The following is a 288358-nucleotide window of genomic DNA, read 5'->3' on the forward strand; positions in this document are numbered from 1 at the left end:
AAACATACGGTTCGGAACCCTCGTGAAACAGCAATTTACCATTTGGTTTGTGGAGACAAATATCTACTAATCGATAATTTTGTATTTTAATAATCATCCCAACATTCGTAGACATTCGCATATCTAACTATCTGTATAGCCTATGTAAAAATGAAACTCGACAATGTTTGTGACTTAATAACTCTCGAACTACCCGACCGATCACGATCAAATTTTCAACATAGATCAGGTTCGGGTCTGGGATGTTTTTTTTTTTTTTTTTTCATTTCACTTTGAGGCTGCAACTTAGGGGAGGGATAGGAGGAGAGATATATAAAAATGATCGAAAATTACTGATATTGGTGTCGAATCCATAGTTTTCGGGGTCGCTAAGATGAACAGTGACACTTCCGATGTCGTTTAAATCCAAATTCAGCCCACAACAGTACTACTTAGGATTTAATTTTATTTATATAGATTAGTTATTATTTTCAGATTTTTCATTATATTTTCTTCGTTTCTATTGAAAAATCGTTGAGTTTTACGTCCCACGTTTATGCCGGTTAGGCTAAAGGAAGCGGTGATGGTGAGTGAGGAATGAAATGGTGGAATGAAGAAAGTAGAAGGAAATGGGAGAACCTCGAGGAAACCCACGCACACAGTGTTTGTCCACCACAAAATTTACTTGGTGGGGGCTGGGATCGAACCTGGAAATCGTTTCTATCGATTTAAGAGCACTTCAGTAATAGTAAAAAGTGACTGATTAATGGAACATATTACTATTTTTTTTCTTATCTTAACCCAGCGAAGCGAATAATTGACTCTAGTCATTAATGAAATGGATTTGTGGTTTTACATTCCACACACGTCCTACAAGTTGAAGGAAACGTATAACTAACGAAAGTGAATGATTATGTAGAATTATTGGAATAAAAATGTGGAAGGAAATCCTGATAAATATGGGCGCTAATCCTGGAGAGCTGAGGGGTTCGTCCCCTATGAACAGTGGCGTCGGAAGTATTTTCCAGCTGGGGGGGGGGCAAACTGCTGTCTTGAAAATAGATACGGGAATGTAACATAGGTAAGATAATACGAATATATGTTTGTAATGTAAGAATAATTTGATTTGATTGGTTAATAATAATAATAATAATAATAATAATAATAATAATAATAATAATAATAATAATAATAATAATAATAATAATAATAATAATAATAATAATAATATAATGAAGCTGTAAACAGTTTCGTGAGAGTGGAATTTCCATCTATGAGATTCATCTTAGTTTACATCTTTAGATTAATTAATCCCGTGTCAGTTTTGTGCTGGATTTTGGTCTGGTGAAGAAATTTTCAACCACTGAAATCAGAATTAAAATCATATAAAATTGTAAAATTTGTACTGCTCACAATGACTATTTGTAAGTACAATTTTTACCATTTTATATACTGGTACATATTTTTAACTGTATTGGACGTGGTCACACGGACACACTTAAAGAATCTTAAAGCTACTTAAATCACTTGGAAATGAGGAAATTAAAATTATATTTTTAAAAATCCAGCTCTAGTGTTGCAGTACACTGAAATATTAGAAATTGCTATTTAGGACTACAAACTTTGTAGCACTTTGTAGTAGAAAGTAACTTGAACATTATAAAACAGGCTACATAATCAAGTAAAAAATAAGAAAATATATTTTTCTACTTACTTGACTTAGTGCCAGGAATGGAAAAATGGAATTTTCACTAGACTTCATAAAATTTATATAGAAAATTCAATTACACTAATTATCCAAAGTTATTTGTATTTTTACTACACTTACTTCAGTATATCCAGTTTGTTATTATATTCACCTCTCTTCCTAATCTCATTATATTCACTTTACTTCACAGTAATGAAGTAAGACACAATTAATAAGGAATAATTCAATTTTATATTGAATTTTATGTGTTATTTATTTTGTAATTTAAATAATTAGTTATATAAGGCATAACATTTTCACTTACGTAATTCTACATTTATTTCTTTTCAAAATTGACCAAAAGTATCTTTTCTTTCGCTTGCTTTTGATATGAATTTTCTTGCAATGGTGTTTAAATCTAAGTCTGGTCGCTACACACATATGCAACAACAGCAGATGAGCCAATCTTTCCTGCGTCATGGACGTCCTCAAATATGTCTTTAGACGACGCAAATAGCTGAATGATCTTTCGCAAATTCTCAAGAAGCTGGCATAGTGAGAACGAAAGTCCCTAGACGAACAACTTGGTTGAGAAGACTGCGAACAGCTGGGGTTTCAGCACTAATAGTTTTTAATATTCTGGTGGTCGTCAGCGACTCAGTCGTCATCAAAATAGGTGGAAGCAGCCTAAGCTGAGCTCATAATCTATCCAGGTTAAAATCCGACGCGTGAACTTCCAATTTCCTGCTTCAAATAATCTCTGGAGAGAGGCCCACCAGCACATATAGCTCCTTCGCAAAGTATCTTCTAGTGTTTTATGAGTTGTTTGAGGACTGGCTGATTGAAACGACGCTGCACTTCATTCAACAAATAGTCAATGATTTCGAAGTACATTTTTGGAAGATCTGATACAGATCCTAGGGTAGGTGCTATAGAAGGATTATTAGTCTGCTGCAACCTAATTGATGTTCTGTTTGATCTTGATGAAGTGGACAATTTTAAGTGTAGTCTGTCTGCATTTTCTTTTGCTTCATTATAGATGTTTTCAAATAAACTATCCGTTCGTAGGTTTCTCAGAGTATCCTCTAGATAGAATTGCTGCTGCTCTTTTAGCTCCAGAAGCAGAAGCTTCAGAATTTTGAAGCACTTTCGCCAGTTGTCCACAAGGTACAAAAGCACGTATACTGACTATCAGAAAAAATATCATTCCGAATTTGTTCATTCTTTTCAAATACCCTTTTAGAATTGGCTTTTGATCATCATTTGGACCACTTGTATTACTAGTGATTTTTTCAACGTGATTTGAATTCGTTTGTAGTAGATTGAAATCTGATTAGAGATTTTCTCGTCTAGCACAGCAGCGAGTAGGACAAAGAGGCAGCAAATGTTTAGGATTACTTTCGTTGATAGTTTTACAGGGTTCAAAAACAATGTCGGCGTATGTTGTCTATCGTTTTGCAAAATCCAGGTTCTGATTGCTTGACCACTGCGAGCTAAATATCTAAGACTACTAGTTATTATAAGCAGTGACTGTCTTCCTTATTCTTGTTTACGAACTTGGTCTGAAAGGAGAGTTGAAACAGGTGTTCTGTTTCTGCACTCATATCTTAACCCTTTCACTACCACTGGGATATGTGTCCCACGATACATTCTCAGAGGACCCGTGGTAATTTACCGCATGTTATTGCTATGAATCGATGTTCCACTAGTAAAGAGAAGCCTAATAATGGTTCGCAGAATTGTTATGAACATTATCAAATAGACAGTAGTGGAAGTGAACGTGAACAATGAAATTGAAGAACAATGTGCTAGTGATAAAGCAGTGGTTGCGTGTAGATCACTCATGTCACTATCACTGGAACATATAGGTCCCACGTAAAAATATCAGTGGGATACATAATGTCCCACCCTTCCCATATCGAAAAACGAAAACGGCGGATTTTTTTTTTTTTGTATATATATTCATATGTTTGAAAACAACTTAAAGGAGCCATAATAATGTTTCTCACTCCGAAAAAAAAAATGGTAATGAAAGGGTTAACCGAACGGAACGACAATGGAGTCCACATTTTTCATGTGCTCTGAATTATTAATCTACCTTATACATTTTTCCTCCTCACTATAAAACTTACTGCACTCTGCATATTGTTTGTAAGAACATTAATTTAACTTAATGGAAAATGTATTTAGGCCCTCTAAATGTCCTGTTACTCATTTAAACTGCTACATTCTTTAAATTTTAAAATCTCGCTCGACGACTCGTTTCATATTGCAGACTTACGATTACTTAAACAACAATTTTTTTTTAAAAGAATTTACAGTTTTGAGAATGTACACCAATGGAAATAAAGGGAATTTTCAATTCTTTTTCCTAATTCTTTCTGTCTAACATGTGGGTAGAAAAAGCGCCCGGTCCCTTATTTCAAAGAGAAAGATGAATCTGGAATAGAGAATTTTTTTCACATTACCATAAAAAGCAAAATTTAGTTCTTAAAATCAGTGTTGTGCGATGTTTTTAGTCTGAAAGTGAGGGGACAAAACGAGTATCTTGCCCCCTCTGAAAATTTCAGGAGGGGCAACTGCCCCCTTGCCCCCCGGTTCCGGCGCCCCTGTCTATGAAATTTGCTTAAGCCTATGTATTTGTGTTAAAATCCTCATTATATCTGACAAACCTGAATGCCCTCCAAAAATATACAGAAATCGACGCCACTGCCGAAAAAACCTATGGACACGATCCTATCTCCCACAAACTCATATGGCTTGAGATCGAACCAAGTACCCTCACACTAGAAGTGAGCGCTCTATTTATTATTATTATTATTATTATTATTATTATTATTATTATTATTATTATTATTATTATTATTATTATTATTTGCACTTTTCGTGGATCACACTCTACAGGGACACCAACATAGAAACATCAAATACTTTAAAAGTTCCAATGTTCTTCAGAGGAACTTGAACTACCTCGTAGCCTATGGATTCTACCCCATAAATTCTAATCCGCAGTGATTCAATATTTCTCAAAATATGCGACGCGTACCCTATGAAGGCGGGACAGAAATCCAATCGCTGATAAAATTTTAATATTTATGCCTATGCTCAGTCTTTGGGACTCTGTTGAAGATCTCGCACTCACTAAATGCTTCGTGAACTGAAAAAGTTTTAGGAATAACTGCCATACACAAGAACTTGTAGCGATTCCAAGATCTGAGATATATTGGAAAAAACAATAAAATATATAAAATACCTTAATTACTTCAAAGAAAGTTGTTAATAATGAGAATTGGATGAGGTCTTTCCTTGGTTTATTACGAATCTACGTATACCGCACAGAGAATTACGAGAGAGGACAACTGTCTTACAGTACAACAGCTTAAAAAAAAAAAAAAAAAAAAAAAAAAAAAAAAAAAAACTATGTGGAGTCATCGACAAAGGAAAATAGCATCACATAAGTCTACCGTTTGTATATCAAATAAATTGTTTTCCTTTATTGATAACTCTGTAAAAGATTTATATAAGGCCTTTCATATATAGTTCAATTCAAGACATGAAGTTCCCGTTACTTATCTTCCCCTGAAAAAATCTACCCTCTTATTGGAATGGTAATTGAAATATATTAACTAAGGGTCACCCTTCTTTATATTTTATATCCAGAAGTCTGGATACACCCTTCTAAAATGGAAATCACTGCAGGAATCGAAATGGCATTTGTGCTATTGCTATCGAGGATGGAATTCTATTTAAGAGGGTATATGAATACCATGACGGTCATCTTGAAGTTAGTCATGTTGAATTCAATTATATTTTTTTAATGGGAAGAGGAATGTTGTTTGAGGCTAGAAAGTCATCAAAAACACGAATTCGATATCTTTTCTATCCAACGTCATTGCTGTAAGAGTGATTCACATGTTTATGCGTGTGTAACGTCTTCGTCGATTTTTCCTTGCAGGAAAACCAAAGTGGTACTAAACCTTCAGTAACTCCGTTAGTTGGCCAATACAATAGCCTATATTCAGTGAAGTACACTGAATTTCATTAAGGAGGCTTTTCGTATATATATAGTGGTGGATCCAGGATATGATCAAGGGAGGGGCTAAACTATAGTTTTGCCGCTTTATCCAGTGTAAAGCAGGATTGAAGCCCATTTTATCCAGTGTAAACCTTAGCGTCAAGGGGGGCTATAGCCCCCCTTGGATCGGGCCCTGTATATATATATATATATATATATATATATATATATATATATATATATAAAGAGAGAGAGAGAGAGACAGACAGACCCCTATATATTTAGCGGGGGGGCTCTTTTTTGTATACACACTAAATACATTAGTACTGTGAAACAGTTTTGTGAGTTAAAAAAAAATAAGCTGTGCGCACTTACATGGGGCAAATCTTTGCTTAACGGATTTATCTTCAATATTTTAACGTTTATGGGCACCATTCCTTTTCAATGCATCACCAAATGGAATCTTATCATAGCGCTAATTGCGATCATAGCGATAATCTATTACACACACTTTGAGACAATCTAGAAATACAAAATAAATAATATACTATGATGAATTTGCTTATAAATTCATTACCCTCAAAATGAGGATTATATGAATGACAGCCAGATACTCAAATATTGACGTTAGTCTCGGTTGTCTAAAACAAAATTACGAGTTAGTTGCACTGGTGTACATCTAGTGTATAATGATTAGGGAAGTCATTTGTTGACCTTCCACTGTGTGAAGTATGGTGACAGGTGTTTCCTGACTGGGGACTCAATGACTCATGCGAGAAATGAGTTATGAATGAAGCAGGCGGTTGTGGCAAGGTAACTGTATAGTAAGTGTTTTTCGAATAGAAACCCGCAGAGCATGTTTTGTCAAGCAGTGGGAATTGCAAGTCCAATTAAACTGGTTCAGCTAAAAGCCTCATAAATCTCTCGTTGACAACCAGTGCCAGTTATTACGCACAAGCAGCCGTGGGCTTATGTCAACTAATATTAACAGTCGTTATAAAATGCTGAGAATCATGTCTTTACTTACGGCAAACACAAAGGGGCAAAAAAAAAAAAAAAAAAAAAAAAGCTTTCCTAAAACTCTTTCTCTCTCTTTTTTTTTTTTTTTTTTTTTCTAGAAACGAATACAGAAAAGTGTTTACAAAAATAATGTTGATTGGCGAAATTCAAGTTGTTGACAAGAAGACAGAAAATCATTTGCATACTTTCACAATATGTATATATCTGCGCCATAACTCACAGAATTTATAGTTTAAATTCATCTGTCTCTTTCAAACTGATGTACTGTATAGAAAACAGCCTCTTATTTTCCAATACAATGTTCACTGACTATATGAACTCTAATGATCTAACTCTAAAGTTACAAACTTAAGAGTTTCGCATTCAATTGCCTCAAATCAATGTTTTAGCATTAGGTTAGCATGTTCTTTGGAATGATTGTTGGTGAGAATAATTTGTTGAATTATAAAGTTCCTTTTTATCATCCTGGCTATATGAGACATAGACTTACAGTCAGTGGCGTATTTACGATTTTGTTTCGGGGGGCTTTGTTAACTTTTTTGGGGGGGGGCTTTGCCTGGAAATGTGAAAATTCTGCAAGATTTTTCATTTACTTTACTATAATAAGTAAGATATCGGGGGGGGGCTTAAACCCGGAAGCCCCTCGTAAATACGCCACTGCTTACAGTTTAAGTTAGGATACAAACCAACGTAATGTGTTAAAATTTCAATGCTTTCTCACCGGAAATCGAACCCAGGATCACGTGCATGAAAGTCGCGCACCCTAGCCAAATAAACCATTGGAAAGATCCATGTCGAGCATGAGGTCTATTGAAAGGACGGCGCATTAACATACACGAGTTTGAGTAGACGACAGTAGTAATGCCACTTTTTTTTTTTTTTTTTTTTTTTAAATATCGTCTTGACTTGAGGAATTTCACGACTTTCGTGGATACGGTAAAAGTGAATAAGTGTGAAACAGTTGATAGAGTGAGGGAGGAAGTGAGAACCCTACTGACATAGTGTTGTCATCACAAATTCACATGATCTGAGATCGAACCATGAACCTTCGTGCCAGAGATGAGCACTCTACCACTGGACCATCGTGTCACCGTTCTAAGATATAGATGAGATTCTGTATGTAAAATTAAAGGTATTCTATATAATCGCAGAGAAAACATTGTCTAACATGAGTTTTTTTGTTTTGTTTAAGTTTCGTGCTGTTGAGTATGTGTTGTTAATTAAAGCTTTTATTTTTGGATCAAAAGATCCATTATATTTCAATCAAAAATTTTCTTGTACGAATTATATCTGAAGAACCACATAGAGTGTAGCCAGACCCAAAATACCACTTAATTCAATATGATGTGCTTGTTCCGTAGAAAATACGAAAACTTGATTTAGGGGCTGTTCAAAAATTTTGTGGCTCCTGATCGAAGATCCAATATTTTTCATTCAATCATTTTTTGTACACCTTATATCTGGAGCAATACATACAATATAACAAAACCGAAACTATCACTTATCTTAGTACGATGTGCTTATTCCGCAAAAAAAAAAAAAAAAAAAAAAAAAAAAAAAAAAAAAAAAAAAACTAATTTAGAAGACGTTCAAAAATTTTGTGGCCTCTGATCCAAAAATTAATTGTTAGCTAAGATCTCAATCTTTTAATATATCTTTTGAATCATTCCTAAAATTCTTGGCCAAGATTGCAATCTTTTGATCCATTTTTTTAAAAATCATTCCTAAAATTCTTGTTTTACGAACATTATCAATGGAGAACTGATGAAGATGGCGATATAAGAGAAAACAATAAAATATCTACTGGTGATTAAAAAAAAAAAGATTCTCTCTAATGTTTTACTTGCATACAATTCGTGTTCAAAGTATTAGTACAAAGATCTTTCCTACCAGTCTGCATCGTCTTAATTTTGCAACAAGAGTGTTGGCTCGTTTATTATAGTTTGAGACAGGGTGCGAATTACCGGGGGGGATGAGGGGGATTTTCCCCCTCAATCACATTTTGTTCCCCCCCAAAGAAGTCAGCTGAAGTATCCCCACCGGGGATACTCGCTTTCCCCCTCAAACTATGCTTACTATAACTCCAAATTTCACTGATTTTTGTTATTTCTTGTAAATTTAATCTTCTAGCTGTATTTCGAAATGATCGATGTAAACTGTTCAGTTTTGGTCATTTCTACTTACCACCTAATTACCCACTATTTTCAACGTTGTTTAGTAGAACTATATTATTATGACTGCGGGTGTTACTTGCAACTGTACCTTCGTACCCTTCAGTTCGTAATCGTTTGTGAATTTCAATGTACTAATTGCGTATAACAAAGCCACATATAGATTTATAAATGTTCTCAGCGGTTGGCCAAGAAGAAGTAAACAAATAGCTTCTTCTACCATGCTTGGCGAAGTTCGGATATGTCATATTCATCCTCTATATTTGTATCGATTATCATCTTATTTTAATTTTTGTTATAACATGTTATTTCATTTTCCAGTGCACTCTTTGTTAGCACATGGTCTTCATTCCCTAGTAGGTTGTGTGTATGCAACTCAAAAGTTGCACTTAATTTGTGATAATTAGCATAGTAATCACTGCTTTTACAGTTTACGGAAATGAACTTTTGAAACTGTACTCAAAATCTGAGGTATAGGTATTCTTTCGTAAGTATATGTTAACGTACACGCTGGGGGATACGCTCCTAGTGAGCAGACATGTTAATGAAGGTGATTTTTAGGTGAATAAGCGAATAATTCAAGATTTGATTCAGCATTTGTTAATACGACTGGTTCTCCGTGTCTGTATAAGCATTTCAACTGGAGCGGGTTTTTTTAAAGGTAACCCTTCATTTTTCCATCTTTTCGCTGTACAGTTTGCTGTCCACGCAATTAATGTTGTCTGAAAAACTTCAGTGTAATGTTTTACTTTATTTGAATAACGTAGCCCATAGTGAATCAACTCATCTTCAACCTAACAGTAAAGTAATTTTTAAGTGTTGACTTTCCGTGCCCATCACGGAATCGATATTTGGAGAAAAAAAGTCGTGATGAGCACAGCTTTAGCGGGAAGTAGAAGCACAAACTCGAAATTTGAATTGAGAGATTTTAAATATTTGGCCTTCGATTTGACCTTGACGTGAGAAATCGGGACCAGCAACAATCCATTTCTTATTTGATAGGCTAATATCTAGATTTTCTTAAAAAAAATGTCCGGTTTAACTGATAATTTTAGTGGTTTTCACAAGACTGAAGTAGGTTTCTTTTCGTAACCTGTATGTGTTAATGCAAAGTGGAAGCTTTCAATATGCGTGGAAAAATTAACATATGCCTGTGATCATGGCTATCGCTCAAGCCGAATTATTAACTAAATAAACCTTAGAGAGCTACGGGGACAAGACTGAGTACAACATTAAAACACGTTCAGAAAGGTTTAGTGGGGTGTGTGTGTCAGACAATATATATGTGCATAGTTATTGTCCCATTTTGAAATTTGAACCTTCAGACTATGTCCTTTGGCCTAATTTTATCCCCCCCAATATAGATTATCTAATTCCCACACTGGTTTGAGATGTATGCTTGTTCAGAGTATTGGCATCGTTCGTTTCATTAATGAGATAATAGATATCCAAATACATATTAGCAGTCCAGAAAAATATATTGTCGTCTGTTCAAAGCTCTTGTATTGCTACTTTTGATACCAGCAAGAACTTCTATGCAATGAATTACATGTTCTTATGTAGTTTAACCAAAAAAATGGTGTATTAATTCTACCATGTCCCTCTCACAACCAAGACCCAACTCAATTAAAAACCCTTTAAAACACAATTTTAAACAGTTAATGTTAGTGTGTATCAAAAACTATTCCACAGGTGTTAAATGTGAATATATTAATAGACCTATGATTGGACATCGACGGTAAGCAAATGCTACCGGTTGATTGTATTCATGTAGAAGAGAAGGAATCTCTGTTTAAAAGATAGAGGTGTATCAATTCAGAATTAAACAGTTTTGTAATCTGCTAATGCTTTATTCTTATATATATTTTCCATATGATACTTCATTAAACCTTAGAAAATCAAGTGGTCTTAAACTTTTGTTAAGGATTCTAAATCAAAATACAATGGAATAATTAAATAATTTAATACGTATAAAGAAAAAAAAAAGATAACCTTGCTTTCTTGCCTGTAGTTTCAAAAATGTAGATATCATTAAGGGTAGCGAACCAATATTACAACAGTTGGTTTCACATCAGCACCATCCAGAATTTCTCTAAGACATCTATCTATATGTTTTCCAGCAATGAATCAACAAACAGTAAAAAATAATCTTAAGATAGATATATACTGTATTTCTAAATAAGCATTAAACAAACAAAATATTAGACATTCTGTTGGGGAACTAGCTACCTCAAGTATCAGCAGCCAGTATTATGATAAGCAATTACGACAGCTACATGAGGTCAATACGACGAAAACGGAGTAAATGTGATTTGTTCAAAGAATTCTCATTGTGCATAACATTGAAAGATCACATATCCCCACATTGTGGATGCTAAATTGACCACATCGTTATTTCAATTACTGTGATATCCCTCTTATTCATCTGATTTGGCTCCTTCTGATTACTATCTCTCAAATTAAAAAAAAAAAAATGCCTCATGGTACATCATTTGGGAAAATCTAACGTTCAACATGTTATAAGGACCTGGGTAGAAAAATCAAAAAGAATTTTATTTGGAAAAAAGTTAGAAAGTTATAACATTTGTACATCAATTACATCACTCAAAGGTAATATATAATTAACAAACAAACGAACAAAAAAAAAAAAACTTTTCCATATCCCCCCATTCGTACAACGAAAAAAGTCCTGCTTCTACCGATGATCAACTGGCTTTACAACTAAATCCAGATTTAAGCAATCAATAGAATTATAATGTTCCATTTCATTGACTCGATAGCAACAATACGAAGCACGAAGTGACGCGTATATTGTATTACAATCAACTTACTAAGGGTCAAATTGAAGATACCAGAGAATACATTTACCTATGGATATTAGAAAGTAGATTAACAATAATAAGTGCGATCATCACGATGATGATGCTTCATAAAGTGTTACAATATGAAAAGTTAAAGAGAGTTTCGTCATATCTCAAAATATAACCAAACCCCTACAATTGTTATTAAAGATTAATAATAATACAAAAATTGATAACAGTAACACACCCAATAACGAAAACATACGGGAAAGATATATTACAAAATAAGTAGACCATAATGCAGTAGGTATACTAAATGTGTGAGAAACAATAAGGAATAACGGAAACTGACAAATGAATGGGAAGATAAGTTAGAAGATTCAAAATAGGAATACTGTACCTTGGAATGAGCATCTAATGAAAGAAGAAAAAGAACAGACGGTAATACGCTGGGAAGGTGATGGCAATACGAGGGATGTTCGAAAGAAAAGTAGAGCCTATTATGGTTTATGTGTGAGACATAGTTGGAAGTTCATCACACTTGATGATAGAGGGCACTCAACAACAGTCCTCGATGCAATCACAGTTTACATTCAACCGCTAATCACAACGGCAGATAAAGTTTTCTATATCATTTGCATAGAAATCCGCGTCAAGCTCTCGTAGCCACCGTGATGAAGCGGTTTTGACATAATCACACGCCAGATAATAGTAGCCAGCCATATTTGCTTTAGAACAGGGAAAAGGTAAAAGTCACTGGGGCTAGGTCAGGGCTGTAGAAAGGATGCTCTAGTCGTTCCAAGCGTAACGTCAGTGGTAGTGAGTCTACCGCTGTGTCCAAGGTTGTCATTGGTTCGTCTTTTTTTTAAAAAGGCACGACACCACTTTCCTACAATTATTTTGAAAATTAAGCTTCTCCATACATCTCTACAATCTGCCTATGAATGTCAGCAGGTGTAATCATCGCCACTGCCCACGCTGGGGCTTCTATTGACCTTTCCATTTTTCCCTTTATCCAGCAGGAGTTTCTGGCCCACTGGAACGCACCACTGACCTCACTTCTACTCTTGACCAATTTTCCAGACAAGTCACCATTTTTTATGTCCGCTTCTCGGGTATACATGATCAGAATCCTATGTCTTCAAACCTGTATCAAGACAGACATGTTATTAATTTACAAATAAATTTTTGTTAAGTTCCTAATAAGGAGAAATGTAAATAATAAGCAAAAGAGATATTTAGACGAATGACTTCCATGAAAAAGAAAGACTGATGAATTCTCAGTGCTGACTTCATGTAGAATAGTCGTCTACAATACCATCCACAATAAGTACAAAGATGATAATAAAAGCAGATAATAGTGCTAAAATAGGTACTTACGAAAGAAAACAGATGATACATAAGAGACGGTGTTACTCCATTAGTAAAAGGTGTCAAGACTTTACGATGGCCACCACAAACAGTACGTTTACACCTCATATGTTGAAAAGGGATGCTAAACTCGAAATCAAATCAAACATCCTACTACTTAAACTGGGATTTGGAAATAATAGTCAAGGCCAGTTGAGACGAATGCCTCATTGTGCTCGAAAACAGACATGGAAAGCATTGTGTTAGCCAGTTGGTCACGAAAAAACAGTCAAGAGGTTTTATAATGCAGTTCTGCATGTGAGATAGTATGACGGGAAATGGTATTTACTAAGATAATGTTTCATAACGTTTCATGCATCCGTCAACAGTATTAGAATCAGTTCCGATCATTGGTTCGGAACCCAGATTGATGGTAAGATCGTGTTCTTCATAACTTTGCTATTACGTAAGACACAGAATAAAAAAATCAAACAAAAATAGCATTCTATAAACTAATATGAAACAAAATTGCTCGAGACTACTTGAAATTAATTTACTAATGTATTTTGAATCAAAAGATCCATTTAGACTTGAGGCATGTTCTTGATGTGAACGGTCGTGGCAGTGTCGGACTGGCAGGGTGGCGAGGCGAAGATTTCCGCATGCGCCCACCCTTTATGGCGCCCTTTTGTCACAATAAAATAGGCTTAATTGTATTGAACTCAAGAAAATTTTAGTTAATATTTCCGTTATTGTTAATATTGTATTACAGAGTTATTTAGGGGCGGATCCGCGATCGCCCTTCCCCCAGAAGAGGAAACTTTCTTCTTGTTATATATTACTAAAACCCATCCCAGAGTTTGGAGCTCCTAAAAGTATTATAGGGAGCTAACTTGTTTACCAGCGGGGGCTGAGGTAAAGGGGGAAAAATTCCAACAATCTTTCTGCCTGACTCTTGCAATACTCCCTTACCCTCCTTCTATATGTCAGCGTTGCCAGGGTTAAAAATTTGTCACATGAATGTCATTCTGAAGAGTTAGTGTGAGTTGGTTATTTGTTGTGTGTTGTTGTGGTTGAGGTTTTGTTGCTTATTATTCATTTGACAATGGCTTCACAGCGTAAGAGAGGGCAAACTATACACAGCGAAGCTAGAGAAGTAATAAGGAAGGCCATAGTGCAGTGCGACAAAGAAGCGAGGGAGAAAAAACTGAAGCATTTGTTATCACAGCCCAATTTGAGTTTGTCCACGTATACAGAGATCTTCGATATGGATTGCATAATTGCATAAACTCTTTGAATTAAGTGAGTGTTAGCTGAATTTTTTCAAAACGCACTGGCAACTCTGCCCAGGACCGTTTCTTGGCGACGGGGTGGGGAACCTGCCAATCAACTCTGAATTCCTCAGCCTCGCATTAAAGCTAGCTCCCTATAATAGCTCTAAGTAGCAGTATTACGACCCGCCCCCCTAGAAGTCCGTCCTGGCTCCGCCCCTGGAGTTATTGCAGGTTTGCGTACAGTAAGCTGTCAAGTCACCGTACTCTTTCGTTGCGGATGCCAGTATTGCCAGATATCCTAGGTATTATGCTGCAACTCAGTCTGATCTATTTTTATCACAAGTGGCCTTGTGAGTGCCGTATGGCTCATTCTCTCGTTGCATTCTCTAACTGTGATGGTGGCATGGTGTTAGCGTTGAGACTCAACATAGGCAGCACTTGTGTGTTCCGTAAGAACTTGCCGTGTTCTGTAAGAACGAAGATTATGGTTGTGATATCAAGAAGTAAGTTCCATAAATCAGTGTAATACAGGAAATAAGTACATCCAGCGACTGATAGAAATACTAAGGCCACAACGAGAAGTTTTCGAGACAAATGATTAAAATTCGAAACTCTAATGACAGCAGCTTTTTACACAGAGCTATTTGAGCTTACAATACTAATTTCGAATTACTTACAGTTCCCAAACATGAACTACATGGGAAGGGTCCAAACATTAGCAACAAGTTTGAAGTCATTCAGAGAGAAATTTTCTCAGCTGTATGGAAACGTTAAAATGTTTTCGGAAAATTTTAACAGAGAATTCGAAGAAAACGAACTTCATCTGAGAGTAGATGGTGAAGTTGCAACGAAAAGGATTCGGCGTAAAACGTGCCGTTTTGATGAAAACTGCTCTGATAAAGACTCATTTTTACGAGAAGACCATTGGAAGGAGTTCCAAGAGGAAACCTTCTACAGAATAAGTGGCACCGCTTTTACAAGTTTTGAGGATAGGTTTGCTCCAAATAAGCATTTAGTGAAATATTGCGTCTGTTTTGGTCCAAAGAGATTTGAAGAAATAAAGACAAGTGGATCACCAGATGGACAGTGGTATATATGGAAGGTAAAATCAAAGGAAGGGGGGGGGGGTGCAGCCAGAACCCAGACTATAATAGGCATATCATGAGTTTACAATGTTTCATGGGTCCTGCAGAAGTTTCCATCTTAACTCTCTCCCAATGAATAGGTATATTATGGGTAGGTTGGACGTTGACATTATGGACCTCAAGTATTGTTTTATACATTGCATAACAGAAAAACTGCAACTAAAATTATATCTAATGTTTCAAAAAAAAAAATCAAAAAAGAATAAAAGGCAGCGCTTCCTATAAATTTTCAAAAATATAAAAGTAATAGTTTCAATTATTTTTCTTACTCAAAAAATTGGAGGCCTAGACCCTCCGGCCCTGGGCTAGATTCTTCACTGCAGATGAAACCCTGAAAACATTAGCAGTAAATATAGACGTGTAAAGAAACCCTGTCACGCGAACTCAAACAATTTGTCTCTTATTACAAAGATTACTTTAAGAATCTGAAGGATGCTTCCACTAGTAACTTCGATATGATTCAATGACAACCTGATTCTGGAAATGAAGACGAGAGGAAAACAAACCAGAAGATTTGGATCAGCTGAATCATCGCCGTGTAAACAAGATTGCGTACATTGTGTGTTTACATTCTTGTATGAACTGACTTTAAATCTGCATTTATAGCGATTTATATTGTGTGTACAAATATGTTATGACTCTTCTAACTACCCAAGTAAAGTGTGAACGCTTATTTTCTAAGTTGAAGATCATTAAATCAAAACTGAACTGAGGTCAATGTGGGGCAAAGCCTACTGGAAAACTTAATAATGAATATGTCCAGAATTCTCCTTTAGATTACGATGTTACTGGAAGCGAAATGACAAAAGCTCAAGAGATCTTAAACGATTACTCATGCTGTGAAATAATATAGTCAAAATTGTACTTAATGGTACTTTTTCCTTCTGTTTGTGCTGTAATACATGTCTACTGCTAATTTATCTATCCTACATTCACATTTTTTGTTGGCTGTAATTATAATATTGTTCTGTGCTATGCAACAGTTATGGTATTCCATCCTAGCCGTTTTGTGTGTAATTGTGTATGCTTAATGCTGTGAATAAATTAGAAAGACATTCTTTTTTTAATGTTTACATTAATTTGTCCATGAGGTGCTACTCTAAGTTTCCATCTCCGCCTAGTTCTGACAACTCCAGTCCGACACTGGATCGTGGGTTCAATTCCTGGTGGAGGCATTCGGTCTGAAAGGTGCAAAAGCTTTTTCAGACCAAGTATCCTCAGTGAGCAAATGGTACCTAACATAGTGGTTTCAGGAGCTTCTTCTTTCCTTTCCTTTCCTTTCCTTTCCTTTCCTTTCCTTTCCTTTCCTTTCCTTTCCTTTCCTTTCCTTTCCTTTCCTTTCCTTTCCTTTCCTTTCCTTTCCTTTCCTTTCCTTTCCTTTTCTTTCCTTTCCTTTCTTTTCTTTTCTTTTCCTTTCCTTTCCTTTCCTTTCCTTTCCTTTCCTTTCCTTTCTTTTCTTTTCCTTTCCTTTCCTTTCTTTTCTTTTTCTTTTTCTTTTCTTTTCTTTTCTTTTCTTTTCTTTCCTTTCCTATTTCCTAGTATGATCGCCAAGGTGTGTCATGTCTCATATGTGATGAGATGAGAGTTTTACTTACTCTAAAATATGTTTTCTAGTAATATCACGTTAATAGCAAATATGCTTACTTTTTTATAGTTTTTTAAAACCCTTGATTTTCATATTTTCCAGACAAGTAACATCGTTTCTTCTGTTTCATTATTACTTTCATAGCATCTTTATATACGTAATATTTGTTTCAATAGTTTAATGTGTGTCTAAGTGAATAGTGCACAATTTCATTCTCTAAATGTTAAAATTAGTTTATTGGCCATGATTTTTTACTCTCTAGGAATATTATTCTCAGAACAGTTGCTATAGATTACTCCTTCAAGAAACATTTCTAGTTTCTTAAATAACATAATTCACAATATTACATATTAATTATTTTTAAATAATGTTCTAGTATTTTGTATTCAAAAATTACGAAACCATGATCAACCATAGAACAAACAATCAAATAATTTTTCATGTAAATTTGGAATGATGGAGTTCCCAAATGCATGAAAAGTATGTCTTCTCCTTTCATGTTATGCAACCATTAATGCTTTTCTTACATGTTCAGGATGCATATCCCTGCAGGATACGAATGAGGACTTTTTCACATTCCAAATAAGAATTCATACAGGATACGTTCATAATCTAACTAATAACATGTAAGACATCATTGTTGTAATCAAAATAAAGAAAATGCCACTACTATTAAAAGGTACTAACAAACAACATCGTGAAAAAACTATATGTTTTCTTTTTTCTTCAACATGCGATCTTTCATATATATGTATGCTTCAGCACGTCAAACTTTTAGTTCACTTCCGTGATTCAGACCAACAACAGTTCTTAAAAGACCCTTCAGGTTCTTTCGGGGTTCTCCCGTTTCCTTCACAATCTCATTCCCCCAAATATTACATCATTATTCACTTGCCTTAATCATGCATCTCGCTTAGCCTAAAGCAAGGGTTCTCAACCTTTTCCACAGACGTACCACCAAAGCATATTAATTACTTATACCACCATAAGCTGTATGTACTACCAAAAACAGCTCATCACCACCATAGTACGCGTACCTCAGGTTGAGAAATCCTGCCTGAAAGGTATAATCGCGGGGCATTAAACTGAAAGATTTCATTTCATTTAATTTCAGGTGTAATAATTCGTTAGTCGTTACTTTTGTTCACAAGGTTGATAGGGATAAAAAGTTTTATATGAATCATCCTATATTTTATGATGTACTGAAATCATATCTTAATCTTGGTTAAGAAGAGAAAAGGGAGGGACGTTATTCAGATCCAAGCTTATAAATCGTCATACAATAATATGCATTTCTTCTACTATATTATCTGCATTGAGTGTCACAATAACTCCTATCAGTGTATTATGCAACCTGGTGGGACTTGTCCATATACTGTAACTAACTAGGCAACATGTCATTTAGAATAACCACGCAAATAGGGTTTACTTGACTAGGAGGTAACCATTATCATGAGTGTCAACATACAATGTAATTTCAGAACATTATGAATTCCGTAATGATAAGTAGTAGTAAATTAGAAGGAAATTTAAGTTGCAGGGCGTGAGTTTTATTCCTTCCTTCAAACATGAATATATCAGGTCAACGTTAGGATTACGTTATAATATATGTAGGTAGATAATATTCTGTAAATCCTTTGTTGCTTTGAAAAACAACACCCTCTGCGACGGACGGGTGTCAAAGAATGACACACGCTTTCACAAATCTATGGGACTGCAATATGTTTTCTATTGTAATCGTCTGGCGAGAAAATTGAACCACTCCCGCTCATTTTTAATGCATGTAGAATCAATGTTGTTTACCTCTTTTCCGACGTTAGAGGATAATCGTCTAGCACGAAAACATGTCAGAGAATTCTTGATTGGTATGGCAGGGGAGAAACAGGAAGGGAAAGGGACAGATGACATTTCGAATTCCGTTCGACGATTATCATACACCACGTTCTGATGTGACACTAGCGAGTGAGAATGTAGTAGTAGTAGTATTCAAATGTAGAGGGAGACCTATCTGTCTGTTATATGTATGTGTGTGTATGTGTATGGATGTTTATGCGTGTGTACATATACAACATATACGTGTCTGTGTGTGTATGAAAGAGAAAGAGAGAGAGAGGGTACCTGTGATGGACTGTTCAGAATTAAGTTGGATGTCAGTTCAGGTGACAGCATTCATTCATCACCTGTCTCATCCATGTACATATCAGTTGGCTGGCTTCGGAATGGAATCATGCATAAGAACATAAACTACCAGAGATTAAGACTATTGTTATCTTTAGGCTCGACGAGCTTCGCTTTGAAATACTGCTACATACTATGAGACCTTTTTATTTATTTATTTATTTCTCGAAGTTAAACTTTCTTTCTTTCGATGAATGAACAACCTGTGGTAAAGACAGTTTAAAAGGATAAGGAAAATTTACATTTATGAATGAGTCTGCGATAAAAAAGTTGTTGCCAAACAATGTTCTAGGCTTTTATACTCTTCCATACTCCAAGTATTTGGGGGCATCAGAGTCTAGTGGTTAGAGTTTTGGACTCACGTCTGCGTGGTCCCGGGTTCGATTCTCGGCCAGTGCTTCCCAATTTCGGCGTCCATCCAGCGGTGTGAGGCATGTGAATAAAAGATGTGACGATCACAGGTCTAGAAAGCTCCTGACACGCCTGTTAGAGACAAGGCGACATAGTGCGCTTACCACATGTTAGTCACTAGGGTGGTCGCTAGCACGGCTCAGGCCCACAAAGGACTGTTGCGCCATGTGATTTGGTTTCACACTTCAAGTATGTGACAGATGTATACTGTTTCATATCCCAAGCATGTGAGGCGTTTATTCTCTCTTACCCTCAAATATGTGAGGTTTTATTCTCGTCAACATTTTTTGAGGTGTAATAGAATCTGTAATCCCTAGTAAGCACATCTATTTAGCAGAAGTTTAAATAACAACAATACTCATTGCTTTATATACCGATACCCTCTCATAGCCCAAGTATGTGAGCTTTAATTTCATCAATATTTTTTAGATTTAACCAAAAAATCCGTTAATCTTAAAAAATATTTTACCTTTAACCTAAAAGAAATATCGTCAGCAGATATTTCCATCTATAGAATATGGGATATGGCTATCCTCCATTAAAATCACTGTTATCTACGAAGATGTTAAGGGAATGCAGATATCATCTCTCTAAGCTGTCGTTATTGCAAAAAAGAGGAAAAAGAAAAAGAAAGAAATGAAAGAAAAAAAGAGAAAAGGAAAAAGCAGAATTAAGATATTCACTTTTGTTTAAGAGTTGTGGTGTAAAGTAATGGGCATACTAATATTACAGTCTTATGAGGTCCAGTTGCATAATAGTAATAAAACTGTTGTTGGTATTTTTACTGTTTTATTTAGTCACTCAAGTCTATTTCAAACCAGAGATTCAATTGAGGGAGTGCCTGGGACGGCTGAGAGCTGCACCAATTTAGTAAAAGCCACGGCACCACAGAAGATCGCTCAGTTAAAACTGGACGCATCGGTCTCAGCATAAAAAATACGCATATGAGCTCATTCCATACGTAGTGTCATTTTTCGATTACCGCTGTAATGACATCATATGATTAGCGAATAGTGAAGTAGACGGTATGCGCATAGTTGTGTCATATAGGGCATTTCATAGTGCAGCACAGTGTAGGAGTATGGTTTACTTCATGTTTCGGAATTGTGGCTTAAATTTAATCATGGCAGTGTCAAAGGACCACAAACAGCATGTCATGCTGTATGAATTTCACCAGGGACATTCAGCCAGCGCAGCGGCACGAAACGTCTATGGTCACGCACCGTATATGGTCAGGGTGCTGTGAATGTACGGAAGTGCCAGAGGTGATTCCAGATGTTCCTATCTGGGGACACCAGCCTCACCGATAGACCATGAGAAGAGAGAGACCTGTGCAGTTGGTCAATGGTGTCCTGTGAGCAGCATGGAGACACCTTCAATGCAAACTGTGGAAGAACTGACCAGCAAATTGTATGTTATCCATTCGATCATTCATCGTCATCTGCAGGAATTTGCGTACGTGGAGAAACGCTATAAATAGGTATCCGATTTGTTAATGTCTCAATAGAAGCAGCAGTGAGTGGACATCTTCAGTTCCCTGCTCACCTCTCTCACCATAATAACATAGTATACATTAGGCATTTCTGGACCTTAAATTTGACGCAAATATCAGTGGGTGCCTAAAGGAGGGGGAGCTGGAACTGTGCCAAAACAGGATTTCCACTGCTACAAAGTGCTGTTGAGTATTTGGTGGGGTATCGGTAAGATAATCAATTTTGAGCTCTTCCCACGTAGCCAGACAATCAATGTAGATGTCTACTGGCAGTAGCTTAAACGCCTAAGGACTGCATTGTTGGAGAAACTTTTTGTTCTGGTCTATTGTAAGGGTTTGCTCATCAACATTGATAACGTGGGTCTACGTATTGCAAAAATAACTGTGCTAAGATCGAGGAATATAACTGGAAGAAAACCCCTATTCGGCGTTTTCGCCAGATCTTGCACCAACAGACACTGTCTTTTTCGCGCAGTTTGCAAAACCATCTTTTCGAGAAACACTGCAAGATGACAATCCCATGTAACAAATAATGTCCCAGTTCTTTGCACCAAAACCGGTTGCTTCATTCTGCTGGGGGTTCAGCAACTGGTTGGATAGGTGACAGAGTCTGATGGAGACTGTTGCTCTGACTAACGGTAGTGTTCCAGGGTATTACTTTTTTCCTTACGATGCAAAAATGCATTACCTATGGGATGACAAAGTATTGTCTAGTGATATTTTAACAGCAGCGTACAGTTAGAAAATATGAGATATGAACCATCTTGTTAGCAATGGTTGATTATTCTCTTTGTCTTCTTGCGTTTGTTCTATACAGTGTGTTTATTGACTATATCGACAAACTTGACATTTTAGGAGGTGATTTCTCAAATAAAAATTAAAAAATAAAAACTCATATGGATATGTGAGGAAATGTATATAGATTCAGAGCTAGAGCCCTAGCTCCGGTCCTTTGCACTTTTCTCCAAATGGATACATGAACTTAAAAAAAAAAAAATGATTTGAGGAATCACCTCTGAAAGTTTGTCCGTATAGTTCATTAACACCCTGTATATACAGTATTCATTAAACATTAAGATCCTTTACTGGCTACATGATATAAGCTAACCTCTCTCAATGAGAGACTCTCATCATAACAACATTTGGTCGAGCCTTCTCTTCCCCCTCTCTCAAGTTTAAGAAGTGTGAAAAGTTTCTCTTTTAGCGAAGTTCCGGATAAGCCGAAATGAGTCGATTTCACATCGAAGAAACAATAATGATAAGGAAGAATTTTAGGAAAAAGTACCGTCAGAATCTAACCTGTTTAAAGTATATTCCAGTATTCTTTAGGTAAAACACAACTTATTCACATCTTTCAAGCACTGACAATGTGGTTAGGTAACCAAAATGACACCTGTGCTAGGGTTGGTTACAAAAATAATCTTTCAAGGAAACAATATAAATTTGAAAACTAATAACCAGCCCCGAACTGAATATTAAATTCACAACTACTTTATGTTATGAAAATAACTTTCTTATTTGTAGAATCCACTACTAGAAGACAAATGTAGGAGTTTAGGTTGCATGACAGAGCGCTCACCTCTGATATAAGGAGTCCTTGGTTCGATTTCACGCAATGCGTGTTTGTGGTGAATATTATCGTGTCCGTGGGTTTTCTTAGGTTCTCCCGTTTTCTTCCACATTCTCATTTTATCAATTCTCTCATAATCATTCGTTTTAATTAATTATATTTCTCTATAGCCTAAAGAGAGTCGTTAAAGTTCATGGCGTCGTTAAAGTTCAATATTTCATTTCAATATTTAACCGGCAGAAGTGTAATGAATGTGTTCAGTATGGATATTTTCACCAGTACTTCTACCGTAATTAGTTTCCAGTAGTTTTTTTTTTTTTAAATTGAAATATATTTAACTTACAATGTTTTCGGGTTCGATTCCCGGTGGGGACACTCGGTTGAAAGAGTTTAAAAAGTTTTTTTTTTAATCCAACCATCTTGAATGAGATTTTCCTGGGTTTTCTTCATTCACACCAGGCAAATACCGGGGTGGTACCTAACTTATAGGTCCCAGGCTGCTTCCTTCCTTCTCAAGTTCTTTCTTCCTTCCGTTTCCTCGGATAGTGTGCTCGCCGTGACGGGCTAAATGGCCTTAGATGCCTAAAGCCCACAAATCTAAATCCTAAATCCTTAACTTGCAATGATCGTGTTTTGCTTTGCTCTTCAAACATTATAGTGGTTAGAGAAAGATCTTGTCTACATTCCCGAAACAAGAACAATGGAAGCCCTCTTCGGTGGTTCAGTGGCTACTGCGTGTGCTGTTGGTGCGCATAGTCTCAGGTTCGATTCCCCTTGGGAAATAAGAAAAAAATAATTTTATATTCATTCACTTTTGTTAATCCTCCGTCTCTTTTAACTTAAAGGTCATAATCGCAGGACGTTAAACTAAAAAGATGGCTTTTTCAAGATCATCTAAATAATAAATGTAAGAAAGGTAACGAAATACATTGCAGTTAAAGAAATGTAATAGTGATTCATACCTAAGCAAATAATTACTCTGTTTACTTAGAACTGATACTATTTAGAAAATGATAGTTTTGAGCCTTGCTCTTTCGTTATCACTGAAAGTGACAAATAGGCCTATATTTGACTTACGCTATAACTATTGTGACAGCGGAAACAGAAGGTGGGATAGATAGATAAAGAAAAACATATGGACATGCATGCTTTGAGAGAAGATAGAGGAGTGTCACCTTTTGTTTCAGTGTGAGTAGTGTATGAGTCACGAAAAATAAAATAAAATAAAATAAAATAAAATAAAAAGCTGTAACAATACAAAAGCGGAACAAATCGTATTACCATCAAAAGAAGCTAGCAAAACAAATATAAATTATTCTGAAGAAGAAAAGAAGGGCGTAAGAGAAAATTATAGTTATTAGTTGCCATTTCCTCGCCACAAACTACAATAATTATATGAATCAGCTTAAAGACACAGTGCAAATATTTTCCACAATAGACGCCACTACTGATTAAGCGAAAGCTGTTACGTATAAATGTTAGATAAAAATACATTACATAAGATGTCGATAATACTGTATTAACACTGTTTTCATTTTAGTTGTTTCTCTTCTAGTAGAAAACTTTTATCATAAGTTTGTTTCTACGAATAGTCAATAAAACTAAAATTGAAACTAAGGTGTACAGTATGTACAGTCTTGGTAAAGAAAATGGTCACCTATTTCTATTTGAAAAGTCCCGATACTCTTACCTGCAGTCGGAATAACAAGTATAGACTTTCTTTAGCCGATTGAGAGCTTTATTTATTGAATTTCCTTCTTAGGGGTTGCCAGAATATGGACCTCTAAAGCAGTTTGGGTGGCCAATATATATATATTTTTTTAACAAGCCAAGACTGAATGTACAATGAAGTTAATAATAATAGACTAATAGTGTCGAACGAAACTTCGAACTTCCTTCATGATTGATTGTGTACAATGATTACTAAGTTCTGCAGTACAATTTTAAAACACCTCAGAATTACACTATCCGTGCTCTTTGAGCGATACTTCAATATTTTGTATGCAGTTCTTTTTTTGTAATTATTATCCACCTTTCAAAGCTTAAAAGATGTATGTTGATATATTGTAAATAGCTCTTATAATGTAACAAATAATGAAGCTCTTTATGTACTTAAATATACCGTACAAACTTTATATCGCTTTTTCCCACAACTTTGGTAATATGATTTGAACCTCTTACGCTCTGAACGCCCCATGTCATCCTACAAACTTACCGTTAATTAATTTTTCTCTTTTTAAAAAATAAGAAATAACTGGAATCAATTTGGACCAAAATGAACGGAAAAGTAGTTGATGGTTTACTTACAACCTGTCAAATTTGGTTGCAATCAAAAGCTTAAGCCACATCCCAAGTAACATTTTCGTTGTCAAACTGTGTGCCAACCGTTGTCTATTTGTATGCATCGTTGGCAAAGCCACTATCAAAATGCCAACGGCAAATTCTACAATCCATCAACCATCGATGCCAACAAGCGAAAACAAAACAGTGGTTCAATGTAGTGCATCGTTGTTTCGGCAACGCATCAAAAGACGATGTTCTATTTTGTTGTAACGATGTTGGCGTTTCGTAGGATAACGATCGTTGACCAACTGTTTTTTTCACGTTGATGTTTTGTTGGCATTGCATTGGCCCAACCACACCATAATTGGTAGATTGTAGGATAACGATCGTTGGCCAACTGTGATTTTCTCGTTGGCATTTTGTTGGAAGTTCGTTCGCCCAACTCCTCCATGGTTGGCACGCTGTCATCCATTGGTTGGTTGGCCTCAGATACAAATCTCAGTAATCGTTCAAATCCCACTTTAAACTACAGTTATAACGAAAGAAGAGTTTGAGATTGCCTCGTCTCAAACAAGTGTCGTGAAAATTATGCCTTGTCTCGGAAAGTGTTTTTGTGAAACAGAAATCTTATTCACATTAAAACCAACACGATTTACTTTAAGCTTATGTGTCGGTGCAAAAGGGCACACGAGACAAACAGGTTCTCCAATATGGTTTCTTACGTATAACATGGGGTTGAAAGTTTGACCGCACAGAGTTAGCTGAAAAGTATACGTGGCATTTTTTTTATTATTATTATTAAAACTAGTTTAAGGAAATATTAGGTGAAAAGAAAGCAATATTTTCCATAACAAGTTACAAATAAATTTATTCTTAAAGCGTAAAATCTGAAGAGGGAATCAATAAGACATTAGGAAACTAATGATTGAACCTAACCTAACCTAACCTAGGAAGGGCTGTGAAGAATATGGGATGAAAATAAGTGTTAGAAAGGCCAAAGCCATGGTGATTGGAATGAAGCGGTCGGTATCAACTATAGAAGTACGAGGGGAGAAAATAGAACAGGTGATTAGTTTTCGAAACCTGGATAGTATAATTAGCTATAATATGAAGCGTGAACGTGTAATGAAATCAAGGATAGGAATGGCGAAAGAATCCTTTACGATGAAGAAAATACTATTTTGTGGGACCTTGAATGAAGAGTCGAGAAAAAAAATCATGAAATGCTTCAAGCAGAGTATTGTACTGGATGGGGCAGAAACATAGACATTACGCAAAAGTTATGAAAAACGACTGGAAACTTTGGAAATGTGGATGTGGAGAAGAATTGAGTGCACTAGCTAAGTTGAGTGGAAAACGAATGAGAGGGCGTTAGAAATGGTGGGGAGAAAAGAAACAATTTTAGATATCATTAAGAAGAGATAGATAAACTGATTGGGACATTGGGTAAAGAAGGAACTGTATCATAATGGACCGTGCTAGAGGGTATGGGGAGAGGAAAGAGAGAGAGGAGCGAAGGAGACTACATTTAATGGACGACATCAAAATAGACATATCGTACATCGGAAAACCGTGGAGCATGGCAGCTTCTCAGTTACGGCAAGTGACTTGCCAATAATAACAAAATACTTATGATGATGATAATTAAAGCGTAAAGATTGTACAATATTATTAGCGTCTAACGAAACAAAAATATCCAATATACCAGTTATACTCTAATTCATCTGAACAAAATTATATTATATGGCAACTAGAATGAAACAGATCAGTATGAACAAAATAAAATACTTGGGGATTAATTCACTTATGTACTTTTCGCAAAAATGGAGAAACTCATTTTCATGGTGCCCAAAAGATATGTCATTCGTTCCTAATAATTAAAATCGGATGTTTAGGCATTAGAAACCTGGAAAAGAGGCAGACAAATAGACATTTAAAATTTAAAAAATAGGCACTAAAATGTAGCTAAAAGTAATGAAGATAAATACTCAATACAATTAAAAAATAAATTCAAATCATAAATAATGTTCAAAAAATATAGAAACGTATCTGTTTGTTAATATCTTATTTTACTGTATATATAAAAACGAAGCTTGACATGTATTCCATGTATATTTGGTAAATATATTCTATACAGCACTTTATACATAACAGTTCAAATTTTATATACTTTATCAGTACAAACAACAGTCCAAAGTTTTACAGCACTTCAACGTGTATAGCAGTCCAAGGTTTTACGCCATCTTATCACAACAAACAGCACTTATGTTTCTCGGAAGACGCAGAATTCTTTCTTGAAATACTAAATTATATATTTTTCCAACAAAATCTTATTTTGAAGAACATGCATAGAATAGGCAACATTAGGCACTAAAGCGATTATTTAGGCAGGAAAGGGTGAAATAGGCAAAATAAATTGGCTAAAATTGAAACTATAACGTCCCATATAAACTTTAAAACTTTTTAATAATATCTTTAATATTAAAGAATAGGCATTTGCCTCACATTCGGTACTAATAATAAGTGATAGTTTCTATTCTGCTGGAACATTGTTTATTTACTTAAGTACTATAACATGTAAAGAAATACACTGTTAACTAACAGATTGTAAGATATCCAGTATTGGTTGACTTCTACTAACGGAAATACAAATACTCCTAAGACGCATAATCTTTCTAACAATGACGCGACACATAATACTACTTAGAAAAAGCAGGAATGAATATCCAATGGTCGCAATCTGTCATTAAAACTTCACAATATTCCTTCACATAAAGTAAAATAATGACTCTATGCGAACAGAAAGAAAATAAATGAAAGATATATTTATTCTAGATACGCGTAATCACATTTGAAATATAAGATTGGGACTCACTGGGAGAATGAGTAATGGTTGAATATATTTAACTTATTTAGAGCTCGGTGAAAAATTATATGATAAGTGTTCTTACTGAAATATGTAGCTTTTCCATTCCCTTCAAGACACATGACTATCATTCATTTTGCGTGTTAATACGTGAGGTCTGTTTCATTTTCGGCCGTGAAATACTTTTTGTTTTCGCTTAAGATTAAAAAAGAAATACGATAAATTTTCAAGCATCTTCATCATACATGTCATGCTAGCACCTGTGAGCAATATTTACAAGTCTTGGATGATATACATTCCTCGGACAGAATGAATTGTATATGAAGATCAGAGGCCGTCAGTAAACTTGTTAAGTGGCAAGATAGGTACCTCTAATCACTTATACATGTCCGGTTCACTTCTCTTGGACAGAGCAAAACCGTTTCCTGTTACAAGCAGTCTATAACACTCGGCTAAACGATACTGTGTTCTCGGTCCAATCTCGCTGACTAAAGCAAATGGCGTAACAGCGTTGGAGGCCTCAGGAACCATATATTCCCGTTGATTCACAGTCCTTTGCGGCAATGGGCTAGTATATAGATTTATCTAGTAACAGGTGCTGTAGAGAGAGAAGACGCCTCTGAAGAAGAATATATATCAGGCAACGAGCGACCCACTCTGGTGTTGACATATAGAATTGCGTGAACGGCCCCGGAGTCGCATTATATCAAAGTCGGATTTAAATTCCTGCTTGGAAGTCGCGGTTAGCATCTATCCTCGGAACCTTTTTGCATCGCCTGAGTGGTATGTGGTTTAGGAGCTATTTTCTCAACTCACACTCTTTTCTGCCCCTGCAGTAGTTTTACATGTCTGGTAAATGGGCTTGCAACCATCTTTCATATGTCAGAGCTAATGGGTATTTTCTACAAGCGCCGAGAGATGTGGAAAGTGTTGTCTCCGTGTGTTTGGTACAGAAAAAAAATATTTTCTTGACTGACAAAAGGCTAACAATTGTAGCTAAGTTGATGTGAAATAAATTTGATGTTACCGACATTACTGGATCTGTTAATTAGGTAATAAAGAGACTGGTGTTTCGAATAGCTGTGGCACTATCATATAATTTAACGAGAATTGATTGGAACAATCTAATGATACAATTAGATTTTTTTTTCCCTCTTTAAATATATAAAGAGAGAAGAATGTTGATGTACGACTTGTATTTTAGCCAGCAGTTTCGTACATTGAAGAACTATAAAATTGAAACACCGATTACTGAAGTAAGAATAATTTATGTAACTAAAGCTTAGGCTTCAATAATAATTGTAATAAGCCTAATAGTAAATGTTATTAGATAGACCTTATTAAAAAAAAAAAAGAAAAGAAAAAAAAAACTATACTTATCCCACAAAAGTGCATGAAGCGATTCTTTTATGGATTTTAATGCAAAACTCTGTTAGCTTAAAAAGATAAATTTGACAAAAACAAACATCTATATTGTTACTCTGTGTTACAGTTACGGATACTCTTAATCTGTGTTTGATACATCATCGCTTTAATCAAATATTATATCCATGTCTCATGAAGTTGTTGAAATGTAACCTAGATTAATATAATAAAAGACAAATTCTGAGCATATTAACTAATAAATAGAAGCGATACAGTTTCAGCAAATTATCTTTGCCTTCATCAGACACATAATTTGCCGAAACTGCAACGCTATTATTTGTTAGTTAATATATACTTTGGTCAGAATTTGTCTTTTATTGTATACAAGAAGTTCCAAAGCTAAAATGAGTGGTATATAGATTCATAAAGTAGGAAATGTTTGTTTTGTTTAAATTTTATTTATTTATTTATTTTTTTAAGTTGAACGAACTTCCAAAACTAGAAGAGCGATATTCGGAACATGTTTTGAAAACATTATGCCTGAACATTTATTTGTTTATTTTATATTTATGATTATATAAATAAGTTTTAGGTACGTACTCCATAGAATTAAATGCGCTATGCATTTCATGAATATCAACTAATGTGACAATACCGTAAAATAACTTGTAGAAGATTAAAACACTATTTAAAGCATGGAAACAAAATGTGGTACGTTTGAGATCTAAATAGCTATTTTAAAATTGTAGCCTATATTCAAGTGGAGAGTAGGAGAGGAAGAAACCTCAATTTATTGTATTCTATGGATGAAGTGGTGTGCAAATTTCCTTATTTTACATGTGAATGGTAATTAACATGTAGTACCTTGAGATGCTGTGGATAATTGTTTTTAAATGCGAAGGACGTACATTTTGCTAACCTTTTATTAACATTTTGCAGAAGCTACAAACCATACTTTACTCTCTATTTCAACTACATGAAATAATAATAATAATAATAATAATAATAATAATAATAATAATAATAATAATAATAATAATAATAATAATAATAATAATAATAGTGACCTCAGTGGCTCAGTGGTAGAGCGCTCACCTCTGGTATGTGGGGTTTCTGGTTCGGTCCCAGCTCGTGCAAAATGGTCTCTATCATGCACAAACACTGTGCTCGGGATTTCTCGGGGTTCTCCTGATTCCTCCCACTTTTCACTCCACCATTCCGTTCATTATCATCATGATCACATCATTTTTAGACTATAGAGCATAATCGTGGATCAAAAAACTACAAATTTCATTTCATTTTTATAATAGACCTAATAATAATAATAATAATAATAATAATAATAATAATAATAATAATAATAATAATAATAATAATAATAATAATAATAGTGACCTCAGTGGCTCAGTGGTAGAGCGCTCACCTCTGGTATGTGGGGTTCCTGGTTCGGTCCCAGCTCGTGCGAAATGGACTCTATCATGCACAAACAGTGTGCTCGGGTTTTCTCGGGGTTCTCCTGATTCCTTCCACTTTTCACTCCACCATTTCGTTCATTATCATCATGATCACATCATTTTTAGACTATAGAGCATAATCGTGGGTCAAAAACTACAAATTTCATTTCATTTTGATAATAGGCCTAAAATAATAATAATAATAATAATAATAATAATAATAATAATAATAATAATAATAATAATAATAATAATAATAATAATAATAATAATAAATACAGTCATAATACTACGAGGGCTATCCAGAAAGTAGATTACGTTTTCGTCTGTGTCTAGGGGCGGGGCTAGCGCGGCCATCTTGGGGTCAGAGCGTTGCGCAGCTCAGTCGGCATCTAGCCGTGCTAGTGAGAGGTTCGTGCTGTGCTCCGTTAAGATACTGTGACGGTTTGAAATGTCTGCGTTAATTGAAAATCCCGCGAGCTGCGAGGTGCGTGCAGTAATAAGGTTTCTGACAGCAAAAAACTGTAAACCGATAGAAATCTATCGGCAGCTGTGTGAAGTGTATGGGGACAACATTATCACTGAAGGTGGAGTGCGACAGTGGGTCATAAGATTTAAAAATGGCCGAACCAATGTTCACGACGAAGATCGAAGTATGAGACCCAGCAAAGTGACTGCCGAACTTGTCGAAAAAGTCGATGTTAAAGTCCGTGAAAATCGAAAGTTCACAATAACGGAACTTTCCTTGAGTTTTCCACAAATTTCGCGAAGTTTGTTGCACAAAATCATCAGCGAAAAGCTTGGTTACCACAAGTTTTGTGCAAGATGGATTCCAAAAATCTTGACAGAGGACCACAAAAATCAGCGAATGGCTGCAGCATTGCACTTTTTGGACGCCTACAATAAGGATGGTGACTCTTTACTCGATCGCATCGTTACTGGTGACGAAACATGGGTGAAACACGTGAACTGTGAAACGAAATTGCAATCAATGCAGTGGGGGCACACAGGTTCTCCCCAAAAACCCAAGAAATGCATGCAAACAATGTCGGCAAGGAAGATGATGGCGACTGTTTTTTGGGACAGAAAAGGTGTGATTTTGGTGGACTTCCTGGAAAGAGGCACTACAAACGCTCAAAGGTATTGCCAAACTCTGCAAAACCTCAGAAGAGCAATTCAAAACAAGCGCAGAGGAATGTTGAGCTCTAAGATCTTGTTGATTCACGACAACGCCCGGCCCCACACGGCAAATGTCACGCGTGAAGTTCTTGAATCTTTTCAGTGGGAGTTGTTTCCTCATCCGCCGTACAGTCCCGACCTGGCACCGAGCGACTTCCACCTATTCCCAGCAATGAAGAAGTGGCTGGCTATGCAGCGTTTTGATGACGACGAACAGCTGCAAGAAGAGGTAACGAAGTGGTTGAAGTCGCAGGCGGCCGAATTTTTCGACGAAGGAATTTCCAAGCTCGTACATCGCTACGATAAATGCCTTAATTTGAATGGTGACTATGTCGAAAAGTAGTATTTGTGTGTGGCTTTCATCTGTATATAATAAAATTTGTTTCCTATACTTTGTTGATTTTTTATTCCAAAACGTAATCTACTTTCTGGATAGCCCTCGTATGATAATAGTGAACTCAAATTTACTGAAAATATGACAAATAGTTAGTTTCTTTTTGTGGATTTCTCAAAGATACTAAAGATTATCAATCTCCATATTTAAATCCTGAGAATGTGTGTGTGCACGATGTGGTCTGATCAGTTTAGAGGTATTTGAATATGATGTCTTGATGTCCCGAGAATTATATATTAGTGGCTGACATTGGGAATCATTTCTGTACTGATATTGTTAAAGTACTTGTATGGTTGCATTTTAGGTCGTTACGTTGCTAGCTTCAAAATACAACTTATCTTGAGAATATGTCTGAAAGATGAATTATTATATTTTTACCAGATTCCGGTCTACAATTGAAGTAGATTAGGTGCCAACTAAACTCTATTTTTCTATTTCAAAATGTGAGTTGGTTTGATCCCCAAATCTTCGAATCTTGCCCGAAGAAGAAGCTTTTGCCTAGGGTGTTCTATGAGACAAGAGTAGAGGTCATCTCGTCTCGAATAAGGTTTCTAGAAAGTGATGTCTCGTCTCTGAAAGTGTATCTGTTTCTATTGAAAAAGCTCTGTCTCCACTCATGTGTACTAAGGGCTGATTACGAGACAAGAGTTGAGACTGTCTCGTCCCGAAAAAGGTTTCGAGAAAATTATGTCTCGTCTTGCAAAGTATATCTGTTTCTATTGGATCTCGGAAAAGGTTTCGAGAAAGTGATATCTCGTCTCGGAATGTATATCTGTTTATATTGGAAAAGCTGTGACTCTGTATTAGTATTGCCTACAAGACAAGAGTTGAGGCCGTCCGGTCTCTAGAAGGTTTCGTGAAAGTGATGTCTTGTCTCGGCAGGTGTATCTATTTCTTATTTTGGAAGAGTCCTGTCTCACCTTATATCGCGTTACCAGAATTCTGTCTCGTCTCGTGGACACGACTGATATTGGCCTTACTTGACTACACAGCAGTTCTTTAGTTCTATGAGACTTTGAGACAAAAATTGTACTGCGCCTAGTGTTTTGTGTGAAATCAATACTTAAGTTTCAAGTTTGACTGAAACAATTTTTATTACTAAATTGGGCTCAATAGGATATCTACAGGATAAATTATGTATCTACGTTAGGATTTATTTATAGTTATTGGTATCGGCTAAATCGTCTCCTCAATAATCCGATTTGAAATGTGTTTTTGGGGAGAAATTTGATGATTTTTGTCCGATTCCACAAAGGAACGTGAGATGAAATTGATGTCTTCTAGAATAAGCCTCAAATCAGCCCGCTTCCCAACGTTGAAGATAACTGATCCTCCACAACATTGTTTTTCAACTTCATAAATATTTTGGACATCGCAGAAAAAGAAAAAAGATTATGGGAACGGTCTTAACCCTCTTCCCAATGTTGATGACAGATTTGCACCACTGTTCGTTGGCAAGAAACAGCATTACATCCACAAGTGGGCCAAGCGGAAAGAAAACGTATGTATTTACCAACATAAGGCGCATGTAAATAGCATATAAACATAACTATACAATAGGCTTACAACTGATCATACAAATTATTGGTGAAACAGATTGCTATAAATAAATAAGTAAATAATAGATTATAAAGAACAAACATACAGTATCTGTTACAAACTTAAATAACAATAATAATAAAAAGCATAATGCAGATACATGTAGCAAATGAAATGAAATTTTTCAGTTTTACGTCCCACGTTTATGTTGGTGAGGCTAAAGGAGACGGTGATGATGAGAAATGAAGAAAGTAGGAGGAAACAGGAGAACCCCGGGAAAACCCACAAGCACGGTGTTTTCCCACCACAAAGTCCACACGGCGCGAGCTGGGATCGAACCAGGGACCGCAAGCACCGGAGATGAACAATCTACCACTTTTTTTTTAAATATTATTTATTGAGCACTTACATAATAGTTACAGTAATAACAATTAGAAAAATGCAACTAATAACAAGAAATACAAAAAATAAACATACCAGTAGTTAAAGCAAAAAAAAAAAAAACTAATAATAGATCGCCTGATAATACTGAGCAAACTAGCGATGACGTTGGGGAACAGGTATACGCAAAAGAGAATAAGATAACAAAGAAATGTATAAATCCGGGGAGAAATCCGTAGAAAGGTGAAGAAAGAGATCAGCCGTTGTAATTGTCAACCACACAACAAAATTATGTTTAACTGGAGGGAAGAAAACAAAATCGGGGCGCAAAATCATATTGTCACAAGTTATATAGTCGGTACTAGTGCGAAGGATTCTGGCAAGAATCTGAGTATATTTTTGCCAAAGAGGGTATATCCTAGTACAGGTATGAAGACGATGTGAGAGGGTATCAGTTTGTCCACATATATGACAGAGGGAAGCAGGGGAGATGCCCAGGGTATAAGCTCGTGCATTTGTTAAAAATAAGTTATGCACCAATAAATACCAAAGCGAACGTAAGGGGGAAGATAAAACTGGGGAACCAATGTTACGCCAAATTTGAGGCCAGTTATTATTAGGAAATTTACGTACTATAAGCGGAACGCAAGAGGGAGAAGCATAATATTGATATAATTGTGAAACGGTCATATCTTCAAGCCGAGCCCGTGCGATAAGGCCATATGCAATATCGAGAACTACCGTTTTTAAATAAGGATAGGTCGGTGACCATCCATGAACGGAGACAGGAGCAGTAAGCGTCACGTGACTCAGGCAGCGCATGATGTATTGTGACGAAAAGGAATTGCTAAAAACACAAAGCAGTTTACAGGTTCTATGAAGAAAAAGACATCTGGCCTGTAAAGCAATGTCCTTGATACCAAGGCCTCCAACAGAAGGTCGATTGCAAACTACCTGGCGATTTACCCGAAGAGTATGTTGATACCAAAGAAAATATAACATATGTTTGTTTACTTTGTTAAGAATAGCAACCGAGGGCGGGAAAAGTTGCATAATAAAATATAAAAGACTAAGAGCATAAACCTGAATAAAAGTGGCACGTTCAAAAAGGGTAAGATTTCTTGTTTTATGTTGATAGAATAAAGTAACCAACTTAGAAACAACAAGATTATAATTTACCGAGATGGTATTTTTAACGGATGGATACTAGGTAATACCAAGAATTTTATGACAAGAAACAGATGTGAAGGGGGAAACAAAAGACGTATGTGCTTGGTCGGAAAGGCATAACAATTTGGTTTTCTCAACATTGAGGGTCGCACCTGAGGCTTGACTAAATAAGCGCAAATTATATTGAATCGTATCAAGGTCACTTTGAGAATGAAAAAAGAAGCTAAAATCATCAACGTACGTTTGTAGTTTGAGAACCGCCTTATTAAGACAAATGCCATCAATTTCACGATAAATTTTACTAATAAAAGGCATAACTGCAATGCTATACAAAAGGATGGATAAAGGACACCCTTGGATTAGACCACGTTCAAGCCGAAATGAAGAAGTAAGCGCTCCATTAAGTTTCAATTGTGCCGTACGATCTCGATAAAGAGCACGGAGCATATTAAAATAACTGGTGCCTAAATGTAATGCTTCCAAAACACGAAAAAGATAGTCATGATCAATTTTATCAAAGGCCTGGGAAAAGTCAGTACTTAATATTGCTGTGGCGCGAGTGGGATAACGGTCAAAAAAAGCGATGGTGTCACGAATATTTGCTAGTGCCAAATATAGGGGGTGTTGGACATCGTGACCAAATTGGGCAAAATGTAAAATATTTGGGAGGAAATTACGTAAACGAAAGGCAAGAACCTTGGTTAAAAGTTTATAATCACAGCAAGTAAGACTTATAGGCCGGTACTGAGTGACACAAGGGGACTGAGACTGCTTCGGAAGTAAAACGATAATACTATGCGTAAGAGAGGTCCCTAAACGTAAGTTGACACGAAAATCATTAAAAAGTTCGGTAAAAAAAGGAATAAAAATATCAGCAAAAGTTTGATAAAATTCATAAGGAAATCCATCCACACCACTTGATTTATGTTTTGGCGTGGTCATTATAACATGCTTGATTTCATTTTCAGTAAAAGGGGCATTCAAAACATCTTGAGCTGCAGGTTCTAAGGGAGTCAACTCAGAAAACAAATCATCAGGGCACGGAGAAGAAGGATGTCGGCTATAAAGATGGGTATAATAACGGGTAAAACAAGGAGCAACATTGGTTCCCAACCATAAACGACCCTCCTCATCTTGAATCTTACCGATTAGCCGTTGTTTGCCCCGACGTCTTTCAGCAGTTACTTGAACCAGACCGGGAGATTCAGTGGGCTGACTCGAAATAAGTTTACTCCTCACGCTAATACCGGATAACTTGGTGCGATGTAATGATAACAGAAAAGCTTTCACCTGTTTAATTTGTGATAAAACAGGAGCCCCTTGTTGATAAGCAAGATGGTACTCATGCAAAAGTCGGTAATAATAATTATACTGCTCATGAAAGTTTTTACTTCGCTCACGACAATAGTCTCGACAGAGACGTCTAAGGGTAGGTTTACCCCGAGAGTCCCACCACTGCATAATGTTACGCTTACGTAAAGATTGCTTACTTATTTCATTCCATTTTTGTCGAAGAAGTGCTTGAAAGGATGGATCAGACAAAATACTAGTATTAAGATGCCAAAAAAAAAGATTTTCGTAGATATTGTGTTACAGGTAAATTAACAGTTAAAATAACAGAATGATGATCAGAAAAACAGACTGGGACCAGTTCTATGCTTTGAACATGAGGAAGCAAGGATGCAGAGATGAAAAAAGCATCGATGCGAGATGCTCCTTGAGAATGAACATACGTATAACCCGGGTCGTGAGGGTGAAAATGACGCCAAACATCCACGAGACCAAATTGAGTAAGAACATGAAGCAAATTAGTGGAAGGGGTACGGTTCTGTAAGGAATCTTGAGAACCGGGAACTTCATTGTGATCACCTCCCCAAATAATAGATCGAGTACCAGCATGCAATGCAGTAGCAACGTCATCGCTGAAAAAATTATTACGTTGAATACGGTTTTGCGAGCCAGATGGACTATAGGAATTACAAAGGTGTATAGTTTCCAAATTGCCAGTAATAATGCGACCATCAGGATAATTATAAACCTGATCGAGGTGTAAATCACTGCGATAAATAAGTGCAGTACCTGTGCCTGCTACAGTTTCATTACTAATAAAAGTATAATTATATAAACCGTGTAAATCAGTAATTTTAACCTCCTGGGCAAACAAAATATCAATCATTCTAGTATTAATAAAGGCAGCAACTGCATCCTGTTTCGTAGCGGAAGAAAGTCCGTTAAAGTTTATAGTACCAATCCTAACACCATACATAATATGGAAAATAGAAAAGTAAAAATGTAAAACATACGGGAGTAATATACAAAATGCAAAGCCTATGCACGAAGCAGATAAATTACCACACCGCAAAAATTTAAACTCCAAAAAAATTAACCAAAAATTAAGACGGCGTTTCAGCATTTTGGTTGGACGAAAAGGAATGTTCATTAGATGCAGGGATCACCTGTGGTTGCGAAAGTTGTTTAGATCGCGTGCGGAGAGCAATACTAGGTTCATCAGACAGAGATGAGTCAAGAACTTTCTGAACTTTAGGAGCTTTACTGTCAAGGAGAGGGCGTTTCTTTTTCTTCGACGTATCCAAAGGTACCATCTCAACATTCATCACACTAGGCAAATTTGTGGTGGGAATAACAGAAACACTAGGCGAGGTAACAAGTTCCGGACTAGATACTGCAGCGTGTTGTTCATGTACTGAGTGGTCACTTGAAACGTTCACTGAGGGCGTTGAAAGAGACGAGTCCACTACTAACGACATCGCAGCAACAGCCTCTAAAGTATTATCCGAACTTACCTGATTCAATCCAGAAGTAATAGAAGGTAGTATCACACCTTTGCTGGAAACATCAGCAGGCGAAATAGTTACAGAAGATTTCGCTAAAGAAGGAGCTCCAGGGGTACTAAGTGAGGGAGGGGTATTTTCCACATCACCATCAGCACTAATAGTCTTGACTAGGGAAGAAGTAGAAAGTACAGGAAAAACACTGAAGTTAGTAACATCTGGAACAGCTTTAAGTTGCACTGGAGGCGGAGCCAAGCGTGAATTTGACTCGGAAGGTAGTCGAGAACCTCCAGAAACCGGAACAGTCACAGGAGCACGTTTAGGCAGTCGTTTATCACATTGCGAAATCAAATGCTGATCACTATCACATCGCGCACAAGTTTTAATTTGTCCAGGATATGTCACCCATAAACGAAGACCATGGACTGTGACATATGACGGAATGTTCTTTATGAGGACGATCTTAAGTAATTTCCGCCCGGTACGCACCGGGTAAAAATGTCCAGTAGAGTAGAGTTCATCGGTAAGACTTAGAATTTCCCCATAGGAGAAAAAAACTTGTTTAAGGTGTAAATCGGAAAGTTCCATTGGAACCGCATGAATGCGGACCAATTTAATCAAATATGAAGCCGAATCAATAGGTAGGTTATACGAACCTACCTCATCAGAATACTTAACAGTATCTGTAAATTCATTTAAAATGCGTTCACAATCTTCCTGAGTTTTTAATTTAATATATAATAGCTTACGTGGAAAATCCATTTCTATGCTGAGCACAGTTTCCAACGGTAACCCAAAGGTATCCCTAATCCACTCATGTAAAATAATAGAAGTCGGCACATTTACCACACTTTGAAAACTGATACGAAGAGTATTGAGGCGAATCGTGTTCATATCGAACTTGTCAGAAAACTGGATTCCAAAAGAACAAAAAAAAAAAAAAAAATGCTATGTGATAATAATAAGAACAGGTGAAAAGTACAATTAAATTCAGTCAGATAACACACACACAAGAAAGAGGAATCGACACACTACACTAGCAGTAGTAGCTGCTCGAAAGAAACACCAGTGACCTCGAGCGAACCACGCCGAGAACCAGCTCACTCGGCTACCAGCCACGAACTTTACCACTGAGCCACCGCGCCCTCTAGAAACATGTAGAGTAATCATACGAAGTACATAAAGATCTCATCATTCAAAATATTGTTGCAGCAGTTCAGAAAGTATTAAAAAGAAAAAAAAAAAACAGTTTTACAAAAGATAAATATAGGGTCTAAATCGTTTCTATTACAAATTGAAAATAAATATTTAAAACTTAAAAACATCAAATAAAATTATTATTATTATTATTATTATTATTATTATTATTAATAATAATAATAATAATAATAATAATAATAATAATAATAATAATAATAATAATAATAATAATAATAATAATAAATGTTCAAGAATGCCTATTTCAATTCATAGGTCACATGAAGCTGAACAAACCCACATAGTTGGGAGTAAATACTCACTCGTAGCTTTTGAGAAAATTGAGAAAAGTGAATTCTTTTTTTAAACATTAAAATTGATGCTATACGAGAACTACGGCATCCATTGAAGTGAAATAGTTACTAAAATATACACTCCATCAACCCTGTCATTATGACATTAGCGAGACGATAGTATAATGAGATTATATATATATATATATATATATATATATATATATATATATATATATATATATATATATATATATATATATATAACGTTAATGAGATGTAACCTTGAATTATCATTAATTTTTTAAACTGACATCAATTGGCATATAGACGAAAGCAACATAATAATGAACACAGAAATTATAGTCATGTTTTCCTTCTTCCGGTTCATGTACTTTCATGAAGCATTTTTCGCTTATGGCAAATTAGGCTTAATTATTGACATTATGCCACTCAGAAAGCGTTTGAATTATTATTTACTTTATTTTTCTACACTCCACCGCTCCCTCTCACCACTTTTATACTGGTCAGTTAAGCTCAACTTCTGGAGTATATCTGTCCATTCTGTTTGAATTTCATGTAACCTTACGCTCACAAAATTCACCGACCTCATGGAAACTCACACTAAACTAACTCAATGGATCTTTCTTAATTTCGCCTTGTATCTTTAGTGGACTTTCCATTCTCACTCAAAACATCTTGCACTCAAAGAAAGAAAATAAATTCAACTGAACACGAGCTCCGAACTGATGAGTTTAGACAGTTTTCTTCGCATTCCAAATACCTCAGCTATGATACTTGGTAAATTAGACTTTATCTAGAGAACAAAAACATAAGAAAATTATTACAGGTATTTTTCTAAATAAGTTAATAAGTTCGTCAGTAGTACCAGCGGTCGCCAATCGCTACTACGATATTTGATTGTATATTTATTATATTTGCTTCACGAAGACGTTTGTGACAATCTAAATTACTGGGAGAAAACTTGGGAGATTGAGAATTGGCATGAAGAAGAAAAGAAGTAAAACTTTTAAAGTAATTCAGAAGTACGCGGAAGAAACAAGAGAGCTAGCTGCTTTTGTTTTTCGCAATCCATTCAGTTTATGCATCGCCAACCTTCGGAACCGGATCCTGCCCGATACGAAATGACAGAGCAACGAAAACCAATTTTTCAAAGAGGAAGAAATAATTCTGATGGCAGGAGAGATAAGCTGTCAAGTTTGTCACACGCCATCAAAGGAGTTAATCTAAATCGCATTACCTCTTGACGATGACTTTTCCTTTGAGGCAGGGTAGCCAACGCACTGGAATTTTAATGGCATTTTTGTCCCTTCCTCGAAAGAAAGAATTACGAGGATAGACAAAGACGTGAACTTTTGATTTTTCCATTGAAAAGGAAAAGTGTGTGCGTGCGAGCTCTCAAAAGTAAAAAATATATACTATTATGGTTAAAATTATGAAAAATGTATAATTTAATTACATCCAACAAAGTATAAAATAAACTTTAATTGCAGGAGGACTTATACAGAACCAATACAGGGAGAACGAATGAATCGTTTGAAATAAATTTCCGAACATAGGGCCTAGTTACTCGTAGGGCTAGCACTAAACTCAAACCGAGTTTTTGTCCTATCATTTTGATTAAAATGGTTATGTTAAGCAGAAGTTGAGTGGGACACAAAATGATCCATTATTATTATTATTATTATTATTATTATTATTATTATTATTATTATTATTATTATTATTATTATTATTAAGTATTCTGCCTGTTGGCAGGTCCTGGGACTAATAGGATATTCCCTCTCCCCTCCACCTTAGGGTTTGGAAATGTATCTTCCACGTTTCTCTATCTTTAGCTTTCTCCTTTAACTTACAATATTTTCTTCTGTTTTTCAAATCATCCGTAAGTTGTGTTCTTCTTCCTACTCCTCACTTTCCTTTCATCTATCCCCTATGGTGGCATGAAGAAAGCACTTTCTTCGCAAGATATGTCCAATCCGTCGTCCTACCATTTCTTCTGCTGTTTCTGTTATTATTTCTTGGATTTTATTCCATTGTTCTTGCAATGTTGGTATTCTTTCTCCTCTTAATTTATGTGCCAATTTTATCCTTATCCTGCGTTTATATTCCTCTTCCTTTCCTTGTTTCTTTAGTTGGTCTATGTCCCATTTTGTTTTCGTATTTTCCCCATATACCAATTTCCTACTGATCTTCTCTCAAGTTTAGCTTTGACCAGATAATGATCTGTGTCGCAGTTGTATCCTCTGTAGCTACTTGTGTCCATTAACTGAAGGAGTAGGTTGCCATTGTCGTTACTTTCTTCGTACTGTGAATGTTTTCCTGTAACTTTGATTCGTGCATCATTTCTTCCCACTTTTGCATTGAAGTCTCTGATTACTATTACTATGTCGTATCTGAGAATCCTGTTACACGTCTCTTCTAGTTTCTCGCAGAAGTCTTCCTTTACTGCCATGTCTTTGTCTTCTGATGGGGCATGTGCTGTTACGATGATGATGTTTCTGAATCTTCCTTTCATCCTTAGTTTACTTATTCTTACGTGTAAATTGCAGTACGTTATTTCTGACATGCTTAGCTATCATAAAGCCAGTACCAAACTGACCTGTTTTTCCTTGTGTTCCGCTGTAGTAGATAGTGTAATTTTCGTTATTAATTTTTCCCGTGTCTGCCCATCTTATCTCTTGAAGTGCAATAACATCTATGTCCTTCATGACTGTTTCTCGTGCCATTTCTTTTGCTTTACCTGGTATTAACATTAAGTTAATTGGACGTTCCACGTCGCTATACTCAGATCCTTCTGCCGTTTCCTATTCCTATCCATCGAATCCTTCCCATTTTTCCGAGGCTCTGGTTACTGTTTCCGAACGAATTATATTTTTCTGTGATTGGGTCGTTAGCCCTATGCACAACCCCCAACCTGGAGGACCAGGAGTTTTCTGTTTGGATTCTCTCTCCCTAGCCTTTGTAGATCTCTCCACTAACTGCAAGGCAGCAGTGCTGGTTTTGGTCCACCCCGGAAATTTTTGGCACCCACCCCCTATCCGCCACCTGGGGAGGTGCCTGGTGGAAGTCCAGCAACTCCCACAGGGGTACAGTAAGCGTGTTTCGTCTAAATACTTCGCAGATATTTGAAATAATCGACTCCTTAAGCCCTCTTTGTTCTACTCTGGTCCTTAAGGGCGTGCTTCCAGGGTTCATAACCTTCGATTTTTCGAAAATTTCTCTAGCTAATCCCAATTTCTTTAAATAGACTATTTCCAGAATTTTGATTCAATCGACCCGTCCAAAGCTTTTTGTCAGTGTATGAAACACAAACATAATTCTTGCTATACGTCGAGAAGTCGTTCTAATATAATTCTCATCAACCCCATAGCATTTCTGGTGCCTCTGCATTTCCGGAATTCAATTTGATCTTCCTCCAATATCTCTTCTATCTTACTTTCCAACCGCTTCTTCAATATGGGCGCAATAATTTTTCCAGTGTGGAAAACAAGGCTAATGGTTCTGTGATAGCTGCAATTGTTTGCATGCTTTTTCTTGGGTAATGCAATCATCGTAACGCCAAGAAAATCCTTTGACCATCCTATACTCAGGTAGGTCTTGATAATAAGTGAAGTTAGTACTTTCATTGCATTGTCTCCTAATCCCTTGACAACAGAAGTGAGTTGGTATTCCATTGTCTAAAGTTTCCTTCCTCCTGATGTTTTGTATGGCTTGTGCTACTGCACTTTTCAGTATACTGCGTAATTTATCTTCTTCATCCACTTTTCCTTCTGCTTCAATTATGGTATCTCTTGGACTTTTCTTCTTCATATAGATCATTTATCTAGGATGTGTCTCAGATTCTAAGGTTTCTTTTATGGTGAGTGACTACGTGGCTTAGTTGAGCTCCGATTCCAAAAGCACATATACTTGTTAGTCCACCCAATTCCTCATCATATTTGCCATGATATTGAAGTCAGATTATTTCTTCACATATTACTTTCATTAATTATCTTTGGCTCTGTTAGTTTATCTTCTCAATTCATTATCAACCTTTGTACTCTTTCATTCTGTGATAGGGATGCGCACGAGACAAGATTTGAGGCTGTCTCGTCTCGAAACTCTGCTGTAAAAGTAATGTCTCGACTCGAAAAACGTATATTTTTGTATTGGAAAAGCTGTGTCTCGACTCGAATTTTCTCAGGAAAATTCTGTCTCGACTCGACTCGTGCGCATCCCTATTCTGTGATTTTCACTCTTCTGCGTTCCTCCATCTTCTTAAGCATCTCTTCAGTTATCCATAGTTTTCTTGGTGCTCTTTCCATATTGCCAATGTCGTTATTGAATGTAGCAGAATCTCCTAACGTTCTTCCAGTGTTTTTCCACGCTGCATACCCTATTGTCTATTGCACAGAATTTTTCTTCTATCTCTTCTTTCACATTATTATCCACACTCCACCATTTCATTCATTTCTCATCATCATCGTCTCCTTTAGCCTATCCGGCATAACCGTGTGACGTAAAAACTCAAAGATTTCATTTCATTTCATAGTCATTCTAAATTCCAATTTCGATTTCTCATTCCATTTTTCCTTGGTTGACTTTAATCAGGTTTGGACTTCCGTCACTAGGAGATTGTAGTCCGAATCAATGCCCGCTCCTGGTAGTGTCTTAACGTCCTGCACGTTATTCCTGAAACGTTGCTTGACGAGAACATAATCGACTTGGTAGTGTTTTTTATCTCCTGGACTTTTCCACGTTTACAATTTTGCTTTTCTCTTTTTAAATCATGTATTTATCACCACCAAATCATGTTGCCTATAGAAGTCTTTCAGCGTCTGGCCACATGTGCTTTTTCTGCTTAGTCCAAATGATCCCACTATCTTATTCTCAGATAGCTCTTTCATCAAGCTGTTGAAGTCTCCCATTACTATGGTGTTAGCATACACACTCTTTCCTCCTGATCCAGTATTTGCCATATGTTACTTCTACTTCATTCTCATCATGGTCAGTGTTAGCATACACACTTGTATTGCAACAATATCCACTAGTTTCGCGTTTAATTTTGCAAACATTCCTCAAGATGTCACTACATCATTCTACTTTGGTTACACTTTTCGCTATTTCATTTCTCATTGCTATCGCGACATCATTCTTGGCCTTAACACCATCCGAGTAGAATATTATGTAGTTTCTTCGACTTTATTTCACCTTAATCTGACCATCGCACTCCACTCAAGCTCACAATGCTGTTTACGTTTATCCATTTCCACTTTTGAATTTTCAAGATTACCCGCACACCGTAAAGTTCTTACGTTCCAAGTTCCTATGTTGAAATGTGTATTATTATTTGCTTCTCCCTAGAATAATCCCCAATTGGATATCTGAACGGGGAACTATTTTATCTCCGGAATAATTTACCTCAGGAATTTATTATTGAATTTAGTCTCCTTCTCCGTCCCTCCTGAAAAAAAAAATGTGATAGCATTCTAATTTCCTTTCCCATCTCCACGCCGTTGCCATCTTGTGGTTCATCAACCTTTTAGAACAGTTCTCTTCCTAAGCATAATAATAAGATGTTCTGACCTCTACTTGCTCATCTCCCCTCCGAGTACGCCATTGGCACATTGTAGAGATTAGCTCTTTATCCCAAGAGTTAATCGGTGCTCAGGTACGTTGGCTGCCTAAGTCGTTGCCCGCTTTCTTCAATGAAGAGATGTAAGTTGGGATTTTCCCTTCAATCACAATAAAACCCGAAGTATTACTGAAATTTATCTAATAGTTTCCTAAAGCGATTCAAAATTAAGAGCATCCCAGCTCCTGCCTAGTGAACTTTGTGGTGGACAAACACCGTGTGCGTGGGTGTCCACGGGGGTCTCCCGTTTCGTCCCACCGGCATAATCGTGGGACGTAAAACTCAAAGATTTCATTTTCATTTAAAAATTAAGTGCAGTTAATATAGTAACTCAATAGTTACTCAAGTTAGGAAGATGAAACAGTATCTGAACTACTCATTAAAAATTAGCGATCACGTTTTCCAGCGTTTACAAACCTCCTGTAAATGGGTAAGGAATGTAACTTCCATTTTATATATACGAGGTCTATTTTTAAAGTAAGGCTCGATTGTCAATAGAAAGAAAATTAGTAAAGATAATGCATTATCTTTTCGGTGATTTCCTCTGTACACGTTAAACTATTTTTCTACATAGTTCTCATGCTTGTTTAAACATTCATCATAACGTTCGATAAGATTTTGTATGCCTGCGTCGTAGAAATCTCCGCCTGTGACCGAAGCCAATCTTCAATCTTTTATTTTCACTTCTTCGTCGGTATCAAACCACTGATCGGCGAGAAACTGCTTTAGGTAGGGGAATAGATTATAATCTCTCAGCACAAGGTCCATGTTGTGCAGTGAGTGGTCTATTATCATCCGTCCAAAAAATCTGATTAACTCTTGAATTTGAGCAGTAGAATGAGGACGTACATTGCCATACAGCAACACAACACTAGATGACAGTAGGCCACGATGCTTTATTCTGTATAGCACGTGGAGCTTTTTTTTTAGGTCACGCAGTACCCAGCTGAGTTAATGGTTGCTCCTCATGGCGAAACCTCGACTAACAGGACACTATGGCGATCTCAGAATACGGTAGCTATAATCTTGCGTGTAGACTGTCTATTTGACTTTCACTTTGACTGAGGAGGTCGTGTGTCGCCATTCCATAGACTGCCGTTTCGTTAGTCATGTGGGAAACCCATATTTCGTTCTCTGTGACAATGTGTTCAACAGTTGAGCTTCTCCCTCGTTGTATCGGACCAAAAAAAGTCAAACATAAACCAGTTTCGTCTTATTGTGTTCCTCAATAGGCAGTCTGGGAATCCATCGTGCGCACAGTTATCGGAACTTCAATATTTCAGAAACGACAGTACCGACCGTGAAACGTGTGGAAATTTCAGTGACAACGTGGAAATCGTAAAAAAAAAAAAAAAAAAAACAGGTTTAAATTGATTTTTTACGTTAACTGCACGCACCAACTCGGCTATGATTACAAAAGATCATTACGCACCTTGCTGGTACTCATTGCATTCGGGCCGTACAGCTGACATATGTGGCGTACACCACACATATGTTTCTTGCTGTCAAAAATCGAATAACACTTAGTGAGACTATTTCACACTTGGCGGAAAGCTCAATTTGACGAAACATTTTAACTACCCACACTGAATCATACACACTTATAAGACTGCAGCTGGTGTTTCTTCATGATCAAGGCATGCTGGGAGACAGCGCATGTGCTCATTTTGACAGAAACAACAAACATAGCCAATAGCCGCAGTGAAAACGAGTGAAGATTGGCTTCGGTTACAGGCGGGTGATTTATACGACGTGAGCATACAAAAATTTGTCGAATGCTATGATAAATGTTTAAAGAAATTGTAATCGCCCGGGTGTCGAGTCGCTGTTCGGGCTTCCATTTATTTGTAACCAATTCAATTCGAGGTCTCTATTTGGGTGAACATTTATTTGTAACCACTCCGTGTAATCTGGTCGCTGTTCGTGGCTCGTGGTCCTACCAATAAGTATCTTCCTGATACTTGAACTTACCTGGACAGGACGATGAAGGACCTCTCCAAGAAGAGATTACAAACTGTTTCCAAATCACTCGTTGGTCTCAATAATGAGATGAGCATTAGGCGCCGAGAGGTTCGGGTATCTCGTCTCGAAAACCTCACGGACGATCAGATGGTCATCCAGACCATAACGCACACAAATATCACTCATACAAACAACGAAAACACACTGGATTAAATGACACTATACTTATTTATTAGAACACTATTATATATAAAAAAGTAGCGAAGAGGAATGAACACAACACTGGACACTGAATATGTATAATAATTTTCGTCACTGAAATCACACTTTGCCCTTTTAAGGCAATATAGCCCTTTATATATACATATATACATATATATATATATATATATATATATATATATATATATATATATATATATATATATATATATATGAGATTATAATTCAGATTTCACGACAAATGCTTCTCTCACACCATTGACGCACTTGGGGGATTAGCACTGGGGAAAAGTTGTCTGGATCGTCCCGCGCCGAACAATCCTGAAGCGTAAAGGTGATTCTTCAGCAAAATAGAAAAAAGAAGTAGAATGCTAATGTTGGAGGGCGCGTGTATAACTTTTAAACGCATAAGGTCTACGGACCTGGGACTTCACTAGTTGGGGGCTAGCCGTAAGAAATCGTCGTTCACCGGCTAGTAGCTTGTGCCCCTAACACAACTTAATACTTGATTCCCAACGCAACGTGCGTGGTGGCTGCATACAGTCCCGGAGTCAAACTCTCTGAGCACCCAAGCTGAAGGAACGGGCTGCAATAGTCGATTAAAGAGGGTTTGCAGTTCATTTAAAAAATCACTCAGTTAAAGCACCTATATGCACATGCAAGCAGAATACGGAAAATAATTTGTGTTAATTTTAGTCAACTGCCTATAATGCACTAGACACAGCGATAACTCTGGCGTGAGAAAGTACAGATAACGAGCTACGAAACAACGCAGTTGGTGCCACTTTGGTCACTGGAACATCTGGTCAGCCCGTATTTCTAAATCTATTGCAATGTTTCATAAGCGATTAAAGAAAACACTTAATTCAGTTCCCAATAACTATAGAATATATACTGTGCATATAATAAGTCAGGGAGAAACACTGAGATGGTTCGTCACTAACTGAAATGTTCTGACCAAAAGCAATGTTTTAAATATGAAAATCGATGAAAGACTTCTTTGTCCAATTGTGTGGGAAAGAAGCAATTCCCACCGAAGAAAGAACTTATATGCGTTGCAGAATAAAGTATAAATCGAAAATAATAGTCACTGTCTTTACGAAATATACAGAGTGTCCACAAAAAATCCTTCTATAACCTGGTGGCGGTTATAAAATATAGTAACTATATAGAAAAATTGCTTAGTCTGTATAGATAAAATAACCAGAAAGGTATGGCACTACCTTTACTAATTTTGTTTCTATTGATTATTGGACCTTACTTAAAAAATAGCCCTCGTATAACAACTAGCATGTGAAGAATACATTCGTATCGCGCGATATTTTCTCAGTTAATATTGAAACTGTAAGGTGTACTGGATTTCTACGATTTAAACTATTCAACACTATTAACCCTTAAGTACTCGCGCGGGATGTTCACAGACCCCAAACAGGTAACTTTTGTGTTATTAGCCTGAAATACTGATGAAAAAATATTTTAAAAACATCTCAAAAGAGTACAAAAAATCTAATTGCAGCAAATATTTTTAAAAACATGTCTAGAGTTATGCTACATTGTCTTAATTATTACAAAAAAAATATTTTTATTGTAAACAAGTATTATCAATTTGGGGGTCTACTGGGCCCCGCGTGAGTACTGGTGTCAAATAAAGGGCGCGAATACTTACGGGTTAATTTGATAGTCCATAATTTGAGTTATTTTTACCAGTTGAGATTAGTCTTGGGGCCATACATAGAACCTGTTGGAAAAGTTGCGTATACGGCATTTTTCTTTTGGAATAGTTTGTATGGTAGTAGTGGACTATTTATGGGTTGGTCACGTGATCGGGATAGTGCGCAATTGCTCCCAATATGGCCGACCAGCCAAAGTGCAACGTTTGTGAAAAAAGCACATATCTCCTAAACTAATAGTTCAATCTTCATTATTTAAAAACCAAATGACGTAGAAGGTAACAGACTATAATAAATTATCTAAAGTGTTTGACTAATCATTGAAATAACACCTATAAAAATGATTGTATATTAAAATTTGCATTTTTTATGATGGGTATAACTCATATTTTTAAACATGACAAGTAAATAACCGGAATGATCGAATAACACATTTTTTAACTTAACAGAGTATTAAAATATCTTTCATTTGACACATAAATCATTAAGATCGGTTAAGAAACAAAGAAGATACAACGAATTACTTAGGAGCATACCTGGGATCTGTTGGAGAAAGTTGCGTATACGGCATTTCTCTTTTCGGATAATTTATGTGGTGTTGATGGACTAATTATTGGTTGGTCACGTGATCGAGATAACGAACGCGTTCCTATTAGTTTTGGTTCAAATTTTAACCTTTAGCGGACAGTAGTATATATAGATTTTATTTAGAGTTACGTCACTTGCTTGCATATGTATTATTGAATTACAGTGAATTGGTTGTTTATAATACCTTCTTCTGTTTTGTATCATTTCAGATATTTTTTTCTACATCATTTGAAATGGAGGGAACAATTTTAATGCGATCTCCGATCAAAAAGAAATCGAAAACAGAAAACAATGCGAATCCAGTATGTATTTTGTGCAAGATCCAGACTCGAGGGAAAAGAGTTTATGGGACCGACAGTGGTAGAGAAAACATTTCATATTCTTCGCAGAAGCTCCAGGATGGTCTGTTAGATAAAGTGGAGCTCAGTGAAATTTACTATCGCACTGAGTGTTATAGACCCTACGTGTTAAAAGCGAACCGGATAGAAGAACGAATAGGATCTGTGGAAAATGTTTGTGTTAATGGTGACAGTGGTAACTACGATAAAGATCGAGTTTTGCGCAATCGGAAGAATACTTCCATAAGGGAACGGTGTGTTGTGTGTGATCAGATATCAAGCAAAACTGACAAAAATTTGTACAGGATTTGTGAAAGAAGACAGAGCTGCTCAATTTCTCTCAGCATCTCAATACTTTCAAGATGATGTGTTCTCAAGGACAAGCACTTTAACAGAGGAAGATAGCGTCTTTGCCAGTGATATCATGTACCATCGCCAATGCTTGAGCACGTATTTGTTAAAATACACAAGGGCTACCAACAACCAGGAAAAAGAAGTGAGTCCTGTTGTTTCAGAAGCATTTAAGAAACTTCTTGAGACGATTTCAGAACATCATTACAGGTCGTCGTTTCACTGAAGAAGAAAAGAAATTTAAACTAGAATGTGCTGATATAGGAGAGAAGCAATACCAGGAATTTAGGAAAGATGTTTTCGTTGAGAAAACAAAGAAACTGCTTTCACCCTTACACTGGATGAAGAACAATGAGTTTCATTCAGATCCAAAGAAGTCAGTTGATGTTCAGACGGAAACCATTGACGCCTTGCGGCTTGTAGATATAGCACGTGAAAGAGGCTATTCAGTCAATCGTCTGCTATGTTGGGAACTCACATCAAGTTCTTTTTACTTGATGAGAGATGGATTCCTCCGTAAATCTTAAAAGTCAGAAATGGTTTGTGAGCTTGAGAAAGATTTACCTGATGGAATGGTACTGAAGCAACTTCCTGGGTAGACTCTTCCAACCACCACCATGATTGACTTCATGCTTCATGCTAGGACGGTAGCAGCAGCCGGTGGAAAGTCATTGCAAACCTTTGGAGATCTAGCAAAGAGCGTGTTTCAAAGAATACTTCAATTATCAAAAGGATCTGTGAGGGTAGATATTGTTATGGATGTTTACTTGGAAGGAAATGTAAAGTCGTCAGAGAGAAGAAGAAGAATGGCTTGTGATCCTATTGAAATTACTATATCTAACATGGAAACACCTCTACCAAAAGACATGAATTCGTTTTGGGCGTCTACACACAACAAGTACAATTTTCAACAGTTCTTTGCTCAATACATTATGGAACATGGTTCCCAGCACAATATTTCCATCTACATAGGCGGTCTTGGAATCAACGGGGAAAAGAGTGTACGCATTTCGAATGGCGAGTCTACTGAAATAGAGGATTTAACATCACCTCTTGAAGAAGCAGATGAAAGACTTGTTTTAAATGTGAATCACGCCATCAGGACATCAGAAATGATACGCGTTGTACTTGCTTCATCCGATGCTGATTCATTTGTATGTGCAACACACTTTTATGCTTTGGAATTTAAGAAGAGAGGACTTCTTGAAGTGTGGGTTCTGTGTGGCATAGGGTCAACAACCAGATATTTACCAGTTCGCACACTTATTGACTACATTCCAAAACCTTTTATCAACGTTTTGCCAGCTGTCCATGCGCTGTCTGGATGCGATACCACAAGCAAATTTTCGACAAAACACGTTGCTGTTAAACGCGCGAAGGAGTCACCCCAACTTTTGGAACATTTTGGGAAGAATGAGTTAAACAATGTAATGGTTCAACAAGCTGTCATACCTTGCAAGCACCATAAAAGCAAACTATACCACACGGGATGAACTCAGAGTTACGGAATATCCCAGAATGAAACGTATTGATTTTACAAAGCTCCCACCAACATCATCATCAACACACTTACACATAAAAAGAGCGTATCTTCAAAGTCATCGTTGGTACAATATACTTCAGAATTACACACCACTTAATCCAGCGGACTATGGTTTCGTAGAAGAAGACAGTGATTGGTTACCATCTGTAGTAGAAGAACGATTTCCGCCGGATTTGCCTGTACCGTGCACATGCAAGAAATGTGCCAAAAGCAGTGTCTGCAAGTGTCGTTTAGCAGTGATTTCGTGCTCGAAATTCTGTGAATGCGGTCTGAATGGTTGTAATAATCCACATAACTAACATGCAAGCTGTAGTACCAAATAACGAAGTTCATATAATAACACTGTATTGTGTCATTCTTTTGTAACATCGAAAATAATGTTTATTTTTTTGTTGTTTTTGTTGACTATGTTACTATATCATTATTTGTACTATGTACACTACGTATTATTTCTGAAACTATAACAATTGTTACTACTTACTTAATTAAAAATTATAAGTATTCAGAGAAAAGATTGTCATTAAAAGCTTGAACTTATCAAATTCTTCTAACTTCTAAGATTGCAACTTTTAGTTTTAAATATTTTCCAACATCTTGGAAAAATCTGTTCATATCAAATCTTTTGATCAAACTGGAAATAATTCCATGCAGCAGTAACGACAATGGTGCTCTATAAGTGTGTATTCCAATATACATAATGACGTCATCAACCCCTCCTCTGTGGGCGCAAAAACCTACGGAGTCTATTTATTCTTTAATACAAAACGTGCACTATCCCGACCATGTGGACAATCCATAATTAGTACATCAATACCAAATAAATTTTCCGAAAAAAGAAATGCCGTATACGCAACTTTCTAAAACAGATCCCAGGTATGCTCCTAAGTAATTCGTTGTATCTTCTTTGTTTCTTAACCGATCTTAATGATTTATGTGTCAAATGAAAGATATTTTAATACCCTTTTAAGTTAAAAAATGTGTTTCTCGATCATTCCAGTTATTTACTTGTCATGTTTAAAAATATGAGTTATGGCTATCATAAAAATGCAAATTTTAATATACAATTATTTTTATAGGTGTTTATTTCAATGATTAGTCAAACACTTTAGATAATTTATTATAGTCTGTTACCTTCTACGTTATTTGGTTTTTAAATCATGAAGATTGGACTATTAGTTTAGGAGATATGTGCTTTTTTCACAAACGTTGCACTTTGGCTGGTCGGCCATATTGGTGGCCATATTGGGAGCAATTGCACACTATCCCGATCACGTGACCAACCCATAAATAGTCCACTACTACAATACAAACTATTCCAAAAGAGAAATGCCGTATACGCAACTTTTCCAACAGACATGGTCTGGCCCCAAGACTAGATAATCTTACGGGAAACCTAGAAGGCAAGAGGTTAAAACAATATAAAGCTGGATCTTTGCTAGATGGAATATTAGAAACAATACTGCCTAGATTGGATTGACACCGACTGAAATCCAATATCAATGTGTTGTTTGATGCAAAGTATTTTTTTAAAGCCATACAGCTATTAAGTTATAACTGAATCGTTAATCGAACAAGGTATTACGCATAACTAAAGCTAAAGATGAATGAATGAAATTTTTGCAAACCATGAAATATTATACTGATTACTCTTACTCAATGTTTGTTGTTATCAAAGAACTTTCTTTCGAGATCCAATTACACTGGTCAACATGAAAAGAATTTCCTTGCCTGAAACTAGGTATTCCCGATAGTTTTCAAGCTCCTAAAAACGAATCTGAACTTAGTTTTGGTCCTGCACTCTTGAATTTAAAATAATGCCAGTAATAGTATCAACTTTTTGGAAGTAACATTAAAAATAAATCAGACTTTCACTTAAATTACGAAGCTTCTGCGTCTACCCTCATTTCCTTAGATTCATGGTAAGTGCATCATTATCTTTTTACTGATTAGTGCTTTCGAATGGTATCTCACGATCCATAATTTTGGGAAACCTCGGGAAAATTTGAGAAATTTACCAGAAAAATATTCTTTAGCAATCTGGACGCGGGATCCCAGTACCCAAACATTACATCAAATGTACTCAAACATTATTACATTTTCCGGGTTATATTTCTGCCAAGTTTCATTAAATACAATTTGTGTGTGTCATTAAAGATAGGAAAGTTCTCGAACTATATTGGATATTTTGAAATGCCCATAAGAAATGTACTTAATAAGTTTATGGTTGTACCTTAGTTACCGAATATTCATTATTTGTGCATTATTGTGTTTAGAATAATGTAGCCTTTCGAATGATACCCCACGCATGTATAACGACTCACAAATTCGTAAAAATTCTAGAAATCCTCCAAAAATCAGATAAATATTAAGGTAGGCATCCCTATCAAGAGCTCAGTACCTGCAGGAGGTGTATTCCGGAACATCTTACATGTCCTAGGTTATGTATTTGTTAACTTGCGTTGGAAAATGATTACTAAACATTTAGATCTAATTAAGAAGACATAATTAGTTTTCCAACCAAGGACAAAATTTTTCTAACAATGACAATATGACTTTTGGGAGAGAAAAGACCAAAGGGGAATTATAGAAATTGAGGGAGGATACTGTTTTTTTTTTATTGAACATACCAAGACAAGGAACCAGACATAAAACAATGAAGTAGGTATTCTTTTACATGTTCCTGGTTATATATTGCAATATATAATTTTTTACATATGTTTGTATCAAGTCATTGTAGACACATCACTAAATACTGACGTGCCAAGCTCTCCTAGTGATTGAAGGACAATTCGCAATAAGCTATATTGTAATAATGGTTTTCAAATAGACATCATGCATGAAATATGTTTTATTGAATACAGTTTACGAATACGGAAATTTATCCCTTTTAAATGGAATTAAAATGAAATATTCCAGTTTAACGTTCCACGATGACACCATTCAGGCTGAGAGAGACGAATAATTTAGACAAGTGAATGATGATGGAAGAATTGGTGAAATGAGGATATGGGGGAGAAAACGGGAGTGCCCCGAGAAAATCCACGGACACGATGTTGTCCGTCACAAACTTGCTTGGCCATGGATCGAACCAAGGCTTCCTTGCGCCAAAGGTAAGCACTCTACCACTGAGCCACTGTGTCTCCTTATCCTTTTAAAGATCAGCTGCCCAACATGTGATCGGAAAAAGGTGCTTTCATTTTACATGGGTCTTTACATTGTAAGTGCATGTTATGCAACCCATCTTACACATAAGGCTATCAATTTTAAATGAAAACATACTGTCCCCCACTCTCTTTCTTCTCTCTCTCTTTCTGGAAAATTATATTTGCTATAAAGAACATTGTCCTTGGTTCGAAAACTTATTATATTTTTATGGGAACTATTCGTCCTTCAATACAAGTTGGCAAATATATAACCTAAAACGGGGGGAAAACTGTAACATTAAGGCCATAAGTGGCCTTCAGAGTCAATGTACGGCCTTCCTGGCCCGTTGTGAAAAATGCAAAATTATGTAAGAAATATGAAATACACGACAATCCAAAAGTACTTTGAGAACTCAGATCACAGATCTGCTCCTCCTAAATCAATTGAATCTGAAAACATCCATGCTAGTACTTGATATCACGATACTGTCTCTACAAAATCAATCTAAGAGAAGTCATTAGGTGAATAAAAAGTAAATAAATGATAAACTTTCTTACTTTATCTTCTTAATATGATATAATATTAATTTAACTAACAACTGTAAAATAACTACAAATGGTAGGTCCATTCAAGAGTATCATATACGGCCTTCTTGGAAAATGGACATTGTCAACGTGACTTTTAAAACAGAAAAGTATTCTCTATCCCTGACTTAGAATATATAGGTTTTATTGGAGTACCCATCGTGCAGATATCTGACACTGGTGCCATGATAGGAGTGAATAAATTAAATACTTTTCTGAAGAAAAATTTCAGAAATCTCCCCGAATTTATGGATGGGATATCATCCAAACACCTGTATTATTTTAAAGACAATGACGTACCAATCACCAACCTATGTTAATTAGTGTACGATCAGGAGCTTATTAATTATCTTTCTTATATTTCAAAATGTCGCAATACATGTATTTCCAAAAAGGAAATCATATTTTCGCAATTATCAATTGTACTTTAATGAAATGAGGTAGGTGACCCCGCGTAGCGAAGTCGCTAACGCTCTCGCCTTCGATTCCCGGTGGGGTCACTCGGTCGAAAAAGTGAAACACGCTTTTTCAGGCCAGCCGCCTTGAATGAGGTTTTCCTCATTCACACCAGGCAAATGCCGGGGTGGTACCTAACTTATAGGTCCCAGGCCGCTTCCTTCCTTCCCTTTCCCCTTATTGTGTGCTCGTCGAGGGACGTCATCCCTTAAATCGTGACGGACTAAATGGCATTAGATGCTGAAAGCCCAGAAATCTAAATCCTAAAATCTCTAAAATGAGGTAGAACTATATTCCAAAATGTGAAATAGTTTGGGTATACTTGGTGTGGGTATCTCACTCTGAAACAGATGTTGATTGCTAAAGAATACATTTTTGTGGAAAATTTCTCGATTTTTCCCTGAATTCCTCAAAATTATGGATCGTGAGATATCATTGTATAGTATCATTCGAAAGTACGAATCATTACAAAGACAATGATGTACTAAAGAACAATCTAAGGTAATTCAGGTAGAAGCAGAATCTTCCTAAATGAAAGTCTAATATTTCCTTGTAACAAAAACGTTACTTTCAAATGGTTAATACTACTATTGGTATTATTTCTAAATTTCTAGGGTACAGGACAAAAACTAAATTCAGATTTCTTTGCACGGGCTCAAAAACTATAAGAAACAAGTATTTCATGGAAAGAAAAGAAAATCAAAATTAAATTCTGTTAACCAGTGATAGTAATACTTGTTTAATGAAGTATCATCAGCATCAGCTTAACACATAGCCGTAATATACAATATATTAATGAAAAGCGTAAAACACAACTTATAGTCTACTCGTGGAAAATTTTGCTCTCCCCCCCGCCCCCAGAAGCAAAATCTTAAACGACGCTTATATTAACCAACATTCTCTGTAGGCCTATCGAAAAGAGAAAATTGTTCCATATAGTCCAGTTGATCACTTTTTCAGTACTTTGCATAAAACTGTATACAAACTGCTTATTATATCATTCAATCTAATGTTATTAGGAAAGAAAATCTATTCGAAGAAATCTAGTTTTGATCTTCATGCATTACGAGATCCTCTGTAACTTGTAAATTAGGACGTGCGGAAGGGAGGACGTATACCTAATAATGAACTATTTATGAAAGTTTCCAACCGTAAGTTATCTCATGAGGATATTTCCTATAGCTCCTCTTTATCCTATTACTTCTACTGCAGGAGGAATTGTTCCCTTGTGCCAAGTATCCTTTACCTGTACTTTCTGTATGCATAGTTATAGTTCCTAGTACGATTCATAATAAAATAACGGTAACCAAGGAAGCTCTGACGGTTTTTGTGGAGGTTTGTGTTCAATTGGCCCTCACACCATGAGTTGAATGCGAACTGAGACAAGGCGAAGGACAGTTGTTGGTGTGAGTATATCCAACATACTACCTGGTTGTGGAAGTTCAGTTACACCATGAACTTGCGTAGGACAGAGTGAACATGGGACCTCCACACAGCATCATAAGGGCGTGTATGCTATATGAGTTCAAACTGGGGTCAAACGGCACAGCAGCGAGGGGAAGATGTGGCAGGTTTTTGGCGAGGGTGTCGTGACTAAGTGGACAGTGCAGCTGTGGTTTAACAAGTTTAAGGACGGTAACGAAACACTCGAAAACACACCACGTGCCGGAAGACCAACACATGTACAAAATGAAGATCTTTAGACAGCATTTGAGGCAAACAGTGGCCAGACATGTGAAAAAGTGGGACTGCAATTCAATGTGAGTAGAGAACCATTCGACAACAACTCCATCAACCTGGGAAGCACTACAAGTTGGGTCGATGGGTCTCACATGATTTGACTCCGGGCCAGAAGACAACGCGAGCAGACACATGTGATTGTTTGCTGTCTCGTCAGAGAAAGGAGTCATTTCTGGACAGGATGTTGACAGTGATGAGAAGTGGTCCTGTACGAAGCTCCACGGTGCCATCATCATTAGTTAGCACCCCATGAATCGGTTCCAAAGCAGTCGAAACCAGCACTCCATCAGAAGAAAATTTTCCTGTGTGTTTGGTGGACTGCTTGCGGAATCATGCATTGGGAACTCCTACCAGCTGGTCAGAGCATCAATGTAACTGTTTACTGTCAGCACTTGAGCCGTGTTCAAGAAAAACTCAAAACTCTGGAGTCAGCACTGTTGAATCACAAAGGGGTCTTCCTGCTACAGGACAACGCTAAGCCCCACGTGGCTAGGAATACCCGGGACATCATTTTACGCATTGGATGGGAAACACTATTGCATCCGCCATACTCCCCGTATTCCGATTATCACCTGTTCCATTTCTTGGACAATTACCTTAGAGGACGCCAGTTCAAATCCCTAGTAGAGGTGCGAAATGCACTTGATACCTTCTTCGCTTCACGGCTCACCAAGTTATATCGCGATTGAATCCATGGCCTTCCAGAACGTTAGCAGAAGGTCGTCGATGCTAATGGGGACTACTTTTGATCTTCCAGGTACGTCTTAGGTGGCATATCGATTTTCGAAGGTGGTGCGTGAAAAAGTGACACAACTTTTTATCTTTATAATTGTCTAGAATATAAGCCGAGCAATCGTTGTCGTCCCACTTTAATCAAATAGATCTCATCTCATAAAGGAACATTCTAATCAATCGATCGAATTATTTTGATATTGCTGATTGCCTATCATGTGCTGATGCGTTAGTTATAAAAATTCTGCTGTGTCCATGTGACAAGATTTTGATTTTTACGGCATCTTTATTCACCTTTCGCAAGTCTAAGGACTTTCAAATGGCTGACACATTTCCTTAGCACATTCAATAAAGCTTGATAGTAACAGTAAAGGTTGCACACAAGAGTAACACACAGGTTGCACACAAGATAAGAGCTAGGACTGTCTTGACTCGGGAGGCACGATGAGGGTCCCTGGTTTGATCCCCCGACCAAATAAATTTGTGATGGACAACATTGTGTCCGTGAATTTTCTCAGAGTACTTCCGTTTCCTCCCACTTTCTTATTCGATCAATTCTTTTATCATCAATGTCTTCCTTAGCCTAAAGAGGAGGGATGTTAAGTAGTCATGGAGCTATTTCTCGTAGACAATAGATTTTATTGCCCCCTTAATTGCTTTATTACCTAACGACTTTCGATGTCAATATGGCCGTGTCGGCCTTGGGGAGACCAGCCCCGGGCTTGGGGGAAGTTTCTGGGGGAAGTGGTTTTATTAGTTGTGCAATAGAGGTTGTTTGGAAAAGTGGAATGACCTCCTTTCTTGTTGAAACACGCTCCTATACGATTCTTGAATCGAAATTTTAATCAAATTAGAATTAAAACCATGATTTAGATAATTAGAGCATTGGTATACGTCATTGAACGCAATCTCTAGCTTTAAACATGAAACAACACGATTTTTGATTGAGGATACGGCTTTGGACGCTGTTCCTAGCTTCAAACATGATTTAATACGTTTATTGAATCGAAATTATAATCAAATTAGAATTAAAACTACGATTTAGATAATTAGAGCAATGGTATACGTCATTGAACGCAATCCCTAGCTTCAAACATGAAACAACACGATATTTGATTGAGGATACGGCTTTGAACGCTGTTCCTAGCTTCAAACATGATTTAATACGTTTATTGAATCGAAATTATAATCCAATTAGAATTAAAACTATGATTTAGATAATTAGAACTTCAGTATATAGCTTAAAACGCGGTCCCTAGCTCCCACAAGATTTTCCCATTAATTTAATTATGATCTGACTTGTAAAGCTCGTAACTAATTGAACACTCTTATTTGAACTAGAAAATAATGAATATGATTACACCCTTTAAGCTCCAATGTTTAGCAATGATTTTTAATGGTGCTTTGTTTTACGGAGTAAAGTATTAAGATGGGAGGGAAAAAGGAAGGATAGGAAGAAATATTTATTTATTTTCATTTATTTTTCTTGTTGCGAACTGCACTTCTTTCGTTTAGCTTGCGTGGTTCTTAAATGACAGACTTAACTTTGCTATTTTTCAGCGTTGTTCAGTACGAAATTCGCAGACTGATGTGTTCTTTCTTCAACTGCCATTGCAATACTGAATGGTGAAAGAATGAAGTTCAGTTTCTCACACCCTATGCAAACAACCTTGCGATATGATTGGCCAAGAAAAACCAGTTTGCTCCGCCTGCAATGTTTAACCATGGGGGCCAATCACTCCCTCTAGTTTGAGTGAACGGGAGAACCAACCCGTACCCCATTTCTCTTTCCATCATCAATGTCTTGTGTGAACAAGTTTTTACCCTCTCTCCCCACCCTTCACTGCCTCTCTTTGGCCGCATCTTGTGTGAACATGCTTATACCCTCTCTCCCCCCAACGGCGACAACTGACACATTTTTCCTCACAAAGGATGTTTTTCAAACCACTTGCGATCAACAACCTTTTCCCCCCGCCCACTACCCTGTTCGGACAAACAAACAAGGTGTTGGCATGGTGTCCTTGTACTCAATGCTAATAACCTGATGAATAAATGGTTGTCCTTCATTTTGAGTTTGCAAAACAACACACACACACACACACAAAAAGAACCTGTAGAATGGTTTCTGTGTATTCCCACATACAATAATTATGATGTTCTTTTCGGCAAGATACAAGTTATTGAAACAGATGTTGAAATGATAGCTATATAGTTTACTGAATAAAGCCGGAATTTTAAAATCTAGGAACCCAGCTAACGAATTTTATTGCTTGGTAAACAACTATTACCCTGAAAAATACGACAATTTGGCGTCTTTGAGGTATGAATTCAGACATGCTGGCGATGTTTTTCAAACTTTAGGCATTGTGTGAAAATTCCATGGTATTACCTCTATAGAAAAGAAATATTTGCTTCGATTTGGCAAGAGACCGACAAAGGAATTCTTTTCTGCTTCTTTGCAGAGTGAGGTAATTCTGTATTACAAGGCAAATTCATTTACTTTATTTTTTTTTCTTCCCCTATTCCATTCCCCTTATGTTAATGAATAAATAAAAATATATTATATAAATGGAGTACACATTTCCTGTATTAACAATTTTGCTCGTGAAGTCTTTTGCCTTTGCTTCTTTAAAGTGTTTTCTGGATTTTTTCTGTGTTTGTTCAAAGAAGATATTATATTCAAGTAAGTTTTATATCATTATAATTGATTAGATATATTTGCATAAGTATCGAATGGTGGGACTCCTCCTAGAAAATTAACACATATTGTTTTTTCTTATGAAAATAATTAACACAGTGTAGAAACGAACTAAGAGTTTGCCAATATGTTTTAACTTGTGGGGAGCATATCGAGCCAAAACCGGGGGAACCATACATGGGAGCATAGCACCCCAAACAGGGGAATCGCGGCTGACTTATATTGTCGTACGTGTTTACCGAAAATCGGGGGATCCATACATGCTGCATAACGCCCCGAACCTGAGGGAATCGCGGCTGACTTATAACGACTTTCGTGTTTACCGAAAATCGGTGGAGCTGTGCATGAGGGATAGTCCCCCAAACAGGGGAACCTCCCATGACTTATATTGCTTTCCGTGTTTGCCAAACAGTGGGGATCCATACATGGGGGCATAATGCCCAACACCGGAAAAGCTAGCTTCCTGAACGCCCACCACGAAGGAACGAAATATTTGTTTTTTTTTTAAATTGTTTGAATACTATGTTTGAGTTTTGATTCCGTTTCGGTTGCGTTTTTTGGACAAGTTAACCACAGGAAAGAGTGAAGAATGGAACTAGCATTATTATTATAGTTAAGAATATGTGGGGACACGAGAAATATTTTGGCAGTGTTAATCTTTTTAGAGAAAAATGCGTGGTGACATCCCTTAAGAATTGCCAATGACATACTTTATAGTTTTAGAAATGTGTGGTGACATCCCTTAAGAGCCGTCAATGAGATACTTTATAGTTTTAGAAATGCGTGGTGACGTCCCTTAAGAGCCGTCAATGAGATACTTTACATAATAGTTGGTATTTTAGAAATGTATGGTGACATCCCTTAAGAGCCGTCAATGAGATACTTTATAGTTTTAGAAATGCGTGGTGACGTCCCTTAAGAGCCGTCAATGAGATACTTTATAGTTTTAGAAACGTTTGGCAATGTGCCTTAAGACACGCCACTGACGGACTTTACGGCAAAAATCAAGTGTGCAATTTCTTTGAATCTTTATAACTGAAATTGTGATTAAACAGAATTGCGTACTGTCCAATATTTTTGATGGTAGATTTTATATAAATACATTGTGTCTGAATGATTTGTTATGAATCTGTATTCATATTGGGAAGTCTTTTCGGAAAATAAGCAATTTACACATAAAGAACACTTTTAGAACACATACATATTCAATATTTACTACAGATAATGTTCAAAATATATTGTTTAGTGTAAAATAATTAAGTTTAACAGAAAAGATAGACATTTGTTTGCTTGTATCCCTAATATTTTAGAAAATCAGTCAGTATTAAGTGTACAGATGTATTCACAAAGTGTTCAGAAGTGAACAAAAAGTGTTTAGATCCGCGAAAAAGTGTTTTAATGTGTTTTCACACTGAAAAATGTACTTATATAAAGAGTTCTTAGTTGTAGTGGATGCAATTTCCAAGATACATGTGAATATTGCAATTTTTACGTAAATGTGTAGACTTTTCTTTCCCACAGTTAGACTCGAAAGAAAAGAACTACGTTCATTGATTCATTTTGGATCATAGCAGTGGACTTCTCCCTTTGAATTCGTGTTAGAATAGCTTGTTTATCACGAAACGTAGTGAATACTCAAATGGATCTTTTTCCAAGACATGACAAATGAAAGAATGTAATTAAGTGAGAGAAATTTAAGCTAGATGTTCTTTTATTTCTGAATAAGTCTTGGGAATATATTTGAAAAATATATAAAATATGAACTTGCGTATTTTTAACATGTGTTGCAGTATTCAGAATCTTAATCATATGGTAGTCGCATGCTTTTTGTACATACTAACTCTATATTAAGCAAGGTAATGAGTGAGAAAAAATAAATATTGGCTTTGTAAAAATGAAATGAAATACGAAATATTTTGTTAGGGATGCAGAAAGAGAATCCAATGCAGTGTGAACGCGATCTTTTGCGTGGAGGAAGAGGGCGACTATACCCGGACTGAATTCCCCCTCATAACTTTTCCAAATAGTGAATGCACTCTTTTGCGTTGGGGAATAGGGGGCACTATACCCGGAGTGAATTTCCCCTCACAACTTTTCAATTACTGAATGCACTCTTTTGCGTTGGGGAATAGGGGGCACTATGCCCGTACTGAATTCCCCATTACAACTTTTAATTACTGAATGCACTCTTTTTGCGTAGAGAAAAGGGGCTATACCCGTCTTTAAGAGTAATGCCTTCCATTACTGAACGTTACTTGTTTTATATATGGATTTGGAGTGAGAGATTTTGGTTTTACTTCGTCTTTTTTTGGCACTAGGATTTTAATGTAAATGTATGCAGCAGTACTAGTAGAGGGGTCCCTCACTGAAAGACTGGGCTTCATATCCCAGAAATGATGTGGTACCGCACCACTTAAGTAAATATTTGCTCTGTCACTGAAAGACATGGGTTTATATTCCTTATTTAACCCAATAGTTTTACTTATACGCGTTTGATCTTCAATACTTTGATAGAATATTAAGACCAACAGAATATACAAGCATGTGCTATGGTTTATTACACAATGAAAACATATATACTATACTCACCTAAGAAATATACGGAACTTTGTCGCACACGCGTCAGCACTGCGGGACTTTCAACGCACAACTAATCTTTAATTATGACTTTTGCCGCTAGATGTCACTAGTAGTAGTAGTGATTGTGCAATACATGATAGGACATGATATAACTTGAATTTGGCGTGTGGGGGTATCATTTCCTTTCACGGCAGCGTACGTGTAAGATCAAGGACAAGCTTTAGCGCATCTTAATTAATTAACTATATAGTTTTAATACTATTAAATAAAGTATAAAGAAATTGATTCAAGCCTATTGTATTCCAGACATTGAAGCTTTGCCGAACCTTGAGTGGTGGTAGCAGCACAAATAGAACACCCAGACATTATTGTTGTTTAGACTTACAGCGACACAGTGTCGACATTTTTCTTCTTTTTCTGGTGTTGTGAACGAACAACTGAGGCTTGAAAGGTGTGTATTTCCTCACTTATTGTGATTTTTTTTAAAAAGAAAGAAATTATACATATTTGAGCTGTATTTAACCAATATTAATGAACAGAGAGAGACTTATTGTGTCTGGATATTTTAAAAGAATAGATTACATCTGAATATAAATGAATATATTTTATTGATTTTTCATAAATTAAACAAATTGCTTTCTATTTACATATCATTATTTGACTATAGATTGAAAATAAGTGTTTGCTTTTTATTTACATATTATTAAAATATAACTATAGGTTGAAAGTAATTGAATGTGCTCTCTCTCTTTTATATTCAAGTGATATATTAACGTCAACTTGATAACTCAAAATAGTTTTTTCTTTGTTTTATTTCTTTTAGATGGATTTCTTCTGCCCATCCGAAGAATTGAATATGATTGATGAAATTTATCTCCAGGAATTGGTGCGCGGTTTCAACGAGTACCCGAGGGTCTTCAGTACCTGGAAAGCCATCATGGAATTGAACAGGCTGGGATATCGGGGCTCGGGGAGATGCGATGCACTCCTACGCGCCCTTCGTGCCTTCGAAGGTAATGATACATTACTTCTCCAGCACTGTGTAAGCAGTGCTGATATAATAGATTTATTTTTGTATGGATTTTTCCGTACATGTCATACTTACGAATCGGCGCAGTCAAAACTCTTTTATTTATTATCATGTGGGGAAGGTCAGGTGGATAGGATAAAAGATACAGAGTTATCTGACTTTTTTGATTTTGGCACGCGCTTTGTTTCGGAACCGTGCTTAATCCCACCCGCAAATAATGCCATAGTCATGCCCCCTCAAGAAAATCATAACTTGAGTCCTAATAATTTATATCAATTAACAAATGAAGATTTAGCTTTCTTGGATGAAGTAAATGGGATTGGCACTCAAAATTCCGTTGAAATACCAGCTGAAGAAATGAGGAGTTTGGTTCAAAACGAGGACAATGCTGTGGTTATACCCACGCAACAAGTCCAGGGAGAAAATCCTGTGTACAATCCACCTGAATACTGTGTACAGGATAATCATGACTATGGGGACCAAATGATTTTTACTCCTCAGCCTGACCCGTCATATGCTAATGTTCCAGCAATGGTTGGACATGGCAACATAAACAACAACAATAGTACAACTGATACTACTAGTAGTCCTAATAGTGGTAGTACAGGTGGTAGTGGTAGTGATAATAATAATGGCGGGGATAATCAAAGAAATAGTAATTTCGAAGTTGTAAGAGAAAGCAGACAAAGGTTTCGTAAGTTCCATCTTACGGGACATGAAATTGCCGTCAGACCTGTGGGTGATGAAAGGAACATTAATAACCCAGAGGCTTATATCGAAAGTTTAATTAATTTTGCGTTGGAACATGTGATCTCCAATGCACGCCCCTCGGACTACATTGGCTTATACATAGAGAGTAGTAATAGTACCAGCAACAAACCAGTGTACGTTCCGTTTAGAAGAAAGGGCAATTTCTCTGCTAGGACAGTCCTCACTTCAATCGAACGTGTATTAAATTCGAATGAAGTGTTCCTTTTGGGGCAAGAACTATTGTTTCGATTCCATATCGCTGAGAGTATGCACGGCCAGGGAAGAAATAATACAACGAGTGCCGTTGACAAATATGCAAAATATCAAGATTACTTAGAAAAACGATTAATTCGTATTGAAAATAGAAATATTTACTGTCTCCCTATGGCCATAGTATGGGGCCAAGTAAAGCTCCACGGTACAAAAGATGATTTGTATAATTTAAAAAGAGAAAACTCCGATACATGGCTTCTTAAAGCAGAAGTTCTCTGCGAGATGGCAGGGGTTAACGTTGAAAGTAAGCAAGGTTGTGACTTTTACGATCTGGAGCTCTTTCAAGCATATTTGAAAGGGGAATATCAAATCGTAGTTTATGAGGAGCATGAAAAGAATAACCGGGAATATATAGTACGTTACCCGGGAGAACCGGCAGAAAATAAGATTTTTATCCTTTATCGAAGAGGTAACACTATTGGTCATTTCGAACCTATTCGTAACATTAGAACTTTCCTCAAGGCACGAAAGTATTGTTATTATTGTTTGGAAGCTTATGATGAAAGGTCACATGCACACAAGTGTAAAACTCGTTGTACTTTTTGCGAACATACTCACGAACGGGACTATACTGCAAACAAAATTAAATGCAATGCATGCAATAGAGAGTTTGCTGGAGGTGAATGCTTTAATAATCATCTGACATGTAATAAATCGGCTAGATCTGTATGTGATAATGTAAAGCTCTGCATCAATTGCGGCGTCATCTTTGATAAGAGAGGGCGAAAATCTGATCACATGTGTGGTTTGTTCAACGTGCCGAGCCTATGTTGATACAAACCATACATGTTTTGTTCAGAGACAGCGACCTCTTCATACGAAAAGGTTTATGTACATCACCTATGATGTAGAGACGATGTTGAAGGCACCGAATGCGCGCGGTGAAAGGGAACACGAAGTTGTACTGGTGTGCTGTCGTCATGTTTGTCACGCCTGTATAAGAAAAGGTATCGATGAGCCCTGTAAAACGTGCGGTGACAATGTTGGAAATCGTTCGTTTTCTTTTAAGACAATGACGGCTTTTATTAACCATGTGTTAGTGGAGCGTCCTGTCTTTCAGAAGATCGTGGCAATTGCCCATAATGGTAGTCGCTACGATGGCCTCTTCTGTCTTAGAACTCTAATAGAAGACCAGCATATTGTACCTAGTGTCCTTATTCAGGGTCAAAAGATTTTTAATATCAGCATAGGTAATCGTATCTTTTTCCGCGACTCTTTCCTTTTTATTGGCGCAAAATTATCCAAATTACCAAAAACGTTAGGCCTTAGTCAAAATTTAAAGAAGGGAGATTTCCCATATTTATTCAATACTGAAGAAAATCAAAATTATGTTGGTCCCTACCCTCCGATTGAGTACTATGACCCTGAAGGGCGAAGCACAGAAGAAAGAAAACAACTGGAAGCCTGGCACCAAGAACGTGCGGAAAGTGGCGAGGAGTTTAACCTGCAGAGGGATATGTTGGCTTATTGTGAGAATGATGTTAGAATTCTAACAGAAGCGGTCATTAAGTTTAGCGCTATCATCGAAGAGAAAACGGAGGGTTTGCAATGTTTCATAACATCATCTACCATTGCAAGTCTTGCGATGCGGACATATCGTACCTTGCACTTACCGGAGAATACTATTCCTATCATTCCCGCGTTGGGATTTCATCATAAGACCAAGTATAGTACAAAAGCTATGCAATGGCTTATGTATATGGAAGACCAATTAGGGATAGAAATCCAGCATGCTAGGAGAGGTGGGGAAAAGTATATTGGTAGGTACAAGGTCGATGGATGGCACGAAGGACTCAACGCTGCCTTCGACTTTTACGGATGTTATTTCCATGCCTGCCGCCTTTGCTTCCCCTTTAACCGTGACGCGGTTTTGCACGATGCCCAGGACTCGTACAATACGATGGAGAAACGATATGAGCAAACCATGCGCCGCCGTAGGTACCTGAAAAGTATAGGTGTAAACCTATACGAAATATGGGAATGTTCTTGGGACAATAAGGTAAAGACGGATAAGGAAGTGCAAAAGTTTGTTCAAGAACGTTGTACTAATCTACCTGATTTTCTTATTCCTAAGAACTGTTACAACGGTGGTCGCACGGAGGTCTTTCGTTCCTACGTCAATTGTGCGAGTGATGAGCGAATTTCCTACGCCGATGTAACATCGTTATACCCCTGGGTGATGGCACGTAAACCTATGCCGGTTAAATCACCTAAGATTCACACGGGACCGGACTTTCCAGATGTGGAAAGTATTCACGGTGTAGTCAAATGCACAATCGTCCCTGCAAAGGACCTCTACTTTCCGATCTTACCATACGTTGCGGGAGGTCGATTACTTTTCGGCCTTTGCCGCACATGCATGGAAGAAGAAAACACTAACGAATGTACCCATAGCGATGCTGAGTGTGCTCTCACAGGAACATTTTGTACACCAGAGTTACACCTTGCTCTTAAAAAAGGTTACAAAATAATCGATATACATGAGATATGGGAATTTGAACTTTTAGATCCTGAAGAGGGGAATTCAGGAGGGCTGTTCGGGACCTACGTGAATTCCTTCCTTCAGATGAAGCAGGAAGCCTCTGGTTTTCCTGCTTACTGTACCACTGAAGAAGACAAACAAAAATATATCGATGAATATTATGCCCATGAAGGCATACGATTAAATTATGACAATATTAGGATGAACCCGGGATTGAGGCAATGTGCGAAGCTATACCTCAATTCATTGTATGGAAAGTGGGGGCAACGCACAGACATGTCGCAGAGTATAATCGTTAGTGATGAGGTTACCTTTCTTAGGTATTTAACTACGGCAAGGTATGAAATTCAAAGTGTGGTACCAATTGATGGTGACCATCTCATTCTCACGTACAGAGACATTGAAAATGAAAACGTTCCGTTGGAGTTTTCCAATGTGATACTAGCCGCATTTATTACTTCGTGGGCTAGACTTAGACTTTACGAACTACTGACGACTGTAGGACCTGACAGAGTAATTTACTGTGACACTGACAGTATCATGTACTTACAGAAAAAAGATGAGGAACCCTTGTTACCGCTCGGAAACTATTTGGGTGATCTGACGAATGAAATTCCTGAAGGTTGGGAGTTTACAACCTTTATTGGTCTTGGCTGTAAAAATTATGCAATGCGGCTAACAAACGCCCAAGGGGATGTTCGGCATATATACAAAATTAGGGGGATAACACTAAATGATAGGACCTCTCAGAAAATTAACTTTGAGAGTTTCTATAAATTAGTGTCTGGACAATTAGAGTCCACAGTAATAGAAAACCCAAATAGCATCGTTCGTAGACCGGGGTTCCGTATCTTTAGCTGTAGAGAGACAAAGACACACCGTGAGGTAAACAAAAAACGAAAACGGATTGACGAACCTGACATAACCGACGATGAACCAATACGAAAACGTGCAAGTGTACCTTACGGTTATAGGCCCACGAATGAGTGAATGTGACTTTTATGAGTGTCTCTTTCGTGTAATGAAACCCCGAACCATCATCGATTGTAAAAATATTTATTTTTTAATTTATTCCTAATTTATTTAATTTATTCCTAATTTATTTAATTTATTCTTAATTTATTTTATTCTTTTTATATTTTCGTTTGCTGTGCAAACAATGTATAAACTAGTCACTTCAGCTTTAATCTTATATCCCAGTGATTTTTTTATCCATTTCATTACTATGTATACTTCGAACAATCAACGATTGTGAAAATATTAAAATTCAATGTATGAGTGTGAGTGTGTATATAAAGCAGAGTCTCTATTGTATGCATTCATTTGATTACAAGATGTTAAAGTTTCAACATCCCTCTACTATTTTAATCGCTGGTCCTTCAAGGGCTGGTAAAACTTGTTTTGTAAATCGTTTACTTAATGAACATGATCAAATGTTTAGTATAAAGTTTAATGATATTGTTTGGTGTTATGGTGCAGTAATACCAAAATTAGATGCAAATGCAAAAATACGTTTTGTAGAGGGAATACCTGACATGAATAATTTTGAAATCAAAGAAAATTCATTATTAATACTTGATGATTTAATGTCAGAAACTAATGGTGATGTTGCTAATTTATTTACAAAGTATGCACATCAGAAAAAGTTAACTGTAATATTTATTATTCAAAATTTATTTCCAAAAGGAAAACATGCACGTGATATTAGTTTAAATGCACATTATATTATAGTATTTAAAAATCCACGTGATAAATTACAAATACAATATTTAGCAAGGCAAATTATGCCTCGGTATAGTAAAGAAGTCGTGAGTGTGTTCGAAGAAGTAACACGAGAGCCTCACACTTATTTATTATTTGACTTGACACAAAAAACAAACGATGCATTGCGAATACGTACAAATATTTTTCCAAATGAAATCATGTATGTGTACGCTAACGTAAAAGACATGCATACAGAAATTTTTGTTTAGTCTGCATCAAGATGTTGAAGGTGAAACAACACTACAGCACGCTCCGTGCACTGTGCAAATGCAAGAATACCAAACGAAAACAAATTTTACAAAATGCTTCAGGGGATTTAATAAGAACAATATCTCAAGTAGCTAAGAACACAATAAAAGGAAACATCCCTTTAACTTCTCGTCAGAAGCAACGTTTACGTAGACATAAAAAGATCTTACGTGCTCTATCTCAGCAACGTACTGCATTGAATAAAAAGAAAAAGTTGTTACTACAGAAAGGTGGTGCTCTTTTACCGTTAATCTTGGGACCACTTCTTGCAGCAGTGGGAAGCAGTATTTTTAGTCGTTAAATATGTCAGAATTACGTAAAATGATTTTAGTTCCTGAAAATGCTCTACATGAAATTCAATCGAATCTTAAATCCATAGATTCACATCAGTCACGTTTAGATGAAGAAATGAATAACATCTTAAAACGTCGTGATCTTAGTGTACAACAAAAGTGGAAATTATATCAACAAGCTTTGCATCGTTATTTACAGTATACATCTTCTTCACATAAACCTATTACTTTACCTATCATTCAAGAAGAAGAAGAAAAATCATCAACTTCCAAACAAGATAGCAATACTTCTATTTTACCATTTGTATCAGACATTTTACAATCAGTACCGAAAACACTTCGTAGGAAAACAGATCTATTATTAAAACAGTTGACAAGTTGTAATAAAATTCAGTGGGATAAGTCTGGTACAGTACGTATTCATGAAAAAACAATACCAGGTTCAAATATTATAGATTTAGTAAATGATGTTGTTCGTACAAGAAAATATTCAAGAAATCCTATAGGTATTCATGAATTTAAAAATTTATTAGAAGATCTTAATGTTCCTAAAGAATTTATTGGTACACCTATTAGCACGCCAGCATCAAAAGTGAAAAGTAGTAGTAGTAGTAGTAGTAGTAGTAGACAACGTATTCGTAAAGTAAGAAAATCTCCTAGTCCTGCAGTAGTAGCTAATTTATTTAAACATTGGAAAGAATATAGTATGTAAAATGACAAAATTATCAAAAATATATTATGATTATTCAAATCCTGATTCTTTATCAAGTATACAAACATTACAACGCAAAACAAAGTTATCTAAAAAGAAAATTAAAAAATGGTTAGCTTCTCAAGATGCTTATACATTACATGCACCAGCTCGTAAAGTTTTTGAACGTAAAAAGTATTATGTTAGTGCACCAAATGAAACATTACAAATGGATTTAGCAGATATGCAAAATATTGCAAAGTATAATAATAATTATAAATATATATTATGTTGTATTGACATTTTTTCACGTTATGCATATTGTGTTCCGTTAAAAACAAAGAAAGGTCGTGAAATGGTAAAAGCAATAACAAAAATTTTTAAAAATTTCAAGTTACCTGTGTTTAACGTACAAACAGATTTAGGTGGTGAATTTTATAATCGACATGTAAAACAATTGTTTAAAGAATATGAAATTAATCATTATAGTGTTCATTCCGAAATTAAGTGCGCGTTAGCAGAACGCTTTATACGTACATTAAAAGAAAGATTGTATCGTTATTTTACTGCAAAGAATACTTATCGTTATATTAATATATTAGATCAAATTGTAAAAAATTATAATCATTCATACCATTCAAGTATTAAAATGGCACCTGCACAAGTAAATGATTCCAATGTGAATCAAGTGTGGGAAACATTATACGGAAATAAAAAGAATAAGAAAAATATAACTTGTAAATTTAGTTCGGGTGATTATGTTCGTGTTAGTAAGTATAAACATAAATTAGAAAAAGGATATTTACCTAAATGGTCACAAGAAATATTTATTGTTGACAAATGTATAAAGTCAGATCCTGTCACTTACAAATTAAAAGATTGGAACGGTGAAGAAATTAAAGGAATATTTTATGCAGAAGAATTACAAAAAGTAATTATAAATTCAAAGAAAACATATCTTATTGAAAAAGTATTGAAACGTAAAAATGGGTGGATGTATGTAAAATGGTTAGGATATCCATCAAGTATGAATTCGTGGATTAGATCAGATTCTATTCAGTCTGCAAAATGAATTCGAACTTTACACACGACTTTTACGTTACTCTTCCTTCAAATGCAAGTAGCAATCTTTTTGATAATAATACAACATCATCATTTCGAGTTAAATTGGCACAACCTATTGATTTACGTGATGGGGAATGGGGTGTTGCATTAACACAAATTAATATTCCGTGGAGTTTTTACAATGTTGGTGAAAATGAAGAAATTATAATTACTAGTGTTATCGATGGTAAAGTTGAACGCCACCATGTTCCAATTACACCTGGATATTATTCATCAATTGAATCTATTCTACAATTAATTCCTGAAAATGCTCGTATGTTACACTATTTAAAAATAAAAATCAAATTGTTATTAAACATTCTTTGAAATTAGAAGATCAATGTATGATTGGTGTTACACCAGGATTACAACACATTTTCGGATTTATTAATGAAAATACGTATGATGTTAAAAAAGTTATATACACAAAAGTTAGAAATGTTGATTTAATATTAGCACGTGGAAAATTTCCATGTGATTTAGATTATAATATTCCCAATACAATTAATGTTTGCATTGATATTGTAAAACAACAACAAAATATAGGACCATTAGTTCGAAAACTTAGTGTATATAATGTACAACACGGTCATGTAAAATCTTTTGTGTTTCACTCACCACATTATGTTAAAGTTGAAAAGAAATATTTTGATACGATAGAAGTAAACTTAAAAGATGAACACGGGTTAAAATTACCATTTCGTTTTGGAACTTCAAACCTAACACTTCACTTTAAACGAAAATGATTTCTGAAAGTATTGATGATAGTTTTTACATTACACTAGTTTCAAATGCTAGTGCAGATGTATATCCTACAAATAGTCCAACACATTTTATTAATCAATTAAAAAATAATATTCGTTTATCAGAATCCGATTGGTATGTAGGATTAAGTGAAGTACATATTCCATTAACATGTTATAATGTTACTGAAGGTGAAAATGTTATATGGTACAAATTTAAAAATGCAGAACCTATGAAAAGTAAAATTCTTGTTGGATATTATCCATCCATTCATCATTTACTAGAGGAATTAAACGCAATATCAAGTTTTATAAAATTTAGTTTTTCAAATGTGCATGTTGAATGTGATGAACGTGTAGAATCAGTTACATTGTCGCCTACATTAGCTTTACAATTAGGTTTTTCTGAAAAATCAGATCTTGTTAAAGAATCTCATGGATTCAAACAACCATATGTAGATATCGGATATCCACATCAAATTTTTATTTATACAGATATTATACAATATCAATTTTTAGGTGATACAAAAGCACCATTATTACGTATAGCAACAATCTCTGATATTAAATACGGAAAAGTTCAAACAATTACCTTTGAAGATATTCATTATATGCCACTTGCAAAATTTTGTTTTAACACAATTGAAATACTATTAAAAGATCATGCAGGGCGAAATTTGCCATTTCGTTCTGGGACACTGACCGCAACACTACATTTTAAACGCTCTCCCGCATCTGCTAAATAATAATTATAGAAAAAAGATGAGAGCAAGACGTGTTACTTATCACCGTGGACGCGGAATACCATATTTTTCAGGACCTGTATATCAAAGGGGACATGGTATAGGTAGTTTCTTTAAAGGATTATTTCGTTTTGCTTTACCATTTCTTAAACAAGGTGCAAAAACTGTAGGACGTCAAGCATTACAAACCGGTATGCAAGTTGCGGGTGATGTATTAGAAAATCGACCATTTAAAGAATCTGTTCGTGCACGTGTAAAAGAAGCTGGTAATAGTTAAAAGACAAAAGCAATTAATAAAGTTGGACAGTTGCTAACTGGTAACGGGAAGAGACGGTCACGCAAGAGGAAAGCTCCTGCAATTGTAAAGTTTGGACCACCAACAAAACGTAAACATATACACGACATCTTTTCATAATGGCACTCCTAAATTCAAGTAGTTTTGAATGTTGTACCAATGAATTTGATTTCTTTTCTATACCAATGACACAAACAGCTATTGAAGCAACTACAAATGCTGAATATCGTCCTATTTCCACATTAACCTCAGAAGGACCTATTGAATTTGTTATTCCAGGAGAAACAGGGGAATTTATTCATCCTGCATATCTATATCTTTATGTGCGTTGTAAAATTACTAAAGCTGATGGTACAACTTTAGCTAATGATGATACTGTTGCACCAGTAAATAATTTCTTACATTCTTTATTTAGTCAAATTGATATTTCGTTAAATGATAAATTAATTAGTTCCTCATCAGGATCTTATCCTTATCGTGCATACATTGAAACATTATTAAATTATTCTTATGATGCTTCTCAAACACATTTAGCATGTGGGTTGTGGCATAAAGATACTGCAAAAAATTTTAATAAATTAGATAATACAAATGCTGGTTTTCAAAAACGTTATAATAAGGTGAAAAATAGTAAATCTTTTGAAATGTATGGACGTCTTCATACTGATATTGTAAGTTTAGATCGTATGCTTCCTAACAAAGTAAGTTTACGTGTAAAACTACATCGTAGTAAAGATAATTTTTGCTTAATGTCTCCTGAAAATACAAGTTATAAAGTTGCACTTAAGGAAGTTATTCTCCATGTACGACGTATTGATGTAGCTGCAGATTTAGCTATGCAATTAAATACACGAATGGGTTCGGAAACAGCCAAGTTACCTCTGACGAGAGTAGAGACAAGATCTTATACTATACCTGCACAAGTAAACTCTTACAACATTGATAATCTTTTCCTGGGTAATGTTCCTAAAGGCCTGGTTATTGGTTTCATCTCCAACACAGCCTTCAATGGGAAATCACATCTTAATCCCTTTGAATTTCAAAACTTTAACGTTAACAAGCTGCAATTACAAGTCGGCTCAAAATCATTTCCTCCCAACCCCCTCACTCCTGATTTTAATAACAATTTATATCTTCTAAGTTACTATACTTTGATTTCAGGTACTGGTATATATTATCAAAATTATTCACATACTGTTACTCTTGATGAGTATCCAAACGGATATGCTCTGTATGCTTTTATTCTATCTCCAACAGGAACTTTAGACGACAACACGTGGGATGTGGTACGCGATTCCCCTGTAAATTTAAAAGTATCATTTTCAGAAACTTTAACTGAACCTGTTACATGCATTGTGTACGCACAATTCGATTCTTTAGCACAAGTAGACAAAGATAGAAATATTTATACTGATAACACCTTCTAATTTATTCAGTTGAGTAGGATGAGGGTTGTTGTACACTTCTCGGCGTATCATGATAACGAAGATGACTTTATTGTAAAAGAATTAGCCATTGTAAATCCTGACGTTCCCTTTTTCCAAAATTGGATTTTTAAACCACCATTTCCTTTAAATAAGTTAGCTGAGCCGATCGTAAGTACAAACAAATATCTAGGTGAGAATGTGTATGGCATTACCTGGCACGAAGGCGATGTAGAATATTCCCATCTTAAAGAAATACTTCAATCATATTGTTCAAATACTACAACAATATACACCTACGGAATAAATAGAAAGTGTTTTCTTCAAGAAATTCTTCAAAGAGAAGTTACAAATTTAGAAGAAATAAACTGTCCAAAGTATACTGCATTAAGTTTTCACGTTCATCGGTGTGCACATAATAAGCATCGTTTCGGACAATATAGGTGCAGTGTTCATGAAGCATTACTGTATAGTGAATATGTAAAAGTGTATGACTATGTCTTACATGTGAATAACAGTGATAGTTACATACCTACTACAATTAAAAATAATAATCTTCATCATGTATAGTGACGAATTGTTAAAAGTGTTACTAAGTGATAAAGTGACTGGTGCAAGTGTTACTGGAATTTACCCTATTGACAGACTTCCTGTAACGGTAGAACCTCCTGCTGCACTTGTGATTAATCTTGATACATCTGATTCTGCTGGTTCACACTGGGTCGCAGTGTACATCAATAAGAAAAAACATGGGTACTACTTTGACAGTCTTGCTATGGACATTCCCAAAGAAATAAAAAACTTTTTGTCGAAAAATACTAAAATGTACTTTACGAATAATCATCAATATCAACATGATAATTCTGTGTTGTGCGGGTATTTTGTGTTGTTCTTTTTGCATCATATTATCCGCACTCAATCATTTCAAAAGTGTTTAAAAATGTTTAACAAGAAAAATTTGAAAAAGAATGATGATATCGTTTATAAACATGTGAACAAATTTTTTAAAAAAAGAAAACAGAAATAATTTTTTTTATTTTTTTATTTTTTTCTTATTATATGTTTACATTTTTTTAATTTTTTATCATATATACAATTTTTTTTCTTAAATTTTCAATAAATTTTTTTTAAACTTACATCCCTGCATTTTATTTACAATTCCTAAGAAAAACATTACAATCTTGATAATGCATTAGTTAATGCTGTTGATCTTTCATATTTCCACCAATAATTCAACTGATGTGCATTACGATATGCACATCCTGATTTTTTTACAATATTTGTATGAAAATTACAATAATCATTAAATGTGTTTCCACATAATTCACTTAATGGTGGACAATGTTTTGTTTCTAAATCAATGACATTATCTAATGCAAATATTCTTTTAATCCAAAGAGATTTCTCTAAACCTTTACAATAAAAGGATGAATTCTTTGAACATAATTGATATACAAGGTTTCGTATGCATGATACAGTATATCCAGTTTTGCTATTCCATTTCAAACCATGTAAATTTAAAGTTAACCAATCAATTTGTTTTTGACATCCTAATGATAATAAATTATAATCTATTGGTGATTTTACCAAGCAATGGAAATTTACTGTATCATCGCATGCAGTTAAACAAAACTCACGAATGATAAATTCATTATCAGACATTTTAAAACCTTGAATATCGATAATATATTGATTTACACATGGTGAAATTTCATTTGTGTGATAAATGAAAAACGGAATAATCTGTCCAACAAATTCTGTATTTTTTAAAAGATCACAAATTTTACGCATAAACCATATAAATGAGATTTCACTATGTTCTTGTTCAAAAACTTCAAAAAGTTCACTAAGAGTTTTATCAAGAGATAAGTACTTCGTTGCAAATGTTCCAGTATTATGAAGATGAGTACAATCATGAGGAAGATTTAACTTGCATTCCATGCATTCAATTGGATTGGTGTTACGTAAGTATACTTTTATAGTTTTTAATACACAGTTCACATTAATGTTTTCATCACTGCATAACACACATGAAACACTAACTCTATTCGAATACATTTTCTCAATCTGAAATATTCGCTTTCCGCTTGTCTTTTCTTATAAAAATGTCCAGTAATTCCGGAAGATAGTCTGTATCACTTAATAATTCCACATACGTTTCATAGAATTTTTCTCTTGTTAATATTCCAATAATATGGGTGTTTGCATACAAGTAAAACACATCTTCTTCAACACTAGGACTTGCAATAATACTCCATGCACGGGTTTCCAATGACTCTGGGTGTACATTCATACAATCATGCGCAAAATCATGAGGGGATCCTTCTCTACAGCCATCGCAAATTAATGTATCGTTGAAATCCCATTTTTCAATAGCCTTCTTTATACATTCACGGTCCACCTTTTGACTATTACAACAACAATCTAAACCCCAAAATCGTGATGTTCTTGATAATACTGCTGGTGATGACGGTGGTGTTGGTGAAACTGTTGTTAGCACTGGTGATTCTATTGCATCAAAATCATATTCTTCATCTGACGATGATTCGTATATTTCTGTTTCAGCATCGGATATTGCTTCAGTGTTAACCTCGTAGCGTTCTTCTTTCTCAAAGAGATGCATGGTGTCTCTATATATATTTTCCGCTATGCCCCGTATTTAAAGTATTTTCATAGCCACAAGGTAATCACGTGTTCATCATTCGCCGCGCAAAACTTCTTTTTATTACCAATTAGCATAGGGGCATGATTCAACATGTTTACCTGCCACAACCTCAATCTTCTTTGTATTCTTCGCCGCCAATATCTTGTGTTCACCTACCATGGCGCCAAACTTGTTTTTATTACTCTGTCGGCACTCTGTGATGTGTACTAAACGTGTCGTCGGTTTTCCTTTGTATTTGTCTTCATGTTTTAACACGCACCTGTTACCCAACAACGCCATCTTTCCCTCTTGCCCAACCAGTTTCCAAAAAGCGCGCGAAAAGTTCAGTTCATGTCTTAAGTTCACCAGCGAAAGACGTACAAGCACCACGCTCTGTATATGTATCAGCAATGCCTATCGTACCGAAGTATACATACATATTCTATACACGAGCTTTTACCACGCTCACCGAGTATGCTATGCATACGATCCGTCAAATTAAGAAGTCCCGCATGAATAAAGTTTATTTCCTCCAATTTATTAGGAAAATACAAATAAGAAAGAGCTTCTAATGAAGCGAAAGAATAAAAAAAATACAAGTTGGTATGCAAATGGTCAAATTAATTAATATATAATCACAATCAAATTTAACAACAAGCGTTTCTAGTATGCTCACATATTGTTCGAACATAATATTTTTATAATAAGCTTTCTAATGAAGCGATCCAATAAATAAGGAGCTTGCTTAGCAAGCAATCCAATACAAATTGTTCCGATTAATTTATTAAGAGAATTAATTAATATAATCACAATCAGAGATTGTTCTATGGAGTATGCTTTAGCATACGATTTGGGAAAAACATAATATTTTTATAATGAGCTTCTAATGAAGCGATCCAATAAATAAGCAGAGTATGCTTTAGCATACGTTCCAATAAATAAGGAGCTTGCTCAGCAAGCGAACCAATACAATTGTTCCAATTAATTTATTAAGAAAATACAAATAAAAGAATAATTAATTTGATCATAGCATAGCTGTTAGAAACAACCCTATCAAAATCATGTCCTTCATCCTCTTTTCTAGAAACTACTCCATCCCTCCTAACACTCAACCTTTTCCAGGAACCCGTCTAACCACCTAACAAACAGGGTAATAAAACCACCTCCCCCTAAAACCTCCCAAGGCCGACACGGCCATATTGACATCAAATCTACACAGTCATAAAAGCAATAAAAGCAATTAAGAGGGCAATAAAAGCTATTCAAGTGTAGAATCCTAGACATACCTACTATGTTAAACTGAAATATTTCATTTCACTTTATTTTCGAAGAAATTTATCTTCCTTTGAGAATATCAGATTTCTTGTTTGGAATATGATCACGAAACTTCAGTCTCGTTTAGAAATGTAAAGTCTCGAAAAGAAAACTTAATTAAAAGAAAAGTTCCCTTTAAATTTTTCAGTTTTAATGAAGAAATAAGAGTAAATTCCACCTATCTTTTCCTATTATATCACAATATAAACATTTAAATTTTGTATTCTGGATCAAAATCATGAAAACAAATTCAAGAGTCAAAGAAAGTAGTTCATTCGATGGGCAAGACGGTGGACGTAGAGTTGGTTTTCTAGTTCCAATTGTTTCTACCTTGTAGATCTATTAGAGTAATATTCAACGACAAAACGTGTTCTAGTAGAAATTTTAATAGTGTTAGCAAAAACTGTTCTGAAAATGTGCTGGAACAAAATTATCATTGAAAATTTATGCATAAAATATAACTTCATTATAACTATGTATAACGTTTATTGAGTACGTTACCCAAAATAGCCATTTATGACTTTAATTTTGTAAACTGTACTTGTATTAGGTTGTAACAGATGTCTGAAATTCAGAATGAAGTGTTTACTGAACAGAGAATGAGATGTAAGCGACATTTTATATCCGAAACAAAAACGATTTTGTATCTTTTTCTTGGTTTATAGTACTTTTCTTCTTCCCTGCCAGTTTGAATTTAGAAAACTTGTAAACCTATAATAAAATGTAAAACTTCCAGGAACTTCATAAAATGGTTGGGCAATAAACATAACAACTGTGCTATGGTGGGTTGCATAAATTACACTTGCTTTCAAAACCAATCAAGGTTTTAAAACCGAAGGAAGTAAAAGTGATATTTGAAAAAAAAATCAGAAGAAAGCGAGAAAGCGAAAATTTTCTTTGTTGTTTCCAAAGAAGCAGTTTATATATGTATCGCGCCTGCATCCATATATATATATATATATATCTTAAATAGATGGAAAGATTTCTTTGACGATTTGCTTAACACGCAACCAAAAACTAGTGTGCATGGAGAAAAAGAGATACACACCGCGGAACCGTATATTCCAGAACCCAACCGAATAGAAGTAGAAACCGCTATAAAGAAATTAAAGAAACACAAATCTCCGGGCGTAGATGAAATTCCGGCCGAGTTAATTTTAGCTGGAGGCAAAAAATTGTGGAACAAGATATACAAACTCATCCTCCTTATCTGGAACAAGGAAGAATTGCCACAAGAGTGGAAAGAATCAATCATTGTTCCAATTCACAAGAAAGGTGACAAAACTGACTGTAATAATTATCGAGGCATTTCTCTTCTGTCAACATCCTATAAAATCCTTTCAAATATTCTATTAGCAAGACTGACCCCATACGCAAATGAAATTATTGGAGATTATCAGTGCAAATTTAGACGAAATCGATCAACTATCGACCAAATATTTACCATTCGTCAAATACTGGGAAAAAAGTGGGAATACAATACCCCGGTGCATCAACTATTTATTGATTTTAGAAAGGCGTACGACTCGGTTAGGAGAGAAACATTATACAACATTCTTACAGAACTTGGAATACCGAGAAAGCTAATTAGATTAATTAAGATATGTTTAAATGAATCCCAAAGTAAAGTCCGGGTAGGAAAATTTTTGTCCACGAGCTTTCACGTCGAAAATGGCCTGAAACAAGGAGATGCGTTATCGCCATTATCGCCTTTGCTCTGGAATACGCTATAAGAAAAATCAAAGATAGCAACCAGGGCCTAGAGTTGAACGGTATTCACCAGGTTATGGCATATGCTGATGATGTAAATTTAATAGGGGATGATAGGAGAACAATAGAAAGAGATGCAGAGATCTTATTAAACGCTTGCAGGGACATGGGTTTAGAAGTAAATGCAGAGAAAACTAAATACATGGAAGTGCGTCGGGACCGTAATACAGCAAATTATAGATGCGTTAAAATATTAAATAATAGTTTTGATAAAGTGGATAGTTTCAAATATCTAGGATCAATATTAACAGATGAAAATCATATCCACGAAGAAATTAAATGTCGACTAAAAGCAGGGAATTCGTGTTACTATTCGGTTCAAAATCTCTTGTCGTCGCAATTCTGTCGAGGAATTTGAAGCTTAAAATATACAAAACGATAATCATGCCTGTTGTTTTGTATGGCTGCGAAACATGGTCACTTACTCTGAGGGAAGAACATAGACTGAAAGTATTTGAGAACAAGATCCTGAGACGAATATTCGGATCCAAGAAGAATGGGAATGGGGAATGGCGGAAACTTCATAACGAGGAACTACATAATTTATACGGTTTACCCAACATTATTAGGGTCGTCAAGTCTAGGAGGCTTAGGTGGGCGGGTCATGTAGCTAGAATGGAAGAAAGTAGAAACGCTTTCAAAGTCTTGACTGGAAGACCAATCGGAAAACGACCATTAGGAAGACCTAGGCGCAGATGGGAGGACAATATTAAGATGGATCTCGCAGAGATTGGAATACAAAGTAGAAACTGGATGCAGTTAGCTAAGGATAGAAGTCAGTGGAGAGGTTTTGTGAACGCGGCATTGAACCTCCGGGTTCCATAGGCCATAGAGTTATATATATATATATATATATATATATATATATATATATATATATATATATATATATATATATATATATATATATATATATATATATATATATATATATATATATATATATATATATGAACGCATAATCTCATAATAACTCATGATTTTATCAAAAACAAAGAATATACAAGTGTGCATTTTAGGGACAACCTTCTGACATTTTGTGATACTTCGATTTGGCATTTCAACATGTTGTTAGTTGACGTATAGGCGTCACGTGTCTTCAACGTAATTCACTTTACAAGTCATTCGAGAAAAATTATTGATTCGAACAATGCTTCATCATTACAGTTCTATTGTTGTGTCAGAGAAACAAAGAAAGAACCATATGAAAGAATTATCTACAGGACGTGATATGATTAGGTCTACGTAAGAATGTATAACCAACAGTGTATTGGAAGCATGAAATTGAATCCATAAACTCTGCCATCTTGAATCGTTCATTAACCCGGTGAGGTGTGATGAAGGCCCACGGCTTCTAACAAATGATGAGCAATCGTGATGTGAATCCGCCACTTGTGACAGGCAAGAGCTCGAGGCTGCAGAAAAGCGAACGTTCTCAATGTACTATATAACGTGTCTGTATACACAATACATATGCAGCAATAACGGGAAATGTTTATAACTTGTTTACGCGCTTACCTATCGCTGAAACAGTGGTGAAAACGTACGGTGTATATTTTGACGTTTAAAAAGGTAATAATTTATCAGTAAAGTCTCTGTTTGCTTTTGTGTCATCCAAATCAATATACTTGGTGTGATATGCGCCATATGTAACATGTCCCATTCAATGTGCAGCAAAGAATGTGAGTTCAATGTCACATACAGTGCACAACACATCATCGGATTTTGTTTTCATGTTTGTTGTTTGTGTGATCTCACGATAGAAAGGAGTTATTACTTCTATTTCTTGCGGAACTGAGAGTTTTGTAACATGAAAATTTTCATGGAATAAAAGTTCTAAATATTTTTTAAAGGGAAGACTTCCACTTTGTTCCATCAAATCGTTAGGTTATCGTTCTTGATACAGTAGTACATCACTTCAAAGATACTTGGTTTATTGACTATTTAGATATGGTTTTACAGGGAACATACTTGCAAGCTTTTCGATGTTTAATATTAATTATTATCACCACTGCATTATATATATATATATATATATATATATATATATATATATATATATATATATATATATATATATATATATATATATAGCGAAACGCAACAGTATGCAGTACAGGCATCCTTTTCTCATGTTTAAAATATTACTACTTCCCTACCCGTTTTTATACTTGTGAAATTATTTTTTAAATTTAAATCGATCTCAAGACTGGAACAACAGTATATTACATACATTTTAAAAAGCGATAAGATCAATAGTGTACAATCCACTAATTTCTTTCGCTTGTTTAGATTTTGACGATTACTTTCGCAACAGCTAAAATTCAGCTCAAGTAAAAAGACAAGCAAGCAATTAATATTTTTCGAAAGTCAGGGACATACTATTTCCTTTGAATACACTTTGGGTATAAATGCAGAATCACCCAGCAAATATGATTTTTTTTTTTTTTTTTTTAAGATATGAATCTTCATCTAAGTCATCACTCCTTATACAGTCAAATTTTGCACTATTGTTCACCAAGATGGAGATGGATGGATATGAATAACAATGACTTCAGGAAGAAAAGTCTAACAGGGAAAGATTCCCGGGACAGAACTTCGTGGAGAAGAGTAATCTGTAACGTCGACCCTACATAACTGGGAAAAGATCTTAAACCATTATTGCAGAATGTTAATAGTAATGCGTTAAATATTCAGAATGATGCATTGAAAATAACTACTTACCTTAAGTACAAAACCATGCTATGCCATTGATGAAAAGCTAGCAAGGTAGGCCTCAGGTAGTGTCACCCACGAGATAAGAAATTTACCGTTTCATCTCGATTCTGTTCCCGAAAACGAGACTAAAAATGCATTTTCCGATTCTAGACAGACGAAAAACATGACAATTGTCGTCTCTCCAGAGCAGTGGTTCTCAACCTATTTCCTATTACGATCCCCATTTCATCACATCCTGTTGCCAGCGACCCCCTATAATTTCTAGTTTGTGTAGGATTTTTAATATACCTCTTGCGGAGATCTCATGATATCCATCTATTTCTATAATACTGTAGTAGAATCCATTTGGATATAGTGGATACAGTAACTTCCCTAAAAGCGAATGGATTAAAACCTTTGGTTAGTTCATTCATATTACAAATACCGAATCCGATCCGCCATACTCTTTCAAAATGGAGGTTGTTTGAAAATTTTAAAACTCCATAACTTCTTTAATCTTGGGTCTTATGATGAAAAATAAAGCAATTTCTAATTTTCGTTAAAAAACTTGGAGAGTTGTTAAAAAAGTTATTAAGTATTTTAATTTTCGAGAGACCATCACTTTGTATTACCTCATATTGTTGTGAATTTGGTACATTGTTGTGTGTGTGTGTGTTCAGTATCACCAAAAACTGGTAAAAGCAACTTGTTTAAATTTAAAAATTAGGAAAAAAAAAAAACCACACCAAAAATCTACCTTCGTTGTGGCCATCTTGCTAGAAAAGCAGCAAGTAGGTATGTATTCTTAACAGTATGTATAAAAATAAGATTATGCCTATCAGAACAAAATTCAAAATAATATTTAAAAATATTTTCCGGTATTAGATTTTAATTATATTTACCTCTTCCGCTTATATTCGCGACCCCCATGAAACTCTCAGGCGACCCTCAGGTTCAGAAAGCCTGCTCTAGAGAAAAGAATCGAGACGGAACGATAAATTTCTTGAGTCTCATGGGCAACACTAGTTTACCCAAGTCTTAGGTATCAAACGCTCTTTTAGTGTTACTGATTTATAGTAAGTATAAAAAATGTAAATTAATAATTTTTAAATTTAGTACATCACACTCTTTGTGGACCTCTCGTAAAGGACTAAAAGTAAAGTAACATGTACTTGAATAAAGAAAATAAATACTTAAATCAAAATCATTACGAACGATCTGAATCATAATAAAATTACAGTATATGTGATCCTTCAATATTAGGCTTTCTTTGTAATTCAGGAGCAACTCGCAAAATACAAAACAGTTTAAAGAAAGGAATTTGCAATAAAACTGATTAAGGAAGACTTACAGCAAGCACAAGAGAGGGTGGGTGATCTACTTAAAACTAAGTTCAACCGAACTACCGAACAAGCTTCCGGTGTTCCTTTCTTGTGTTTTGTACACAAGAATGAAAGAAACATACTTACATAGGCCTAGTTATATTCGATATTGGAAATGGTTTACGCCAACACCTATGAGAAGTTGAGTCACGTAGAATCATGATTTCGAAGTCTGTGCTACCTTGTAGTTGATACTTCGGATAAAAAATTTGGTTTGGTTTTAGAGTTCGGTCAGCGCCTTAGGTAACCCCACAGGTAGAATTCCAGAAGACTCAAACGTTAGGTAACTAAGTTATTCTGGAAATAACTCATAAGTGTCGCATAGGTACCACTATGATGTATCTTTGTTGCCTCGTCATGCTGTAAAAAACAATATTTGCAGTCGTAGCGAATAAACTGGTGAGAAAATTGCTCAAGATATTCATATGCATAGTGATACTCAAAATAACTTTAAAGAATATTGTTGCATCTGAAATCTGCATACTCGTAAGTACTTTGAACATGGATCTGAGAACGTGAATAGATTTTGCTGATGTAGAAATCTGTAAATGTGAATTTTCTGTGTGTTCGGATCATTAAGAGAGCACAATATTTCATCTATAAATACTGTATACTGTAGGGGTCCATATATCCTTCTATGATTGTATTCAGTATGCAATTGCATAGGCTTTTCCTTATCGCCTCTCTTTAAGTTTAGCATACTGTTAAATAGGCTTCAGGGAAACAGGTCGCTAGAGAAAGCTGCTACATGTCTAAATCCTGTCTCAAGAGATACGAATATTTGACTCATGTAACAACTATTGTAAAATATAAATTTGTTTAGTTCAGCTGAGTATGTGTTTCTTCTTAAGTCAACCTGAATAGATAATGTGCAAGCATACCTATCGGTAGCATACCTATATTTGTATTTGTAAGAGACTGCAAAGATTTTTTTTCTCTTGAGATGAATTCATGAAGTATTGTTCTCCCTATATTTTTTCAGACCTTGGATAACTCTCTGTACTCTTTTTGATCACCCCATTGACATGAATCACAGAAAAACTTCCTACTATTAATTTTATATGATACTTACTTATGTTTCATCAGTCAAAACAATATACGTAGTTTGTGTTTAGTTTCGTACGTTATATATCTAAACATTAAATCGTCAAATTTACTTTACTTGTTGTTAACATGTTCAATTCCGTAACTATCAACTCAGTCAATTTCACACTTCACACACTTCTCACACTCAATATCCTTATGTTTATTGCCTCAAGGTTGAGTTGTTGATATAATGCAGTGAATGTTGCAAAGAAAGTGTGAATATATAGTTTATCATTATATACAATTATATCATTCTCTAAAGAAAAATATATCAACTGTTAAATTTCAACATATTTGGAAAGTATGATTAATATGTTATACTAGATGGAGAAATAGAGTAATTAACAAGTCTTTATCACAAGATTTACCCATAATTTACAACAAAATTTGATTGAGTACTTTTTTTCATACAAGTATAACTAAAGCGTTACATTAATTACATCTCTCATTAAGAGAGATTCGTACTTCATGTCAATTACATCTGTTCTTTATAGCTTCTAATAATAAGTTTAACATTTTTAACATTAACAATTTAGTATAACGCATCACTCTAGTATTTGCGTTATTAATAATAGTACTTCATAACTAAAATTATTTAAGCAAGGTAGTATAAATATTTTTCTTTGGAAATTGTATTCCAATGAATTTAGTACTTAATAAAAATAAAACGAAATCTTTAGTTTAACGTTTCACACGGAAAAATTTTTTCCTTGATTTCTTTTAGCACTTTTTTTTTTTAATTGGGAATCTTGGCTGTGAACGGATTAAATAATATTACTAGATGAACATGACGTCAGAGAATTTGATTTATTATAGGCCTAAGAAGCTTCTGTAGTTTGATAAAGTATACCCAAAATGAGTTGTAGATAACAGCAGAAAGTAGAGATTCCTGTATAGGAAAGATATTTGTCAGGATTTCTTTCAGTGTCTAAATAAAACGTTCTATCATCTCTACTACCGAATTCCTCGTTACTTTCACAGTTGATCTCACAGATCCTTAAAAAATCTTTCGTATTTTGTTTTATCATATTTTTTGACATTTATTAATCTCTCTCCCTATAACATGTAGAGTACGTTTTGTATTCCTATTCTAATATTTTTCCTATTGATTTTCACTCCTTCCATTATCTTCCCTTTATTATGATTCGCTCAATAAATAATCTGCTTCACATCTCCTTCAAGCGGACATTCGAATGGGAGGTATATTTTACCTTACCTCTGGAATAATTTACTTTCTGAGTACCATTGCATGAGGGCTATCCAGAAAGGAAAGGTACATTTTGGTGTGAAACAAAAATGAACAGAGATACGTGGAAAGAGTAGTGTATACAAGGGGAGTTTTGGAGTTATGGCTTCTCTGTCGCAAAAGATTTCTGTTAGAGAAACTAAATATGTATCTTACTCTACTATTCAACTACTCTATTATGCTTGTCATACACATTCAAGCTGTTGCAGTGGCGTGATACCAATTTTCCTGTACATCAACCACATAGTGAGAATAGCGTAGCCAGGATGTGTGTTTGGGGGGGGGGCAAGTGCTGCTATAGGTACATATAGAAAAATTACAAACAAAAAATATATAAACATAAAAATATATAAAAAATTACAAACATCAAAGTACCAAAGTACATTGTCGGACCTCTTTGGGGGGGGCGGCCCCTCTGTTCCCCCCTTCCCTACGCCACTGAAGCTTTTCAACAGCTGAAAAGTGCTGTTCGGACAGTCTTTCAACTTCCGGAAAAAGTGAAAATCAAAACACCGATCACGCTATGCTTCTCACAGTTGGAAGGATTCTCAATTTGTCGTATATTTGTTCTGAGCTCATTAACTCAATAAAGTCATGTTCATGTTCACGTTCATGTCTATGCCCACAATCTCACTGCATGGTTCAAACTGAGGAATTGTAGTTGGAATATGTTGCATGCTATATAATTATAAGTGTTCTTTCTTGCCAAGAAGCACTTTTCCACTGCTGATGAGCTCGAAGATGCTACATGATTGGATACATTGATAGCAACAAAGTATTATTATACTTGTAGTATAGAACAAATAGTAGTGCCACAGCATGCGCTGCGTAAGGTTTGCTTTAATTTTTGGTAAACCAAACTCCTTAACAAGCTAAATTTGACCAAGTCTCGGATCAAATATGGCATTTTACCTCGAATTAAATCAAGTACATTTTAAAATGAATAATATTTGAAAATTGAAAATATTTTTGTCTTCAGATTTGTCGAAATAAAAAATCATTTACTTTCAATTTATCGTAATTTCCATTAATTCCGTGGACATATTATTATTTAATCTCCTGAGTGTTATATTTACCTGTTAATCTCGACAACACTGTTCGTAATCTATCAGGCAAGGATGATATCCGTAATTGCTTCCATAGGAATACAGAGGGAACTGATTTTTGATTGTCCATATTTTTATATCTTGACATCAACTGGACATATAACATTCATCAACGAATTGGATTCCTAATTTTAAACCTTCTACATCGTGGGCAAAAGTAGTGGTGAACCACCAAAGTACTTCTTGAGATTTCGTGCAGCTATTCTTTACGAACAAAGTAAACATATAAAACAGTTTTGGGATAAACCAAACACCTTAAAACTTGGTATCACGCTATTATAAGTGTTTGACTATATTAAAAAGGGAATATCCTACGTACTCAAAATTCCTGAACCATAAATGTTTTTAACACATCATTTGTCTTTTCTGTTTCCACCGAAGAGTTTTCTTTTCTCTCACACACACACTTATATATTACATATATAATCTTTTCTTTTCACGGCAAATTACATATGAAGAAAACAATGTTTCCTGTTGATTTTCATATCGCAGTGCTACCTCAATCATTAAAATCTCTCTGCTTACGTCTTAAACCAATTTAAATCACTGATTGACATTATCATTCGTCCGGCTACTCTTCTTAGAGAAATTGGCATGATTCTGGTAACAGTTATTCGCACTTTAATACAATAGAAATGCATATGCAAAGATATAAGTATCGGGAATGTTACAGAAGTAAATACGTTTTGTTTACTTTCTATTGATATGTAAATATAATGTCATTGAGTTGTAATACGAGACTAAATTCTGGAAGTTTCCGAGACGGCTGACCCCTCGCGTCCCACTACCCTACCAATAAATCCTTCGATTAAAACTATTCGTCGTAGGTTTCAACTATTTATAGCTGAAAATACGTATTTTGCAGTAATATTCTTAACAATGTCATGACCTTGTGGGTAGAGATATGTTTGCCTTGTTCTGCATTTCAATGATCAATTTTTCTGCTGAATGTACCTAAGACTCCTAGAGAATACTTCCAGTGACAATATTCATTTAATATTTAATGCATTGAGGTTCATATCCTCCACCTTGATCAAGTGGCTACTGCATGCGCGTTTGGTACATGTGGTCCCGAGTTCTATCAACAGTGGAAAAACACTGAAACCTTTGAACTCAGCACAAAGGTTCGGATTGCACCTAAACTGTAGGTCCACGTCTCATATAGCTGCTCTAAAGATTTGGTCACTCTCCCTCCCCCTTTTACACACGCTCTGATCACATTATAATTTAATCCTTAAAGTTAATATTCATAGTGCACATGCAAAAATTTCCTTGATATGCACGCAATCCTGAGGGGCACGGTGGTTCAATAATAGAGCGCTTACCTCTAGTGCTTCTGGTCTGTGGTTCGATCCCTGGTCAAGTAAGTTTATGGTAGACAACATCGTGTCCGTGAGCTTTCTCAGGGTACTACCGTTCCTTACCACTTTCTCATTCCACCAATTATTCTATCAGCATTCACTTCCCTTAATTATGGTCTCCCTTAACCTAATGGGCATAAACGTGTGACGTTAAACTGAAATACGTCATTTCATTCCATTTTTGCGTGCAATCCTTTGGAATCCAAATAGTGGACATATCTGATGTTCATTTCATGACGCAAAAATCGTTTTAATAGACGTGAATTGCGAGTGGCACGCTCAGGACACTTTTTTTTCTTTTTAAACTTTTGATCTTTAAGATTTCTATCTGAAGCCTCATGAAAAGATTCATGTCCAGATATTGTAAGTAACTCTCATATTGTAAAGAAACAATGTTAGCACTTCCATTTACTTATACATACAGTGCAAACTTAAAAAGTATCTTTTTCTCACGAAGTTGGCAATTGAACTTGTTTCCCTTGTGCTCTGAACGCCTCAAACGAAATTTTTAAAATCCACGTCCTTGTTGTATTCATATACATACGGTAATGTTATTTGTGTCGGCTTGCAACTCTGATTTCCCCTTTTTTAGAGTTAAAAGAAGCATGTTTCTTTATTCTGCTTCCTCCTGTACCCCCCTACACTCCCGTTCGCCTTTCTATTACTTCTTCAAAGCCATCAGAACGAATGACAGGAAAATGCTCAGACAGACGCGAGCCCCAAATTGAGACAATCATCTTGTCTTGGTTTGAAAATTTGATTGCTTTCAACTTTCTCGGCTCAAACACAATTTACAAAAACACGTTGTACAAGACTTTGCCGATCTTGTCACAGGTGCGGTTAAATTATGAAGAAGGGGTTGAGAGGGGAGGGCATATTCTGAATTCTCTTTCTCTCTAATAATACGATACTTCCTGTCAACTTTATTATCTATCTTTTCTTCTTTTCTTTCCTTTTCTCTATGTAACCATACATAATTCATGTCCAACAAGAATTTGTTAAAATGGTGTAGAAACTTTAATACTAACAAAAATAGTACTAGTAAATAATATTAAGAAACTTTTTTAAATACCAACGTAGTAACATATTAATGAACACTAAAATCTTTTAAGAGCTTGATGACTCAAGGGTGAAGCGCTAATTTCTGGTGCCAACTCTGCCGTGTCGTGACAAAACGCTGTAACTTTGGCGGAGAAGTTTTGCGAAAATGAGCCGTAAAGTTCATTCGAAAATGTGATCTGTATCGTGTAGAACCAGTGTAACTAGGCAATAATGGTCAACCAATCAATTTTCACCAAATTTAATCACACAACATGCATTTACGTAACATTACATGTAACCACGTGTTTCCAAAGTCAAGATACACTGGTTCTACACGATACAGATCACATTTTCGAATGAAAACTTTACGGCTCATTTTCGCAAAACTTCTCCGCCAAAGTTACAGCGTTTTGTCATGACACGGCAGAACTATCCCTGATTTAGTGTTGCGTGTTGACTACAGGACTACATCTGGAGCTGTTTTGTGTCCGAAAGGTGTAGTCAATGTGTCTCGGAGAGTCTTATATTTGTTTCCATTTGGAAGAGCTTTATTTCGTCACGAAAATCTTGCCTCGTCTCGTCTCGTCTCGCGGAGGACATTACTCTGATTCACAATATTTTGTTATGGTCTTCTCAAAATTCTAGTTCTTCTAATTTCTCATTCCACAACTAAGTCAGTCGTCGGTCGGTCATTTGCATAGTAGATTAATTGACTGATTGAGTGAGATTGATTGATTGAGTGTATAACCGCCACCAGGTTATAGAAGTATTTTTTGTGGACGCCCTGTATATTTCGTGAAGACAGTGATTATTATTTTCGATTTGTGCTTTATTCTGCAACGCATATAAGTTCTTTCTTTGGTGGGAATTGCTTCTTTCCCACACAATTGGACAAAGAAGTCTTTCATCGTTTTTTCATATATATATTTAAAACATTGATTTTGCTGAGAACATTTCAGTTAGTGACTAACCATTTCAGTGTTTCTCCCTGACTCATTATATGCATAGTATATATTCTATAGTTAATGGGAACTGAATTAAGTGTTTTCTTTAATCGCTTATGGAAACATTATAATAGATTGGAGAAATACGGACTGACCAGATGTTTCAGTAACCAAAGTGGCACCAACTGTGTTGTTTCGTAGCCCGTTATCTGTACTTTCTCACGCCAGTGTTATCGCCGTGTCTAGTGCATTATGGGCAGTTGACTAAAATTAACAGAAATTGTTTTCCGTATTCTGTTTGTATGTGCATACAGGTGAGTAACTGAGTAATTTTTGAAATGTACTGCCAACACTTTTCTGTTGACCATTGCAATCCGTAGCTTGAGCTTGGACGCTCAGGGAGTTTGACTCCAGGTCTGGAAGATGCAACCACGCATCTCGCGTTGAACTTCAAACATAAGTTGTGTTAAGGGGCACAAGCTATTTAGCCGGTGAAGGACGATTACTTACGGCTAGCCCCAATCAGTGAAATCCCAGGTCCTCAGACCTTGTGCGTTTAAAAAGTTATATACGCGCCCACCAATATCAGTATCCCACTGGGCAGATCTTTTTTTCGAAGATTCACCTTTACGCTGCAGGACTGTTCAGCGTAACAATTGGGTTCATCGTGGGACGATCCAGACAACTTTTCCCCAGTGCGAATCCCCCAAGTGTGTTCATGGTGTGAGCAAAGTATTTATAGTGATACCTAAATTATAATCATATCTACATAGAAAGGGCTATATTTCCCGAATAGGGCAAAACGTAATTTCCGCGGCAAAATTTATTAGTGTCCAGTGTTGTGTTCATTTCTCTTCGTTATTTTTTTTCAAAATAGTATTCTAATAAATAAGTATAGTGTCAATTAAGCCAGTGTGTTTTCGTTGTTTGTATGAGTGATGTTTGTGTGCGTTATGGTCTGGATGACCGTCTGATCGTCCGTGAGGTTTTCGAGACGAGACACCCGAACCTCTCGGCGCCTAACGCTCATCTCATTATTGAGACCGACGAGCTTTTTGGGAAACAGTTTGTAATCTTCTTCGGAGAGGTCTTTGTCGTCCTGTCCAGGTAAGTTAAAGTATCAGGAGTATACTTATTGGTAATACCACGAGCCAAGGACAGCGAACAGAACCACGCCGGTTACAAATAAATGGACCACGAACTGAGGACGGTTACAAATAAATGGACGCCCGAACAGCGACTCGTACTCCAAATCGGTTACAAATAAATGGCACCCGAACTATCGACCCGAATCGAGACCGTTGGTGCTCGAATATAATTAGAAGATCAATATTTTAATATACCATTTCTCTTTCAGCTTAGTACCAGGAACTTAAAAAAAAAAATCTTTTTCAGGTGATTTTAATCATATATTTTTGTGATAATAGATTTTATTCTAATCATACTTTTTAAGTTTTATTTTGTTCAGGATGACACACCAGGGACTTAATCCGATGGTTAGGGCGATTTCACTTCTCGAAGAATTATTAAGGCAAAGTAAAGAGAATCACGCTAAAGATGAAGAGAACTTTGCTCATCTTACAGAGAGCTTTGCTAGATTAGAAAAAGAGCTAAAGTGCGGATTAGGTCAAAAGATAGACGGTTTACGGGACGTGTTTCGTGAAAATGGTCAGCAAATGGAAACTGCTGAAAACAAAATACCGGAATGTGAACCCCAAGTACAGTCAGATGTTCCTACTGAATACGAAACACCGGAAATTGAACCTCAGTTAGTGACTGATATTCCTAGCGTAAACAAAACATTGGAATTGAAACCTGAGCTAGAGACTAACACTCCTAATGAAAAGGAAACGCAGGAATCTGAACCCCAACCAGAGACAGGTAGCCTAAACCAACCTCGTAACCAATCTGATAATGATTTTATCTATTCAGAATCTAATAACATCCCTAATAGTAGTACTAGTGACGCCGCTTGTAGTAGAAGTAGTAAAATCTACGAACATATGATTGTAGACGACAGAGGTCGTAAGCGCACAAGAATAACTACCACAAACCATAAAGAGAAAAGGCGTAAACGAGATTACAGTTATAGCAATAAGCTAAGATACCAAGTTCAGATCGTAAACAATACAAAATTTAAAGGGAATCAGAACCAAAACCGCACTCGAAAAGGCAGTAACAGAAACAGAAGGAGTCGTAAATCACGGCCACGTAATCTGAGTTATCACAAACGAGATAGGAAACGCAACTTGAGTGAGAACATTAAGAGTATTTTTGTACGTAGTAGTAATCATTGTAGAAATAAACGAACAGACTGCAGTTACCAAAGCAGAAACAGTAATCATAAAAAAAAAAAAAAAAGTAACCAAGAATTTGTGTGTTGATACAAAATTTTCTCCTCGGCGAGCGACGCATTTCTAAGTGATGAACATGTATTCATTTTCTTCCTTTTTGCTTTTAGTTTTTGATAGAACACCTGGACACGAAAAGAAGAGCTACGCATTTCTTTTAAAACTCCTTTTTGCTTCCAGCTTTTAACTGTTCGGCAAAGAGTAGATAACATGTTTTTCTTTCTTTTTCTTGTTTCGATAAGGCAGTCGCCAGACTGTAGAACCACTTGTGTTTATGGTTACGAATAACGGGTGATATACAGCTGATTAATTCTTTTCTTTTTTCTGTCTTTGCTCCGTGTAGCACTTCACACCTCAGTCAGCTGTGTATGAGTGTTGCAAACCTTACTAATGACTTACTATTAGTTTAATGTCATTAATTTTTTCTTGTTTTCATTTCAGATGTTTGAATTTAGATCTTTTAGTAAATAATTAACGTATCACATACGTAGGGAGATTGCATTTATCCAAAAGCAATTTGAACTAGTGGCGCAGTTCCGTATTCCTAGCTAGTGGGAAGATATTTTAGCGTTATAATATATTTCTATTGTGTTTTATTTAAAAAAAAAATCTTTTTAGGATCCTTTCCCACTTTCGAAATTCTTAAATATGTTATTACATGTTATTTAGAATTAATATTTGATTTTCTTTTAGAAAAAAAAAATGTATCGAGATGCCCAGGATAAGAAAATTTTTAGTTGTTAGTTACGTATATATTTCTGTATTTGTAAATGAAACTTAGTATGTAATCTCATGCGTAGAATATGAAACTTTACATTTATAATCAATGTTAGATTTCTTTTTAGTGTTAATCTTAGATTTTCTACTTTCAGTAATCCATAATTATGTGTATTCTTAGGTTAAATATTTTTTCAGCATATGTTATTGTCTAGTAATATCCCAGTGAATATCTTAGTGTTTATGAATCGTAACTATATTGTGTATTTGTATGCTAATGAGTTGTAATGTTTATTTTTCATGTTAATTTTGAGAAAATTATATTTTAGCCACAGTATGTCCCAAAACTATTTGGAATTGATTAGTAAGATTGTTTTTGTTATGGAGGATTTTTTAAATCAACATGGCCAAAGGTTTTGGAATATAAACCTTTAGGTTTCAGCCATAACAAACAGTATGGAGGATTTTAGAAATCAACATGGCCAAAGGTTTTGGAATACAAATCTTTAGGTTTCAGCCATACTGCCAATGACGGATGATTTTCTTCAAAAATCGACATGGCCCATTATTTATGAGGTTTCAGCCGTCTCAGAAATATTGTTATAGATCCCGAAAAATAAACTTATTTTCTTTCTTTCCAACAGCGTGAAGCCATAACGATTTTTGAAAATTATTTTGTTAATTCTTTCGTATGCTCGATGACTGAATTTTAATATGTTAATAAGACCATTTTGAATATTTGTAGCGAAGATGCCTAAGGAAGCTTGTTACAGCTGTTTTGTAGGGAATTTAATTTGGATGTTTTCAGACCAACCAGAAAGTTGTAATGTCGTTGACTATACTCTTGTTTGTATCCCATGTTTTTCTCTTCACCGGTCTCATGTATTTTGTCTTGTAGAGACGTATCTTTACGATGCTAGGAGAGCATTTGTATTTCGTGTGTTTACACATCTTTTTCCAGGTGGATGATGTACGTTATGTTCCAGGGAACATACGTGTATTTTACTGAATATTAGTGTTGATATTTCAGTTATGTATAGAAACATTTTGTAAATGCCTATGGTTGCAGGCCTTCCTCGTTTCTAGTCTTGCCTCGCAGGTGTCGATGGCATATTGTGTGTGTAAGTACGTGTAGTATTACACATTTTTCCCACCTATGGTTTTGGTCAATTCATGGTGTAATGACCATTTATTTTCAGGAATGTTTGGACTAGCGAGTCAACTTCCTTGATTCAGACCTTTGAAAAACTTGGATCAATATTGAATAGTTTTCAACATTTTAATTAATAAATTTTTTGCAGATAATACCCATCTATTTTGGTAACCCTACAATGTTTACGTTTATGGAAGTGAACAACAACCATTATTTTAGGCTTAAGCTAATAATAACTTTGTTTCAGAATAAAATCATTTGTTGTATTGAGCATTATCGAACTAAAGTCTCGACGAGCAGATGGCATTTGATCTTATGGCGTGCCGAATTTTCTTCATACATGTCAACGAAATCACGATCTTTTCTTTGATATGCAGAATCATGCTTATTTCTTGGAATTACTATGAACGTCAATTTTGACACTTAAGTTTATTTTTTTTTATTTTGAAAAACGATTTTTCGTTCTTTTCTGCCAAACAACACGAGGCACAGTTAAAAAAAAAAAAAAAAAAAAAAGGGACATACAGGTGAAAATCTTATTTTTGTTTATATATTGTCATTTTATCATGTGTTTACATTTCCATTCATTTTATTTTTTCAATGATTTTCATATTTTTCAAATATATTAGAATGATATCGAAACTTTAACAATAATTTTAATATTTTAGTACCTTTAACATGTTTTGCTATTTGCTTATTCATTCATATTATTATATTTTAAATACAAATATCAGTATATTTAAAAAAGAAGACATTTAAAAAGTTTTTATTGAGATATTTGATAATTCTTTAAGTCGATGTTTTCATGAATAGTTATTGAGTGTGTATATTTATTTCATATTACACAAAATAAAGTGATCGAAACGGAACACTTAAACATTTTACGAAAAGAATTCATTAGTGTTTAAAAAAAAAAAAAAAAAAACATTTAAATAGCCCTATAACGTATTTACTTCGTATTATATCAAATAAAGTGATCGAAACGGAACACTTAACATTTTACGAAAAGTATTTGTAAAAAAAAAAAAAAAAAAAAAAAAAAAAAAAAAAAAAAAAAAAAAAGTAAGAATTAAATAACCCTATAAACGCTTTCTGCGAACTTTAAAAAAAAAAAAAAAGAGTTATCATACAGGTGTTGTAACCGTACTTCGTTTCTCACACCAGTGTTAAAAAAAAAAAATCTCCCCTTCTCCCCTCATCAACTCATCGTTGGAGAATCACGGAGGATACTCAACACAGGAAGACAACATGGTTTCAACATGGAAGAAACGGAAGATAAGGAAACCCAACTGCACCAATTGTTCAAGAGGATCTTATTACTTTATGGAACATTTGGATTGGACATTGCTCATGCAGGAACCTCATCATGTTGTAGTGAGTGAACAAGTTCTTTAACTATTTTAAATAGCCCTTTTTCAGGTGAAAAACCATTCATCGTCTATGCACGTAAGTCTCACACCATATGGCAGTGTTGCCAACTAACTCATTTTAAATTTTCAGGTGAAAAACCTAATTTTATTCATACTTCGTCAGACGGCCAAGGGTTCTCAACCTGTCTACGTGTGCACTTAACAGGTCGTTCCCTTCCGGACCCCAAATCTATAACCGCCACCAGGTTATAGAAGTATTTTTTGTGGACGCCCTGTATATTTCGTGAAGACAGTGATTATTATTTTCGATTTGTGCTTTATTCTGCAACGCATATAAGTTCTTTCTTTGGTGGGAATTGCTTCTTTCCCACACAATTGGACAAAGAAGTCTTTCATCGTTTTTTCATATATATATTTAAAACATTGATTTTGCTGAGAACATTTCAGTTAGTGACTAACCATTTCAGTGTTTCTCCCTGACTCATTATATGCATAGTATATATTCTATAGTTAATGGGAACTGAATTAAGTGTTTTCTTTAATCGCTTATGGAAACATTATAATAGATTGGAGAAATACGGACTGACCAGATGTTTCAGTAACCAAAGTGGCACCAACTGTGTTGTTTCGTAGCCCGTTATCTGTACTTTCTCACGCCAGTGTTATCGCCGTGTCTAGTGCATTATGGGCAGTTGACTAAAATTAACAGAAATTGTTTTCCGTATTCTGTTTGTATGTGCATACAGGTGAGTAACTGAGTAATTTTTGAAATGTACTGCCAACACTTTTCTGTTGACCATTGCAATCCGTAGCTTGAGCTTGGACGCTCAGGGAGTTTGACTCCAGGTCTGGAAGATGCAACCACGCATCTCGCGTTGAACTTCAAACATAAGTTGTGTTAAGGGGCACAAGCTATTTAGCCGGTGAAGGACGATTACTTACGGCTAGCCCCAATCAGTGAAATCCCAGGTCCTCAGACCTTGTGCGTTTAAAAAGTTATATACGCGCCCACCAATATCAGTATCCCACTGGGCAGATCTTTTTTTCGAAGATTCACCTTTACGCTGCAGGACTGTTCAGCGTAACAATTGGGTTCATCGTGGGACGATCCAGACAACTTTTCCCCAGTGCGAATCCCCCAAGTGTGTTCATGGTGTGAGCAAAGTATTTATAGTGATACCTAAATTATAATCATATCTACATAGAAAGGGCTATATTTCCCGAATAGGGCAAAACGTAATTTCCGCGGCAAAATTTATTAGTGTCCAGTGTTGTGTTCATTTCTCTTCGTTATTTTTTTTCAAAATAGTATTCTAATAAATAAGTATAGTGTCAATTAAGCCAGTGTGTTTTCGTTGTTTGTATGAGTGATGTTTGTGTGCGTTATGGTCTGGATGACCGTCTGATCGTCCGTGAGGTTTTCGAGACGAGACACCCGAACCTCTCGGCGCCTAACGCTCATCTCATTATTGAGACCGACGAGCTTTTTGGGAAACAGTTTGTAATCTTCTTCGGAGAGGTCTTTGTCGTCCTGTCCAGGTAAGTTAAAGTATCAGGAGTATACTTATTGGTAATACCACGAGCCAAGGACAGCGAACAGAACCACGCCGGTTACAAATAAATGGACCACGAACTGAGGACGGTTACAAATAAATAGCTGCCCGAACATGGACCACGAACTTGAGATTGGTTACAAATAAATGTCCGCCCGAACAGCGACTTGACCTCTAGTTGGTTATACATAAATGGACGCCCGAACAGTGACATGAACACTCAATCGATTACAAATAAATGGACGCCCGAACAGCGACTTGAACTCCAGCCGGTTACAAGTGAGTGAGATTGATTGACTAACTGACAGTGAGATTGATAGAGTGAGTGACTGGTTGAAGGTTCTAATCCTTTTTCACTTCCAAAACTATAACTATTTCATCAAAAATCAATTTCCTTGAAAGTAGGGTAATGTGGTGAGGTGCACGAGCCAACTGTACCAAATTCAAGTTCCGGCCGTGATTCGTAACCCGTGTTAATAGTAGGTTCCGTCCTTCATAACCTCGGTGGTTTCATAAGAATGCAACCTCTACTGCGTGGGGCTCCTGATTCGATCCCCGGCCAAGTAAGTTTGTGGTGGACAACATCATGTTTGTGGGTTTTTTCGGTATACTACCGTTTCGTACCACATTCTCATTCCACCAATTCTTCCATTATCATTCACTTGCCTTACTCATCCGTCACTCTTAGCGTAAAGGGTATAAATTGTGAGATGTTAAACTGGAAGATTTCATTTCATTTCATTTTTCATAAGAATGCAAAACGCAGAAGCTCAAACTCATGAAACGGAATTTACTTCTTAAGAGTCTTCATCCCGGCGAAATTAAAATACCGCTAATTTTACATTAATTATGTGATATCTTCAAATAGATAAAAGAAAATCGAAATGTGGAACAAGAGCGCCCTAGACAATATCATTTTACATGAGAAACCGTTATCACGACTCACTTATCTGCTTTCGATTTCGAGCCATTTTGAAAATCGGCATTTATTTTCGCGTTTCTAAACAGCTGAAAACATAAAGCCACTAGGTGACTTGTGATAACGATACCTCATGCAAAATAATATTGTCAAGGGCGCTCTTGTTCCATATTTCAATTATCTTTTATCTATTTGAAGATATCACATAATTACTATAAAATTAGCGGTATTTTAATTTCGCCGGGATGAAGACTCTTAAAGAGGGATTTGAACTACGACGCGGGATTCACGGCAGAAGCCTCCACCGAGAATCGAATCTGACGCTACGCTCACTCACTTGCGTTTATTAACTGTTTTCTTTAATTTAAGGGGGATAACTACAAGCAGGGAGTTGAAAAAAGGTCGTTAGCAGTTATTAGTAAGGTCAATTTATTTTTAACATATCAGCACATATTACAGAATAACAGACCACCAAATGTTGCATCTCTAGCTACTAAATTTCTGTTGAATTCGGGCGGGAAAGAATCAACAGTATCCAGTAGATAGAAAGTCATTTAAGGTATAGAAAAGTAGCTATTCCAGTTTTCGTTTCTATGGAAATAATATTCCGAAGAGATGACATATATATATCAAGTTTTCGTCACAGTACTTCATCCAAACGTAGGTACTATGTTACGATGTACTGTATTACCAAGATATTTAAAGTATTACATCACTATTAAATTCTTTTATGTACTTTCAATACAAGATATTCGGATATTATTAATAATTAATATTCTTTACCATTTTTGGAGTTCCACTGTCCATGAACATTATTATCCAATCGTGATTAGATGCTTTAACTATTGGTCTTCCTTTACTCCACGTAATGCCGGCCAATTCTTTATGTAGGCCTATTAATGTAGTCAACACTAAATTTCACATCATTTACTACTTAAAATTTTATTAGCTCTGTTAATATCAAGTCATACATTGGAGTAATCAAGGTACAAGGCTCATTTTGGTTTTAAATGGAAATGAACGCGATTTTTATGACAAGTCACATTAGCATCATAAGCAGATTTTAATATGCCAATCAGATGGTGAATTAATTAATCTATTGATGTACTTTATATATATATATATATATATATATATATATATATATATATATATATATATATATATATATATATATATATATATATATAGTGGCGGATCCAGGATATGATCAAGGGAGGGGCTAAACCATAGTTTGCCACTTTATCTAGTGCAAAGCAGGATTGAAGCCCATTTTATCCAGTGTATACCTGAGCGTCAAGAAGGGAGCTATAGCCCCTATAACTCCCCTTGGCTCCTCCCCTATATATATATATATATAGGCTTTGAAGCTGCACTTATGTCAGCATTTTAAAAAATGTTTAACATGGTTGTATTCTTACTACTTAATGTCTGCTGCTCCCTGCTAGAAAACACTGTTTGAAAATTTCAATGGGCTGCCATGCAGCAGAGAAAAGTTAATAATCCAGAATTCCATATATAGTTTTTAAAGAATCAGCTTGTGTGGTAGCATCACCATGAGAAATGAAATGCTTTAGAAACAAAGTTGTAAATGAACCTTATATTAAGCTTTTTTTTTTTTTTTAAGTCTATGCTATCAACATAAATAACTATTTGATTAAATATATAGCTGCTGTATTACGCCTTAAAAAAAAAAAAGAACATCTATCGTTGGCAACATTGCTTAGAGTTATAGTCCACTACTTCAACTACCTACCTCTGAGCACGGACATTACATCGGAGAGGAAGAATGGAGTTCGTTTCGTAGAAACCTGTTGTCGGAACTTGAAATGGTGCTGGTAAAAAGAACTGGGAGGCATAAATTACCTGAAAACTCGCTCCCCTTCTCTCTTTCAACTCGCATGCCTTTGATTTATACTCTTGTTTTGCCACACACTGAGGCGGACAAGGCTCACCGGACAGCCTTTATGTTGTTCTGTAACTGTGTGTGAATAGGGAGTAGCAGCACATGAAGCTAGTCAGATTCTTGTTTCATCCCGAAGCGCTCAATCTAATATGTTTAGTTTCTGTCTATCGCACACATAGACATGTCATCTTCTTAATAAGACTTATGCAAGTCATTTATATTTTGTCTTATTGAGAACTTGACAAACTTCTAAGATACCTACTAACATATTCATGCAGAGAGGATGACGGAATAGAAATGCATAAGCGTTGAGGATGACATATATTATGCTATGAATGAAGCTCAGAAGAAATGGCTTATTTTGAGTAGTAAGACCGTAGGTTGAAGATAAATAATAATAATAATAATAATAATAATAATAATAATAATAATAATAATAATAATAATAATAATAATAATAATAATAAATCAGATCTTTTAAATGTCTATCCTCTCAATTATAACTTAAAGTTATTGTTACCATCTTTGAAAGATCAGGAGCTCCTTCGTGGCTAAGTGGTTACCGTACGCGCCTTTGGCGTGGGAAAACCCGGGTTCGATTCCCGGTGGGAGCTCATGTGGTTCGGATTCCACGTTAATTAGTAGGTCCCGTCTTGTATAGCCTCGCTGCTGAAAGGGACATTAAGCTCAAAATCAACTCAACTCTTTGCAAGAACTTTGTCTTTAAAGCTTATTCTCCAATTATTCCCTCTTCCCAAAAATAAAAGAAATATTCTTCGCTAAAGTGGAAAAAAGCATCTTTCTTTCTTTGTAAAGGATTGAATGTCTACTTTGTCAGTACAATTATGATTTATTTTGAATGTAATGAAAGTAAGAGCTCTGTTTCAGAGCGCATAGGGCCTATTTATTTGTATGTATTGATGAGTAACGAAGGTTTATGTTACTTCTGTATTCTTTTGTCTTTAGAGCTCTTCAGTACTGGTATATTCTTTGTCGATTATTGTACTTCGTGTTTTATTCAGTGCCAGGATTAGGCCTCTGTCCTTCAAATGTAGACCAATATTCTTCATCGTTTGAAAAAGAAGAAGAAGAAGAAGCTTGTAATTTACCTCTATCCTAATATGCTTTTTCGTTGCTTGGTTGATTTATTGGAGTTTAGTGTCCCTTTCAAGCGTGGAGGTTATACGAGACATGCCATCTATAGTTTAAGGTGAAATTGTAACTAGGGTAATGCGTTCAAACTTTTAAGCTGTCCCATTGGTAGTCGAACTCGGGACCGTTGCATTAACGGCGTGAGCGCTAGCCACAAGTCCAGCGGGAAGGGCTAATATGCCTTTTATCTTTCCATCAAAAGTAAGAAAGGAAACTGCTTTGAATAAAAGAAATGATAAGTTTCTCAAGTAACATTTGGATTATTTGGGTATTAAGGAGTCTAAGATGCATAAAATGGAGAAGTTGGTAACACTAATGCCATAATTCACTTCTATATATGGGTACATTTTTAAAAAACAGATTTTTCTAAACAGTTAGCTATTAGATCATAAACTGCGTAATTATGATTTTCAGTACCAACATAACAGAAATATATAATTTTTCATTAGGTACTGAACTTCACGTTTCTCCCCTGAAAATTTTCAATTTTGAACTTAGGTCACACGACATACAAGTTGCCCATTTTAATAAAGGTTTTCGCATTTATACTAATACTGTACTGTATTCATGTAAGAAAATAATAATACAATATAATAGTAGCAATAGTAATCACCACGTTTCCTATTTTGCTATTTCATTTTTTAAAAAATATGTACGGAAACTGTTTATTTTAGTAATGTACACAAGGTTACGCATATTTCTCCGAAAGCTGTCTATGTTACCTATACTACGCATTTTTCTAGTACCCACTTTTTCTTTGGCTTTTCCAGATATGTAAAAGTAAATGATTGGAGTTTAGGATTCTTTTTCAACACCGAGGTTGTGTGAGACATGGATCTACAGCTTACGGTGGAATTCGAAGTGCCATAGTGTGTTCAAATTTCCTAAGCTCTCCCATATCCGGAACCTCATGAAACAAGGACATTCAAGCTAGCAACTAGACCAGCAGAGAAGATATATATAAAATGTAAAGATATGAATATTTTTTAATCAGGATATGTTTATTAGTAGAATGATTACTTTATCCATGAACAGATTACAAAATTAGTTATGGTAATTTCCCCTCTTAATATGCCAAACTTATCCCGATTTACTTCATCTATAGGCTGTCAGTATTTGTTGTCACATTACTCTAGCTTTATGTGTACTATAAAGCAACTTTACTTCTTAATTTCTAGGTTTAACCATATTCTTAGATGTTACTGGAGCCAAGCACTCCTTGCTAAGCTCACCAATCAATAAACTAAAGACAATGAAGAAAATCAAAAACTTAATGTTACTTCATTGACAGAAGTGAGTCAAATAGTACCTGCAAAATGAAATTACACGAACTAATAATAGTTTTCAAGATTTTTTAAGTGTATCAATTTGGGTTCCCATAACTATAACTATGCGAATCACAATTTCTTGTCTGCAGGGAAAGGTTTGGCAACACTTATTAATTTATTTAATAGTATCTTGTAGATACTACCTGGCTCACTTTTTACGTTTTTGATATTTTCCATTGTCTTTAATACTCACTAAAACTTACAAAAAAAAAAAAAAAAGGAGTTGGACTTGGCGAACTATGCAGTAACCAACAGTAACATACCAGTATTCCATCAAAGGGAACAGAAGTTTAACCTCCCAAGTTCCACGTCTTTTATCCACGTGACTTCCCAGTTTGCCTCATGACGCTGGGTGCATGCCGTAAATTCGGAAGCACCGGCTGGAAATTGAACCCGGGACCACGTGGACGTGAGACCAACGCCCTAACCCCATCATATCCCAATATGGCAAATGTTTATTTTTGCATAATATCTTGCTCAAAGGGTGTCCTCCCATCTCGCCTAATGATTTATCAGCTACTGATGTCTCCAAGATAAGAACGTCAGCCATTTTAGGCAAGATGGGAATTCCCATCTTGCCTAATCCCATCTCGCCTAAAGTATCGGTAAGTTGCAAAGAGGGAATTTCTGCACTAGTATTTTAACCACCAACACTAAGAAATTGTGAAATCATACGCTCATTTCAGAAAAGGGATACTGTCAGTATTAATCTTTCGCACATAAGAAAATCAATAACCTAGTTTTTTGTAACCAATCCATTAATTTAATCTCTCTCCTATCTTTCTTTCTTTGTTCTTTTTCTTTATCTGTTTTTAAATTTTAGAATATACCCTTAATGTGTTTACATTCCTGAACTAATTCACTATTGAACTTACTATTATACGAACTTCTAACTTTATTATATAGGCCTATGTTACCTAACTGTCTTTACCGTCTTACTCTTATAAGTTCTCCTAATACAAGTTTCATACACACGTTTCGTTCGCGGTGCCCTTCCACTTTTCATGTCCTAATACGTTTGTGATACTCCGAATTATGTAAAAGTTAAGAATCAGTGACAACATCAGAGGGGAATAGGAGGACGAGCGTCTATCCTCAGTGATAACGCCTGTCCCCAGCAGACAAATTGTATATGATATAAGTGAAATAATATGAAATTATCCTTTTCGTACACAAAACTTTGCTGTCTCCCGATTTTTTCTGTCCTTCTGCTTACTCCCACCTAATTAATTAAAACTGGCATCGTCACTGTTAAGAATACTTCAGTTAGTTCCTGTATCAATTTCATCCGAATTTTTTCACTGATTATTTTATAGGTTAAGAAATAGTTACTGACTCAATGAAGCAATTGATGCAATTTAGTTAATTATTGTTGACTACGTAGGTCTTGTAGAAATGACCTTGAAACGCATATTTAATCGTAATGTGAAAATCCTAATGTGAAGGGTGTACAATACATATCCTCTCATATTAATGTCTAGACCTTATCAAATATGAATTGAAGTAGCTTGTTCTATTTTTCGACGCACTATCCTGAAAATGCGTTTTTCTCACCTAGGTATGAGCCTCTTGACTTAGTCACTGTAGGATTATTTTCCCCGTTCCTCTATCAATAGAAAATTGTCCGAACTATTTCTTGTCCATAATACGATTAATAATGCTAGAAGACTCACAAATCGAATTTAGTTCGTACTTTTAGCATTTCACAATCAACCTGCAACTGTAGTCCTTAGCCTTTCGAAAATTATCAGTCCCATAGATTCCGTCTTTCTTACAAATAATAGCAACAATAATACAACAATACATTTTAACGGTGACCCATCGACAAACTGTAAGCAACTCCTGAAAAATGAAATGAAATATTTCGGTTTAATGATTCACTATTATGCTCTTTAGACTGAGAGGGAAATTGATTAAGGCAAGTGAATGATGATGGAAGATATGGTGGAATGAGAATGCGGAAGGAAATTGGAGTATTCAGAGAAAACCCACAGACGATATGGTGATGTCCACCACAAGGTTACTTGGCTGGGGATCGAGCCAGAGACTCCCGTACAGAAGAAAGCTGTTTACCACTGAGTTACAATGCTCCTGCCATAATCCCTGTGAGACAAGCAACCAATCAAGAATAACTGACTTAGAAACACGTACTTACCGTTTCCGAACGAAGGAAACTACACAATTCCACATTCTGGCCGTTCGTACTTCTTGTATATTGGTTTATCACACATAATATTTACTAGACTGATACATCTGTCAGAATCATAACGCTTCCTCTAAAGTAGGGGCACGGTGGCTTAGTGATAGAGCGCTTACTTCTGTCGCGGGATGGACCTCGCTCGATCCCAGACTATAAAAAGTTTGTGGCGGATACCATCGTACCCGTGAGTTTTCTCGGGATTATCCTGCTTGATCCTACATTCTCATTTCACGATTTATTTCGCAATAATTAGCTTCCATCTATTATCTGTCTCTATTATTGGATGGGATTTGAGTATAGTATCCCTTCGGTAGCAAAGTTATATGAGACATGGAGCTACGAATTAAAGTGAGATCCGAACCGCTTGCGCTCCCGCCCGGAATCGGAGCCGGGTCTCCTATGCCAAAGACGCGTACGCTACCCATATAGCCATGACTGATCTCTCTGTCTTCATTAGCCTAGAAGGCATAACATTTAAACGTTATGGACTTCATATAATTTCAGTTCTTCCTCGATAGCCGATTCTGTACTGAAACAAAGTTGATCAATCAAATATGTGTATCTTTCCTTTTTCGAATTCTAACGATGTTCTTGTAACTTGGACCATGTTCTAAGACTTATGTTAGTTAAAATACCGTATTTAATTGTAGTTAACTTCTCTCAGTCAACGTTTGATAAAATATTCCAGGAATTTTTCAAATTTCTTTGGGGTGACCCGTGCGCCACCCCTGTACCACATCGAGTTGTGCATTAATGGAAGCTACGACTTCAAAAAATAGGCATTCCCTTTTTCCCGACTTCGATCCGACATTTTGTTCTCGAGTTGCGGCTGTTCTTTCATTTTCCTGACAGATTTTCGGCTGGTCATATCGCCGAAAGGAAGCATTTATTCACCTAGGTTGATCTATACATTTTGTCTTTATTTTGGTGTCAGGAATCAGCTCCCAAACATTGTTGTGTTGTTTTGAAACACCCTGCATATTTCTATCCTGTTTCTGATTAGGTCCAGTCTGGCAATCACCTTCCAGTATTCCCAAAACAAACCAAAGTGAACTAAATTCACTAAATCGCCGTTCCTCCTACGTTTCTTGTTGTATAGTACTTATTATATATTTATATTGTAGTCGACAGAGATTGCCGATATTGATTGAAATATGTGATTAAAATGCTAGTACAGGGATTCCCTCTTTAGTGCAGAAATTCCCTCCTTGCATCTTACCGCCATATAGGCGTAGGCCCTATATATATAGGCGTGCATATAGGCGAGGTGGAATTAGGCAAGTTGGGAATTCCCATCCTGCCTAAAATGGCTGACATTCTTATCTTAGAGACATCAGTGGCTGATAAATCCTTAGGCGAGGTGGCATTAGGCGAGATGGGATGGAATCGCTCAAAGGGAGTTTAAATGAACTCATTATTTCAAATGAACCCATGTGATTCGTCTTATATTTTGTGCACATTCTAAGCATGCAGTCAGAAACACTCTACAAGAATAGACCTATCTAAACACCGAAATCCCTAGTGTTGCAATTAACAATACTGGATGCTAAGTCAGTATATTGGCTCGTAACATCTCGTAGCTGAGAGGGACGTTAAACTAAAACTCAACTCAACTAACTCAACTCAATCAACTAGGCGTAAATGAGTCTCCAAGAGGTTGTAGTGACTGCACATGATTCGAAGTCGACGACTTTCAACTAATTAGAAATTATTACTCGTTAGCTATCGAAACACATAAAGCTTATGCTTTTCCCCAGTTGTCGGTTGTCAGCCCGGGACCCAAAGTGTTCTCCAATCAGAAACTGTGCATATTCCTGCATTGGGACGCGTCATATTTCCAGAGCACTGTTAATGTCAAAAATGGGCTTGCTCACCTCATCGATGCGATAATTGTATTTTTTTTTTCTCCTCGTAAAGAAAAGTATACTGAACTTGATTAATGCATATAACAACTGAAAACGATGTAGGTTAAATTTGCTACGAGTTCACACAAGGCAAGTTGCTTTCGTCGCATATAACGAGAAACAAATAATGTAAAAGTAGTATAGCTCTGTAGTGTTTCTTATCACTCTTCCTTTGCTACGTTAAAGAAGAAAAAGAAGAGAGTGCAAAATATATTGTGTTCAAAGGAGGCTGCTTCCCTGGAGACTACTGGAAGGCTCAAGCTGTCACATAGAAAAGCGTTCATACTGTTCAGAAGAATACTCTTGTGACAACGTGCTGATTCTCTTTTCTTTTCAAGTAGATGTAGAAAAAAGAGATGCTGGCAGTTTATTTTCCTGAATTTGTATGTGTGTATGTGTGCACCCCGTGCATGATGGTTTGGAACGACAGGGCCTGGCATCACTGAAATAAGCGAACCTGCTTGACCCGGGGCGATTCCCAGTCAAGTGGTCAAGACATCGGACGTGAAGCGAGGAGAAGAAGCTCATAAAGAAAAGAATGGGAAAAAGAAATAAAAAGAGGAAGAGAAAAAACACAAGCAGTTCTTAGCTGTCGTGGTTTCCCCTTTCGGCCATCCATTATTCGTGGTGAAAAGAAAATCTAATCTCAGAGTGACAGCCGGGACCGGCCCCCTTTTGAAAGCGGCTGACAGCCTGTGATTATGGATTTACAAAGGGGCTGCCATTGCGAGTGCTTTTGGAGAGCGACCCGCGGGCCTAGTCGACAACAGAGGCTCGCTCCCTCGAGGAGGTAGGTGACTGTGAAGTAAGTAGATGGGGGAGGGGAACCGGTGGGGCCAGTCCACCCCTTCCTCCAGGTAAGGTGAGAAGAGGTTGGTCTACATCAATGGATGTTTCAACAGAATTCATCCAAGCGCTGCTCACGACAGCTTCGGCCATGGTGGTTGCCCGGCTGCTTTTACTACATGAATAAAAAACTTTCACAGCATTTTGAATATTCTATGCGCATAGAAAGATGTAAACGGAACTGAAAAATGAATTATATTTTTTCAGAGAATTTCAACACCTGGAAGAAAATAAACATAGTTGTTTCACAGTAATTGCTTGAAAGTCTTATCTAGAATTCTTCCCGAGGTGTTGCAATATTATGCACGAAATTAAGAACCAAATAGCTATCGTACAAAAGATTAAATCAAAATTTGATATTTGCTGAATTTTGATCTACAAACGTCACACTTCCCTGTCCCTATTTCTTTCGACAAATGAAAGTAGCTACTTTCTTTGCTGAGTTGCGGTTCGGAACCCAATAAACTGCAGATATGATTTGGATTAAATAGCCTTAGTTCAGAAAAGTGAAGTTAACGTCAATAAATATATTGATTAAAATTCCTGTTCTGTCCTCTGCGTCATCAATATCGAATTCACACAACTGAGTGACTGAGTATCGAATAGCTTCCACGTATCAGATTTCATGCTTTTGTATCAAGCATTTCTTTTGTCATAACAACAAAATTATACCCTTCCTACTTTAGGCTAGAATTTTACTAAAAATTTGAGATGATTAAAATAAAAATCAGTGGAATCCCAAATAAGCTAAATCGGAGAAATTTTTGAAAAATGTGAATTTTGCTTCAATTTCACTTTTTGGCACTCAGTATCACGGAACTAAATTACCACAACTTTCTTATTTTGGAAGTAATTTTTGCTCTTTTTTGCTCTTTGCTCTTTCAGTACACCTTAAGTAACGTTGCAAAAGGTTACACTGTCAAACATTAATGGCCCTACAAAGCAAATTTTAGGGTTTTTACAAATTGTGCCGTTGCTCAAAATTTACAACTATGAAACTTTTGAAATTTTTTTTGTACATTCACCTTCACACGTACATGGTATGGTTAAAAAATAAAGAGCGTGTTTTTGGTATTTTTGTAATTATTATTTTTTATGTACGGAAATATACAGTTTTAAGTTTTGTCACAAATTGTGTCATTGCTCGTAAGTTACAGCTATGAAACTTTTGAAACTTTTAAAATAGAATTATCTTAGCACATACATGATATGGTTAAAAAATAAAAAGTATGCTTTTGGTATTTTGTAATTAGATCTATTATTATTGTATGTCAGAGTGCAATTCATGAATCGCTCTGGGCCTTCTATATTCTACTGGCCAGAAAATAAAGACTTTTGTTGGATACCTTTTGAAAATATCATCTGGGGAGTTCCTGTTCCATCTCTTACAAGCCAATCAGCCCGGACTTATGCAACTGAAAACAAAATTAAAAGAAGACATCATATCATCAATGAAAAGAATGAGCTGTGAAATATGGGACACAACATTTTGTATGTAAATCTATGTAATTCTAAGAAGTATTACTGGTATGTATGTTTATTGTTTTCATTTATGTGCATTAGTCTATTATTTCTTATTACTGTTGATAGGGTTTATAATAATCACTCAACCCCTTACATTGCTTGGCCTATATTTTCCATTCACAAAACCGCAAGATTATTACAAAAAAAAAAAAAAAAAAAAAAGGTATCCGTTTTTGTTATTTAATCATACCGAGTAAATGCAAACTAATCCTATAAAAAGTTAAAAAAGGTTGATAGTTGTAGGCGATGGTACAATTGGGAAAAAAGTTGAAAGTCATAGTTAAAGTACAAAAATATAATATTATGGTAATACCAAAACTACACATTACACCAGTTCTACTTTAAGGATACCTACTATTTACTAAGATGATTATTTGAAGACGTGACAGTTGTCACTTCAGTGGGACAGTGTGACAGTTGTCACTTCAGAGTAGGAATGGCCAAAATTTTCCGAAATCGGAAATTTCACTTTCCGGAATTTTTCCAAATTCCAGATATTTCCGAAATCGGAATTTTTCCGAATTCCGAAATTTTTCCGATTTTACTTTCCGAAATCTGGAAAGTAAAAATTCCGCAATTGGCAATCACTACTTTAGAGGAAAGGCATAATCTGTTAGCAAAAATAAATCTGTATATTTCTGTACATTTAAAACACAAATAATAATAATAATAATAATAATAATAATAATTCCAAACATACCAAAAACACTTTTTTATTTTTTTTTTAACCATATCATTTATGTGATAAAATGATTCTATAAAAAGAAGCTTCAAGAGTGTCATAGTTGTAACTTATGAGCAATGACACAATTTGTAACAAGACTTAAAACTGTATATTTACGTACATGTAAAATAAAAAAAATACAAAAAATACCAAAAGCACCCTTTTTATATTTTAACCATATTATTTATGTGCTAAGATAATTCTGTTAAAAAAGTTTCAAAAGTTTTATATTTGTAACTTACGAGCAATGACACAATATGTAACAAAACTTAAAACTGTATATTTCCATACATGTAAAATACCAATAATAATAATAATAATAATAATAATAATAATAATAATAATAATAATAATAATAATAATAATAATAATAAAAATACAAAATACCAAAAGTACAATTTTTATTTTTAACCATATCATGTATGTGCTAAGATGATACTATTTAAAAAGTTTCAAAAGTTTCATGGCTGAAACTTACGAGCAATGACATAATTTGTAACAAAACTTAAAACTATATATTTCCGTACATAAAAAAATAATATTTACAAAAACACAAATACACCCTCTTTATTTTTTTAACCATACCATGTAAGTGTAAAAATGACTGTACAAAAAAGTTTCAAAAGTTTCATAGTTGTAACTTTTGAGCAACGGCACAATTTTAAAAACCCTAAAATTTGATTTGTGTGCCCATTAATGTTTGACAGTGTAACGTTTTGCACTTGGATGAGCAAAATAACTTCAAAAATAAGAAAGTTATGGTAATTTTAGTTCCATGATGATGAGTGCCAAAAACTGAAATTGAAGCAAAATTCACATTTTTTAAAAAAAAAATCTCCCCGGCCCATTTCTCATCCAAAAAATCGGGAAAAAATAATTTAGCATAATTTCGTTGGTATTAATGTATGAAATAATTTTGAAGAGAATCTGAGACATTGAAGCACGGTCATGTTTTAAAATTTGGTGATTTGACATGGAATGACCCAGCAGTGGTGTTAGCTCCATACATTGCACAAATTATTTTCTTCGTAGTTACTGCTTCTGATCCTCGTTGAAATTCGAATAGCAGAATGTGGAGGACATATTGAACTTTGTCTATTTGAAACTCCATCGTATTTCGACTGCAAAATATACAAAATATGTGCAAAATTAAAATACACTGTGTTTTCGCCAACATAAAACAAACCAAGAACCAGCAATGGAATAATAGACCAAGAATGGAAATAAAACTTTACGAACTGACGCACTAATCTAATATTATCGGTAATTTCAGGGTGAAACAGTTTCAAATAAATACTGTAGCCAGGATTGTATTTACATATGGGCCAACATGGCCAATGACCCGAGGTGGTATATTTTGGGGAGCGGTAAATATTCTATGACCAGTTTTTTTCTTTAAATCAGATCAAATAAACAATAACTGAAACTTATGTATTTATTATTTTATTTTTCTGCTGCCAATTAAATATTGATTTATTCGCTTTACTGTCTCAAATTTTCTACACAAGTGTATTTGATTGCATTTGAATTTAACGTCCCTTTCAGCAGCCAGGCTACATGAGATGTGAACCTACAACATAACGTGAGATCCGATCCACAAGAGCTCCCAGCGGGAATTAAATGCAGGTCTTCCACGTCCTAGACGAATACGGTAAGCATAGAACCATGAGGAAGCTCTCTACAATAGTGTAATTTGATATTGATGAGGTGACATTTCTTTAGTAGCCCGGGGAGGCAAAAATGTTAAATATGGCTAATTGTTTTGTTTGACATATTTCATTAAATAGACAAATCACAATTGTAACTACTCCTATTAAATTTAACGCCAGTTGCTGTTAACCTAACGACAACGATGACAAATATTTCAAGTACACATTGAAGACGAAATAAGTGTTTTTGTGTCGCTAGGTGTGAGTACTTCTAATCATTTTCCGTACTTTTTCGATGAGGGTTTTGGGAAAGGGTGCTTTGAAGACAAAACAATACGACACACATTGTAGTTGAAAGTTCACGGCAATCGTAACATTTCCCGCTAAAGGCAAGTTCCGTTACTTACAAGTTCTACTGTATTTTGAATGAATAGCAAAGATAAGTGAACAAAAAAAAAAAAAAAAAAAAAACGTACCGATAAGTATTTTGTATAGAGATACGGAAAAATATTATCGCTTATAAATATAGTATGCATAAATTGTACGTTTATGTTTGAGTGAAAAAAAAGTTAATTCAAAGAAAAATTTGTTAATGTATATAAAAACGAATATATAAATTATACTACATATACCTCCGAAAAATTATTCTTCATGAAAAGAATAACAATAATGCCACTAGTAAAAAGTGCCTACGCTTGGATAAATTTCTAATTTAGCTTTTTACACTAATTTGAGGATACACTTATGGCAATAGTAAAAGTACTCACGCTTCAATACATTTCTAATTGCATCATTTATACTAATTTTAAGATGCTGAATATAATGGAACTATTTCCAAACATATCTATTCATGGAGTCACGAGAAAAAAATACTCAAAGTTGGGATCAGTGGCGGCTGTGTAATGTAGTCACAAAGTCACGTGCCTTCCCAATCAATACAAAAAAATAATAATTAATAGCATTTTTATGTTCATGAGAGATTTGACAACATAACGTAAGTCATCATCCTTAATGTTAGGCTTTCTCTTCATTCATGCATTCTGGCTTAGCTCTTTTTCAAGTTAGCCTGTCTCAGAGAAATCTTTTAAAGGGCTACGTACAAGATAATGACACATTTAAAATGACGAAAAGAAAGTTCTTACTACCTATCTTCTTGCGGCCAGAGAGCGACGAGAGGAGGTGGATGGGAGAGTGAAGTCCTTCAGCTTTGTGCTGATTTTGCGCACAGTGCGCTCAATACGATGAAGGTGAATGTAGGAACAAAAACCTCCTAGTTGCGACAGAAAGAGTGATCATTTTAAGTGCGACATAGCTTCGCAGTAACTTCTCGACGAAGGATTATGTTTCTTTTACGATGTTTATATATATATTATGAAGAACAAATACAGTACTCTTTTAACACACTTTAGGATTCTGGAATTTAACAATACTTGATGTACGTTTTTTTTCCTTTTTTTTTTCGACCATTCAGAGAACGATCGAATTACATTTTAAATTGATTTTAAACTGTTATTGTGAAAGCAAATATGCGAAACCACAGACAAATCTGTAAATTAAATGTTAGACTTGTAATCCAAATACATACTGTAATTATAAAATACCAATAAAAGTAGAGATTAGTCAATATTGTCAAATCATGTAGGGTAAGTTTAAGGCAGAGTACACTCACGATGGGTTGAGTAAATTCGATCCCCACTAGCTTTGAGGAATTTAACACTTATTTTGGAGCTTTCTCGTATAGACTATATATAATTAACAAACGCATCTTCCGCATGGGATATCAGGGTTCAATTCCCAGTAGAAGCACATATGATTCAGATTCAACGTTAAAGAGTAGATCTACGTCTTCTTAGTGCTGAAAATGAATGGTCAAATGAATTCTCATTTGCTTTACAAACGACCGAAGTCGAATAAATACTAGAATTTCAGTCCATCATAAAAATATTGTCGTGTCCCTATTTTACAAGTTATATACATTAGAAATATACGAGAAGTGAAGCTAGTTAACTTTTCATCATTACTTAGTTTTTGTATCAGTTTCAAATTGCACTGTTAGTAATTATGTGTCAATGAGTGCGTAACCAAATTATTTTCACAAAGTCAATTGAGAAATTTGTTTTAAAGAAATAGTTTGAGCAGTCTTGGCATTATAAATTATCTTCCACTTCTTAAATAGCTTGAATTTTTTGTGCTGATTAAGTTATTTAAAATTACGTTAAATGATTCTGTGGGACACATGTCATATTCATATTGATTATGCAATATCAAATTAGTTGTTAGTTTTTCTTTAATATTTGTATCTTTCATCAGAATTTGTAGACTCCCTCCAAAGTGAAAAGTCCTAGAGGCCCCGAAGATGGGAATTGATTTTACAGGGAAGGGATGACTTACTTCTTCTTATACTCTAAAGCAATCACTGAAAATGAAATATTTCAGTTTAACGTTCCATGATTATGCCCTTTAGGTTAATAGAGACGATGATTAAGGTACGTGAATAATGATGGAAGAATTTATGAAATGAGAAAGTGGGAGGAAACGGAAGTGTCCCTAGAGAACCCACGGATACGATGTTGTCATTACAAACTTACTTGATCGGGGATCAAACTAAGGACCCCGCGCACCAAAAGTAAGCTCTCTACCATTGGGCCACAGTGCCTTCTCCACTGATTGGGATATTTATATGAGATCACTTTTCTAGGAACTGCATGGATGCATATGTTTAAAAATAATTCCACTGTATTTAGCGTCCTCAAATTAGTATAAAAAGAGCAAATAGAAATTTGTGCACGCATGGCCACTTTATACTAGTGGCATGATCGTAGGTTTTTTGTACTGTATGTGGAAATAAATAATTAAAAGTACAGCTCAGCTGTGAGAAGAAAGAAAACAAGTATTTTTTTTAAAGAAACAAGTACGAGATACAATCATTTTCTTCATAAAGACAGAAATTAAGTGATTTAAATACTTGTTTTGTAATATTTTCAACAGATCACTACTACTACTACTACTAATAATAATAATAATGGTAAGTAAGATAAGTGAGTATAAAAACGTAACTCTTTTATAATAAAATGTCCTCTTTGGTTGAGTCATTTGTTCCAGTACAAGCTAAAATTATGAATATGATAGTGTGTTTGTGTGCTTGTAAGTGTGTATGGTAGGAGAGGAACAAGATATACGGTAGGCCGGGGTCAACAGCAGGAAGGGGTGGGGCGAACAGTAAATATGAATGAATACCCTTTACTTTCCGAAGCTGTCACAAGATGTCAGCGCATTTAGAGTAAGGCGGATATGAGGTGCTCTCGCACGTAATGAACTGACGTCATAAGTTATCAAACGAGGATATGTGAGAGAGTTTTTGGCCGCTGTCACGGTAATGTCTGTCAGAGCGTGACAGATGTTCACGAGAGACGGGAGAGCGAACATTAATATCCATTTACAACCAGACTCTTGCTGCCTTGCTCCCACACTCGCAGTTTCCGGCAAAAACCCGCTCGCTTATCCCGACTACCCACCAAGCTATCTGCTTACTATGTATTCACAACACACATTCAGTATAACAAGTGTAACGTTACAGTAATAAGTTTGGTAAAGAACGGTGAGATAAAACACTTACGAGACGAAAAGTAAGAAGACTGGATAGGGAGTCAATCGTTCTGTCGTCCGATCTTTTTTTTTTTTATTATTATTATTTCATTTTGTATGAAATATTTGAGAGTCGCGGTTGCGTACCTGATAAAACGTCTATCTCCTAACTGAGTGGCCCATGTTCAATCCTCGATGGAAGCGAGAAACTTTTCTTTTTCTACTCTCGTTCCAATGTGGTTCTGAGATTCACTCAGTCTCTTTAAAATGGGTGAATCGGGCAACATGGTTAAGTTAATGTGTGGGTAACCGAAGTAAAGAAAATATGAAGCTTTTACCTCCACGCACAGCCTTTGGACTTTCATGGCCTACTCCGAAAGAGAGTTGACTTTTACTTTTAAGAAACAAACAAAACAGAGAGAAAAGCTGTTAGTAATTTTCGATTAAATTTAGTTCATATTGACACTAATATCGCACACACTGAAGGGGGTGTTGAGGATTTCGAGCCTCCAAACAAAATCAAAGAAGGAAACAACATTTAAATATCTTTACTAAGATATAAAGAACACGTGTGTGTGTGTGATCAGATTTTTAACATAGAACGGTGTCATGAATAGCCACAATACTTTTTGCAAAATAAGATTTTCACCAGATCCAAGCGCGCACGAAGCCGTTTCCTCGGTTTTCAGTTCAAGGGGAGACTAACACGCGATGTACTTGAACCTGAACCTACAAAGTGGGGGTGATGTATACATTTCCTGAAAGCTTGGGTCAAGGTAAGATCAAAACCGGTTACCAAAATTTGGGAGGTCTCAAGCATTTCGCTTGAGGGCAGCACGTTACTCATTTTTATTGCCACCTTTAAGCGTGTCTGAAAGTCCGTTGGAACCCCGAAAAATCTGAAACGGTGAGACAGATATGGAAACAGAAAAACATGTATTTCATCATTTCAAAAGTATAACGTATCAAGGTAAAATAAATTGTCCCAGGGTCCCCCACAGGGTCCCAGACGGGGTCCAACTCAAAATTTTTAAATGGAAAGGGGGATCAACTAGCACATCGTATGAAATTTTGTGTTAAATAAAAGAAGATAAATCAAGTCGCGACTCTACGATAAGCCTGTGCAAAATAGCGGTGGGTCAAAATATCAACACCCGGCACCCTATAACTCGCACTTTTGAGCACAGGTCCATATGAACTTTTTTTTTCTTATTTTGATATGAGAAATCTGCTCGCAAATTATTGTGACACATTTATGCAATACTCCCGTTTATTTCACTGCATTGAACAAGCAAAATAAACTGACTGAAAAAAACACAGAAAGAAAGAGAAATAAAATTCTGAGATATTTTTTTGATTTATTTAATTCTGTTTCCGATGAAGTTAACATGTTCTGTAACTGGCTACTTAATTCATTGCTAGGTTTCTATCGTAGAAAAGAGAGAGAGAGAGAGAGCATTCGTCATATTGATTAGAGATTTTCTTCACATCTGGTTCAAGTTTTGAAATCCTCATTAGACTTCGCAGTCTATATAATTATTTAGTGCGCCTGCTAAAACACTCTTTGACAAAGAAAAATGTTAACTAATATTAAATGTACAATTAAATAAATAAGCGAAGCAAAGAACTAATTTGTTTTTGCGTTGTTCTTTAAATGCATTTAATTAATTAATTATAGAATAAACAAACAAGTATGGTCTGTTAGGTAGGTGAGTGAACTTTCGTTTTTAGTGCATTGATTTATATTGTAAAGTGTTTCTCTTTTCTATTTGAAATGAATAGGGATTGCAATATTTAAATTTTACTGATTTCTTCTTTAAATCTTTCTAAATGTTCCTGCTTTTGTAAAGACGAATTTTCGTTATACTATTTAATAGTATTACAACTAAATTTGATTATTATATATAGTAGGGGTCTATATTAAACTTATACGTTGGATAATTTAATTTTCTCGAAGTAAGAGACAATTAAATACATGTGAAGGAGATATCAGTAAGATCAAACTAGTAAAATCCTCGTTCACTTCTTAGAGCTTAAAAGAAGAATACTTCCCGATACAGAAATCAATGAGCTGAAATAGCAAGTTGGGCAGATATTCAATAAACCTAAGCATCGTGTACTAGAATTTGTAAAATCGAAATGCAATTAAGTAAAATCGCGATTAGTCAGTGGTAGAGCGCTCACCTCTGGTTAATGGGGTCCTTGATTCGATCCCATCTCCCATCAAGTAAGCTTTGTGGTGGATTAACACTGTGTGTGGGTTTGTTTGAGGTTCTCCTGTTTCCTCCGACTTTCATCATTGTGTCAGTTAATTCATTATCATCAGTACTGCTTGTCTTTATCCTTCGTGCATAATCACAAGATGATAATGTATATAATGGGTTGTATTGTCTCAGTTCAGACATGTACTATTTATTAGAGACTGGTATTATTTACCTTCAAAATATGAGGATAGAGAAGAATGGACAAAACATCCTTGTCGAAAGAAAACACAATATGAAAGGTCTAGGAGAAAATAACAATATTGAAAGTAATTAAAAAGAGACGGTAGATTTGGATATGGCTTAAAAATAAATTGTACTCTTGCCGATATATAATGGGAAATTTGGCGTAAGGAAAGAAAGGTATCACAAGGAAAACAGTACAATTAACAAACAACTTGTAAAACGAACACCTCCTATGTAAAGGCGAAAATATTTGGTGAGAACTGTGGCGCATGCAAGCTTCTCAATTTGCGGCAAGTGAACTTAAAAAAAAAAAATCATTATACTTAAAAATAATACAATGGAGTTCTAAGGGTACGGTTACAGCGGAATTGTCCTATCTCATCCTTCAATTTTCAATTGTCCTATCTCGCATCATCCATCATTGTTCATAGAACAGCATGTTTTATGTGGAGTTTAGTTATCAATTGTAATCACTGCGAAGCAAATCAGGATTGATTTGATTTGATTTGATTTATTGGGATTTAATGGGGACGTCAGCAATAAGGCTTGCCTCCGTCACGATATAAACACACACGCTGATCGCTTAAGTAATGAGATACATACTGCTTCCAAAATTAAATCCTCAGAGCCTAGCACACACTCCAGAAAAAACCTTAAGTACGCTACTACTCTACATATTGAGAGTTCGAATCCCCTTTGTGCACACTCTTCTGTAGTATCTGTGCGTGCAAATTGAGAATTGGTCGTCAAATAAAAAAAATCACTTTAATGGTTTTAATTTAGGTTAAGTTAGATTAGTAGAGTATGGTGTTAAGTTAATAAGTTATATAAAGTTAGGTTAGTAGGGTAGGTTAGGTTATATTAGTAGGATAGGTTACGTTAGTAAGGTAGATATGTTTAGGTTAGGTTAATGTAGGGTAGTTAACTTAGTAGAGTAGGTTAGATTGTATTACTAGGGTAGATTAAGTTAGTAGGATAGGGTAATAGAGTAGGTTAGGGTAAGTTAGGTTAGATAATTGTGAATGGAAATTTCATAACGAGAAGTTACAAAATTTATACCACTTACCTAACATTGTCAGGGTCATTAAATTTAGAAGACTAAGGTGGTAAGTGATGTGACCAGAATGGAAGAAATTAGGAACGCTTTCAAAATAATTATTGGAAACTCAATCGGAAAAAGACTGTTAGAAAGACCTAGGCGTGGGTGGGAGGACAACATTAATGCGTGGCAGAAATAGGAATAGAAAGTACAAATTGGATCTAGTTGGCTAAGAACAGAAGTCAATGGAGAGTTTTTGTAAATGCGGCATTGCACTTCTGGATTCCATAGACCAAAGAGTTAGTTAGTTTTAAGTTTATAACACATCTTATGAAACATTTTCAATACCTATGCGCTTGAAACATCGCAGGTAAAAAAAATACAATCTTGGAGGTTTCAAGCATTAACAGTATAATATAATATCGAAATCTTGAACATTATCAGTATTAATTAAAAATAATTCGTGGAAATTTATCGTCTTATGGCCTAGTGTAAATCTATTATGATACTTGCAGGCTAGATCTAATGTTTGTTTTAAGTTAAAATATTTTATTTTTATTTGTTCATTTTTGAAAAAAAAAATGTAAATCCAATTGTCGAGTAAAATCATTGGTTGAACTCCCAGAAGACACATAGTTGGTAAGAGAGCGAGAATGATATGAAAATGTCGATTCGTAAAATGTTTAGTAGTAATTTGCATGAATAGTCATTTTGGTGGCGTGATTAAAACGTCAGTGCAGTGGCAGTCGTCGTACAAACGAGCGCCGTTCCTCTCGACTGCAACCACCGAGTGACGCTTTCATTTATTCAGTTGTTCCCGTGTGAGTCGAATCTGGTGAATGACGTGTTAATCAGTGGCTCTTGGCACAGTTGGGGGGGTTTCGATACGTTTATCCCTCTCCTCCTTTAACCATCGGCTCTCCGAAACATGGTTTGATTTGCGGAATGCGTATATGAGAGCGTTTGTACGTGTGTGTGTGCATGTGTGTAATACAGAAAAAAGAGCATATGGGAATCGTTTAGAAAACATCCAATGTAATGTACGTTGTTATTTTTTTAAGAGTAGTATATGTGTAAACCAAAAAGTTTATTTAAAGTCCTCGTAGTTACAATATAATAGCCGATACAAAGTGTTAAAAAAAATCAAATGTACTGTTATGTACCACTCTCATTTACAATAACTTCATGTTTTCGCATAATTGGCATTTACTCATGAATATTTATTATGGTCGCTGCAGATTTTTATTTTTACATGCCCTACCCAACTCAATTGATTCCCATTTAAAGATTTTAAAGTTGCAAACCTTCAATTACATTCTACAAAAGTCCGAAACATGAGTTCGAATTTGTGTTTTTGATCAATTCGATGTAGTGAAATGTACCAATCAATGATATTATTGTATTAAGAGTTATACAATAGGCTTGTATTAAGAGTTATATCTTATTTGGTTTTAATACAGAATTTTAAAGTTATACGTAAAGTTATTATTATTATAATTAATGTTATTTGTTTACCTCATATTCGTAACACTAAATATCAAAGTTACTCACTAATTCTTACTAAGTCTTCACGAAAAGTCAGTTGTTTCTAAATTGTTTCTTTTTATCGAGCTTTGAGTGGCATTCTTAGTCGGTAATCTTGAAAATTATGAGTAGCAACTCATCTGAAACTTGGATGAAAATAATTTTCAAACATGGCTTAATTCCCTGTCTATAAAGACTCCTATTACTTCGTCTGAAAATACGAATTTCTTCATTATAACAAGCGTTCCTTCCATTGCTCATAAAACTGAATCTCAAAGATGATTTAGCAGTTTTTTCCCGTTTTACGTACACTATAAAATTTAAATTTCAAAATTATATTACCAATTTATCGAGGAACCCTTTGCAGGAATTTTCAAGGTGAAGAATTTATCGATTTGATAGTTTAGAGTTTTCAAACATGATTAAACTTCCGTGAAAATTTGTTTAATTTCATTCTCCGTACAAACTCTCTGGCTTTATTAATAAACTAAATTTCAATTATAACTTATTAATAAGATGTTTCTTATTTTCGTCACACACTTAAGTTCAGAGTCACAAATTTCTATAATCAGTTTCCTATTTTCCTCACAAAAATGGAATTCTCCATTACAGACCCCTATTAACAGTTGTATCTTATTTTCCCCATAAAATTGGAATTTGAAGTTACAGACCCATATTAACAGTTGTTTCTTATTTTTCTCATACACCTGAAATTCAAAGTTGCACACTCCTATTAATAGTTTCTGATTTTCCTCATAAAAGTGCAATTCAGAGTAATACACTCTTGTTAATAGTTATTTTTTATTCTCCTCATAAAGTGGAATTCAAAGTTACAGGCCCCCACGAACAGTTGTTTCTTAATTCCCGCTAAAAACCGAAATTTTAAGTTATAGGCCTAATTAAGAGCTGTTTGTTTTTTCCGTGTACAGCTGGAATTCAAAGTCATAGACTCCTATTAACAGTTATTTGTTACTTTCTTCATAAAACTGGAATTCAAAATTACAGATCTCTATAGTAACAATATGTTTCTTACAACTGGTGGAATTAATCAGTTTTCTTTACTCGAAAACTAAACTGAATGTTGAAGGTGATTTAGCAGTTCTTTCCTATTTTACGTATAAAACTTAAATTTCAAAGCCAGGGTGCGAATTACCGGGGGGGATGAGAGGGATTTTCCCCCTCAATCACATTTTGATCCCCCCCAAAGAAGTCAGCTGAAGTATCCCCACCGGGGATGCTCGTTTTACCCCCCAAACTATGCTCAGTATAACTCCAAATTTCACTGATTTTTGTCATTTCTTGTAAGTTTAATCTTCTAGCTGTATTTCGAAATGATCAGTGAAGACTATTCAGTTTTGGTCATTTCTACTTACTACCTAATAACCCACTATTTTCACCATTGTTTAGTTGAACTATATTACATGACTACGGTTGTTACTTGCAATTGTACCTTCGTGCCCTTCAGTTCGTCATCGTTCGTGAATTTGAATGTACTAATTGCGTACAACAAAGCCACATATGGTTTTATAAATGTTCTTAGCGGTTGGCCAAGAAGTAAACAAATAGCTTCTTCCACCATACTTAGAGAAGATCGGAGATGTCATATTCATCCTCTACATTTGTATCGATTATTATCTTATTTTAATTTTTGTTATAACATGTTATTTCATTTTCCAGTGTATTGTTTGTTAGCACATGGTCTTCATTCCCTAGTAGTTTGTGTGTATGCAACTCAAAAGTTGCATTTGATTTGTGATAATTAGCATAGTAATCACTGCCTTTTATAGTTTACGGAAATGAACTTTGAAACTGTACTCAAAATCTGAGATATATGTATTCTCTCGTAAGTACATATTAACGTACACGCCGGGGATACGCTCCTAGTGAGCAGACATGTTAGTGAAGGTGATTTTTGGGTGAATAAGCGCATAATTGAAGATTTGTTTCAGCATTTGTTAATACGACTGCTTCTCCGTGTCATTGTCCGTGTCTGTATAAGCATTTCAACTGGAGCGAGTTTTTTTAAAAGTTAACCCTTCATTTTTCCATCTTTCTTTTCACTGCACATTTTGCTGTCCACGCTAATAATGGTGTCTGTAAAACTTCAATGTAATGTTTTACTTTATTTAAATAAACAGCCCATGGTTAGCCCATAGTGAATAAACTCATCTGCAACGTAAGTGTTGACTTCCTGAGCCCTGTCACGGAATCGATATTTGGAGAAAAAAGTCGTGAAGAGCGCATCTTTAGCGGGGAGTAGAAGCACAAGCTCGAAATTTGATTTGAAAGATTTTAAATGTTTGGCCTTCGATTTGACCTTGATGTCACAAATCGGGACCAGTAACAATCCATTTCTTGTTTGATAGGCTAATATCTAGATTTTCTTTAAAAAAGTATGTCAGGGTTTAGTGGTTTTCATAAGACTGAAGTATTTTTTTTTCAACCTGTATGTAATAACGCAAAGTGGAAGATTTCAATATGAGTGGAAAAATTAACAAATTCTTGTGATCATGGCTATCGCTTGGGCCGAATTAGCAACTAAATAAACCTTAGAGAGCTACGGGGACAAGAGTGAGTACAACATTTAAACACGTTCAGAAAGGTTTGGTGGGGTGTGTGTATGTCAGACAATATATAAGTACATAGTTATTGTCCGTAGATTTAATGAATTAATAAATCTCCTATTTATTACAGATGTCATATATATATATATATATATATATATATATATATATATATATATATATATATATATATATATATATATATATATATATATATATATGGGGGGGGCAAGGCATTATTGTCTCATTTTCATTTTGAAATTTGCACCTTGAGACTTTATGTCCTGCTGGCCTAATTTTATCCCCCCCAATACAGATTATCTAATTCGCACACTGTTCAAAGCTATATTATAAGTTTATTGGAGAAGTCCTTGCAAAAATTCTAAAAATTGGTGAGTGAGGAATTGATCGACTTGATAGCAAAAATTTTCAAACTAACTAAATTTCTGCCAAGATGTTTTATTTTATTCTCTGTGCTGACACACTGACTTTACTAATAAACTAAGTTATATTAATAATTGTTTCTGATTTTCCTCATAAAACTGGCATTCAGAGTTGTGCGTGGCTCCCCGGTTCTATCCCAGCTTTCACCAAGTGGACTTTACTTTGTACAAAATTGTTTGTGTGGGTGTTTTTTTTTTTGGGGGGGGTATCTCCAATTTCCTTCCACTGTCTCCACCCCATTATTTTCATTTATTACCACTATCACCGTCTCCTTTAGCGTCAGAGCGTTATTGTAGAACGTTAAACAAAAAATAATCTGAGTTTGAAACTCCTACTAAGAGCTGTTTCTTATTCTCCTCGTAAACATGGAATTCAAAGTTATGGGGTCCTATTAACAATAATTTCTTACCATTGACAGAGCTCCTCCGTATTCTTTACTCAAAAACTTACGTTTTAAAATTAGAGTAGCATCCATGTTTTAGAGTAAAAGTAGGACATCAATGATAATATTTCCTACCACTTTCTTTAGGTGGAGAACAAAAGAAGGCAGTGTGGCTATCAGGCGGCCACCCGGAATTATTTCTTTGTGGGAGAGGATGCTATGATCTGGGGGTTCAATACCACAAGACACTATGTCTATGTAATATCAAACTGTTATTATCAAGGGTGGATCCAAGGGGGGGGCTAAGGGGCTATAGCCCCCTCTTGACGCTCAGGTTTACACTGGATAAAATGGGCTTCAATTCTGCTTTACACTGAATAAAACAGCAAATTATGGTTTAGCCCTACCTTGATCATATCCTGGATCCGCCACTGGTTATTATCATACACCCAAAAATCAGATTAATAATTTTTAACTAGTGTTTTCTATATTCCCAGGGGAAAAAAATGCTAAAACGAAATTATTTTTATAGGAAAAGAAAGTACAAATGAAGAGCAAGATCCAATCTTTAGTCTACATCAATCATTTCTTTACTAAAACAAATACAGTAACTCTTTAATCCGGCACATCCGTGATCATGGTCGTGCCAGATTAGAGATCTTGCCTGATTATCGAACGTCAAAATAATATTAACGGGAAAATCAATGATAAATTACTCTACCCAAAACTGCAAAGGACTAAAACCTGTATTTTATGGGTTTACGCATATTTTGAATCTGTGAAGACTATAGTACAAAATTCGATTCCATTAAATATTTATTGAATTGAAATTCTTGCGGTTCGACCGGTGCTGGATAATAGAATGTACCAGATCACAATACATAGAATGCCGGATTAAAGAGCACTTTGGATATTTTATTAAATTAAAAAAAAGGAAAAAAGTAAAGGAGTATCTATCGAATTACGAAGTTTTGGATGGTCCGGACCGAGTGGAACATCAACCTTTCGTAGGTGTGCTCTGGTGGCTATAAATAATATCAGTGGCTATAGGGCTCAGCCCCCCCGAAATAAATTTGTTATATGCACAACTTCATTAAAATTTGTCGGTACCCAAAAGGAAAAATATGTGTTTATTCACATGTTGTACCTTAACTCTTCCCTAAACAAGATTCTAAATACGCCACTGAATAATATAAATATATCAGTATAGTTTTGTTTTTATGATTGGTGCGAGCGATCCCGGGTTCGATTCTCGGAGGGGACACTCAGTCGAAAAGGTGTAAGTTTTTTGAGGCCAGCGCCAGCCATCTTGAGTGAGATTTTTCCTGGGTTTAAGACGACAACGGTTTAACTCATTCACACCAGGCAAATGTCGGAATGATACCTAACATAATGGTTTCAGGCTGCTTCCTTTCTTCCAATTCCTAGGGCGGTGATCGCCTAGGGACATCGTCTCTCGGGCTAACATGCCCATAGATGCCACAAGCCCAGAAATCTAATCCCTAATCCTAGTTTTTATGATTGATAGATAACTGGAATTCTGTTAAACGGGAAAAAACATTTTGATATAATTTATTTCTTACTACTAGCAGCCAAAAAGAACAGTCAGGACAGTTGATGCTAATGGTTTTTGAACGTTTCGTTTGATGTTTCACTTAAGACACTCCTGATAAGAATAAATAGGGCTGCTATTACTTTTTTTTTTTTTTTTTTTTTTTAATGGCTGGTTGCTTTCTTTGAGTTGATGGATATGTGCGATACAAGTATAAAGGTTTTTAAACTGTAATCAAACACGCTATACTTTTGAAAACGAGTTTTACAAACTTGCCAAGAGTGCCTCCCTGAAACATTATAACAGTTCGACTTTCTTATTCTCTTTTACTGCTTTCTTATCTTTTGTTTTCTTTGTAGGTTTGTATTTCGTTTTTAGTTATCATGTTAATTTCTTTTTCGTTTTCTCAGAATACACCTGGCACTGGCACAAAAAAAAAAAAAAAGTATTTCAAGAATTACCTCTGCCTGTGCTTTAAAAAAAAAAAAAAAAAAGAAAGAAGAAAGCAAAGTACGTTTATTCAAAATACATGTCTATGCAAATGCGAAGACCCACTACAAAGCATTGTTCCTAACGTAATTCAATTGTTCTGAATTCCTGACTCTTCATTTCTATAGAAGGAAACAAATCTTCATACTTTCATAATTTACTGTAACATAATTTAAGATGTGCATAAATCAAAATCGATTTTACAACCAAACACACTTTTAGAAAATTTCTACCATGGCTCCATGTCTATAAATCACAGTATGAAAGTTATAACTCAAAATCCGACACGAAATAAACTGTTTATTTCACAGTGGCGTAAATCTATTACGAAGATTTCCATTTAATCTCGTAAATAAAATAAATAAATAAATAAATAAATAAATAAAAATAAAAATAAAATAAAACATAAGCTTGAAATCTGCTTCCAAACGAAAACAATCAAAATAACAAAAGACATATTATTAAGATAACTTAAAAAGTTGTGCGTTGGTATGAATTCCGACTATATTTGCTCAAGCATACATACCATATACGTAACAGGTTCATCCTTTTGGTATCATGAAAACTAAACGTTCCGAAATACATAAGGTGTATGCTTCTTTCTTTTCTTTTCCCAGATGGGGGCAAAGTGGCTGTAGAGCGCTTACCTCTGGTGCATGGGGTCCCTGGTTCTATACCCGGGCAAGTACGTTTGTAGTGGACAACACCGTGTCCGGGGTTTTCTAGTGGTACTCCCATTTTCTCACACTTTCTTATTCCACCAATTCTTCCATCATCATCCACTTGCTTCAATCATTGTCTTCCTTAGTATAACAGACATAATCGTGGGACGTTAAACTCAAATATTTCATTTAATTTCTTTTCTCAGATAAATCAACATGATTGGGCAGCTTGTGACAGGAAATTAAGTTGCTGAGGCTTTTTACCATTTCCGTGTGAAGATGCATGTTGAGTAGTTTGTGTTCCTAATTACTTGTTCAGTCTTGTTCAAAAAATCTGGCCATCCACCTCAATCTAAACTTTTTACCTACATTTGAAATTAAATCAAGTAAATGTCAGTTTTTTTTTTGGGGGGGGGGGTCAATTCTGTTCTTTATTTGGAGCCAAAGTATTTAGAGCCATAGACTTCTATCTATGAACTGGGAGGCCGGGTTTGATTCCTGGCAGGAATGAAAAAGTTTTTCGTTCTAGACTCGGTCCAGTATGACTTAGAGATTCGCCCTGCCTCTATAAAATGGATTCCTGGGAAACCTGTCAAATTGAAGAATACAGACAAAAGTTATCTACACCTGATCCTTTTCATAGTGAATCCCGATTTATTAGTGAAGAAGTGTTGAAAGAACGGCTGGAAAATAGGGAGAAAACGGGGAAAATAGGAGAGAAAGAATGATAGAGTGTGTTAACATATATTAAGTACCTAAGTACCGAAACATATTACACGAAGTTTTCCTTCAGTCTATGAATGGCACCTATCAAGTAAAAATCGGTACTGAAATAGGATGACAATAAAGTTTTTTTTTTTTTTTTTTTTTTTTTAACCATGACTGGTTAAATCTGTATTGCCTAGGTTTAGCACTTGGAGGAATGTTTTTTTATTATTATTATTAATTCGGAAAATTTAAAACTTTATCTATGATCGTAATTAATAAATATGAGTACCTATCCAGGCCAGCGAACCATTCTCCTATGTTGCTTTTAAGGAAGGGAAGTGGGACATGCAAACCATAGAATTTAAAAAGTACAGGAGGAACGGTTTCCACTTCGTCCTGTTTCAACCCCTTCTTCCACCGTCTATCCATCGATTTCCAAAATCGTAAGCTTCTTATCTTGTGTGAAGTTGAACCCGTGTGTTTGTATGATGTTTTTTTCATTCGCTTTTATTTTGAAGATCTGAAGCATATAGCCACAAAAGCAACAAAGCTAGCCTCTTTACCTGCTGTTCGCTGAATACACTCTGTTTTTCATTTATGGCCGTTCTGGTGCAAGCGAGCAATTGTGTCGCATAGATTGGAATTGCTTATGCGCGATCACATCCTTATTTCCCTGGCACAATAGGGAATGGCTTATCTCCTTCCTACCTCTCTGGATACAGTGCTGGGCGGCGAAGCTCAAATCTCAAGGCGGAGTTGTCATAAACTTCTTTCGATCCGAGTGGCAGTAAAATTAAAAGCACAGTCACATAGCCTTGTTGGCGCCGCGGCCTGTCACCTTTTGCGAGGCATCCATCTATAGCGTTTCCTTTCCTTCCAATATTCGATGACGACCGGTTTCTTTGAGAAAGGCCGCGCAGGGGCTGTAAAGATTTTGTTCCAGTGATAGCCCAGCAATCTTCCCTGTCGGTTTCTTTCGCTGGAAATAGCACACCAATAAAATGTGATGGCTATTGTTTGTGTCCTCAACAAAACTTCTCGACTGAAAAGAAACTCTCTATATTGCTTTAACACAAAATTATACACTATTCTACAAAGGGCCATAAATAAAACATTTAGCCCAAACTACAACATGGGTTTTTAGTATAATTGTAAACAGACAAATTCCCATCGTATATTTCCTGGATGTTAGTTTTGTTCAATAGCTGAAAACAGACAGTACAGCAGTTTTGTACAAGTGGCGGCAAGGTCCAATTTGGCGGAAACTAAAAGACTAGGGAATTTGAAGGACTACGCGTAGACAGTTTAGATTTACGGCTGTAGTATTTCCTTTTTGTTGCTGAGAAATCAGGGGATGAAAGTCTGCTGACATCTTCAACCGCGGTCAAGTTTTATTATGTTTGCCTATAGGTACTAAAATTGACGTATGGAAGTTCAGTGATACATATGCGGTAAAATTTCGAAGTTAGCTTTGATTGTGCCTTGGTTGATCGCTTACTGCTTTAATTTAGCAACAACGTACACGCAAAATATGTACTTATCCATCTGAAGGTTAACGGACTTCGTACTCATCTAAACTAGCATATTAGTAAGATAATTCAGTGGAGGAAAGAGGAAAAACGAATCAAAATTGGAAAAGACTAGTCATCTAGTGCAGTGGTTCTCAAACTTTCCGATAACCCGGACCCCCTGTTCATTCGGGAAGTGATCTGCGGACCCCCTTGCAATGCTATCTGAAATTTCACTTACTAATTAGAATTACCACTGACAAGAAAAGATTAAGGAAAATAATGCAATAAGTAATTTATTCTAGAGATACATAATTGTTTCCTAGTGAATTAAATTTCAATTGAAAATACAGTAACTTTCAAGACTGAAAATCAATGTTTTTCTATTTTTTTAAAAAAGGAAATTTACTTGATAAACAATGTTTTCAAATACGGGGTCACTAATGTCGAGCGGAAAACGAATGAGAGAGTGTTAGAAATGGTGGGTGAGAAAAGAACACTTTTAGATATTATTAGGAAGAGGAAGAGAAACTGGTTGGGACATTGCCTAAGAAGAGATTGTATCATGAGGGACGTCCTAGAGGGCATGGTGGCGGGAAAGAGAGGGAGGGGGCGAAGGAGAGTACAATTAATAGATGATATTAAAACAGAAAGATCATACTCGAAGACGAAAAGGTTAGCGGAGGACCGTGGAGCATGGAAGCTTCTCAGCTGCGGCAAGTGACCTGCCAATAAAGGCAGAATACCTATAATGATGAATGTGAGGAATGAATTTTTTTTTGTGTGTGTTTTTCCATAATTGCATTGAATCTGGAACAATTTTTGTCACCATCAATCTTAGGCCCGATTCCACATTAAGATGATTTCGCTTTAAAGTTGTAATAGAAAAATACTACAAGTTTGTTTTTCATTGTTTTCAGGAATTGCATAATGTAGACAGATCCTTAACACAGCTTTTGATGCACTGAAACATCAGCAAAGTTGCCAATTCAGAGTGTTAATTTATGAAAGCTACGATTTTCCTAGTTCCCCCTTACAGAGGCCTCATCCGATTAGTTATCGATGGAAATGAAAAATTCTTTTTTCAACTCCGTAGTTTCCAAGCTACTCCAACTAAACAAACTGAATATTAACAACAGAACATCCATACGTATGAGTAATAAGTCAATTTACATGTTTTGCAAAAAAAAAAAAAAAAAAAAAAATCTGGCAACACTATGTGGTTCCTAGTGTACTTCAATCGTTGCTTTCTAGTTTAAAATATATGCATGAATAAGGCCTCATTTTGGTATAGCCATTATTTGTGTATCACTTCAGGTTCAAAAGTTCTACTATCCCAAACTCCGGGTTGCATTTTATGTTAGACACCCTGTATTTACTCACCTTCTAAGAATAATAACATTTTATTTATAGTATATGTGGAATTAAAAATATAAATTGTTCACTAATCTCCAGTTTCAATATAACATTTGCGAAACAAGCCTCATTATTCATTACTATGATTAATATCATCCTTTTTATTTATTTGTTTTGCAAATTTATTAATTACCAAATAATCTGCTTACACAATTTTCCAGACAAACGTTTAAGATATTCATGAGCAAGGAATCAAATCTCTTCTTACACTTTCGTTGTTTAAGAGTACAAACGGCTTTTTTATACTATTTGCGTTGCTCTTGTCAATTTACTTAATAAATATGAAATACGATGTAACTAAAAGAGATAGCATCCTTTTAGTTATACAACCTTTCGTCAAATTAAGTGTTAGAAACAATCAGGAAAGCTAACATTAATATACAAATATTCAGATGATGTCTTTCCCCCCCCCCCCACACACACACTTTTAACGTCTAATCGCCGCCACTGTACTTGATAAATAATATAACCCTGTAGTTCATTTGCTGTAGTTAATAAGGATATGTTTGCAAATAATTGTTGCTTCATATGATGTACGCATCAAAATGTATGTATGTGTAGGTCTTTTACTCCACTTAGACTTGGCCTTCTGCCTCCCTGCTTGAATGGTAGTTGCTTGGTAACACAGGGAGGCAGAAGGCCAATTCCAATTGGGGGCAAAACAGAGGGGCGAAGTTCTCAAGTTTACGCTGGAACAAAATTACATTCTTGGTCGTTTAATAAGTTGGACTTTGTGACAAAGAAAGCTTCATAAAGAAAGAGAAAAAAAATTCCTGGTAATTATTTTCATCATAGCCGTGGTATAACCTGCAATGCTTCATGTAAATGACCGACAGCACGTACGAAGTTCATATTTCTAGTTCATGTCTAGTTTTCACTTTCTAAAATATTCCTAAACGTTTCAGTAGTATATACAACATTATTCGTTAACTGAAGATGAAAAGATTATGGTATGTATTTTGTAAAATACTCTTTAAGTCTCCGTGTTTCCTGAAGACATTCATTCATCAGTATTTTAGTGTGGGCAAAGCTGGAAGAGGTAAGCGTGTTCATACTGTTAAACATTATATTTATTATATACTACGGAACTGGTTTCAAAACCAGTCACTAGTACTGGTGGTAATACATGTAGGCCTATAGCTACCTAACTATTGAAATTCTGAGTGCACCACGAGGAAATACACGGATAATATGGAATAAGTGAATGGTAGTTTATATCAAGTGATTATTATTATTATTATTATTATTATTATTATTATTATTATTATTATTATTATTATTATTAAAAATATAAATTGTTTACTAATCTCCAGTTTCAATATAACATTTGCGAAACAAGCCTCATTATTCATTACTATGATTAATATCATCCTTTTTATTATTATTATTAATAATAATAATACAGTTGTAGTTTGTGAGTTTGATCATAATAGATACAAATTGTCCGAAATATTTCGAATGTGAAGTTGGCTCCCCAAGTTTCTGGGTCAGTCTACATAATGGGGATGCTAGGTGGTATAGCCCAGTATATCCCAGAAGAATATTATCAACAAGGCTGGATTAACCCATCAATAAGCCCGGGGCTAGAAAATATATGTGCCCCTGCTGACTTCACTTAATACACTTAGAAAAAAAATAGTAGAAAAGTTAAGGGAATATGTTTGATATTTTGGTCATATTTTATGGCCTGGAAAACGACCAATATTAGAGTTGAATTCGTAGTTTTTGGGGTCACTGAGATGCATAGCGACAATTTTAATGCATTTCACCTTCAAGGTCATATTCCACTCCTCAGGGAGGGGACGAGATTTTAAAAGTATTCGAAAATGACAGATATTAGTGTTGAATTCATAGCTTTCGAGGTCGCTGAGTTTAACGGTGTCAGTTTTCATGATGTTCAAGTTCATTCTCACTCCTGAGAGGGGTGGAATGAGAGAGAATGATTTTCTCGCGCTTGCGCGAGACCCTGGGTGTTGCTAGTTTTAAATATTACTTTATTGTGAATCTTAGAAAAATTCCAAAATTTTGCCAACCCCAAATTCTGCTGCCCTGTGTTCGAGCACAGAATAGTATTTACCTAAATACGGGCGTGATTATAAATAATAATAATAATAATAATAATAATAATAATAATAATAATAATAATAATAATAATAATAATAATAATAATAATGATGGCTATTATAATAGTGAAATCTATTAGATTTTATAATGAATGACTATATAGCACTGAGCATTATTACTGAAGCTGGAGGTGTTGAGTGGTACAGTCTGTCCGGATTTTAAATAATTATTTTAAAATTTTTCATGAGTTTTAAATTCTAAACTTTCGCGACACGCCTTAGGGAACTGCGTGACACACCAGTGTTTCGCGACATATAGGTTGAAAACCCCATTCAATGGGCTGGGTGGGCCAGCAAATCTCAACTTTTGGGCCAACGTGGAAATACTTAGGTATAGTCTACAGAGTCTTCGAAAGAATCGTTATAGTGAGATCTGATAGATATCGTGTAAAATTCAAATTAAGCTATACTACACACATACAAGTACTTGCAAAGCGTCTTCTGGTCATCTACACAAAAATGTAGAAATCTCAGGAGTGTTTTTGCCTTATATATTTATGTTGTGTGAAGAAGATTCGACCTTAGGTAGGCCCAGATATTAAAACTATCGCGGTAAGTTTCTAAAGATACCTATACACAGTATAGATTTATTGTCGTTATTTCGGTGGAAACACGTATCATTTAATTAAGCTATCGGGAAACTGAAAATGATATTTAATTAGTGGTTTAGGCCTATACACCGTAGCTTGCATAGAATTTCAGTGAAGTATTCTTGTCCGAATAATGTTTATTTAGTAGTTACCAATAACTCATTGTAGTAGTATTGGAAATAGTTGTTGGAAAGGCGTATAAAGTATTGATATTTAATAGCATTAAATCATAGACGAAAATTAAGCTGCAATTGATATACTATCTCATTCTTGTAAAAAAAAAAAAAAAAAAAAAAAAAAACTATTAATTACTAACGTTTCATTTGCAATGATGGTAATAATTTCGCTCTTCTTCTATTTATTATTTTTACGAGCGTGTAACTGACAGCGAGTGATAGTAGGAAAGTAAATAATGAAATGGGAAAGTTAACTTGATCTGTCAGAGTATTTGTTGAAGATTCCTATCCTACCATCAGCAGATATTCTCGTAACGCATAGGGACAAAATAACCAACGTTGGCAAATCTCCCCTTTCTCATATCTTTTCCAAAAGAATGTTGTTTTTAAAAAAGAGAGAGAAACAGATGTTGTACATTTGTCATGTTGGCACTTCATCCATTCCTCTGCTCCTCTCTCTCTCTTTCTCTGTATCTAGTTTTATGTTGAAGTGATTTTTCCTTTATTACAAGAGACTGTTTCACATTTTATGTACACGGAATTAACTTATGTTACTCTGTGTGTGTGTTTTTTTAATTAATAAAACACATATGTTGAAAAGTAATATGCATACAGTAAAACATGTAAAATTCGTCATGGTTCCAAAAGTGATGCCAACTGGCAGTTTTAACGATGGAGTATCTTGAGTTGTTCTACAGAACTCTGAATTCTAGCATACCCTTTGAACTTATACTAGAGAATGCGTGTGCACCTATATATACACAGTCTGGTTCAAAAATCTCGGTCATCTACCGTACTTTAGAAGGTCATATGCTGGCAACCGTAGTTAGGAAAGTTTAATACTTCAGCTGGGTTCAATCGAGTTAAATAAAGATCTCGATTCGCGAAGGAAAATCTACATTTGTTAGATTTAATTAGAATCGTAGTCAAGACTGAAGGAATTTTCAAAAAGAAATGGGTGCGGGTGGTTAGTGTTTCTTAAACAAGACCGCCCATACACTCAGTTCATAACCTATATAACATATCAGGACCTTGGAAGAGAAAGTGCGAATCCCAAAAATCGATTTTTTGTTTTTTTTTCCTTGCATCAGACATGTCTGGACAAATTCCCAGCGGAAGCTCATGTGGTTCGGATTCCACGTTAATCAGTACGTCCAAGTCTCATATAGCCTCGCTGCTGAACGGGACGTAAAACTCAAAATCAACTCAACTCAACTCAACGCATAGACACCGCGTTTTGCCCTGCTTCGCCCTTAGTTTTCTCACAGTTTCAAGAGAAACGAAGATTCGCCCATGCTAACTTAATGTACTTACAAAACTGTCAGCATGATTTCCCAACAACTCAATTTCAGGATTCTCCCTTTCTTTTCCAGAATCCTGTTATGAAACAATATTTGTTCAGTGGTGATAATTAAATATGCCTTGCAAAATATACCTTTTTACAAGAAAACCTATTTATTTGATTTTTATTTATTTCTATAATACACACATAGGGGGCGGGGGGGAGAAAAATTGAAAATAAGAGTAAGCTAAAATTTTTCTGTTATTTTATGAAACTTCTGACTTCCTTCCAGTGTAATTGTTCCTTGTTTTGCAAGAACTTCGACTTTCATCAAAACTCAGTTTACACAGGAACTACTAATATATTTGCACGAGAGTGAGGTGACAGTTACCGAGACTTAAGATAAGCTACACTTTTTTGACAACGACAATTTTTAGTGACGTTTATATACAGGACGAAAATGAGTTCTAAAGTAAATCTCTCTATATAAAGAAGAAATGTATATGTATTGTGTCAGTAGTTTTTCCCGGGGTACTCCTATTTCCTCCCACATTCTCATTTTATCGTTATTAACTTGCCTTAATCATCCGTCTCCCTTAGCCTTAAAGGCATAATCGTGGGACGTTAAACTGGAAGATTTTATTTCATTTACTGTATATATAGTTCCGTATTCATTGAGTATTGTACTTTGGTTTATTTGTTTATTGTTTCCTCTAAAGCAGCCTTTCCGAAACCTTTTCCACAATGAGCCCCCCTTTAGAGTCTACAATACATGTGAAGGATCCCTTGCAATATATACGGTTAATATTTATATTTCTTTTCCATGTTAGTGTATATATATATATATATAGGTATGGGTGTGAGTATTTTTGTTTTTATTTGCAATTGTATAATGATGTTAGAGGGTATGATGCCTACTCCATAATCTGGTGATCCTAGGTTTCAAACCTGGGGTCGGACACTTTGACTAAGATGTCGCAAATATATATAAATAAATCCAATACGTAAACAAAACCGAATCACAATAGCCAGTGGCGTAGGGAAGGGGGGCCCGGAGGGGCCGCCCCCCCCAAAGAGGTCCGACAATGTACTTTGGTACTTTGATGTTTGTAATTTTTTTTATATATTTTTATGTTTATATATTTTTTGGTTTGTAATTTTTCTATATGTACCTATAACAGCACTTCCCCCCCCCAAACACACATCCTGGCTACGCTACTGACAATAGCCTACCCATCAGGTATAGAAAAAAGTATTTTTCTATAAAAAAATGTATTAACTTCAACAAGTTAAAATGATAATAAGTGTATGATTCACCGAGGTACACAACTTCAGTCAATGCGATAGTTGGTGTTGGCCTTCAGTCACTAACTTCGAAATGTCACGATCAAACGCTTTTTGGATGTGTCAGAAAAAAAAAAGCCATTGGAGTATAGGTAACTACTTGTAGGTCGAATATCATTTCTCATGCAAATTAACTTGTCAGTATTAATGTGATCATTTAACTTAAAATGGTGTATGAGACCCGGGTTCGATTCCCGATGGGAGCTCATGTGATTCGGATTCCGCGTTAATCAGTTAGTCCACGTCTCATATAGCCTCATTACTGAACGGGACGTTAAACTCAAAATCAACTCAGCTCATTAAAATGGTGTGTTTCTTACCACTGTATGTGCCTTTCTCAGATTGGATATTAGACATTTGCAGATGGTATATTACACATTTGCTAGCTTGGATAGTTTGATTTCATATTTACTAAAAATCAGTGGCGTATTTAGGGAGGGGGCTTCCGGGCTTAAGCCCCCCCCCCGAAATCTTACTTACTATAGTAAAGTATATGAAATGTCTTGCAGAATTTTCACATTTTCAGGCAAAGCCTCCTCGAAAGTTAGCAAAGCCCTCCCCCCCCCAAAAAAAATTGTAAATACGCCACTGCTAGAAATGTAGGTTTAAAGGCAATAAATAAATGTAAGATTTTTAAAGGAAAAGTTGGTAGCTCACAGCTCACAGTAGGATTTAAAAACGGTTCTTAAGCTTGGTGATACTGATCTAAAGAAAACCGAGCAAACAGAAGTGAACTACGATGTCATGATTGCTTTATCAACTGCCAAGGTAGAATTGACCTAAAGTGAACTGGGTTTCTTTTTTTAACATAGTTTTTGGTTACTGTATTTATTAGTGTATTTTCTCTGTAGTTTTATAATGACATTAATATTTGTATGATTTGGAAGTTTTTTCTTCTCTCTTTCTTCATTTTCATGTGTTCACGTTATTGCTACTTTCAAAGTCATACTTAAGTCTATTTTTAATTCATTAGAGCTGTTTACAATACTAATGTATATTAACACATTTAATATAAACTTTTGGTGAATTAACGACATGAAAATACATTGAATATAAATACAATGGCATACAAATACAATGAATTCATTTTAGTACCATAAACTGCCATTTTAAAAATTTATTTTGCCATTTGCGGAGTGAACAAATATTGTCAGTGTTCGCGTTGTCGTGAGTCTACGAATAGTATCCCTGCATAACCATTGACTACGCTATCGCTCTTCTTATTTGCCTGTCATCGCTACGACCAGCCTGTACCCAAAATTGGCGTTGGTGTAAGATATTAATGCAATCCTTTAAAATTTTAAGATGAGTATGTCCCTATGGGAGTTTTAGTACTCTATATACCCTCCTTCTTATACTACCTACAACATTATTTTAAGATATCAATGTAAAATAAACATTTTCGTGTAGACCATTCTAAAATTCTGCCTTATCTTCTGGACCTCAGAGAGGACCCTTTGTTGGAGGCATCTGGATCTCCCATTCAGAAAGCAATCTATTTATTCCATATATTGTATATACTACCATCATGTCTTAAAGAATCCCAGAAGACTCGAGTCTCCAGGATTCAACAGTATTTTCTTGCCGCTTCTGTTGGGCTTGCTTATCTTTTCAAATTGTACTTTAAGAATAATCATTTATCGTCAAGGAAAACCTTTTGTATCCGTTCATATCAACTTCCAGAGATATCTTTTATTTTGTCATTGTGTTAGTGACATAAACATAACATTTCAAATAATGAGTACGAAGTGTCTCAATCACTTTGACAAAATGGGAACAGTGTATCGAATAAAAATTAGAAAGACCGTAGCTCCTAAGTGACTTTTTTCATTTTTATTTTTCCTGTCACAGAAAAGAAACAAGTCTTTATACCAATCATTTGACAGTACATTCATGTCATGTTCCGTAAAAGAATAATTTTGTTTTCTGGGAAAAGAACTGTTTGCATTGGAGATGAGATTGACGCCGCCATCAATTCAGTGGTACTAATGACATTCCGTCGACCGCGCAACTGACATGGAACAACCTGTCACCACAGTTGACATCCTATTTGAAAGTCTCTGATAGGAGACGTCTTTCTGCTTCACATCATGCCACATTTTATATATATTTATATACGTATATAGACCTGCTGTATACATTTAGCAAGTACAATACAAATAAATAAAAAAAAGGAATTGAAGTCATTGTTAGTCTGTTTTTCCTCTGGATTCGATTTATTTACGATCTAAATTGATTGGTTTGACATGAATAAAAATAAGCACGAAATTGTAACGAAGCAGGGAGAAAAAGAAGTAGAAACATGTTTGAAAATAATGAAATTATTGAATAAATGTCGTAGAATCCTTATATTAGGACTGCCATTTGATAGTAACATAAATAATTTAAAACCTTTCAGTATTTTATCACTTCATAAAAACCTAGATGAATTTCTTAGGCCATGAGTACATGCAGGAGACTAAGACAAGACAACGCTATATAAGAACACAGAGAAAGAGAGTACACAGAAACCAACACAGTAAAACCTGTCGATTGCTAAATTTATCTGCATGCCAATAGGCCACGGAGATTTGAAATACACTGTGGGCTAATATTATTACTCTATAGGTATGCCATTTGTTAGTAATTTCTGTGGATTCACGAATGCCAATATAGAGAGATTTCACTGTATGGAGAATTTTCTTAAATTGATCGCCTACTAAAATTTCATCCTGTATCTGGTTAGACACCAACAATTCTCTATGTAGATTTGTAGGGGACCAGCACTAACGGGGTTTTATTGTAGTTTCCTTCAGTATGTTGTTAAATTTAGAATCAAACGAAACAAACATTTTCCTTGCTCCCTGACTCTTGTTGAGCCTATAATGGAGATCTATAATTCAAGTAGGCGGGAGGGGGCGAACTCTTTATTCTAGATTTTATTCGAAGATTAATATTTTGAATACTCGAAAAGAAGTTGGAATCAAAGACTATCCAACATACCAAGTGATCAAGTTTAGGCCTATATCAAGTGATAACTCTCCAATCTTTTGACTTTCCTTCCTGCTCTCATATTTAAACTTCGAACAACGGTGACTGCTGACTGTCAATAAGTGAACATCAATGAATTAAAAATATATAATAATCACAAAGTTATATTCATGTAATTTTGAAGCTAATCTTAGGCGCTACATAAAACAAATATAAATATCAAACATAACATGGTAGCGCCTTTTTATTTCAAGTGTGTCATCGGAAAATATGTGAAACATACTTATGGCCCCACCTCCGCCATTCTCCTACGGAGGAAACCTCCCCTTTGCTTTGGTGAAAGAAGTGAATGACCTCGTCTGTGTTGCCAATTAGTCATTCAGTCGTTTGCTCTTGGTTGGTGAAGATCGTAGGCTACTTAAAATGGCTAAAACGACAGTGTACAGGGAAGCTCGGGAAATAATTCGGAATATTTCAGTGGGGCAACCCTGACCGAATTCTATTCTATTGAAGGATCTCGGTCACGGCAACTTGTCCCTCCTCTTTCGAGAGAGGTACGGTAAAACATACCGGTACATCGACAGCAGCGCCAGGAGGGGCACACTTGAAACAGAAAGGTTTTACCTACCTATACTTCACTAACAGATATCAAAGTAATATATAAAACTTTCTTGTAATAACAGTTGTTTTTGAACAAAACACCTTATTGAGCTGAATTTTTCTATTTTCCGTCTTATGCAGTGGGAAAGACGTAGTCTCTTGTTAAGGTGGACTCCGAAGCACGACCACGGCTTGAATCCCGAGCAATTGATTAGTTGATTTAAAAGTTTAATTCCATTGCCGGGCCGGCACGAGGTTCCATGAGATGAAACCTTTGATTAAAGTGAGATGATAATCACTACTCGGGTTTGTATTTAAATTTTAAATTATCGAAGGTCGAACTCGGAAAAACGAGTGAAGAAACGCGCATAAGCCCTTAAGCCACGAGCCCTCACCGGGCATTGTGAGGTACATTTGCACTAGTTCTATTGGAATTCGAACAAAATAGTTATCCGAATAGTTATCCAAATAATTATTTGGAATAAAAGTATTGCTCGAATAAAGAATAATCACTCGAACAACCGTTCGAATAATTATCCGAATATCTAATTATTAAATAAGATAGAAGTTATTGAAATTACTTCATTATTCAAATAAAACGATTCGATTATAATTATTCGAATAATTAAATTGGAGCATCAGTGATTATTGCCAGAAGTGCTACTTGTGTTAGTTTATAACATAGTAGTATTCAGTAATTAACTTCCACTATAAGATGTCCTATGTTCGTTCATGGGATTTACGATTAACAGTTTACAACAAGAATAAATATGTCTGCAGATAAAACTTAATTCCATTTCCTCCTTTTCTTCCTTCTTATCGTGTAACTTTTCCTACTTAATAAACGTTTTACTTGTATAGATGGGAGGACAATATTAAGATGGATCTCGCAGAGATAGGAATACAGTGTAGAAACTGGATCCAGTTGGCTAACGAAAGAAGTCAATAGAGAGCTTTTGTGAAAGCGGCATTGAACCTCCGGGTTCCATAAGCCATAGAGTTAGTTAGTTAATTAGTTTTACTTGTATAATTAATTTACAGACAATTCCTAGCTTTATGGAAAGCGTTATGACCGTATCTAACCTTAGCAGACACCACTGATAGAGCAGCCAGTGTTCGTAGTTTTTTTCTTAAGAAAATTTCCCTCTACCAACTCAAAATTTTCCCTTTTCTTATGAAATTTTTTTCCTTAGTTTGTTGAGTGTCAAGTTCCTATGAGAGAAGTCATAAAACTAATTTGGCTATATTAAAGCAATCACATTTGTTTTATTCATTTCCTTTTTGCTTCTTTTGTTTTTAATTTTTCCCTAACTTTATCTAAAAAAAGAAAAATACACACAAATACACACAGCCAACAATGAGTGAAAATTATGCTACTTTGAACATATACACACATATATAAGCTATTGTTATTGTATTGACTTATTTCTGAACAACAAAGGGAAGATTTAAGCATCTATATTGGTTAATCAGTCAGAACGAGAATTTCCCTGGTTTTTCACGCTTTATCGAAAAATTCTCTTTTCCCTTTTTCCTAAATTTTCCTTCAAAATTTTCCTAGATTAGGGAAATTTCGCTCAAACTACGAACACTGAGACTGAGTTGACGTAACAGTGTGAAACGGTAGGGTATCAACTGCCAACGTTGACCTTACGGTGTAATTGGCCACTTTACCGAGCATTTGTATCCTAACTCAATTGTCATTGTAGCTTTTTTGAAAAGAAAGAAAAAAAAGTGGTTGGTAGTGTGAGGTAGAAATTGTTGGATAAATGATGGTAAATTGTTGGTTGGCCGACTTAAAATTTATATTACCTCGGTGCAACGTATTTTTGATTTTGTTTCTGCAATTATCGAATTCCCAACCATACCTACCACCATTAGCCTACTTAGGGCTATTAGTAGTGTAATGGTGCTAGTGTAGCGTATTACATCATGTTGAAAAAAATGAAATGAAATCTTTTAGTTTTACGTCCCACGGTTATGCCGGTTAGGCTAAAGGAGACGGTGATTATGAGAAATGAATGAAACGGTGGAATGAAGAAAGTTGGAGGAAACGGGAGAACCCCGATAAAACCCACGAGCACGATGTTTGTCCACCACAAAGTCCACACGGCGCGAGCTGGGATCGAACCAGGGACCCCAAGCACCGGAGGTGAACGCTCTACCACTGAGCCACCGCGCCCCCCTACATCATGTTGAGTAGTGCCATACGTAACGAAAGGTTCGGAGTTTTACCTCTCCCTCCCTAAGCAAGATATTATAGAATATTTATTATATCTGTATTAAGACATACATATAAAAATCACATTTGTTGTACAGCGGGGGACACTTCTAAATGGTACACCTTAGCCATAAATCTCCATATGGCTGTACAATTTAGAAGTGTCCCCCGCTGTACAAGGAAATGAAATTGAATGTTTGAACCCTCCTTAACAAAATTCTGCGTCCGCCACTGACGTATAATATATCAAGTAACAATCTGAATGTTTATAATTACAATTAAAAGCACTATGGTGAGTAACTGCTATAAAACGGCCAATTAAATTGTAATTCTGCTTAAAGACAAGACAACAGAACAGCTTCTTCAGCCCGCCTGTTGCAACATTCCGGCGCCAACCAGCTGTCATTTTTTCTACTTACTTAGAGTGAAAGTATCTGCACTTGTGTTACTCTCTTGGTTTGATCAAATAACAGGACTGTTGTACTTCAAGACTTCTTGGCAGCTGTTTTAAATACTTCCAAGTATGTGTCTTTTACTCAGTTTTTGATATACAAAAATATGTTTTGAAGATTTATGTTCCACTTTTGTGAGTTTGACATGAGTTACTGCATGAAATAGCAATTACTGCAGGTAACATCAAGTTGAGTAAAGAAACTAATAGATGGTAACCCCCTATTTTTCCAATGCATTATTTGTAATCGTCAATATGCACAGCAAGTGAATTTCGTTTCACAGTGTGAAACTACTTTAGACTTTGAAACTATGGGAATTCAGTACTCAATCTTGAAGTAGTACATCTATAACTATTGGTTGCAACATATTTATAAGATAAAAGAACATGTTCCTCGGACGTTGAATCAATAACAAAAAGCAATTACTCGCTATGCCTTATTGCTTTTGTTATATAACGATAAAGGTTCAAACCAGAAATCCTTAATTTAAACCGCTTTCGGATTAAATAGATGGCTATGGGAGGAGGTAGTTCATATTCTCGGGAAGCTGAATAGATAGCAGAAAACTGCATCTCTATATCCCTGATCGTTTTTGCTCAACGGAAATCAGTATTGAAACCGGAAGATAATAAATTCAACCACTTCCAGTTTTGGTAGAATATTGCGGGTTGTGATGGCATGTACTCTTCAGACTCTAAATCGATTGCAGAAAACAGCTTATCGCTGTGTATTACCATTTTCGTTCTATGGCGTTAAATGTCGAAACCGGAAATGGTTAATTTTAACCACTTCCAATTTTCGTAAAGTGTTGCGAGTTGTGATGGTATATTCTCCTGACACCCTGAATCGATTGCAGAAAGCGGCCTGTCGCTACGTAATACCATTTTTGTTTATGGCGGTAAAAGTTGAAACCGGAAATAGTTAATTTAAACTACTTCCCGGTGAATACAGGTAAACGGAGGAGACAGAACCTATTCTTGAGATGCAGAATCAATTTGATAAAACTCCATCTTTGGGGCAGCTGTGAATCAGTGGTAGAGCTTCCCTAACAGCACCATTACGTAGCACGCATATGCCTATCATGTTCCCTCAGGTACATAGGAATGTGTCCAGTATGTGCCTTCCCCCTCTACTTCTGAGACAGAAATCACATGGATGGAAAGTGATAGTCACAGTCTATGTCCGCACCTAGGCACATGCCTGACATGTACCTGAGGAACGTGCCTAGTATGTTCTAGGTATGTTCCCCATGCCAAAAGTGTCATTGAACCACAAAATTACTCCCCCCAAATATGTTAAATCGCCTATATGCATAATGTGTTTACATTTACACATTACCCCAAATTTTCATATTTCCTCAAACTTTACCATTCTGCCTCCAAATTTAGAATCCCTTATCCCAAATTTATCATTCTTACCAAAATTTACGATTGTCCCCTACAAGTTTACCATTCATTGCCCCGAATTATCATATTTCCTCAAAATTAATCACTCTTTACCTCAAATTTAGAATTCATCATCCCAAATTTATCATTCTTATCAAAATTTACCATTGTCTCCTACAAATTAACCATTCATTACTCAAAATTAACATATTCCCTCAAAATTGACTATTCTGCCCCCGAAATCTACTTTGCTGCCCCAATTTTAACATTCTCCAGTTTAATTGTACAATTTTTAATTAAAGATTATGCTTCATTAAACAATCTTATGAATGCAATCTGTAGCCTAAAACCCATCTGTAGGCACCTATATGTTACGCCACTGGTGATAACTAGCTATATATTCAGGTATCGAACATTGAAACATTAGCTATTATAAATAATTGGGAGCAGCATTTAGGAAATTGTATAGCAAATCGTAATAAGTATCTGTATTTGTATAATTTCATTAGAGAAATTTTCTCGTATTTCCTCGTATTATGTAAACACAGTACTGTATTAAGGGAATTATAACTTTCCTCGTGAAAAAAGTAAGGAAAAGTGAACTAATGGAAGTGATAAATATGTGAAACAGTTTTTATTTTAATTGGACAGTGTATTATATAACGACAACTGGACTCCACTTATGATAAGTATACCTTTTATTTTCTAAAGAACCTGTTTTTAATAACATCTTACTCACCACACTATATTTTTCCTTTCAATTCTGTGACAGTTGGAAGTACTGCGGAGGGGGAAGGAGGGAAGTCCACTTCTGTGCTTCAATGATAAAAGCCTACAGATATTGACAGGTGTAAACAAGTTCGGAGCCCATTACCTCAAGACTGTTGATATAGTCACCTGCCAATCACTTCCACTTGCTATCGGGGCTGCCTCTGTTCAATCTCGGCAGGACGCATTTGTTACGACTCGACGCGAGAAATACAGGTTATAGAAAGAGTGTCACACACGAAGCGTATTCATGACAGCAGCATTTTTTCTTTCCATCGCCCGTTCAGCTGTTATGAAAAATGAATATTCAAAAGAGGTATCTGTAACCCGCATAGCCACAGAGAGCTTTGATGAGAGACCCCCCCCCCCCTCCGTAAGTTGAAACAACCAGGAAAGAATGACCAATTTAAATATGCATGATCTTATTAGCATAAAAATACAATATAATTAGTTATTATTAGTAGGCATTTGTGAACTGTCTTCACGGAAAAATAATGTTATTTTTGCTATAGGAAATGCCTGATTACTAGACACATTGCACTTCGAAATCCATCGAAGTTGGTCACCTTCAATAACAAAAAAGGTGATCAATTATTTCCAGTCTAATACTGACCCATAGACCAACTTCGATGGGTTTAGTCGTAGGCCATTTTTGATCTTGGGGACGAGTCAGAAGTTCGCTGGTACTAAATCCGGTGAGTAGGGAGGCTGGTACAACAGGGGAATGATCGTTTCAGCAAGTCGTTTAGCCACCGTAGAAGACATCCAAACAAACGCGACGGATGAACTTTGGAACATACAAAAACAGTATTCTCAGGGTTGTTTCCAGCAACGGCAGGAGCGATGGAACAATTGTGTGTTCTTTGAAGGCGATTAAGTGGATATATACCTATGTTGTGGTAATGAATAGTTAAAACGAAATTCCGGGAGTTTTTTAATTGTTTCTCTTGTATGTGTGCTATTTGGGTGAAACAGAGCGTTAAACTCCAATCAATCAAAATTAAACATTGTTTGACTTTTCTAAACTTCTTTGGCGGAACCCCACATAAACATCAAAACAAGTAGAAACGAGTGGAGAGCTTTCAGAAACAAACAAGATGAGTGAACATGATTGCATATGAAATATGCTTAAATCTCGTATTCTTCATTGATGATTCAGATGATAATTCATAGATTTCCTCAAAATTTTCGGTAATATTTCATGAAAATTTGGAAGTTCTATGTAGATAGATACATTATATATTGCTTCTAGATTTAGTAACAATTATTTTATTGTATTACTTGAGTGTAATTTGCTTCTAGCAGTTTTATACATGGTACAGCACTAAATTATCTTCAGAATTTGTAGAGATAAGAGTTTTAATACATGTATTCAGGTCCGAAAGCAGAGAGCTGCTGACTCAACAGTTTTCCTGTTCTCGTGAATTATATCAAAATAATCATCCAAAACACATTTCTTTATATTCTTCTCTCTCCTATCATTTGCTGCTTGTTATGAGTTGCTACGACCTAGGATATTTCTAGAATTGATCTTTTTTTTTTTTTAAATCGAAGTAATTATGATTGACCAGCAATTAAAAGAAAACTCTGAAACATAGAAGACATAAATTCATAGAACAGGACAATCAGCTAGTTGTTTTCCTTTAATTTCTTCTTAGCAAATTAAATCTTTGGCACAAGAGCCAATGAAAAATAATTGTACGACTGTTGCAATTACTATTATTTATGTAATTTCAAAATGTAGTCTCTGTTTTCAAGAAAATAATTCTTAGAATACAAGCAGGAGAACTACAATTATACTGTGCCTGGCGCCAGACCATGGTCAGCTTTTTCAACTGGTGAAAAGCAACGAAAAAAATTCTGTATGCTTGCGGTTTTTCTTCCTATATTTCCAAGACAATAACCTATAGTTCAGTGGCGGCTCTTGAGAGGAGTCATATTGGTAAAAATGAACATTTTAGCGTTACAACTTAAGGAAAATAGTACACGTTTCATTGCTAGAAATTCTATACAAGAAGTAGTACATAATTTAACTTCTCAGCCTGTAGCGAACATCATTCATATATAACAATAAAAAAAAATTAGGTCATCAATTTAATTGTCATGTTTGCGAAACGTTTATTCAGGGAAATAATTTTATTCCCAGCTCAAATGGAACCCGGCCAATTAGTTTTCAGCAGTCACTGCATCGGCTTCAGAAAAATAGTCCTTTGCCGCAATCAGAAAGATGGTCGATTGTCTTTTAAAGTTTTACTAATAAAATGAAACGGGATAAGAAACAGAGTCCCAAAAATGAGTAGTAACCGGTAAAAACAAATATCCTGGTAATCCTAAGTAAAGAGTAAATGTTTTTGTACTCCTTTAAAAGTCAAATTCTAAGGGTATGCATTCTAACCATATGATTGTGAATTTAAAAATATAATGACTAAGCATCTTAAAATTACCACTATGCATATTGGACCAATTACAGAGAATTTGCGTTGATTCATAAGTCATGACAACTATCTTTTCTCTCGTAAAGTGGGTAATATATTTGAATGTTGCACCAGATAGAGTATAGATACAGGATGCCCTTGTATGAGAGATACAAAACACAGGACACTGGACAAGAATGTTTCGTGATGGGCTGGGTGGTAGAGCGCTCCGGTCTGGTGCATGCAAACTCTGGTTCGATTCCAGTTTGGCACCAAGTTGGCGTTCTGGTGGATAAGGTTTTCTCTGGGTTATCCTGTTTCCTCCCACTTTTTTCATTGCATCACTTTGCTCATTATCAACATCACCGTTTCCCTCAGTCTCAGGACATAATCGTAGGACGTTAACCCTAGAACGCAACTGCTTCATGAATAACACGACAAAGAGCATGAATAACACGACAAAGCACAAAGACATGAGAGACATGTAATGTCACTGCACTAGTGTAGCAAGAACACAAAATATAAACACACACTTTCTTACAGCCTCCAAACTAGTTACGCAGGTTACACACGATCCGTTGGTATCGATGGCAAAAGCGCGCTGAGTACCAGTCGCTACATGCGACTTTGCAGGTGAAGAATTTTGTTGGATCTTGAGCTACAATGTTGATCCAGGATGACGCAAATGTTATTTACCTTACCTTGAGCTCTGGTTCATACGTACGTGCCCATGTTTCGTCGATGGCAATGATGTGATTTTACGTGGCGATAAGAAGTGTGTAATAAAGCACATTGGGTTAATGGTGTATTTCTGCTATGGAATTGTTGCTCATACCAGAAAACATCACCACATTTTTTTAAAGAGTCGTCTAGCCCTAAAAACAAGCTGAAAATATTGAAACCGGAAGCGGTAGGTCTATCACTCCAGTTGCAATGGAGGTATTAGATCTGGATGAAACCTGTTAAAAGAACCGTTTCTCGCTATTTATTCCAGTTCTTGTTCTATGATAAATCAATGTTGAAACCGGAAATGCTAAAGCACTTTCAGTTAAAATAGAGGTTAAGAAATGAGATGGAACCTATTCTTGCAACACTGAATTCACATAGAGAAATTACTTCTCTCTACCCCTTACTGTTTTGGCTCTGATATTTGTAATTTTATGTATAGCATAGTTTGAAAGTCTAATAACATTCTCACGGTACTTCAAGTTCCTTCAGACTACAGAATATCTTCGCAAAACTCTGACATTATTGATCTATACCAGTAGTTCCCAACCTAAAAGCGCTTCCCAAAGAGGATGGGGGCATAAAGACTAAGCAAAGGGAGTGACAGAGTCAACCCTCCACTCTGGTCTGGTGGCTAGCGCGTGTATCTTTGATGTACGTGGTCCTGGGTTGGATTTCCAATGAGATAGCATACAAATTTGATTTCACGCTCGTTCACTTTCATTAATCATCCATTCTCTATAGCCTAAAGGGCATAACCGTAGATGCATGATGTTCTCGTGTGGAGTATATCTATCTATCTATCTATCTATCTATCTATCTAGTGACTTCGTATCTCTTGAACCACCCGACCGATCTTAATCAAATTTTCAATAGATTAGGTTCGGGCATTTCAAATACCGCCCTTTTGAAAGCCAAAACACGTCCACAGAACCTTTCCAGCAAATGAGATAATATATCACAGCATTGATAAGTGTGAATCAAGTACAAGATAACATTAACGCAGCATCTTATCCAAGAGAAGATACCACTTGTTTTCCTGTTCATACACAAGCAGTCGAAAGACGTGAAAAATGTGACGGAGGCAGCAGCGTCAGCGTGTGGCAAAGAAGAGCGCCATAGATTTGTTTTGGCAACACTTACCGTATATCTTGTCACCACATTTCCGATTTTCCACTCAAGCAGAGTACAAAACTACTACATAAAAACATAGCAATTGGTTGAACATTGTATAGTAAAACAATATATATACAATTATGTAAGGGTGGGTGGGATTGCGGATTCTGTAGCCACCTCCTCGTGGTGAGTTCTGGGCTATTCTCAAAAGAAGAAAAAAAGTGTTTCTTTCTTTTTGAAAACAAGTGGAGAGCTGCAGACGAAGTATTATAAACTGTACGAGTTGTCAAAATGAATGCGCTTTATTTTCATCGCAACAAGAAACGTAATGAAGAAATATATATACATATTTTGTTAATGTTAACCAAATTTCGGCAAACACTTCGAGCTCAGGTATTCATATAGAGATCACACAATGGTCATTAATATTATTTGTAGCATTGTTTATATCATTTAGATATGACCTACATGCAAAATGCCATCACCAGAGGAAAAAAAAAATCTATTTTTGAAATTTTTCACCAAAAGTACTATTTTTAAAATTTTTCTCAAAATTTTAGGACCGATGCGGCACCTCAAGACTTCCACCGATGGAGTTCAAATTTTGAACACTTCTTATTAAGCCAATTTCGCCAAAAATTAGCACTAGCCGTAAGCTAATTTCGAAAAAAGTACTTTTTGGACCCACCCTAATGAACAGTGACACTTCCGATGCCGTTTAAATCTAAATTTAGCCCCACAACTTGAGGAAGGGTGAGGAGGAGATACATAAAAATGATCGACAATGAACGATATTATTGTTGAAAACGTATTATTCCCGTCCGAGGATCGGGTATTCTGCTAGTATTAAACTTAAAAAAAAAATGACTTTTGGAAAATATTGTGAAATTATGAATAAAGCACAATTTTTAATAACCATTCACCTTAGCTTTAGTAAAGTTGAGTTGAGTTGATTTTGAGTTTAACGTCCCGTTCAGCAACGAGGCTATATGAGACGTGGACCTACTGATTAACGTGGAATCCGAACCACATGAGCTCCCGCCGGGAATCGAACTAGCTTTAGTAAAGTTTACAGACGCTACATGTTTGACATTTCGCCTTTTCTTGTCGTATTGAAGACTTCTGCGGTATTAAAAAAAGTAGATTATTATGTAAATTAATGTTCTCCACAAAATTACCGAAAATTTTTGAATACAAAATGCTATTCCAGTGTGCAAAATGGACTTCCAACAGTTGTCTTATCAAATAAGAGCAAATTATTATCGTTATTATTATTGAAGATTGTAGAATGCAATATTGCATTTAAAATTGCAGAAAAATGCCAGACAAAAAAGACGAATGGCTCATGAGCGGAAGCAGGGGGGGGGGTGAAGTATGGAGTGTTTACAAAGGGGGCACCAGGTAAAGAAGGTTGGTAACCAGAGATCTATACAAAACATGAGATTACATCCAGTATAGACAAAACAGTGTTATTTCTTAGGTTCAGAATGTTCCTCTATACCTTTTGTCAAATAATAGTGAACAATATAATGAACAAGAATAACGAGATTCATGACAGTTACATGGGTACTATTTACCTCGACAATAATTTCTTGACGACTGAATACAGATAGATAAATAATTACAAGCACACAATAGATTTTTCACACACCAAAGCAGTAATACTGGTAATGCAAACCAAGAAGGTCTCCCTAGTATGACGTCATAAGTTCAATGTCCCCTCATTGGCGTTATACGTGCTGCAATGTCGACTGTTGATGTTTGCTTTACAAATGAGGACGCATTTTCCTTTGAGACAACAAATTCTCCCTGTTGTATGACTCGAAGGCGACGGACCAGGAGATAAATTAAGACTTCATGTTCTGTAGGAGTCAATGACAAGCCAAGTTGCATCCTCCCTTCGTCGCCCATAATTTACAATGATTTAACCACGCAAAGATTTAATAAGTTCTCGGTTTGTTTTTGATAGTGTTTTGTGCAATGTTTCCATAGTTCTTCTATGCCACAAGAAACTTTCTGTTTTTTAATAGTTTAAATAATAGTTTTATATTATTATTTCGAATTAATTATCTTTCATTCAGCAACAAATCACTTGCCGCACTCACGTACCGTGGTACCGATGCGTTGATACTGATGTTGCTACTCAGATTTTCACACTATTTACTGCAATGGTCGGGATATCTTTCAGTATCTATTAATACTATTAAAATTGTTCAAATAACATTCACTAGGAATTTGTTCAAGTGATTCTTTCGTTTTTCAAATACAGTGAAACCTCTCAGTAATGGACACCGATGGGACACGATTATTTGTCAGTAAATGAGAGGTGTCTGTTACAGACAGGTTAAATAAATTTAGAACTCAGTTCATGTGTTGTGTAATGTTACCGGGAAAATTAGTGGAAAATTCTCTCTCTGTAAAGAAACAAAAGTATCACTAGGGTATGCGTTTATGCGGGAGTGTACTGCAAAATGTATTGTTTATGTAATAATTTTCTTCTCAAGTGCCAGAATGATTTCATAAAAGTCCCGTAATTTGGATACTGACTATTAGAACTAAAATAATTCCATAAAAGCCTGCAATGTTATTACTGAATACTGATAATGTAGACAGAACTAATCAATTATTACTGTTTACGAATTTCTTGGGGAAACGTTTGCAATAGCTGTCTGCCGTGTTATTCTGCGGACACTAGTTTCCGATCGAGGTTTATTTGTAATTGCAGCTTCAGTTGAAGGGATAAATTGAATATTTATTTTCAAAATACAGTTTTTTTCTTTTTTCTTTTTTTTTTTTTTTTTCATAGACGGAGGAGCTGAAAATAACTCCTGTCCGTTATGAAGTGGTTGATAAAGCGTTATGGGGTAAAAGACCGTCCATGTACGTATCTGAGAGAGTCCATAAAACGTAGTGTTGTTTCTCATAATCATACATGCACTTCTGCTCACAATAAGAGTTTGTCTGTGTTATAAACATATCCACTTTTAAGAGACGTTTGTTAGACCACGTTTTCATTTTACATGAATCTTGTAGCTGTCATAAAAAAAAAAAAAAAGAAGACACAACCCGATCTTTCTATTTACTGTTTACATGTTACAACTTCCTGAAAGCAAGAAAGGTATCTCCACTCATGCAGCACTGCACTCTAGTGGACAAATAGTGAACCTCCTCATTAAAAACGTGTTTTTTGGCGCATGTCCCTGTCCAAAAGAATCCATTGTTTCGGAAGCGGCGAAACTGGTTCTTCCTTTATGTCAGCAGGAGTGCGATAGCAGGTAGCAAGCAAGACTACTCAGAAAGTTGCACATCGTTTAACTCCTTGCAAGATAAAAAAAAAAAAAAATGTATGTTCCATTCAAGATTGTTTTCATGGAAAAATATAGTAGGGTTGCGTTTTCTTTTTTCTTTTTCTTTCTTTCTTTTCTTTTCTTTTCTTTTTTTTTTTTTTAATGACAGCTACAAGATTCATGTAAAGTGACAACCACGAATTAAGAAAGATTTCACTGTGTTCATGGTTTGAAAGGTTGTTATTTGTATGCTTCTTCGAAATGAAGTACTCGCGATTTCTGTGTTTGCCGTCCCATGTTCGATTTTCGGGCTTTTTTTATTTTATTTTATTTAATTATTATTATTATTATTTTTTTTAGTTTTTATGCACAATGCTCTCATACCACATCCCTCTCTGCTGGTTTCGTGGCTAGCTTGCACGATTTTGGTATAATATTCCAGGTTTGATTCTCGGGGAGAGCCTTGAAATTTGAACGCATTACGGAGGTTAGAATTTCCCCTTAAACTTTAGATCCACATCTCATATAGCCTCGGTCCTGGAAAGGGATGCTAAACTCCTATTATGCATTCAACGAACATGCAGAGTATAATAATCTTTTGAACTTTCAATTAAAAAGTTATAATGTTAGATGTCTCTCTTTTTCACGTTAACAATATAGTTATTATTTTAAATAAGACATACAATGCTAATTCTGAAAGTAATATCAAGGCCTAAGAGTAAAAAGATGTTTCAAAATGTTAATCCAGAAATAGCCTTTTCTAATAGAAATTAAAGCTACATCTTTTTCATTTAACAATTGTAGACATTAATATTCGTGAACGCGGAAGGATTCTGAAAATTTTTAGTTGTAGTTAAGAAAAAAAATCAAGGAATAAGTTGTGTATATAAATCTACAAAACAAAACGAGAAAAACTCCAGGGGGAGATACGGAAAGTGTTTTCGAGAATCGAGAGAAAACGAGAAACAATTCTTTCAGAATCGAGACGTGGTGAGCTTTCTATAAAATTTACGAATCAGATTATAAATTATTTCTCGTCTTGTCTCGTCTCGAGAGAACAACATTAGCAGTCAGTTTATTGAGAGTTGAGATGATAACCTTTACCAAAAAAAATCTTGAAGGTTTACGTCCCACGATTATGCGGGCTAAGCTAAAGGAGACGGTTATGATGAGAAATGAACGAAATAGTAGAATGAAGAAAGTGGGAGAGCCGCGAGGAAACCAACGCGCACGGTGTTTGTCTACCACAAAGTTCACTTGGCGCGAGTTGGTATCGAACCAGGAACCCCAACCCCACCAGAGATGAATGATCTACCACTGAACCACCGCAACCCCGCGGCAACCTCTACGAGTCAGAAGCATTGGCGCAACAGGAATAAATTTCGTAGCGAGGGGATAGGGCTCTTTTTTTCTGAGAATTGAAGAAACCTTTCAATGACCACAGTTTCAGCCAGCAATCTAATGGTATTCTAGGGAGAAGGGACAATAGTGTTCTAGGGGGTACATGCTCCTGTGGCTCCTTTAGTTACAACAAATATGAGAAGTGTGTGGATGATTGTGTGCTTATCCAGTACTTTATTCTGAATCCATATCAATGTGCAAGTCCTATCGAGGAACTACTTAGTGTTGTATGCGACTGTCAAGAGGAGGATTGCTGAGTTGAAATGGAAAAGAACATCTACTCTTTAAAAACAACATTCTATCTGCCTGAAAGATGGTGACACCAAGTACAATATACCTTGGTAATCTTGAGGTACCACTATATGACAGTCAAAACTTATCTATCACATCATCTGCGCTGATAATTTTCTCATGTGAAAGGTTTTTCGCGCTGGGTACACGTCAAACTCTGACAGTGAAACAATTATGCACATTTGCAACACTTTTGTGACAACCTCCACAATTTCTTGGATCGTCTGATCAACCAGAACAAAACCATATGTTCACCATTTCGATCGGAAAATTAAGTCCTGATCCAAACAACCTAAACCGAAAGAAATCCTTATGCAGACCTCAGCAGGAAAAAAAATAATGGCCTCCAACTTTCCCGAACCAGAGAAGAACCTGTTATTTGATAGCCCGAAGAAAATGCAAATATTAAATTCTGAGTATTATTACATACATTTGCGAACATCGCAGGCCGAGAAATGTTCTGGGAAACTGGAACGTGGGAGACTTTTCACCAGAACAAGTGCCCTGACATCTTGCAAGCTCTTTGCTTTAGACAATACATAAATGTAACTTTAAACTGTTCCTCACCTATCGTACTCGCTACATTTGGCACCAACACAACTTAGTCTGTTCTTGCGCAACATCTAAAAACACAATATTTCAACAATGATGCTCCATGAGCGGTGTGATGAGACGCCCAAGACAATATTTTCTTTTTCAAGAATTGAAAATGCTGAGGTACCATTGAGAGAATGCAACTTATATTATGCTCTATTATCTTTATTTTCTTATTATTTTAATAATTATAATATCAGTCTTCAGGCAACTCCATTTAATAGATAAATTTTAATATGTATTATTAAAGAAAGACAATTAGACTAATCGAAAATTCAAACTTTGATCTTTTGGAAATCTGAAAAATCAGTATTCTCTCTGTGATGCTTACAGTCCACACAATCATCTTCGCCTTTCTCAGTGCTTTATGACCCACTGGAAACAACATGATGATAATCATGCCAACTAGTGTTGCCCACGAGATCAATCGTGTCATCTTGCAAATTTAGAGAACTCTCGTCTCGTCTCTCAAAGAATTCTTTATCGTTTTATCTCGAACATTTCTCTTCTAGTTTTGTAAATTTATGTACAGAATTTATGCTCTGATCACGTGATCAGAGCGGATCTAGAAGGTGAAAACTGAGGGGAACAGCCAGAATCCAGACTATAGTTGGCCATAGTAGCATAGTAGTAGCATAGTAGCAGTAACTTCAATCTTACTTCTATGGGCGTTACAACTAGGGCCCCTTCTCTATACTTTGCGGGGGGCCCGCAAACGTGTGCTACGCCACTGCAAGAAAGCTTTCGGTCAGTTGGTGCTGGCTTGGCTTTTGGTTTTCTACGCTTGCACTTGAAACGCATCATTTCCTACAATCTGTCTCTTGCTTGAGACCAGTAGTTCTCAAAGTGGGGTCCGCGACGCCTAAAAGTTGAAATAATCACATCTGTTATGCAAGAAGTATTTTTTTTTCAATTACTAAAAAGGAAGCAATTAGAAATTATACCTACGTTTGTAAATTTAAATGTTTTCCTACTTTACTAAATTTCTACCCTGTGAGTATGGGGAGTTATCTAAAAAGGCATTGCAACATTTGATGCCTTTACCTACCACTTACTTATGTGAGCAGAACTTTTCTACTGTTTCCAGTATTAAAGCCTTAAAGCGAAACCGTGTTAATGTGGAATTGGACCTAAGATTGATGGAGACAAAACCTATTCCGGATTCCAGTGCAATTATGGAAAAACAGATAGAATTTCATTTCTCACATTAGTGACCTCACATTTGAGAACATTGTTTATCAAGTGAATTTCCTTTTTTAAAAAATTGATTTTCATTCTTGAAAGTTACTGTATTTTCAATTGAAATTTCGTTCACTAGGAAACAATCATGTATCTTTAGAATAAATTACTTATTCCATTAGTTTTGTTGATTTTATTCTTGTCAGTGGTAATTCTAATCGATATATTTTTTAATGCCATGTAAAATTTCAAATGACATTGCAAGGGGGCACCGTGGATCACTTTCCGAATGAACAGGGTGTCCGCGTTATCGGAAAGTTTGAAAACCACTGCCTTAGACCTTTCGCAGAGCATCATAGCATCACTGGCCTTCATTGAATATTGATTTAACTTGACTTGTAAAACGCTTGCGTCAAGCGTGAATGGAATACTGAATGCAAGGTTTCCTCATGTAACTTCGTTACTGGAATCCAGCTTGCGGCATGCTTGCACGTTTTCCAATCAAGCCAGAAGCAAGCTTACAGCAAGCGGAAGCGATTTGCAAGTTGTCTCTGCTACTAGAGGATATATCATGAGATTACTATACACTTCCAAAATATATATATAAATATAAATAAAAGCTTAGCTTCAATTATATTTATCAATAAAAAACTGGGGGGGGAGGTTAGACCACCCTTCCCGGGCTGGATCCGCCACTGGCTCTGACTTTTTTCTTAATTTCATTTAGAAGTTACCAGAATTCTTCCTTGTCATGAGAGATCCATGAATGGTATGATATAACAAAAATTTCAACTCTATTTACCATTGTACTACATCGTGTGCGTCAATAAATGTTCTTCACCCTTTTCATAAATCACTTTCTCAATGTATAGTTCTTATACTATGAATCATGTAACAATAGGAAGTTTGAGATTTAAGACTTGGGTGGACTAGCGTTGCCCACGAAATTCGTGATATTTCTCGTCTAGAAATTGAGACGAGAATTATTGTTTCTCGTCTCGTCTCGAATTTAGAAAGATACTTCTCGTCTAGAGTCTCGTACCGATAGATAGTACAATTATTGATGAGCAAATGCCTCGAGGTCTTGGGCTTGTACATCCAGTCTTCGTCTTGGTCTTGGTCTTGCTTTGCAAGAGTTTTGCTTTTAAGAAATCTCATGCTTTTCATATAACTTTATAAAATAAATCACAACGTTTCGTAGGTATATATATTTATTCACAAATCCAATACTCCACTGGTTCCCAAACTGGAGAGGCTACCCCTGAGACGCATGAAAGAAAATCAAGATAGCACAGATTACTGAAATACTATGAATTGCAAAACTTATTTTTACACTCTAAACTTCACAGATTTTTTTCAACAACGATTAGCTAATCTTTGTATTGAACAAACTTCCAATTAAATATTAAGATTTAGTTTTATTGATTCTGATATGTACTCTATGGGGTAAAAACATGCACATTACGCAAAAGCGATGAAAAAATGGCAGGTTTTCGAAAGGTGGACATGAAAAACAAAAGAGAAGAGAATTAGCTGGGTTGAACGGAAAATGAATTAGAAGGTGTTAGAAATAGTAGGAGTAGGAGAGAAAAGAAGAATTTTAGATGTAATTAAGAGGATGAAGAGGAACTGGTTGGGACATTGGCTAAGAATTAACTGTACTATGAGGGAAGTGCTAGGGGGTATGGTGGAAGGAAACAAAGGAATGGGAGGAAGGAGACTATGGTTAAAGGAAGATTGGTGCGTCAAGACTAAGAGACTAGCTGAGGACCACTGTACATCAAAGCTTCTTAGTTTAGAAAGTGATTGGCCAATAATAGCTGTGATGGTGATGATATGTTTAGCAATATTAGCCAAAAAAGAGAGAGAAAATTAAAATAATAATGATTATTATCAAACCTCTTAATACTTTATAATAATTTGAGTGAAAATTGAAAACGACTCAACTGTCTATGTCTTTTGGGTAAACTCAATTTATATAAATACTTTTGACCTATATTAGAAATACAAAATAATAGCATCAAGCTCGAAGTTTTTTGAAATAACTGTACAAAATCACTCTCATTTGTGAATATGGATTATTTATTTTTGTATAATGTTATATCGCTCAATACTCGATATGCCATATACCTAAAGAGGCTAAACGTTATATTGATAAACAATTATTCGACATATAATCATCCGGTCATGAAATCAAACTTGCGGTCACATGCACTAAGTTTTTATCGTTCTCATGAAAATGTTATTTCGATATTAATTTTATAGACACACCTTAAAAATTTCCAACGAATGCTTGAACCTTGGAGCCAAGGTCATACCCATGTAGTTGGCCCTATGGTGTACGGAATTACTGATGTTAAATACTACATTTATCTTTAGTTTGGGAAGAGAACCACTAATATGTTTTGAAATGAAGTGAAATATCTGGTTTAACATCTCACATTTATGCACCGAGGCTAAGGGAGACAGTGATAATGAGAAATGAATGAAAAGGTTGAATGAAGGAAGTAGGAGGAAACAGGAAAACCCCTAGAAAACCCACGCAAACGGTGTTTGTCCACCAAAAAAGTTCACATGGCGCAAGCTGGGATTGAACCATTGATCCCATGAACGCTCTACCACTTTTTTTTAACTTCCTGACTATTTTTTCCTATTTTAACCACTTCTCAGGACTACTAGACACGACAGTGACACGAACACAGAAACATCGAGGACAGTTAAAATTCCATCCTTGCTCTTCAGACGGACTCGACCCCCAATGAGCTTCACCTCACGATCATCAGCCTAACGCTTCAGACCGCTCTGCTAGACCCACCGGCCACCACTGAGCCGGTACTTGTGCAAGATTCTTGTGCAAGAGTCTTGGTCTTGGTCGTGCACACCTTAGTCTTGGTCTTGCAACGAGATTCCTGGTCCTGGTCTTGGTCTTGGTCTTGCATGCGAGAGTCTTGCACAAACTGCAAGACCAAGACTCTTGCGCTCGTACAATGCACATAATCGATTTTGCTTTTCTTAGAGCGTTATAGTGAGGAAGCAGACATGACGATTAGATCGTCAGCGAGCAGGAAGTGATGTCACACAATACGTATTTAGTCTGTCGAATGTGCATAGATAACTGTCTGTCTGTTATCAGCTTTTCGCATAGAAAGGAACGAGCTAGAGTCACCAATTTTGGTACATAGATAGATGTTTATCAGATATAATCCAATAAGAAGCCATTTTATTTTATTTTATTTTATTGAATTCTCGGCTCGCGGGGTCTGATTTAGGAGATTGAAAATATGCGAAAACGTACGCACGTTTTTAGCAGTTCCTGATAACGCCGTATGTGTATGCAACCCCGTTATGTAATGGTTGTGCTGGCTTATATAACAGCAAAGGATAAATATAGAGTAGGGATATTTTTCCTTTCTTTGCATCGATATTCTGTATTAAGAATCGGCGTCATCGACGGATCCTTGCTCTTTTTATAAAGGTTCTGAATTAAGACCCGACAACGACGTACGCTTAAAGTTAGTTTTGATAAAATAATTTACAATTCTGCATAGAATTCCTTTAGTAAAACTTCAGACGCATTACTAAAGCAAAGCCTAATTTGACTTCGTAGGATCTTCAGACTTTAGTATGTTGTTTAAAAATAGTCTGATGAAACCTGAACTGTAGTTTTCTCGTTAAGTTAGACTGCTATGCTTATTTGACTGCATCATCATGGCGTGTATGTCCTTGAAGCTCGACATTTTACATTACAGTTTCCAGGGCATGTCTAGAAAATGCTATATAAATGTCGGTAATAACGCTCATTAAAACATGCAATTTTATAGCCGGCAATTTGGCTCTCTTGAAGAGTACATTGTTAGTGTATCTTTTTTATTACATCGAACAAACACGCCATCTCTCTGACATAAAAATTGCACTTTTTTTTTTTTTTTTGCTCTATCTTTCTTTTAGTTTTAAACCCCCGTTGGCAATTTCCAGGAAACGTTCATCTCATTGACAGCGCAACAAATACTCGCTTTGTGTGAAAAGTTTTCGGAACGTTTGTCTTTGACTGAAACTTTAGTGTAATGTAATGTAATGTATGTCGCTCGCTTGTTCGCTGCTCAGGCGGAGAAAGACAAGAATACGAGCGAATTAAACGGGAATTATCTTCCGCTGAAAGCTAAAAAACTTACATGTAACAGTAGAGCCTGTTTATTTAATCATCACTGTCATTATCATTATCTGGCTATACTCCTTGTGTTGTTAGCTTCTTAATGATGGCAAATTATGCAGGAGAGAATTGTTAACAGTGCAGTGTTACTGACACTTTACAATGTACTGATTATTTTGACTAAGAGGAAAGGAATTTCTTTTCTGTTTTTTGCAGAATATTACGGAAGTTTAACGAATTCATGGAATCTAATTTATTAGTTAAAAAAAAAATAAAGGGAAAATCTTGCATTTAAACATATTTAAGTTAGTAGTTATGGGGCGAGATGATAGCACCTGTCATAAGTGATAAAGTTTCACCATAACATGGAATATTTGAATATGATTCCAAAAGTGATATCTTTACAGAAAATTGTAGTTACATTTCCCACTTTTTTATTTGTCCTGTTCGTTAATTCAATTGATAATAGAAATATCTGCCTACCTGTGTAGCTGCTTAACAGGGTTACCCACGAAGCGAGACGAGACTTGACAGAAACAGGAGACAGGCCTCTTTCAATAGAAGTTACGCTTTCCGAAACGGGACATCGCTTTTGCGGCATCTAGTCGAATCAAGACAGCTTCAAATCTTGTCTCGGGCAACTAAACTACCAAGAGATTCCTCTATGTTACTTACTACTTATGAACGCGTGAGAGACTTTATATGACTGGGGCAGCATTGCCAACCCAATGAGGCTAAATGCGGCTCAGAATATTATGCTATATCAAGAATTTAATAATAATAATAATAATAATAATAATAATAATAATAATAATAATAATAATAATAATAATAATAATAATAATAATAATAATAATAACAATAACATTAATAACCTATATATCTCAGTTTTGAATGATCACAGTGAAAGAAGAGTTGTTGTATTGTCATTGAGTAACACTCGGAGTATAAATGAGAGAACAAACTCAATTTGCTGGTTGGGGCGCCGCGGTGGCTCAGTTGTAGAGTGCTCACCTCTTGTGCATGAGATCCCTCGTTCGATCCAGCTTGCGCCAAGTTAACTTTGTGGTGGACAAATATCGTGTGCGTGGGTTTCCTCGGGGTTCTCCCGTTTCCTCCCAATTTCTTTATTCCACCATTTCATTTATTTCTCATGATCACCGTCTCTTTGCTCTTGCCTGGCATACCCGTGGGACATAAAACTCAAAAATCTCACTTTTTTGAATTTGCTGGCTCATGGGCACAGATGAATTAGCCACAAATACGATAGCATCAAGGGTCTAGTTCACGCAGCCACAGAGTTGACTAAATTTTGACGTGAGTCGTTGGTATCTTACTGGCAGCTAAAAAGGGGTAAGATATTTTAGGGTGCGGTTTTAAATGATTTCAAGGCTCTTTCACATCCTCTGTATTGAATTTATTTGGTAGCTGCTGGTACTGGGAAACCGGTGAGCGAATCAACTGCATCAATTATGATCTAACTTTCGCTTCCTCACAATTTGGAGAGATGGAAGTACGATGGTTGGTTGGTTGTTTGTTCGTTGGAAGTTTCGTGTTTTCAGCATCTCGGTTTAATGCGTTCAAATTTTAACACTGAGTTACCAGAAATCGAACTTGAGACCATGCTCACCAAAGGCTGTGCTAGCCACTAGATCAGCAGGAAGGGATAGGGACGCGATGTGACAGTGATTGAGCGCTTACATCTGGTACGACAAATCACAGATTTCATCACAGAAAATGTGAATTTATCGTGTTGGTGAATTTTCTCAGAATTCTCTTATTTCCTTGTCTTTCATTCTATTATTTCCCCCACACTATTCACTTGCACTTTTTATCTCTATTCTTAAGTTGATAGATTCAATTTCTTTGGGCATATTTCAGAGATGGAGTGGATCAGCGGTGTTCTGAGTCAAATGAGTCAAGATTTGTGAGTAGATTAGTGGGTCGTGGGTCAACAGGATGTTATCAACTTCGATCCACCAAACACCGTGACTCCTTTTGACCCACCGATCCACTCTGCTCAGCATTGTAAACAGCATCTTCAGAAAATTGGTAAATAATTGGTTTATGTTTTATTTTCAAGGTCTCTATTCTTCTTCGTATTTCATTTGTTTCTTTTTGCTTAAGTAGGATGAATATCTAACAAGGAGAAAGCAGACGTTGGTAAATGAACTTCGGAGCCATTTTTTGCAAGGTGATAGTGCACATTTAAAGTGTTCATATTACAAACTGGGAGAGCGCAATGACCTAATATAGCAGAGAAAAAGCGTCTTAAAGTTTTCGACTCGACGCATATATCGTACGTTGCGCAAGTTTATCAAGTGACGGCGTGGCAGAGTCAGTAGCATCTATGACTCACGTGCTAAGGCCCCGGTTTCTATTCCCACTGGAGTCAACCTTTTTCGTTTCAACCAATAAAGTAGCCATTTGTAGCTACAAGTAAAATGTTAATTCGCCATATGTTTTTTTTAATGAATTAAAGCAATAGAAATATTCAAATCAGTTGTAAAATCTTTCAATGTTCCATGTTAACTAGTAACGAAATGTAATCTATTTCGTAAATATATTGATATTACGAGTTATATTATGGTTACCACAGTCGTTGTGTAAAAAATGCTCTTGACGCTTCGTGTCTACATTAGTAGACAGTGCGAGAATTACAACGGGGATGAGAAGGAAATATCCTTGAGTAATACTGGAATTGAGTTAAGTTGACTTTGAGTTTTACGTCCCGGTCAGCAGTAAGGCTATATGAGACGTGGACCTACTGATTAACGTGGAATCCGAACCACATGAGCTCCCACCTGGGTAATACTGGATGTTACTATAACCAAAGGAGATTTGCCCCTTACTTCCCTTGTAATAAGTGGCGAAAATCTGTCTCCAACATTGGGGAGGGGGGATGGGTAAGACCGTTCCCATATTTTTTTAAAGCGATGTTCAAAATATTTGTGAAGTTAAAAAACAATACTGTGGAGGATCAGGGGAGCAGAGCTGTCTTCAAGATTGGGAGGCGGGCAGATTGAGGCTTATTCTGAGGGAATATCAATTTCATCTCATTTTCCTTTGTGGCAATCGGACACAAATCATCATATTTCTCCCCCAAAACACATTTCAAATCGGTTTATTGGGGGGAAGAAGACCCTCAGTTCCAAGATTGAAGGGGACATATCCCTCTCATCCCCCGTGCTATTTGCGCCAGTGCTTGTAATACACACACTGTCAACAGATGTAAACACGAAGCGTCAAGAACATTTTTTACACAGCGACTGTGGTAACCATAATATAACTCGTGATATCAATATGTTTACGAAATAAATTACATTTCGTTACAAGTTAACATGGAACATTGAAAGATTTTACAACTGATTTGAATATTTCTATTGTTTTAAGTCATTATAAACATGGTGAATTAACATTTTACTTGTAGCTACAAGTGAATACTTTATTGGTTGACGCAAAAAACAAAAACAAAAATTGACTCCAACGGGAATCGAACCCGGGACCCTTTGCACGTGAATCAATTCCTACTGATTCTGCCACGCCGTCACCTTGCAAATTTGCGCAACGTACGACATATACGACGAGTCGAAAACTTTAAGACGCTTTTTCTCTGCTATATTAGGCCATTGCGCTCTCCCAGTTTGTAATATGAACACTTTAAATATGCCTTGCAAAAAGTGGGCCCGAAGTTCATCTACCGAAGTCTGCTTTCTCCTTGTAAGTGAAAAAAGAACATCAGGAAATTTTGGATATTGATATCTGTAATTGTAACACTGTAATAGCAATGGGACTTGCTTGCTTTCGAGACAGTTCCCCCCTTTACTGTGGCCTACTCTACCTTGATTTGAGACTTTCAAATTTCATCCTATTTTCCACTGAAAGTAACTGTAATTCAACAAAGAAATAATTATATATGGTAATTAAATTGAAATTCATAGTAATATGGCCCATGGCAAAACTTTATCATTTTATATTGTAAAGGTCAGATCCACCAGTATTGTAACAGAGCAGTGCTTGACCTTGACAGTAGAAATTCAAACTCCGATTAGTGATAATTTCACAGTGTTGTTTTAATACAAGTGTAAACTGTTTAGTTAGTGGCGAGGAGGGCGAGTCAGAGTTGATGATGATGGGTTTTGGTGGGTGGTGGGTCAGAGTGGGTCATGGTGAGTGGTGGGTCAGAGTAAGTCAGAGTGGATCACGAGAGGTCATGGGCCACGGTGGATGTTATGTCGGTAGGTTCTGCGTCGAGTTTTCATTGACCCACACCATCTCTGGCATATTTAGTGGAAACATTACTTTTTGTTCTAACATATTCGTAATTGAGTATTGAAGAAACAAAGATGGCCAGAAAGGTATAGTTTATCTTTGGTCTTACATCTGATGAAGAGCGTTGGGCTGATTTAAAGTTCAGTTGATTTTAATAGCCTCTTTTCTATTTAGTACAGTGTAATTGAGCCACACCTAGAAGTGTCAATAAGTACGATCTCACAGGTTTTTCTTCCTTGATTAATTTACTTTAGCAAAAAGGGGACGTGGGCTTCGTGAAACCAGGATCTTATAATTAAACACTTTCGCGTTGAGATATCCCCATTAATTTTCTCCATGATCCCTGTCACCCATGCATATATATGAATAACTTCATTCACGCTGTTTGTATATATACATTTTTGTTGGAATTTCTCCAGCCAATTTACAACACTGTCATATAAATACTCCCCCTGTTGTGTTTAATATGAATTGTTGCTTATTATTTTAGCTTCACACGCAACTTCAGGTAATTTTCCAAATCCTCAACAAGTAATAATTGAATTATGTATGTATGACATTTCCAGTCGAGTGTAAGTAAGTGTATATCCCCCCCCCCCCCCGGTCCGTAATCTTCCAGTGAATATATATATATACTCCCTTGTCATTAAGATCGCTTGTGTCATCTTGTAATCTATAGCCACGACTCGGTTAGAACAAGACGAAACATAAGGTTACAAAAGGATATTATATATACAAACAGCATATCACCCTCCACCCATTTGGTTGTCCCCTTGGCCCCACCCCTACGGCGTCGCTCATGCATTTCTCGTAACCTTGCCTAAGCTGTTTCCTTATCACTTTCGGCTTTCTTATCTTCGCCAATAAATCTCTTTTAACTATCGGCTTCCTGCTAGCTGAAAACAACGGCACTCGGCTGGTGAGAGAAAGAAAGGGTAGGAGAGCTTTAGCTATAGCATGCAGAAAATACGATGTTAAAGGAGTTGGAGCACTGCAACATCACATCCCCACCCAAGCAACTTTCCTGTATTACGGGGCCGCCTCTGTAATTTATGAGGCTGTCATATTTTGCAACTCGCACGCCGGTAATTTCTGGGTGGAAAATATATTACCAAGGCTGTCCTGCATGCCCATTAATTCTTAGCCTCCATCTTGTAAGCGCCCCAGGTCTTTATAGGCCCCCGTTGGAGCACAAAGAGACGAACGAAGGAAGAGAAAATATCTTCGCTGCATTATTTTCTTCTTTCGCGATATTGTTCTTTGCAGTTGCGATGCGTGCAAAATCGAGTTGTTTATCTGACACCCTCTCACTGCATGCACAAAAGGCTGGTGAGTGGTCTTAGCCTTTCAACCAACAGAGATTACAAAGAACCACTAACTTCACTTTTAATCTGAAATGAATATATTAAAATCTGTCGAGATAAACATGTTCTCTTAGGGTTTGAACACGATTCAAGTTACACAACATGAATTTTTTGGTTAAAAATTCTTAATATATGCTCTCCTAAAAAGCTAACTGAATGTTAAAAGAAGCATTATTTATATTAAGGCTGTGTGCAACTACTAAAAGAAGCATTTGCTTACCGCATTGTTTAATTGTACAAATATATGTGAACATATTTTAGCTTTACTCTGTCGTAGTGTTTTTTTTTTTTTTTTTTTTGTTACTAAAGCATTTTTGAAACATTCACTTTTATTTTTCAGAGATGACATTATAACGCCTGGATTTCTTGAACTGTCATTCAATTCCCACTGAAGAATCAGTCCCCAGTAGAGTACAGTACAGAACCGAGCAGAAGCGGATCTAGCCCGGGGCCGAGGGATGTAGACCCCCAGTTTTTTGAAACACAAAAATGATTTAAGCTATTATTTATATATTTTTGGAAGTTTACAATAAACTCATGACATAGCTAACATAGTATGCGTTCTGGTTGCCCCCTCCAGTTTTTCCCTTCTAGATCCGCCTAATTTAAGGATCGTAAATCTTAAATTAACAAATAAAAAAAAAAACAGTAATTGGATATCAGTTAAGAAAGAAATATCAATAAACTATAGAAAAAGGAAACAATGTCTAGCTACTGTTACACTTAAATAATCTGACTCAGTTACTATAAGGAAAATGCTGAACCAGATCAAAGTTCGACTGCAGAAGATGACTTAACTCAGCCAAAGGACCCCATCACTCATCAAAAAAAAAAATAAATAAAATAAAATAAAATAAAATAAAATAAAATAAAATAAAATAAAATAAATAAAATAAAAAATATAAAAAAATATAAAAAAATAAAGACATGAAATGAACTACAGTAGAGTCCGGAACTTGGTCTAATGTAAGACGAAGGGTAGCCGAGTTTGTGAAAATGCCGAGTTATCCGGAAGAGGTTTAAAAAGGAATAATGACGAGTGTTTCCTAAGAAAATACAGTCGTGTGTTGCTTGTGAATACGACAGAGAATAAACTGCCAAATTGCCCTTAAACAAAGGAAAGATATGTACTTTATGAAGGGATAGAGCCTTTACTATATGTGAAAATGAAAATTAATGAATACACATTGTACAGTAATTTATCTGGTAAGACAGACCCCAGAAATAGATTATGAGGGCATAAAGCTGTCTATAATGAAAAGTAACTGGCCGACTTTGCAAAAGCTAGGTACCACGGGGTTTTTCGCTCTGCCAAGGTATGACCGAGTTATCCGAACTGCCGGGTTATCGAGTACAAAGTTTTAGGGACTCTACTGTATTTGACTTAACAGGTTTTGCCTTAGGCTAAGGGAGACAAATGATTAATGGAAGTATGAATGATGATAAACAGAGTATGAAATGAAAATGTAGGAGGAAACGAGAGAATTTCGAGAAAATTTATGGACACGGTGTTGAGTCAGTCTCAAGTGAACATGGCCTGGAATCGAACTAGACACCTCTTGCACCAAAGGTGAGAATTTCACCACTTTTTTTTTTTTTTTTTTTTTTTTTTTAAGTTTGTTCCAACCGGAACATTTTCTATTTTTGCAGTCTCTAAATCCACCTTAGTCTATAGCTAGGTACGCAGCCGAGACTTTGATCATCTATATCTTTCGAAGCAAGGATAGAAATATAATTCTTATAACAAAATTTAGTGATATTCATGCAGCTATTTTGAGAAGAAAACCCAAGGATTTTATAAAATAGAGGATCTGCCCTTACAACAAAATCTTGAAGCCATACGTCACAGTTTCGCCACCCCTACTCTGCCCACTCCGCCCAATAGCATCGCAATGTGTTGAGCCAACAATCATGGCGGAAACGAAAGTAGCCAATTAGACGATGACAGAAACGAGAGTAGCCAATCAGACGTGTCGATGCTCGGTTGCTTTTTGGCTTCACCAATTTAATAGGATGAAGATACATATGGGCATATCCTCTATTTATAACATCCTTGAGAAAACCGATGGCACAAGCCGTAACATTGAATTTTAGTAAATGACAAAAGGTGTATTTAAAAAAAATTAAAATGCAGTTAACGAATAGCGAGGAACCTAAAAAAAAAAGAAATCGCGGCAATTCTTAATGTTTTGTATTCATCAATATATATCGGATGGGCCGAAATGCCATGTTGTTTCGCATGCTGTTTCACAGTGTTGCCAGCTGTAAATAATATTTTTTTAAGTATTCAGAAGAAGCACATAAAAAACTGCATTCGGCAACAAATACGAAAAACTGCATTGATTCAAGATCATTCTACAAGGAAAAAATACTATGAATGATTTCCATGCTTTCTTGACGTATTATTATCGAAAGAGAACAAGACACTGTATACCCGTGTTTCAGCTTATTTTCGGTAACCGTAACTAACTTTCACAGTTACAATCCTGACTCTGGTGGTTTTGTTATGTCGTTCTGTAAAATAATATCTCAATAACTGGCTACTTACAAAATGTTGTAATGTTTGCAGACATCTCTAAACTTCGTGCTTTGTTAGCTTACGAAATAATGTATGTAAATAATTTTCCAGTACCTGAACTTAAGAGATTGATTCGAATTGAATAACGTTCTTTCTACCATACATATGCTCTTCAACGAAAAATAAGTTTTCATACAACTTCTTGAAAATCTATAATATACATTTAAATTTTGATTTCTTTGATTAGTTGTTCTCATTTTTCGAGTTTCTATATAACTTTTCTGACATTGTACTCACAATTTGTGTAATTAAATGACCGTGTTTGTGTACTGGCAAAGATCTGTGCCATGAAACTGCCGTCGAATCCCAGCCGACAGAACACATCCCAGTCATGTGTTCCTCGAGCCTAGTTTAAAATGAATGTCGCAGTGGTTTTTCTCTACCTCTTTGAATACTTTCCTATTTCCCATACATTACAGTTAATACTAAAGATCCTTGAAAGCAAGGTTTCGTTTCTTTTTCCTCATTTTTCTTTTCTACTTTTCTTTCTTTTTTAATGTGTATGTTTTGTGAAAGTAGAGAATCTGGTCATAAAGTTTAGCTGTTGTCAGACATGACAAAGTGTATTTCATAGTAACGAAGTCTTAATGTCTTAACATGATATGTTAAAGACTACAGAGAGGCTAATAAAGTGATCATGAAAATTATACTTCTAGATGTGGCCATTTAACGTATGATATGAACGTATATAATGAAAAAGCTTATAGCGATGCCATTTAGTATCTAAAGTTATTGATGCAATGGGGATATATTGATGCGGGTCCCTTGAGTTGCACCATCCGTAGTTTGGGCAGCTCATAAGATCACACCAGGAGGCAACGTTAATGGATACAATCAAAATATTCCCCTGTCACAGAGCTCGCAGTGAAGTCTTCCAATTTCAATGCATGTCTCACTCAGCTCTGGCTAACGGATGTAATAGTGTCCCGCAAGCAGGTGTTTAAACAATGTGTGGGTAGCGAAGAGTAAAAAGAATAGTCAAGTCGCCACGCAAATGGCCATGGTTTCTCGCCCCCTGTGAAGCTTTCGAACATCTAAGAAAATTTATTGCATCTTTCACATTACATACTTAAAGGAAACTTGCTTTGAAGCCGGCTGCAAGGGAGGAGGTGAAAATGTTGATATTAATGGTTGTGCTTGGAAGATGAAATAATAACATCGGAAACAAAAAACCACAGTTCAGAAAATATAATCATGAAGATTATTGTGTGCTGTGACCATTATAGTAATTTATGATACGCTGTTGGACGGCAAGTAATACAGCTTATGGCCACATTTTAACTGGTGGAAGATTTTTACTGCTTTAAATAAGTAGTGGTGGGGATTTCAGACAAGATATTAACTGGCTATGCGATGCGATTCCAGGTAGAAGTAAGGTAGAAAAAAAAAAAGTCGAGGACGACAGTGAAGCAAAACATTCTGAGGAATGGCTCTCCCACCGACCTCAACATACACATAAAACTTGACTCTGGGCTCTTTGGAAGGCGCCTGTACAAAACATAGTTTGTGGTTTCTCATGTTCTCCTTTCGTTACACTATATTACGACTTCCAGAAAGGAATATTTCGATCAGAACAGAGATCAAATTATTCTTTTTATTGTTTTTTACATTGTAGTGTAGTTATTAGCCTAGGAACAGGGGCCGCGATTAGGGGGGACAAGAGAGGGTATTGCTCCCCCATTTTTTGAAGTTACCCCTTAATATATATATTTCATTTGAAAATGTAAAGTTTCTGTAAGTACTAATGGTTCGTAGAAAAAAATGGTGCCATATAAATTTGCCATTCCGTGAGTACGTATTGGTTATTTGCCTTTTTGTGGAGTTATGAAAGCTACAGGAATTGCGTTTTAATTGCAATTCAAAGCAATTAATATTGCAATTGCGTATTTCTTTAAATGTCGTAGCATATGCTTGTAGTATTTACTGTTTTTCATTTTCTAAGAGTAATAACATACATTTAATGGCATGTGTGGAATTAAAAATATAAGTTGTTCATTAATCCCCAGTTTCAATATAACTTCTACAAAACAAGCCTCATTATCCATTATACTACGATTTATATTATCCTTTCTATTTATTTGTTTTGCAAATTTGTTATTAAATAATCTGATCACAATTTTACAGACAGAATTTTAAGAAGTTCATGAGAAAGGATCAAATCTCTTCTTACACATTCTTTGTTTAAGAGTACAAAGGGCTAGTACCTACTTGCGTTGCTCTTGTCAATTTACTTAATAAAATATGAAATACGATACACCGTATTTTAACTAAAAACGATAGTATTCTATTAGTTATACAAACTTTCGTCAAACATAGTGTTAGAAACAACCAGGAAAACTAACATTGATATACAAATATTCAGATTATGTCGTGCTCCCCACTTTTAACGTCCAATCGCCGTCACTGCCCAGGAAGGCAGTAAATTTAGATTATAGAAAATTCAGTGTAGTGGCCTTACACCTTACGTTTGTAAGTACAATTGAAGTTTCTGTCCTTGTCAAAGATTATTCACACATTTGCGAATGATAGGACTTCCCGTTGATCTACTGCCTACCGCGCCTTTAGTGCATGTGGTTCTGGGTTGGAATCACGGTGGAAGAGCATTGAACGCGTTATGGTGGTTCGGATTCTATCTTAAACCATAGATCTACGGTGTTGAATAGGAACGCCAAATTGCAACAAATAAACATAAGCAAACAGAAAGTAGCAGTAAATTTGGTCAAGTACAGAATGCCTAGTTGAAAATCAAGTAATTTTGGATAAGAGCAAATCCAACTTGCTTTGCATTCTGTTTTACGCTGGTGATATACTGAGGCAATATGCATCTATACATAGACGAATATATGATGCTATATTTCCTTATATACAGGTTAATGAAATATATAAATCAGTCAAAATCTCCAATTCGATTCTCCATTAACAAATCTGATAGGCAAACTGTTATTTGATTAAGGATGGAGCTCCAAATAAACATTAGGGCAAAAACGATCAACTTGTCAACGATGGTATGCAAAATACGATAAATTGGGCCAACAGACAATTTCCCAATTATGGCTCTCTCGTACAATTTACATGAGTCCTACAACTACTTGAATTTGGACTAAAATGTAAGTACTCAACGTTGAAAATACTCTGTTTCTGTCGTTATTTTTTAAAAATATAAGTTTTTCGACCAATTATGTTGAAAAGCCTAGGTAGGCATTGTTCGATGATTACTCTTCTTTTACTACTTTATTTATTTATTTTTACTTTAGAAGACTTTTCATAGCATGTCTGATTTTTTTTTACTAACATTTTTCTCAACTAATTAAGCTCTACAATTACTATAAAACTCTGACACTGAAGTACGAAGAGTGGTCAGACGATCATCCGTTTCCTAATATGTGGTAATCACACCGGCTTCTATGGCAATTTTCTGCCTTTATAGGTCAATGTTCGGTAATATCTTTATTCAGAACAGTTTCTCCCATTGCTTCAGGGCGATGGGTCAACACTCAAAATTCTATAGTTCCACTGGGAGTCGAACTCAGGATTACAAACTGCACTAGCCATTCAGTTACATGAAAGGAGCTTGGAGCTCAATTCTAAACCAATATTTGGCATTTAGAAACTACGCTTTATTCTTCAATAAGGTACTGAACATGTGGATCCCTTGATTAACATTGTATATATAGCTCTTCCACTGGCTTTTCAGTTCAATGTAGTAAACCTTAATCAATTAATACAGCTTACGTTTCCTTTGACGCTAAATATTTGCGTTTGATGACATCTCTGTTGCAGTACAAAGGAGGGTCGTTGGCTTAGCTTGGAATACGAAGCTGCCTGAATGCATGAACGGGAAGTGTATCATTATTCAGCGGAAGAAATATACCATCAGCATTAAGCTATATTTTGTATGGTGTGTACGGCTGTCACAGTTATCGCAGACGTTGAAATGAGAAATGTATGATAGCATATGTCACTGTCACACGGACTAAAAGCTCAGGAAATACGATAACAATCAGTTCTTTTATAAATGGATCCTTTGTATGTATATTACACAACAAAAATAAACTTAGTATTCATTTACCTTTGCGTACTGTAATTACACTATCAAATAATCTACTTATTATATTAATACTCTACTAGATTGGTACTTAAATAAAAACTTCTTTAAAAAAGAAATATAAACAATATGAAAGATAAAAGTAATATTTATCGCATTTTTGTTTCCATTAATAACGATTAATTATGAATACATAGACATTTTCCTAATCAATCTCCACATAAAAAGGTCGCAATGATAAGCGTAAAAGTATTGAATTTATATACTTCACTTCCGCTACTGTGTGTAAACTATGTATATTTTTTAATAATTATTTTTAAGCTTAATAATCAATAAAGTTCTTTCTTTTAGTTTCTCTTGTGATTATAGGGATGCGCACGAGACAAGATTTGTTGATATTTCGTCTCGAAAATGTGCTGTAAAAGTGATGTCTCGACTCGAAAAATCTATATTTCTCTATTAGAAGAGCCGTGTCTCGACTCGAATTTTGTCAGGAAAATCCTGTCTCCACTCGTCTCGTGCGCATCCCTATGTGTTTAGTTAAGATTTAGAACTTTTACTCTCCGAGTCTTTTTACTTTAGATTCTCTATGAAGTGCATGCACACTAGCTACATCTCTTGGCTTAAGGTAGGAGACAGACAAGATAGCGACAACTATTGGTCTGTCTGTGAACTATTAGGAATTAACGTGATGATAGACTGAGGCGTCTTATAATAAGTGTTAAGAATATCTTAATATTTTCGCCTGGACATTTATGTAACCCTAAATGTTTATGGTCTCTGAAATGTTTTGAACTTTGTATATTGGCGTTACTAACAGGCTGATATATTTTTGCTTTGTAAGAGAAACAGATAGGTATAATTTACAATGCTTTCCTCTTTTCAGCTTGGTGATATAAATGTTGAACACTTTCATCTGTGCTTGTTAGCGTTTGTGGTACATCTTCCGTATCACCTCTTCTCTTGGACCCGCTCTGTTGAAGACATGTGTTATACTAATGCCACATTGACTTGATCCCTAGTCTTCCGTTGCAAGCGCTGCTATCGGCTCAAGGAATTCCACTCGCTTTCTCTCGCTTAGCAACAGTTGAACCCTTATTGGAAATCTTTAAGCTTTACGTCCCATGGTTATGCCGGTTTGGCTAAAGGAGACGGTGATGATGAGAGATGAGTGAAATGGTGGAATGAAGAAAGTGGGAGGAAACGGGAGAACCCCGAGAAAACCCACGAGCACGGTTTGTCCACCACAAGGTTCACTTGGCGGGGGCTGGGATCGAACCCGGGACCCCAAGCACCAGAGGTGAACGCTCTACCACTGAGCCACCGCGCCCCCCCTTGAACCCTTATTGGCTCAACGCGTGGGTGTGAGCTTCAGTTCGCATTTTTGCCACGGCTCAAGACATTTTAGCAGCACAATAGTTTGTTACGTTGGTTGGTTGGCTAGGAGTTCTAGAGTCCCTTTCACCATCGCGGCTATATGGGACGTGGATTTACAATTTAAAATAGAACCGTAATGTATGAAAATCATTATATTCTCTTAACATTAATCGAACTCGAGACCGTGCGTACCAAAAGGCGTGCGGTGCTTGTCACTAGACCAACGGAAAGTGCTACGTCTAATTTGTTTCGTGAATCAGCTCTTAGAACGGGTATTGTAATAAGTCTATGTACTTTTCTAAACTTTATGCATGCAATTGACTGAAATTTCTTCTATATTCACATATTCATAATTCTGACATGTCAAAAAATTTCGTTTTGTGTACAGTAGAATCTTATATGCGCATTAGATTTTTTTTTTTAAATAATAAATTAAAGTTTCATATCCTGGGCATGAAAGAGCTCTCTCTCTTAGATTTGAGAGAAGCAGAAAAGTGAGTCGTGGATTTCAATTTCTTTTCTTATACGTCAACTAGCAAATGCTCCTTCCCGTTACTGCGGCCAATATTTTGTATTACTCCTTTTGCAACTTTCACATAGAACTCCGCCGAACTTGAAAGTAAACCAACTCACCCCTTTTTCTTCCCTTCTAGGTGTCCAGCCATAAGAAGGATATGGGCATCTTATTATAGTAACCGCTATTCCCGTTCTCCATTCCTTGTTGAATTTCCAAAACGCTTTCCTTAGTAGTATCTTACGTCACAAATGCTATGTACAGTCCGAAGTCCAAATTTCTAGCTTGAGGAGTTTGGGCCTGTTGTTGATCACTTAGTCAGGACTTTTTCTTTTGCATGTAGAGACTGTAATCTTCCTCCATTTTCTTACTCCTTTTCTTCCCTTCTAGGTCAAATACGCGCAAAAAACCTGAAACACGTATCCAATTATTTTAAATGAGAAGTCCAAATACCTAGTTTCATTTCTCTAACCTCCAGGGATTCGGAGATATGAACATTAATAATAATAATAATAATAATAATAATAATAATAATAATAATAATAATAATAATAATAATAATAATAATAATAATAATAATAATAATTTCTCCCCCATTTTCCTCCTACCCCTTTCTCCCCTTTTAGTCATATATACATTTAAGAACGCTAAAACATGTGTCTAATTATTTAAATGAAAAGTTTAATTAGACTATACAAAATTTCATGTCTTTAACCTTTAAACATTAAAAGATATGGACATTTTCATACAATGATTTCCATCTTTAATTCCACCTTTGCTCATAAATTTCCAAAAATCCGTCACAAAATCTATGCACTGTTCAAATTTGAACTATCTAAGTTGATTGGCTTATATATATATATATATATATATATATATATATATATATATATATATATAAAAGAGAACGTACAAATCCTTTGTCCGCTCATCACGCTAATACGGCTGAACCAATTTCTTTTATTTTTGGGGGGTTATTAGGATTTGGACCCTAGATGGTTTTTATCATATCACTTTAATTTTCAATTACCAGTGTCTTGAGATAATTGACCATTCAGGTGTCCATTACGTACAAATCCTTTGTTAGTTCATCATAGGTATAAAAATAAACGTATTTATATGCAACCCGCATGACCGTGTCACTCGGCGGGTTAACATAAATGACAGGCGTTATAATGGTTTTTATCATATCACTTGAAAGCGAAAAAGTAAAAATTATCTAAGTAACAAAGTTTATTGCGTTCGGGGGTGACCGCAGCGAAGCGGGGCGGGTTAACATAAATGACAGGCGATATAATGTTAACATTTACTGCAATCTTCTATGGTTTTTATCATATCACTTGAAAGCGAAAAAGTAAAAATTATCTAAGTAACAAAGTTTATTGCGTTCCGGGGTGACCGCAGCGAAGCGGGGTGAACGCTGCTAGTATATATATATATATATATATATATATATATATATATATATATATATATATATATATATATATATATATATATATATATAGATAGATAGATAGATAGATAGATAGATAGATAGAACAATCATCTCCAACTGCTCGATATATGACGTAGAAACATGTTTTTACGATCGGCAAAGCGAAAGAGAGAAACAAATAGAACAAAGGAGGGAAGGAGACAAAGTATGAGAATAGAATATGAAGTGTTGACAGTGTAGTCATGGATCCACGAACGGTATACGTCGAATACCGTCGACTGTGCCATCCATCTTCTTGTTCACTTGTCACCACAGTCTTTGTCAGCACTCTTGTTTCTTTTCTACTCCTTATTCTCTCCGTATAATTTACTCAGAATGGGAGTAGAAAATGCTGACGTCACAGAGAACCCAGTTGGAAATGACTGTTGTTGGGTGTGTATATTCATTACTGATGGTAAGATTCCAACAGTACCTTCAAATATTTTCTCGGTGTATTCCATAAGCTATGTTATACTTTGTGGTAGAATGATGTCTCTTTTTCTTATTCTGTAATAATAAAAAAAGTCGCTACCGTAAGTAACTATCAAGAGAAAGGAGAGGGGACTGAAGGGTATAAAATCAACGAAGGAGATTTATTTTTTAAAATTTTCAGTAATCTATTTTTAAAATATCTTTTTTTAATTTTTTTTTAAAAAAATACATCAAATTTAATTTTAGAAGTTATCGTTAGCAGCATTCTTTATTATTAGGTTGGTGCAAATGAAATATCTCCCAAGTGCGTCATTTTCAATGGCAAAAAAAAAAAAAAACTAAAATATCTCATTAATCAAAATAGTCATTGTCTGCAACTACACACTTAAGCTACTCTTCACCCAACCATTGGATTCCGAGGTGAAAGAAGTCTGCAGTGTGTGATACGAAGAAGTTTCAGCCTCAAATTGCACCAGCAGATCATCAGGAAAGGTCTTCTCTCCCAAGAAATGCTCGGGATGCCAGAAGAGATGGTAGTAAGTGGGAGAAACGTCAGGAGAATACGGATGATCAGGAAGGATTTCATTCTGAAACTCATAGATAGTCTCGACATCCTTTGAGCGCCCCCCCCCCCTTTTTTTAACATTTCTGGATGCTTTTCTTTTCGAGCAAGATGTTATGTGAAGAAAGGCATTTACTATATTAATAACATATGTATACAAACATCTGAAAACATATGAACCTGGGAGGCTCAACACTTCCTTCACAAACTTTGCGTAGGTCACAGGTGGAGTTGATTCATCATTCTTTCTATTGTGAGGCGAAACCGTTACTGCGAATGTCATTGAAATGTATCGCAACTTTGCCCGAAAGCACTTAAAGTTTAGTACTTCAATTATCCGCAGTAAGTTTCGCCTCACTTGAGAGAGAATGGTGAATCAACCCCAGCAGTGACGTACGCAAAAGTTCGTTAAAGCAGGGTTCAACCTCCCAGTTCATGTACAGTATTTTCAGGAGCTTGTATACATATGTTATTAATAAGATAAATCCCTGTATTTACATAATATCTTATTCGAGGAAATTGCTTAAGCCTCGAAATCTTCCCCTTTCGTACGCCACTGAACTCCAACATAGATCACCATACCAGCAGCAATATCTCCTAAACGTTTTAGAAACTATCCTGGATTTTGATCAAGACCCAACCAGTGTTCTAGTGTTCTAGATTCTCCTAGCTGATTTATTTTTCATCTGAAATGATAATCCAGTGCAGGAAAATTTCCCGGTTATTTCCTACATTCAAAGAACTGCACAATTCCAACCAACAATTGTTATTTGCCAGTGTGCACGGTGCCGAACGACAGTGTTATGATGTATACTTAACACGTCTGCAATGGCAAGAAGACTTTCCCAAGGATTTACTTCTGTGGTATTTCTGAGGAGCTCATCGCAATATAACCGTTTGTCGGTGTCCATGGGTATTACTTTGCAATATTGTGTCACCGGAACGAAATTTCACACACCAAGGCAAAAGATGCGTTCATTCGCCATTTCTAGTCCAAATAGATTGTTAATGATCTTTGCACTGTGAAAATAAAAAGTGTGTTCTCCATGGTGCACTTTCATACGACTCTAACAACGCATTGCCTCTTCTGATTGTCTGAGTATACCGTCTGTTTTGTTGGATGCGTACAGAATTTGTGAGGTTAGACTTGTGATGTTATTCCATCCCTGTGTTATGTTGCTGAGAAGAGACTCCCACCAGACGTTAAAGCAAAGGTTTCATTCACACCGACCTAATGCTTTTCCATATATTTTGAAAATATTAATGAAAGAAGAGCAATTTACCTTTATGAGTTAACTGAAGACTTTATTTTAGTACTATTAGCGAAAACAGTATTATTTATTCTTGAGTAATTCCTTGACCATAAATATAATCTAAGGAAAAATAAGAAAGAAAGAAAAGACAAAATCCCAAACAAACTTGGATTATTCTAAATTTATAACGAACTCAAAACGTGTTCTGAAGAGCTCTATTTCGGTGGGGACTTCCAGTTCAATATTTTGAATTCTATTGAGAAGCAAGCAGCATATTAAATCAAATCTAAAATTTAGTTGATTATATGAGCAAATCAAATGAGTTCGATGCTTGGTGTAAGAATGTGGAGATGGTATCTTAACCATAGGTCCTAATTTCTCACCACGAGCATTTGCTCGAAACAACGTTCTCATTTAGTAAACTAAATAAAGTACTGTATTAGATTAAAAATGAAAAATCTTTCTTTGCATTTCATTACTAGGAGGAACTACTGAGGTTAGAGGGGGATAATTATTCAAATAGGATAATAAAGATAATAGCAAGAAATTTTCCATGCCTCAATGAGCCATTATTATACACTCTTTCCAACTACTGTCTTCTGAAAGCACAATTTCGAGAGTATAAATCGATACTGCAATACAGAGTAATCGTTTTCGCTAAAATAAATTCCAGGCAATTTATCCTTCCTTTCTTTCGTTTTCTCGTTCTCTTTTCAAACTGCCATCTAGAATTCATCCATTCTGCCCCACCCAACATAACCCGAATAACACTTTCCAGAGCTTCCTGCTTGACAGCACGCCTATCTAATGCTCAGGATGATTTACGATCAAATTTGAGAGCTACTTTATAGCGGTGCTATTTCGCTTTTATCATGCAGTTGAAAATCTACACCGGGTTATGACAGCACTGACAGCAACTGAACAAATTTCGATGCATCCCTACCCTTCCCATCATCTATCCACGCACGGCCTTCTTTGGCGGAGTGTAATATCAGCGAGTCCATTTCTTCTCTCTCCTCTTCGCGCTCTTTCTCTACCTTCATTTATTTTAATTTGTCACGCTTAAGGCTGGCAGCTGGAGGTGATCTTTGGCTTCACAGTCGCTGAAAGATGCTGCTACCATCACTGTGTTGGCAATGCTACAAAAAAAGAAAAAAAAAGTTTATTAATTCGATTGTATTTTTGGTACAGTTGGACAAAAAAATGTATACTTACTACGGTAACAGTGGTGGATCTAGAACGTAAAAACTGGTGGGGCAGCCGGAACCCAGACTATGATAGATATATTATGAGTTTACTATAAACTTTCAAAAACGTATGAATAATAACTTAAATTTGTAAATTAAAAAACTGGGGGTACTACGCTCCCCGGCCGAGGACTAGATCCGCCACTGTGTAGGGTAAATATTTTTAGATTTGAACCCTAAAACTCGTTTAATATCCCATTATGAATGTAAGAATCAGATACCTATATCTTAAATGTAAAACTGCACATGGATTCGAATAATCGATATCCGAATCCGAAAAACAAATATTCAAATTCAATCTTTGGTCACGGATGCAAAATAAAATATTTGGTTCTGAATCCCAAAATCAAGAAAAGGATCATAACCTGGAAAATGCATACCTAAGTTTGAACCGGAAAAATGAATACTCGAATCTAGTGCTAGAAATAAAATATTCTTGTCTCGTCTCGTAAATTCTTATGGAACTTTCATCTCTATTCTAGAAAAATTTGTTTGGTCTCGTCTCGTTTCTCAGAAGGTGTCTCCAAATTATTCTCAATTCATCTTGTAAATTTACTTACAAAATTTACTTACAAGAGAAAACCTACGAACACGATATTGTCCACCACAAACTTACTTGGCAAGGATCGAACCAGAACCCCACGCACCAGATGTAAAACGCTGTACCAGTGAGCCATCGTGGCCGATGTAAAGGCCGACCTTTCATTTGTAAACATATCGTGATTCTTATGTTACGAGGGTGGTACATCGTCTCAATCCAGTTAGTATACTAGGAAGATAAATGTCTAGAACGTTGCAAAATTATTACTCTACAATCCTCAACTGCAATCGTCTTTTTCTATGTTGCGTACATAGCTGTACATGCCCACATGGCTATCAGTTGATTTTGAGTTGTGTTCCTTTCAGCACCGAGGGTATTTGGAGGTGGACTTACAGGTTAATGTAGTAACAGAACCACATGAGCTCCCTCCCAACTACCTGCAATCGAACCCGTGTCTACTGTGCTAAAGGTAATTTTGCTAACCATATAACCACGAAAGAACTTTGTATATTAGAAATGTATGAGTTTGTCTAAAAGATATTGAGGTTTTGGAAGTCAAAATTGAGAATACCTTTATTGTTATTTGACAATAACATTATGAAAGCGACTGAACAAGCTTCTGCCTGTTGCTTTTCATAATGTATCTTGTCCACAAACAGTACAATCTTTTTACGAATCTGCGCAATATTTGCGGCTTTATCGAAATAAAATTATAAAAATTCAAAGTACTTTTACGGAATGTTCATTCATGTTCACGACGCAATACTTTACGTATGATTATAAGAATGTTAATACGTGTTGCAGATCAAGTAGTTTTAACAGTCAACTGACAAATGACGTTAGGTCTGACCGCTGTGACTCATATAGTCTGAGATTTAAGAGTCTTCATTCCCGCGAAATTAAAATAGCGCTAATTTTACAGTAATTATGTGATATCTTCAAATAGATAAAAGATAATTGAAATGTGGAACAAGAGCGCCCTAGACAATATTATTTTACATAAGAAACCGTTATCACGACTCACTTATCTGCTTTCGATTTCAAGCCATTTTGAAAATCGGCATTTATTTTCGCGTTTCTAAACAGCTGAAAACGGAAAGCCACTAGGTAATTTGAGATAACGGTATCTCACGCAAAATAATATTGTCTAGGGCGCTCTTGTTCCATATTTCAATTATCTTTTATTTATTTGAAGATATTACATAATTACTGTAAAATTAGCGGTATTTTAATTTCGCCGGGATGAAGACTCTTAAGGCAGAACGCCATCTTGTGTGCAAAAGGCCCAGCACTTTTTTTTGACAACCTAATAGATGGAGTAATTAGAGGGTAAAACAGGATAGACACAATTATCGATATTGCCATTGTATACTGAAGGTTTAAGTTCATGAATTTGAGTAAGGTGACACACATATTTCCTGTCACTCCTCACTCTTTTTTGCGGGGAGGAGGTATGTATTTTAATTTGGCTCAGTCTATAATACCAAAGTCATAGCTTTGTTTTCTTGGATAGGTGCTGATTGCCACGGGTGCTGACTGCCACAGCCAATTATCGGTGCTGATTGCAACGATTGTCGCTGATTGCAAATATGAAGGTGCTGACTGCCACGACGGCGTGCTGACTGCCACGAGCCTGGGAGAAACTATTTGGAAAGAGAGTAATTAATCCCTTATACTAAATTTATGATTAGTTTTAGATTATGATTTATTCCTCATACCAACGAAACAATCAAATAAAGTTCGTGTCCATACGAATCACTTCCGATCACCGCGATACATTGGATTGTTTCAGTTTGCGTTCTACAAGACAGGTTACGAACAAATTATAGGCCTATAACTTGTGAATCACTTGTCGAAATTGCTTTTTGCTTTGGTTCTGCGAACTGTTCCCTTGACGGATGCAACGCAATTGCACATATAAAATGTTCATGGTGTAAGGGAGTCTTTTGTCTACGTCATTTCTTCATAAAACAGAACAACAACAGTGATCAATTTTCATCTCTAACCTATGATTATTGTGAACAATGTAATGACTAATTGTATCTAACAAACCCGTTAGTTATTGCGAAACACTTTTTTTTTTTTTTTTGTTACTTCGGATAGCTTTCAATTTGTATGTCAATATTCGTTACTAATTATGTTGTACTTAACGCGTATAAATGCGCATATCCTCATTTTCTCATACAAACTTCCAAGTTGAATATCTCGAACCGTTCTCAACCGTACAGAAATTTTATGCTGATTACAACAAGCTAATGAATTGGGGCTTCAAATGGCATGCTTAGTTTCTCTGCAGGTGAGTGCTTTCTCCTGAACTTCTCTTGTGAGGGACAGAAAGCAGTGCTTTTTTGATGGAACTTTCAAGAGCTGCTCGAAACAATTTGCGCAGCTGTACACAGTTCATGCTGACGTAGGGAGTTCAAATGAGAACACTCAAACCGTACCAATTTTGTACACACCGCTCCCTGACAAAACTGAAAGTACACTCATGTCCAAAATTATTGTCGCATATCTATAACTGTCTTCTTGTAAGAATATAATTTGGTAATGATTTTGCAGAGTACTTTTAATACTGATACTATGTGTATAATCGGGAAATATATATTTGTGGTAAATTTCATAGGAAAAGAATTATAAATACGAAAATTAGAATGAGTAAAATAAAATGTTGCTAAACGGACAAGAAAGTTTTATTTTCGTTTTATTTTTCTTATTTACTGTTCTTTTAACATGAATTTGCCACATACATATCTTTGTCGATTATAACATTATAAGAAATATCGGGCGAATTCGTTATCAAATTATATTACTAAAACAACATATTTATAGTCATGCTTAATTTTGGACATGATTGTACATTCAGAGACCTGTTTACCCTTGTTAGAAGTTGGTCTGAACAACATGATCCTAAGGTTCATCACGTTTCTTTCATACTTCTTGGCGTCCTGTAATGTTACGTCTAGCAACTTTCTCTCAGACTCGTGGCAGTCAGCACGCCATCGTGGCAATCAGCACCTTGATATTGGCAATCAGCGCCAGTCGTGGCAATCAGCACCAATAATTGGCTGTGGCAGTCAGTACCCGTGGCAGTCAGCACCCCACCGTTTTCTTATACACTACATCTCTCCTGAGTTACTGTTTACTAATATCTATAAAAATTGAATGCCTACTTTAGAATGGATTTTTCTTCTATGTCTGGATAAAAGTATGAACAACTATGGATTTTTCAAGACTGTTGTTCAGATATTTATCACATATTTCTTGCTGACAACGTTACTTCCTAAATATTTAAGGAAAACGGAACGATAAACTTGCATTTTTAGCCTAGACCCTATAAAGAATGTGATAAATATACTTATATTCTAGACATAATTGTACTGTATAGTGAACTGGGGAAAGGGCCTAACATAAACGAGCATAAACTGGAGGTTTGTCTGACTCCATATTTATTTGTGTATGCCTTTCTGTTGCACGACAACTTTTCTGTAAAAATTAATAAATAAATACTAACAAAACTAACGCTCATACCACCGGTAAAATTGTCCATGCTTGGACAAATTTCTACGTGCACTACTAATTTGACGATGCTGAACTCAAAGTTGGGGATGCTGGGCATCTTTGAAAGACCGATTATGCCAATGGTAAAAGTTTCTAAACTTTGATAAATTTCTAATTCTACTTTCTATTCTAATTTAAGGATGTTTAATACAATCATGGGGACATGAGAAAAATGACCTCAAAGTTGGAATATTTATTTATAGCCGAAATTTGAGATAATTTTGTTTGTGACCCCATGGACGAATATATTTAGAAACACTTTCATTGGATTCAGCATAATCAAATTAATACATACCTTGGTAAAAGTGCAATTAGAACTTTATCCAAGAACGGGCACATTTTACCAATGGTATGAGCGTTAGTTCTTTATTTGCTTTTAGTGTAACTTGGTGTGCACTTTGTTTAAGACTTAGAAATTAAGACTATGTCTTGCAATTGAAAACTGTTGTAAAATCAATTCGAGATTGAAAGTTGTTGCAAATACACATAATGTCACAATAAAACTCCTGATAACTTTCGAGAAAAAAGCGAACTTGATGTCATCCAGAGTAGTTTCTTTTTGTAAGGTGTTTATCTTTTTTTTTTTTTTACCATTTGAAAATAGTACAGAACTGAGACAGTAACAGTATAATTTCTCTCCCTAATTATTATTTATCATTTAGTAAATTCTACATATTGAAATAGTTTGTGTTGGCGGTATATACCACCATGTTCAAAGAATACACGTTTAAATCAATTATGATGATGTAGGCTTAGGTAAACACAAACACACACACAAGTTGAAGAAGAATGAAAACCATCTCAAAAACATTAGCTAGTTTATTGACTGGGCTGTCAGTTTATTTTGCACTTGTCAGAAAATTACGTGCAATTGTATTATTTAATTTCTGCAAAATTAAAAAAAAAAAAAAAGATACCATCATGCAAAAAGGAAAATAATACTGCAAGATACGAGGATGGATTTCAAAATTCGTGGTCTGACTAGGAAGGATGCAATTATTTTCTGTTTGTATACATTAGCTACATAGCTATATCCGTTTGTAGTCACTGTGTAAAATTTCATTTCTCCATTTGTTTCAAGTGAGGAGTTTCTAAGGCGCTAAGTCGGCGAAAGTGAGGGAAATTTGTGACATGGAGAAAATCGCGCATCGATCTGTCATTAAGTATTTGCATAGAAACAGCTTAACACCACTGGAATTTCAAATGGACACGGCAGAAACTCCAGAAGACTTCGCGCCCTCGTTTTCCATGGTGAAAAAGTGCGTTTAGTTTAATTTAGCGTGGCAGGAACAACATTGAAGATGACCCCACCAGTGGCAGGCCTTCAACGTTGACCACTACAGGAAATGTAATAAAACTTGTAACCAGATTTTAAATGATCACAGAATCAAAATCCGAGAGATAACTGAGACTGTGAGTATTTCCCAACTTCATCTTTAAGAAAACTTTCCTTTTAAAAAATACCAGATTGTCATGAAATACTTAAGAGTACTTTCTTGAGCTATACTTTTCAGGTTGAAATAAATCTTCACAAAAAGAATTGAACCCCTTCATTAGAAGAAACATGTTCAGCTATATGTTTCCCAGAAATTACCTCTTCCTCAGAAGTGTACACTGTACAGTTCTAAAATTGTAATTATTTTGGTGTCTTGGTGTAAACATGATTAATGTTTTAAGTATATATGCGTAAACATCTGTTATAATAATTTCATGTAATTCAATATATTTTTTATTTACTTAAAACTTACTAGTGTTACATACATCATAAACACGGATTTAGTGATATTTATTTTTACAACAAATGTGGCATTCCGGTTTCTTTGCAAGAGATTTTGTGATTCGGTTTATTATCACGGACATCTTAAACTAATGACAGAAAACTCATAATTTTATAGTTACTACATGTTAGAAAATGACAATCATAGAAAAACTAAGGATTATTTTTTCTTAAAATACTGTATGTAGTTCCCCCTACGTAGGAGTATCACAAGTAAGATCATGACGCAAAGTGCTCAGGGCGAGCGAAATAGATTTTTATACAAGTTGCCAAAGAAAAAATGTTCTAATATTTACAAGATTAACACTTCACTATGAGTTGGCAGGGGATTACTAAAATAAGAGTAACTTAAAAAGTTTATGTTAGAACATAAGATGTTGCGTCATAGATACTTTGGATCCAGTGCCATCTTGTGGGGAAAGCTATCTCGATAAAAATTAAAGATTTTTCGGTTCAAATTAATGGGTGAAAACACGTCTATATAATATTCCAATATAAATTTTCTTCCCTTAGTTTGAAGTATTACAATTTTAATTTTTATTGGTGTGGCTTCCCTCAAGAACCGCCACCGGGTAAGTTTCTGAATTCAACTTTGTACAAGTATTTAGTGGAGCAAGGTATATTCCACTGCAAACGAGCTCCAATTGTTCAAGTCAAAAGAATGTGACACAGATGGAACACAACTTCAAGCCAGGACAGGACTACAATTTCTCACATCGAGTGTGAAACAGTTAACAAACGTATAACAAAGCAAAAGAGGAAGAAAAAAAGGCTTTTGATAATGTTGGTGGAAAACGAGAGGAATGAAAGTAGTACAAGATTGTAACTGGCAACTTTGTTTCCTCGACTATTTTTGATGAAATCAGAAGAAAGAAAGAAGAAAGAGAGCCAACGAAAGAAACGAAGTCTTATGCACTCACTGGCCGACACTTCGTTCCTTGTTGAAAACAGAGCGAGCGCCTCTCTGTACGTGGTTGCTTGTGTTTACATTCTATTAAAGCTGGCAGGAGCCGCTTGAAAAGGGAAGAAGTATTTTATTAACAGGTTCACCTGTTTCTGTTCTTTGGATGAAGGCTCCTCTTTATTTTTTTCACTCACGGACGGGCAATTACATTCATGACAGTGACATATGGCCGGCTGGGCGTGTTTCTCCATTCTCTTTCTATGTCTTTTCTTTCTTTCTTCGCAGATAAAATGTAGTCGAAGGTAGAGAGACAAGACGTGTGCTTGTAGTGAGGACACAGGAAGAGAGATGTCGCCGTGAACGCTTCAGCCATTTTCCAGTCGACTTCGCGGAACGGCTCAACTCCTGTCTGATGTGAGAACAAGGCGGCCTCTGTTTCCGCTGCGAGCTAACAGATTCCTCTACAAAGACGAAAAGCACACATGTTGGTCGTGCCACCAACGAGAGAAACTATATTTCTCTACTTCACTTTGTTTTTGTACCAAAAAAGAAAGCAAAAAAAGGTATAACACGATCAGAGTAAGTATCCTGGCAGGCAGTCAATCTCAATAGCTGTTTCGTTAGTATCATATATAAAAAAAAATGTACGAACAGATTTCGAATTCTGATGGTCAACATCAAAAGAATTGTGTATACTTTCTTTTTTGTAATTTACGGCGCACGAACTCGAAGTTACCGTCGCACGCGGTAGCTCGCATGCTCATTGCTCATTGTCACATACGAGAGAACTCCTGACTCTAGATGGCTCCATATTTCCACCTTCGGTAGCTTGCATTTGTAAGTAATAATCCTCTAAACAAAACAAAACAAACAAAAAAAGAAAGAAAAAAAAATGTACCAGTAACTAAATTGTAGTAGGGAACTTCTGACAAGAGTGTTTTAAGCTAATTTCATTAATTGTTAATCCTTTTCTTTCAACTCACTCAGCTATTTAACTATGGATACAAAACTGCAACATAGTAACAGTTACAAACTCAGATAAACGACTTCTTGCCTGCTACCAATCGACACCATGCAGTGGAACTGAGCTCTAAATGATCTTGCTACTGCTTCACTAGTACAGTAGCTACAGTATCACTCCAGGGCCGTGCTGGGATACTAAGGAGGGCGGTGGACAAGTCTACCAAAAGGGCGCCCATAGAAAGGTGAATACGTATATATATACTGGGCCGGATCCAGGATTTTCTGAGGGGGTGCACCAATAACTACCGGTACATTTGAAATGTTTAAAACACTTTTCGGCATCTGTGGTGTGAATGTGGAATTGCCCTTAGAAATGCTAAATGTCTGTTCTCGATAAATTCTTTTCCTTCAGTCTTCCGAAAATTAACTTGTAACTTCGCTTTGTTTTAAGCCCAAACGGAAACATGAGAGCAGAAATTTTCTGAGAATGTTATTTACAGTGCTAGCTTCTCGTTTTAGGTAGTGCATATTTACAACGAAGGGGGAAGGTGCACATGCACCTTTGCACCCTTCCTAAATCCTAATATATATAGTAACAACTTAATTAATATACGAAACGTCGGAAGATGATTCCTGGTAACGAGATAAAACAAACAAAAAGTATAGACCAACTTGGGTGTAGAAATGCCTCTGAGCTATGACCACCCGAAAATTTTCGAGAAAATGCAACAGCAGCCATACTCGAGAACAAAATGTCAGATTGAAATTGTGTAAAACGGAATGTCCATTATTTTTAGTCGTAGATTCCATTAGTGTACAATCAGATGTAGTGCAATGGCGACGCAAGGCTGACTCGCAAAGAAACTGAAGTATTTTTTTCTAGTATTTTATTAAACGTTGAATGAGGAAAATGGACAATAATCAAGTACAATCAAAAGTAATAGTACATCGTTCAAGTTAGAACAACACTTCGAATTTGAAAGAAAGAGAGATACACATGTGTGATTGATCTATTTTGTCCCAGCACAGAATAAACTCTCGGGAGAAGAATTTAAATGAAGTCTTTAACGTATCACCAGTGGCGTATTTAGGGGGGTGGCTTCCGGGCTTAAGCCCCCCCCGAAATCTTACTTAGTATAGTAAAGTAAATTAAATATCTTGCAGAATTTTCACATTTCCAGGCAAAGCCCCCCCCCGAAAGTTAGCAAAGCCCCTCCCGAAACAAAATCGTAAATACGCCACTGCGTATCACAAATGTTTCTTCTAAGCTAATGGTAATGGGCGTCAAATGAACGGCTTTCTGTCCAAGTTACGAATGTGTGAAAATGAAAAAAAAAAATAACTTTGAACCAGATTAGGTTTATAACGAGTCAGGCGGCAAAGATCATGTATGATGAACGAGAGTACAAATGATTCTTGACATGACAACAGTGATTTCCACAAATTATGTTAATACAATTTGAGTAAAAGTAAGCTGCATTAAAAGGTTTCCTCCTCATAATACGTAATTTCGTGGGAGATTATAATTTCGAGCACAGAAGCAATGAAACTCGACGAAACACAAGCTGTTGCGCGTGTTGCACAATGATACGAAGAAATACAGAACCACCGATTTATTTCTTCGTACAAAGTAGGATAACTATGAAAAACTCAGAAGTATCTTATACAGTATTTGTGCAATGCAGTATGTGTACACGACACAGCTGTGAAGAATAACAGTTCACTCTCTGATATTGTCAACCATTGACCGCTTTGCAAAGATGACATCGGCGAAGCAAATTTTTCCGCGTGCAGTCAAACACACCTGAAATTTCGGAGATGATTGTCGCAGCTGGTGTTGCATACAAAAGGCTTTTCGTATCTCCCCAAATAAGAAATCAAGGGGCGTGAGGTAGGTTGAACGAGGTGGTCATAACACAGGTCAATCTCTGAAAAAATCCAACTATCTGGGAATGTTTCATGTAGCTAGTTCTGCATATTCCTGTCAAAATGAGGAGATGCACTGTCATGCTGGGATCACATCTGCTGTCTTAAGTTTAAGGTCACATGTTCTAACCATTTTGGAAGAACATTACTTAAAAATAAAAGATACGTACTCCTAAACAGGCAGGCCGGTACTAAATAAGGTACTACCACAAAATTATCCACCATACCACACCGCGCCCTCACCCTAAATCTCTCTCCTGATCGTTCACTAGAGTTGCATGTGGATTTTTACGCCCTACACATAGCTACTGCTAGTTTCAGAACGGTCTCTGATCATTTCCAGTACGCTGTCTTTAAATTCAACTGTCCACATAGTGCTATTTCCTCCGATTTCAATTAGGGGAAATTGAAGAGACCCTATCACCCAAAGACGAATATGGAGGCGTGGAAAAAGATAGGACAGTTACTCTCTTTTGAGGGCGATGGTCACGATATAAACTCCTCGCCTCTGGGTAATTTGCCCTTGCATCTCCATAAATGAGGTGTATATCTTCCTGCTCGTGGACAGGGTAATCTACCATTGCGCAGGCACGTACAGATTAATATAACCAATTTTACTTAAACACCAACGTCTACAGTTTTATACGACGGTGAATACCTGGACACAACACTCTACCGTTGTAAGCAACACTTTCTATCCTGTTATAGAGCAATTCCACATGTAATACCAAAGCATTGGACTCTATATATCACTCACAAGTTGCGTCAGATGCCCACTAGAACACGGCCACGCTAGCTATACAGCCTTCTGCGAGCCACTCGCAAGTGGCACACAAGGGACGGTAATTCCGTAAGTGCTGCTACGTCTAAGCAAAAGTTCCACATTTTCTTTCCTCCGTGTTGGTATTTCATCCAGCTCCAAAGTACATAGAAAACTTCGAAAAAGATGCTCCATCATTTGTTGCATGTTTTCTTCTAGAAAATTTTTCCAGCAGTGAAAAGATCAAATATAAGTGGGCTACACTATTTTGGTATAGTCACAATAGGAATGCAGTTTTTCGTAGTTCAGGATTAAGAAGCAGTTTGCCAACTCCAAGAGAAGGGAAAAGCCGCTCGAAAGTATCCCTGTAAGAAGATTTACCTAATGGATAAATTAAGTAGGGCTATAGTGTCCCAGCGCATTTCTTTGTATCGTTATGCAGCATATACAACATCTCGTGTTTCGTCCACTTTTGTAGCTTCTGTGCACAGAAATATCAAATTACACGAAATAGCATATTACGAGGAGGAAACCTTTTAATGCAGCTTACGTTTTTGCCCAATATGTATTCACACAATATATGAGAATCCCTGTGTCATATGTAGAATATCGTACACTCGTTCATCATATATGATCTTTGCATTTTTGGATACTATATGTTGTTTCTTTACATGCCGCCTGACTGTCCAATACACAGTCCTTTTAAACCTAATTTGGGTCAAAGTTATTTTTTCCATTTTCACACACTCGTAACTTGGACAGAAAGTCGTTCATTTGACATCCATTACCATTAGCCCAGAAGATACACCTGTGATATGTTAAAGACTTCATTTAAATTCTTCTCCCGAGAGTTTATTCTGTGCTGGGACAAAATAGATTAATCACACATGTGTATCTCTTTTTCTTTCGAATTCTAAGTGTTGTTCTAACTTGAACGATGTACTACTACTTTTGATTGTTGAAATCTTGTACTTGATTGTTGTTCGTTTTCCTCATTTAACGTTTGATAAAATACTCGAAGAAATACTCCAGTTTCTTTGGGAGTCACCCTTGCGTCGCCACTGCATTATATCCGATTGTACACTAATGGGATCTACGTCTAAAAATAATTGGCATTCTCTTTTACCCGACTTAGATCCGATGTTCTGTTCTTCAGTTATGGCTGTTTTCCCTGGCGTCTCTGGCATGTAAAATTAGGGGGAACATCAAAGAAAGTGATTTAAATGGTTGTACCTAGCCCAACCTACTTATTATCTTCGATTGCATTTGTCACCTTTCTGCTTATCTTCACGGGCCTACTAAGGTATATCAAGAATTGTTATAATCGTTTCACAGCCTGAATATTATATTCGAAATAAATATAATTATTATTTATATCTTATTCTATCGTTAGTAAATAAATTGAATTACAATAAAATATTGAATATTTTGTGCTACAAAATATTGGGGGGACGCGTCCCCCTCGTTCCCCCAGCCCACTCGCCAGAGACGCAGATGTCTGTTTTTACTTTCTTTCCGACAAATTTTCGTGTGATCAAGGCGCCGAAAGGAGGCATTTTTTTCACTCAGGTTGGTGTATACTTTTCGTTTTATATTCGTGTCAGGAGTCACCTCCTGAAGTTTGATGTGTTAATTAAGTTATACTCTGTATATATACGGGCGCCATTTTATGCATTAAAACCCAAGGTTTGTTTAATAACGTCAATAGCTAAACTGTGAAAATTTCTTTGCTAGAGAAACAATTTTAGTTCTTGTAAGAATTTTTTGTCAAACAAAATGATGCTAAATATATACTAATAAATCAATATAGCTATATTTTAGAAATACAATAGGCACTGATTATTTCAATACTTCTCTAAAACACACAGGACAAGGGCGCCTTCCGTAAAGGGCGCACTTTAGCCTTCACGAGTTCTTTACCAACAGTAATATTATGTATTCACTGTACACAACTGTACCATACAGAAAAATAAAACGGTTTCTCTTTGATGTGGTTTCGCAAGGGCGCCTTATGCAAAGGCGCACTGTACTTATCATGGGTTATTTACCAATAACAACTGTAAGAATTTATCATACAAAAATGTATCTTTATATATAATGTGATGTTTCGGAGGGCGCACCGGGACATGTCCCGGTGTCCCGGTGGGCCAGCACGGGCCTGTATCACTCTATATAGCTTTGTAGATGACGGGTTGTTGCACATTGCGGTAAGGTAGCAACTACGTGCGCAGTCGCTGACACAGGGAGTAGATTGGGATAATGGGGATATGGGCACGTCTGGCAAGATATTCCCCGACTTTAGAAAATTGAAACAATGACTACTATCCATTTCATAAAGATAGGCCCCTGACTTCGCGGTGCTGCCGTGACGTCCAGTCAAAACTTATATTTCATTGTCATACCTCGTTGGAATTGCTGGAATGTTGTCTTTTCAATACTTAAGATACAAAAATTTTCTTTGTACTATGTAGTGAGAAAAAAATAAAAATTAATGAAAAAGTGCGTATTTTTTCGTACTTTTTTGGTAGATCAATGTTTATAGAGCTATATCTCAGAAAAGAGATCACGTGAAATAATTTCCTGTGTACAGTATGTAGATGCATCCATTAACTGTAAGATGTGAAAAGTTCAATTTTCATCACTTGATATTTTTTGTGTAATTAAAACAAATGTACGACGCTCTGATCTCCTTTACCATGGTAGGTAGAGAAACGTACAAAACACTGTTCGAAAATTTGGAAGTCTAGTGTTCCAAATATTTGAAACTATAAACAAAAAAGGGTTTAGTTGGTAGAGTATTTATTTAAAAAAAAAATGTTTACTTCAACATATTCTCTGCGTTAAGCGGTGAGCCATGTTGCAACCCAATCTTTAAATTCCCCGCGCTTATATGAAGAAACAGCATACAGTAAATGGAAGTGCGGCAACGCTGTCGTGCACTGTTGTCGCGTTCAGGAAGCTTGTAGCGTGAAGCATACTTCATAAGAATGTAATAGGAAAAGTATTTATTATAACCTTTCACAACATCATAAAAATATTAATGCATGCACACTTATGTCCAAAATTATTGTCGCATGTCTATAAATATGTTATTGTAGGAATATAATTTGATAACGAATTCGCCTGGTATTTCTTATAATGCTAGTATGTGTATAATCGGCAAAGACATGTATGTGGCAAATTTCATGTCAAAAGAGCAGTAAATAAGAACAATAAAACGAAACTAAAATTTTCTTATCCATTTAGGAACATTTTGTTTTACTCATGCTAATTTTCGTATTCTTTTCCTATGAAATTTAATACAAATATACATTTCCCGACTCTACGTATATACTTTCTAGTATCAGTATTAAAAGTACCCTGCAAAATCATTATCAAATTATATTCTTACAAGAAGACAGTTATAGATATGCGACAATAATTTTGGACATGAGTGTACACATCTCAATGTAATCGAAATAAAACGTTGAAGAAACACATCCAAAAACTCATCTCTTAATCTACTTACTTCATTCACTTTCGTCATGGCTTTGTTGACTCATCGCTGCTCCTGCTATCTTCCCTAATATTTATAAACAATGGCTCCATTTCTACCTCAAGATCTATCAGTATACACACTCTACAGCTTACGAACATGTTAAAGGTTAAAAAGAAATGTAGCCCTACTGTAGCCTTGGCAATCATATGTTCACCCAAGTTCTGCGATCAATTCCTCTGCCGAATGTAACACAGAATGAGTCCTTTGTTTTCTTTCAACGAAAGTAAACAATGCAATGAGTAGGTGACGAGGGCTGTATTTGCGTCTAATCACGTCGCACTGATTAAATCTTCAACACTTCCCTTCGGTTCGTAGGCGTCAAAAACTTCCACACACACTCACATCATATGGGTTCATTGTAATGAAACGGACGAATGGGCATTTATATTTTTGTAAGTATATCTTGTGCTTTTTGATTGAAAAAAAAAATTGGATATTCCATCACGAGCGGCGATATTACAAAAAGAAGAGGCAAAATGTTTAGCGATAATGAAATTGCAGAACTGATGAATGACTCCGACTCAGACGGTTATGAGTTAGTAATTAATAGTAAGGACATTGATTATTCTGTGCTCAGTGGCGTATCCGGGAGTGAACAATATAGTAACTCTGTTTCAAGTAAACCTGAAGCTGCGCCGAAAGAAAAAAAAACGCGTCATTCCTATTCAAAGGCAGATTCTAATGTAGCTTGGAGCTCTTAGATCTGAAAACAGATTTTCTGTGAAGTGTAAACTCAATATTACATATCAACTAAGGTTGTATCATATAATAAACTTTGTGCGTGTTTTTGTTTCTGTGCAAGTGTATTTTGTACTGCGTACAATAAGTGAAAAATTGACAAAAAGCAACAAATTTTCGAGGACCATCACATGCAAATCCAAACAAGATAAGAGTTTGCTTTTGTAATTTTGAACACTTGGTACATTTACTGTATATTCTGTTAATTTCTAAGAAATTGGTTTAAAATCTGTGGAGACATTACATTTTAAAAATATCTCTAAAAAGTGCCGAACAGTGTGCGTGACAAGTTTAAATTCCCGTCCGGCTGAGAGTCTATACGCGCCAGGAAAATGTGGCAACGTAGCACTCCGTATAAACTGCGATAGCGAAGGGCGCAAAGCAGAAATAATCATAATGTCATATTTGTGATTGTTTATCTTTTAAAACAAGTCAAAACAGTTTGGTTGAAAAAGCTATTTTAAGATCTTTCTAAAAGTTTTTTCAGATTGTTAATACACCGCAGCAATTCAGAGGTAATGGTGTCTCACTTTTTACTGAATAACAAGAAAATTACTACGTGTTGAGTAATGAAATTTTCAGAACTTACAGGTAATAGATGCACCTACATATCGTGCACAGGAAATTATTTCATGTTATCTCATTTCCGAGATATAGTCCTATAAACATTGATTTACCAAAAAAGTACGAAAAAATACGCACTTTTTCATTAATTTCTATTTTTTTCTCACTACACAGTACAAAGAAAATTTGTATGTCTTAAGTATTGAAAAGACAACATTCCAACAATTCCAACGAGGTACGACAATGCAGTATAAGTTTTGACTGGACGTCACGGCAGCACCGCGAAGTCAGGGGCCTATCTTTATGAAATGGATAGTAGGTCATTCGTTTGTGCTACGTGTGTACCGAAAATATTTTCGTTTATACCATTTTCCTTATAGGTTTACTTGAGAGGTCAACTAGGGGGACTATCTTGGCGCGAATATAGCCCCCTGTATCACAACACAAAAAATTGAAATACACCATTCGAGAGCAAATCGTTCGTACCGAAAAAAAGTTTTGTTTGTATCCTGATAGTTTCGGGCATGGAAAACGTACACATTACGGGGCCTACCTTGGGTACAAGATAGGTCCCCAAATGTCATCCTTTCTTTCTCGAAAACTATCAGGGTACAAACAAAACTTTTTACGGTACAAACGATTTGCTTTCGAATGTTGTATTTTAATTCTTTGTGCCGTTAAAAGGGCCAAGATAGCCCCCCCCCCATTGACCTCTCAAGTAACCCTATAAGGAAAATGGTACAAACGAAAATATTTTCTGTACAAACGGTGCAAACGTAGTACAAACGAATAACTTAGTCATTGTTTCAATTTTCTAAAGTCGGGGACTACCTTGCCAGACGTATATGGACCTCCGAGAGCAGTTTGTTATGAATTAATGGAATTTACCAAGTTTCTATTTCTATTAATTATATTAGTAATAAACTTACATACTTTAAATTCCTGAGTGGTTTCTGATTACTCGAAAAGCTAGATTGAAAATTCAAGAATAAGGAAAGCGAAGATCTAACTTGAGCTTCAGAAGAGTATGTTCAATTGCAGTTCTTTCTATCGGTAAAGTTCTAAGGTCTATTCACATATCACGTCTATGTTCAGCAAACGTATGTTTTACGTATATTTTCATCAAATTTTTCAGACAGCCGCAACCATAACGAGAACCATATCGACTGCAAAACTATACACCTAATCCTTTTACTTATACCTTACCTTACCTTACCTATTGGTGCTACAGTCCTTGTAGGACTTGGACATCCTTCCGGATAGATTTCCATTCTTCTCTGTTCTTTGCTTTACTTCTCCACGCCGTTACTCCCATCTTGTTTAGGTCATTTAGTACGTCGTCCAACCATCTGAGTCTCTGTCTCCCGATGCTTCTCCTTCCTTCAAGAGTTCTCTTGTAGATTTGTTTCACTCCTCTACGGTCTTCCATAGTAGAGGTAGGACAAACCCCTCGTAGTAGTTAAGTCTCATTGAGACGAGTTATGCTTAATTGTTTACAATGGGTTTATTGTTGATAGGAATGTTATTAACCTTGCCGATATTTGTATACAATAGATGTTTTATTCTTTTATTATATTTTATTGATTGTTTATATTATTTTGTATTGCTGACAGGAATGTCGCTTAACCTTGACCATATACTTGGACAATAGATGTTTTTTTGTAATTTCTAAGAAAAGCTTATGTTTGTTTGGGGGAAGAGGTAGAACACAGGTGTGCGTTAAAAGTTTTTATTGTGGACAGGAATGTCGCTTGTCCTTGACAATATTTGTATACAATAGATGTTTTGGAATTTCTAAGAAAAGCTTATGGTTGTTTGGGGGATAGATAGAACACAGGTGTGCGTTAAAAGTTTTTATTGTGGACAGGAATGTCGCTTGACCTTGAATAGTTACGTAGGCACAATTTTGTTTTGGAATTTCTAAGAAATGCTTATATTGTTTTGGGGGAGAAGTAGAACACAGGTGTGCGTTAAAAGTTTTTATTGTGGACAGGAATGTCGCTTACCCTTGAATAGTCACGTACGCATGGGAAAAAATTCCAAGATTTTTAATGATCACGTGATAGGAAGACTTGTATGAACTTGTTGTTGTTAGGACGCCATTTTGTTGTGACGTAAACGCTTAAATACAGAGTTTCAGGAGAGTGTTTTATGTATTACGCTATGGCTCCCGTTCGCAAGTTAGTTTTTAGCGAACTCGACGACGAGGAGACATTATCATCGCCTCCTGCGGGAACTAAGAAGTTAAAGACCGACAACAGGACGGATTCCCCGGACTCTATTGAAGTAGTCTATATATCATCTTCGGATGATGAAATTTATTCATCATCTTCGGATGAAGAAGGCGAATTGGAGGAACCAGAGACACCATCTCCAACGGTGTCGCCAACGCCACCTGCATCACCATCGCTGTTAAGCCGATCCAGTTCCAGATTTTGGAGTTTAAACTGTGCATGTTCCAGTCAGAAAGTGGATCGTGATTGTGTAATTGATGCAATTCTTAATTGGGACACTGATAGAATATTAATTTGTGGTGGATGCGCAGAAGCATTGGCTAATCAAATGGGGCATGACTGTTTGTTTTTGAGTCCAGAGGAACTAGAAGATCGTGCCTTGAAATCTTTGCTGGATGTTGAAGTAGAGGACTTATTTTATATATATGCGAGAACGCATATTATTGGAATATTTACACAAGAACTCTTTTATGAAGCCTTTTTTGACTTAATTGAAGAAAAGGACCCTAATTTTTTGAGTGAATTAGTTAAAATTTTTGAAAGCAAAGACAAAAAGAAAGGCTTTGCAAAGTGATTGTGCGTGTGTGTATGCAAACTGAAGTGACAGTGTTTAAAAACATGTATTCTCATATCAGTGGTGGTGGTGATTATATTTGTGTATCTTGTAGTGACAATAATATTAGTGAACTGTGTATTTTAAAAACTATAAATGTATACTTACGTTTAAATATCATTTCCTGTGAACAATGCACGTTGAATCTTCAACACCGGTGTTTGCTTCTTCATGATACTGGAACTTTTGCTGTACAGCATTTATCCAATGAAATAACTCTTATTGATTTGTTTGAAGTGTTTGAAGAACATCATAGTGAAATCTCAAGTATAAACTTTATACGAAAAACGCGAGAATGTTTAAACAACATGGAATTTGTAGGACAAATAATTCCGTTTTTGTTGAATTGTAAACATGAAATTTCACCATGTGTTAATGAATACATTATCGACATACAAGGTTTTAAGATTTCAAATAATGAATTTATTATTCGTGAATTTTGTTTAATTGCATGTGATGATACAGTAAATTTCCATTGTTTAGTAAAATCTCCGATTGAATACAATCAATTATCTTTAGGATGTCAGAAACAAGTTGATTGGTTAACATCAAACTTACATGGACTAACTTGGAATAATAAAAACGGATATACTGTATCACATATACGTAACCTTGTATATCAATTATGTTTGCAAGATGCTACCTTTTATTGTAAAGGTGCAGAGAAATCCATTTGGATTAAGAAACTATTTTTGTTAGATAATGTTATTGATCTTGAATCAAAACAATGCCCACCATTAAATGAATTATGTGCAAATGTTATGAATGAATATTGTTCTTTTCATGAACAAAATATACAACTTGAGAAAAAATCAGGTTGTGCATATCGAAATGCCCAACAACTTAATTTTTCGTGGAAGTTTCAACGATCAACAGCATTAACTAACATGTTTTCAATGATGTAACTTTACTTTTTAATATTTTTATGTTTGTGAAATGAAACACATGAAGTAAAATTTGAAACTTTTATTTTAAAAAAAATCTTTTTTTGATTTATATATATTTATGTACATAATATATACAAACAATAAAATTATTATTTCAGATAAATATTTTGTTTTCTTTTTAAAAATTTATTTACGTGATCATATACAATTTTATCATTCTTTTTTAATTTTGTCTTATGAAATAAACTTAATGTTTTTTCAAATGAATTATTGCGAACTATATGATACATGAAAAATAACACGAAATATCCACACAGCACAGATTCTTCGTCTTGGTATGGTTGACTATTTACATAATAAACTTTACTATTTTTACATAAGAATGAATGAATTTCTTTTGGCACAGGCATTCGTAAACTATCGAAATAAAATCCTTCATGATTTTTGTTTATGTATAGTCCAACCCAATGACTTCCTGTGGAATCTGATGTATCAAGATTAATGATTAGTCCAACAGGAGTTTGCACTGTTTGTGGAATTGTATCAATGGAATAAATTCCGTTCACATATGATCCAGTTTGTTTATCACTGAGAAGCACTTTTAAAATTTCATCTGTATACATGATTTTTGTTTATTTCTTTAACGGAGTAGGAATATATTTATCACTGGTATTGTTCACAAACAAAACATAGTCATACACTTTTACATATTCACTGTATAATAAAGCTTCATGCACACTGCACTTGTAATGTCCAAAGCGATGATTATAATGTGCACACTTTGACACATGAAATCCTAGAGATGTGTACCGTGGACAGTCCAAATCCTCGAGATTGATAATATCACGTTGAAGAATTTCCTGCAGAAAGTCCTGACGAGCTTTGCCGAAAGTGTAAAGAGATGAAATATTTGTACAATATTTGCGAAGAATTTCTTTAAGGTGTGAGTATTCGACATCTCCTTCATGCCATTGGATTCCATAGAAATTATCACACAAGTATTTGTTTGCTTCTATTATTGTTTCACACAGTTCAGTATTAGCGCACGGAGGTTTAAATATCCAGCTTTGTATGAATGGTATATCTGGATTAGCTATTGCTAACTCTTTAACAATAAGTTCATCGTCGTCCTCCCCACGGTAAGCGGAGAAGTGAACAACAACCCTCATGCTACTCAACTGATTTAAATTTAAAATGAATTATCACTATATACATTTCTATCTTTATCTATTTGTATGAGCGAGTCAAATTGAGCATACACAATACAAGTGATTGGTTGTGTTAATGACTCTTTGAATGATACTTTTAAATTAACGGGAGCATCGCGCACAACATCCCAAGTAGTATCATCCAATGTAGCAGTAGGGGATAGAATAAATGCATAAAGAGTGTATCCATGTGGATATTCATCATAGGTAACAGTATGGCCATCATCTTTATAAAATATTCCTGTACCGGAAAACAGAGTCTGGTAACTTAGAACGTATAAATTATTTGAAAAATCAGGGGTGAGGGGATTGGGAGGAAATGATTTTGAACCAACTTGTAGTTGCAACTTGTTAACGTTAAAGTTTTGGAATTCAAAAGGATTAATTTCTGATTTCCCATTAAAGGCTGCGTTAGAGACAAATCCGATAACGATTGCTTTAGGTACATTTCCAAGGAACAGATTATCAAGATTGTATGAATTTACTTGTTGAGGTATTGTATATGATCGAGTTTCAACTCTTGTAAGAGGTAATTTGGCCGTTTCATGCACCATGCCTGAATTTATTTCCATACCAACATGTGCAGATGTGTCAACACGTCGTGCATACATCGTAACTTCTTGAAGCACTACTTTATAAGATGTATTTGGAGCGTGCATTAAACAAAACATATCTTTTGTTCGGTGTAATTTAATACGAAGACCAACTTTGTTTGGAAGCACACGACCTAAACTTGCAATATCAACATGAATACGTCCATACATTTCAAATGGTGTACTATTTTTAACAAAAGCAGCACGTTTATTAAACCCTGTATTTGTTTCATCTAATGAATTAAATTGTTTTGCGGTATCTTTGTACCATAAAGAAGATGTAAGATGAGTTTGCGAAGCATCATTTGAATAATTTAACAAGGTTTCAATATATGCACGATAAGGATAAGATCCAGATGATGAACTAATTAATTTATCATTTAATGAAATATCAACTTGACTAAATAATGAATGTAAAAAGTTATTTACTGGAGCAACTACATCGTTTGCATCTAAATTATTACCGTTTGATTTTGTAATTTTACAACGTACATAAAGATAAAGATAAGCAGGATGAATAAATTCCCCTGTTTCACCAGGAATAACAAATTCAATAGGTCCTTCTGAAGTTAGTGTAGAAATAGGACGATATTCCACATGAGAGGTTGCTTCTATCGCAGTTTGTGTCATTGGAACGGAAAATAAGTCAAATTCTGAAGTACAACACTCATGGCTATTTGAATTAAGTAAAGCCATTATGAAAATATATCTTTAGTCTTCCTCCTTTTTGTTTTACGTTTAACAGTACGAGAACGTTTACGTTTGATTGGTGGTCCAATTCGTATTACAGGAGCTTTACGTTTTCGTGGCCGTCTCTTACCGCTACCAGATAGTAACTGACCAACTTTATTAACAGCTTTTGTCTTTAATGTTTCACCAGCCTCTTTTACACGTGCGCGAACGGATTCTTTTATTGGACGATTTTCTAATACATCGCCTGCAACTTGTATGCCTGTTTGTAATGCTTGGCGACCTAATGCTTTGGCACCTTGTTTAAGGAATGGTAACGCAATACGTGCTAAACCTTTAAAGAAACTACCGATACCATGTCCACGTTGATAAACTGGTCCTGAAAAATAAGGTATTCCACGACCACGTTGATAACATATACGTCTAGATTTCATTCTTTTATTTAGGAGCAGCGCGTTTAAAATGAAGTGTTACCGTCAATGTCCCGGAACGAAATGGCAAATTTCGCCCTGCATGGTCCTTTAGTAGTACTTCGATATTGTTAAAACAAAATTTTGAAACTGGTAAATAATGAATATCTTGAAATGTAATTGTTTGCACTTTTCCGTATTTCACATTGCAAATTGTTGCAATACGTAATAATGGTGCCTTGGTATCACCTAAATATTGATATTGTACAATATCACTATACACAAAAATTTGATGTGGATAACCAATATCAACGTAAGGTTGTTTAAATCCACGTTTATGTAAAACAAGATCTTTATTTTCAGGAAATCCTAATTGTAAAGACAATGTTGGTGACAATGTAAGTGATTTAACACGTTGATCACATTCTACGAATACTGTATTTGACACATTAAATCTTATGAATTTGGAAACTTTATTTAATTCTTCGATTAAATGGTACACGGTTGAATAATATCCCGGTGTAATTTTACTTTTCTGAGGTTCCCCATCTTTTAATGTAAACCAAACAACATTTTCACCATCGATAACATTATGACATGTTAGCGGAATGTGTATTTCACTTAAACCAACACACCAATCGGATTCAGATAACCGAATAGTATTATTTAATTGATTAATAAAATGTGACGGACTATTTTTAGGATATACATCAGTACTAGCATTTGAAACGAGTGTAATGTAAAAACTATCATCAATACTATCAGAAATCATTTTGGCTTAAAGTGTAGTGTTAAGTTTGAAGTTCCAAATTGAAATGGTAGTTTTTGCCCGTGCTCATCTTTTAAGTTTACTTCTATCGTGTCAAAATACTTTTTCTCTACTTTAACATAGTGTGGTGTGTGAAATAGAAAACATTTGATGCGTGCATGCTCTTCATCATAAACATTAAGTTTTCGAAGTAAAGGTCCAACATCTTGTTGTTGCTTTACAACATCAACACAAACATTTACTTCAGTTGGAATATTATAATCTAAATTGCACGGGAATTTTCCACGTGGTAGTATTCTTTCTTGTGTGTTTGGTGGTTTTAAGTATACAACAGGAGAAAAATCTGTTGAATGTTCATTAATAAAACCTAAAATGTGTTGTAATCCTTTTGTAATACCAATCATACATTGATCGGATGATTTTAAAATATGTGATATAAATACTTGATTTTTATTTTTATGATGTCTTATCATACGCACATTTTCAGGTAACATATCTAAAATACTTTTTATAGAAGAATAATATCCCGGTATGATATTAATTTCGTGACGTTCATGTTTATTATCAATTACAGTATTTATGGTAATTTTTTCGTTTTCACCAACATTATAAAAACTCCAAGGAATATTAATTTGTGTTAATGCAACACCCCATTCACCATCCCTTAAATCAATAGGCTGTGCAAGTTTTACTCTATACGATGCTGTTGTATTATCAAAAAGTTTACTACTTGCATTTGAAGGAAGAGTAACGTAAAAGTCGTGTTTAAATGTTGAATTCATGTTGAAGACTGAACAGATTTCGCTTTAATCCATGAATTCATACTTGACGGATATCCTAACCACTTTACATAAATCCACCCCTTTTTTCGTTTAAGTACCTTTTCAATTAAATAATTTTTATTTGAATTAATTATTACTTTTTGTAATTCTTGTGCATAAAATATTCCTTTAATTTCATCACCATTCCAATCTTTTAATTTATAAGTTACTGGATTTGATTTAATACATCGATCTACAACAAATATTTCTTGCGACCATTTTGGTAAATATCCTTTTTCTAACTTGTGTTTATATTTACTGACACGTACATAATCACCCGGATGAAATTTACATGTTAATTTCTTTTTCGCGGTTGATGTTCCATATAACGTGTTCCATACTTGATTAATGTTAGAATCATTTACTTCTGCAGGTGCCATTTTAATACTTCTGTGATATGAATGATTATAGTTATGTACAATTTTATCGAGAACATCAATATAACGATAAGTATTTTTTGCTGTAAAGTATCGATACAATCTTTCTTTTAATGTTCGTATAAAACGTTCTGCTATTGCACATTTAATTTCCGAATGCACACTATAATGATTAATTTCATTTTCTTGAAATAAACGTTTTACATGTTGATTATAAAATTCACCGCCTAAATCTGTTTGTACATGAAACACGGGTAATTTTAACTGTTTAAAAATTTTTGTGATTGCTTTAACCATTTCAGGACCCTTTTTTGTTTTTAATGGAACGCAATACGCATACCGTGAGAAAATGTCAATACAACATAAAATATATTTATAATTATTATTATACTTAGCAATATTTTGCATATCTGCTAAATCCATTTGTAATGTTTCATTCGGTGCGCTAACATAATATTTCTTTCGCTCGAAAACTTTTCGTGCTGGTGCATGCAATGTATACGCATCTTGTGATGCTAACCATTCTTTTATTTTCTTTTGTGATAATTTAGTTTTACGTTGCAATGTTTTAATACTAGATAAAGAAGCGGGATTTGAATAATCATAATATATTTTTGATAACTTTGTCATTTTTATTACATTTTATATTCTTTCCAACCTTTTAAAAAATCTGTTTTACGAATTTTACTACTAATAACTTTCGGTGTACTCACAGGAGTAGAAATAAATTCTTTAGGAACATTAAGTTCTTCTAACAAAATTTTAAACTCTTGAATTCCTACTGGTTGTCTTGAATATTTTCGCATACGCACAACATCATTCACTAAATCTATAATATTTGAACCTGGAATTTGTTTTCCATGTATCTTTACTGTTCCTGATTGATCCCAATCTATTTTATTCGAATTTATTAATTGTTTAATTAATAGATCTGTTTTCCTTCGATGTGTTTTCGGTACTGATTGTAAAATGTCCGATACAACGGGTAAAATAGACTGATTCTTTTCTTCAGATGATGTTGATCCTTGAATTTCTTTTTCAACAATAGGTAATGTAACAGGTTTTTGTGTAGATGAATATTGTAAATATTGATGTAATGCTTGCTGGTACATTTTCCATTTTTCTTCAACACTAAGATCACGACGTTGTAAAATATTACTCATTTCTTCATCTAATCGCGATTGATGTGTATCTATAGACTTAGCATTTGATTGAAATTGATGCATTGCATTCTCAGGAACTAAAATCATTTTACGTAAGCCTGACATGATTTTTATCTTCCAAAAATACTACTTGCTACAGCTCCTAGAATTGGACCTACTAACATTGGTAAGAACGCACCGCCTTTCTGAAGTAATATCTTCCTTTTCTTGTTTAATGCTGTACGTTGTTGAGAAAGAACTCGCAAGATCTTTTTATGTCTACGTAATCGTTGCTTCTGACGAGAATTTAAAGGAATGTTCCCTTTTATTGTATTTTTAGCAACTTGTGAAATGGTTCGTATTAAATCACCTGAAGCATTTTTCAAAATATGTTTACGTTTTGCTGCTTTACATTTACACAGAGCACGGAGTGTGCTAAAGTGTTGTTTCACCTTCAACATCTTGACAACAACTAAACATAAACTACGATTTCATCGTCTTTTACGCTTGTGTACACGTACATTGTTTCATCGGGAAATATGTTTGTACGAATTCTTAATGCGTCATTTGTTTTCTGTGTTAAATCAAATAATAAATAAGTATGAGGTGAACGTGTTACTTCATCAAATACATCAACGATATGTTTACTTTGTCGTGGCATGATTTGTCTAGCTAAATATTGAATTTGTAATTTATCACGTGGATTTTTAAATACTATAATATAATGTGCATTTAAACTAATATCACGTGCATATTTTCCTTTTGGAAACAAATTTTGTACTATAAATATTACAGTTAATTTTTTATGATGTGCATATTTTGTAAATAAATTTGCGACATCACCATTGGTTTCAGACATTAAATCATCTAATATTAATAATGAATTTTCTTCAATATGAAAAGTATTCATATCTGGAATTCCCTCTACGAAACGAATATTTGCATGAGAATCTAAGTGTGGTATTACTGCACCATAACACCATACAATTTCACGAAATGTTGTAGTAAACATATGTTCACGTTCATTAAGTAAACGATTTACAAAACAAGTTTTACCAGCCCTTGAAGGACCAGCAATTAAAATGGTAGAGGGATGATTAAACTTTAACATCTCGTTATCAAATGAATGCATGGAATAGAAAGCTCACCTTTTTATACATTCGCACACACAATCTTACCCAACAAAAATTAAAAATGACTAACTATTTAAAATGACTAGAATATTAAAATGACTAGGCTATTAAAATGACAAATATTTAAAATGACTAGAATATTTAAATGACTAGAGTATTTAAAATGAGTAGAATATTAATATATTCACAATCAATAGGATTCAATAAATAAATAAATAAAGCTTCAATATGAATTTTAACAAAGATATGCATTTGGTGTTCGTGGGTCAAACGTTAAGTCTCTTGGTAACCGTATGATAATGTCCTAGTCTTGTGTACGTCATGTAAAAGAATATCGTCTTCGTCATCAATACGTTTACGTTTTTTGTTAACCATACGGTGTGTCTTGGTCTCTCGTCTTGAAAAGATTTGGAACCCACGTTTGCGGATAATACTTGTAGGATTTTCTATTATTACAGATTCAATTTCTTCTCGCACTAACGCATAGAAGCTCTCAAAATTAATTTTTTCAGAGGTTCTATGGTTCAGTGTTATCCCCCGAATTTTGTAAATGTGCCGAAATTCCCCTGCAGCATTTCTAAGCCGCATACTATAGTTTTTGGGCCCTAAAGCTATGAGACTGATAAATTCCCACCCTTCATCTACTTCATCAGTTAAATCCCCAAGATAATTACCCAACTGTAACACGGGTTCCTCATCTTTCCGTTGTAAAAACATAATACTGTCCGTATCACAGTAAAGTGCTCGTTCAGGTCCTACAGCAGTCAAAAGGTCATAAAGTTTAAGTCTGGCCCACGAAGTAATAAATGCTGCCATTACGACATTGGAAAATCCTAACGGGGTGTTATCATTTTCCAAGTCCTTGTAGTTCATTAGTAAATGCCTATCACCGACTGGAATCACTGAATGAACTTCATATCTTGCCGATGAAAGGTATCTAAGAAACTCTTCTGAGTTGTTGAGGATTGCACACTTCATCGTGTCCGGGCGTTGACCCCATTTCCCATACAGCGAATTAAGGTATAATTTCGCTGTAGCGCGCAATCCCGGGTTCTTCCTTATATTATTATAATTTAATTTAATGCCTTCATGGGCATAATATTCATCGATGTATTTCTTTTTGTCTTCTTCGGTTTTGCAAGAAGCAGGAAAACCTGAGGCTTCCTGTTTCATTTGAAGAAAGGAGTTCACGTAATTCCCGAACAGACCACCTGAATTCCCTTCTTCTGGGTCCATGAGTTCGAACTCCCAAATTTCGTGAATATCGATGATCTTATAACCTTTTTTAAGAGCAAGGTGTAGCTCTGGAGTACAAAATGTACTTGTTATTGCACGCTCCATTCCTTCATGTGTACATTCCCCTACAACTTCAGTTCCCTCTTCTTCCATACATGTCCGGCACAATCCAAAAAGTAAGCGTCCACCTGCCACATATGGGAGAATAGGAAAATACATGTTTTTAGGAGGCATAATGGTGCATTTCACTAACCCATGAGTATTTTCCACTTCTGGAAAATCCGGCCCCCTGTGAATCTTAGGCATTCCAATCGGCATTGGTCTACGTGCCATTACCCATGGATACAGAGATGTAATATCGAAGTATCGGATTGTCTCATTATCCTTGCAATTAACGTATGATCTGAAGACTTCAGTACGTCCACCTTGATATGCCATTCTTGGAACAATAGGATCCGCTAGATGAGTACAATGTTCTTTAATTAACTTTTGTAAATCTTTATCTGTCTTCACCTTATTGTCCCAAGTACATTCCCAGATCTCGTGTAACTTTACACCAAGATTTTGAATGTATTCTCGACGTCTCATGGTTTGTTCGTACCGTCTTGCATACGTATCGCAAGGATCCTGAGAACCATGAATGATTTCATCACGGTTATTAGGAATACATGAAACACACCCGTGGAAATTGCATCCATAAAATTCATACACTGTTTTTGTACTTGGATCGTATCCATCAACCCTGTATTTACCAAAGCGTACCTCTGGAGCAGTACCACAGTACTGGATATTCCTACCAACTTGATGCTCAACATATTTTAACCACAAGAGTGCTTTTGCACTTTGTCGCTCATTATGTTGAAATCCCTTTGGTGGAATAACAGCAATGGTATTCTCCGGTAAGTACAGAGTACGGTACGTTTTCATACTTAACCCTGCAACCGTGGAACAAGCAATAAAACATTGGAGACCATTCGTCTTCTCTTCTATGATGTTACTAAATTTGATGATAGCTTCTGTAAGAATTCTAACATCATTTTCACAGTAAGCTAACATTTCCTTTTGGAGATCATACTCCTCGCCACTTGCAGCACGTTCTTGGTGCCAGGCGATTAGTTGTTGTCTCTCTTCCGTGGTTCGCGAGTCAGGATCAAAATATTCAAGAGCGGGAACCGGACCTACATAATTTTGATTTTCCAAAGTGTTAAATAGATATGGGAAATCTCCCTTTTTCAAATTTCCAGATAGACCTAACGTTTTCGGAATTTTGGATAATTTAATTCCAAGGAACAAATAACTGTCACGGAAGAAGAATCTATTTGCAATATTCATACAAAATATTTTTTGACCCTGTATCAGAACATCAGGAATAATATGTTGCTTCTCAATTAGATTTCTTAAGCAGAAGATACCATCAAAACGCCCAGCATTATGAGCCAAAATTACTATGCGTTGAAACACTGGACGCGCCATTAAAACATGTTTAATGAAGTCATCCATTGTTTTAAAAGAAAACGATCGATTTCCATTTTTATCACCGCAAAAGTTGCAGGGTTCATCCAAAGATTTACTCATACAGTGTGAACATGTATGTCTGCTACAAATCAGGGCGACTTCATGTTTCCTTTCACCATTCTCATTTTCCGGCATTAACATTGTTTCTATATCATATGCAATGTACACAAACCTTTTGATATGTGTAGGCTTCAATTTTTGCACAAAGCATTGATGGTTAGGTTCAACGTGAACCTTACACGTGGCACAAAAATGTTCACCACACTTATGTGCAACTTTTCGAAGTCTACTGTCAGTCATACGATTACAGTCGGGACAAACCTTTACATAATGACACTCACTAAAGCCAGCTTTATTATGTGCCAAATGATTATTAAAACATTCACCCTCAGTAAACTTTCTATTACATGCATCACACTTGATTTTTCTTAATGTTGGGTTTTGGTAATGTTCCTTATTGCAAGCTAAACACCTCAATTCGCATTTGTGTTTATGTCGACGATCATCGTATGCTTCCAAACATTTGGTACAGTACTTTCTATTTTCTAAAAAGGATGTAATGCACTTAATTGGTGCGAAATGGCCAACTGTAATACCTCTTTCATAATAAATATACATTTGCTTTGGTGCAGGAGTTCCAGGGACAAGTACCTTATATTTACGCTCATTAACAGATTCATCTCTTATATAAACAACAATTTGATACTTTCCTGAAAAATATTTCTGAAAAGAATCAACATCGCTTAGATCGCAACCATTCTTTGCTTTAACATTAACATTTGCATCACTACAAAGGCGCTCTGCTTTACTGTTCCAAATTTTATCATTATCTCTTTTTAGATTATATAAACTATCTTTGTTTCCATTTAGTTTCTCCAAATACCAAACAATACTCTTTGGCAGACAGAGCTTATCAGATCCGTTTATATAAACAATGTGACGGTGAAGCACTTTTTCCATGTCTTCGTAACGGGCGGCATTACATCTTTTTGATATACCTTGCCCGCTTACGTTTTTAACTATATGAAATCGAAATTGGAGTTCATTTCCGAGCAAGAATTCTTCATTGGAATTTAGTATATTTTCCAATGAAGTTAAAATGACCTCAGCACTTAAATCGCTCTTTTTTCTCCAAGGAATATACGCTGGTTTTTTGTTTCTACTGTTCGAGCTATCGATACAGAGACCAAGGTAATCCTCTGCTCGGGCGTCAGCGAGAACCTCGTCTAACGCAAAGTTAACTAATTTCTTAATATATCCTTCTGGATTTTCAATATTGTGATCACCAGAAGGACGAACAGCGATTTCTCTTCCACGAAGATTAAAATTCGTGAAATCTTTTGTGCTGTCTCTTACGATTTCAAAGTTACCATCATCTGATTTTTTAAATTGTTTGTGACCAACTTGGTCGCGCCTATGCGACACATTTTCATGAGATGGTCCTGCCTGAGGAGATACTGATCCATAGCCAATAGTATCCCGTGAACATTGCACATCTGGATGAACATTGTTTACAGGATTTGTCCCTTGGGTTATTTGAGCAGATGCAACTGCATCGATACCCAACTCTTCTTCTAAAAACTTACCCAGTATCTCCATATAATCATCATTATTATCAACGGAATTTTGATTATATTCTTGTTGTTCAGCATCATCAACAATCATTCTATCATCTATCATATTACCCAAGTTTGAATTTCCTTGGGGGGTATTGACTATGGAGTTATTACATGACGATGCTAAAACATTACGTTGGGCCAAAACAAAACGCGAGCCATACTGATAAAATTCAGATACCTCTCTATCATTTAATCTATCAAGTTGTCCTTCACCCCTATTAAAATAATGAATAAACCTCTCGTGCGCTAAATGATACATGTTCTCTCCTCTGAAAAATCCTGCAGAAAAAAGATCTAACACATCTGCAGAGGAAAGACATGTATTCAAAACTGTGTGTTCATTAGAAGCAAAATACTGGTGTAATAATGAAAGCAAATACTCACACCTTTCACTCCCTCTATGGCCATCCTTCTGTAATTTAACAATTTTCTGCCAAGCCGCCAGGACTCTTTCAGCATTATGCAACCCCTTCAACTCCTCTTGGAAGAGGGTTTCATCCAAGACATTAAATTCTAGGTTGAAGAACTCCATCTGTAATCAGGAAATGAGTTTCTTCTTAATATGAATATAATAATAATAATAATTTGGTGTTTTTGTATATCTGTTAATACAGTCACTTCAACTTCAATATATCTACTTGTTTTGTCTTGTTTCGTTTTTCCTTAACACAATAATTTCTTCTTATGTTCAATTTTTATCTTGACCGATAATAATATATAATAAATTTAAATTTGAAGATGTAATAAAATTACGTCATGCAGGTATCGTCGTCAGCATTCAAATGATTATAATTGTACAATACGGTATATATACAATACAAAGTATGACGTCACACAAATATAAAGTGTTAAAAACAAGTTTCAACATGTTTTGCAATTTTCCTCGAAGTTTGCAGTGCAAACGATACTGCAAAAGATATGAAGGGGGCGGAAATCAAAGCCATGCCGCCTACGGTGGGAGAGGAAATCAAAGCCATGCCGCCTACAGTGGGAGAGGAAATCAAAGGAATACCGACTGAGTGGGACAGGAATTCAAAGGAATGCCGACTGAGTGGGAGAGGAAATCAAAGGAATGCCGACTGAGTGGGAGAGGAATTCAAAGGAATGCCGACTGAGTGGGAGTGGAATTCAAAGGAATGCCGCCTGAGTGAGAAGGGGAGATCAAAGGAATGCCGACTGAGTGGGAGGGGAATTCAATTATTTAACAGTTCACACAGTGTTCCGACTAATTTATTACGAGAATTTACATAAATAAGTTGAGTTGGAGGGGAAATGAAAGTCATGCAACCTACAGTGTAATTATAGGGGTTGCGTTACATAAACATCTTTCTTAAATGTTAGTAAAAATATTAAATTAATATGTTGAAATTAATATAAGAACTCCAAAAGTTAGAAAAACAAACAAAAGTAATGAAAAGAAAAAAGTGAACATGTCCGTCTGAGCATCAAGAATAAGAATATTTAAACACTATAGTGAAAATCATCATAGGGACGTCAGGAGATTGGAAAAACATAAAATGAAGAAAAGAGAAAGTGAACATGTCCGCCTGGACATCAAGAATAAGAATATTTAAACAGTATAGTGAAAATCACCATAGGGACGCCAGGACATTGGAAAAACATAAAATGAAGAAAAGGGAAAAGTGAACATGTCCGTTTGGACATTAGAAATAAGAATATTTAAACAGTATAGTGAAAATCACCATAGGGAGGTCAGGACATTGAAAAAACATAAAATGAAGAAAAGAGAAAAGTGAACATGCCCGTTTGGACATCAGAAATAAGAATATTTAAACAGTATAGTGAAAATCATCATAGGGACGTCAGGAGATTGGAAAAACATAAAATGAAGAAAAGAGAAAAGTGAACATGTCCGCCTGGACATCAAGAATAAGAATATTTAAACAGTATAGTGAAAATCACCTTAGGGACGCCAGGACATTGGAAAAACATAAAATGAAGAAAAGGGAAAAGTGAACATGTCCGTTTGGACATTAGGAATAAGAATATTTAAACAGTATAATGAAAATCAACATAGGGACACCAGGACATTGGAAAAACATAAAATGAAGAAAAGGGAAAAGTGAACATGTCCGCCTGGACATTAGAAATAAGAATATTTAAACAGTATACTTAAATTGAGTATAGGGGCTGTGGAATAGTGGAAAAACAAAGTTCTAATCTTAACAAAGGAAATTTAACATTTCGGCTATCATGAAAGATACTTCCGTCAATACTTTATTATAAGTTCACGTAAAAGTTTGTAGTTTACACTCAACTCTGTTAGCACTCTTTTCTTAGTACTGCATAATACGTAACTATATCTTCTGCACATCTAACTTAATCATATTTAGCTTTTGCGCATAAAGAATGCTATAGTTTATGCGTTGGGGGAAAATGTTTACGTTCATCTTAACATTGGTTGTTCACTAACATATAATATACCTACTGCGCAACCATATCACGCAATGGTAGCCGTCGCGCAAAAAATAAACGATTTTGTGCATGGCGGGAAATGTACACGGTCATCTTAACATTGGCTACTAGCTATCATGTAATGTACCTACTGCGCAAGCATATCACGTACTGTTAGCCTTCGCGCAGAAAAATAAACAAATTTGTGCTTGGCGGGAAAATGTACACGTACACCTAAATAGTGACTGTCAAGCTGTATGCAAATCTAGCCTGTATTATCATTTACTGAATGTGTTGTGTACAAAATAACAAATACTACATATCGTACCTATAAGAAAACCACTATGGATCTCTTGCGTACAGGAGCGGTGTGTGTAAATACCATATGTTGTCTAAGCATTATTGATCTTTGCGTAACACGTACCTGTTCGCGTGCGTAACATTATAATGTTCGTCTTCGCATTCGCGTCGGCGTTCGGACGCGTTTTCCATTCGCGCAGCCCGCGTCGCGACGCATTTCCGCTACCGTGCACCCGCGTTGCCGCAACCGGATATTAATGATTAAGTATTCAGATCTAAGACAGTTTCCTACTTGTGCAAGCAAATAGCTTTATGCAAAAGCCATTAGGTAAGTGACAAATTGTTTTTCATATTCAAATGATAATTAAATTGAAATTGTGTATAGGTATAATACATACAAGACAATACCACATATAAAATCATGTGTACCAATGCAAAACACAAAACAGTGCAATAGCATAATCGTACAAAGTCATACATACGAAAAGCTACAATACACATCCACACATACAAACATATACATGTACACACACCCTAATGCTTCACCACATACAAACACATATATATATGTAGGTCTAGAATAATGAACTCCCACAGATAGAAACATATATACATACAGGTAGAAGTTGTCTACTATCGAAAAGGATAAGGCACAAACACACATACAGACACACATATGTACACACATCATATACATAGGCAAGTAGCAATAATACGGCAGAAAACACAAAACAGAAGGCTACCAAGGCCTACAGAGGCAAACCTATGTACATGCACTGCAATGCTCCACCACACACATCACACACATACGAAATGTTGCAATAATACAGCATGAAACACAAAACGGAAACCTACCAAGGCCTACAGAGGCAAACCTATGTACATGCACGGCAATGCTCCACCACACACATCACATACATACGAAATATCTCAATAATACACCAGGAAACACAAAACGGAAGGCTACCAAGGCCTACAGAGGCAAACCTATGTACATGCATGACAATGCTCCACCACACACATCACCTACACACGAAATATCTCAATACTACAGCAGGAAACACAAAACGGAAGCCTACCATGGCCTACAGATGTAAACCTACGTACATGCACGGCAATGCTCCACCACACACATCACATACATAGGCAAGCAGCAATACTACAGCAGGAAACACAAAACGGAAGCCTACCATGGCCTACAGATGTAAACCTATGTACATGCACGGCAATGCTCCGCCACACACATCACATACATAGGCAAGCAGCAATAATACAGCAGGAAACACAAAACGGAAGCCTACCATGGCCTACAGAGGTAAACCTATGTACATGCACGGCAATGCCGCACCACACATACCTCATACATAAGTAAAACAGCAATAATACAGCAGCAAACACAAAACGGGAGCCTACCAAGACCTACAAAGGCATGCATTTGTACAAGCATGATAATGCAGCATGAGACACATACATACACACACACACGCACACACACACACACACACACACACACACACACACACAAACATACATACATACATACACATACAAACATGCACAGAAAGAGAGAGAAAGAGAAAGAAAGAAACGGATGTCTATCAACGCACAAACAAGCAACAGACAGATATACTTGTAAATAGATGCCTACATACAAACATATATACATATAAACAGTTGTGGGCACGTACATATATAGATATATACACATATACAAGCAATATATATGGCCATAAACCAAAAACGTAATCAAATACCCTCAAATAATGGATTCATATCAAAAGTTCATACAAAATATGCTACAAACTTGTCTTGATATCGTTCTCCTCCCCTTTCTCATTCCACCATTTCACGCATCATAAAGAAAACTAAGACAAATAGCTCAACATGTGTATTCTTGGAACGTAAAACTATTAAATGTCATTTACACATATGTAAGATACAAATATACCAGTCACCCCACCGTAAAAATGTCTTTCTACGCCCCTAAAAATGCGTATAGAACGTTTTATCCTATCTCTTTCATGAATATTTAATCTTTCTAGCCTAATTTTTTAAAAATAAAAAGATTCCAATGAATGAATAAATACTGGTTCCATTTTATTCAGTCAAAACATGAAAAGTCTTCCTTTTTAGGCCGACCGTCATAAAAACATAACTTGTCATTCAAGGGAATTCCGGCCAGGAAGGAAAAAGAAAAAATGTCAACAAAAACAACCGTACCTGTGTCATTCATTGATAGTTTCATAGCCCGAAAAGGTTGTTCTAGGGGGGAAAGGGAGAACTGGTTCATTCACAAGTTTTGCTACTATTTTCTTCTTCTTTTTCTATGGACGTAAACAAACCCTTATACCTATTTCATTCACAAACTTAGAGGATTACCTGAGTCTCCCAAAAGAGAAAGTATACCTTCTATTTGGTTAGAAGAGCCTGATCTATAGGAACACAAAAATGCTTGTAATTCACGTATATTTTAGCATAAAATGAATAAAATTAACATGATTAATTCCCGTTTTTATTCTTTTATCATTTCCAAATACTTTTCACATCGCAATGGATTGTAATAACCCAAAAATTCAAACATATATTCGTGTCATAATAGTACTTTACTCTTATAGAAGTCCGTATTTACATTAAAAAAATCTGTTAAGATATGATTCTATCATTTATATTTTCAATACAAGAGTTCAAACACCGATACCTACAATCGATAAGTGTGTTTACTACTGCTAAAAGTGGTACGGTAAGTCAGTGATAAAACGTTTACTCTGGTCCCGGGTTCAATTTCTGTTAGTACAAAGTTATGTTGGACAACATTATGTCTAATTTTTCTCGGAATTCATCCCGCTTTCATTAACTGCAATTTATAATCTAATCTAATCTAATATGTTAGTCTAACTGACATAATTGTGGGACGTTAAACTGATCAACTTCATTTTGTTTTTGCATTCATTATATCCACTACCATTTACTTCAAACGATTTCCAAGTCGTAGCAATTTCATTCCATTAAACATCAAGGATAGCATATGAGTTCCCGCCGGGATCAAACCCGTGTCTCCCCCCGTACAATCAAGTGTTGTTCCCTCTAAAACATATAAACAAATACTCGTTGATTCAAAGATATGTCTGCTAAGAAAACTGTTTCCCTCCCTATGTCCACATTTCAAATGCATAAAAATAATAAATATTCTTACCTTAATAATGAACTAATCACAGGAACAAAAAATATATCACCAGCAATGTTTCATACAAAAACAATCACAACGAGTAATATCACACAAATAATATCAAGCAGCCAAGAATCACCAACTCAAAGAAACAGAGATCAAGTCCAAACGGAATACTTGTTCAATAATAAAATGTTCGTTTCTCTTCCTATCAATTTTATAAACAGGTCTTCCCGCCAAAACAAGTTTGGGCAACTCAGTTCACCCCTCCGCCCCTTCCACCCTTGCGTTGCAATATGGGATCCGGCGCGTCTTTCTTTTCCAGCGGTTTTAGGCAATAAAAGAAAGAATGTTTCGTTTCAATACAATCTTTACAAAAACTCGAGGAAAACAAATTCATGTAACAACCTAACTGTTACGTAAAAGGGGAACAATACATAAAGCTTTTCCAAGTTCAATGTCAACTTTGGGTTTTATTTTCTCTTTTTTTCTGTAAGGGAGTAAAAAATTTCTTGAAGGACATCTAGAATGCAATCTTCACAAAGCTCTCTAGAAAGTAGACAATAATCCCTAACAGTTTCTTTTTTAACAGTAACTAAATTGCACAATTGTGTTCCAAAAATCTTTTTGAGGGGGACTCTGGTATCTATGTGAAGGTCACTCTGTAATTAAATCTGATGGTTGTATCTAACGGTCAATCCTAATTTTTTCACGGCTCCTTTCGGGTGAAGGACAGTGTCACGTCATAAATACCTACACAGAATCACAGGTGTATCCTCCAACAAAGACGGTTAAATCTTCAAAGAATTCATCAAAGAATTCGTATATAGCCAATAATAAAGCATTATTTTCAACTTAGCCTTCCATCAAGTCGTAGACTGCTCCAGGCTTCATTTCTGAGAATTCAGGTGTCAAGGATTTTTCCAACATCGTTTCACATATTGGCAATAATAAATGATAAAAGAACGTACCAAAAACAACAATAAAGTTTTATTTTTTCAAGATAACCTTCAGTCAAATTGTATTTTCTACGAATTTCAACTTTCACAGCCATAAATTGTCAATAAACACATATTTTCAACGTAATAAATAACATAAAAAACACTCATAAATGGCGGACATAGCTCTAATCAAGCAATAAACCTTTATTTTTCAATTAAGCATAACTCGTCTCAATGAGACTTAACTACTACGAGGGGTTTGTCCTACCTCTACTTTCCATGCGTTCTAGATGTCCCAACCATCTTAATCCACCTTTATTTATTTCCTTTACTATATCATTATTATTATATAGTAGTTCTACCTCTGCTTTTCTTCTTATCCTCCATACCCCATTTTCGCATACTGTCCATATATCTTCCTTATTATCTTTCTTTCCCATCTTAATCCTTCTACTACCTACGGAAATTCTTTCTTCATCCAGGCCCTTTTTCTTCACTGTTTGTTCATAATAAATATATATTCATAACCTTGGTACGTTCATATTGAAATTCCCTTCAACTTCACTCGCCTCTGTGATTTCAGCCCTCATTTTAGCACTTACTTTTAGCTACGGTACACAGGGACGTCATTTTGGGGGGCAGGGAGGGGCAGTCCCCCGAGTTTGAGATTTATATAGATTTTATCAATACAATAGTAGTAAATCAGTGAAATTTTACTTATATCAAGGGTCTTGCCTCCCCCCCTCTCCAAAGCAAAGTCTGAAATGACGCTCCTGACGGTACATACAGTATATAAGTATCTTATACATTCTTCACCTTTCCATTCCACCTCTATCTTTGTCGGAGTTCTTCATCAACTTTTTTTTTTTCGATTCCCTTATAAAATATTAATAGCACATAGCATTTAGTCATGATCCTTCTTCATTTGGGCATCACTGAGTTCAGAACAATAATGGTCATCGATCCCAATATATGATAGACCTCTACTATCCCATATGATTACTAACGCCTGCGGCTAGTCAGGTAACTTTAAGTTGGTGATGTGCATTAGCACCGATCATCGTTGTTTTCGGTTTTTTATAGAGTAATTCGTTGTCAGAAAATTACGTCGATGCTGGGCCAAGCTTAAGAAATATTGCTGCTCTACTAGGAATTAAAAGAGAACCAAATACGAATCATCAGATATACTTCCGTAAAAGTGTGTTTATCATAGAGTTCGGTTTACCAAAAGTCTGTTTACCGTGTCTGTTTCAATATTAATTACGAAAATATCACCCTATAAAAACAAATTCCTTCACGTGGTGGCCCCTTGTTTTAATCAAGAAAACAAACTAAGGCTAATTTAATTACAAAGTTTCAGCTTATATACAAAGTGTATAAATAAAGTAATGAGACTGGCAACACTGCGTACGAAGCGTCAACGCTGGTAACTTTGGACATGGAGGGGAGATGGATCGACATGTGACACAAAATCAGTGTAAGTGAAAAGTCGCTAGTGTCACCCTGTTTATCCGTAGCGATTGTTTTAGTGAAGCGTATTTGCTTGGGCGTTCTCACATCAATGAGTGACACGAATATTGAGCAACGGAATATGGTCATGTTTTGCTTCAGACTTGTACACAATGTTTTGTCAAGGGCATAGGTGTTTCGTTGGATTACGGCATTTGTAGAGGGAAGAGAATCAATTGAAGTTGAACCTCGCAGCGGAAGACTTCCCGTTGCAAGGACTGATGCAAATGTCGAAAGAATCCCTCCGTATGTCGTTTTGCTCCAGCGTGAGGATTCTCGGAACCAAATTGCAGCAGATTTTTCGCTTCCCCAATTCATTGGTCAACAGCTGATGAACGGTGGTGTGACTCAAATTCTACTCTGCACCGATCATTCTGACTGTTAAACGATGATCGCAATGGAAAAGCTCCCAAGCTTTTTGAAAATTTTTATCAGTTCTTGGAACCGAAGGTCTTCCGCTGCGAGATTCATCGTTAATTGACTCTATTCCTTCTACAAATGAATTAAACCAGTGAATCACCTTAGCCCTTGGCAAAACACTGTTTCCGTAGACCTGGCAAAGTTTTGTAAAAGTTTCCGTTGCACAGTGTCCAAGTCTGAAGAAAAACTTGATCGCGTTCTGTTGGTCGATATTCGTGTCGATACCGCACAAGCAAAACTTGGTACACTAGAACAGATAACCAACGTGACACTAGCTAGTTCTCCTTTACACTGATAATGTATCACATACTAAATTCCTCATCCAGCTCCTCACCAAGTCCCATGTCACAGTGTTGTTGGTTCATGGTCAGTGTTGCCAATCTTATTACTTTCTTTACACATCTTGTAAGTCCAAGTTTCTAGCAGGATCTGAGGAAACGTAACATTGTAGGTTAGTATTTAACACGCAAGACAAAGTAAATCTAGATTTAAAAAAAAAATCACTACATCTAGTGTTATTCGGCAGTTACAAAGTTCGGTAGACGGAAGACAAAAAATTCTTTAGTGTTCATAAAATATTAGTCCATGGTGAAGTAGCTAAGAGACACCAAAGAACCCAACTATTCTCAAACACGAGAATAATGAAGAAGAGATTGTCTCAAGAAATAATGTTTATGGTCATCATAGTGATTTGCATAATGAGTTTTGGTTTACATTTTTATTATACAATATTTACCCGTCTCAGATACAGTATATCTTCGTAACATAAATATAAGTACTGTACGTGCATGCCCATCGTTAGGGTATGGCTAGGGGTGCTCAGTCTCCCTGAAATTTTCAGTTGTTTCTTGCTATGTATTTATGTATGAATCTAAGGTGAACGATAGTCAAAAATTATCCACCCCTGTCTTTAATGTTCTGGCTAAGGGCCTGTATGATAAAAAGATCTCTTCTACTGTTCTGTCACGTATTCAAATGGAAAAAAGAAAAAGGGCCATTCTAATAAAATTTAAGTTGCTTCCGTAATATGATCATGAACACACCAGTATGGCACGCACCACTGGAATATGGCTGTCATAAAGTATAGGATAGATAGATGTTGAACACTTGATAAAGTATTCACAATTGGATTGGAAGGAGTTGTTGTAAGGTTAGAAGACAAAACAACTTTTAGTGTTTCGTGTGTGTATCAGTTTACATGGTACTACGCATGGCTACATGAAACTGCCCAATGGAGACATTCTACGGGAAGAATATTTTATAACTGTTGTGACTCCCTTATGCGTATGTGTGCGTGTGTGTGGCTGATTCATATTTCCTTTTTTTTTTTTTTTTTTTAAATCTTCCTGTGGAAGTTAAACAAAAAGTGTTTATTCATTGAGGCATTCAGAGCACAAGCATTCAAGTACAATTACTAAAAGCTGTAAGAAAAGAGACGGGGAAAATGAATACTGTCTTTTGCATAAGAGTTATTTTCACTATCTAAACATGAATCTTTGAGGCACTGAAAGGAGCTTCAGATAGAAAACTTAAAATACGAAATAAATTCAAAATGACCAAAAGGGGACTGGAATCCTTTATTATTATGCACTACGCGCCCTATTCAGAAGAGAATTAGTCGAAATTTTGTTTAGCCTTTCTTCTCTTCTTTACTTTTCCTTCTTTTAGTTTAACGACTCGCGTTTATGCGCTGAGGCCAAGGGAGGCGGTGATATTGAGACGGATGATACCGCTGGGATAAAGAAAGTGGGAGGAAATGGGAAAACCCCGAAAAAAACCTACGCTCACGCTGTTTGTTCACCACCACACTTGGCGGAAGCTGGGATCAAATCAGGTACCTCACGCATGAAAGATGAGCATTCTACCACTGAACCACTGTAAACCATCCTTATTGTTGAGTACTTTACTTCGACGAACAAAGATTTTAACTAATACTAGCTGATCCTGCGATATCTACACAGTGCATCATTCTAATACGAATATGAATCTCCTTTCCACTTCCTCATTATATCTACATATACGTTTACAGAAGATGAAGGACGAGAAGACTCAGAAAGCGAGTGAATTGCCATATAGGCCTTTGAAATTGTCAGCATGCAGTAGGTTTTGCCATTCACATTAAAACAAAGCGTCTGCAATATTCGTCAGCTCGCTATACGTAGATCTTCTACTAGTTATCTAGGGGTCAAAACAACTTTTAAAACGTTGAATAGAAAAATAACGACACTTTTTTTTTTTTTTTAAGTCAATGAAAATTAGCAAACCTACACGCCAGCGAAAATGGCACGTTCCTAGGGCTTGTCATTTCCGAGATGTCATTGTCGAAAGGAACTGGCCAATAGATTTTTACTGTATTTTCTACCGAAAAACAACAAATTCAATGAGGATATCACTTAATATGATAATTGAATTCGAATTTAACCTAGTGTGGACTACAACTAGTGATGATTTCGGGCTTCGGGGAGTAGCAGGGGGTAAAAATTTCCTCCAGTGGTGCCATATTTCTGATCGTCTCCAATATGGATTGCCACTATGATTCCCTGAAAATAAGACCTATCCAGAAAATAATTGCCCTATACCAAGAATAAGCTTTACCACAAAAATCTCAAGAAATCTCATTTTGCGTGTTCTCTGAACGATTGGAGAACGGTTACACACCGAGTTGACAGGTACAATGTCTCCCGAAAATGGACATTAATCCGTCTTTTGGGTAAATAAATAAATAAAAATATAAGTTAATAAATAAAATCACATACGACCCGGTCTTATTTTCGTGGAAACCTTTACTTCTGACTCCTCAGGAAAATTTTCCCTGAGGGAAATCTGAAATTACTTCCGATTACAAGCAATTACATTCTACCCTTTTCTATTATAACGATCAGATCCTCCATTACTAGGCCAGAATGGACACCTTTACAATAATGATTCAGACATCGATTACCAACCAGGTTTCAGTGTTCAGTGTTCGTCATGTCTTCTTTCTGTCCCAAAAATGAATGCAATAATACAATACATTTTATGGAATAATGAGGGTATGACGAGTAAAAAGGAACAGTCTTTTTTTGTGCGTGTGACAGAGATGGCTATTTTGCAATCGGGGCTCAGGTTCACTATACTCAACGAACTTTGTACTCACAGCTGGATTACAACAATCTTATAGCCTAGCCTATACTTTAGAAATCGCCGCATAGAAAGTAATGCATACAAAGTCTCGTTGCTCAATAAATACGACAGGATTACTCGAAAAGGAAAATATATATTTTAATTTGTAATGCAGACTCGCTTACTTAGAAAACTTAGAGTACAATAAATTGATTTACTTTGTAATGTATGAGCAAAAAGAGGAGCCAAATACGTAGGCTGTATGCTGTCCCAGGTTCCAATCTACTCATCTTAGTCTATAATTAGTGCTTGTACACGCTCATAATTGGTTCAACTGGATGAATCATCGCCTCGCAACCTGTACATAGGACAACGAGTGAGGTTGCGCCTGTATCAAGGAGAAACCAATAATAGTGGAAATTGGAAGAGTAGTCAGACAAGAACGTAGCATGTCACCTTAATTCTTCAAGTTTACAGTAAATGCTTACCGTAATGGAGGAAACATTAATGGAAATCGAGCTTTTAAGATTAATGGAGGGCAGATCATTAACGAGGTGAGGTATGCGGATGGCACGGTTATTATAGCTAGAACCGAAGAAGGATTACAGAACATGATGGATAGAATAGTTGACTGAGGAAAATATGGAATGGAAATCAACATCCAAACCTCTAAAGTCATGAGAATATTCCGTGGATATACTGTACATCCTTCCGGATCAGAGTGAAACAAAGGCAACTGAAAGAGATTGATCATTTGAAATATCTGGAAAAACTTTTGACGGAAGACGATTACTTCACGAAAGAGATCAGGTCAAGAATTGCCGTTGCCAAAGAGGCATTCAACAAAAAAGGTAATTCCTAACTATGTATTCTTGACATTGGATTAAGGAAGAAGCTATATGGAGTATTGGACTGTCTGGTTGGCAGACTTGGATATTACGGATGTTAGAGGAGAAATATTTAGAGATCTTTGAAACGTCGTTTTAGAGGAAGATAGAAAAATTAAAATGGACGGAGAGAATTACAAACGGAGATGTTTTAAAATGGGTAGGAGAAAAGAGAACGCTTTTAGCCTGCATCTTTCATAGGAAGATCATTGGATTGACTTCTTCATACCGCCATAGAAGCAGGGGTAAAAGTGGATCTGAAAAGGTAGGGGGACGGTAGGTAGCAGCATGACGTCACGCCGTCTCCCTGTGTATCTTTGCCCATTGTAATTTTTTAGGAACTGCGGGAACACCGTACATATTTTTTGGAGTTGGTGGATGGCGTCCACCCACATTCTCCCGCACCTCTGCATAGAAGGAAAGATAAAAAGAAAGTGAGGAATAGGAAGAAGAAGAACACAACTGATCGATGATTTCAAAGATAGAAGAAAATATTGGGAGTTGAAAGAGGAAACTGAAGATCGAGAAACGTGGAAGAAATATTTCCAGGTCCAAACTTAATGGAAAAAAATGTTATCTCTTATTAGTGACAGGACTTGCCGACAGGGAGAATATTTAATAATAATCACATCATGAGATTCACCCTAACTCTGGATAGCACTCACTGGACCTCGTAGTCCCTAATCTCATCAGGCTCAAATGTGCTAAGTTTTGGGGCTCGCTATTCTCAATGAGGATCTCATGTCATCCTATTTACGTATTTCATGCAAGAAATCCAAGTTAGATCCATGTCTTAAATAGCTTTCATGCTGAAAAAGGACTAAATTTCAATCAGGTAAGTTGAGCGAGGAACTCAGGTTGTTATAAACATGGAAATAGAAAGGAATGAAACTAAATCGAAGTGTAGCAGCAAACAAACACACTGTGTTATAAACATGTAAAAACGAACAATAAATAAGGGCCCAGAAAGGTAGACACAGGGGAGGGGAAGATGGGGAAATAGTTTGTTATCTGTCGTTTTTTGAAAGCGGCAGATTAGTGAGTGTCAGTGAGAGAAACGATCTGTCAAACGACTGGACAGGCAGTCGGAGGTTTTTCTGGATTCCGAGTTGAAGCTTAAATAATCCGAGTAAGAGATAACGTGGGACGTGTGTTTTCAGCCTTTGTACAAATACGCACACACCAAGAGTAACATATTTATGTCACATCAAAGTCAGTCCTGTCCGATTGAGAAACACATCCATTGCAGGAATTAAGATAAAAACAATCGAACTATAGTTCGTTGTAAAGCTGACAAATTCATATAACATTCTAAATCCATACGTTGATAATATCTTGATATGTAAACCTACTCAGTTCTTTTTTCTGCCATATTAGTATGTACTATAATGATCGTAACAGTTTTTTCCCCCCTTTCTGTGACATATGGGATATTTTAATTAAACACCCTGAAGCTTGTGAAAATAAAAGTGAACTTGTTTTTGACAGTTTGTATTTTCTTTTACGTCTTGTGACAACGAAACTGCAAGGTTCAGAAGTTGCATTTCCAATTCCAAAATGGAAGGGTTACTCTTATCGTTCTCTTTGACCCAGACATGTCCTCGTTTCCGGATTGCAAAATTGGCCCCAGCGGGTTTTATGAAAATGGAGAAATCTAATCTTTTTGGGGATAAAGACAACTGCTTCAGCTTCAAGATTCCTAATAGAAAAATATATATGGGGGAATTCATTAATAGATTGCTCAGCTCTGATGCGAAGGGATCTCTGGTTTACTTTCGTGCAATGAGTTTGTGGTGGATAACATCGTGTCAGTTGGTTTCTCGGAGATCTCTAATTTCCTCCCACATTCTTATTCCACAATAAAAAATGAAAGTGACTGTGTTTGTGAGTTAATAACTCTTGGAACTACTGGATCAATGGAAGGGAAGAGAGATAAAAATGATGGAAAATGACCGATATTAGTGTCGAATCCATAGTTTTCAGGGTCGCTGATATGAACAGTGACATTTCCGATGTCGTTTAAAACCAAATTAAGTCCACAATAGTAATATTTAATTTTTATTTATGTACTCGTACTTATTGTTTTCTGATTTTTCATTATATTTTGTTTGTTTCTATCGATTTGAAAGTGCTTTAGGCAGGGGTGCGCACAAGGGGGGGCTATGACGCAAACTGTGTCATTGAAATATTTGGGGGGGTTTAAAAATCTATATAAATATGTTTGAGAGGGTGTAAAAATTAATCGAAAAGATTTTTTTTTCATGAAAGAACACCTACGGATAGGCAATTGAGGGGGGGGGGGTGCGTCATGGACATGAGGAGGGGTGGACACCACTGCTTTAGGAATAGTAAAAGGTGACTGATATTTCTATTGCTAAGTTTTTCTTATTTTAACCCAGCGAAGCGGGCAATTGACAGTAGTTGTTTTATAATCATTCTATTTCATTACTCACCTGTCTCTTTTAACCTACAAGGCATAATCATGGGACATAAATTAGAAATTTCAGTTTGTAATATGTGAGCCGAAAGGAATAGAGGAACAAAGCGTAACAGAAATATACGAAAAAATATCTCGAAAAGAGGAGTTAGAATGGTTGACGCATTACGAGACGTGGAGAAACCACATAGGGAAGAATCTGTGAAACCAATCAAAAGATTGCTGACTCGAGAAGAAGAAGATGCGCAGAGGAAAGAAAGTAAATGTTTCCGTAATTGGTACACAGGTTATTCAGTCTACGTTTGGCCAATTTCGACTTACCTAAAAATTTAGAAGAATCCATGGCGGCAGGTCCGTAAGTGCTCGATGTGTTTCCCTTGGTTCCTAACAATAGCCCGACAGCGTAATTTCCACTGTAATAGGTTTCTCTGAAGAACTGGGAGGGGAATCTTGTCCCATTCCCTTTGCACAGCTTTCCAAAGTCCTTCCACAGTTGTCACACACCGTTTTCCCAAAGCCCGCTTCAGCAATCAAAATCCACAATAGTCCATAGGATTTGCATCTGGAGATTTAACAGGTACCTCATTGAAAGGTATCACCTGTATACCACTTGTCTCCTCCATCTCCCTGTAGAATACGAGGGACGATCGTGAGGTTTGTGATGAGGCCTTGTCCATGTGAATGCGCACCAGATTGGCGTCATTTCCGTATATTCTTGGAACCTCATGCTCGTAGATCGGCCGCATGATCTGCTCCTGAAAATACTGCGAATTTATTTTGCAGTTCTTCGCCACCCTACGAATCTTCAGTTTATATCGGTAACAGTAGCCAGTAACGACCATGAACCCTTTTGGGAAGGATTCTTTACAGACACAGACCTACTTTCTGAAGTTCTTGGCGCCTTTCTCTCGGTACACGATGGCTCTCGGTTTGCCGCAGTCGAAAAAGTAAATCCATGCTTCATCGAGCGTTACGACGTACATCCACCTTTGTTTTGCCAGATGCCGTTCGTACAGCTTCCGGGTGTTACACTTTCGTTCTTTTTGGTGGGCATCCGTAAGAAGATGGTCGCGAGCTTTCATTACTTTTTCCAGATTGAGTTGATGCTGTAAGGTCCGGTTCACAGTTCCCAAAGACACGTCAAGACGATTAGCCATACACCTTTGTTTTGGCGGATTTTCTTGCATTGCCATTTTGCGAAGTTTCCTCTGCATGGTGGAGGTGGCCTTGGTGTATTTCCTCTACCTAGGCAACTTCGTTGGTGATCCAAATGGTGGAGCTTCGTTGCCCTTGTACTTTTTAATAACATTTTTTATTCCACTTAAACTGATGTTGCAACCATTCTTCTTGTGCTGTTTTCTAATGACAGAAACACTAAAGTGTGCGTCATAAAGAGCCGGAACATAGCCTTCCCAAAACCGGCTTAGTTAGGGCAGCATTTTGGTCACAAAGCGGAAACCCACACACTTGGAAACAAATTTAACACAGCACTCACAACAATGGTCCTGTTTTGTGCGTTATTGTCGTCCGCGCGGAAAAACAACTCCGTTCCCAGGAAGCCACTGCACAACACTGCAGGACGCCACGAGCCAGGTCGAGTGAGTCCATTCTGCCCGGGAGGGGGAAGGAACGACGTCTGCCAAACGTAGGCTGAACAACCTCTGTATTTAGTTGTATGAATTGTATTTTCTTGCCGTGATGTTCAGAAATGTATCAAGTATTATATATCAAGTATAATACTTGATAAATCTCTGAATATTACGGCAAGAATATATATATATATATATATATATATATATATATATATATATATATATATATAATCCAAAAGTGTGCTCTTCTGTAAAAATCTGTCATATGGCAACGCTACAGAATGTGAAGAAATCATTGATCAATATATGATACCTACGTATTTTTGATTTATACTCTGTTCAAAATAAGAAACAAATTGACATTTAGACAAAAACCTGTTACTCTGCTGCCTCATAATGAGTATGCCGCTGAAGCGTCCTCTATAACAACTTCTCATTAGAAACGGTAAAGTTATACAGGAAGCCTTAGTGGCGTACTCATGATGTGGCAACAGAGTAACAGTTTTTCTCTAGATGTCAATTCGTTTCTTAATTTGAACAGAGTATAATACGTTTCCATATTCTCATTACGTAATCTACTTAATCTTTCAAGCGGTCATTTCCAAGTGTCCAATGTATGACGTATATCTAACAGTTGTCTGAGAAAACAGAGAGAAACATAATGAGGAAAGCAGGGGAGGGTCATGAGTTAGGAGAGTAGAATAAGCGAACTGATGGCAGTATACACAGTCACCGATTCATGTGTAATATGCCCGGAAAACCATTGACTATACCAGTGGCGTATTTACGATTTTGTTTCGGGAGGGGCTTTGCTAACTTTCGGGGAGGGCTTTGCCTGGAAATGTGAAAATTCTGCAAGATATTTCATTTACTTTACTATACTAAGTAAGATTTCGGGGGGGTGGGAGCTTAAGCCCGGAAGCCACCCCCCTAAAAACGCCACTGGACTATACTATCAAAACTCTTGTTGTCTCTGACCAAGGTCAGATGTTTCAGTCTGCTCCTTCTCCTCTCCGCGTGGGGAGCAACAAAACCACAAAGTCACAGATCATTCACTTGAAAATAGTGCTTTAAACTGTTTCTTTTTCTTTCTTCTTCGGATATTTAGACAAAAAACAAGTCTGTTCTCCATTATAATGCTTACAGGTCAACACAAAACATAATCATTGTAACAACATCACTCTATGTACCAACAAAACCACTTGGGTACCAGCCCAATTGTGGGCCTGACCCGCTCCAACGCCATCTGTCAGTGACCGGCTGATCTACGTCCAGCCTAGGGACCAGCACATGGCAACGCGCTGCGTCGTCCCGTCACTAACGGCGTATCAGGAGCTTTCTAGACGTAGTGACTGTCACGTCTTTCATCTAGTTAACTTCCCAGTTTGCTTCACGACGCTGGCTGGCTAATGCTATAACCACTAGACTACGCTGTCCCTCAAATTTCATATGAAGCATATTTCTTTTGGTTTGCAGCCGCCGGAAACAAGTGGTGCAGAAAGTGCATCATGTTTGACCGATACCTGAACAAACAAAAGCAACATATTGAGTGAGGTTTCGTGTTGTCTGAATTCTGCCTTTATGAAGACTTTAGCCACCAGTTTTTCCTGCGATTTACAAAAGTATGTTGAAAACTAGGAATTACGAAGCTGAATTGAAGGAATAAATTGAAATGAAGAAAAAAAAAAATACAAGAACTGAATACTCATGAGATCACATCACACGTCACACTATTTTCTTTTGCGCACCTCAATTAATATTCTATAGATATTGTATAAAGACCTTTTCATTTCTTACGATACTAAGAAAACAGGATTCTTGAAGGAGGTAGATATTGAGAAGCCAGGCATAAATCGTCTCAAGGTATCTTGTTTAGAGAGAATATTTCCTAACTTTGTTCTTCAAAGCAAGTTTTTTCTTCGACTATATCTGATGATTTATTACAGGAAATGCTGATTTCATATTGCAGCTAGAAGATAAATTGCTTTAGCTACAGAAGTGTCTTAATTAATAACATAATTATATTAAAAGATGGTTTGGGGGCTTTTTCCACTGATGTCCGCCTTCCTGGATCACCACTCATGTTCTCTCTCTCTCTTTTTTTTTTTTTTTTGGTCTAAACTTGTTTCCCTGAAAAGAACCAAAAGAAGCCTCTGTATGAAAAGAAACCATGCTTTTGTGAGCGAAGGTCCTCCTTTCGAGCAGATCGTTAGAAGATGAGGTAATTTCAGTGCTGTAATTTGAAATTTTTCTTGATTAAAAGTCGAGTCTCTTAGAAAAATATAAAATATGAAATTTGGGCTCTCCTAGAATTTGGAACCGTAATAAAATTTATATTATTTCTAGGGGACCCAGTAGCGTTTTACTGGAGCAGGGCCCAGATCACATTTATGGTTCATCTTAGGAACACATTTTGTTCACTTAATGAGGTAGCAGCAAACCTTAAAAATGTATAATCCATGCTTGATTAGTTAAATTGAGGGAACTACTTGACACAACTTAAAGCCTTAAGAAATACGGTGTGTCAAAAGTCCCTTGCTATCCTTTGTATAATCCGCCATCTTGTTTCCACCATCTTGGATTAAAAATTTTTATTATGAACAGTAGGTGCAGAGGGTGAACATGATCATGGGTCAGAATTTTCTCAGGATATCCAACATGCAATCAGATTTCATGTAACTTAAGCTGATGAAAAGCTATTGGCAACTGAAATCTATATTTACCTTTTACACAATATGTTTCACTTGTCCCTGCTGAGCAATGCACATTTGCAAACGTTTCTCCCAGTTGCTGTGGACACGAAGAAGGGTATCGCGTGAAATTTGCACACAGGAAGCGGTGACACGTTGTTACAAATGACGAAGATGACGAATTTTCACAGGCTAAACCAGAGTCTTAAGTTGTTCTGAAAGATAGAAATCAAGTAGCGTTAGATCTGGTGATGGGGCAGACCAGTCTGTCTCAGGAAATTGTTCATTCAAGTAGTGACGCACCACATCACAATAGAGGTGAGCGCCATTTGTTGAAAAATTCGAGGGAATCTACCATCTTCGAACATCGGAGCTGGCAAATATCTGTTCCTGTAATGGTGCGAGGTAACGTTCCACAATTAAAGCTACAAGAATGAAAAAGGTACCGATTATTTGTGTCCACTATATGCCTGACCACTCCATAATCTTCTCTGTACAGTCATTTCGGAGGAACCTGTCCACGTGTGGTTGTGAGGTGACCAATAGCTCATGTTCTGACTATTGCCCTCCCCTTTACTTGGAAGTAAGCTTCATCAAAATGAAGCTTTCTGGATAGCAAAGTTAGGGTTTAGCCGTAATTGCTCGATAGCCTAATCACAAAACTGCACTCGGAGATCAGGATCGTCCTCGAAGAGATGTTGCTGCGTTTGCATCTTATGTGGGTGCTACTTATACCTGTGCAGCACCTTGTGCACTGAACTATGACTCACCCTACGTTGTATTGATAAGCGATGTATACTCCACTGAGATGACATTGAGAATGAGGCCAGCACTACCGTAGCTGTTGCTTCGTCTGTTGCTGTTCGCGGTCGTCCGCTACGAGGTCTGTCCACGACTGTGCCCGTCGCCACAAGTTTTTTTTTTAAAAAAATAACTGTGACACTGCAATATGTGATACAGAGTTATGTTGTAGATGATGCTGGTTGACATCGGAACCACTGCATGGACACTCCGTCTGCACCACAGTTTGAATATTCATGATTCCTCACTTGCAAGAAACAGGTAAACATAACATTCAGTTGCTAGTAACTTTCCACCGTAACTTTCCACCAACTTAAGTTACATAAAATCTGATTGCATATTTGACATTCTGAGAAAATTCTAGTACAAGCACTTGGAAAATTCTTATACCATTAGGGATGCGCAAGACCTGTCTCGAATCTCGACTCGATTCGACTCGAATTCGAGTCGAGACACACTTTGTAAAATTCAAGACGAGTCGAAACAAACGTATTTCTCGACTCGAATTTTCGATTTAACACACAAGTCGAGTCGAGACTGCTCGTAAAAATCTCGACTCAACTCGAATGTCTCGAAAATCTTTCTATAATATTTAATATTATTTTGAAGAAAATGTTCATTCAGAAACAGCCTTGAAACCAATTCCAGCATTTATTACTTTAGAAAGGTATAGAACGCATAAGCTTAATAGCTAATCTTTCGAGATCAAGGTTTAATTTTCAGCTCAATTCAGTTAATGAATTCCGATACCTTCTTCATCATGACGATGGGAGGGTGCGAATCCGTCGTGCTCCAAAGGAACAGCTCCTTGACACCTGTACTGCGGGACGAAGACAAGCTGGCGGCTTCTTAACTATGCTCTGGGGAACATTCACGTGAGCATCCATGTGTCTAGTGGAGCTTAAGCAAGGCACCGTGACGGCCGAAATGTATCGCACACTGCTTGCAAACTACGTACACCCCTTCATGAATACAATGTTTCCCAACGGTTTTCGACAAGATAATACACCATATCACAAGGACAGGAGTGTGATGGAGTGGTTCGGGGAACAAAGGGGCGAGTTCCAAGTGATGTTGACCCCGCAACTCGCCGGCTCTGAACCTAGTCGAACACATCTGGATGTGATTGAACATGACGACAGAGTGCATCGCTCCCCTCCCCAGAATTTACGGGAATTACGTGACCCGTGTGTGCGCATATGGTGCCAACTCTCTCCAGCGACCTACCAAGGATCATTGCGTCCATGCCAAGACGCGTCGCCGTTGTTATCCGTGCCAAAGATGGACACACTGACAATTAGGTAGGTAGGTATAATGTTCTGGCTGATGTATGCGTATATTTTAACTCGTATATTTTGTCTCGACTCGAATTTCGAGACGTCTCGTCTCAATTTCGAGTCGAGTCGAGACAGAAACTGTCGAGTCGACAGAAACATATTTTTGATTCGAGACGAGTCGAGACAACATTTTCTCGAGACGAGTCGAGACAGGCTTAAATCTCGACTTGACTCGACTCGTGCGCATCTCTATATATCACATTACCCGGCTATTGTTCATAATAAAAATTTCGAATCCAAGATTGCAGGAGCAAGATGGCGGCCATTCTCGAGACATACTCCTGCAAGTATCATGCTAGGCCTGTGTATTACCCACCTCATTCATTGAAACTATATCTGTGTGGATATTATAAAGGATAAGGAACTTTTGATACACCTTGTATATATATATTATTTCTGGAGGCCCTAATACTAGATATTTTAGTACCGAAACGAAAACAGGTTACATTTTCGTTTCACGTAAGAGATTTTTTTAAAATATGGTCAACCTATTCTACGTTTCATTTACACATTCATGTTCGTATCGTATCGTATACAGTAAGAAAGTTATATCTTGAAGTGAGTGCCCTTGGGAGGGGGAAAGCTTAAATGGGAGAGCAGTTGCACCTTTACTCCCCACAAGTTAGGATATTGAATAACCCCTTCTCTTCTGTTGAAAATGATTAGAAAAGAAGACTCGGTAATATACTGTACTTTAGGTCACAAACTCTTTCGGATATCTAAAAGATAGGCTATCTCTCTCGCCTTCTGAGATTTGTGTTCCACGTTACAAAGCACATTACTACTTTTATTCGGTGTTTTCAAAGTCTTCAAGATTGGTGGGAGAACTAGATATAATTGTATACTTGAGGTTTGAACATTTAGAAGCAGCAAGAAACTCACCTGTTTGAAATGGATTTTGTAACGGATAGTAGACCACTTCAAACTGGACTTTATGTTACTTTGAGTAAAATGCATATTCTAAGATGGGAAGTGGGATCATAATTTATGCAAAAAAAAAAAAAAGTATCTTACGAGCCTGTCAAGTTAGGACTAAACTAGATAGGCCCAAAAGTAGGTATACACCCCTGCGTTGATCAAGTATAACATTGTAGTTTGTGGATTTATTTGCTTGGACTGTTCCAGGCTTAAATTAAAGTAAAAAGATGTTAAGAACAAATAATAAAGAAACCAGATCTACCTGTTTGATAACAATAAGAATACAGTAAGCTGATCAGTACGGGACTGTATACCTACTTTTGGGCCACGCTGTATAAATTTCTCACTAAATATGAGAGGAAACATCCCAATGGTTTCGAAAATTTCCGTTTCAAGCTGAAAAAGGGGTATTTTCCATATAAATAAAAATTAAATGTAAATTCTTTCACAGCCAATACCTTTTACATGAATGCACCAAATTTGATGGTTTGTGGTACACAAATGGACCATGGCTTAACTTGATTTTTCTCATATTATTGGCATGTGAATAAGAGGGGCTGAGAGTTGCGGATGGGAATGGAGTGACATGTAAATATTATTAGTGTGCAATTCATAGTTTTCGTGGATGCTAAGGTGGATAGTGACACTCCAGAAGCCGTTTAAGCTCAAATTCATCCCTCCATCGTCATGAGGCTGAGGAGTGTGGGTGGGAAAGGGTGACGTTACGGAATTTTATCATTACACTTTCATCGAAATGCGTCTCCTAAGAGGGAAGGCAAGTACCTTCCACAAACCTAAACCATTCTAGCTGATAATATATATATATATTAAATACAATAATGACCACTAAACGCAATGAAAATGTCGACAATATACGTACACCGTGTATATTATTAACCACTATATCTTGAAGATAGATTTTTAGAATTCGCAATGATCCCAAAACATAGACCTCTAATAATATGTTTTACTTAGTTATGGTGCATTATGCTACACAAAAGAGCTGTAATTTAACTTTAATAAAAACTAACAGTATAAAATTGGCTAAAAAGTGATCAATTCGAAAGCTAATTTGATTTTGGACTAAAGTGATAGTTCTGCTTCTAGAATTTCTGGCAATGTTCATAAGCACTTAAAAAAAAATTCTTTGAGGCAGAGAAAGTTGTCAAAAACTGGACTAGATAAATGTACTTGTATATTATCGAATACATTTAAAGATGGAAAAATTAGACGGTTTCCCCCTTAATAAACCTTTCTGTACTGGCAGTAGTAATCCCTGGAACAACTCTTTTAGATTTCCAAATATGCTATGCGTAGGTATGGGAGGTGTCATTGCACATATACGTAGTATGTCCATCCATCCGTTTGTCGACAGGTAGAACGCAAAAGCGTCCAACGTTCATGATATGGATTCAGCATTTCAAGAATCGGTTTCTCCTTACTACCCTATTTCAACCGGAAATAGTATAAAACTATCATTTCCGGTTTCAATGTGGATCGTCATAGAGAAAAAAAGTAATAAATACTGAGGAATGGTTATAACCAGAGCCCGGATCTTGTTGACCTAAAAATTTTTAAAAAGTGACCTATAAAATGACACTAAAATTCCTGTAAAATGACCCTAAAAATCACAAAAATTGACCTTAAAACTTACGTTTTCTCAAACTTTTATTTCATTAAACATTGACATTTTTTAATATCCATTGGATTTTTAATTAATGAGGTCTTTTCTCACTCATATTCAAAAAGTTTTGTTTCAGTTAGTTGCAGTCCATTTATCACTTATGTCCATTGATCAGTCCATTGTACGGCATTGTAAGTATTGAAAGCGTAAGTTCACTCCCGAGTTGAAACTAGGAAGCACTCTTAAACAATAAAACTTAGCAAGTTTAGACTACATGAAAATAATAGATAAAAACCCGTTTAAAGCCCTTGTACGCCTTCTAATGCATTTTTAGTTATTCACGTGATAACATTCTTTGTGGTCAATAACCCAAAACTATCTGTTTGGCCACCTACCAACCCCCGCCTTTCGTTAACCAGCTACAGTTTAGTTTTCATTAGCTTGTTAAGAATGCAGTTTTTCCACTCCAATAGTCAGGAAGTAAGAAAAGAGATTATTCAACTTCGTCTTTTCCACACCCGTAAACCGTGTTCATTTAAAGATTTCCTTATGTAGAAAAAAAGAATAAAAAGACCATAAGTGACCTAAAAGTGACCTTAAAATATTAAAAAAAGACCTGAAATTTCAAAACAGCAAAAAGAGACCAAAAGTTGATCCTAAAAAACTATATTTTTAGAACCTAGAGTTGATGGATAACGTTTTTACTTGAACTTGCCTTCTCCTATGCGTAACAGAAGAAAGTTGACTTGTCAACAAGATCCGGGCCCTGGTTATAACTAACTAACTCTTTGGCCTATGGAACCTGGAGGTTCAATGCCGCATGCACAAAAGCTCTCCACTGACTTCTATTCATAGCCAACTGGATCCAGTTTCTACTTTGTATTCCTTTCCTGCGAGATCCATCTTAATATTGCCCACTCGTGTGCATCTAGGTCTTCCTAATGCTCGTTTTCCGATTGGACATCCAGTTAAAACTTTGAAAACGTTCCTACTTTCTTCCATGCTAGCTACATAACCTGCCCACCTAAGCCTCCTAGATTTGATGACCCTGACAATGTTTGGTAAACCGTATAAATTATGTAGTTCCTTGTTAGAAGTTTCCGCCATTCCCTGTTCCCGTTCCTCTTCGGTCCAAATATTTGCCTCAGTAGTTTATTCTCAAAATATTTTCAGCCTATGTTCTTCCTTCAGAGTAAGCGACTACGTATCGCAACCATACAGAGCAACATGCATGATTACCGTTTCATATTTTAAGCATATTTTAAGCTTCAAATTCCTCGGCAGAATTCGCGACTACTAGACATTTTGAACTGAATAATAACACGAATTCTCTGCTTTTAGTAGACATTTAATTTCTTCGTGAATATGGTTTTTTCCTATTAATTTGAAAGTATTCACTTTATCAAAAGTATAATTTGATATTTCAACGCATCCATAATTTGCTGTATTAAGAGCCCTACGAATTTCCAGGTATTTAGTTTTCTCTGCATTTACTTCTAAACCCATGGCATACATATATTGATCCAGCTTCCATAGAGTGAGTCACACATTGTTCTATTGAAATTATAGGCTTTAGATTTACTACATTTGGTTTCAATATTTGAACCCCAATAGTTTTCAAGCGTACTGTTCTTTGACGGTGAGAAAGGAAACCTACTTAAAAAAAAAAAAAAAAAAAAAAAAAAAACTATTTTCCTTGTTTAACTTACCAGCATTAATTTTTTCCGGTCTATATGACAGCTCTCAGCTTAATTTGTACTTTGCTGAGTTATCTCTTCCCTATGTTGTCTACGAATTGAATTTTCACCTTTTTATCCAAGCTTTCAAACAGAGTGTTAACTTCAATCAATGTGAAATAAAATGTCCACCTTCGGTTGGCTGTTCAAGTAGAAATTTCTCAATTTCTGCTGCAAATGATTGGTCTTTTCTTTCTTTCATTTTTTCAAAAGTCTCAATTACTTAACTGACGCAGAAACATGGGTGGAGCAAATTATTGAAATCAAACGAAAGAAAGAAAGAAAGAAAAAAGAACCGAGGGTGCAGTTGTTGGCGATGCAGAAACTTTGGGTAGTAGTACCACCACAGTATACCACCAATGCATCTATCTCAAGTGGATGATTTGTGCACTCTCTAATTGGCGTTTTGCCTCACAGACCAAAACGCTAACGAGACTTCTGCATGCGGAAATAAATTAGAGAAAGGAAGGCTCGAGGGCCATTCGTTTTGTCGTGACAAATTTCTCCCTTCATGAGATTTTTAAAAGAAAACTCGTTAGCGTCAACCTACTATGAAATTTTAAGCGTCATCGGGCTGCTGTGTGTCATCTGCATCGTCTCGTTATAAATTTTAACTATGCGAGCTCAAGACATCGCCCACCTTCCCTTCTTCTCCTTTTTCTGTGTAATTCTTTTTAAAGCTTTGCTGTAAAGAGTGTTGTCTTCCTGATGCCTGATGAATATAAACCACAAAACAACTGCTGCTATGTAAGTGATACCCACAAGTAATGTGCTTATAAGGAAGATGCAGGATCATATTTCTCGTTTCTTTCTACATCTACCAGTTTACGAGGGACAGAGGTCAAAATATGTCGTACATGGGAAAACACAAGAATTCCGTTTTTCCTTGACTATCTCGAAATATTGACACAAACATGTAGCTTGTTAGCTAGTCACATTAGCATAGAATATGTTAAAGTTTCATAATAGTTCTAGTATTCGAAGAAGAAAGAAACAATGATTGATATACACGTGCACAATATGTGTACACATCAATCACGTTATATTCATCAGGTCTGTGTAATCTTATTTAGTTGGTTTAGGATTACCATATGACAGGCTTGACAAAAAAAAATATCACAAAAACATTCTAAACAAATCCCTTAACTACAAAGCGAAAAATATAATTTATACGAACGAAACTTTTACAATACCAATTAAATTGCTTCTAGAGTAAGTTCCTCTCCTTCACGTTTACAGTTAAATGTGTTGTATTTCCTTAAAAAGTCAACATTATTATTATTATTATTATTATTATTATTATTATTATTATTATTATTATTATTATTATTATTATTATTATTATTATTATTATTATTATTATTATTATTATTATTATCCTTTGGGTAATTGGGTAATTCTAACCCAGACCTCCACATTCACTTGACCTACAGCCTCGTGCTTCATATTTTAGGCTTTACTTCCATTCTTCGTTCTGCAAGAATATATTTATGACATTATTCTTTACGATAAATTAAAACCCGTTCTCCTTCTTAGAATACGCAATTCAATCAAAGTTATAAAAATCCAAGTCGGGACATCGCTAATTGTGATTTTAAAAAAAATCAAATGGTTGACCCGTTTCTTTTGTTAAAAGAAAAGAAAAAACTCGAGAAACGGTTTGGTAGAATTTCCGGCAACGCTGTGTATACACCCACTTATTTTGAATTTATTTTCTATCCCTAGTATGTCTAATTTTTAATTGATTTTTTAATTTTTAGTACTAATTTTTAGTTCACAAAATAATAGTGCTTTTTCTTGTTGTTGTTTTTCAACGTTAATGACATTTTATAATAGCGCGAAATTATTTGCAGAGAGAGAGAGAGAGAGAGAGAGATCTATATCTACATCTACCTATCTATCTATCGATGTTATTGAACAAAGGTCGAACGACAGCTTATTTGCCAAAATTTCATACTAAATTTACTAAAAACTTTATATACCAATGAAATATTATTCAATAAACTCATAGCTAGGATTTTTTTTAAAAAAATCAACCTACTTTTTCCGTTTTCCATTTAGACTAATGCCTAAAGAAATTGATAAATAATAAAAGAGAGGGATTTTATTTATTATACAGGGTGTCCGAGAAGTCCTTCCCTGATTACAGAAATTGATAACTCAGGCTAGAAATAAGATAGAAATATGAAACTGGTGTTGAATTGTTTACAAACTATAAAAGTTTTGGTCACGTCAGTACACTTCCACATGAGCACCCTTGGTAGCACGTAGCACATCTGAGATAACCATTATCGTCCTCAATACGTGATAGCATTTCGACCGCAAAGTCATTGGGCAACAAGGCCTGAACGAGTTGCACTTTGTAAGCACGAAACAATAAACGTTTGTGTAAAATGTCATGGATAGAGCTTTTCGGCATCTGTAATTCACGTGAGGCCCTGCGCACCGATTTCTTAGGACTTCCCAGAAAAGACTGCCGCACAGCCTCCACCGTGTCTGCTGAGGTTCTTGGTCGACCAGACCTCGGAAGGTCAGCAACCGACCCTGTGTTCTTGAACTTCTCATACCAGGCTTTAATGCTCTTGACATCAGGTGGAGTCCTCTCAAATGTTGTCTGGAACTGTCTCTGCACCGTGGTTGGTGATCGTGTCTCATGGTACCACAGGACACACTGTGCCTTCTCCTGGTTGGTTGGCATGGCTTCTTGGACTTCTTACTTACGTACTACAAACCTAAAAAAAAAAAAAAAAAAAAAAAAAAAAAAAAAAAAAAAAAACTGAGACTTGGTAAAACAGAACAAACCTAACACAGACAAAAACTTTTATAGTTTGTAAACAATTCAACACCAGTTTCATATTTCTATCTTATTTCTAGCCTGAGTTATCAATTTCTGTAATCAGGGAAGGACTTCTCGGACACCCTGTATTTATTCTTCTGATGAGACATCTTATTGAAACCAAATATTTAAACAAAACCAACCATCGATCTTTGCTTCTTCAGATGATAATGTATACAGACAAACAAACCTGTTGCTTAGTTTGCGTTCTCTCACTGACCCAAAAATCTCTCTCTTCTCTTTCAGCCTCTGTGTGTGTGTGTGTTCTCCGCAAATGTTGCTGCGTGCAGTCTGTTTGCGGAACACCGTGTGAATTACTGTAATTGCACCGCAATAGCCCATTAATTGCGAGGCCAGGCGCTTTAGGAGCATTTTGGTCAAAGGATGGAGAAGGACGTCTCCTCGAGTCATTGCCACTAAGCATCAAGGGAAACCAAAACATTCTGCTTTGCTACTCTTCCAAGAACCAACAGCCAGTAACCACTGCCATATGGATAATAGAAGAGAAGATTTTCTATGGTAAAACAGAAATAACATAGATATATTCTTTTACATACCAAGCTTACTTACGAAACCAATTCAATGGACTGCATTTACAGATAATTACAAAGATTATCTATGTGAGTCGCCATTAGATGGATTGCCAGATTTCTAGAAGACAATTATCTAGATGTACTAAAGCATATTTATACGTAATAAGATTAAGTTTGAAATTAAAAGTGTACTGTCATAAAAAGTAGTATCCTGAAACTTAAAACAATCAGGCTAATACCTGGTATATTTATATATTTAAACACATACATGACATTGAAATAGTTCTATTTTTACATTCTTCCTTGTAAACTTAAGTAATGTTTGGTACATAACATGTTATGTTTGTAAATGTGTTATACAATAGAACATTCATTGGATGTAACGGCCGAGCTCTCAAGTCTATATGTGAGATTTAATTTTCAAGGCGAGCTTTCTTGTCTGGGGTTCGAAATAGCGTGTTTCGAATTTCACTAAGAGAACTTTTTCTCTCGCGCACAATTCTCTGTACCGTTCGTAAACTCATCACTAGGCTTCGGATTTTTGCATATTTGCATGTTTTTTTCCTGATTCGATATTGATATGCTCTTTGAACAGAAATTCGTTTCAGGTGTTTTGGGGTAAAATAACAGAGTTTTATAGTGCATATATTTGCATATTTCGGAGGTTAGTGCATGTTTATGTCGTTACTGCATATAAATGCATATCTAAAGGAACAACCAAATTGATAATTTTTAACGTCCAACAACTTTCCTCATAAATGGAATTTCAAGTTTCTAATATAAATTAGACTCAAGAACTTAAAATGGTTGATTGTTGTCGGTTTAGAATATCTTCCAAGGTCATGTGAAAGAATAACAAAAGAGTGAGTGATTCATCCTCCCGGCAATGATGCGTGACTGTTACCTTTTTGAAAGAATATATAAATAACGGTGTCAAATCACCCACAACAAAATTTCCAAGTCATCCATCTCAGAAGTTAAAGTTGTTAGTGTTGTGTGTGTGTGGATTTGAAATTGTGTGGTGTTGTGGCAGTATAAGAATGCCAAAAGAAAAATCTTGGTCCATTTAGTTGTAGTGCGACATCTTCAAATTCGAATTTTAACTAGCTCAGAATTTTGTCCAATTTTTGTCCACCCAAGAAAGATATTTGTACCATTCAAATAAACGAGGGAAGGCCATTTCAAAATTTGTCCTCATTGATCACCTGTAGTGCGGCGTCTCAAAACTTGAATTTTAACTACCTCAGAATCTTGTTCAATTTTTTGTACTTTTTTGTCCACCCAAGAAATAAAATATGTACCATTTAAATAAACTAGGGAGGACCATTTCAAAATTTGTCCTCATCGATCACCTGTAGTGCGGCGTCTTAAAACTTGAATTTTAACTACCTCAGAATCATGTTCAATTTTTTTGTCCTTTTTTGTCCACCGAAGAAAAAAATTTGTACCATTCAAATAAACGAGGGAGGGCCATTTCAAAATTTCGGCCACTTCAGTCACCTGTAGTGCGATATCTTAAAATTCGAATTTTAATTAACTCAGAATTGTGTCGAATTTTTAAACATTTTAGTACCACCAAGAATAAATTCTGTACCATTGAAATAAACCAGTGACGGTCATTTAAAATTTGGCCACGGAAATTATCTGTAGTGAGACATTTTCAAATTCGAATTTCAGCTATCTTGATGGTATATACAAAAATATACAAAAAAAATAGGGAAAATTCTAAACTAGTTAGAATTCCAATTTAAAGATTTCACACTACTGGTGATTGAAGTGGCCAGTTTTGAAATGGCCCTCTTTTGTTAATTTGAATGGTACAATTTTTTAGGGTACAAAAATGTAAGGAAATTGGGCAAAATTCTGAGCTAATTAAAATTCAAATTTTAAAATGTCGCACTACAGGTGATCGAAGTGGCCGAAAATTTAAATGGCCCTCCCTCGTTTATTTGAATGGTACATTTTTTCTTGGGTGAACAAAAATGGACAAAATTCTGAGCCAGTTAAAATTCGAATTTGAAAATGTCGGACTACATGTGATCGAAGTAATAAAAGTATACAAGTATAACAATATACACTTCTCCCTCATACCTATTCTGTCTATCAATACAAAACTTGGTACACACATTTCTTGTCCCCTATACTATTTTTCGAGATACATTTAGATTGTCTACTTTTACCCGAGGCCACTCTAGATGGGTCCAAAGTTGATGGGAGGGATTTTTGAAGGGAATTTTCCCAACATTTTCTCACCTGTTCAAATGCATTATGGGTCCCAATACATAGCACCTCTGGAAAGCTTGTTTCATGCTGAAGAGAATGAACTATAAACCATGATTTTCCAATGAACAGTGTTGATGCAATAGCTATTTCACCGCGATTTTCTTTATACCAACGGAGTTAATGGACCACAGGGACTTATTCTATTCCGTTGTCCATGGTACCTAATTTTTTGTGCATGAACATATCTTTATGTTTATCGAATAGACTAGGTTTGATTCGATGTCCGGATGGCACGTTCATGTCTGTTCCTTGTTAGCTAGTTAAAATTCAATTTTGAAGATGTCTCACTACAGGTGATCGAAGTGGTCGAAACTTTTAAATGGCCTTCTTTTGTTAATTTAAATGGTACAATTGTTTTCTTCGTTGGACAAAATTTCTGAGCTAGTTAAATTCAAATGTGATGATGTCGCACTACAAGTGATCAAAGTGGACGAAATTTGTAAAAGGCCCTCTTTAATAATTTGAATGGTATTTTTTTTTCTTGGGTGGACAAAAATTGGACACAGGTTCGCACTACAACTAAATGGGCTCGAAAAATCTTGTAGAAGTTATCTTCTGAAGCTGAGAAACGTTAACAATTCAACATGAAAATATATTTTGCAAAGTGTATGCTAAACAAGTAATACTTTCAAAGTAAGTAAGCTTGTTTTCAGAAAAGAACGCTTCTATTTTGTTCGACAGCAAAAGCTCAAACTTCAGGAACGTTTTTTTTTTTCTTCTTATATTTTCATAGCAGTGTCAAGTCTGGTAAAAAGTTTACGCAACTATGAAACAGCCTAGATGTAGCTTTCTTTTTGCATACTTGACAGAGTTCATCCCAAACAAACCGTTGAAAAATGTATTTCGGGAAGAAATGAACAACCTTTTCAAAAATGAGCTCTAAATATGAGAATATTTAAATATAAGCTTGTGTGGCTTTCATACACACCTCTGTCTCCAAACGTAAATTCCCTACTAAATCTTCAGTTATGTTTTCGATAACTTTCCCCTCTTCCCATTTATTCCTTGTTCAAATAACTTTATTCCTATAAAAGTATCAATATTATAGTCTAAATTGTAAATTATTGCCGTTTGAGATGACAATGTTACGGCAGCAGAAAATTGGACACAAAAAGTAATTTCAAGTTGATTTATTTTCTTTTAAACAAGAACATAAGGGTCTTAATATAGACTTTTATTACAGTAAAAATTGCTTTCAACAGACCCTTTATTAAACGAAAATTTATTTTAAACGGAAATATTTCACGATCCCTTGAATTTAAAGGTAAAACAAAATGTGTTAAATTCTCTTGATTAGGCGGAACCTATGTTCCGAACAACGGATATTAAAATACACTTTTTAACAGAAATTTTCAAGTTCCGTAATACAGTGTTTAAAATTTTTTTTAGACATTCTGTGAGAGGTTAGGTATATGAACTGCGTTGTCTGTAAAGATTTTCGTTTACTTGTTACCCTACACATTTACTCTTTAGTCCACCACCATGTAAGGCCCTAGCAGTGTTGGGTAAGTTACTTGTAAAAATGTAACGCGTTACAAGTTACTTTACTTTCTCTTAAAATGTAACGCGTTAGTAACTCGTTACTTGCCTCAAAAAAGTAACTGTTACTTTACTTCGAAAGTAACGCGTTACTAACGCGTTACTTTTAGGTCCAAAACTTTGAATATGTGGAAAAAATCTTATTACTTCAGTTTTCCGTACTGCTATTACCACCGCTATTATTATTATTATTATTATTATTATTATCAACACTATTATTATTATTATTATTATTATTATTATTATTATTATTATTATTATTATTATTATTATTATTATTATTATTATTATTATTATTATTATTGCACGTTCTGAATTGATTTATGTAAATGCAAGGACAAATTTTTACTTGACAAATATATGAACATTTTAATGTAATGTAACATTGACTAAAATGCCATACTGCGTTACTCGTAGGGATGGGCACGAGTGAATTCGAGCAAGTTTTCTTTGAAACTCGATTCGACTAGAAACAGACATCTTTGAGCTCGACCTGACTTGAATTCAGGTCGTTTCGAGTCGAGTCGAGTCAAATCTGGTGTATAGTTTCGAGTACTCTCTTCAAGTATCTTACATAGACAATATAATTATTATCAATGGTACTACTACTACTACAACTTCTTTCTCCTCCTCCTCCTCTTCTTCTTCTATTATTATTATTATTATTATTATTATTATTATTATTATTATTATTATTATTATTATTATTATTATTATTATTATTATTATTATTATTATAACAACACTGTGTATAAACATGAAACATAGGCGGTTTATATATGAATACTAAAAAAATAGTTGATTGCGAGCCGAGTCGGGTAGAGCCCTTCGCTCAGTTGAGTCAAACCGAGCAGATGGCTTATCCCAACCAAGCCAGCTCGAGCCGATGATTCACTCCAAGCGAGCCGGCTCGAGCCATCGGCTTAGTTAAGCCGAGCCGAGCTAAGCTCGTTATAAAAAATCTCTTGTAGTCTCGCTATCGAGACGAGACGAGATGCGAACAGTGTCCCATCTCGTGAGCAACACTAAAAGTATTCCATATTACTGCTTAGTTTACATTTCTCATGGCTTTCGCTTTCCAGTGTAATCAGCCCACGATTTCAAAACGAATTAAAACGAGCGAGCCACTTATCAAACTCGACTCGACTCGAAACTCGACTTGGATTCGAATCGAGTTTTAGCTTGACTCGTGCCCATCCCTATGCGTTAGAAAAAATGGTTGCTTATTATTATTCTGCTAAACTAACTATATAATAATAACAATGTTGCTATGTAAAATTAAAAATACAGAATATAGAGAAACATTACATTACAACTGACGAAATGAGAACACATGAACTGGGGGTGAATCAAAATTGCCAATAACTCTAAAATCGATACATGCTTTTTAAAGCTATTTGTTCCAAACTCTATAATCAACGGGACTTTAGAATATGCAAACTGATCTAAAAGAACCCTAATATTACATACGATCAACATTGCATCAATAAAGTAGGCCTGCTCATCAGAACACTGTTTATTCATATTAAACCCTTACTGAATGTCGTTCATTATGGCACCCTAATTGTTGATAAATATTTCCCGCCGGGGCCCACTTTACTTTTAAATTTTGTTCAGCAGTGGCGTACTTACGATTTTGTTTCGGTGGGCTTTGCATGAAAATGTGAAAATTCTGCAAGATATTTTCTATACTTTACTATAGTAAGTAAGATTTCGGGGAGGGGGCTTAAGCCCGGAAGCCCCACCCCTAAATACGCCACTGCTGTTCACCATCATCTTCAGCTTTTAAAAAAAAGTATTCTTTCAAATGTTCGAACGATAAAACATTTTCGTTCTCCATCTTTATAAAAACAACACCATTCAAAGTAAAATAGACTACCAGTACCACTGCACTCGTATTTCACTCACTGAATGTATTTATTTGGAGCTGTAAAAATCTAAGACAAAATCTTCCAGGTGCTTGCAATCACTACACGTGATTTCCCTGAGGCTGTCCTCATCTTCCAAAAGCAGCAAGTAGCACTATATTTTGTTATGTAAATAAACAAATCAAATTGTATCTATGAATGTATTTGCAAGCATACCAACGTAAAGTTCGTAAGGCGAAACGGGAATATGCACATCGAGATTTCTCATTCCGCCTTGCATTAAGATGAAAAGTGATAACAGGTTTTACATGCTAATTTCATTGCTAGAGGTCATAAGGCGAAACGGGAAAAGGCGAACAGTGCAGGAATTGTCGGTCACTGACATCGTTCATGCTCCATTGTTCCTTTCTGAGAAATTCACTTACAGGAAAGAAACATTTGTTTCCGAAAAAAAATATATCATACATATATTGTAGTTACTCATCCGAAATGTAACGCGAAAAAGTAACGCAAACTAGGTACGTTACTTAAAAATTTGTAACGCGTTACCGTTACAGTTACTTTGGAAAAAATGTAACGCGTTACTAGGAAACGTTACTTAAAAAGTAACGCGTTACAAGTAACGCGTTACTTGCGTTACGTTACTTCCCAAGACTGGGCCCTAGATACCGTGCGAGTTTTTGAACGAAGTGCAATTTACATCGTTATCTCCAAATACCAATAACTCGTTCTCTAGCTGGTCTAGAGACATGGAACAAGGAGCATAATATACACAATAGATCAAAAGGGATATCATGTATATATGTAACTTATATTTGTATCTTGTATATATGTATATATAAGTAGATGTATTTTAATTTCACATACTGATTGTGAACTGTTTGAACCCAAAGAAACCTAATTTATTTAAGAAGCCTTGGACGCTTGCGGCGCTGAAAACATTAAATGCGACCTTGCGTTTATCAATACTCATTTCAGTTCATAACGAGATTAGAAAAGCGATGATTAGGACTTTGCAGTGCATTTGAGCTGTTTGATTCAATAACGAAGCAGACGCCCCCAAGACCAATCGGAGATGCATTTCTTCGAAACGCACATTCAATAAACGCAAAAAATTCTGGCATAAATTCTTGTGTAATGTGAATAAAGTGTTCCTGGCAACAACGACGCACGGATTTCAGATTTATCGGGAAGTAACATTGTTTCTTTGAAATACTGTCCCTTAACGACCCGTGACACGGCAGGAACATTTTCCATGTACAGTAATGTTTTAACAAATAAATGAAAGTTTTAGCAAGAAAACACCGAAAAGTACGTAGTTGTATATTGTAGCATGAATGCATCATTGTTATACACAAATATATATAGTTTAAGTAATACAGCCTTTTTCTCTAAAGATAAAAAAAAATCCTCATTTAACTTTAGCTTTTGATTGGTGCATATTTACAATTTTTAGTGCATATTTGCATATTTTCAGTGCATATTTTCGTGATTTTTAGCGCATATTTGCATGCATATTTTCCCGTTTTTTAGTGCATATCGATCCGAAGTCTACTCATCACATAAGCCACTACAGTTATCCCACAGACTCCATACAGTTTGTTTGATGAATTTTAACTTATCTTTAAAAATGAAAGAGTACAAAACTCTCATTATTTTACGTCCATTTAGACAGCCCCCCCACCTTGTCAAAATTGGACGAAAATGGTGTCAATCGTTTGTGCATCGTTTGTGCAGAAATGTGCAACACAAATTTTCGTTTGTGCAACAATGAACAATGAGCTAGAGCAAAAACAATGTGGGGGGGCTGTCTAAACGGTAGCCCCCCCACCTTGTCAAAATTGGTCGAAAAAGGTGTCAATCGCTTGTGCATCGTTTGTGCAGAAACGTGCAACACAAATTTTCGTTTGTGCAACAATGAACAATCAGCTAGAGCGAAAACAAAGTGGGGGGGGCTGTCTAAACGGTAGCCCCTCCACCTTGTCAGAATTAGTCGAAAATGGTGTCAATCGTTTGTGCATCGTTTGTGCAGAAATGTGCAACACAAATTTTCGTTTCTGCAACAATGAACAATGAGCTAGAGAGAAAACAAAGTGGGGGCTGTCTAAACAGCAACCCCCCCACTTTGTCAAAATTGGTCGAAAATGGTGTCAAACGTTTGTGCATCGTTTGTGTAGAAATGTGCAACACAAATTTTCGTTTGTGCAACAATGAACAATGAGCTAGAGCGAAAAAAAGGGAGGGGCTCTCTAAACGGTAGCCCCCCTCTCAAAATTGGTCGATAATGGTGTCAATCGTTTGTGCATCGTTTGTGCAGAAATGTGCAACACAAATTTTCGTTTGTGCAACAATGAACAATGAGCTAGACCGAAAACAAAGTGGAGGCTGTCTAAACGGTAGCCCCCAACCTCATCAAAAGCTGTCGAAAATGGTGTCAATTGTTTGTGCATCGTTTGTGCAGAAATGTGCAACACAAATTTTCGTTTGTGCAACAATGAACAATGAGCTAGAGCGAAAACAAAGTGGGAGCTGTCTAAACGGTTGCTCCCCCACCTTGTCAAAATTAATCGAAAATGGTGTCAAACGTTCGTGCATCGTTTGTGCAGAAATGTGCAACACAAAATTTCGTTTGTGCAACAATGAACAATGAGCTAGAGCGAAAACAAAGTGGGGGGCTCTCTAAACGGTACCCCCCCTTGTCAAAATTGGTCGACAATGGTGTCAATCGTTTGTGCAGAAATGTGCAACACAAATTTTTGTTTGTGCAACAATGAACAATAAGCTAGAGCGAAAAAAGTGGGGGCTGTCTAAACGATAGCCCCCCACCTTGTTAAAATTGGTCGAAAATGGTGTCAATCGTTTGTGCATCGTTTGTGCAGAAATGAGCAACATAAATTTTCGTTTGTGCAACAATGAACAATGAGCTAGAACGAAAACAAAGTGGGGGCTGTCTAAACAGAAGCCCCCACCTTGTCAAAATTGGTCGAAAATGGTGTCAAACGTTTGTGCATCGTTTTTGCAGAAATGTGCAACACAAATTTTCGTTTGTGCAACAATGGACAATGAGCTAGAGCGAAAAAAGTGACGGGCTCTCTAAACGGTACCCCCCCCTTGTCAAAATTGGTCGACAATGGTGTCAATCGTTTGTGCAGAAATGTGCAACACAAATTTTTGTTTGTGCAACAATGAACAATAAGCTAGAGCGAAAAAAGTGGGGGCTGTCTAAACGATAGCCCCCCACCTTGTTAAAATTGGTCGAAAATGGTGTCAATCGTTTGTGCATCGTTTGTGCAGAAATGAGCAACATAAATTTTCGTTTGTGCAACAATGAACAATGAGCTAGAACGAAAACAAAGTGCGGGCTGTCTAAACAGAAGCCCCCACCTTGTCAAAATTGGTCGAAAATGGTGTCAAACGTTTGTGCATCGTTTGTGCAGAAATGTGCAACACAAATTTTCGTTTGTGCAACAATGAACAATGAGCTAGAGCGAAAAAAGTGACGGGCTCTCTAAACGGTACCCCCCCCTTGTCAAAATTGGTCGACAATGGTGTCAATCGTTTGTGCAGAAATGTGCAACACAAATTTTCGTTTGTGCAACAATGAACAATAAGCTAGAGCGAAAAAAAGTGGGGGCTGTCTAAACGATAGCCCCCCACCTTGTTAAAATTGGTCGAAAATGGTGTCAATCGTTTGTGCATCGTTTGTGCAGAAATGTGCAACACAAATTTTCGTTTGTGCAACAATGAACAATGAGCTAGAGCGAAAACAAAGTGGGGGCTGTCTAAACGGTAGCCCCCCACCTTGTCAAAATTGGTCGAAAATGGTGTCAATCGTTTGTGCAGAAATGTGCAACACAAAATTTCGTTTGTGATGAACAATGAGCTACAACGAAAACAAAGTGGGGGCTGTCTAAACAGTAGCCCCCCACCTTCTCAAAATTGGTCGAAAATGGTGTCAAACGTTTGTGCATCGTTTGTGCAGAAATGTGCAAAACAAATTTTCGTTTGTGCAACAATGAACAATGAGCTAGAGCAAAAAAAATGTGGGGGCTATCTAAACAGTAGCCCCCCACCTTGTCAAAATTGGTCGAAAATGGTGTCAATCGTTTGTGCATCGTTTGTGCAGAAATGTGAAACACAAATTTTCGTTTGTGCAACAATGAACAATGAGCTAGAGAGAAAACAAAGTGGGGGTGTCTAAACAGCAACCCCCCACTTTGTCAAAATTGGTCGAAAATGGTGTCAAATGTTTGTGCATCGTTTGTGTAGAAATGTGCAACACAAATTTTCGTTTGTGCAATAATAAACAATGAGCTAGAGCGAAAAAAAGGGAGGGGCTCTCTAAACGGTAGCCCCCCTCTCAAAATTGGTCGATAATGGTGTCAATTGTTTGTGCATCATTTGTGCAAAAATGTGCAACACAAATCTTCGTTTGTGCAACAATGAACAATGAGCTAGAGCGAAAAAAGTGACGGGCTCTCTAAACGGTACCCCCCCTTGTCAAAATTGGTCGACAATGGTGTCAATCGTTTGTGCAGAAATGTGCAACACAAATTTTCGTTTGTGTAACAATGAACAATAAGCTAGAGCGAAAAAAAGTGGGGGCTGTCTAAACGATAGCCCCCCACCTTGTCAAAATTGGTCGAAAATGGTGTCAATCGTTTGTGCATCGTTTGTGCAGAAATGTGCAACACAAATTTTCGTTTGTGCAACAATGAACAATGAGCTAGAGCGAAAACAAAGTGGGGGCTGTCTAAACGGTAGCCCTCCACCTTGTCAAAATTGGTCGAAAAAGGTGTCAATGGTTTGTGCATCGTTTGTGCAGAAATGTGCAACACAAAATTTCGTTTGTGCAACAATGAACAATGAGCTACAACGAAAACAAAGTGGGGGCTGTCTAAACAGTAGCCCCCCACCTTGTCAAAATTGGTCGAAAATGGTGTCAAACGTTTGTGCATCTTTTGTGCAGAAATGTGCAAAACAAATTTTCGTTTGTGCAACAATGAACAATCAGCTAAAGAGAAAATAAAGTTGGGGGCTGTCTAAACGGTAGCCCCCCACCTTGTCAAAATTGATCGAAAAAGGTGTCAATGGTTTGTGCATCGTTTGTACAGACATGTGCAACACAAATTTTCCTTTGTGCAACAATGAACAATGAGCTAGAGCGAAAACAAAGTGGGGGCTGTCTAAACGGTTGCCCCCCACCTTGTCAAAATTAATCGAAAATGGTGTCAATCGTTTGTGCATCGTTTGTGCAGAAATGTGCAACACAAAATTTCGTTTGTACGACAATGAACAATGAGCTAGAACGAAAACAAAGTGGGGGCTGTCTAAACAGTAGCCCCCCACCTTGTCAAAATTGGTCGAAAATGGTGTCAATTGTTTGTGCATCGTTTGTGCACAAATGTGCAACACAAATTTTCGTTTCTGCAACAATGAACAATGAGCTAGAACCAAAATAAAGTGGGGAGCTATCTAAATGTAGCTTCCACCTTGTCAAAATTGATCGCAAATCGTTTGAGTTGTTTGTGAATTTTTTGTTCCTAAATGTGGAAGATAAATTTTCGTTTTTGCGACTATGTATAATGAGCTTGAGGAGAATTAAAGTGGGAGCTGTCTATACGGTACCCCCCACCTTGTCAAAATCAATCCAAAATAATGTCGATAGTTTGTGCAGCAATATGCATTAGAAATTTTCGTTTGTGCAACATTGAACAAAGAGAAAATGGGGCTGTCTAAACGGTAGGTTGCGCCTTTTCAAAATTGGTCGGAAATTATTTTAATCGTTTGTTCATCGTTTATGCAGAAATGTGCAACACAATTTTTTTGAACATTGAACGATTACAAAAATAAACTTGTTGCTGCCTTATCTGGCTTTCTAATTTGCCTTAACCAGTTATGATGGTTTCAGTTTTTTGAGCATTGTTGCGTTAATAATTATTATCAAATTGTACAATAATAAGAATAATTCTTGATTATAATTTTTTCTTTCATTGTTTAGTTGATTATTTATTTTAATTGAGCTTTGTTTGGAAATTAATTTTATTTTACGATCTTCTAATATTCTGAAATAATTTCTTGACTTCCAATCAACATTGGTAAAATGTGATACAACTGAAGTCTAGAATTGAACTTAGTAAACATAGAAATTAGAATTAAGAATAAATAATATTTATCGTAGTGTGTGATTGTGGGTTAAAATCTAACCCTGTCGTTCGTCAACTATCAAGAATATGTTATTGTATCAGAAAGTGTTTTAGTAATCTAAAAAAATGATGTTCCAAGAAAGTTAACATATTCAAAGAAAATTATTTGCACAGAGGAAATTTCTCTCTTTACACTATCGCAATATCTTCTTTACAAACGATTGACACGATTTTCGACGAATCTTGAGAAGGTGGGGGTCTACCGTTTAGAGAGGCCCCTCACTGGGTTTTTGCTATAGCTGATTGTTCATTGTTGCAGAAACGAAAATTTGTGTTGCACCTTTCTGCACAAACGATGCACAAGCGACTGGTACCATTTTCGACCAATTTTCAGAAGGTGGGGGCTACGGTTTAGATAGGCATCACTTTGTTTTCGCCCTAGCTATTTGTTCATTGTTGAACAAACGAAAATTTGTGTTGCACATTTCTGCACAAACGATGCACAAACGATTGACACCATTTTCGACTAAATCTGACAAGGTGGGTGGCTACTGTTTAGACAGCCCCTTACTTTGTTTTCACTCTATCTCATTGTTCATTGTTCTACAAACGAAAATTTGTGTTGCACATTTCTGCACGAATAATGCACAAACATTGACACCACTTTCGACATATTTTGACAAGGTGGGGGATACCGTTTAGACCGCCCCTACTTACTTTTCGCTCTAGCTCATCATTTAATGTTGTACAAACGAAAATTTGTGTTGCACATTTCTTCACAAACGATTGACACCATTTTCGTCCAATTTTGACAAGGTTGGGGGGCTACCGTTTAGACAGCCCCCACTTTGTTTTCGCTCTAGCTCATTGTTCACAAACGAAAATTTGTGTTGCACATTTCTGCAGAAACGATTTACAAACGATTGTCACCATTTTCGACTAATTTTGACAAGGTGGGGACTACCGTTTGGACAGCCCCCCACTTTGTCTTTGCTCTAGCTCATTATTTATTGTTGCAGAAACGAAAATTTCTGTTGCACATTTCTGCAAAACCATGCCGAAACGATTGACACCATTTTCGACCAATTTTGACAAGTTGGGGGCTACCGTTTAGACAGCCCCTCACTTTGTTTTCACTCTAGCTCATTGTTCATTGTTGCACAAACGAAAATTTGTGTTTCACATTTGTTCACAAACGATGCACAAACGATTGACACCATTTTCGACCAATTTTGACAAGGTGGAAGGCTACCGTTTAGACAGCTCCCACTTTGTTTTCGCTCTAGCTCATTGTTCGTTGTTGCACGAACGAAATTTTGTGTTGCACATTTCTGCACAAACGATGCACAAACGATTGACACCATTTTCGACTAAATCTGACAAGGTGGGGGGGCTACCGTTTAGACAGCCCCTTACTTTGTTTTCGCTCTAGCTCATTATTTAATGTTGTACAAACGAAAATTTGTGTTGAACATTTCTTCACAAACGATTGACACCATTTTCGTCCAATTTTGACAAGGTTGGGGGGGCTACCGTTTAGACAGCCCCCACTTTGTTTTCGCTCTAGCTCATTGTTCAATGTTGCACAAACGAAAATTTGTGTTGTACATTTCTGCACAAACGATGCTCAAACGATTGACACCATTTTCGACCTTTTTGACAAGGTGGGGGGCTACCGTTTAGACATCCCCTTACTTTGTTTTCACTCTAGCACATTGTTCATTGCTGCATAAACGAAAATTTGTGTTGCACATTTCTGCACGAATGATGCACAAACGATTGACACCACTTTCGACATATTTTGACAAGGTTGGAGGCTACCGTTTAGACAGCCCTCACTTATTTTTCGTTCTAGCTCATTGTTTAGTGTTGCACAAACGAAAATTTGTGTTGCACATTTCTTCACAAACGATTGACACCATTTTCGTCCAATTTTGACAAGGTTGGGGGGGCTACCGTTTAGACAGCCCCCACTTTGTTTTCGCTCTAGCTCATTGTTCATTGTTGCACAAACGAAAATTTTTGTTGCACATTTGTGCACAAACGATGCTCAAACGATTGACACCATTTTCGACTAAATCTGACAAGGTGGGGGGCTACCGTTTAGACAGCCCCCCACTTTGTTTTCGCTCTAGCTCATTGTTCATTGTTGCACAAACGAAAATTTTTGTTGCACATTTCTGCACAAACGATGCACAAACGATTGACACCATTTTTGATCAATTTTGACAAGGTGGGGGGCTACCGTTTAGACAGCCCCCCACTTTGTTTTCGCTCTAGCTCATTGTTCATTGTTGCACAAGCGAAAATTTGTGTTGCACATTTCTGCACAAACAATGCAGAAACGATTGACAACATTTTCGACTAAATCTGACAAGGTGGGGAGGCTACCGTTTAGACAGCCCCCCACTTTGTTTTCGCTCTAGCTCATTGTTCATTGTTGCACAAACGAAAATTTGTGTTGCACATTTGTGCACAAACGATGCACAAACGATTGACACCATTTTCGACTAAATCTGACAAGGTGGGGGGCTACCGTTTAGACAGCCCCCCACTTTGTTTTCGCTCTAGCTCATTGTTCATTGTTGCACAAACGAAAATTTTTGTTGCACATTTCTGCACAAACGATGCACAAACGATTGACACCATTTTTGATCAATTTTGACAAGGTGGGGGGCTACCGTTTAGACAGCCCCCCCACTTTGTTTTCGCTCTAGCTCATTGTTCATTGTTGCACAAGCGAAAATTTGTGTTGCACATTTCTGCACAAACAATGCAGAAACGATTGACACCATTTTTGACTAAATCTGACAAGGTGGGGAGGCTACCGTTTAGACAGCCCCCCACTTTTTTTCGCTCTAGCTCATTGTTCATTGTTGCACAAACGAAAATTTGTGTTGCACATTTGTGCACAAACGATGCACAAACGATTGACACCATTTTCGACTAAATCTGACAAGGTGGGGGGGCTACCGTTTAGACAGCCCCCCCAGTTTGTTTTTGCTCTAGCTCATTGTTCATTGTTGCACAAAGGAAAATTTGTGTTGCACATTTCTGCACAAACGATGCACAAACGATTGACACCATTATTCCCTTGAACTCTCTATAACGCTACAGGGGCGGATCCAGGACGGACATTTTTTGGGGGGGGGCGGTGGGTTGTAATACTGCTACTTAGAGCTCCAAACTCTAGGAGGGATCGGGTCAGATGCTCAAGTATGTTTTGCCCAACCATTAAAATGTGGGACATTTGCTGAAGTAGCTTATCTTGCTATTGGTCATGAACTGAAAATTCATGACAGGCGTGAAAATCTTGGCTAATGGCCAGAAAGGGGCGTTCAGATTTTCACATATAATAAAATATATGCAGGGTTGCCTCAAGTTAGATAAAATTTTACTATGCTTTTTTATTAATAAGACTGAATGTTTTTCATGAATCATTTATGTCAAAGAAGATCTGAATATTTCTGAAGTATGTGCATGCGCTTGCAATTTATTCATTTATTTAACAATCACCACATGCAGCTCAGAGGCAATTTTATACTGGATATCTAAAAACAACAACAACAATGGAATGGATTTGGGAAAGTATCGGCCAGGATCTGTTTAATAGGTACCATCCTGGCATTGCCTGGTAGGACTGAGGAAAACCCTGGGCAACCTAGTCAGGATGGTCGGCAGCGGGAATCGAACCCACGACCTCCCGAATGCGAAGCTAAAGCTCTACCACTTGAGCTACTTCGCTCGATTTAGGACTCAATCCTAGCAGTTATCACATTCTCAGTATCATATTTTCCATATGAAGAAGGCAAAACACTGTATCTGAGCAATCCAAGGTACAAACTGGATTTCTTTTATTGCTTAAAAGACTTGAGAAAAAGAGAATAATTAATTACAGACGATATTGTATTTAAAACAAAGTGTCCTTTTACACCGTATGTACGAATTCTTCAGTAAATCATATTAATTTCTAAGGTATGTACGTACAGTATAATTCAAATTTGCTGTGTTGAAGGAAATTATATTAAATTTTCCATTGTTTGAAACAACATGTTTTATGCGTAAAGTATAACAAAGATTAAGAATAGTGTTAGCCAGGAGACGAGATTTAAGGCTGTTTCGTCTTGTGTAACGTGTTTATTGGAAGAGTTCGGTGCCATCACGAAAATTCTCCCTCGACATTATGTTGGGTAACACTAATACTATAATCTATATAGTACTATTATATAAAAGAGTGGAAGTGATGCGCTTATCATCCCTAGACCATACTTCTTTAGGTAAAAATAATGGACAGAATATTCCTTGGGTGTACTCCACTAGCGCTCAATGAAATGAAAGAAAGTGCTTATGGTATCGCGAGCACACAATATTCGACATTGCGTTGTCATGTTTGGGTTTGTTTTACAAATTAGGGCTATATAAGAGATTGTTCCTGTTACATAGAGAGGCAAATATCAAGAAATGTAATAGACCTTTATTATAACACGATTAATTGCCACATTTTGATTTGTGAAAAATATGGGAAGATGTTTTGTATGAAAAGGTAAATAGCGAGAAGTATAACATATACGTAAGTAAATTTTATATCCACGATCTGTCTTTAATTGACATTTACCCATTTTTAGTTCGCACCTCTAAAAAAGAAAAAAGTGAACATCACCGGCTAGCATCACAGTATAAGTGCAGCTAAATGTGTAACTTTCGTCAAGGGGAAGATTTAAGTTTGTTTGTGTACCAGTTTTAGACAATTTAAAGTAAGATTCTTGAATTTCATTTATGCACAATTATTCTTGCTGTTTACTTTGAAAATGATTTCCTTATGTTAATAGAGAACAGCAATTTACTTTTTTAAAGAATATACTAACAATATGAAAGTATAAAGACGTCACACGTAATATGTTGACCTATCTCCAAATTCTGTTTTCTTCTCCAGCGCGAAATAAATTAACTAATCTTGTGCCCAGTGATAATGCAATATTTGTTTCGAGGGTGGTGGATGGTGATTAAAAAAAAATCACTATTGCCAAAAACTGTTTGACACAATGGAATATCATTGCATCATATTTTGTGCACTCGAGGTTTGTTATTTATGTCATGATCGCATATAGGCCCTTATTTGTGCACTCCCGGCCTACGGCCTCTTCCTTTTATCACGGAGGCAAGAGATAAGAAGATTTTTGGAGCATGTATTCCAAGGGAAATAAAGAAATTTTTAAAGTTTTTTTTTAAAAAAAAAAAAAAGAATTTGAGTATCTGACAGATTCATAAAACTAGTGAGATAAAACTCAGCATATAAACTCTTCTTTAAAATAAGGAAATACGTATTGGAAAATTAACTTGCATTGTTCTTCCCGCCTACTCTTCATACGTTTTCTCCACTCCTTGATATTCAGGTTCCAAATACCAAATCCCGACATTCTCTCTCCCCATTATTTATTTATTTAACTAAAATAAGTAAACTTGATTTTCATTCTTTATTTACAAATAATAAAGTATTTTGAATTTTATCTTACCTTCCCCTTTTAAAAGTTCTTGAGGCACACTATGTAATACAATACCCCACTCTGGAAAACATTGGAAATGTATAAAATACAATCGGGGATCTCATCTAGGTCTCCTGTCCAATGCAGTTATGGTGTGATGCTTGAAGTAATCGTCTCTACATTTTTTTTTCAAGTTAGGTTAAAATATCCCTTCATCTCATTTCCTTGGACAAGTATATACTGTAGCCTGTTAAAAACTTTCTAAACATTTGGAAGCGATGTAATGTAATGCCTATAAATTAACCGTCCTCCACACATTAAGATTATCACTCTTCCAAAATTTAAGTAATCTGAAATCCACTCTATTTAAGTAGTAATTAAAGTTCAATCCAAGTCGCCGGCCCCCTTCCCCTTGGATCCACGCTTGCCTAGATGGCATAACCAGGATATACGGACTCGGGATTTGAACTCAGAATCTTATGATTAGTAAGTACAGCACAAACTATGTACCAGATACTATTTTAATATTGTTTTTTTTTCTTCTTAGTTAAGATTGAAGAAAATTTTGATAGAACTACTAGTAAGAATTATGTTTAGTACGTAGGATAATAACAAAACATTTGGCCAAAAAATCTAACTTTAAATTAAAATTGAACATCTCATCGAAATAATAATAATAATAATAATAATAATAATAATAATAATAATAATAATAATAATAATAAACTGACTTATTCAACATAAATTTGAAAACTTTCCTAACGGCGTCAAACCTCTGGTTCGTTGGGTCCTTGATTCGATTCCAGCCCGAGCAAAGTAGGCTTTGTTGTGAACATCGTGTGCGTGGGTTTTCTTGGATCCTACCGTTTCCTTCAACTTCCTTTACTAAAGCCTTGTGATCCGTCTCATCGTTGTGTCCTTTAGTTCGGTGCATAATCATGAGACGTTAGGACTCGTATTAATCAATATAATCAGTACTTTTAGGTTGTGATTTCTTTTTAAAGAAAAGTTCAGTGAATTTATTGTAAAACAGACATTTTATATTGTAAAGTCTTAGTTTATGCTTCTTTTTCAGTTGAACAAGTTCAATTATGTTTAGTGTGCGTGGGTTTTCTTGGATCCTACCGTTTCCTTCAACTTCCTTTACTAAAGCCTTGTGATCCGTCTCATCGTTGTGTCCTTTAGTTCGGTGCATAATCATGAGACGTTAGGACTCGTATTAATCAATATAATCAGTACTTTTAGGTTGTGATTTCTTTTTAAAGAAAAGTTCAGTGAATTTATTGTAAAACAGACATTTTATATTGTAAAGTCTTAGTTTATGCTTCTTTTTCAGTTGAACAAGTTCAATTATGTTTAGTTTAACATATTTTAAAAAACAACGCAATTTTATCTGACACACTGCAACCCTGTCTATCAGAGATATTTCATAATAGCCTGCAGCGAAATACCACTTACCCCCTTTCTGGTATTTAATAAGAATGCAGCAGGTGTCCCTTCTGCTTCGGTTGATGATCACAAGATTAAGAAAAAAGATAACTATTGAATGAAAAGACTCTGATTTAGAGACTTGAGGAAATAGACAGTTGGGCAAATGACCCTATTTCCTCTGGGATGGGTTTTATTTAAGGTGATCTGGTACCCCTAGCAACCTTGAAAGTTAGTCCGTTTAAACCGTTTAAAAAGCATTGCAAAGTTTTTCACTATTTTCTTCTTTATTATTAAAGTTACAAACGTCAAAATTTGAACAAACCTAGAGGAGACACATATCTATGCCTTGTGTGTTTTAGATTTTGAAAAAACACAGTAAGGAAACTTTTATCTTCAACTTTGAAAACATGGCAACAGTACCTGAACTCCCTGCGACGGTATAGTTTTTCCTTTCCGCCCGAGTCGAGCGGCAAGTTCAGTTCTCTGCCTCGCTCAAGTTGTTCCAATCAGGTGACTCATAAACAGCGGTACAACCGAATCCTTCTTTTCTCATCTCTCTCTCCCTCTTTTTTTCTTTCTTTTCATTCTGCCAATTCCTGGAAGGGTAGTTGTCACTTGTCAGCTTACCATTTCCGCAAAATAACATATTATAGATGTCAGTTTGTGATCTTTGGGAAAGATTATAGAAAAAATGTTGTTGGAATCAATCTAGGACAAAATTACCCTTTGAAAGCGAGGTCAAAACCCTCTCTTCAGAAATAATTGAAAGATATTTACATGAATAATTTTTGAGGGAAATATGATCAAGTGAAATGGCATGTGGGCAAAATTCCTGGGGCCTGCTTTTTTAAAAACCACTTTCGTTCTTTGTTGCCTGTCCACATGGCCACTTCTAAACTACCCCCTAGATTTTTTTTTTAATTTTTCATGCACATGTCCGGTGACAATACAATATTGTATAAATTACCGTATACTCATATGTAATGTCTATATCTTCCTTTTCCTGGAAGCGGAGAAAGAAAAAAATATAGATCCATGTAATGTTCACACTAGCATTTCCTAATTTTAGATTTTTTTTCTAATAAATGGAGTTCGCAAGGCGCCTGAAGGCTGTGAGATTCTACCTGAGTATCATGTGCATAGATACACCCTTCAAATTTGTGTGAAATATCTTGTGCAAACTTTCATTGTGAGTTCGAACAGAAGAGAACAGATGAACACTAAGTATGAAGGAGAACTTAGCATGAATAACATTTTTAAATAAGTAATTGTCATAATAAAGAATGGTAAATTTGGGGGGAGGAGAGTAAATGGGAAGAATGGTAACCTTCAGGGGAAAATAGGGACCTCTGCCTGGGTATGTATATTCTCTACTCATTTACATTTTCTAAACATTGTGATGTGTCGTCGTACGTATATGTAAGCCCCTTCTCCACACAGGAAGATTGTTGTTGATCCAAGATGAAAGCTAAAATCTTCTAATTTCAATAGATATGAAAGGAGGGATTACAACCTGTACCAACACATCTTAAAGTACGCCACTGTTTGAAAGTATTTCTTTGCTAATGTACATTCTTTCCAAGAACTTCAGTCTGATGTGTTAGGTCCTATATATCGTTTCTACTATTTATCATTTTTAGAAAATATTTTTTCTGTATTTAGGCCTATATGCTTATCTATCTATATCTATGTCTCTCTCTCTCTCTCTCTCTCTCTCTCTCTCTCTCTCTCTATATATATATATATATATATATATATATATATATATATATATATATATATATATATATATATATATATATATATATATTACTTCTATCTGTTTACCTGTCTATCAACCGTTCGATTTATCATCTTTCATTCAACATTCAAATACTGCATTGAAATAAAGCTACATAGAAACGGAAGAAATAACCACAGAAATATGAAACACAATAGCACTTCTTTCTTCTCTTTTCTTATGTTTCTGAAGCCGAAAGTCGTGCGATATTTTTCCTCGGTCGGCAGGAATATCTTGCTTTCCGTTATCTTTTCACGGCACAGACATTTGTACTGCTATCCCTCCTGCTGTCACTCATAAAGTGATTATCCGTCGATATTCACATTTCAAGCAACCACGACTCGAAGGACAGGCAGAAAGACGACCGCTAAACGCGGACACGGAGGTTCACACAGGAGTCAATAGACATTTCAACAAAAGGAGACACCAACTCAAAATTTGAGTGGGAGGGTTACATCTGCGTTGCCAAGTTTTTAAAATCAAACATGGAAGCTTTTTTACTGTGTTTTTTTCAAAATCTAAAACACACAAGGCATAGATATGTGTCTCCTCTAGGTTTGTTCAAATTTTGACGTTTGTAACTTTAATAATAAAGAAGAAAATAGTGAAAAACTTTGCAATGCTTTTTAAATGGACTAACTTTCAAGGTTGCTAGGGGTACCAGATCACCTTAAGTATAAAATAAGAAAATTTCCTCTTCTGGGGGGATCGCCTCGATCGCCCCCTCCTGGATCCGTCCTTGACACTCTATGTTAAAATAACATCTGTAAGTCGAATGTTTAAAAATTACAGCCTCGATAAGTGGGATTTTTAGGGTTTTATAATCAAATTTTAAAACCTCGGTAATTTGAACTTTAGTATCTGGGAACCTCTACAAGTTTACCTCTGTATTTCGAATTTCTCTTGATGTGAAGTCGATAAATCGAAGCTATAGCTCTATGTTTTTACATAATTGTCATAATTGCTAGCCCTGTCTTCGTTGCTAATGTGTACTCTAATTGTGTTTTATTTATGTTTAGACATGAATGGCCCCTTCCAAAACAGTAGCCTACATGTACAGTATTTTATTTTTACTGGTCTTATTTAGTTTAAGGAACTTTCACAATTTCAAGTTCTAGAGGTTGAACGAATAAAACTGTATTATAGAGTTTATATAGTCATTTTTAATTAGGAACGCAGAACCTCAATATTTCAAATTTTCGTTGAGACCACCTTGATAACTCACACCTTGATTACTCGAAAATTTTGATAAATTGAATGCTTGTTATTCTCTTTAGCTTCGGTTTGTCGAGATGTCACTGTATTATTATTGACAACAAACAACATACCATTTAGGGCAATAAAAATTAGTTTTTCTCCGGAAGTACTCACGAATTATTTTGTCCTCACCTAGATATCGCGTATCAATTGATATATAAGCAGCGTTCAAAAAGAAACGGGCCGAAGGCTGTAATGTGCACACCGATAATATAATGGTAATATTGTTACGTGTGTAACAAATAGGCGTTCCGACAAGGGCGCAGAAGTTCACAAGCTGCCGCTAGAGGGTCACGTGTGCAAGCCACGTGGCTTATAAAGCCAGCAGAAGCAGACGCCAATCGTCCAACTCGGATATGCTGACGTTCTTCTTTGACCAAGACAGCCCCCTTCTGATAGACTTCCTGCAGCACGGGACAACAGTGAATGCCCAGCGTTACGTGCAAACATTGACCAACCTTCGCCAAGCGATCAAATCGGAATGACCAGGCAAACTCAACCGTGGAATCATTTTGGTCTAAGACAATGCCCGACATCATACGGCCAACACAGTCAGGGCAGTCCTGCAGAAATTTAAGTGGGAGGTTCTCGGTCCCCTTCATACAGTCCAGACCTCTCTCCCTGAGATTATGCCATTATTGCTCCTTTTAAAAAGTTTTAAAGTTAACGAAAACTTTGGACTCTATCTATATGTCATTAACCACAGTGTGTACTAGAGAAGGCCGATTCCGAAATTTTTGCTTTCCGGAATCCAGAAAGTAAAATCGGAAAAATCCAGAATTCAGAAAAAATCCGGATTTCGGGAAAATTTCGGAATTCGGAAGAGAAATCTGGAAAAAGGAATTTCCGGTTCCGGAAAATAAATTTTTTGGTATCCGGACTTTGGAAAATTTTGGCCATCCCTGCTGGGTACCGTTGTGTTGCCAGTGTCGTAGTGAAAAGCCTAAAAAGAGAATACTTCAGTATTGGTTCCATGTTAAAAGATCATATGGTTATCGCAGCACAGCACTTTTTTTTTTTTAGGTTAGTGTAGAAGAGCTGAATCTGAAAACCAGTTTGGCCTACGGGCGTCTCTGGCGAGGGGGGACGAGGGGAACGCGCCTCCCAATGTTCTGAAGTACAAAATATTCAAAATTTTATTCTAATTTAATTTATTTACTAACGACAGAATAATTTATAAATAATAATAATTATATTTATTTGAAGTGCAATATTCGAGCTGTGAAACGATTATAAGAGTTCTTGATATACAGTACCTGAGGGGGTCCGTAAAGGTAACAAATGGAATCGAAGATAATAAACAGGTTGGGCTATGTAGTAGCATTTAAATCACTTTCTTTGATGCTCCCCCCCCCCAAATTTTACATGCCAGAGAGGCCAGTGGTTTGGCCAAATAAATGAAATAAGTAATTCCCGTTGGCAGAGCCTTGAAATTTTTACGCATTACGGTAGTTTGGTATACAAAATAGCCTCGGCCTTAAAAGAAAAGTTAAACTCCAATCCAACCATCAAACAAATAGTCACAAAATGAATAAAACATATACTGAAAATAAGAAGAGATTCAGTTATATTATTTACATATATATTTGATAGATACGACAGATTAAAAAAAAAATATTTTGGGAAAAGAAAAAGTTCTAAATGGGATATTTCAAGTAAATGTAGTTGAAAAAAACTAGCAGTTCGGGTCAGTGGTTGGGGAGCAGTTGTAGAATTGTGCAACTGTGAATATTACACATTGTAGAATATTTCTTACTGTTGGTCAGTGTAGCCAATCGTGAAAGAAGTGTGGATCTTACCCGTTCCCGTTCTAAGTATACTTGTATAATATAATTCTATATCTATGCTATAGTCATCATCTATGCTTACTTAGCTCTGTTAAATCCCCCTGCTGATTTGGCTGTCAAGAAATATTTGTCGCTGCGTTGTAGTTCCTCTGCTAGGCACTATATTTCCAGTTTCTCTTCCGCAATCTGCACCCATCTGGACCATTTGTAGTGCTGTTACTTAGAGCAGCATTTGGCAACGGTGGTTCTTCATCTCTCTCTTTCTCTCTCCAGCCTCGTGGTACGCCCACCCCCAACTGAGGGCCTGCTGTCTCATCTCAACTTGCTGGAGAACAGGCTTGCCTCATTCACGGCTCCGACTACAAAAGGGGCCGAAATTTATGATGCTTCAGATAGCGGATGATAAATCGCCCTCCAGATAGCTTTATTTATTCATCAAGTCGGGGCGGCCATAAACTGACACAAGTGTTCCCAGGGCGAGAAGGGCGTGTAAAAACGCTTGATTAGGGTCGGGCCGCCGGAGGAAGCGGCAGGGGTCACGGGAGGTCGGTAGGAGGAGATGCAGTAGAAAACCAGCTTGTCCTCTCCACTTGAGCTCTTGCATTGGTCATAAATCGTACAGCTAGCCAGCTCAAGAGCGAGAGGGAACGATTCTCACATGCTAGCTGAAGTTAACTGTAATGTAGACAACCTACATACACAAACACACAGAGAAGAGATCTCGGAAACGGATTCTCTCCACTTGGAAGAAACATGGGCTTACTTCTTGCTTCTCTCGGATGTTGATAGAACAAACCACGTACCTCTCTTATTCTAATCTAGAATTCCATCTGTATATATATATGTGTGTGTGTGTGGAGTAAATTACAATTTCTACATTCTGTTAAGTGGCATTGGTCTGTTCCGTAAAATTATATACTAGAATGAAGAAGGGCTAAAAACATCTACTTGTATTCGGTCTACCCTTTCTTATCTGTAATGTTTTATCTTAGTTTCTAATGCCTCTACAAAAGGATAGTTTTTTCCGCTGTTTTATGTATGTAACTAGGCTGTAGGAATGTCTGGAATCGGTGGGAATGGAATGTAAACCAAGTATTGAATTCAGGAAAGAAAAAGAAAGTCACATTTTTACCATTCCATATCAAGCTCTCAGTGCATTACTTCTATGGAGAACTATATTTTTTAAGACAAACTACTAGGATGGGTTAAGTAGGACAAGTTGCGTACACAAAGAAAGGGTTTTTACTCTTTCCATCTTCAACAAATCATGAAAAATAAATATTTACCATATTAAGATGTGTGCATAAAAATCGCGCGTCGTGAAATAATATGGGCTGGGGTCCTCGAACTCTCCTCTCCTTGATGAAATTTTGTGTACGCCATTGAGTTTAACGTACTTTCGCCTACCCTTCCAGCAATTACAGAGAATTGTGTACATCATACGGAAATTTCACTGGCTTTGTTTTCCGCTGAATTATAAAATTTTAAATATTTTTTATTTATTTTTATTGTTTGAACTTTCGTAAGAAGAAACTTGAAAGAATAAACGAATCAAAAACAACTGGGCAATGAAACGTATCTACTTAGATACATGAAAATATATATCAAACATACTCTCCGGTGGCGGTTTATGAGGGAAGTCAGATCTGTGAAAAAATACATTTTTGTTGAATTTAAACTAGGGAAGAAAACTTACCTAAGGTAAGTCAACTAATTTCTATATACAAGTATTACAACATTAGGCAAGTTTCCTTATCTTAGTTTGAAACGTTAAAAGATTAATTTTACTCGATGTGACTTCTTTCAAGGGAAGCCACTCATTAGATGCTTTCTTCACCTATTAGTCATTTGTTTGGAACCGTAAATACAGTATAACTTTTGGAACCATGAACTTTCGTTGAGAAAAGAATTAAACAAGTTCGAGTCTGAATTTTTGTTTTAATTCTTTATGCAACAACGAGGTTATGAAAAAGAGAACCCACTATTAAAGTGCACTCAGAACTACTGGACCTTGAGTTCGGTTGAGTTGACGGGTATAAAGAGACTGCTATACAAGATCAATGCTAACAGTATAAGGCGTTCCCCACCACGCTATTTCGCCTCCAAGACAGTTGAATTACATGAACATGCCACCAGTCCCAATAACAGCTTTGAACTTCGTTGTCCGGACTACTGGCGTATTATTATAATCCATCTTTCTCGAACCCTAGATTGGTGATGGAGTCGGGGCTATACTGTGAGGATTGGTGGTGTATATCAATGTCTGTACACCTGCGAATTCAAGCCCTAGTCGTCATGGTTCGGAGCCGACGTTAATTGTAAGAGGGGTACTTGATCGTAAATTCAAGATATAAGCGTGAAGAATCAAGAGAAATAATCTAATTTCGACAGTGAACTGCAGAATTCAAGTATTTTGTACAATTTTCTCATAAACTTTCTCTTTCTTTTTATTTCTTTAGATTTTCCTTTTAAAGTTCAAGTTAGCTCGAACTCTCGAAGGCTAACAGTCACCTTTTTCTAATCTCCAAAATCTTCAGATTTAAATGAAAGAGGCTCATTTAATTATCATGGAAGATGCTGGTTTCAAGCATGATCCTGGAGAACATTTATACTAACTCCAGGGACTACTGATATATCCAGCAAGGGCATGTATATACAGGGTTAGTCTATAATTTCGTCCAGTGCCCATAAATCAACAAACGACTGGAAATAAAAGGATGAAACAAAAACTGAGATAAGGAAATGTGACAGGACAAATTGAGTACACATTGAGTACAATTTTTCCCACAGGGGTCCCTTTTCATGGGGACTATGGAACACTCGAAAATTGTAAATTGGAAGTAGTCATTTAGTATATCATTGAAAATATCATCAATAAACGAACAACTTAAGGTTGGTGTAAAGGGACATGTTTTGCCGATAGATGCCACTACAGTCTTCGTATCTCTCTAATGTATTTTTTACCTTTCACGAAAATTCACGATTTCTCTTCCAAATTTCAACCTAGAAACTTCAAACTTTTAGAGAAGGAACTTCATAAGATATCGAAGGCAAACATCCATGCCGATTTTTTATTTAGAATTTTCTTCATTGTCGAAATGGCTTGATTGTTGAAATGGATATTCGAAACTTTAACAATATAACTATTTCAAGAATGAAGAAAATTCTAAAATAAATAAAAAAATTTCACGGATTGTTGCCTTCGATAAGTTATGAAGTTCCTTCTCTAAAAATTTGGGGTCTCTAGGTTGAAATCTTTAAAAAAAATTGCAAATTTTTCGTAAAAGGTAAAAAAATACACAAGAGAGATACGAAGACTGTAGTGATATCTATCGGCAAAACTTGTCCCTTTAAACCATCCTTAATGTAGATTTTTTTCCCTTATGGACACAGTTAACAAAATGGTCACACATAACATTTAAATGTGAGTTCTTGCACAGTCAGACAAAATATCCAGTGCCCATAAATTACAAACGAGTAAAAACAAATAGATGAAACAGAAAGTGAGATAATAAAATATTGTAGAGTGCATTGAATAGATTGTGCAGTTTGTTCTTCAGGACCACCTTTCATCGGGAACTGAGAGTCTTGAGAAACTTAAATTGGGAGATATGTGATCTGATACATCATTGCAAATATTATGGAGAAAAATCTCTTGTAGTTTTTCTTTTCTTTTCTTCTCTTTTCTTTCTTTCTTTCTTTCTTTCTTTCTTTCTTTCTTTCTTTTTTTTTTTTTTTGATCCTATTGGGGCACCGTTTATGAAGTGGTCATTATTCAAATATGAGTTCTTGCAAAGTAAAAGTTTTTAGATAGTACAAGGGAAAGACTAAAATCAAAGCAGATATCATAAAATTCAGACAATCACGCATAAGTGCTTAGTGCAAACGTGGATTTTGTGAAGTGGAATAGAGATCAAAATTTGTTTTTCAAGTGATCTTTTCATTGATATATCAAATGATATAACTTTCCATTTGAAACTTTCTAGTGATACCTTAATGCCCTCTTATAAGACTCTCTGAGACAAATATTTAACTCCGTTCAATGTGCTCTATGGCATTTCAATATCGTATATGCTGTTAGGCCCCACATCTTTTCATTTTCAGCTTTGCACGTTTTTTCTGATTGTGCAAGAGCTCACATCTAAATGTTGACCATTCCTATGAAATTTGTTTGTTTTTCCATGGTCTTTTCAATTATGTATCAAATTACATACCTTCCCATTTAAAATTTTCGAACGACCCCTCAGTGTCCCATGAAATGGGATCCCGTAAGAAAAACTGCACTGTGTATTCAATTCAACCTGTCATATTTATCTATTTTTTTCTTCACCCTCTTATCTCCAATGGAGGTGCGGAGGTCCAATCGTTTTTGATTTGTAGGCATTGGACTAATTTCAATCCGATTTATCAACTTATCTGTTTTAATAGACTTTTTGTGGCTTATCAGTTATGATTATCATAGTAATTTGTCTGAAAGATGCCCACAGAATAACTTCACCTATTTACAGCTAATTTGAGTGTTCACTATTGAGTATTCACAACCTAGAGATTCTAGTCAATTCACCGCTAGTACTAGTGTCGCCATCTCTTGATTCTCGGTAGAACAAAGCGAAGGAATCAGTGTCGATGACTATACCATAGAGGCAGCTTCTCCAAATAATTTGGCTGGGTGTGTAGCTTGGTCCAGCAATTTCGCTAAATCTACACTAGATTTTCTTTTATAGTTAGACTTTTTTCTTTTATTGTTAGAAAATTTATTTATTTATTTATTTTCACAGATAAGAGGACTCCAACATGGGTTACGCGTATCTCATAGAGGTAAATGATAGGATCAGATTAATGATTTCGATTCTAAGCCCATAGGGGTAACTACAGGGGTCAAGGGGGGAGGGGTTAGATCCCATAGAATGCCGTGGGACTTGTTGAAAGGTTCTTTCAATTCTCAAAGGAAAGGGTATATAGCCTCCGTAGCAAAATATCCTAGTTAACGTCTATGCTTTCTATGCCCGATGCCCGAGTAGGACATAAGGGACATAAGGAACAAAAGAGACAAAAAAAAAAAAAAAAAAAAATCCTCGAGAATAACTCGATAATATTGTAACAATTCCATCCAAAAATAACAATAAATGTTTAATTCCCCTTGAAGTAGAATGCTTAAAAATAAAGTTATATTTGCCGAGTATTTCACGTGCCCACCTTTTTTCTACTACCTAATACACATTTTTTTTAAATGCACTAAACTGACAGGAAATTGAATTGGTAAGTCGATTGATAGAGTTTAGCATCCTTTCCAGCAGCGAGGTTGTATGAGACGTGAACCTACAGTTGAATGAGGAATCCGAACTACATGAGCTCATATCAGGAATCGATCCCGAGTCTTCCGCGTCAAAGACACATGTGCTAACCATCTAACCATGATGGTCGAGGGAACTCTTCAGGAAGCTGGATTTTACTGTGCAAGTTCAGGACCAAAAGTACTGATACACTCTTGTAGCTTAAGCTGTACTTCCAGAACAGTCTTTATTTTACCTAATGTATATACATATATCTATGTATATGTATATATTTTTCTATATTTGTAATTTTAAATATATTTCTACTTCCGGAATTTAAACTGTTGTTGTTTATGTTGCCCATCATGTATTAACTAAGAACCCCAACTCTTTTTCTCTACCTGTCTTTTTCCCTCCCCTTTTAGGAGCAACATGAAAAATACTGAAATACGTCTTTAGTTGTTTTAATTCAAAAATCTATATATCCAATTTTTTTGTCTCTAACCTTAACGAATTTCGAGATATGGCCATCCAATTATAAAATTTTAAACTAGACCCTTTTTTCTTTCCCCTTCTGGAGTAAATATTAAAAAAACAACAACAAAAACGGCCAAACATATGTCATTATTTTAAATGAGAAGGGGAAAGAAAAATTTTGAGATATGGACATCTTATTATAATTATTGTAATTTCCACCCGCTTTCTTTCTCACATCCTTTTCTTTCCATTCAGATCAACTATTAAAAAAAAAAAAAAAAACTGAAAACGTGCCTAATTATTTTAAGTGAGAAGTTCATATATCAAATTTTATGCCTCTAACAATAAGAGATTCCGAGATATCTCCGTTTTAAGATCAAAAGTAAAAGCAGTATTTCTTTCAGAAACAATGTTCCGGGGGGAACCACACATCCGGGGGGCATTGCTGATACTATTCTATTTATTCTATTATATTATAGACGTAATATTTTGACCTGCTTCGGGGGCACTCTCACAGCTCCGGGGGGGCAGTGCCCCCTTAAAAAACAGGTCTGGAAGAAACACTGGTTACCAGCCCTCTTTTCCCCCTTTCCCCATCGAATTTCCAGAAAGCCTTCCTTAGTGGGACTTGGTATCGCAAATAGTATATGCCCTGTTCAATTTTGAAGCTTCTATCTTCACCAGTTTGGCCTGGGCGAAGTCTACTTTGCATTTTAAGAACAAATCTACATTTTTCTCTTGTTGAATTTCTGTTTGTTGGCTGTTTTTTAGTTACGTCCATCTTATATGGACATCTTAAGGAAAAACACCCATGGGTGCTACTTGTGGAGGTCGAGGGGCCCAGGCACTCGAAAATTTACGTGAGCACCCCAGGATCTAGATATATTTTGTTGTATGGTTTGAATATCTAACAACGAAACACACATAGAATACACGTGATCTCCCACCCTCGAAAGCTATAGAGAAATCCGTACTGTGGCGAATTAGCAAATGTTGAAGGTAATTTAAAAAATTAAACGCATGAGGACTAGGTTCGTAATTTTATTTGATATTTATTTGCTCTCTAGAATTTATTGCATTAGCTTCTATTACAGTTGAAGAAGGGAATCATCATGTACTAAGGTGTGTTTCCTTGTCCTCCAAAACCTGAAGATTTAAATTACATAGGGTATAAACGAAAGTTCACTGTCACGTAACGCGTTATAATGATTTTCAAAACTTAGAACAATTTAGAATAATGATTGTACAGTAGTAGACTTTTGACTATCCGGCCCAGTTCTAAACACGAAGGAACATTAGGCATTAAAAAAGAAAAAACGCTATAGCCTTGTATCGTCTTGATAAAAGCGTGACTTTGATGCGGAAAAAGCAGTAATCTATCAAGAACTTTTTGTAAAACTAAAAAGTGTAAGTTCTGACTTTTTTAGGCATAGATTGTCACATTTGTGTAATTAATTTATCAACATACAGTAAGCCAAGTTTAAATAATTTATTTAAGATTTTTTTACCTTAATTTGTTTATTTTAAAATTGCAGCTATGTATGTTCACTGTATACATCATTTTCTGTTTACTGCAATTCAGTTGGACATTATAAAATTTATCTTAAAATGTGCGTGTATACAATATTTTTATCCTTGAACTTCCTTTTCCTGAATAAATTTTTACGTTTGCAGTATAGTACATAACAAATATTTATATACAGTAAAGTACGGGTCTGTACTAAGAGGTCAGAAAATGTGAATAAGAATGGGTTTTGGCATAAAGAAGTATATTTTCCATAGTGTGGGTGGAACAAGAAGTGAGTAATTATAGAACTTTAGCTTATCCGGCCTGCACTTCTACCACATTAGGCAAGATACTGTATTTGCAATGGCGTATTTAGGATTTTGTTTTGGAGGAGGTATGCACATTTTCCTGAGTGGATGTATATGTACTGGTTCTGTGTAGCCTAGGCATACAGTTATTATATATACTATGTATGAATTTATCTATTTCTGAGGGAGGGGCTTGAGCCCGATAGCCACCCCCCTAAATATGCCACTGTGTATATGCCTCCAGTTAGACTTCCGTTACTCGTGCAAGGATACATGGATAATTTTCGAGATGCATGCCTTACAATAAACAAACACGTTTAAGTTCATAAAGCATCTTTTCCATAATTATTTACCATTCATTCTATAATATAACCCCCAACTACAGGCTGCCATGCCAGGAGAGAACATGTTCTATGAGTTTTAGTAAATCATGATTCGTCCGTCCGATGGCGCTAGTGAAACAGCTAGTGATAGTGCACACTCTTTAAAGTTTTTCGGAACTACTTTAGAGGTAACAACGATTGAAGTGCAAATCAGAATTGCCTTCCTTATTAAATTTCCATTGGTTAAGTGATTTTTTTTTTTATCTGTTAAAAGCAGTGCATTCACAAAAAAGTTCATATTCATAAACTAGCAAGTGTAGGAAGAATTGTTAGCGTTCTCACTATTACAGTTGGGAAATTGCATCTCCTAATGGCAAGCCTTCTTGGCTAACATTTTCTAAGAGTTTTCCTTAATCCTACCAAGCGAAGAAAAGTAATGATTTTCCACCTTTCATTGTTGTTTTGAAGTGCATTGAAAATTTCTCTTCAAAACTCTCGTTTACATAACATCATCTCACTTACTTGACTTCCCTTTATTAAATATACATTCAAGATGCAAAGAAGCTTATCCTAATCCACCAACACTGTCGACTACATTTTCATACCAATTGAAACCTTAGTGTACTGCAGTAAATTAGCCGAAAATTAAACTGTGAACTGAGAGATTTTAGTTTCGATTGTATTTAACAAACTTGCTCAGAGGATCTTAAGTTCTATAATATTATAAAATTTTTAATGTGCTCAAAGCCTAATCATTCTAGCTTGGATAGCACCAGAGTAAAAAATGAACTACTAGTTATAGTACTTAATGGTGGAGGAAACTCCCCTAGCGAGTAGGAGGTGCAACACTTCAAAACATGGAATCCCACAGTATTACCACATTCAGCAGACTCCAATCCATGATTTGGGAAACTTTCGGAAACCAGACGTCGGCTATAATGACAGCCATGCCTATCAGATTATGTGCACTACCGTAGCAAATAATTCGTGCAATCTGCTCATTCGGGACTGGCACGAACCTCTCCTTCCTTGGGAGAATGTACAGTATCTTCACATTTAGATTACCTTCCTTTATGACAAAGAAAGACTCTGACCATGAAGAATTTGATTGTATCCCAGTGACACTAATGTTACTGAATATAGAAAGTGTTCCATTGCAACTAGCTATTGGGACTCAATGAACCTTTTGAACAGACATGAACCTATGACAAACGGCTATGACATAGAAATTACTATTCGAGGCAAGGCCTTCCCGTTTGCAAATCGAACCCAAGACTAGAGACATAAAATACATACTCATTAGTCCCTTTCCCATGAATAAAGTTATAGGCCAACAGTATACATTAAAAAAAAAAAAAAATAAAAAAAAATAGAGTGATGGGGGAGATAAAATGTACTAGAACTAGGAATAGGGAGACATGTATGAATATCCCATTAAAATCATTATTACTGCCATATAATTAAATTCTTCAATTCGCCCTGTAAATATCCGTTGTACAATTGTGCTACCTGTTCCTTCACTGTATATTTGAACATTTCTTTTTTACAAGTGATAAGCATACAGAAAATTGACTAAGTCAGTATTAGCATGATTACAATCGCGGCATGGGTACATTTGACCCACACCAGTTTTTTTCTGAACTTCCTCGTGCCTATACGATTAGCGTACGTGCCTTCAGTGATGGAGGCGAGGATTCGATTCACGGTGAAAGTTCATGCGATTCGGATACCTCATTCATCTCTAGGTCTGTGTCTCATGTAACTTCGGTGCTGAACTCCAAATCATCATTCAGCTTTTTAATATTTAGTATTATATTAAGATAAATCTTAATTTGGTGTATATAATAAAGTTATTCTTGAAATATATAAATAAATCATTGAATGAGACACAAAGACTCAGTATTTTCTGAATAAGCGTCATATGGGTCTTCTAGATTAAACTGAAAATGGCGAGAAGGATGTATTTTTAAATAACAATAAGTAAGAATATGAGTTATTTAGTTTTCAAAAATTGCGTCCATTTTATAGCAGTATTAGAGATAAACTGAAAATGGAACTTTTTCAAAATTGTAGATAGACCACCGTCCAAAGTTGGAATATAAATATAATATATACACATCCGCATTTTGTTTCTCTTTCTTTTGCCTATTCAAAGTCGGTCGTTACGTGTAACTGGTGTGATTAAATAAAGAAGGAATATAAGGATGAAACTCAGTTGGGCACATTCCTATTTGGTTCATTGCTTATGAAATACTTTGCTCGAATCGAGACAAAATCTTCTTGGTATAATGATTATAATCTTCTTGGTATAATATACTATAATCTCACATCATCTATATTCTTTTAAGAATTATATATATCATGAGCAGTTAAAAAGAAAAATAAAGAGTTGTTTCTTCGAGCACACTAAACTGTTCCAAAGAATCGGATTGAGTTCTAGGAATTTAATCCTGCTGCATTTAATCAGTGACTATAGAGACAAAATAAAAGAGGACCAAGAATGCCTCCTTTTGGAACTCCAAGAATTTGTTTATAAGTGTCATAAACTTCTACAGCTTCCCTTTCATTCGGGGCTTTAGTGCTGGGTTTCTGAGATACTAGTTGAAAAGGAGATTTTTTTCTAAACCAACAGTATAATACAGAAAAAATATTCAAATGAATATACGCAAACACTCGTATTCACAAACGCACACAAATTTAATCACTGGCTATGTATTTGACTCACGTAATACTATGTAAAAGACCTGGTGTATAGAAATTACTCCTTTGGCATCTATAAGGTCAGCAACATGCAATATTTTTTTCTTAAAACCTAAAGGATGATTATCATTTAGTGTGAGTTATAAATTTGTAGCTATTGCCGAATTGTCCATTGCAGCTGTCATGGCTGATGTTTTATATTTGTTATGAAGGGAAGTAAATTCATTTGCTTGAAGGCTGCTGCAGCGCATGGAAGGCAGGAAAAAAGGAGGGAAATAATTTATAGAGCCATGTTAATGGCGCACAGTCTGTTTACTTTATGTTGCCTTACTGATTTATGTTCCAGCTGTCTTGTTACTGCAGTAACGGGTTTATTTACGAAATTCTTATCTTGCAGCCATAGGGGAAAGCCTGCATCAAAGGCAAGCCGACTGTTTCTTTCTTTTTTTTTCCTTTCTTTTTTCCAACTCCCGAAAGCATTCAAAGGCCTTTCTGTGAGAAATAAGTACCAACGGCGCCCAGCTGTGGTCATTTGTGTTCCTTGAGACAGAAGGACATATTTTTACATCGGCGTACAAAGTACTTAGGTGAATGTTGCTTGGGAGGGTGATGTGTGATATATATTTCTCCCCTGTTTAATCAGTAAAGCCTTTGGGATGCCTGTTATAATTTAATCAGCCGCGATCCTAAGATTAAAAGACACACATTTTTCAGAGTCAACAGCTTTGAATTATTTCAATACGTGTAGCAAACTAACGAGTTATTTCTATGTCAGTATGTGTGTGTGTGTGTGTGTGTGTGTGTGTGTGTGTGTGTGTGTCTGTGTGTGTTATAACCTGAGATCACACAACATAAAGAATTGAATTTTATGGTTGTATTCATTGCTGTGAGGACATTTTGTTTCAGACGAGAAAATTCCATTAATTATGACTAAAGAAGAAGAGAGGTGAAAAATAGGAGAAAAATTAAAGGTATTAATGCATTGATTATTGGATGATCTGGGTGATAAATTTCTAACTGCGTCTAACTTAACGGGAGCCGTTTTGCTGATACTCAACTATTAAATTTTGAGAGAAACTGATTTCATAGCGTCATTTATTATTAGAAAGAAAAATAAAATTTATTGAATAGATTAGCCCGAATTTTTTGAATAAACTTCGAAAGAATTTCTCAGTATGTATGAATTCTACAATATTTTATTAGCAAAGAGGTAGACCATTTCTCTAGATATACTCTTGTAACTATTAAACTAATAGAAAAAAAAAAACTGAAATTTTGTTCCATACTTCTGAAAATACTTAAAGAAATCGGAGTCAACTGGAGAGATCGACGACTCATTCAAAACCTGTACACAGGACAACGAGTGAAGCTGCGCTTGAATGAAGGAGAAACCAATAGTGTGGAGATTAGAAGAGGAGTCAGACAAGGATGTAGTTTGTCGCCCCAGTTATTCAACATTTACAGTGAATGTTTAATGAAGGAAGTGTTAATGGGAATTGGGGATTTCAAGATTGGAGGGCAGATCATTAACAAGATCAGGTATGCAGACGATAAAATTATAATAGCTAAAACCGAAGGAGGACTACAGGAGATGATTGACAAAATAGTTGACACTGGAAAACTGTATGGAATGGAAATTAACATCGAAAAGTCGAAAGTCATGAGAATATCCCGTGGAAACACGCCCTTATGGATCGGAGTAGAACACAGAGAACTTGAAGAAGTCGATAATTTCAAGTATCTGGGAAGTATTTTGACGAGAGACGCTTACTGCACCAAAGAGATCAGGTCAAGAATTGCCATAGCTAAAGAAGCATTCAACAAGAAAAGATCACTCTTAACTAGCAGGCTCAAAATTGGACTTAAGAAGAAGTTGGTCAAGTGCTATATTTGGAGCATTGGACTGAATGGTTCAGAGATTTGGACATTACGGAAGTTAGAGAAGAAATATTTGGAGAGCTTTGAAATGTGGTGTTGGAGGAAGATGGAGAAGATAAAATGGACAGAGAGAGCAACAAACTGAGATGTTTTAAAACGGATAGAAGAAAAGAGGACAATTCTAGCCACCATCCTTCGTAGAAAGGTAAATTGGATTGGACACATCTTGCGAAGAAATTGTCTTCTTCACACCGCCATAGAAGGAAAGATGGAAGGGAAGCGAGGAATAGGAAGAAGAAGAACACAGTTGATCGATGATTTGAAAGATAGGAGAAAATATTGGGAGTTAAAAAAGGGAGCTGAAGATCGACAAAAGTGGAAGAAACATTTCCAGGCCAAAATCTAAAATTGAAAAAAAAAATCCTTATTAGTCCCAGGACCTTCAGAAAGGCAGAATACTTAATAATAATAATAATAATAATAATAATAATAATAATAATAATAATAATAATAATAATAATAATAATAATAATAATAATAATAATAATAATAATAATTAATAATAATAATAATAATAATAATAATAATAATAATAATAATAATAATAATAATAATAATAATAATAATAATAATAATAATAACAAACATTGAGAGGGGAACATTGGTATACTCAAATACCAGTAGGATAGCAGTGTTGCCAAACAAACATAAAGTTGTGTTATTTTTCAAATAACACTACGTCAGGTTATTTCATAATTCAAATCTACATGTTAAACGCAAATATACAATGTTACATTTATTATTTAGTGTTGCAAACTAAGGTCGCTACAGTGTCCAAACATCCAAAAATGAACACCTAAAGTACTCTAGTGTCTAATACTGTGATCATGTTATGACGGATTTCTAATAAATGTAAACGAAGCTACAGGGGATTACCTTCCATGAGATGATCGTCTCCTCCTTCCTCTTGCGTAATACTTGTGCAACTTGAATGTTTCAATCCGTTCGTAAACACTCCGTTGCGGCAAGACACTGTTCGCATATTGTGTCGAAAGTCTTTGGTGGATTGCGGATGCTGATACTCCTTCCGATCACAAAAACCGGATCACTGCTGCTCGTTGTTTCTCGTTGGTGCAAATTTCTAATGGAGTGGCCATGATCCATCTGCAACAAAAGGAAGACGAATGGGGGAATTAGGATCAAACTTTCATAGCATAATCACAACAGTATAACAATAAAATAAACAAGGATAGAGGCAGGGGTGGACTGGCTATGTAAAAAGGGCGCGGTCACATACTCTGGGAGGGCGCCGTCCATCTGAGGCTTTCGCTTGTATGGAATACCCCCTCCTAATAAAAGAAAGTGCCGGGGGCTTCCCTCGGAAAATTAGTACACAAAAAACAACAAAAGATTAAGTAGCTATTGCAGTTAATCATGATAGAATTATACAAATTCAATATTTTCATAAACAAACAAAGAGACTTTGAGTACTAAATACGAGGCGTGTTTTTTAAGTAAGGTCCGTTTTGTTGTAGACACTAGTAGTTCGCGCGCATACCGCAACTAGCGTGTGCGTTGTGTACCGGCATGCCTCGGGTACAACTGTGCTCAGTTTCAACTCTGTAGCTGACCTGTGCGGTTGTGTTCTGTGCTTTCACAATGTTTAAGACTATCAAGTAGCCCGCCGCGTGTAAGGTTCGCATCAGTGATACGGTTTTTGTCAGCAAGTAACCTGTCTGGTGCAGAAATTCATCGACAGATTTGCGAAGTGTACGGTGATACTGTTATGAGTGCAAGCAAAGTACGTAAGTGGGTACGAGAATTAAAAAATTGCCGTGACAACGTCCATGATGAGGACCGCTCCGGTCGCCCTTCTTCGATTACAGACGATTTGGTGGCTTCAGTTGAAGCGAGAGTTCGTGAGAACAGGCGCTTCACAATAACAGGTCTCTCAAACGAATTTCCTGACGTGTCGAGATCAATGCTTTACAAAATTGTTTCTGAACACCTAAAGTTTAGGAAACTGTGCTCCTGTTGGGTCACGAAACTCCTAAAGAGGACCACAAAAACCAAAGATTTGAGTGTGCCATGAAGTTCTTGACTCGTTATCACGAAGAAGGTGACGGCTTCTTGAGTCAGATCGTAACTGGAGACGAAACATGGGTTTCGCATATCACGCCCGAATCGAAGCAACAGAGCATGGAATGGAGACACACACACTCGCCTGTAAAGGCGAAGGCCAAACAGACTGTGTCCCAGCGCAAAATCATGGCGTCGGTGTTTTGGAATAGGCATGGTGTTTTATTGGTCGACTTCATGCAACGAGGAACCACTATCAATGCAGAAGCATACTGCCAAACACTGTAAAAGCTAAGCAGAGCGATTCAAAACAAACGACGCGGCATGCTGACAAAGGGCATTGTTCTTCTCCATGACAATGCAAGACCTCACACTGCAGGTCAGACCCGCGATTTGTTGGACAGTTTTGGCTGGGAAGTTTTAGACCACCCACCCTACAGTCCTGATCTTGCGCCGAGCGATTACCATCTGTTCCTCCACCTCAAACAACACCTCAGTGGCAACCGTTACAATGATGACGACGATGTGAAAACGGCAGTGAACTCTTGCTTATCGGAACAGGCGGCAAGTTTTTATGAAGAGGTTATTTTGAAATTGGTTGAGAGGTATGATAAGTATTTGAACATTCTTGGCAACTATGTCGAAAAATAGAGTAAAGTATGTACTTTCTGAAAATACATTTACTTTTTTGAAATAACCTTTCGTTGTGTACTTATGTTCAAACAGCCTTACTTAAAAAACACGCCTCGTATATTAGGTCTATATAAATCTGCACACTTTAACTGAGACTACAAAAATCACACCAGTTGTTTAAATTCTTCGGCTACATTTGTTAACAGCCTAATTATAACTGAAGATTTTAGTTAAGTTTGGGGCTTATGCTATTTTTCATACTTCTGTCCTTTTAAAGCTATGTTCATCATAACATTAACTTATTTTTCATATATTTTTAAAACCGTTAATAAGAAGTATACATGAAACATTTACTACAAATTAACAAAAGTAAATTTAGAATTATATACCTACCTAGCGAAAAAAGAAATTCAAATACAAAACTGGAAAATGAAAGTAAAGTCACTGCTTTATGCTTGAAGGAGCCTTCGCATCTCCTTGCTTTTATCACACATTTTGTCAATAACAAGATTGTTGTCTTTTTTGGTCAGAATGTCTCTTTCTGAGTTCATCAAGAACAATGATTCCAGATGTTCATCTGTAAGTCTTGAACGGAGTCTTGTTTTTATGTAACGCCACTAGCGTCTCTAACGGCGGGAGTGGGAGGGAGAGACATGTAAAAGTGATCCAAAATGACCAAGATTAGAGTCAAATCAATATATTTCGAAGTCGCTGAGATCATTAATGCTACCACCAAAGCCTAGAACAGAAAGGGCAAGGCCGTAGGCCGAGTAAAGGCGGGATCTTGGGGCGGAGCAGTAGGGGTGGGAGGGTTGATATATAAAAATCATCCAAAATGACCGATATTAGAGTCAAATCTATAAATTTCAGGGTCCCTAAGATCATTATAATGACATTCCCAAAGGCAAAAACAGAAAGAGCGAGGCCGCAGGCCGAGCAAATACTGGGATTTGGGGCGGAGCGTGGAGTTTGTAAGGGTGATATGTAAAAATCGTCCAAAATGACCGATATTAGAGTCAAATCTATATATTTAGGGGTATTTTAACAAAAGAGACACTAACCAAAGCTTAAACCCACTTTATTTTAAATTATAATTTGTAACTGTTTCGGATATCCGAAACAGTTACAAATTATAATTTAAAATAAAGTGGGTTTAAGAAATGGTCAGTGTCTCTTTTGTTAAAATAATCAATCCAAAGCCATGAATAGTCTTACTATTTAGGGGTAAATCTAATATCATTAATAGCATTCCCACGCCGAAAACAGAAAGAGCGAGGCCGCAGGCCGAGCAAATACCGGGATCTGGGGTGGAGCCCTAGCTGGCCAAAGGCTAGCGAATTTATAAAATAATTATGTAGCTTTGTTTGTTTGTTTGTTTGTTTGTTTTTTTAATGTGTTCAGATAGGAAACTGTGCGCCTTCCCGAGGCTAAGACGGGTCTTAGCCCCTCCCGAGGAGGGCGCAAAGGCACTGATGTGAGAAGGGCGCAGCGGCCATCGGGCCGGTACTTGATTATGGCCAGTCCACCCCTGGATAGAGGTCAGATGAACAATGTAAGAAAAGTTGTAACTACATTACGGATATTTTTTTAACTTACCCTCGTATAAGTAACATATATGATGGTGAAACTTTCGTGTCAGAAAATGTTATGTAATATTAAGCGGTGGATGAAACACAAAAAATGTGTGTGTGTGTGTGTTTTTGTTTTCGTCAATTGGTAGGTACTCTTGGCCATGAACAGCCAAATCCCACGTGGGATCACGGAAGTCGAAGAACGAGTTTTGTTACTACTTGAGTGGTTGAATGTTGGCCGTGTGGCGTTCATCCATCGTAATGAGGAGAATTGAGGACCTACCTAAAATATACGGTAGCGGACCCAACTAAGAAAACTGACGTTAACGGCAGAGGGGAGAATCAAAATGCTGACAAAATATCATCCCTAAGGCAGAAGTGCCGAAGCGTCTGATGAGCTGTTACCGTGGATTTTTTAAACGACACTCAACATATTAGCTATATCAAGCCTCAAACAAGTTGACAGTTGGTGCTGATCGGTAATGTTTATGCATAGTTGAATCAATTAAAATTAACTAAGAGGGTTTGTCGGTTCTAAATAGATGTTTGAGGTGTACATCGTCGAGAGGCAAATCGAGCTGGTACCAAGTTTGAAAGGCAAATTCTTACTGCTGAATCTTGATGTAAATTTCGTTATTTACATATTGTAGGTCTATATTTGATTTCGAATTCTAAAACAAAATGAGAAGTACTGTGTAACACAGTAATCATGAGGAGAACTGCACCTCTGCGTCGATTCCAGTGTGCATTATTTAGGGATATTTTGAACATGAAATATTTTTTTTTAAAGGAAAAATTAGAAAAAAAAAACTCTCGAGAGACAATCAGTTTTCCACCTAGTCACTTTCACATGGTGTTCAATCAGTAAAATTACATTGTGACCCTGGCCGCCAGCAGGGGGAGGACAAGGGGAGGCAGTTGTTACTTACTTTATTGTTAAATTCTGTTAGCTGTAGGTACGAGCCATAAATTAAAAACATTTTAACCATTTTTATCTAAATTCTCCCGTAATTTAGCTACTTTTTGACAGTCCTTGTAGGCAACTGGTGAGAATAACCGTGAAGATCGCCATGTTGTTTTGAAAAATTATATATAAAAAAAGTGCTGCTTTCTTTCGCCTGTTTGTTCGTTCAGATATGTATACACTACATAGGTCTAAATACTGTGTGCAATGGGATTTATCGAGACTAAATCTTAGAACTGAAGGTTTCTGTAAGATTCTGTAGGAGGTTTCGATCCCCCCTTCCCCCCGCTATTGATCAAGGTAAGAGTAGTTTACTGGAGGGTGAAATTGAAAATTCCAATTTTGTCGTAAACAACTGAAAGAATTCCTTTTTCATGTTGATTATTTGGTGTTCTCGAATTCTTCCTTAATCCTGAAATCTAAGTGTAATGATAAGAATACTACAACAATACTCACATTCTATTGGCGACATTGGAACTGGTCGAGGAAGTTTTGAATTGGATAACTAAATGCAATGCGTAGCGTGTATTTATATCACCGTTTAGAGTTTTGTATTTACAGTATAGAAAATAAGCAAGTAATATAGTTGACAAAAATAAGAAATCAGACACCTTAATTTTAAAATTATGTTCAATATACTACGTGTTAACAACAAATATAGTATGCCAGTTCTCTTGCCTATCTCATAATAAACATTATAGTGTGAAATACTTACATATTTACTGTGTTTGACGCCTGTCATCTGTCCGTACAATTAATGCAAAGAAAGGCAACACACACAAACACACACACACACACACACACACACACACACACACACACACACACACACACACACACACTCTCTCTCTCTCTCTCTCTCTCTCTCCTTTTCCCCCTAAACTTTTTTTTTTTTTTTTTTTTTTTTTTGTATAACTTAGTTTACCAGCTGCCAAAGAGAAAGTCATGCAATAGTCAAATTAAGACAGTAATTTGTCACGCTCATTGTGACGATGAAGAACGGAAGAGAAGGCCGAGGTCTTCGTTCTTCAGAAGAGAACCAAAAAATATATTGCTTCAAATAAGAAGCGTTGGAGGGTTGAGAAACGTTGAAGGTACAACCTCATTTCTCTTCCTAAATCTTTCTATCGTCATATTTGTATATGTGCGTTATTATTATTTATTTGCAATGGAATTTCCACGCAAGGCATCGTGGTATGTTTTCCAGTCATGAAAGTGACTGATCGGAGCAATTGCTTCCACTAGGTTGTTTCCTTTGTAGATTCTAATCGAATGAAATTGGGCGATGTCTTAACCCTCGGCCAGAGCAAAATGACGCGCGCTCTGCGTGGAAACATGATAAAGTTGTTACCAAGTGACAAGCTTAGTAGGAAGGGGAGAAACAAATAATTGCTGACATGACACAAATAAATGTAACATGGTAGGAAATATTACGACCAGCTCCCTTGTCAGTTGATAAATTGGACTAATTATTCTATTTTTTTTTTCAAACATGGCAAAGTGAGCTAGGTTAGATTTAACCGAGTAGGCCTATGATACTACTATGGCTACAAAGTTCATAATTTCCAATATATCTATCCAATATATCCAATATATCCAATATATATATAAATCATGATCTATTCTTGAGTCCTTTGTGCATGTGATCTCGGGTTCAAATTTCAATAGTAACACATAGTTTCAATAGTGATGTCTATTATGATCGCAAATGGAAAATTACCTGCAGCTAAAAGTTTACAATGGCGATCAGAGGCAATGGGCCGCCAACATTCTAGACCCATTTTCTTCTGTCTTCGATCACAAGTAACAGCCAAAATTATCCCTTACTTGGAGTATTTAAAACCAACCAAACTCTTCTTGTTTTACTTTTAAGTTCCCTGAAAACTGAAATAAAATTTAGAGAGGTTTAGGAAAATTTACATTGAAGTTAATTACACTAGTTAACAAAGGTTTTGTTACATAAAAGGAAATACCTGTTCTTAAAGGAACTTTTTGCGCTGAATTCGAATATGCACTCGGTTTTTCTCCATCACCTACGATTTCCCCGTAACAGAGGGATTTTCGGGAAAATCCCTCAAAAATTTCCCTTTTCGTTTATTTTACACCCGAAGATCTTGTCCCCTTGCATATACTAACATAGAAATTATACCTAAGTATACTTTGATTCATATTTAACAAACCCTCCAAGTTTCGTAATAATCGCTTTATTCTTTCTAGAGAAATAAATATGTTTGTATGTATACTGTGTGTACTGTTTATTGCACCTTATAGTAATGCTTTCAGATCTCTTAAGTTGAGGTAAAACGTTTTGCTTTATTACCACAAACACGTATATAAAATATAATACAATATAATTTACAAGTGTGACAATTTACAATAAACAATAATACAAATGTACCAAAAGGTCATGAAAAGACAATCAAAACTATCACAATATATGAAACTTCCATTGGGTTACAAAAACGTACACTACTTCCTTCTTTTGTAAGAAATGTTGCATTCTCTAACAAGACCCCAACAATAGTCCCCCATCATTGAAGGATCCCATCGTCCCTGGTACCTTTTCTCCATTGCCATTATATCTTGGTGGAATATTTCCCCCTGTTCGTCGCTGAGAGCACCTAGGTTAGCAGGAAAGAAGCTGAGGTTGGAGTGCAAAAAGTGGATTTTTAAAGACATCTTACAACCCAACTCTTTGTATTTCTGTATCATGTCCTGTACGATTTCTGTGTAACTCTCAGCTTTGTTATTGCCCAGAAAGTTGCGCACAACACACTTAAATGCTGTCCAGGCAGCTAGCTCAGCACTGTTTAACTTGCTGTCAAAGCTATCATCAAGCATTAATTTCCTAATTTGGGGACCAATAAACACTCCCGCTGAAATCTTAGCATCACTCAGGTTAGGGAACTTATGTCGCAAATACTTGAAACCTTCACCAGATGTGTCCATGGCTTTGACAAAGTTTTTCGTAAGTCCTAACTTGATATGAAGTGGCGGTAGTAATATCTTATTAGGATCTACCAAAGGAGCGTATTTGTCGTTGCATTCTCCAGGTACCTAATTCACTCTAGGTTCCCATTCCTTCACTTCATAATGTTTGTCATCAGCTCGGCTATCCCATAAACATAAAAAACATTGGTACTTCGTGTAACCGCACTGCAGTCCTAATAAAATACCAACTACCTTGAGATCACAACATATTTGCCAACAATGGTCCTTGTAATTTATAAGATTTAGCAAAGTTGACATGGTGTCATAGGATTCCTTAATCTTCACTGAGTGCGCAAGTGGTATAGAAGGTTTTTTTATTTCCATTATGTTAAAGGACAGCTTTAAGGCTGACCTTTGACGCGTCGATAAATAACCTTCATTCTTCTGGAACGTAAGGAATTCCTAGCTCCGCCATCAACTCATTTATATCCGTACATACGCACACATTATCTTGCATTGAGAAATAGCTTGAAAATTGAACATGCCTTTTCCTGTACACTGATATGTTCGTTTCTGCATCCAATAAGTTCCACTGCTGGAGCCTTGATCCCAGAAGTTCCGCCTCTTGTTTTGTCAGGTGCAAATCACGGACTAGGTCATTAAGTTCACATTGCCGGATGAAATGTGGCTCGCGAACACAGTCAGGGATGAACGTTGGATCCTTGGATGTACATGTTGATGTCGATGGTTCATCAAGGTCATGATCATCATCAGAGTCTTTTGGCCATATTTCTTCCCAGTTGGTAAGGGGCTCGGGAAGTGGAAGTTCATCCCCGTGCGGAATAGGTCTAATTGCGGATTTAACGTTGGGATAACTTATTGTGTATTTGCTTTTTTTTTTTTAGAATGTCTCTTAACTACTGTGAGACAAAAATAACAATCATCCAGATGGTTGGTGGGTTCTCTCCACACCATTGGTACAACAAATTTCATGAACCTCCGTTTCCCTTTGTCCCATGCAAGTAAAGTGACGTAGCACGACGCACAAATTATGTTGGGTGCCCAAGTTTTGTCCTGATTTCCCACACGATATCTGAAATATATATAATATGCTAGTTTCACCGATGGCGTAATGGATCTACACTGTCCTTTAACTACAAACTGGCCACACACATAACAAAAACTATTTGGTGAGTTAACACACGAACGCCGTCCTCTTGACGCCATTGTACTGATCACAAACTAAACTTCTGGTCTTAGTTGGGTATAATGCCGTTAAGATCAAACATGAAAGCACTCTTAGCAGCAAAGACAACTTTGAAAGTGAAGTAGTGTTAAACCACACGTCAATATAAAAATGTACAAAACTCCCTCACCAGGTGTCAAGAACACAAGAAAGAAAGAAATGCGCGGGGGGAGGGGGGAAACGATACCGTAGTGGAAAATTCAGACTGCATTAGTTCATTGTTGTCAACAATGAGTCTGTATTCCATTCTTTCTTTCTTTTGCATTCTGTTACATTTGATAACAAATATTGATAACCATTTCATGAACAAAACGAAAAAACTTGGAGAATTGTATATATATGTATTAAGATATACATATACTGTACGTTTAAAAAAAATATACGTTGGAAGTACATTCTATTTTTATACATGTTTCTAATTTACAGAGAGCAATACAAGTGTGTTGTTGACTATGTAAATATTCATTTTATGTCTGTGTTTGTAGTAATAAAGCAAATCGTTTTTACCCCAACTCAGGAGATCTGAAAGCATTACTATCAGGTGCAATAAACAGTGCACACAGTATACATACAAATATATTTATTTTCTAGAAAGAACAAAACGATTTTTACGAAACTTTTAGGGTTTATTAAATATAAATCAAGGTATACTTAGGTATAATTTCTATGTTACTATATGTAAGGGGACAGGAGCTAGGGGAATAAAATATATGAAAAATGGAAATTTTTGAGGGAATTTCCCGAAAATCCCTCTGTTACGGGAAAACTGTACGTGATGGAGAGAAACCGAGTGCATATTCGAATTCAGCGCATAAAGTTCCTTTAAGATCAGGTGATTTTTCTCATGTAACAAACAAAAAGTTTAAATTTGTTAACTAGTGTTATTTAAAAAAATCTTTAAAAATGCCCAAAATTCTAGATGTCATTTGTTCATGTTTTCCTACAATATTCTTATAGGATGTCAATGTGTTAAATTGATTTAATAATCAGATTCCGTTCATGCATTCATATCGACGAAAAAAATCCACTCCATTCTCCACCATAGCTATTCATTATTCTTCCCCGTGCACTTTTAGTCAAGAGGAAAAATATATACTGTAATAACCTGAGCAGATTTAATTTAATCACCTTGTGTGAAAGTGGTACTCTGTAGAAAAATATTAATAATGGTGTTACTAAATTAATTACTGAAATGCTTAACATGCCTTCCACATTTTCCACAGAAAAGGGTTTTGTGTGTTCGCTGTAGGAAGCCGGGTGATTTTAGGCGGCCTAATGGATTGCGAAACACGTACCCAAATGGTTTTGTGTTACAGGCAGTTATTTTAGAGTATAACGAATGATCCATTTAAAGTTCTCATGACGTATCCATTAGTCACGCATAATAATTATTGCACAAAACTTAGCGATTTGTATTTTGGCGACTTACTTACATGCTATAAACAGTTCGTGCTTAGGTCAGGGAGACAGATTGTATCATTTTACTGTTTACGGCAAAGCATTTCTAGTAATCTCATAATCAAATTTTCCTGTTCATTTTGTGATTTTACAATGCATTTTTATATACAGGAACAAATTATTGGATTACGTATTAAATACTCTAATCAGAATAGATACATATAATATGATGCGCATCTATTTTGTAGAAAACCATCAAATCAAGGATTTCAAATGGATCTGTGAGTTCGTAGCCTAACCTAGTATTTCGTTATAGAGACATAAAATGAAGTTCTTTGTTTTACGATTCAAACTTTTTTTTTTATTTTCTTGTAAGCTAAGAGAATTACGTGAAATATATACACATTCATTCAATTTAATGAAAACATCTAAAGTTGGAAAAGCATGAAATGTCTAGGTTGGCAAAAGTCAGGCGGCGACCACATCGCCAGTCTATTGGTTGTTGTATATAAGAGGAAACTCTGCATAAACAATTATATATAATGAGCAATATTACTACATGAGAAGCAATAAAAGGTCAGTTTGCAGTAAACTGAACAGATGATGATAGTGAAGAAAGAGCGACCTTTCTGATATCAAAGAGAACAAATTATTGATGCTCGTTTATGTGTTGCGAGTGTGACGAAACTGGCGTGTTCAGTATGTTGCGAGGAACATTGTCCAAGGTGATGAAGGCTTACGAAACTCCGATAAAATCACATCGTAAAAGAGGAACAATGGCCAGAAGAAAAACCTCAATGGCAAATCACCCCGAACATTAACGCGGAGTGTCACTCAGAACCGTCGTGCGGCTACGACAGAAGTGGCAGACGATTCAATCACCACCCACCACTTTATTTCAAACCACGGAACGTGTTTATGTGTGGCTAACGCATAAAGGTGATCCACAGTGTCTCTGTCCAACCGTGAAACATGGTGGAGACTCTGTGATCCTATGGGTCTCAGAGTCAATATCCTTGTTCTCAGTTTGTTCTGTGCTGATGCTTACCCAGTCACGTCACTGTTCGTAATTATGTCGACATTTTAAGGGACCATGTTCATCCCAGGTTGAGTTGTTGTTACCATGCAACAATACCATACTCGATTTGATTCCCGGGCAGTGCTTCCCCAATTTTCGGTGTCCACCCAGCGTCATGAGCTAAACTGGGGAGTCACATGAATAAAAGACGTAACGGCTACTAGGTCTAGAAAGCTCCCGATACGCCGGTTAGCGATAGGGCTACGTACAGTAACTTGCTGATTACGCGTTCTCACTACGCTGGACTTACTTCCACCAGTCGCTAACAGATGGCTTGGAGTGGGTCAGGCGCACAAATCTGGCCGTAGCGCCAAGTGGTTCACACAACTCGTGCTGTTACAGTGTGGTTTGAGGAATATTAGGAACAGTTTCAGACGTCTAGTAACAGTGAGATGAATTGTCAAAATGACCACCAGTGGGTTTTTGAAACCCCTACCGTTAATTACGAAGCAAGAACATTATTGATCCACTTACTTCTGATTTCTTGATTATCAACAATTTTACAGGGTGTTCCGTATGGCCAAATATTCAATATGAGAGTCTTTGGCTACTGCAATTAAGTCAGCAAACTTCAGTCTACAAA

Source organism: Thermobia domestica, chromosome 5 (assembly GCF_964235325.1).
Source record: "Thermobia domestica chromosome 5, izTheDome1.hap1.1, whole genome shotgun sequence".
Taxonomy (NCBI): Eukaryota; Metazoa; Arthropoda; class Insecta; order Zygentoma; family Lepismatidae; genus Thermobia; species Thermobia domestica.